This window comes from Ranitomeya imitator, chromosome 7, assembly GCF_032444005.1.
Source record: "Ranitomeya imitator isolate aRanImi1 chromosome 7, aRanImi1.pri, whole genome shotgun sequence".
Classification (NCBI taxonomy): Eukaryota; Metazoa; Chordata; class Amphibia; order Anura; family Dendrobatidae; genus Ranitomeya; species Ranitomeya imitator.
In genome coordinates, this window is record NC_091288.1 from 58128392 (window position 1) to 58368748 (window position 240357).

General features: G+C 44.5%; 1 protein-coding gene across 2 annotated transcripts; it reads left to right on the forward strand.

Annotated features, from left to right (window-relative positions):
• Positions 1-21622: 21622 nt before the first annotated feature.
• Positions 21623-234902, forward strand: HDAC4 (histone deacetylase 4). 2 transcript variants are annotated; one of them, XM_069733292.1, is made up of 27 exons: positions 21623-21793; positions 61866-62039; positions 168450-168521; positions 176767-177011; positions 177110-177260; positions 177803-177917; positions 180223-180344; positions 184739-184870; positions 185019-185128; positions 185283-185399; positions 188440-188620; positions 188705-188928; positions 190407-190655; positions 190745-190931; positions 192636-192769; positions 192877-192982; positions 194612-194658; positions 194913-195020; positions 195138-195193; positions 195913-196000; positions 196080-196199; positions 198941-199038; positions 200488-200606; positions 213359-213492; positions 214882-214966; positions 224669-224807; positions 232143-234902. In XM_069733292.1, the coding sequence occupies exons 2-27, from the start codon at positions 62018-62020 to the stop codon at positions 232180-232182; spliced, it is 3201 nt and encodes a 1066-aa protein (XP_069589393.1). In that variant the 5' UTR covers positions 21623-21793; positions 61866-62017; the 3' UTR covers positions 232183-234902. The 2 variants fall into 2 exon arrangements, with proteins under 2 accessions (XP_069589393.1, XP_069589394.1); XM_069733293.1 differs by lacking the exons at positions 21623-21793; positions 61866-62039 and adding an exon at positions 132583-132672 and having other exon boundaries at positions 232143-232296.
• Positions 234903-240357: the final 5455 nt, after the last annotated feature.

The following is a 240357-nucleotide window of genomic DNA, read 5'->3' on the forward strand; positions in this document are numbered from 1 at the left end:
CGATTACCGAATCACGCAGACCTCTTTTCACAGGGCCCCATTTACCACCAGAACTCCGAGGCCCTGTGCTTGACGGCATGGCCGTTGAGGCCTGGGTTCTAACCCAGGTAGGTTTCTCTGGAAGTCAGCTCTAACATGATCAGCGCTAGAAAGCCTACGTCTATGCGCATTTATCATCGCACTTGGAAAACCTTTTACTGGTGCAACGACCGGGGACGTTCTCCTCTTGAATTCTCCATTCCTTCCATCCTCAAATTTTTACAAACTGGTTTGGACTTAGGTCTCGCCTTTAGTTCTCTCATGGGGCAGATTTCAGTCCTGTCCGTTCTGTTCCAATGCAGGATTGCTAACAGATTACAAGTGAAGACGTTCATTCAGGGAGTCTCCCATAGGGTGCCACCCTATAAGATGCCGTTGGAACCATGAGACCTTAATCTTGTCCTCTGAGTCTTGCAAGAAGCTCCTTTCGAACCTCTACAGGATGTTTCCCTATCTTTTCTTTCAAGGAAGGTTGCCTTCCTGGTTTCGATCTCGTCCATTAGACGAGTCTCAGAGCTGGCGGCCCTGTCTTGTCAAGTTCCGTTCCTGAATTTTCATCAGGATAGATAGGGTGGTTTTGAGAACATCCCCGTCCTTTTTGCCAAAAGTTGTCTCATCCTTTCATCTCTATCAGGAGATTGTCTTACCGTCTCTCTATCCAGCACCAGTACATCACATCGAGAAGGCCCTCCACACACTGGATTTAGTGAGAGCTCTCAAGAGATACGTCTCGCCGTGGCGTCCTTCCGCAGGTCGGATGCCCTGTTTGTGCTCCCGGAAGGGCCAAGGAAGGGGTTTCCCGCTTCCAAGGCGACAATAGCAATATGGATTCGTTCAGCTATTCGGGAGTCCTACCGAGTCAGAGGTCATTCTGTCCCAGCAGGGATTAAGGCTCATTCCACTCGGTCAGTGGGTGCGTTTTGGGCCATCCGGCACCAAGCTTCGGCAGCACAAGTTTGCAGAGCTGCGACCTAGTCCAGTCTTCATACATTTACAAAACATTGCCATATTCATTCTCAGGCCTCAGCAGATGTGACCGTCGGCAGACAAATTTTGAAGGCGGCAGTGCCGCATCTGTAACCTGTGGGTACAAGGAGCAATTACAGTTGATTGTTCCCCACCCATGGACTGCTTTAGGACGACCCATGGTCCTGTGTCCCCCAATGAGGCATAGGAGAAATAAGGATTTTTGTGTACTCACCGTAAAAACCTTTTCTCCAAGCCAATCATTGGGGGACACAGCACCCACCCTGTTAGCCTAACAGCTTTGGTTTTCTGTGTTGGCTTGGTTTTGACAGTTCATCCTGGTTAAATATTAAGCTCCTACTGCTTTGTTACCGAACTGGTTCACTTCGAGCCAGCAGGGGGGTGTATACTGCAGGGGAGGAGCTATTCTTTCTGTATTACTTAGTGTCCTCCTAGTGGCAGCAGCATAACACCCATGGTCCTGTGTCCCCCAATGATTGGCTCGGAGAAAATTATTTTACGGTGAGAACACAAAAATCCCTATTTTCACACAACTGTATATATTGTTCATTGAACAGTCAGTGATCACTGATTTGTTTGTATATAGTTGATCTGCAATCATTTAAAGGGAATCTGTCAGCAGGCTTTTGCTGTGTAATCTGAGAGCAGCATAATGTAGGAGCAGAGACCCTAATTCCCGAGATGTGTCACTTACTGCGCTCTGTGTTGCTATTTTAATACAGAGCAGATAAGGAGTGGCTCAGACTGTTATATACAGGTGCTCAGGAAAAATATCTTAATAGTCTCGAAAAAAATCCAGCACACTTTTTTCAAACACGGTGAAATTTATTAGAAATGTAAATTTATTTCATTTCGTATTCAAGCAAAATGCGCACAAAAAGGTACATAAAGAAGGTATCAAGATCCACATGAGGTAGGTATCATATTTCAACGTTTCGGCTATAGCATTAGCCTTTATCAAGAGATACCAAAAGGATGTGACTAGAGTGCTCAGGAAGGTCCGGACCGCACTCCGGACCTTCCTGAGCACTCGAGTCACATCCTTTTGGTATCTCTTGATAAAGGCTAATGCTATAGCCGAAACGTTGAAATATGATACCTCATGTGGATCTTGATACCTACTTTATGTACCTTTTTGGTCCTTTTTGTGCGCATTTTGCTTGAATACGAAATGAAATAAACTTACATTTCTAATAAATTTCACCGTGTTTGAAAAAACAGTGTGCCTGATTTTTTTCGAGGCTATTTTAATACAGTCAGTTTTACCAGCAGGAGATTATCACTGCAGGACAACGTGGCACATGCCGGGTAATCCAACACTGGCCTGCACTTATTAGTGGGTCTCTCACTATAGAATACACAGAAAGCTGTGGTGTGGGTGCGTTATACACGGCTCTGCAACTGAGCTCTGCTAGATCTGATCTACGGCAGAAACTCTGTCATCACTACTGCACCCAGTAAACTAAGTGATACATCACTGGAATCGGAATCTCTGTCCCTACCTGATGCTGCTGTCAGATTACATAGCGATACAGATTCTGCTAATTTTTCGACAAAAAAGTGCAGCGTGTTACATGATTTTATGTGGTAAAAAGGTAGAAACTTGACGGACCAAATGGGGTCTGTGGAGCGCTGATTTTTTTTGATGCGGTAGAACAACGGAAATGATTAGCATAGATGTGAATTGTGCCCTACAAAATTAGAGTTTGGGAAATTAACTTATTTTTACTGGACAACCCCTAGATCACCAATCCGCAGGATATGTGATTACTTGTTGATCAGTGGGGTCTGACTGCAGGGACCGACGCCAATCCACAGAACGGGGAACTTTTATTCCCATATGTGATAGGACATATCTTGTTTTCACTTGACACCAACTTTTAATTATCCCTGGCATCATGCTGAAAAAAGCCTTAATGCTCCCCAGAAAAATCCTAAGTGCATACGTTGCAGAATTGCTGCGGAAATTTCCACGGCAATTCTGCGCCTCCTGCCGCGGGTATATCGCATGCGGAATTGGCATGCATATTCCTGCAGAAAACTAGCGTTTTGCAAGCATAATTAGCTTGCAGAATGCTAGCGTTTTCCAAGCGATCTGTAGCATCGCTTGGAAAACTGATTGACAGGTTGGTCACACTTGTCAAACAGTGTTTGACAAGTGTGACCAACTTTTTACTATTGATGCTGCCTATGCCACATCAATAGTAAAAGATAGAATGTTAAAAATAATTAAAAAAAAAAAAAAAAATGGTTATACTCACCTACCGCAAACAGCTGATCTCCTCAGTGGCTTCCATTCCTATAGATGGTGTGTGTGCAGGACCTTCGATGACGTCGCGGTCACGTGACCACGACGTCATCACAGGTCCTTCACACACCATCTACAGGAACGGAAGCCGCCGCGTGCAGCGCTGAGGGGCAGGAAGACTCCGGGGCCATCAAAGGTGAGTATATCACGATTTTTTTATTTTAATTTTTTTTTATTTTAACAATTATATGGTGCCCCGTCCATGGAGGAGAGTCTCCTTTCCTCCACCCTGGGTACCAACTGCACATGATCTGCTTACTTCCCGCATGGTGGGCATAGCCCCATGCGGGAAGTAAGCAGATCAATGCATTCCTAGGTGTGCGGAATCCCCGCGATTCCGCAAATTTAATGAACATGCTGCGTTTTTTTCTGGAATGCGAATCCGCTCAGGAAAAAAATGCAGCATGTGCACAAAAAATGCGGATTGCATTCTATTAAATAGGATGCTTAATGTGAGCGTTTTTTTCGCGGTTTTATAGCGGAAAACCGCAAAAAATCTGCTACGTGTGCACACAGCCTAAAGGTACATACCCACAGGCACAAATACAGCAGAGTTTTTACAGTGGGTACAATTGTTACCAAACTACTGCACATGGCTACGGAGAAAATCCACAGTGTAAATTCACTGGCGCTGCTGATGTGAAATCCACAGCATGTTACTTTATTCTGCTGCTCTTAATGTAGATTTCATCCGTTATAATGCACTGCACCATTTTTGCAAAAATATCAAATTGGCAGTAAATATGGGGAAATTGTTGCAACGGACCCTATAAGTTTCCCCCTTACAGAGAGGGCTTGTCTTCCACTGCTGGAAAATAAGTAGGAAATGGAATTTAAGGTGTATTACTAAGTCTGGTTTAAAATATTAATTCTGAAAAAGCAAAAAGTGTCATAGCTGCTAAGTAATGAGATATTGTAATTACGGTAGTTTTATATTTAATATTTGATGTCTGCTTTCAGTTGCATAAAGTAAATTACTTTCCCATGAGTTTTAAAAGGAACCTGTCATCAGAAGAAAGCTACTAACCTGCAGATTAACAGCGTTACTAACCTGCCCGGCGCCTGCACTTAGCAGAACGCTGCAGGAAGAAAATTAACTTTATTCTGCCCAGCAGCATTTGTATTCCGTCATGGGGGCGGCACTGGTTTAGTTACCGCTCTGACTATACATATTGGTGGCTGTAACCGGGACCCTGAGTGACAGCTGGACCTGATGCCGGAGGTGCGGTTACTGAACCACTGCCGTCCCTGTGGCTGAAACCGAATGCTGCCGGTGGTAATAAAGTTAATTTTCTCCACGCACCGTTCATCTAAGTGCAGGCGCCGGGCAGGTTAGTAAAGCTATTAACTTGCAGTTTAACCCCGTATATGCAGGTTAACAGCATTTTTTTTTTTTTTCTGGTGACAGGTTCCCTTTTAGGGTATGTGCACACGTTGCGGATTCGTGTGTGGATTTTTCCGCGCAGATTCTGAAAAATCCAACATGGAAGTTTAATCCAAACTGCTCCTCTTCTAGATCCACAAGAAGTGACATCAGACACAGGCGCATGTTCCCAGCATAGTGATGTCTTCTACCTAAACACTGATGGACCCAGTATAGTTTAGTAGGGACTGTATAACAAAACTTGTGTAAGTGCAATAATTTTCTGAGAGAAATACTTCATTTTCTGAAACAATTTCAGCCATGACTGTAGCAGTACCATCATTTGTGCTGCAACAGGACAATGACCCAAAACATCTCCCAGTTATGTGACCAAGACTGAGACGGGATGGAGGCGGTGTCAGATGACTTGGCCTCCTTAATCATTCAACCTTAACCCAATTAAGATGGTTTGGTGTGAGTTGGACGCAGAGTGAAGACAAAGCAGTGCAACAACCAGGGCTGTGGAGTCGGTAAGCCAAACCTCCGATTCCCCAATTTCCAAGACACCGACACCACCAAAATGGGCTCCGACTCCACAGCCCTGGCAGCAACAAGTGCTCTGCTCCTCTGGTAACTCCTTTCTGACCGTTCTAAAGCCAGTCTAGGTGACGGTCTGATGAAGCTGCTTGAGATAATGCCATAAGGGTGAAAAACAGTCATCAAAGTAAGGGCATAGTCAGACAGCCGTATAAATCGGGACTATGATCGGAACGCAGTGCACAGACCGGCTGGCCGCTCTCCCAACCTAGGCGTGACCGCTTACATGTATTTCTATGCAGTCATCATGCTCGGGTTGGGAGAGCAGCCAGCCAGTCCGTGCACTGTGTTCCGACCACGGTCCGATTCATATGGTCATCTGACTGCACCGTAAAAAGGAGGTATTCTGAGGAATCCAAGATTCAACACATATTCTGGTTTATTTCATGCTTGTTTTTTTACTCCTTGTTTACATATTGTGTTCCTTCATGGTTTTGCTGCCTTCAGTCTGAATCTGCATTGTGCACAGTCCAATAAGCACAAGAAAAACCGTTGCATGAACATTGTATCCAATCTTTTGACAGATACTATATGTAATTTTTTTTTTTACAGAATATAAAATAATTATGCACAATAGCAAAAGCTAATGGTATGTTCTCCCCTATTGGTATGGTAGTCCGTGAACTGCTGCGTCTCTTACAGATTGTGGTTACACATGCTCCGCTAAGGACATCCATATTTACTTCAAATAGAGATCGTTGCAGGATGGATCAAATTAACTTTCGTTTATTCCCTTTGCTCTCGGGGTTCTGTGCTAATTTGCCTTCTCTGAACTCGTAAACAGGTTTTCCACTAAGTATCCTGCATAATTCAAAAGACAATAATGTGCACACATTAAACTCTTAGTCCCAGGGAGAAGAGAATTGTTTTGTACATTGATAACTTTTAATGGATCGTCATATTAAAAAAAAAAAAATTCATAATCATGTAAGCTTGCCTACACCATGAAGGCCTTCTAAAATCAAATGGACAAACCAGGAAGCAAATGAAAAAGGAATTAAGCAGTTGAGATAAGGGCATTTTTGTTCCATTATGCTGCCGCTCCACATCCTTTATTTTCTGGCCGATCCAAGAGCTAAGAGAGAGACTGGCATATTTATTTTATTATATTCTTAACATTTATAATAGAACGTTGGCTACATAAAAACATCTTATAACAAATGATATGGAGGATTATAAATAATCTAACGTCAGATAATGTACAATTGATCGAGAAAGGTTGAACTTGATGCCCGTGTTTTTTTTTTTTTTCAACCTATAAACACAGTCTTTGCAAGTAAATTTGCATCAGAACATTAGATAAATGTACCTTAATATACACAGCATTAATGCAAAATATGGAACACCTATGTAGCATGTGACTAAGCCTAGGTTCACACTTGTACGTATGCGTAGTATGTACAGTGGAGAAAATAAATATTTGATACACTGCCGATTTTACAGGTTTTCCCACCTGCAAAGAATGGAGAGGTCTGTGATTTTTATGACAAGTACACTCCAACCTTTAGAGACAGAATCTAAAACTAAAAAGCATAAAATCACATTGACCTCCTAACTCAATGTCTGGAGGCTCACGCAGAGGCGTATCTAGGGTTTCTGGCACCCGGGGCAAGAATTCATTTTGGCGCCCCCCCAGCACACATGTGATTTGCAGACTTAGTCATGTACTGACGAGCTCCTCTCCCTAATGCTCTCAATATTCAGTGATAAACAGAGAGAAGCAGCAGAGAAGCTCGTTGTCACAGGACCATAAGTATGAAAATCATATATGAGTGAAGTGTCCATGTGACGACTACTGGAACCTGCAGAGCTGACTCCTGACATCGCAGCTTCTGAATTCTCACAACTAATGCACTGCACACTTTTAGGATTCTCCCTTGCCAGTGGACAGTGATGTCAGCACAAGCATGCGATTTGTATACTTCTGATCACATTCTGACTAGACATGCATGGCCTCGCTCAGTTTATTTTCATAGAGTGAGGCCACACATGTCTAGTCAGCACGTGACCGCATGTATGTAAATCGCCAGCACGAGAGAATCCTGACAGCGTGCAGTGCGCACTGTGAGAAGTCAGAAGTCTGCAGTCACAAAGAATGACTGCAGACTCATCACAAACCTGGACATCCTCTTTAATGCTCCTAACATAAATAAAAACATGAGAATTAGTCAGTATCACAAATAACATTTACATCCAGGTACCTTATAGATGACGTCGTCTCTGGAGCCGTTCTTCTTTTCTTCATCTTGTCCAGACTCCATGATGCGTTTTCTCATCCACAGCCGTCTCTGCAGACTTCCATCTTCTCCGCTCTTTTTCACAAAATCTCCACACGATACCCCTAAAGATATGTGTCATTATAATGCTCCTGAATAAAAAACTGCCCCTCACCATATTGTCTGCACAAAATATGACCCCACATTGTCCCTCTTATGATACATGCTCTTCACACTGACCTCTCTTTTCCATACCGGTGGTCCCCTCTTCACACTGTGTCCCCCCTATAGGGCCCAGTATTTATACTATACTCTCTCATCACACTCCCCCCTCCTTGGTATACTGTCCTCTCCTGGCTCTGCCCTTACACTGTCCCCCCATGCTACGCCCCCACTACTCAGTTTCTATTCTGTGCCCACTCACTTTTCTCCCCCCATACTGTCTCCTCACACTATTCCCCTCCCTCCTCATACTGTCTCCTCATTTATTTCCCCCCTCACTTTCTATACTGCCTGTGCATCTGACTCCCCATACTGTGTCTGCACACATCCCATCACCCTCACTCCCCGTACTCTGTACACAACATTTTTCACATCGCTACTCATAGGGTATGTGCACACGTATCTGAGTGCTGCGGATTTTTCTTCAGTGGATTTGATAAATCCGCAACGCAAAACCGCTGCGGTTTTTCCTGCGGATTTATTGCGGTTTCTATTGCGGATTCCGCTGCGGGTTTATTGGAAAGGCCCAATAACCATGGACCTTCCCAGCCTGATAATATAAACCCGCAGCTGTTTACTTTACCTTGGCTGGTAATCAAAAAATAGGGGGAACCCAATGTCATTTTTTTAAACAATTTATTTAATAGGTTTAATAAGGTTAAAAACCCTTTAAGGTAACTTCACACATAACGATTTCGTTAACGATATCGTTGCTTTTTGTGACGTAGCAACGATATCGTTAACGAAATCGTTATGCGTGACAGCGACCAACGATCAGGCCCCTGCTGGGAGATCGTTGGTCGCTAGGAATGATCAGGACCTTTATTTGGTCACTGATCACCCGCTGTCATCGCTGGATCGGCGTGTGTGACGCCGATCCAGCGATGTGTTCACTGGTAACCCGGGTAAATATCGGGTTACTAAGAGCAGGGCCGCGCTTAGTAACCCGATATTTACCCTGGTTACCATTGTAAAAGTGTCTGTCACGTCCCCCGGCGTAAGCTTCCCGCACTGACTGTCAGCGCCGGCCGTAAAGCAGAGCACAGCGGTGACGTCACCGCTCTACTTTACAGCCGGCGCTTACACAGTGCAGGGAAGCTGACGCCGGGGAACGTGACAGACACTGGAATGTGAGTATGTAGTGTTTTTTTTTTTTTTTTTTACATTTACAATGGTAACCAGGGTAAACATTGGGTTACTAAGCGCAGCCCTGCGCTTAGTAACCCAATGTTTACCCTGGTTACCCGGGGACTTCGGCATCGTTGGTCGCTGGAGAGCTGTCTGTGTGACAGATCTCCAGCGACCACACAACGACTTACCAACGATCACGGCCAGGTCGTATCGCTGGTCTTGATCGTTGGTAAATCGTTTAGTGTAACGGTACCTTTAGTGTCCCATGAAAGGTAATAAAGGGTGAAAGTTTATTAGATGTAGGAGGCTTGTGAAATTACAGTTGAAACCAGAAGTTTACATACACTATATAAAAAGACACATATGCATGTTTCTCAATATGCATGTCATACGGATGCTAGTTGAGAAAAATTGCATTGTACTCACATGACACTCGTCCCACGTTTCTGGAACAACATTAGACCTATTTTTTTATAAGCTACTATGACTCCAGCCTTAGATGCCAAATAGCTAGATTTCTGCATTATATACTAGAATTCAGCCACATATTACGACTAGTATGAATGAATCACTCAGAGTATTTTTTAGTGCTCGGAGATTTAGTTTTCATCGTCACAGCTGAATGATTTACATCTGTTAGCCAGCATAAGTAAATGTGGGGGTTGCCTGGTTGCTAGGGAATCCCCACATGTAATCAAGCTGGCTAAGAGATGTAAATCATTCAGCTGCGGTGATGAAAATGATGTCTCCGAGCACTAAAAAATACTAGGAGGACCCCCAAGCGTGCTCGGGAAATCTCGAGTAACGAGTATATTCGCTCATCACTAGTTACAACGTATTTAATCAGCAGTTTTATTTTTGGAATGAAGTTCAAGAGTGAATACTAGAAAGAGAAATGCTTCCATTTCATTTTTTCTTTGTTCAGAATCCAATTCTGCTTTCTTGCATTGAGAAAAAATACTGATCAAACACAAAAGTGTGAATGAGGCCTGAGTTTATTCCACTCTGGAACGTTTCCCCAAATATTTTAAGGTTGTAGTGCTACCTAATACCCTGCAGGTGGCGCTACGTTTTTTTTTTTTTTTTCACCTGCAGCATCTTCTAATTACTGGTGGAGCCTCAGCTAACTAATGAACAGACTTCTATTAAATCTTTTATTTCACCCATTAAAAATGTAAATGCAGAATTGATGTTTATGTATTAAGATATCAAGCATGGTAGTTGAGAACTTTCATATGAAAAAAGATTTTATGCTGTTTTTTTTTCAGTAGCTTCGTTTTCATCAGAGCTGATTTCACCACAGCAGTTTTCTCCAAATGAGAAAGATGTTAGGAGCGCTCTTTAAAGGGACCATAAAATAAATTTTCAAACTGCAGTGTGCAAATAAAGTCTAAAGCGACGGTGCGCACCTTTCAGCATATAGAATTCCTCTTTGTTAAATGGTTGGGTGCCTGTGAACATACATTGCATTTCTGGTTTTGTACTGATCCTTGGCGGGTTAAAGAAGGCCTGTTAGCATGACAAAAATGGGCAGTTTTGCTCTTATTTTATTCCCACTGATCTCTTGAGTTTTCTTTAAACATTCATCATATAATTGCAGAGATCTGAGCGGTTTTATTCAGTGCTAGTTTTCATGGTCTTTACAAGGGGGTGTGTGCTCACAAGATCCTCTGGGGCGTGTCACCTTGTGAGCCACGCCCTCTTGTAAAGACCATAAAAATGTGCACTAAATAAAAAGGAACCATATTGTGGATTTTAAAAAAGAAAAAATTACTCTGGAGCAGCAGGGCTAAAACAAAAGCATAAACTGGCCATTTTTGAACTGTGACAGGTCTTCTTTAAAGGTGAACTTGTCAAGTGATTCATGCTTGAGCCGACTCAGACAGACTCCTATGTACTTCGGTTTCAGGCCGGGATCACACATACGCGAGATACGGCCGAGTCTCGCAGGTGAAATCCCTCCTCTGGCGCCGGCACTTGGGAGCGGAGCATGCGGCTCCATGTGTTGCTGTGCGGCTGCACGCTCCGCTCCGGAGTGCCGGCGCCAGAGGAGGGATTTCACCTGCGAGACTCGGCCGTATCTCGCGTATGTGTGATCCTGGCCTCACTCTAACACTCTGCAGCGTTTTAGGTACAACTTGCTTTGAACTGGGAGCCCTGAAAGGGCAGATACAGAAGCTCTACTTGACTGACAGGTGTTTATGTGTACTGTATAATGAAAGACCTGTAAATCATGTAGACCCTGGTGGGGAGAAGCCGGTGGAGAACCACCCTTGTGACTCCATCACCTCTTTCTTGGCTCCCTGTTCAATAGATATTGTCTCTAAAATGCCCTATAATAAGCCACCCCAGATAGGACTAGAAGTGCAAAGTGACAAGTTCCTACTAAATGGCCTAACCCACAGTACTGATCACCAGAATGAAGGCAGGTGGCGTTCATTGCGGTGTCACAACGCCGTCACTGCAGTATCCAACACATTCCTTGCAGCCATGTTTGGTTCTGCGGCTCGGGACAATTTCTGCAAATGGAGCTCGACCAAGCGATTCCTCTCTGTCTCTTGGGTTTGGAGGAATCATCTGCTTTGAACCATAGGACAAACAGTACAACACATCTTACAAAGGCTCCCTGTGCCGCCACTCTCAGAGGCCAGCCTTGATGATCTGATCTTCGCTGTATACTCCGCTCATCTTGGAAGCCCGGCTAGGTTAGGTGAGTATCAGTTTTAGGGTATTAATACTGTGTAAAGGGGCACTTTATTGCTGTGGTGGGGGGCACCCAGAAGGTCATTAAGTCTGCAAGAAGGCACAAAGGGATGAACCATTACAGAGACTAAGGCCCCTTTCACACATCATTTTTTTGCTATCAGTCGCAATCGGTCAAATTTTGAAAAAAAAAAGGAATCAGGCGACTGATGCCGCCGGATCGTTTTTTTTCTCATAGACTTGTATTAGCGACAGATGGCCTCACATTTCATCCATCGCTCACCGGATCCGTCGAAAATTGTTTGTTCGGTGGCTGGAGACAATGGACAAAGTAACGTTTTTTTGTGCACGTTGAAAAATCGGACAGCGACAGATCCGTCACTTGCTTGAATGGAAGCCTATGGGCGCCGGATCAGTCAAGTGTCAGAATCCGGCAATAGATTCCGTTTTTTTTTTAACTGCGCATGCTCCAATTTATTTAGGATCCAATTAAGCAGACCCAATTAGGAAAGGTATATAAACCTTCCAGGTAGGGCTTCACTCATCCATGTCCCAGCAAGAAAGCCAGCGGGAGTCCAGCCAGCCCGAGACAAGCCAGCTGGAGTTGAAGTGTCCAGCAACACTAGCAATCCTAACTAATGCTTATACAGGTACTATACAGATGATCAGGTTTTTAAATACATCAGATAGGGATTATATACATTAGTTAGGACTGCTCTATATGGGTATACCTTGACGATTGGTGGAGCAGCTTAGTATACATTTTTTTGTAAAAAAACGTATCGACTAAATACCCTGTTGTTCCATCTTTAGACTAGCACTTGCTTATTACTGTGATTTTTGTACAACAGAGTATTTTTGACCTCACTGTGCTCTTTTGTGACTTCAAGTTTCTTGGTGGTGTGTGAACAGGTTCCTACAGACTTGTTCAATGTGCAAGTAGCCCATGTGTTCCTGTTTCTATAATTACTACAAACTACCAGCAACAACATTACAGTTGTAAGTCTGCTTTAACAGGAGGAGATGCAATAAAAATGGCTTCTCGGCGTTTCCTCTTTCTGTCTATATAACATAGAATACACCCCACGTGTCATTCTCAGTGCAGTGATTGGGTGGATCCAAAAACGACGCCAGCGCAGACGCATGATGCGCTGTCTTTCGCGCTCCTTTTCAAGAACGATCGCTTCCAAACGATTCGCCTCAAAAGTAAAAGCTACATAGCTCTTCACAATGTTCGCAATCACACCTTCCATTTTTGCCACTTGTTCTTCATCCTGTCAAAGATGGGCTGTAGAAACACTGTATATATAGGTTCAGTAGCCAATAACATTTGGGAGCCTCCCATGGGGTGTTTTTAAAAAACTGATCCGTCGAAAAACAGAAGAAATGGATGAAAAAAAAACTGATGCGAAAGATCAGTTTCTTTCGTCGGATCCGTCAAAAAAACGAATCCGTCGCATCAGTTTTTCACAATCTGTGACGGATCCATCGAGACAATGGATTGTGACTGACGGCAAAAAACTGATGTGTGAAAGGGGCCGAAGACTTGCAGTTGGGATTTGCAGTCATAAGGCCATGTTCACACATTCAGTATTTGACCTCAGGATTTGTAGCCAAAACCAGGAGTTAGTGATAAATATAGAAGTGGTGACGGGTTTCTATTAAATTTTTCCTCTAAATGTTCCACTCCTGGTTTTGGCTTATAAATACGGAGGTAAAATAGTGATAAACCAGCCTCACACTACATCTTGCTACAAATAAATGAATCGTTCCTCAGCCAAACTTTACACTGCAACCAATGCTCGGAAATGGTAATCACATTGCGATCACACGGGCCATTTATGTGCAGTTATGGGAAATGCATATTCTTAACACAAATAATAGTAATGCAAAGACGAGACACTCATTCAGGTACAAAGGGAAGGACGCATGAATTATACAGACATTTAAAAAAGATTGCAGCTTTTTTTTTTTTTTTTTTTTACAAAAAATGCTAATAATAATGCTGACAATACTCTGACTGGTTTTACAAGAAAACGTGTATCTGAATTATTAATAAAGGGAAAATATGACTTCTCAAGCCTGGAATAGTAAGGTATGCAGTTGTAAGTGCTGATCCTAAGAAGTAAACTGCACCTGGGTCTCATGTGCCGATTGTCAGCATGTGAACTGCTGGATTACTCTGGACCACTTCCTTCAGGAAGGTGTTATCTGAGCATGCTCGGGTGCTAACCAAGTGTCTTTGGCATGCTCGAATAATATGTTAGAGTTCCCTCGCTGCATGTCTCGTGGCTGTTCGGCAGCCCAACACATGCAGGGATTGTCTGACAAACAGGCTATCCCTGCATGTGTTGTGACTAACAGCTGTGAGACATGCAGCCGCAGGGACTCGGAACATATTAGAGCACGCGGAAGACACTCGATTAGCACCCGAGCATAGGCAGATAACACCTTATCCCAGCACGTTCACTCATCACTAGTAAACCCTATTCATACTCATTAAAGGGGTTGTCCAAGCTTAGGGCTCAAGTTTGCAATCTATCTATGTGACTGCAGACTTGTGAATCCTCACAGCATGCACGCCGTCAGGATTTTCCACTGCCGGCAGCGGGCGGTTATGTTATCTCCCATTGGGGTGGAGCCGCATATTCATTACTGTAAATGAGTGGCCCCACGTGACCGCTCATACAGTAGAAGGTGCGGCCAGGACAGGAAGCAGCGCCAGCCAGCGAGGGAGCCGGGCGAGTATTTTAACAACAGCGGACGGGCGCACAGGGGGTGGGAGGGGGGTGGGAACATGGATCTTTATTTTAAACACGAGAAACAAAAAAAAAAAAAAAAGGAATATTCAGATCTTCTCTACAGCAAACGCTGCTGCAAAGAAGATATGAATGGCAGCTTCAGCGCCAGATGCAGGGGACAGCGCTAAACTTTAGCGCTGTCTCCTGCACGGTGCGTGTGGTACCCAGTGAGCACACGGGCGGCACACGTGTGCCACAGAAACGCACGGGCACACGGACACGGATAATTCCGGTACCGGAATTATCTGGACATGTGGGACGGCCCTGAGAAAAAAATTTCGGAGAGATGTGTCACACGGATGTGTGAATCTAACCTTCAGCAACGCACAAACGAGCTGTGTATATGCTATATAGTATGGACTCCACTCTATAGTATATACTGCGCAAAGCTCCACAATAATATAGTCACCTCCAGAGCTGCAGTCACATTCTGCTGTTACATCAGGTCTGCTACCCCAGTCACCTCCAGAGCTGCAGTCACATTCTGCTGTTACATCAAATCTGATACCCTAGTCACCTCCAGAGCTGCAGTCACAATTGGACTGTTAAGTCATGTCTGATACCCTGGTCACCTCCAGAGCTGCAATCACAATTCTGTTGTTACATCATGTCTGATACCCCAGTCACCTCCAGAGCTGCAGTCACATTCTGCTGTTACATCAAGTCTGCTACCCCAGTCACCTCCAGAGCTGCAGTCACATTCAGCGGTTACATAAAGTCTGATACTCTGGTCACCTTCAGAGCAGCAGTCACAATTCTGCGGTTACATCATGTCTTACACTCCAGTCATATCTAGAGATGAAATAACTATATATAACTTCACAGTAAACCTCCTGGACGCATCATCCTAACACTATACACTCTAATCTCTCTATTCTCTTAATACTGTTTTGCTTGGTTTTCTTTTTTAATTTTTCGGCGATTCTTCACTTTCATTTTTCTGGTGCTAGTAAGTTGAAAATGTGGGATATCAGATTCTAACGTAGAGAATTTCTCTATATCCGATGATGTCTGTTTAGTTAGTTACAAGAAATACATTTCACTGAATAATCATTAATTTTCTGGTTTCAAGCCTTCAGCGTGAGGCCACCACCTACGCTAGACAAGTGACGTTTATTTGTAGTCTGGGCCACAAACTAATATGCCTGACCTGGGATGCCCCGTAATCTCTACAGCACGGTCTGCTGGCAGGAGACTGGACGCGCACCCTTCTTCAGGGTGGGTTAGAGGCAAACATGGCGGCATCTGTGACCAGTATGGACCTGTCACCTCACTGGAGCCCTGAGAAGAGGAGTGCTTCTTTAAGGCCTCATTCAGATGTCATTTTCCACGTACGAGAAAAATCAGGCCAATTATTCTAATCAGACTTTGATCAGCAAGTGGTCCAAGTGTCATCAGTTCTTCTCGTAAGATAATGAAAATTTATCCACCTTCTCTTTCTGATAGTCCTTGAAAATCAGAATGCACTCAGATGTTATCTAAGTGAGGTCCAGTTTTTTCATGGACCCATAGACTTGCATTGCCAATTTTGATCCAACGTTCGGATCAAAATCGGATACGTCTCCAATATTTTCTGAGGCATCATAGACCAGGGGTCTCAAACTCGGCTGGGTATATAGGCCACATATTGATAAATTGATTTTGGTGGTCCGCATTCTTTGAAGGACAAAATGACATTTTTAGTGAAACCATTTTTTTCTATACACCTTTTATTTTGTTTTACAGCTTGGGTCCTTATGGATGCGGTGATAAATGTGCACTCATATTGTAGTTATGTCCCCATCCAGGTCCCCATATTGAAGTTATGTCTCCATACTCTAGATGAGTACCCATACAGGTCCTCATATTGCACTTACGGTATATCCCCATTCAGGTTCTCATATCGTAGTCATGTCCCCATATTGCAGTTATGTCTCCATTAAAGTTCTCATATCCAGCTCCCCATATTGTTATGTCCCCATATTGTAGTTATGACACCATATTTAGAAATGTCCCCATATTTACATATGTCCCCATTCAGGTCCTCATATTTGAGTTATGTTCACATCCAGGTACAAATATGGTGGTCATGTCCCCATATCCAGGTCTCCATATTTAGATACTAAATATATAATGCTCTGCACCGTTCATTATGGCCCCATAGATACTCCATATAAAGCTGTGCCATATATAATGCTCTGCACCATTCATTATGGCCCCATAGATGCTCCATAGAAAGCTCTGCCATATATAATGCTCTGCACCGTTCAGTATGGCCCCATAGATGCTCCATATAAAGCTGTGCCATATATAATGCTCTGCACCGTTCATTATGGCCCCATAGATGCTCCACATAAAGCTGTGCCATATATAATGCTCTGCACCGTTCATTATGGCCCCATATAAAGCTGTGCCATATAGAATGCTCTGCACCGTTCATTATTGCCCCATATATGCTCCATATAAATCTGTGCAATATATAATACTGCTGCCGCTGCAATAAAGAAAAAAAAAAAAAATGACATACTCACCTCTCTTGCAGCTCCTCAGCGTCCCTCCGCACTGACTGTTCAGGCAGAGGGCGGCGCGCGCACACTAGTACGTCATCGTGCCCTCTGACCTGAACAGTCAGTGCAGAGGACAGGAAGACGGAGCGGCACCTGGCGGGTGGAACGTGGACAGGTAAATATGAGATACTCACCTGCTCCGGCGTCCCTGGCTCCTTATCCCGGACAGATGGTCTTCGGGTGCCGCAGCCTCTTCCTCTGTCAGCGGTCACTGGCACCGCTCATTAGAGGAATGAATATGCAGCTCCACCCCTATGGGGGTGGAGTCCATATTCATAACTTTAATGAGCGGTACCATGTAACCGCTGAACAGAGGAAGAGCTGCGGCACCCGAAGACCATGGGACAGGCAGGGGGAGCGCCAGAAGCTGGTGAGTATGCGACAGTCCTCTCTCCCCCTCACCTGCCGACCATGACTCGAGTATAAGCCGAGAGGGGCACTTTCAGCCCAAAAATTTGGGCTGAAAATCTCGGCTTATACTCGAGTATATACGGTATGTATCTAAAAATTCAGCACTCAACTTAATATGATCAATATATACCTATAAACAACCAAGAGCATAATGCCCCAGAAAAATAGTGCGTAACATCAGTTTCATATGAAACATAAATTTTTATTAACAAAGTACAAAAACAAAAAAGTGAAACATCAGATAGTACCAATATTGAGGATAAGGTGAATGACTAAAAGCCACACTAACATGGAGATACACGCGTAAAACATTGTAAGGGTGCAATCACAGGTCTGTATGAAGTAAATGATATATCACATCAAGCGACAGCAGTGCAAAGATTATCAGGGTGGGAAGGAATACAGTAGTCTTAGGCTGAATGACCAGTTACCCCGAGGAAGCTCAGAACGTGAAACGCGCGTCGGGGCTATCTGTACACCCCAAACAGGAGAGTACACACATGGGTAAGCGCAACACATGATCTGTTTAGTTATATTTTTACTTTATGGGCAGTTTGCAATATGGGTAGGTGTCAGGAAGGACAGGGCAGATTTTTACTAATGGGTAACTGGTCATTCCTGCAGCTCAGACGCAATTATGAAGGCTGCAGTCAGTCACAGCCGATTGGCTGCAGTAGTCACATGACATATTGGGAGCCAGGGGACACAGATCCCAGAGTGTGTGTGTGTGTGTGTGTGTGTGTGTGTGTGTGTGTGTGTGTGTGTGTGTGTGTGTGTGTGTGTGTGTGTGTGTGTGTGTGTGTGTGTGTGTGTGTGTATGTATGTATATATATATCTATAATATAACGCTGGGAGCGTCACTCTGTCCGAAGCCTCTATAGACTGCGCAAGCGCCGGCGCAGTCTGGGCCTCACAGAGCGACGCTCCCGGGAGATCGCGGTATGCGTAAGCACTGAACGCATACCGCGATCTCCACCGGAGAGTCAGGGACCGCCAGGAGGGAGGGTAAGTATACTCACCTTTCCCGGTTCCAGCGCTGCTTGCGGCTCTGTCTCCCGGCTCCTCTGCTCCAGGCTCCGGAGGGCGCGGACTGCGCAGGCGCCGATTCCTGCTGCCAGAATCGGCGCCTGCGCAGTCCGCGCTTTCCGGCGCCATTTTCTTGAAGACACACTCCGGCTCCACTGCAGGTGTGTATTCAAGAAAATGGCGCCGGAAAGCGCGGACTGCGCAGGCGCCGATTCCTGCTGCCGGAATCGGCGCCTGCGCAGTCCTCGCTTTCCGGCGCCATTTTCTTGAAGACATACCTGCAGTGGAGCCGGACGATAGGCGAGTATGGTATTTTTTTTTTTTTTTTATATGGCAGCAGCATTCGGGGGCATACACACTGGAGCGGGGGGCATATAATACAATGGTGGCGCAGTATGGCAGCAGCACATGACAGAACGGGCGCAGGATGGCAGCAGCACATGACAGAATGGGCGCAGGAAGGGAGCAGCAAATGACAGAACAGGGGCGCAGGACGGCAGCAGCACATGACAGAACGGGCGCAGGACGGCAGCAGCACATGACAGAACGGGCGCAGGACGGCAGCAGCACATGACAGAACGGGCGCAGGACGGCAGCAGCACATGACAGAACGGGCGCAGGACGGCAGCAGCACATGACAGAACGGGCGCAGGACGGCAGCAGCACATGACAGAACGGGCGCAGGACGGCAGCAGCACATGACAGAACGGGCGCAGGACGGCCGCAGCACATGACAGAACGGGCGCAGGATGGCAGCAGCACATGACAGAACGGGCGCAGGATGGGAGCAGCACATGACAACGGGCGCAGGATGGCAGCAGCACATGACAGAACGGGCGCAGGATGGCAGCAGCACATGACAGAACGGGCGCAGGATGGCAGCAGCACATGACAGAACGGGCGCAGGATGGCAGCAGCACATGACAGAACGGGCGCAGGATGGCAGCAGCACATGACAGAACAGGCGCAGGATGGCAGCAGCACATGACAGAACGGGCGCAGGATGGCAGCAGCACATGACAGAACGGGCGCAGGATGGCAGCAGCAAATGACAGAACGGGCGCAGGATGGCAGCAGCAAATGACAGAACGGGGACGCAGGATGGGAGCAGCAAATGACAGAACGGGGACGCAGGATGGGAGCAGCAAATGACAGGATGGGAGCAGCAAATGACAGAATGGAGGCACAGGATGGGAGCAGCACATGACAGGATGGGGGCGCAGGATGGAGCAGCACATACCAGGATGGAGACCATATACCAATATAAATGCTCGCCACCCGGGCGTAGAACGGGTTCAATAGCTAGTATATATATATTACAACACTCCAGGGTAATTGATATATATCCAGTGGTACACAACCCTTTAAATTTGCATACTTTTTTTTTTTAACTGTACAATCCCTTTAAATATTTACAGCACCCCCCTATCCAGGAGCCTATTTTTTTTCCCAGTGCACACAAGTAAAGGCGATGGAAATGCACTGCCACTTTGGTTGTCATAGGGGGAATATCCGGCTATTAGTGACTGTAGCGAGAAAGCCACTTAAAGGGGATGACATCACACATTGTAACAGGAGAAAAAAAGATGCAATGTTAAAATAATCATAATAATATGGTAACAGGAGGCTGCGCAGGATAAATCCTGTGTAGTATTCTGCTTAAAGGGAACCTGTCACCCCGTTTTTTCAGATTGAGCTATAAATACTGTTAAATAGGGCCTGCGCTGTGCGTTACTATAGTGTATGTAGTGTACCGATTCCCCATGTATGCTGAGAAATACATTACCAAAGTCGCCGTTTTCGCCTGTCAATCAGGCTGGTCAGGTCGGGTGGGCGTGTTCACAGCGCTCTTTTCTTCCCCAGCTTTCCGTTGGTGGCGTAGTGGTGTGCGCATGTCCAAGGTCCGAATTCCCTGCGCCCACATGAAGACACAGCGCGCGATCTGCGCTGTCATCCCTTTCATCGGTGGGGGCGGCCATCTTCCTGGGGCCGCGCGTGCGCAGATGGAGTGCTCTGCTGCACGGGGCTTCAGGAAAGTGGCCGCGGGATGCCGCGCGTGCGCACAAGAGATTGCGGCGGCCATTTTCTTGGGAAAATGGCCGCCGCGATCTCTAATTTGCACGCGCGGCATCCCGCGGCCATTTTCCTGAAGCCCCGTGCAGCAGAGCACTCCATCTGCGCACGCGCGGCCCCAGGAAGATGGCCGCCCCCACCGATGAAAGGGATGACAGCGCAGATCGCGCGCTGTGTCTTCACGTGCGCGCAGGGAATTCGGACCTTGGACATGCGCACACCACTACGCCACCAACGGAAAGCTGGGGAAGAAAAGAGCGCTGTGAACACGCCCACCCGACCTGACCAGCCTGATTGACAGGCGAAAACGGCGACTTTGGTAATGTATTTCTCAGCATACATGGGGAATCAGGGTACACTACATACACTATAGTAACGCACAGCGCAGGCCCTATTTAACAGTATTTATAGCTCAATCTGAAAAAACGGGGTGACAGGTTCCCTTTAACAAGATGTCAGCACCTGTGGATTTTGCAGGGAATCTGCAGCAAAAGCCACCATAGGTCTGTGTGAAAAAACAAGTAATAACATGGAAACTCCCTTTAACAGAGGACAGTTACAAGTTTTTCACTGCAGCCCCATAAGCCTCCATAGCTGCCCCCTCTGGGCATTACTGGCTGCTATGGGAAACGCTTGGTCCTTCTCATTTTCTTCCATGTATGGAGAACGTACACATTACACATATAAAGCCGCAGCGTTACCCGGCACCGCGTCTTCAACTGTTCACCACAGCCGCCATACACGGATTACGTAGCGAGCGCGACTAACAACACAGCGCGCGCAAACACCCGCTTAAATAGACGACGCTAAGTCCCGCCCCCTCCCGGAGGTCAGACTCACGCTGACACCAAACCCGACCAGCCTATAAATAACTCGTCCACTCATTGGCTGCAGTAAACAAATATAGAACACGTGAAGCAAAACAACCAATGGCAATTATCAAGGCTCTCGGGGGTCACAATAAGCGGTCTATTATTAGATTGACAGCTTCCTCATCCAATGATTTTTCTTCACTGTTCTATTATCCCGCCCTATCACAATGATTAGCGCGTTTTAGAAACAAGGCAGGGACATGGGAGTGAGGCTCTAATGCCAGTCTCTTTGTTATTGACATCTCTGGCAGCCAATGGGCGAGCGACTGTGTATCGGGCTTTGCTTCTGCTGGTCAGAGAGGTCTCCGGGGGTGGGACCTTTTTTCCAGAGTGACAGATGGACTGACCAATGAGCGCTCAGTGCGAAGTAGGGCGCAGTGTTAGGAGGTGCGCGGGATGTTGGCCGCTCGGAGCCTCGGGTAGAACAGGAGGATCAGTGAGACAGCAGGAACATAGCACAGAGCGCGGCCTGGAGCCCCGGAGCGGTGCGCTGCTCAGGTGAGAGGAGGAGACGTCTGCACCCTCAGCTGCCATGTCTGCACCTCTCCCCCCGTTACCCCGGGTCTGTGTGCAGGTGGCGCGAGTGGTGATCGATACGTGCATGTATCGCGGGCAGAGCACGGGGCGCCATCGGTGTGTCTTGTAATGAATGGCCGGTGTGACGGTGCAGCCCTGTGTATTTACTGTGACACGTGTGTGCGGAGCACGGGAGCTGTGGAGGCTCCACTGACGGCTGTGGCCGGATACCCACCATTCATCCAGCCTGAGACCTCCACAGGAGACCCCTGAGCTGCTCCTGCCAGGGACAGCTGGGGAATAGGAAGCATGGAGCTTTTATGTGCCCCGTAGTGCCTGTCCGCTGAGCCCTGCGCCCGCGGTGTTCGCCCTGCGCCCGCGGTGTTCGCCCTGCGCCCGCGGTGTTCGCCCTGCGCCCGCGGTGTTCGCCCTGCGCCCGCGGTGTTCGCCCTGCGCCCGCGGTGTTCGCCCTGCGCCCGCGGTGTTCGCCCTGCGCCCGCGGTGTTCGCCCTGCGCCCGCGGTGTTCGCCCTGCGCCCGCGGTGTTCGCCCTGCGCCCGTCTGCGCAGTCATCCTGAGTCTTTCCGCAGTCGCCCGTCGCAGTCGTCCTGTGCTTATCCACGCAGTCGCCTTGTGCCCGTCCGTACAGTTGTTCGCACAGTCCTGTGCCCGTCCGCGCAGTCGCCCTGTGCCCGTCTGCGCTCCCATCCTAACTCATTTGCGAAGACCAGTACTATTAGAGACCCATGATAGATGGGGTAGGTCAAACCGTCACTATTGAACATAGTCGCTCTGTAATTTGTTCCTTCGCTACACTTGTTTTTTTGTTCTCCCCAAGTGTAATAAATATTATTTTCTTACATCACCAGAATGACAGTGTGCGGTGAATTTGGACTTTTGTGGACAAAGGGTCTTCAGGCCCATTACACCAGCACTTCGTTTTAGGACAGAGTGCAGGCCAATACTTCTTGCTCTGCATAGGCAGCAACTGAGATGACAAAGCTTGCGTTACCATGCTGAGAGCTGTCATCCCTCCGGTAAGCATCTTAGTCCAGTGAGGTCCTGGCTTAGTGAAAGTAGGGGGCAGGTGGGGTTGAACTTTGCACCTCCACAGAATTTGGCACCCAGTGCAACCTCCCTCCCCACGTGATGACACTGGTGTAACTGAAGTTTCTGGATTTATTGATCGTATCAGCTATTATGGTACTATAAAGTGTTTCCGTTAACGTCATGTGACAGTGTTAGCTCTGCAGTTATATGGAAAATGTTCAGCACAGCCAAAAGGAGGAGGTGCACGGTCATAGGCTCCCAAGCCTTGATGTAAGATGCAAGTGACTGGCACACTCCAGAAGTGTTGTGATGCAAAGTGGGGGTTTTATTTACATACAGTATTCACAAACGTTTCAGTCGTTACTGGACCTTCATCAGTGTGCTAAAGGGAAATCTATACAGAGAAAGTGACATCCAATGTATAAAACAAAAAGGAACAAAATATGAAAATAAACAAAAAAAACCAAAAGTATATACATCACATGGGAGAATACAGTCATGATTGAGAGTAACAAACCACAACTCCAATGGAGAAACATCAAACAAGATAGCCGAGATATAATGGCTGCACAGATTGAACATATGCGTGTAAAAATAACATAGTAACATAGTAACATAGTTAGTAAGGCCAAAAAAAGACATTTGTCCATCCAGTTCAGCCTATATTCCATCATAATAAATCCCCAAATCTACGTCCTTCTACAGAACCTAATAATTGTATGATACAATATTGTTCTGCTCCAGGAAGACATCCAGGCCTCTCTTGAACCCCTCGACTGAGTTCGCCATCACCACCTCCTCAGGCAAGCAATTCCAGATTCTCACTGCCCTAACAGTAAAGAATCCTCTTCTATGTTGGTGGAAAAACCTTCTCTCCTCCAGACGCAAAGAATGCCCCCTTGTGCCCGTCACCTTCCTTGGTATAAACAGATCCTCAGCGAGATATTTGTATTGTCCCCTTATATACTTATACATGGTTATTAGATCGCCCCTCAGTCGTCTTTTTTCTAGACTAAATAATCCTAATTTCGCTAATCTATCTGGGTATTGTAGTTCTCCCATCCCCTTTATTAATTTTGTTGCCCTCCTTTGTACTCTCTCTAGTTCCATTATATCCTTCCTGAGCACCGGTGCCCAAAACTGGACACAGTACTCCATGTGCGGTCTAACTAGGGATTAGTACAGAGGCAGTATAATGCTCTCATCATGTGTATCCAGACCTCTTTTAATGCACCCCATGATCCTGTTTGCCTTGGCAGCTGCTGCCTGGCACTGGCTGCTCCAGGTAAGTTTATCATTAACTAGGATCCCCAAGTCCTTCTCCCTGTCAGATTTACCCAGTGGTTTCCCGTTCAGTGTGTAATGGTGATATTGATTCCCTCTTCCCATGTGTATAACCTTACATTTATCATTGTTAAACCTCATCTGCCACCTTTCAGCCCAAGTTTCCAACTTATCCAGATCCATCTGTAGCAGAATACTATCTTCTCTTGTATTAACTGCTTTACATAGTTTTGTATCATCTGCAAATATCGATATTTTACTGTGTAAACCTTCTACCAGATCATTAATGAATATGTTGAAGAGAACAGGTCCCAATACTGACCCCTGCGGTACCCCACTGGTCACAGCGACCCAGTTAGAGACTATACCATTTATAACCACCCTCTGCTTTCTATCACTAAGCCAGTTACTAACCCATTTACACACATTTTCCCCCAGACCAAGCATTCTCATTTTGTGTACCAACCTCTTGTGCGGCACGGTATCAAACGCTTTGGAAAAATCGAGATATACCACGTCCAATGACTCACCGTGGTCCAGCCTATAGCTTACCTCTTCATAAAAACTGATTAGATTGGTTTGACAGGAGCGATTTCTCATAAACCCATGCTGATATGGAGTTAAACAGTTATTCTCATTGAGATAATCCAGAATAACATCCCTCAGAAACCCTTCAAATATTTTACCAACAATAGAGGTTAGACTTACTGGCCTATAATTTCCAGGTTCACTTTTAGAGCCCTTTTTGAATATTGGCACCACATTTGCTATGCGCCAGTCCTGCGGAACAGACCCTGTCGCTATAGAGTCCCTAAAAATAAGAAATAATGGTTTATCTATTACATTACTTAGTTCTCTTAGTACTCGTGGGTGTATGCCATCCGGACCCGGAGATTTATCTATTTTAATCTTATTTAGCCGGTTTCGCACCTCTTCTTGGGTTAGATTGGTGACCCTTAATATAGGGTTTTCATTGTTTCTTGGGATTTCACCTAGCATTTCATTTTCCACCGTGAATACCGTGGAGAAGAAGGTGTTTAATATGTTAGCTTTTTCCTCGTCATCTACAACCATTCTTTCCTCACTATTTTTTAAGGGGCCTACATTTTCAGTTTTTATTCTTTTACTATTGATATAGTTGAAGAACAGTTTGGGATTAGTTTTACTCTCCTTAGCAATGTGCTTCTCTGTTTCCTTTTTGGCAGCTTTAATTAGTTTTTTAGATAAAGTATTTTTCTCCCTATAGTTTTTTAGAGCTTCAATGGTGCCATCCTGCTTTAGTAGTGCAAATGCTTTCTTTTTACTGTTAATTGCCTGTCTTACTTCTTTGTTTAGCCACATTGGGTTTTTCCTATTTCTAGTCCTTTTATTCCCACAAGGTATAAACCGCTTACACTGCCTATTTAGGACGTTCTTAAACATTTCCCATTTATTATCTGTATTCTTATTTCTGAGGATATTGTCCCAGTCTACCAGATTAAGGGCATCTCTAAGCTGGTCAAACTTTGCCTTCCTAAAGTTCAGTGTTTTTGTGACTCCCTGACAAGTCCCCCTAGTGAAAGACAGGTGAAACTGTACAATATTGTGGTCGCTATTTCCTAGATGCCCGACCACCTGCAGATTTGTTATTCTGTCAGGTCTATTAGATAGTATTAGGTCTAAAAGTGCTGCTCCTCTGGTTGGATTCTGCACCAATTGTGAAAGATAATTTTTCTTGGTTATTAGCAGAAACCTGTTGCCTTTATGGGTTTCACAGGTTTCTGTTTCCCAGTTAATATCCGGGTAGTTAAAGTCCCCCATAACCAGGACCTCATTATGGGTTGCAGCTTCATCTATCTGCTTTAGAAGTAGACTTTCCATGGTTTCTGTTATATTTGGGGGTTTGTAACAGACCCCAATGAGAATTTTGTTACCATTTTTCCCTCCATGAATTTCGACCCATATGGACTCGACATCCTCATTTCCTTCGCTAATATCCTCCCTTAAAGTGGACTTTAGACAAGACTTTACATAGAGACAAACCCCTCCTCCTTTCCGATTTTTACGATCCTTTCTAAACAGACTGTAACCCTGTAAGTTAACTGCCCAGTCATAGCTTTCATCTAACCATGTCTCGGTTATTCCCACTATGTCAAAGTTACCTGTAGATATTTCTGCTTCTAGTTCTTCCATCTTGTTTGTCAGGCTTCTGGCGTTTGCGAGCATGCAGTTTAGAGGATTTTGTTTTGTTCCAATATCCTCGCTGTGGATTGTTTTAGAAATGTTCTTACCTCCCTTCTGAGTATGTTTTCCTGGATCTTCTTTGTTCAAGTCTAATGTTTTTCTTCCCGTAATGTATCACGGAGAATAAGGAAAATAAGGGGTTACGGTAGGAGGGGGTGATGGGATGGGAAAACCTATGAGAAAGATAAACCTACCTAATTTACAAAAATTGTGCCAGTCACTTGCAGTGTTAGCTCTGCAGACTTTTTTTTTTTCTTGGCTTTATGCACTTCCTTCAATTGCTTTAGGCTGGTTTCACATTTGCGGTTGTGTCCGCAGCGTTTGTGCCGCAATTTTCCGCATGCATCGTATATTCCTATCTTTAACATTAGGGACGCAGGTGTCTGAGATTGGTTACGTTTTGCTGCATTTGACGACGCATGCGTCGTTTCATTATGTGCGGCTTGGCGCGGTAAACGCTACATGTAGTAATTTTAGAGGCGTCAATTTGCCGCTTAGAAACGTATGCGGTTGTTATTGCAAGGAAGGCAGCAAAAAAACGCATTACTGTCTATGGGAACGCATGCGTACACATGTCTTTGCGTACGCATGCGTTTGATGCGCTTGCATACTTCGGACTGCACATGTCCAGGAACTGTTTTAGACATGCCCATTAACCCCTTAACCCCTTTCTGACCTCGGATGGGATAGTACATCCGAGTTCAGAACCCCCCGCTTTGATGTGGGCTTCAGCGGTGAGCCCGCATCAAAGCCGGGACATGTCAGCTGTTTTGAACAGTTGACATGTGCCCTCAATAGTGGCAGGTGAAATCGCGATTCACCCGCCGCCATTAACTAGTTAAATGCCGCTGTCAAACGCAGACAGCGGCATTTAACCGGCGCTTCCGGCCATCGGGCCGGAAATGAGCGCATCACGGACCTCCGTCACATGATCGGGGGTCAGCGATGCTTCTGCATAGTAATCATAGAGGTCCTTGAGACCTCCATGGTTACTGATGCCGGTTTGCTGTGAGCGCCACCCTGTGGTCGGCCCTCATAGCAAGCCTGCAATTCAGCTACATAGCAGTGATCTGATGATCGCTGCTATGTAGCTGAGCCGATCGAGTTGTGCCAGCTTCTAGCCTCCCATGGACGCTATTGAAGCATGGCAAAAGTTTTAAAAAAAAAAAAAAGGGAAAAAAATGTGAAAAAATATAAAAGTTTAAATCACCCCCATTTTGCCCCATTCAAAATAAAACAATAAAAAAAAAAAAACCTACACATATTTGGTATCATCGCGTTCAGAATCGCCAGATCTATCAATAAAAAAAAAAACATTAACCTGATCGCCAAACAGCGTAGCGGAAAAAAAAACCCGCCAGAATTACGTTTTTTTTGGTCACTGCGACATTGCATTAAAATGCAATAACGGGCGATCAATAGAACGTATCTGCACAAATGTGGTATCAATAAAAACGTGGATAAAAAACACTGCGTTATCAGACGTTTGCATGTGTGTTTGCATGCATTTGCGAGCGATACTCTGCGGACTTAACCGCAAATGTGAAACTAGCCTTACACTTTCTAGTTCTCTTTCCAGAGAGCTAATTTTTAAGATGAGCAAATCAATTTGCAGGATCCTGGTCTAGTAGCCAGCTTAGTACTAGTCGGGAGCCCTAAGGGTATGTTTCCACGTTCAGGAAACGCTGCGTTTTTTACGCTGCGTCAAAAACGCAGCGTCCAGATGTTACAGCATAGTGGAGGCGATTTCATGAAATCCCGTCTCCACTATGCATTAAAAGATGCATGCGACATAGCCGCAAAAACGCACATGCGGCGCGTCTTTTAAAAATGCAGCATGTCCTTACATTGCAGAAACAACGCAAGGACAGCGCAGGCGACCTGCCAGTGACCTCAGGTGCAGATTTGGCCAGGATTTTACCTGCATAAAATCCTGACCAAGTCCTGATGCAATCCTGAACGTGGACACATAATCGCCTCCTACCTGCGGGTCCCCCAGCTCCTCTTTTGATCAGCTGGTGCGGCGTCATAGTTGTGGCGCAAAGCGCACAGTGTTGCCCCAGGTAGTCTAATCAGAAGAGTAGCTGGGGACTTTATTACTCATCTCCACCAGATTGGTAAAGTCTAAATAAACAGTAACGTCAAGGCTTCACCTGGAGTCTTTATCTCACTTCAAAAAATACCTCTGATAAAGAGGAGCTTGAAAACCTCTTAAATATTGTACCAGTCAGCAGTTTCTTATCGTAGAAGCAACTTCTTTCCTCCATAAATTACCATGAAAATAGTTTTGAAATTTCTTGCAAAATATTCGTTAGGGTATGTGCACACGTCAGGAATTTCTTGCAGAAATTTCCTGACAAAAACCGGACATTTCTGCCAGAAATCCGCATGCGTTTTTTTTTTGTGCGGTTTTTTTGCGTTTTTTCCAAATGCATAGAATAGCGGGAAAAACACGAAGAATCCGCAAAATTAATGAACATGCTGCTTTTTTTTTTGTGGAAAAACACGCATCATGTGCACAAAAATTGCAAAAGGCATTCTAAATGATAGGATGCATATGTCTGCGGTTTGTAATGCGTTTTTATCTTGAAAAAAAAAAACGCGAAAAAACCTGAACGTGTGCACATACCCCAAGGCCATGTTCACACGATCCTTTTTTTCATGCGGAATTGCCGCGATTTTCCCGCTGCGGGTCCGCAGCTGTTTTCCATGCAGGGTACATTACATTGTACCCTATGGAAAACAGGAACTGCTGTGCCCACAATGCGGAAAATAAAAAAAAAAAGCCGCGCTGAATAGCTGCGGGAAAAAAGAAGTACCATGTTACTTCTTTTTTCGGAGCCGCAGCGGTTCTGCCCCCATTGACCTCCATTGTGAGGTCAAACCCGCAGTAAAACCCGCAGATGAAAAAAATATCTGCGGGTTTTACTGCGGTTTATGGTGCAGAACCACTGCGGTTTATGGTGCAGAACCGCTGCAGCAGGAAGTGCGGGGAAGCGGGCGGAAGTGCGTGGGCGGAGTGTGGCTGCCCCCCCGTGCTCCGATCCCGCCCCCGGTGCTCCAATCCCACCGCCCCGTGCTCCGATGCCCCCCCCCCAGTGCTCCGATGCCCCCCCCCCGTGCCCTAATCTCCCCCCTTATACTTACCCGGCGTCCCGGTGTCCGTCCGGCCGTCTTCTCCCTGGGCGCCGCCATCTTGCAAAATGGCGGGCGCATGCGCAGTGCGCCCGCCGAATCTGCCGGCCGGCAGATTCGTTCCAAAGTGCATTTTGATCACTGAGATAGGTTATATCTCAGTGATCAAAATAAAAAAAAATAGTAAATGACACCCCCCCCCCCTTGTCACCCCCATAGGTAGGGACAATAAAAAAAAATTAAGAATTTTTTTTTTTTTTCGACTAAGGTTAGAATAGGGGTAGGGGTAGGGTTAGGGTATTTTCAGCCATTTTAACCCTAAAAAACTTCCTAGAAAACACACAGACTCTGCATAGAAAACTGCATAAAAAAAGATAAAAAAAAGGATCAAAAAACGCATAAAAAAACGCATCAAAAAAGGACAAAAAAAGGACCAAAAAAAGGACCTGCGTTTTCTGCCAAGAGCTGCAGTTTTTTAAAAAACAGTCCTGAAAAAAAAAGGATGGAAATCAGGAACGTGTGAACATACCCTTAAAGTTTCATTATTCCGTATAGAAAGTTTGGCTGTAGGGCTGGTCCATGTGCTGAGAAGTGGAGACTGTAGTAGCCAACACAGGCAACAGCATGGACCCCAAACTGATACATTGTAGCCAACTGTCAGGACAGGAGACATATTGGTTATATTTACAATTGCAGCTATTTGTGCCCTGTAAATATTAGAACTATGGCTGCAGCAGTTTTAAAACGTTTTTTGCAAGGGAAAAACAATGAAAATATATATCTTCAATCGCTTGCAGGGGTTAAAAATAACAAAGTAAAGTTTACTCCTTGCCGCCACCACGTCCCTCTTTCTACAGCAGCCAATCACTGGGCTCAGCAGTGACACTGAGGCGTTTATCAGGAGGCCGCTGAGTCCAGTGATTGGCTGCAGTGGTTCTGAAGTCACCTCTACAGTCTGTTAAGACAGAGAAATGAGGGACATGGGGTATTTCGGGGAGGGGAAGGCCGTGGAACATAGTAACATAGTAACATAGTAAGGCCGAAAAAAGACATTTGTCCATCCAGTTCAGCCTATATTCCATCATAATAAATACCCAGATCTACGTCCTTCTACAGAACCTAATAATTGTATGATACAATATTGTTCTGCTCCAGGAAGACATCCAGGCCTCTCTTGAACCCCTCGACTGAGTTCGCCATCACCACCTCCTCAGGCAAGCAATTCCAGATTCTCACTGCCCTAACAGTAAAGAATCCTCTTCTATGTTGGTGGAAAAACCTTCTCTCCTCCAGACGCAAAGAATGCCCCCTTGTGCCCGTCACCTTCCTTGGTATAAACAGATCCTCAGCGAGATATTTGTATTGTCCCCTTATATACTTATACATGGTTATTAGATCGCCCCTCAGTCGTCTTTTTTCTAGACTAAATAATCCTAATTTCGCTAATCTATCTGGGTATTGTAGTTCTCCCATCCCCTTTATTAATTTTGTTGCCCTCCTTTGTACTCTCTCTAGTTCCATTATATCCTTCCTGAGCACCGGTGCCCAAAACTGGACACAGTACTCCATGTGCGGTCTAACTAGGGATTAGTACAGAGGCAGTATAATGCTCTCATCATGTGTATCCAGACCTCTTTTAATGCACCCCATGATCCTGTTTGCCTTGGCAGCTGCTGCCTGGCACTGGCTGCTCCAGGTAAGTTTATCATTAACTAGGATCCCCAAATCCTTCTCCCTGTCAGATTTACCCAGTGGTTTCCCGTTCAGTGTGTAATGGTGATATTGATTCCCTCTTCCCATGTGTATAACCTTACATTTATCATTGTTAAACCTCATCTGCCACCTTTCAGCCCAAGTTTCCAACTTATCCAGATCCATCTGTAGCAGAATACTATCTTCTCTTGTATTAACTGCTTTACATAGTTTTGTATCATCTGCAAATATCGATATTTTACTGTGTAAACCTTCTACCAGATCATTAATGAATATGTTGAAGAGAACAGGTCCCAATACTGACCCCTGCGGTACCCCACTGGTCACAGCGACCCAGTTAGAGACTATACCATTTATAACCACCCTCTGCTTTCTATCACTAAGCCAGTTACTAACCCATTTACACACATTTTCCCCCAGACCAAGCATTCTCATTTTGTGTACCAACCTCTTGTGCGGCACGGTATCAAACGCACGGAAGATAAACTGTAGTTTATTTTTTTTTATCTCTGCAAGCCCTTGCAATAAAAAAAAAAAAAGGTATATTAATTCTTGGAAAACCCCTTTCAAGTTTCTCAAGGTAAAGAAAAGGTGCTTTTGATGTGATGGCAGGAGAGATCTAGAGAAGATCGGGGCAGGTTTGTGAACTAAAGGTACCGTCACACTAAGCGACGCTGCAGCGATACCGACAACGATGCCGTTCGCTGCAGCGTCGCTGTTTGGTCGCTGGAGAGCTGTCACACAGACAGCTCTCCAGTGACCAACGATCCTGAAGTCCCTGGGTAACCAGGGTAAACATCGGGTTACTAAGCACAGGGCCGCGCTTAGTAACCCGATGTTTACCCTGGTTACCGTTGTAAATGTAAAAAAACAAACACTACATACTTACCTTCCCGGTTTCTGGTCATGTCCCTCGCCTTCAGCTTCCCGCACTGACTCAACGCCGGCCGTAAAGTACAGCGGTGACGTCACCGCTGTGCTGTGCTTTACGGCTGGCCGGCGATCACCAGTCAGTGCGGGAAGCTGACGGCGAGGGACCTGACCAGACACCAGGAAGGTAAGTATGTAGTGTTTGTTTTTTTACATTTACAACGGTAACCAGGGTAAACATCGGGTTACGAAGTGCGGCCCTGCGCTTAGTAACCCGATGTTTACCCTGGTTACCAGTGAAGACATCGCTGGATCGGTGTCACACACGCCGATTCAGCGATGTCAGCGGGAGATCCAGCGACGAAACAAAGTGCTGGACTTTACTCAGCGAGCAACGATCTCCCAGCAGGGGCCTGATCGTTGGTCGCTGTCACACATAACGATTTAGTTAACGATATCGTTATGTGTGACGGTACCCTTAGACTCTGATTTATTCCAGCGGCTCATGTGTTGCATTTCTGGACGTGTCGTGCCAGACAATGGCTTATAGTTAGAAACTCTTCTGTGTTTGATAACTCTTGATTATACAGTATTTGAGGGAAACCTGTCAGAAAGTTTTTAGCCCCCCCTTCTCCCTCTGTGATTGGCTGCAGCGCTCATATGACGTAACAATATCACGTCAACCCTGGCGCCGACATCACTGAAACTGGAGGGGAGCATTTGTTGTTTTGGTTTAATAGTTGAGTTTCTTTATTTAAAACTCAGCTTTTGCCTACATTGATAAAAATGCTTGTAAAAAAACAACTGTGCCATTTACCTCTTGTAAAAAAAAAAAAAAAATCCTGTCCTTTCTCCTGAACAGAGGGATATTTAACTTTACAGTTTCTTGCTCTTTTACTAGGTTACCTCTTTTCTTTCGGGCTTGCAAGCGCTGCTCCTAAGATGCCCGGATTCCTAGATCCCGTCCGCGTCAGTCTAGGTGCATTCCTCCAGACATGAAGCGTCCTCTGCTTGCAGCCTGGGAGAGCGCAAATTAGCAATTTGTTTGTATATATAATATATGTATGGGTGTAGTTTGATTTGAATATTATTTTGCTGAAAGCTTTTGTAATAATTTTTGTTGATAGAAGAAAATGTTGCAGTTTGGGTGTGTCTGATCAGTGGCTGATGCCAGCATGCTAATTTGCTCGGCAGTGTGATTCCAGAATTTAGCTGGCCGTCCACATTAGATTAAAGGGCTTCACCTTTCTGCATGCAGTTGGCGTGTCTGATTGATTTATTTATTTTTAAATCAAATTACTGTAGTCTCTACGTCTTGTTTTGCATATCCGTCACTGCTTCGGGGATTTCCGCAGCCTGCCGTGATGTCACATCAATAGCGCTGCAGCTAATCACTGGGCTCAGCAGCTCTGAGCAACCGCTGAGACCACTGCTTGGCTGTAATCGCCAGAACAATGGCAGAGACAAATCAATGGACCTAGGGAGGGCGATTGCCCGATTGTTTTATCACTTTTAGTGCTGATGGTGTATAGACAAGTAAAGCTGGAAAATCCCTTTAATATAGGTTGAACCCTCCAATTTATTTATGAATAGGACTCTAAATTCATCAGACCCAGTGTTCATAAAAATGCATCATCCCTTGGGAATATGCCATCAATTAGCCAATGAACTAAGAAAACCAAAGCTGTAGGGTTGGACATGTACAGACTCTGACTTTAGCTTTAAAAGATAAACCAATGTTAATATTATTTTTTTCATTACGGGGGTTTTCTGGACTCAGAAGAAAAGTCTGCAGTAATAGGTGATTGCTGAATCTTGATAGTGTGCAATGAGCACACTTTCATGATTCTCCTGTAATTTTTGTGCTGGTGGCAGTCATGTGAGCTCATGTATGCATTTTACATATTTGTGGTCACAGGCCGACTAGATTTGTATCCAGTTCTCTGAAGATTAAAGGGAATCTGTCACCCCATTTTTGGCCTATAAACTGCGGCCACCGCCATCAGGGGCATATCTACAGCATTCTGTAATGCTGTGGTTAAGCCCCCAATGTAACCTGAAAGATGAGAAAAAGGTTAGATTATACTCACCCAGGGGCGGTCCCGGTGCGGTCCGGGTCCGATGTGCGTCGCAGGTCCAGGTCCGGCGCCTCCCATCTTCATACGATGACGTCCTCTTCTTTGCTTGCTGTCACAGCTCCTGCGCAGGCATACTGATTTGGCGCCGGGCCTCTCTGACCTTTCCTGGTGCCTGCGCACCGCAGTATTTTTCTCTACAGGGCAGATAAAGTACGCCTGCGCAGGAGCCGCGGCAGGAAACAAGGAAGAGGACGTCATCATATGAAGATGGGAGGCGCTGGACCCGGACCTGCAATGCCCATCGGACCTGTTTTTTCTTATATTTCAGGTTACATGGGGGGGGGTTATCTACAGCTTTACAGAATGCTGTAGGTAAGCCCCTGATGCTGGTGGCCTTGGCTTATCGGCCAAAAATGGGGTGACAGGTTCCCTTTAAAGGGAACCTGTCAGCCCGTTTTTTCAAGATGATATAAAAATAGCGCTAAATAGGGGCAGAGCTGTGCTTTAAGTTAGTGTATTTTTGGAGCCTTTATTCCCCACATATGCTGCCGAAATACCTTTGTAAAGTCGCCGTTTTGGGCTGTCACTCACGCTGGTCTGGTCATATGGGCGTGGTGACAGCGCTGTTTCTCCCCCAGATCTCCGTTGGTGGCGTAGTGGTGTGCGCATGCCCAGCAGGCGAATCCAGTGCGCAGGTGAAGGAAAAAAGCGCGATCTGCACTATTCCGCGGTTTATTGGTGGGCGCGGCCATCTTTGTGAGGCCACGCGTGCGCAGATGGTACTTCTCGGCTTCCCGGGGCTTCAGGAAAATGGCCGCCGCGATCTCCATCTGCGCACGCGCGGCATCCCGCGGCCATTTTCCTGAAGCCCCGGGAAGCCGAGAAGTACCATCTGCGCATGCGCGGCCTCACAAAGATGGCGTCAAAACAGCGACTTTACAAAGGTATTTCGGCAGCATAGGTGGGGAATAAAGGCTCCAAAAATACACTAATTTAAAGCACAGCTCTGCCCCTATTTAGCGCTATTTTTATATCATCTTGAAAAAACGGGGTGACAGGTTCCCTTTAAGAGAAGTAGAAGCAAGTCAATTTGGCCGCAAGTATTGAAATCACAGCTACTCACATGGTGAAATTAATACAGGGGAATCATGACAAAGTGCACATTGCTCACTGTGATGATTCAGTAGACTTTTTTTTTTCTCAGGCTGGGAAAAAACCCTTTAATTTCCATAAGTTTTAGAAATGTTAATAATCTACTATATAATTGTCTAAGGGTCACTTCCGTCTTTCTGTCTTTCCTTCTTTCTGTCACGGATATTCATTGGTCGCGGCCTCTGTCTGTCATGGAAATCCAAGTCGCTGATTGGTTGCGGCAAAACGGCCACGACCAATCAGCGACGGGCACAGTCCGGAAGAAAATGGCCGCTCCTTACTCCCCCCAGTCAGTGCCCGGCGCCCGCATACTCCCCTCCAGTCAGCGCTCACACAGGGTTAATGCCGGCGGTAACGGACCGCGTTATGCCACGGGTAACGCACTCCATAACCGCTGCTATTAACCCTGTGTGACCAACTTTTTTACAATTGATGTTGTCTATGCGGCATCAATAGTAAAAAAAAAAATGTATTGCTAAAAATAATAAAAAACAAAAAACCTGCTATCCTCACCCTCCGTAGTCCGCCGAGCCGCACGCGCCTGCCGCCATCTTCTGTTCCCGGCGATGCATTGCGAAATTACCCAGAAGATTTAGCGGTCTCACGAGACCACTAAGTCATCTGGGTAATTTTGCAATGCATCCTGGGAATGGAAGATGGCGGCAGCCGCGAGTGTATCGCCGGAGCTTCGCTGGATCCTAGGGGGTGAGTATATAACGATTTTTTATTTTAATTATTTTTTTTAACAGGGATATGATGCCCACACTGCTAAATACTGTTTGGGCTGTGTTAGATACCACGTGGCTGCTATATACTACATATGCAGTGTTATATACTCCGTGGGCTGTGCGATATACTCCGTGGGCTGTGCTATATATTGCGTGGGCTGTGCTATATATTACGTGGCCACTGTTATATACTGCGTGGGCTGTGTTATATACTACGTGGCTGCTATATACTGCGTGGGCTGTGCTATATATTACATGGCCACTGTTATATACTGCGTGGGCAGTGTTATATACTACGTGGCTGCTATATACTGCGTGGGCTGTGCTATATATTACGTGGCTGCTATATACTGCGTGGCCTGTGTTATATACTGCGTGGCCTGTGTTATATACTGCGTGGCCTGTGTTATATACTGCGTGGCCTGTGTAATATACTGCGTCGCCTGTGTTATATACTGCGTGGCTGCTATATACTGCGTGGGCTGTGTTATATAGTACGTGGCTGTGTTATATACTGCGTGGCCACTGTTATATATTGCGTGGCCTGTATTAACACATCAGGTATTCTACAATATGTATGTATATAGCAGCCACATAGTATATAGCACAGGCCACATAGTGTATAGGAGCCATGTAGTATATAGCAGCCACATAGTATATAGCACAGGCCATGTAGTATATAGCAGACAAATACTATGTGGCCTGTGCTATATACTATTTGTCTGCTATATACTACATGGCTCCTATACACTATGTGGCCTGTGCTATATACTATGTGGCTGCTATATACATACATACATACATACATACATACATACATACATACATACATACATACATATTCTAGAATACCTGATGCGTTAGAATCGGGCCACCATCTAGTATAACTATATTTCATGTTCTGTCTATATAAAGCTCCACTTTATCGAAAAACAGTTATGCTGTAACTTATGAGTGCATTTTTTTTTATAATTATTGGGCGTTTATTCACCAAGTAACAGTGGGGGCATTTATCAGATAATATATTTTTTTTCAATATCTCCTTGTAATTTCAGTGTTCTGTATTACAGATTAAAGGATTTGTTGCAGGTTAAAGGGAACCTGTCACTAGGGTTTTCCCATATAAAAAAAAAAAAAAAAAGCCAGCACCTGTACGACCTCATATACAGCATTCTAGAATGCCGTCTATATGTCCCCAATGCGCTCTGCATAACACCAAAAAGACCCTTTTATTATACTCCGAGACGGTGTGGTCCGATGGGTGTCCCTGGTCTTGATCCGGTGCCTCCTCTCTTCTTGCAATACCTGTCTTCCGTCTTGCTTCATGTGGATGATGCACCCTACAGTGCGCAGGTTCTGGGCGCATGCGCACTCCAATACTTTGCTCTGCCCTCGGCAGGAGTTTCATTGAGGCCACTGTGTGGATGACGTAGGAAGCAAGAAGGACGGCGATCGTGAGTAGAAAGGAGGAGCCGGATCAAGACCAGAGACGCCCATCGGACCGGACTGCGCAGTAGGCAAGTATAATAAAAGGTCTTTTTTGTGTTATGCGCATTGAGGCCATACATGCGGCATTCTAGAATGCTGTATATGAGGGCGTACAGGTGCGGCCCTACTTTATATCGGAAAAACCTTTTGACACTGGTTGAAGTCCACACGAGAGAGAATACTTTGCCTTAAATCCCTGTGCATATTTTGGCACTGTTCTGCAGATTCCAATCCCCTTCGTTAAAAGACGTTTGGAAACCATGATTGTAATCCAAAATGGGAAGTGACATGTTGAGTTTTAAAATCCGCACCACAGATCAATTTCCGCATTGAAAAATTTCACATCATGTGGATAAGATTTGTTCAAGGCTCATTCACTCCGGCTGGTATTTTGGCATAAATTAGCTGTATTTCCATCTCCTGTGGATATGCTCTTGAGCTGAATTCAGCCATAAGATGAAAATTATCTGTCGGAGGGTTGACCGGATTTGTGGCCTAGACGGCTACTTTCACACTTGCGTCGTCGCAATGTGTTGTCTTGGAGAAAAAACGCATCCTGCAAATGAACCCGCAGGATGCGTTTTTTTCTCCATAGATTTGCATTAACGACGCATTGCGACGTATGGCCACACGTCGCATCCGTCGTGCGACAGATGCGTCGTGTTTTGGCGGCCGCGACGCACAAAAAAAGTTCAATGTAACGCTTTTTTGTGCATCGAGTCCACCCCCTCCTCCCCGGAACTCACAATGGGCAGCGGATGCTTTGTAAAACTGCATCTGCTGCCCACGTTGTGCTACATTTAACACACTGCCCGACGGTTTGCAACGGCCCCGTACCGACGCAAGTGTGAAAGTAGCCTAAGTTTGCCTGCAAGCACACCGCACCATCAGCAAAGTTGTCATTGTAGAAGGAAAAAAAATTTAAACATCGACCATTTTATTTTTTTTAATTAGTCAAAAACCATTAACACTTGGATACATGTGGGTCATGAACTGATCCCTGGTTAGGGTACATAACCACTAATATAACAGTGAAATAATACAGTTTTCTTATTTTTTTAACATAACCAAAATAAGTTACCGTATATACTCGAGTATAAGCCGACCCCCCTAATTTTGCCACAAAAAACTGGGAAAACTTATTGACTCGAGTATAAGCCTAGGGTAGAAAATGCAGCAGCTACCGGTGAATTTCAAAAAGAAAAATAGATGCTCCATACCGTTCATTATTGCCCCATAGATGCTCCATATACAACTGTGCTATATAGAATGCTCTGCACCGTTCATTATTGCCCCATAGATGCTCCTTATAAAGCTGTGCCATATAGAATGCTCTGCACCGTTGATTATGGCCCCATAGATGCTCCTTATAATGCTGTGCCATATATGCTCTGCACCTTTGATTATGGCCCCATAAATGCTCCTTATAATGCTGTGCCATATATGCTCTGCACCTTTGATTATGGCCCCATAGGTGCTCCTTATAATGCTGTGCCATATATGCTCTGCACCTTTGATTATGGCCCCATAGATGCTCCTTATAATGCTGTGCCATATATGCTCTGCACCTTTGATTATGGCCCCATAGATGCTCCTTATAATGCTGTGCCATATATGCTCTGCACCTTTGATTATGGCCCCATAGGTGCTCCTTATAATGCTGTGCCATATATGCTCTGCACCTTTGATTATGGCCCCATAGGTGCTCCTTATAATGCTGTGCCATATATGCTCTGCACCTTTGATTATGGCCCCATAGGTGCTCCTTATAATGCTGTGCCATATATGCTCTGCACCTTTGATTATTGCCCCATAGGTGCTCCTTATAATGCTGTGCCATATAGAATGCGGCTGCAATAAAAAAAAAAATCCCATACTCACCTCTCTTCTCAGGACGCCGGCGCTTTCAATATTTACCTGCTCCTCTGCGGCTCCGTCTCCAGCACTGACGCTCAGCAGAGGGCGCGCACTGACTACGTCACAGCGCCCTCTAACCTGAGCGTCACTGCTAGAGGACGCTGCAGACTGAGCCACACCGGAGCGAGGAGCAGGTAATTATAGCGCTGCGCTCCCCTTACCTGCTGCGGCGCGGTCCCTGCAGTCCCTGGCTTCTCCGGCGCTGCAGCTTCTTCCTGTAATTGAGCGGTCACATGGCACCGATCATTTACAGCAATGAATATGCGGCTCCTCCCCTATGGGGGTGGAGCCGCCTATTCATTTCTGTAATGAGCGGTGCCATGTGACCGCTCAGTACAGGAAGAATCTGCAGCGCCGGAGAAGCCAGGGACTGCAGGGACCGCGCTGGGAGCAGGTAAGTATGACTACACAGCCCCCGCTCCCCCTCCCCTGCCGACACCCGGGTATATGACTCGAGTATAAGCCGAGAGGGGGACTTTCAGCCCAAAAAAATGGGCTGAAAATCTCGGCTTATACTCGAGTATATACGGTAACTATCTTTCCTTTTCCATTCCCTATTTCCTATACGTATGTTATGCTCTGCAGCCACTATTACATCGTGTGTCCAGTTCAACATGAAAAAATGTGGTGAAAAGTCATCTTTCAGTTTGAGTTAAAGATAATTCTGTCCAAAAGATATTTATATCTTTGGAAATAATTCTTTGTAGCTATATAATGAATTGCAACGGGAGCTGCCAGCAGCGGATCTTGATGATTTCTGTGACCAAGTGCATTCAGCACTGCAGAACATTCATCAGACAACCATTAATAATATAATTGAGAGCAACAAAGTCGTCTAACTGTGGGGATTTCTGTGCAAGGTGTTCATACACAATACTGAATGCATCGAGATGTTTTGAAAGATGTATATCATCAACATGTCTGTCTATCCGGTGCTTTCCATAATTCCAAGAGTTTGTTTTTCCAGTGGGGGAAAAAAAGAGCAAACAATCTGAGACCTCTTGTGTTCCCATCGTGTCTGGTTCATGGGTGTAACAACATTTACATGGCCTTGTACCTGATGAAATGGATTTTCATCTGCTGTAGCTTTTCTTATGCTCGTATGCAATGCCAAGCAGCATTTATATTAATATGTTTTCTATACCGCTCGCATGTGACATTTCTGAAATGAATCCGGGTAGGAAGGAGGCTGCGAACAGTAAATGTGCAGAACGCATCATGTAGGCCATTGCTTAGCTCATCAAGTGCCCCAACTCCTGAACAAGTGCTGCAGGCGCACTGCGCCCACACAGAGATGTGAGAGGCATAATTTATCCTCTTCAACAAAGACAGAATCATAATGGAGACGTTTCCCTAAATGACATAAGCAGGAAAGCTGCGCTGTGCATGTCTTGTAGGATGTAACGCTGGTCGTAAATGCTGCTGTGTAGTGTGTGATTGTGTGTGGAGACGTACCGATCGTCCCTAACATTAAAGGGGTGTTCCATAATTATCTTTGGGTCATCAATATGGGATCAATAGGGATTTGCGAACCGACATCCCTGTTCGGCTGTAATCAACTCCAGCAATGGCCGGGTGCAAACAATGCCCCGTCACTGTGTAGTGGCTGCTGCCGGGTACTGCAGATCAGCAGCTACAGAGTCATGCAAGTTCAGGGCAAAGGTTGGTTCAATCCCACGGAAGAGCTACTGTATCGCAGACTGCTGAAAGAGTTAATGCTGCCTATAGTAGAAAGGTGTCAGTATACTATGTATAGGGCATGTACTGGTCAGACCCCTGAAAGTCTCAGCAACGGGCACATAATCATCAGAACGGGACCATGAGAAAGTCACCAGAACTGGACCATGACGAAAAGCCTTAGTGTCCTGTTTTCCTATGGCAGTTGGCGCTGCCAGGCTAAGTATTGAGTATTGAGGAGTTATAGTACCAGTCCCCATGGCCGAGCGCTTCTGAGGGTTCTACTTTAATCTATTTGTAGTCCCCAAGAAAGGAGGCAGCATGCAGCCCATACTGGACCTAAAACAACTCAACAAATATGTACGGGTCCATCACTTCCGCATGGAGTCCCTTCGGTCCATCATTGCGTCCATGGAAAAAAAGAGAATATCTCGCCTCCATAGACATACAAGACGCATACCTGCATATACCGATTGCACATGCCCATCAGAGGTTTCTCAGGTTCGTAATCGACCAGGACCACTACCAGTTCGTGGCTCTCCCGTTCGGACTCGCCACGGCTCCCAGAGTGTTAACTAAAGTCAAGGCAGCCACCATGGACGTCCTGCACTCCAGAAGCATAGTAGTCGTTCCATACTTGGTCGATCTACTCATCAAGGCTCCCACCTTCAAGGACTGCAAGCTCAGTGTCTCAATCACAATCGACACTCTGAGTCGCATGGGCTGGTTAGTCACCCTACAAAAGTCATCACCAACCCCGAGTCAGTCTCTGACCTTCCTGGGAATGCTATTCAACACCTCCAGGGGTCTAGTGTTTCTTCCCAAGGACAAGGCACTGGCTCTCCGCCTAGGAGTTCGCACCCTCCTCCCCAAACCCCCTCGATCTCTTTGGTTTGCCATGAGAGTCCTCAGCAGTATGGGGGCAGCAATAGAAGCCGTCCCATTTGCCCAGTTTCACCTCAGGCTTCTCCAACTAGCCATACTCAAGTCCTGGGACAAGAACCCTTTCTCTCTCGACAGGGAGTTCCGGCTAACGTTGTCAACCAGGCGGCTCAAGCCAACCTCGCTAGCAAAGGGGAAATCCTTTCTCACAGGTCAATTTGAAGGTTCTGACCACCGATGCGAGCCTGACGGGTTGGGGTGCAGTGCACCTACACCACAGGGCAAGTGGTCCCCAGTGGAAGCGACCATGCCCATCAACATCCTGGAATTCGTGCCATCCTCCTGGCATTGAGTGCCTTCCATCACTTACTGGCAGCCTCTCACATCAGAATACAGTCGGACAATGCCACGGCTGTGGCATATGTGAATCACCAAGGTGGGACCCGCAGTACCCAGGCGATGCGAGAAGTATCACACATCCTCCACTGGGCGGAGGACACAGTCGGTTCTCTCGGCGGTCCACATTCCGGGTGTGGACAACTGGGAAGCAGACTTCCTCAGCCGACAAGGAATAGACTCGGGAAAGTGGTCTCTCTATCCTGAAATTTTTTGCCAGATCTGCCATCGCTGGGGGACCCCGGATGTGGACCTAATGGCATCCCAATTCAATGCCAAGGTCTCCCAACTTCATGGCCAGAGCACACGCTCCGCGGTCGCTCGGAGCAGACGCTATGGTTCAGGACTGGACCCAGTTCCAGCTTCTGTCCATTTTTCCATCTCTCCCCCTGATATCCAGAGTGGTGAGGAAGATCAAGCAAGAGGGACTTCCAACCATCCTAATCGCACATGACTGGCCCAGACGTACATGGTACGCCTCCCCGACCGCCCGGATCTTCTATCACAAGGCCCGTTCTACCACCAGAGCTCAGGGGCCCTCAATTTGACGGCGTGGCCCTTGAAACCTGGGTTCTAATCTAACCCAGGCAGGGCTCTCGCCGGACGTCATTAGGACCATGATCAGGGCACGGAAGCCAGCCTCTGCCAAGATTTATTACTGTACCGGAAAGCTTTCTTTACCTGGTGCGAATCTCGTGGCCAGACCCCAATCCCTTATTCCCTTCCCAAAATACTTGGGTTTCTCCACTCTGGTCTGGAGGCCAGGCTGTCCCTGGGCTCGCTTAAGAGCCAGGTGTCAGCCCTCTCAGTGCTTTTTCAAAGGCGCATTGCTACCAAGCCGCAAGTAAGGACTTTTCTTTAGGGGGTTTCCCGAATGGTTCCCCCCTACAGACGACCACTAAAAACGTGGGACCTCAACCTGGTCCTGACAGCATTGCAGGAACCACCCTTCGAACCCCTTATGGAGGTCCCGCGCCGCCTTCTCTCCCAGAAGGTGGTTTTCCTGGTGGCAATCACCTCGCTACGCATGGTGTCTGAACTGACAGCACTCTCCTGCAGACGGCCCTTCCTGGCTTTTCACCAGGACAAGGTAGTTCTCCGTACGATCCCATCCTTCCTTCCGAAGGTTGTGTCCAACTTCCACCTCAATGAGGAAATTTGACTGCCATCCCTTTGTCCGCTTCTGGTTCATAGAGTGGAGAAGGCTCTGCATACGCTTGACCTTGTCAGGGCATTGCGTATATATGTGTCTAGGATTGCGTCCTTCCGGAGGTCTGATTCTCTTTTCCTTCTTCTGGAAGGCGGCCACAAGGGTCTGCCAGCTTTCAAAGCTACCCTTGCCAGGTGGATCACATCTACCATACAAGAGGCCTACAGCCTTAAAGGGAACCTGTCACCTGAATTTGGCGGGACCGGTTTTCGGTCATATGGGCGGAGTTTTCGGGTGTTTGATTCACCCTTTCTTTACCCGCTGGCTGCATGCTGGCCGAAATATTGGATTGAAGTTCATTCTATGTCCTCCATAGTACATGCCTGCGCATAGAATGAACTTCAATCCAATATTGCGGCCAGCATGCAGCCAGCGGGTAAGGAAAGGGTGATTCAAACACCTGATAACTCCGCCCACATGACCGAAAACCGGTCCCGCCAAATTCAGGTGACAGGTTCCCTTTAAGAATTCTCTTCCAGCCGGTATTATGGCACACTCTACACGGGCGGTAGGGGCCTCCTGGGCCATTCAGCACCAGGCTTCGGCACAACAAGTGTGTAAGGCGGCCACTTGGACTAGCCTACACACGTTTACTAAATACTACAGGGTTCATACCCAGTCTTCAGCGGACGCGAGCCTGGGTAGATGTGTTCTGCAGGCGGCGGTGCCCCAAGTGTAGGGGCCTGTCTGCACAATATTCGTCCATTGCTTCCTACCCAGGGACTGCTTTGGGACGTCCCATGGTCCTGTGTCCCCCAATGAGGTGACAGAGTAATAGATTTTTGTGTACTCACCGTAAAATCTTTCTCTTAGCCTCTAATTGGGGGACACAGCTCCCATCCTGTTGCCCTTTCCAGGCCGTTGATACTGTTGAGTTCTCATATTGTTTTCTTGAGCTCGTACATAGTTGCCTTCTTATAGGCTTGGTTATGTTATTCATGTTACGTTCCTCCTACTGCTTTTGCACAAAACAGGAGAAGGCTGACGCCGTCCAGGGGTGTATACTGCAGAGGAGGAGCCACGGTTAATCTTTCAGATTATGCATAGTGTCGCCTCCTAGTGGACAGCAGCATAACACCCATGGTCCTGTGCCCCCCAATTAGAGGCTAAGAGAAAGAGATTTTACGGTGAGTACACAAAAATCTCCTTTTTATCAGTGCTAATATCAGATCTCTTGAATTCTGTGATGCCATGTTCGGATGCGAAATTTTCCTCTTGTGCATTCTCCCGCACTGGTCCTCGGAACACAGTGGGCGGCGCATGCGCAGATTGAGAGCATTGCTTGCGGATAGATGCTACTGCGCATGCGCCGCCAGCGCAAATTTTTATTTTTGTTTTTTTGAACACCACAATATTAAATGTGCAGGCGCAGGATTTAAAATAAGGAGGTAGGTCACTGAAGGTTCAGTGACTTGTCACAGATAGATGGACTTGGATAGAATGATGTCTTTCAAAAGTACACCTCGTCCCGCAAAGTACAGTAAGCCCTAGTGCACCTATGTTAGTGGAAAAATAAAAACAAAATTATGGCTTTTGGAAGAAGGGGAGGCAAAAAAGAAAAATCGCCAGTTCTTTAAGGGGTTAATCTAATCTCCCCAGAATATGGTCACATTTCTTAATAGTCTCCTTTGCCAGTGTCTTCTAGGGAGATTAGTTTTCTTACCTTTGATCATGTAGATTGGCGGAAGGAGTGTAAATGGAGATCCTCAAAACTCAGTAGGTGCTGATCTTGCTTGCAGCTCTTAGTGCCATGTTCCCCTGCCTGCTGGCGGTCGTCTTTGCCATCTTCTGTAATGAATACATAATGGAAGCTGTGGCCGCAGTGCCAGTTGTTAACTGCAGCGTGCTAACAGGGAGCAATCGCCTTGTGGCTAACCGTGCTCTTAATAGCAGGTATCGCGGCACTATCGCAGTGCCAGGCTACAGACCGCACAACAATTAGATCCTTACTTTACTCCGAGTGCCGGGCTGATACAAAAGGATTAATTCTATGCTGTGATGTCTAGTACGGTTCTTATTCCCTTCCTGCTGCTTTCAGTGGCCCTGGAGATATTCTCTTTTTTTCAGGTCTATGCTGGCTGTTGCGTTGTGCAGCAGATCATTTTCTATACCATAGATTTCTAATCGCTAGAAACTAATGTAAAAAAAAATACGCCATTTGTATGGTTTCAAAGGAAGAACGGTCTCCTTGGCTGGTGTTTGGGTTTTGCAAATCCTTCCCAACTTCATGATTGGTGTCAACACAGAATGACTGCTCATACCAAGCACACGTGCTCGGTGCCCCCTTGGCTTGGCCAAATATGTAATTGTACGTTCCCACCTAATTGTTCAGAATAACAATATTTTCATAATAAATTGAGTAACAAGTTATATGGTTCATTGTTTCCCATTGTGAACATCAAAAATTTGCTAAATCAGTAGTTTAGTGGAAAAATTTTAATTATTCCTTTACACCACCCAATATCATAAAATTCTGTGAAGCATCTGTGAAATTAAGGTACTAACCCACAACTAGATTAATTCCGCGAGGAGTGCAGTTTCCAAAATGGGGTCACTTTTGGTGGGTGCTGGGTTCTCCTGTTTTAGCATCTGAGGGACCCTGAAAATTCAACATGTCATCTACAACGGCACTGTAAGGGTATGTGCACACGTTGCGGATTCTCTGCGGATCCGCAGTGTTTTTTGAGGTGCAGAAACGCTGCAGATCCGCAATTGATTTACAGTACAATGTAAATCAATGAGAAAAAAAAAATGTTGTGCACACTTTGCGGAAAATCCGCTGCGGAAACGCTGCGGTTTGAAAGAAGTAGCATGTCACTTCTTTTTTGTGAATCTGCAGCGTTTTTGTACCCATTCCATTATAGAAATCCGCAGGGGTAAAAACCGCAGCAAATCCGCAAGAAAACCGCAGCAAAAACGCACAAAAAACGCTGCGGAACCGCAGGTGCGTTTTCTGCCAGCAGAGGCAGAATCCGCACCAGAAATTCCTACGCCTAATCCGCAACGTGTGCACATAGCCTAAAGGTACCTTCACACTGAGCAACTTTACGAGAACGACAACGATCCATGACGTTGCAGCGTCCTGGATAGCGATCTCGTTGTGTTTGACAGACAGCAGCGATCTGGATCCCACTGTGCCATCGCTGGTCGGAGCTAAAAGTCCAGAACTTTATTTGGTCGTCAGGTCGGCGTGTATCGTCATGTTTGACAGCAAAAGCAACGACGCCAGCAATGGTTTTTCATGGAGCAACAACCAGCGAGAACGATAAGTGAGTCGCCGTTACGTCACTGGATCGCTCCTGCATCGTTCTGGAGCTGCTGTGTTTGACGTCTCTACAGCGACCTAAACAGCGACGCTGCAGCGATCGGCTCGTTGTCTATATCGCTGCAGCGTCGCTGAGTGTGACGGTACCTTAAAAGTCAAATGCAGCTCCTTCCTTTACGAGCCCTGCTGTGAGCCCAGACAGTAGTTCATGACGATATATGGGGTATCTGTGTGCTCGGGAGAAATTAAACAACAAATGATGTCCCTTTTTTCGTTTTCTTCTTTTACCCTTGTGAGTATTAAAGCTTTGGGGCTAACGCAACTTTTTAGTTTTAGCAAATAAATACAGTAAATATTTCATTCTACTTGGCATTAATTTTTCTGATGCAGAATCTTCCTGAATCTGGCTTTGAATGGGAGGTTCAGCTTGTTTGGCGGTTTTCTGACACATAGACCCTTCAAAGTTACTCCAGAAGAGAAGTGGTCCCTAAAAACAGCTTTTGTAAAAAAAAAAAAAAAAAAAAACCGTTAAATGAAAAATTTCAGCTAAACTTTTAAGTGTTCTAACCCCAAAAAAGATGTTTCCAAAATGATGCTGACGTAAAGTAGACATGTGGTGAATGTTATTAACTACCGTATATTGTGCTGAATGACTGTCTGTTTTATGGGCATAAAAATTAAAGGTTTGAAACCTGAATTTTTATTTATTTTTTGGACATCAGAATAAATAAACTTCATATTGACCTAAATTTACCACCAACATAAAGTATGTGTGTCATGAAAAGAAATCTCAGAATTGTCATGAAGTGACAGGAAAGAGGAAAGCGGTTGAAGAGGGCCCTTTACCAAATTTTTTTTATGTTGAAGTGGACACATGATGGCTGCAAAACCGAATTATGATTTTTTTTTTTTTTTTTTTAATTAAATTGGAGTGGCAGTTTTGCATGTGCATTGCTATACAGGGGGTTGTATCCAACAGAGTTTAAAGGGAACCTGTCAGCAGGATTGTGCACAGTAAACTACACACAGTGTCAGGTCGGTGCTATTATACTGATTAAAATGATACCTGGTTTGATTAAATCCGTGTTGTGGTTGTACGCTTCGCGCCGCAGCCCTTTTTCGTTTTTGTGTTTTCGTTTTTCGCTCCCCTCCTTCCCAGAGCCATAACTTTATTTTTCCGTCAATATGGCCATGTGAGCACTTGATTTTTGCGGGACAAGTTGTACTTTTGAACGACACCATTGGTTTTACCATGTCTTGTACTAGAAAACGGGAAAAAAATTCCAAGTGTGGTGAAATTGCAAAAAAAGTGCAATCCCACCCTTGTTTGCTGGTCTTTCTTGCTAGGTTCACTACATGCTAAAACTGACCTGCCATTATGATTCTCCAGGTCATTACGAGTTCATAGACACCAAACATGTCTAGGTTATTTTTTATCTAAGTGGTGAAAAGAAATTCCAAACTTTGCTTAAAAAAAAAAAAATCACAATTTTCCAAGACCCGTAGCGTCTCCATTTTTTGGGATCTTGGGTCAAGTGAGGGCTTATTTTTTGCGTGCTGAGCTGACATTCTTAATTATAACATTTTGGTGCAGATACGTTCTTTTGGTCACCTGTTACTGCGTTTTAACGCAATGTTGCGGTGACCATCAAAAAAAGTAATTCTTTTCTCGCTACGCCATTTAGCAATCAGGTTAATGCTTTTTTTTTATTGATAGATCGGGCGATTCTGAACGCGGCGATACCAAATATGTGTAGGTTTGATATTTTTTTTATCGTTTTATTTTGAATGGGGTGAAAGGGGGGGTGATTTAAACTTTTTATTTTTTTTTTTTCATATTTTTTCATATTTTTTAAAACTTTTTTTTTTTTTTTTTTTTTTTTTTTTTTTTAACTTTTGCCATGCTCCAATAGCCTCCATGGGAGGCTAGAAGCTGGCATAGCCTGATCGGCTCTGCTACATAGGAGCTCTGCTATGAGCCCCAACCACAGGGTGGCACTCACAGGAATCTGGCATCAACAACCATAGAGGTCTTCAGGAGACCTCTGGTTGTTATGCCAATGCACCGATGACCCCCGATCATGTGACGGGTATCAGCGGTGCGCACATTTCCGGCCCAATGGCCGGAAGCGCACATTAAATGCCGCTGTCAGTTTGACAGCGGCATTTAACTAGTTAATAACGGCAGGTGAATCATGATTCCACCCTCCGCTATTGCGGGCACATGTCAGCTGTATAAAACAGTTGACATATCCCTGCTTTGATATGGGCTCACCGCCGGTGCCCACATTAAAGGGGGAGATGCGCCGTACTAGTATACGCATGTCGCAAAGGGGTTAATTTTTTATTTGTAGTTTTCAGTTAATAAGATTTTCATACTTCGGGGCAGCCTGTGGGGGGTCTTCATGTGGTTCTTAGATGTTTATGAATGGAGTGGTGGTCGATTATACGGACTTTCTGTTCATTCATACTCAATGGGACTGCCAGAAATTGTGCGTATGGCGTGTGGCTTTTTCTGGTAGTCCCTTAAAGAATGAATGGAGCGGAGATCCGCATGCTCAACCTTTGCTCCATCTAGAGCACACATGCCAAAATCTGGCCCGCAGGGTGAGGGTTTGGACCACGACGCTGGGTAGCTCTGCCACCCGGCATTGCACTTTCAACTATATCGGCATTCTACAGTTGAAAGAAGTGATGGAGGAAGAAACATCAGCTGACGCTACCTCTCCCGTCAGTCCCTCTGCCTCGGACGTCAACGTGTCTGCTGTACCAAGATGTACAGAGGATCAAAAGATACCATGAAGAGACAAGAGCAATGAGGGATTTTTTTTATTTTTTATGTGGGGCCTATTCTACTGTATGGATCATTTTTTGTGGCGCATCATACTGTATGGATCACTTTGTGTGGCGCATTATACTATATGGATCATTTTGTGTGGCGCTTTCTACTGTATGGATCATTTTGTGTGGCGCATCTACTATATAATTGAAGGGTCACTTCCGTCTGTCCTTCTGTCTGTAACGGTTATTCGTTCGCTGATTGGTCTCGGCAGCTGCCTGTCATGGCTGCCGCAACCAATCAGCGACGCGCACGGTCCTGAAGAAAATGGCCGCTCCTTACTCCCTGCACTCACTGCCCGGCGCCCGCACACACCCCTCCAGTCAGCCCTCACACAGGGTTAATGGCAGCGGTAACGGACTGCGTTATGCCGCGGTGTAATGCAGTCCGTTACCGCTGCTATTAACCCTGTGTGACCAAGTTTTTTACTATTGACGCAGCCTATGCAGCGCCAATAGTAAAAACATCGAAAGTTAAAAATAATAAAAAAAATAAGAAATGATTATATACTCACCTACGCCGCCTTTCCTGCTCCTCGCGATGCAACCGGCACGTTCCAGTCGCACGGATGGTCTGGCAGAAGGACCTGCCATGACGTCACGGTCATGTGACCGCGACGTTATCACAAGTCCTGCGCGGAAAGGACCTGCCGTGACGTCACGGTTATGTGACCAGTACACGGTCATGTGACCGCGACATCATGACAGGTCCTGCACGACATGGACCTGCCGTGACGTCACGGTCATGTGACCGCGATGTCAGCACACCCTGGGACCGGAAGATGCCGCCTGCACCCCACACAGGCGACAGTGCTACAACGCGCCTGCGGAAGGTGAGTATATGTTTATTTTTTATTTTTTTAACCTGTGTCATATGTGGCTGGGCAATATACTACATAGCTGGGCAATATGCTACGTGGCTCTGTGCTGTATACTACGTCACTGGGCAATATACTACGTGACTGGACAATATACTACGTCACTGGGCAATATACTAAGTCACTGGGCAATATACTACGTGGCTCTGCTGTATACTATGTCACTGGGCAATATACAATGTAACTGGGCAATATGCTACGTCACTGGGCAATATACAATGTAACTGGGCAATCTACTACGTGGCTGGGCAATCTACTACGTGGCTGGGCAATCTACTACGTGGCTGGGCAATATACTACGTGGCTGGGCAATATACTACGTGGACATACATATTCTAGAATACCCGATGCGTTAAAATCGGGCAACCATCTAGTTATACTATAAGGATCATTTCGTGTGGCACATTATACTGTATGGATCATTTTGTTTGGTGCATTATACTATATGGATCACTGTGTGGCGCATTATACTGTATGGAGCACTGGGTGGCGCATTATACTGTATGGAGCACTGGGTGGCGCATTATACTGTATGGATCACTTTGTGTGGCGCATTATACTGTATGGAGCACTATGTAAGCTGCATTATACTGCATGGAGGACAATGCGGGGTCCCATTATACTGTATGGAGGAATATGTGGTGCCCATTTATTCTGTAGCACTTTTTGTGGCAATTATACTGTATGGAGGACTGTCTGGTGATTACAGTTGGAGAATCATACTGTGATGGGAGTCACCATTCTTTGTCAGTGGGATTGTGGGAGGGGGCACAGTAGGATCATCTGTGGGGTTATACTGTGTTTGGGGGCACTTTTGTTTACATCATACTTTATCTGTATTATTCAAGATTTTCTATCCTTTATTACATATTTAAATTAGGTCATTGGGCCATATTCTTTTTACTATTACATAACATTATTTTTATTATTCCAATATTTTATTCTAAGATCTATTAATTAAAATGTCCTTTGTTCGTAGGAAAGCCCTATAACTGTTTTCATATGAAAAAGTTCTGTTAAATTTGATAATGAAAAACTTACTCAATTATAGTCATTTTTTTAAAAATTATCAATGTTGGCCCGTGACTTTGACCAAACATTTAATTTTGACCCTCTGTGTATGTCAGTTTAACATCCCTGATCTAGAGGATTACTGAGGGTCCCATCGATTAATAAGTTATCCCCTATGGGTAGAAGTTTACTGACTATTTTAGGAAAATGCAATAGGCCTTGCAATCAGTTGTAGGGATTTGGCATGACCCTAACTTCTATATGTAGGGCGTTTATAGTTGTCCTATTCTTATGGAATTTGTCCTGTGATTCGGCCCTTTTAAAAGCTGCCATTGTGGTTTTCATATAGCCGTATTCATCTGATTTCCACAAATTTACACATTAACAGAAGAAGGGGGAAAAAAATCTTCTGTCCAGACATGAGTGGTCAAACTATTGTACCTTGCCGGAGGTAACAAATCTAGACATTAGGCTTTTCGCTAACGGGTGCAGAGAGTAGGCGTACCCTGTTCCTCAAAAGGAAACAACCTATAATTTATAGACAAGTGTTTATTTTTAGTGCTGCTTGTTGCCAAGGATCAGCACAAGATTGTTAGATATTACATGTTGATTTTATACTTGCTTGCTTTGTTTTCTTTTCAATACATCCAAAAATGATTGTACAGTAATCGTATTTACCCCAGCCTGAGACATAACCGATAATATGGATGATTTCCACCGCGGGATTGTGATTTAATGCCGAATGTTAAAGTACTGTATTTTACATTTTTTTTTTTTTTTTTAAAGAGGCTGAAATGCTTTCGGCTTGTGGAAGCTATTCCCAAGCCTCTGTCACTCCAGCTCTATTCTGCGCCCTGTGCATCTCCTCCTGCTGGATGCTTTTCCTGAAGTCACGCAGCATAGAGGCTGTCGGTGAATCTGATGAGGCACCGCTGGGTGAGGAATACAGCTGGAGTGCCAGAGGCTCAGTAAGGACTTACGTCTCGTTTACGTATCCATTCAAACTCTGATTTCTCAATAACTAAGGAATGGACTGGCCATTTAAAGGTAAATCTGGACTTGTCTTTGAAAGAGCTACATGTCCGAGTAAATAATTTGGGGTGTGAAATTCTGCAGACAGATTCCCTTTAAAGGGTTTGTCCACTACTAGGACAACCTCTTCTTGATCCAAATTTTTGCCCCTCCTAAAATAATAAAGCGTACACTTTCCTCCCGTGCCGGCGCCGCTCCCACGGTGTCAGCACTTGCTCTCCCAGGGGAGATGATGTTGTGACATGTGACCCCGGCACCCAATCAGCGCTGGCGTCACTGTCCCCGCCTTCAGACAGACAGGATATGAAGTTTGGGCTGCAGCTGATTTCTGACTTCCTCTTCATGCTCAATTCCATGGGAGGCAGTGATGCCGATGCTGATTGGGCACCGAGGTCACGTGTCGCAAAAGAACCGTACGAGAGCCCTGATTGGAGCGAGTGCCGACACCGCGGGAACTACGCCAGCACAGGAGGTGAGTATAGGCTCTATTATTTTATCAGGGCCAAGCAAGGGGTCATTGTCTGACCTCACAGATGTTCATGTGGCTGAATCGGCAAAAATTACCAGACACCTCCCAAATCTTGTAGAAGGTCTTCCCAAAAGAGCAGAAGCTGTTATAGCCACTAGAGGCGAGCAGCTCTATATTCATACTTATAGATTTAGAAAGGAATTTCATAAAATCTCCTGTATGAGGAATGTGTAGGGGCCTTTACATTGTATCAGCACATGTGCAAATATTGTCCCATGCAAAGTGGAGTGAGGAATGCTGTACATGGACTGCACACGTTTGCCTCCGTTTTTTCTATTATTATTATTTCATTATTTATTATCTCAATTATTGTTTGCAAAGCTTGGTGGGATTTGAACGCAGGACCCCCCAGCGCTGGAAACGTTGGTGCTAACCACTGAGCCACTGTGCTGCCCCTAAATGCAGTACATACTATGTACATAGAATAGATATATCTTTCAAACTACGCAGAACTTTTAGATTTCAATTGCTAAAATTAAGCTTGCCTAAATGCTTTATGTAGCACTGAATGCAATGGACATAGCCTTTACAATGCAGAGAACAACAATAATTATAAAATTGCAACACTTACTAAAGTATTGTAAATGCGAGGTGCTTAGGGTGCTGTAGAGCCACAAATTAAATAAAAATAATATATATATATATATATATATATATATATATATATATATATACGCGCACACACACACACACACACACACACACACACACACACACACACACACACACACACACACACACACACACACACGTAGTAACTCTGTTGTCACCCCACCCAGAATCACGAACAAGACATTGAAATGGATCCTAATGCAAGATCCATGCGTGGGCGCTGATAGTTTCCTTGTGTAAATAATGGGTAAAAATGTTACATGAAGGGTCATTTTCAGGTTAAGTCTCCTCCCGACATATGTCTCCATGGTGCATTTGATTGAATTCTTTCTTGTATCTGAAATTGTGCTGATCAGCATAGGAATTACAGCTAGTATTATACCTACACTATGACAGGCTGTGTATGTCCTAATAACACTAGTTATCTAAATCTTTACATCAAAATCTGGACCTCCAGTCTTGTGGTTAGAAGATTCCCCGGTGTCTGGAGTGGGCGGTCATGTGACCGCATATATGCAAATTACATACTCCTGGCTACATTCCGACTAGACTTTCATGGCCTCGCTCAATTCACTTGAATAAGATTGTGCACGTCTAGTCGGCTTGTGACCTCACGTAGGCAAATTGTATACTTGTGGTCACGTGACCACCTGCTCCAGGCATCGGAGAATCTTCTAACGTTAACCCTGGACAACCCCTTTAAAGCAAAATACTTTAAAGATATTTCCTGGTTATAGGGTTCTAGCCTCCAATGGGCAGCACTGGGGTACATTAATAAAATGAGGTGTTACTCGCCCCTCCCCTGTGCTGTCTCTCCTTTCGCTATTCCGCTCTCTATTTACTATTTGCATCGCCCATCACCGCTGCAGTCAATCACTGTTTTCAGCAATCTTGTGCCTTACCAGGAGGCATTTGTCACTTTAATTTACAACAAGTCATTGCGGCATAAATATAAAGGCTAGCGGGGACCCCAGAGTATCCATGCTCTAGTTGTGGAGGACTAGACAAGTAAATGTTGTATTTTTGTCAAGCCTAATTTTTTTTTTTTTTTTTTACATTTTGGACAATCCCTATTAACATTCCAAAATTCATGTGATCGGGTGAAAGCAGACCGATCGCTACTGCACTTGCAATGTAAAAGCGACTACTTTTCTGGAAGAGTAGGACAAAGTCTCTGAAATCAGGCCCCCTGTGTCCTCTCTGCGGGGATTTTGTTTTACGGCCTTTCAGCAGAGGACGCAGGCGACACAACACACTGTACCGTTGTAGCGCTGAGTGCACGCCACACGGGTGCAGCGCCCCAGCAGCCATGTAGAAGTAATAGGCCCGGCTTTCTTGTCTTCCTGCCGAGGAGCTTCTGCAGTAGGATGATCGTGTTCAGTAATGGCTGGAATCACACCGCGCTATATTCCACTCTCGAAAACTGGTTGCTAGGGTGACCAAAAAGTATTCGCTTCAATCCAGTTTTTTTTTTTTTTTTTCTTTCCCCCAGACAGGCTGCAATTTAAACCTTCAAAATAATTATTTGGCACCGTGTGAAGTTTCTGTACAGACGAGGTACACATTTCTCATGGTGAGTGGGCAGAGCTGGGCTGGTTTACAGATCATCCCGCACTTGTGAAAGAGATGTAATGAGTTGGTGACATCGTCTACGTTGTATCCATGCTTCCACTAGAACAGAACAGGAAGTGTTGTGATTGCTTGCTGCGTTTTTCATCTCGGACATGTTTGTTCTACCTATTTTTCTTTTTTCAGTGGGAGATTATACGTCGTTGGGTGGTAAACTCTGGAACCATTGATAACATCTTTGAAATGTAACTTTGTGTGAAGTTCTTTTTACAGGTTCATTTCTTTTTATAACCACCACTGATCGATAGTTTCTAAAGATCGAAATATCCGTCAGATGTCCCTTCATTTTTTTTTTTATTATTATTTATGCCTTTATTATTTTCAGTATTATCAACAATTGTACATGGCCGAATGATAGATACCAATGATTTTTCTGTGGCTACAATCCATTTTGAATAACAATAGTTTGATGGATTTCGACTGGGGGGACATCATTATGTGCGAATGGATACCCCTTTTATAAGGTTTAGATGTTGAAAGGATCATGTAATCTGATTTATTCTGCCTGAACCACAGGCGGCGCAAATCATACCACGGCCGCAGAATTGTAGCCGGCACAAATCATACCCCGGCCGCAGAATTGTAGCCGGCGCAAATCATACCCCGGCCACAGAATTGTAGCCAGCGCAAATCATACCCCGGCCGCAGAATTGTAGCCGGCGCAAATCATACCCCGGCCGCAGAATTGTAGCCAGCACAAATCATACCCCGGCCACAGAATTGTAGCCGGCGCAAATCATACCCCGGCCGCAGAATTGTAGCCGGCACAAATCACCCCAGCCGCAGAATTGTAGCCGGCACAAATCATACCCCGGCTGCAGAATTGTAGCCGTGTATGTTTTGCTCCAAAAATGCAAACTCATGGTTAAAAGCCTGCGTCCCGTCTGACTCCTCCAAGGCAGGGCTCTGACTTTTTCCTCCCACCAGTAAAACAGCGGGTAAGCTTGCTCTATCTGCCCAATGAACGTGGATGCTTTGAAGAATAATGCAGTCATAAATATCTGAAAAATACAAATTGATGGAGAGATAATGAAATCTTGAGATATGATTTTTATTACCAATTTAGGCCGATCCGTGTAAAACACAAGAGATTTTTCGGTTAGATAAAGCCTTTTTCAAGGTACATCTGAGTGTGTAAATAAACAGAAAATTCCTAAGTACTATAATAAAAATAAAGAAAAAAATGCATTGAAAAAAACAATTCAGTATATACAAAAACAGCATAGGTTGCAGTGTTTACAAACATATAGGAATCCATTCCTTCAACACCTTGATTGACAGGTCCCCTCGTATGGGTGCGCATAGTATTTTTTTTTAACTTCCAAATAACTGCACCATTGTGGTGTGTCCCAGAAATCGGACCCTGCTGATACAATGCCAATCTCCAATCCCATTTATTTCCCCTTTGTAAAGGGTTTGAATGTTCTAATCTAAATAGAAGCTATAAAAATGGTTCCAAAGGTAAAATTCTAATCCCGTCCATTTACAACAGCCCCCTGTAATCTTCCATGTTATTAGTGCCTGCACCCAAATGAAAAGCCCCTCTTTGAAATAATTGATTTAAAATCGTCATACCTTTTTATGCTCCGATCAGCACGTTTTCCCCTTAATTCGACAAAAATCACCATTTTGCAATAGATTTGTCACGCTCCTGTATAATATCTCTAATTTTGACTACAGTGAGAGTCGTAGGTAATTCTGGTCTTGAGTATCTGTCACAGTGTGAATGCTTAGAATATTTACCGGCACAGTGGGGCAGGAGCTCCGCTGAGATGCTTGTGTATAGATGTATACGCCGTGAAATGCTCCTTTTTTTATTTTTCTCATTCAACAGAACTGGCGCCATGTCAAGAATACGGCATTAATTATTTGTAACCTGTAATTATAAACCTGATACATTTTCTGCTGCAGCTATATAATTTCTACTAACAAACCTCCAATGCCTGATTGTTTGTTTAGTGTTGATGCTTTGTGCTGTTTTGGAAGCTGAATTTTTTAATAGTTTTTTATTTTTGTACTGGATTGGGTATTTTATTTTCCGTTCATCTTTTATTTTCCGTTCATCTTCGCTTCTGCGCTTGCTTTAATGGTCTTTACGTACTATAATTTTTGAGTGGCAATATTTAATTGCATGTTTACGAGATGCAGAGCCTTCCCCGTCGTTATGTGTCTTCATTTAGAAGTCCGATTTTTCACGTACGGTAAAAACCACGGATAGCACTCGCACCTGTGAAAATCTCTGGGACCATTCACATGTCCAGGATTTTTCTCAGACCAAGTGGACCTTAGACAATCACTGAGATATGTCCGATTTTGAGCCGAGGGTCAGATCAAAATCGGCAATGCAATGCAATTCTATGGGACCGTGAAAAAATTGGACCTCACTTAGATTCCATCTGAACGTGGTCCAATTTTCATGGACTGTCACATAGAAGGCAGAGAAACCTTTTTTTTTTTTCTCTCGACAGCCTAGAAAAATGGGTGACATTTCGATCACACTCTGATGAAAATAATCAGTCTGTATTTACATGAAAAAATCAGACCTCTGAATGAGGCCTCAGCAGTGCTGAAAGGATTTAAGGGACATCTGACAAACCAAGCGCCCTTGATGTTGCCTTGCACCTATCTTTGCTCCCCTCTTCCTTCATTGACAGCTTTGGCTTTACAGGAGCCTGAGAAGGGCAGAGATTGATGACAAACAAGAAGTTCTGAACTGTTTGGCTACGTCAAAGGTGCACTTATTTTTGCAGTTTGCATAGTCATTTTTGTTCAAACAGTCCCCCTTTAAGCGTTGCCAAATCATAATCCTGTTTTCCTATGAGAAGGAAAAAAGACTATTTGTCCATAGCTTTTGCATTTCACTACGGTTAGCAAAAAAAAAATTCTCCAGCTATATTTTGCAAAGTGTCGGGCCCATAGAGGTTTATGAATACTTTCCATGGGGTATTGGTGTGAACAGAGACTAAGCTCTGCCATAGACAGCATTAGGATATGTTTCCACGTTCAGGAAACGCTGCGTGTTTGATGCTGCGTAGAGCGACATACGACATGGGACATACGACATGTAAAATACAACATGTGACATGTGACATACAACATGTGACATGCGACATACAACATGCAACATGTGACATACTGTACATACATATCGAACATGCAACATTCATAACATACATACAGTACATTCAACGTAGAGTACATTCTCACCATCACCTTGTCACCTTGATCCCCGAAGCCAGTGTCACCTGTAACAAATAATAAAATAATAAACAAACAATATACTCCCTGATTCGCAGGTATCCAATTAAAACGAGTGTCCCACGACGATCTCCCGTGGAGAGCAGACACATCAGCTGATGTGACCGCTCTCCAGGAATACAATGATGGAAGGTATCCTTCCACAATGTATTCCTCACAATGTATTCCTCCGCCCCTGTGAGAAAATAGTCCCTAGTCTCACTTGTGGCACTGCTGTGTGGGAATTTTCCCACACAGCTTTGCCATAAAGTGAGACTCTGAACTAAAGTAACCTCAGTGATGCACTGCAGGAGCCATTGTCTCCTGTCAGTGTGTCACTGGAGGGCATATAGAGCGGTGACATCACCTGATGTCACTGTTCTATAGGGGAGATCGTCGTGGGACATTCGTTATTAATTGAACTACGGCGGAAAGTAAGTATACGGTTTATTATTTTTACTTTTTTTTGCAGGCGCTCAAGTATGGTGAAATTAAGAATAATAAAATACTTTTTTTCTGGCTGTGTCTTTTATTTTTATTTTTTTACAGTTTCTCTACAATAGGATTAGGATCCAAGAAGTATCGTTTCTCCTTGCAGAGAGTGACATAAGCATGTCGAGTTGAGGAGACTTAAAGCTGCAATGCTCCTCTGGGAAATATGCAAATTGTCTCTTCAGAGAGGAAGAGGACTAGAACTCTAGTCCAATAGGTGGCACTAGAGTTCTAGTCCTCTTCCTCTCTGAAGAGACAATTTACAATAGGATTAGTAATGGATAGGCGTCTTATTGATGCCTCTCCATTATTAACCGGGCTTAATGTCACCTTATATTAGCAAGGTGACATTAACCCCTTATTACCTCATATCCCACTGCTACAGGGGAGTGGGAAGAGAGGGGCTAAGTGCCAGAATTGGCGCATCTTACAGATGTGCCATTTCTGTGGCGGCTGCGGGCTGGTATTTGTAGCCGGTGGGGCCAATATCCATGGCCCCTCTCCAGGTTATGAATATCAGCCCGCAGCTATAAAATATAGGGGGACCCCACGTCATTGTTTTTGGGGGGTCCCCCTATTTTTATAGCCAGTAAAGGCTAAGTAGACAGCTGCGGGCTGATATTCATAGCCTGGGAAGCTCCATGGGTACTAACCCCTTCCCAGGCTACAAACATCAGTCCCCAGGCGCTGGTTTTCCCTCTCTGGTGCAGAAAATTGCACGGGAGCCCACGCCATTTATTTTTATTTTTTTTTCAAATTATTATTTTTTTTTTATAAATTAAACATTTGCGTTTAAGGCCAGCGTTAATACCCGGCACTGCCGCGGGCACTCGGGACCGGAGCATTCAGCTGCATCGAAATACATGCTGCCACACACTCCGCTCTCGAGTGCCATGACAGTGCTGGGTATTGAAGCGAGAGACTTGTGTGAGTTTCTCGCGTGTGTGACCCGGCCTAATGCAGATTTCATGTGTGTGTCTTTATTTAAGGCCGGGATCACACATGTGAGAAACTCGGACGAGTCTCGCATCTTAATACCCGACACTGGCGCCGGCACTCGGGAGCGGGGCGTGCAGCTTTATAGAAATACATGCAGCTGCACGTTCCGTTCCCAAGTGCCGGCGGCAGTGCCGGGTATTAAGATGCGAGACTCGTCCGAGTTTCTCGCTTGTGTGATCCATCTATCGTATCTATCTATCTATCATCTATATCAATCATCTGTTTATTATCTATCTATCGTATCTATCAATCATCTGTTAATCTATTATCTATCGTATCTATCTATTATCTATTTATCTATTATATATCTATCGATATATCTATCTATCGATATATCTATCTGTCATCTCTATTATATGATAGATACAATAGATATGATAGATATATATCTATCGTATCCATCTATCTATCTATCGTATCTATCATATCTATCTAATTATCTATCAATATATCTATCGATATATCTATATATAGATATATTTATAGATAGATATATCGGTAGATAATAGATAGATATATCAATAGATACCATAGATAAATATGATAGATAGATCCATAGATAGATATGATAGATAGATACGATAGATATGTATCGTATCCATCTAACGAATCTATCTATAGTATCTATCTAGCTGTGTGTATATTCTTCAATGGAGTATGTAAATGAAGAGGTTGGACAAGAAATGACATCACAATTTTTTTTTTGTATATCTTTATTGAGCCTACAAAAACACACAAATCCGCATGAAAAAATTGCATGAAAAAACGCAGGTGACCTGCCAGTGACCTCAGGTGCAAATTTGGTGCAGATTTTACCTGTGTCAAATCCTGATGCAATCCTGAACATGGAAACATACCCTTATCGTTCCCATTGCCAGGTGACTATCAGTGTTCATCAGTGCAAAACCTTCCGCTGCGGAAATACTGTGAATTGCATTACCCAAGGTAAAATCCACAGCAAAAATTGTCAGCCTGCAGATTCTCCATTGAGTCTTGACATTTTGTGAAATCTCGTCCGGGTGCTTCTATATGCAATGGATTTTTTTTTTTAATTTTCTGCTTATCCCACACTTTAGAACATCACCTCACTATTTACTACCATTCTAACCTTTTTTAGTAAAAATAAGAAAGCTTAAATCCATTCAGTCTGAAAGACGGACTGCCAGTTCACTTTGGGCATGTGACGCAATAAAGTCCATTGTAATCTTCAGATCTATTGAGAGTGGAGGAGGAGTGAGGAGCAGAGGGAAACGTAGAAAGATGGTGCTGAGCTTTCCAACAAGTCATTTATCTCACCCCAGTGCTGATTCACATCCAGACAACTCAGTTCTGCTGTATACCAGAATTCCCTCCAGGCTGCTGCTTCTCTGTGTACTTAAAAACTAATAATAATTTAAAAAAAAAAAGCTCATTGATCCCTCTCTGTGCTGTGTTTGAGAGATCATAGCAGCTTGTCTTCACCCACCAGCTCAGAGTGGATTGCAAATGAGAGAACGAGCCTACAGAAAAGAAGCAGAATGCAAGCCCTATAATGGCCAGAAGTAGTGTTGTTATTCATCTACTCACACAGGACAGTTACCCTTTTACATATATTAATAATACCCGTAAAGATTGGGGCTCACAAACTATGGGGACATTGATGATAATGTTTGTAAATTGCTGTGAAAATTAATGGCACCATATAAGTATAATAAATAACTAAATGGCCTCAATTTTTTTTTTCTCTGCAGGTCGGCACATTTGGAAATCCTTCCCAGTGGCTTCATGTTGGCAATCGTGGATTTTCTTCACCCTGCGGAGGATCTTTCAGGTCCTTTCGCATAGCCGCTTTTCTGCTCTTTGGATCTTGCTTTAATTCCCTGAAGACTCCCCTTGGCCTGACATGAGCTCCCAGACTCATCCAGGTACGTGTGTTGGGATTTTTTTTTTTTTTTTTGGCATATAATGTGAATTTGCCCGTTTGCCGCAGCTTACAGACTGAAGGGAAATCTGTTATAGTTTCAATGCCAAATCAAGCAACTGTTTCTGCTTTATCCATCCGAGGTGGCGAGTCCATGAATTAAACACAATCCTAGTAGCACGGCATTTGGTAGAATAATAAACTCTGTGCCGGAGGTGCCGCCGTCCCACCTACAGCCAGCGAACAGATGGCTGGAATATGCTGAATGTGTTTGTTTAGGTATATGGAGAGTTTTTGTAATCTGAGGTCCTAAGCATGTTTTTGTGCTTGTCTCTAGGAGTCTCATTAGCTCCATTCCTAATTTCTGCACCCCCCATACCTCCTTTCATTACTCCTGATACATAAGTTTTAAAGTTCTATATTCTAAAACAATGAATAATGAATTGTGCTGCCTGATCTCGCCACAACAATACAGGGCTGGAATGCCCTTCTAACCGTTTCCCGCCCCAGGCTTATATTGTATATGATAAATCCATCTGGTGTTGAAAGGGTTTAATGTGGGGTGGGTAGCGGTGTTGGGGGGGTCGGATTATTTAGGAGGACAGTCAGCAGTTTTTGAAGCCTTAGCTTGTGCTTTCAGACTGAGGAGAGAGAATCCCTTGCTTTATTTAATGGCTGATTTGTGACAATGCCTCTCCTAGCTTCTGTTCATTGCTTGCTCGGTGCCTTTTGATCCTGAGAGCAATGAAACAAGATCTATTTATAGCCGGCTGTGAACTGGCTGTACTGTGTTGTATCGCTCTGGTTTTTTATGAAGATTTGTTATGCCCGTCCCTCTTGTTAACAGGCAGTGAGATAGGCCGCCCGCTCTGCAGCATTTTATTTCTGTTTTTCTGGAAAATGTAATGCAGTCGTGTATTCGATCGCATTTGTTTGCTCTTTGTAGGAAGATAATATATATACAGTGGGGCAAAAAAGTATTTAGTCAGTCAGCAATAGTGCAAGTTCCACCACTTAAAAAGATGAGAGGTGTCTGTAATTTACATCATAGGTAGACCTCAACTATGGGAGACAAACTGAGAAAAAAAAATCCAGAAAATCACATTGTCTGTTTTTTTATCATTTTTTTTGCATATTATGGTAGAAAATAAGTATTTGGTCAGAAACAAACAATCAAGATTTCTGGCTCTCACAGACCTGTAACTTCTTCTTTAAGAGTCTCCTCTTTCCTCCACTCATTACCTGTAGTAATGGCATCTGTTTAAACTTGTTATCAGTATAAAAAGACACCTGTGCACACCCTCAAACAGTCTGACTCCAAACTCCACTATGGTGAAGACCAAAGAGCCGTCAAAGGACACCAGAAACAGAATTGTAGCCCTGCACCAGGCTGGGAAGACTGAATCTGCAATAGCCAACCAGCTTGGAGTGAAGAAATCAACAGTGGGAGCAATAATTAGAAAATGGAAGACATACAAGACCACTGATAATCTCCCTCGATCTGGGGCTCCACGCAAAATCCCACCCCGTGGGGTCAGAATGATCACAAGAACGGTGAGCAAAAATCCCAGAACCACGCGGGGGGACCTAGTGAATGAACTGCAGAGAGCTGGGACCAATGTAACAAGGCCTACCATAAGTAACACACTATGCCACCATGGACTCAGATCCTGCAGTGCCAGACGTGTCCCACTGCTTAAGCCAGTACATGTCCGGGCCCGTCTGAAGTTTGCTAGAGAGCATTTGGATGATCCAGAGGAGTTTTGGGAGAATGTCCTATGGTCTGATGAAACCAAACTGGAACTGTTTGGTAGAAACACAACTTGTCGTGTTTGGAGGAAAAAGAATACTGAGTTGCATCCATCAAACACCATACCTACTGTAAAGCATGGTGGTGGAAACATCATGCTTTGGGGCTGTTTCTCTGCAAAGGGGCCAGGACGACTGATCCGGGTACATGAAAGAATGAATGGGGCCATGTATCGTGAGATTTTGAGTGCAAACCTCCTTCCATCAGCAAGGGCATTGAAGATGAAACGTGGCTGGGTCTTTCAACATGACAATGATCCAAAGCACACTGCCAGGGCAACGAAGGAGTGGCTTCGTAAGAAGCATTTCAAGGTCCTGGAGTGGCCTAGCCAGTCTTCAGATCAAAACCCTATAGAAAACCTTTGGAGGGAGTTGAAAGTCCGTGTTGACAAGCGAAAAGCCAAAAACATCACTGCTCTAGAGGAGATCTGCATGGAGGAATGGGCCAACATACCAACAACAGTGTGTGGCAACCTTGTGAAGACTTACAGAAAACGTTTGACCTCTGTCATTGCCAACAAAGGATATATTACAAAGTATTGAGATGAAATTTTGTTTCTGACCAAATACTTATTTTCCACCATAATATGCAAATAAAATGTTAAAAAAACAGACAATGTGATTTTCTGGATTTTTTTTTCTCAGTTTGTCTCCCATAGTCGAGGTCTACCTATGATGTAAATTACAGACGCCTCTCATCTTTTTAAGTGGTGGAACTTGCACTATTGCTGACTGACTAAATACTTTTTTGCCCCACTGTATGTATATGTATATGTATGTATATATATATATATATATATATATATATATATATATATATATATATATATATATATATATATATATATATATATATATATATATATATATATATATATATATATATGCATGCATGCATACATACCGTACATACATACCGTACATACATTAGTATCCTGCAAAAAGACAGAAAAAAAATATATACATACATACTAGATGGTGGCCCAATTCTAACGCATCGGGTATTCTAGACTATGTATATAGCAGCCACATAGTATTGGCACATGCCACGTACCAAACAGTATATAACACAACCCATGTAGTATATAGCACAGACCACGTAGTATATAGCACAGCCCACGCTGTATATAACACAGGCCACGTAGTATATAACACTGCCCACGTAGTATATAACACTGCCCACGTAGTATATAACACTGCCCACGTAGTATATAACACTGCCCACGTAGTATATAACACTGCCCACGTAGTATATAACACTGCCCACGTAGTATATAACACTGCCCACGTAGTATATAACACTGCCCACGTAGTATATAGCAGCCACGTACTATATAACACTGCCCACGTAGTATATAGCACAGTCCACGCTGTATATAACACAGGCCACGCAGTATATAACCCTGCCCACGTAGTATATAACCCTGCCCACGTAGTATATAACACAGCCCACGTAGTATATAACACAGCCCACGTAGTATATAGCAGCCACGTACTATATAACACTGCCCACGTAGTATATAGCACATCCCACGCTGTATATAACACAGGCCACGCAGTATATAACACAGGCCACGCAGTATATAACATTGCCCACGTAGTATATAACACTGCCCACGTAGTATATAACACAGCCCACGTAGTATATAGCAGCCACGTACTATATAACACTGCCCACGTAGTATATAGCACAGCCCACATAGTATACAGCGCAGCCCACGCTGTATATAACACAGGCCACGCAGTATATAACATTGCCCACGTAGTATATAACACTGCCCATGTAGTATATAGCACAGCCCACGTAGTATATAGCACAGGCCACGCTGTATATAACACAGCCCGCGCAGTGTATAACGCAGCCCGCGCAGTGTATAACGCAGCCCACGTAGTAAACAGCAGTGTGGGCACCATATCCCCGTTAAAAAAAAATAAATAAAAAATAGTTCTATACTCACACTCTGGCGTCCAGCGAAGCTGTCCCGATGTTCGCGCGGCTGCCGCCAGCTTCCGTTTCCAGGATGCATTGCAAAATTACCCAGATGATTTAGCGGTCTTGCGAGACCGCTAAGTCTTCTGGGTAATTTCGCAATGCATCTCGGGGAACGGAAGCTGGCGGCAGCTGCGCGCGCCTCGGCGGACGACGGAAGGTGAGAATAGCAGGTTTTTAGTTTTTTTTAAATAAGTTTTAACATTAGATCTTTTTACTATTGATGCTGCATAGGCCGCATCAATAGTAAAAAGTTGGTCTCACACGGTTAATAGCAGCGTTAACGGAGTGTGTTACCTGCGGCATAACGTGGTCCGTTAACGCTGTTATTAACCCTGTGTCAGCGCTGACTGGAGGGGAGTATGGAGCGGGCGCCGGGCACTGACTGGACGGAAGTAGGGAGGGACTAATTCTCGGCCGGACTGTGCCCGTCGCTGATTGGTCGCGGCAGCCAGGACAGGCAGCTGGTGAGACCAATCAACGACGCGGGATTTCCGTAATGGAAGTTGCAGACAGACAGACGGAAGTACCCCTTAGACAATTATATATATATATATATATATATATATATATATATATATATATATATATATATATATATATATATATATATATATATATATATATATTTATTCTGTTCTTTGTAGGATAATACATATATATATATATATATATATATATATATATATATATATATATATATATATATATATATATATATATAATATTTTATATTAGTATCCTGCAAAAAAATAGAATAAATAATATATATATATAATTATAATTTATTCTGTTCTTTGTAGGATAATATAAATCTGTTATTATAATATATAATAATTATATATAATTTCCTTCTGATGCCCTGTTTTACTTTTCATCAGAGCATATAACAGTATTTTAATTGAATTAATTATCATTTCATTGTGCCATCTTGTAGCTAAATCCTTCTTGACCCTACCTGGTTTGTCCATCTGATATTGACGGGTTCTACTGATTATCTAATTTGCATGGTTCCACCCGATTTTTTTTTTTTTTCCCTCAACAGATAAGAATCCAGCATGTCAGAATTCAGAGCGCCGATCCTATTGCTCCCTAAGAGACAACCCCCCACCACCACCATTGTTTGGCTGAGAACTGAGTATATTGGTGCGGTTTAGGTCTTAAGGTACCGTTACACTAAGTGCAGGGCCGCGCTTAGTAACCCGATATTTACCCTGGTTACCATTGTAAAAGTAAAAAAAAAAAAACCACATACTCACATTCCGATGTCTGTCACATCCCCCGCCGTCAGCTTCCCGCACTGACTGCGTCAGCGCCGGCCATAAAGCAGAGCACAGCGGTGACGTCACCGCTGTGCTGTGCTTTACGGCCGGCGCTGACAGTCAGTGCAGGGAAGCTGACGCCGGGGGACGTGACAGGCACCGGAATGTGAGTATGTACTGTTTTTTTTTTTTTTTTTTTTTACTTTTACAATGGTAACCAGGGTAAATATCGGGTTACTATGCGTGGCCCTGCACTTAGTAACCCGATGTTTACCCTGGCTACAAGTTAACACATCGTTGGATCGGCGTCACACACGGCGATCCAACGATGACAGCGGGTGATCAGCGACCAAAAAAAGGTCCCGATCATTCCCCAGCGACCAACGATGGTCGCTGTCACACATAACGAGATCGTTAGCGGGATCGTTGCAACGTCACGCTTTTTGTGACGTTGCAACGATCCCGCTAACGATCTCGTTATGTGTGAAGGTACCTTTATTCACCGCACCGTGACTTTTTTCACTTCTGCAAAAAAAAATGGGGGGGATAGCATTTTATTTAATCAAGGTTTAAGGACAAAGATGCTTAATTTAGTAAAATGTGTAGGGTATCATTGAATCTTCCAGGGGATAAGAAATAATACTGTATTTTGGGGGAGGTGGAGTTGGAAGTACACTTTAATTGTGATATAGTAAAACATAGCATTCTGATGCAATTTGCCTTTCAATTGCTTTTTTTTTCCAGTGTCTGCAGTTAGTGAATGGAAACCTCTTTGATTAAAATCTGTCTTGACTGTCCAGACTTGTTGCCTTGCAGATGTTATCAGGCTAGTGCTTTTTCCAGCATCAGTGCCTCCTCTGGGCTCTGCCATTTATGTTGGCTATTGGGTCTGTCAGAATGGTGCAGACCGTCCAGATGTACGCACCTAACAGTGGCCACAGTCAGGATAGGTGCCTAGTATTGTTGAGCGAGTATACTCGTTGCTCGGGTGGTTTCCGAGTATTTGTGACTGCTCGGAGATTTAGTTTTCGTTGCCGTAGCTGAATGATTTACAGCTACTAGCCAGCCTGAGTACATGTGGGGGTTGCCTAGTTGCTAGGGAATTCCCACATGTAATCAAGATGTCTAAATCATGCAGCTGCGGCAACGAAAACTAAATCTCCGAGCAGTCACAAATACTCGGAGACCACCCGAGCGTGCTCTGGAAAACCCGAGCTTAGTAGTGATGAGTGAACGTGCTGGGGGATAAGGTGTTATCTGAGCATGCTCGGGTGCTAACTGAGTGACTTCGGCGTGCTTGAAAAATATGTTCGTGTCCCCGCGGCTGCATGTCTCGCAGCTGTTCGACAGCCGCAACACATGCAAGGATTACCTTATCCGAGCACGTTCGCTCATCACTAGTGCCTAGGCATCCATCCACCATAGGGACCTATTGTAAGGCTGACTCTACTTTCCTATACAAATGGTATGCAGACAGAGACTTCTAATCTTCTTCCAAGAGGCTCCAGTGACGTTACTTGCCTGAGGCAGTGCTCTTTTCTTCCTATGCTGCGGGAACGACTTGTGTGAATGAATGTTTCCTTTGGATGTGTAGGGGCAAGATGCTTTCACATAGGTGTGGCTGATGTGCGGATTAATATTTCTGAAAAACCCTCGATCTGGATTTTTAAAACTATGACTATGTACAACTCACATACAAATTACTGAAATTACTGTTTTTATACCTATTGCATTTTTGGTGCTTTTATAATAGGCTTATCACCAGAGAATAACCTAAAAGGTTTTTAATTTTTTATTAAATCTATTAAATGCCGATCCCAGATGATTAACCAGAGCAAATGATATAAACCAGTGATGCCAAACCGTTAGCCAGGGAGCAGCATCTGGTCTACCTGTCCTTGTGATCAGACCCAAACAAACAGCAGTTGCAAAGTTGACATCTAGGACGAACCACATGAGTCATGAGTAAGGGTACGGTCACACAGTGGCAATTTGATCGCTACGACGGCACGATTCGTGACGTTCGAGCGATATAGTTACGATCTCGCAGTGTCTGACACGCTCCTGCGATCAGGGACCCTGCTGAGAATTGTATGTCGTAGCAGATCGTTTGAAACTTTCTTTCGTCGTCTAGTGTCCCGCTGTGGCGGCATGATCGCATGGTGTAACAAAGGTGTGCACGATATTGTATACGATGTGCGCATAGTAACCAACGGCTTCTACATCGCACATACGTCATGAAATTATCGCTCCAGCGTCGTACATTGCAAAGTGTGACAGCAGTCTACGACGCTGGAGCGATATTGTTACGATGCTGGAGCGTCACGGATCGTGCCGTCGTAGCGATCAAAATGCCACTGTGTGACGGTACCCTAAGACTGCCTAGTGCAGATGAAACGCGTCGACTGGGTCATGTCGACCATGTAAATGTTTCTTTTGTATGCACTATATTTTCTTTTGAAAAAGAAAAGGAAAATCCAGTCCTGTTGAGCCAGACTCCAATTTTTTTCTATTTTCTATTCGTTATTGACCATATAACTTTTCAGATAAACTTCAGTTTTTCTTGCAGAACCGTGCGGCCAATAACGGTGGATTTGAAAATAGATTCTACTCCGTTTTCGGTGGCATTGTGGCCGCAACGTGTGCCTCTATCCTGACTTGGTTAGACCAGGACCTTCGTATTGCATTTACGATTGAAATGTGTGACCTAACGTGTTGCTTTCGGGGACTGATAACTCAGAATCATGTGTTTCCTGCAATGATTCTGCTAATTTCAAAATGTCTATGTAACGCCAGCCGTACTACAGCGCTGTATGGTCAATCACATGGAAATCATAGGAGCTTTCGCTACGACTTATGGCCGTCAGTATCCAGAATAACTCAAGTCACCTAATCGAGCAGACAACTAGCAGATGCTTTACTGATTTCCAGGAACTTTTGATTTTTTTTTTTTTTTTGGTGGTCACCAGACATTGGAGCTGACCTGGAAGTGTCAGCAGGTGCAGACGTCGTTCTATTGCCGTGCCGCGGCCTGACACAGGATTCTCGACGTGGATAAGATACCTAGAAGGAGCCAGCGTCTGTGTATTTTTGGAGCCTCTGGTTGCGTTCCATACTCTGTGGGAAGTTTCATGGTTAAAGTTACAGCTGGGTTTTTCCCACAAGTTGGACGAGGGTTTGTCTTTCACATCAAAACAACCCTGTTCTATTTTCTACCCTCCACGAGGTCTCTGGTGATTATGTAACACACGCGGCAGGTCGTACACTACTGCAGGTCGTACACTACTGCAGGTATGCTTTGTGCCTTTTTTTTTTTTTTGCTCCTTGTCCTGTTCGGATCCTACAATTTCTGGGAACGTTTCCTTGCGTAAAGATCATTGTGTTCTCTACATCGCTGGAAATGGTGGTCTGGAGCACTGCGTCTTCGTAATCCACAACAAGGTAACAAGGTACGCTGAGCATCTGTGCTCCAGATCTGTCTGCTTGAGGTCTCCACCGTTCAGGCTGTGGAATGTGTGTGATTTTTGGATGACAATTAGGCACTTGATGTCATGTTGTCACCAAGACACACCTAGATTTGTCTCTGCGGTGAAATGCAGAACGTTCCAAGATTTCCCAGCTCTGTCAATATAACCTTTTCTATGCCAACAATAGTCATTCCTTAACTCCCGCTTTACCACATTATTTAGCAGTAACCATCTCCAGGCAAAACGTCTGTGATGGAGAACATCTCACCACCCTGAAAATAGATTAGTGTTTAGGTTATGTCCTACTGAAGCCAACTAGTGGGCATTCTCACTTTTTATTAGATGGTGCCAAGGAGTTGGCGTTCTTCACTTGATAAGGGAATGAACTTTCCTCAAGGTGGAGCTAAGCTGGAGGACACTAAACAGTGTATGGCCAGTCTCACACGTCCAGATAATTCCGGTACCGGAAAAATCGGTACCGGAATTATCCGTGTCCGTGAGCTCACGTAGGCCATCCGTGTGGCACACGTGCGGCACACGTGTGCCGCCCGTGTGCCGACTGGGTACCACACGGAGTGTGCAGGAGACAGCGCTAGAGATAAGCGCTGTCCCCTGCATCTGGTGCTGAAGCCGCCATTCATATCTTCTCTCCAGCAGCATTCGCTGGAAAGAAGATATGAAAAATCCTTTTTTTTCTTGTCCTTGTGTTTAAAATAAAGATCCCTGTTCCCACCCCCTGTACACCCCCCGCTGTTAATGAAACACCCACCCGGCTCCATCGCAGCGTCCTGTCCTCGCCGCACCTTCTCCTGTATGAGCGGTCACGAGGTGCCGCTTATTACAGTAATGAATATGCGGCTCCACCCCTATGGGGTGTATTCGGTGTAGCCAGACATTCCCATTACTGAGATGGGAGACGGCAGCGGCTACTGATAAGTTTCCATCTAGCGCCTCCCTCCTCCTGTATACATAGAAGTGTATCCGTAGCCGCTGCCATCTCCGATCTCCGTAATGTGTCTTTATTATACTTTTCTCCTGATTGTTCCACTCCTGGTTTTGGCTTGCAAATACTGTTGTAAAAACCTCACTGAATACGCAATGTGTGAACTTGGCCTAAAACTCAGCAAGAAACTTTGTGCAAACACATCCTAACTTTCAACATGTAGGTAGAGGTAGAGACCAGCGCGCTAAATGTGACCGTACAGATAGGTTAGGGTAGATATTAACCAAACTTAATTTTTTGGGTGACGAGATGGGTTGTCCCAACTCTCCATTCCAGAGCAGATGTCAAGTTGAAAACAAAGGGCCAAACCAAGAGTGCAAGTCACTGCCGGACACAGAACAATATATGGGCCGTTTGCAGTCCAACAACTCATCATAATGCACATTTCCACCTGATTTGGAAATAGAAATGAGCCCCCTTACCTCTTGGTCCCCTGTACAGCCACACAAGTTGCACCAATGATATGTCCGCCCAAAGTGAAGCGTGTGGTAGAGGAGGAAGGAATAGTTTCAGCTGCATGAATAAAATGTATGACTATGGCTGCTTTCACACATCAGTTTTTTGCCGTCAGGCACAATCTGGCGAATTTTGAAAAAACGGATCCGGCAAAAGCTGCCGCTGGATCCTTTTTTTTCTTTCCTTATAGACTTGTAGTTGTGACGGATGGCCTCACGTTTCATCCCCTTTTTTTTCTGGATCCGTCGAAAATTGGTTTTCTGGCGGCCAGAGAAAACGGACATAGTAACGATTTTTTGGATCCATCGCCGTCCGTCGTTTGCTAGAATGGAAGCCTATGGCGCCGGATCCATCAAATGATGAAATCCAGCGACGGATTCCGTTTTTTTAAATTGAGCATGCTCTGATTTTTTTTTTAGGATCCAATTACCGTAGCTGTATCAGCTAGTCGGATCCATCGAAAAAACGGATCGGTCGCATCAGTATTTAACAATCTGCGACAGATCCGTTTTTTTTTTTCAACATTCGACGGATTGTGACTGACGGCAAAAAACTGATGTGTGAAAGCAGCCTTACTTTAAGCCAAGTCAGGAGAGGTCGGAGACCTTCCCCTCGGGGGACTGCGTAGCTTCATTTGCACCTTTGGCAGCCTTCTTTGGGCATCATGGAATTAAATAATGCCTTTGTGCGAATGAAGACTAATACATAGTCCCCTTTTGTGAATGAACACATACAATGTAACTCATGCTCAGTATTGTTCACTGGAACGTTGCTTTTTTTCCCCTTTCTGCTTTATGTCAAACAAGCAAATGTCATTGTATTTTCCTTTTCCATTGTGGTCTGTGTTGAAACTGTAGCTGCTCGTTGGCATTCGAATTGCATCCCGAGAAGCCGCTTTTCATTCTTTTTCTTGTATCTATTGAAGTTTAATAGTACGACCCTCCTCCACTCGAATCCTTGTTGTTCTTCACATACTGTAGGTGCTAAGCGTGATAAGATGTCATTATGATGTCACAGCCTCACGAGCAGCGTGGGATGAGCTAATTCACAGCATTTATATTAATAGTTCTCCCTCCTCCACCTCGCTCCTATCGCACTTGCTTGCGTCAGTCCCTTCCTTCCTCTTCCCTCTCAAGTGTCAGCAGGTATTTTACTCCTCAGCAGCACAATACCTTAGAAAAAACAAAAAACGGCTTAATGTTTAAAAAAAAGTGAAAAGAAAACTCGCTCCAGGTGTCCCTTTGTGCAGTCTAAAGTGTAGAAAATGCAGATTAGCAGCGATATTGGGCTACATTGAGGATGTACGAATGAGCTCATTATGACTTCTCATGACACACCATTAATTGGTCCAGGCTGTATCGGCTGGCTACTGATACACTTCCTGCAGCAAAGAAATGGGGTATTTGTAGCAGTACCATGGCGCCATGCCTGACCATGTGCAGTGTCTAGTATGGCTGCTCTGCTTCACTTGTGCTACAGTACAGATCCAGCCCATGGACAAGCATGGCGCTGTTCTTCTGCAAAGACTTCATTTTTTGTTAAATCTTGATCCTGGCTGTCACCACTCCCAGCATGTCTGTTTCAGTGAATTCTTTGATTTCCCATTAACTATTTAAGCTGGGTTATCCTATCATCCAACTTTGCACTGAGTAGTCTGTCTGTTATTCCTCCTAAGTATTTACAAATTCATAAATAACTGGGTTTTACCAGTTTGGGTTGTGTCTCTGCCAGTGGCGAAACTACAGTCTGATGGGTGCAAAATTTGGGCCTGGTCCCCTACTTCCATTGGTCAGATATATGGGACTTTGTAGCATTTTACATCATTCTATAAAGACGTGTTCACCAGCCAAATAATGACGTCCCCATCCTGACCCCTTCTTGGTATAGTTTCCACCCACCCTGACACCTTCCTGGTATAATATCCCTCATCCTGGATCGCTTCCTGATATAATTTCCTTCATCTTGGGCCCTTTCCTGGTATAATCTGCCCATTCTGGGCACCTTCCTGGTATAATGTCCCCCATCCTGGGCCCCTTCCTGGTATAATGTGCCCCATCCTGGTATAATATCCCCCATCCTGGGTACCTTCCTGATATAATGTCCTCCATCCTCGACCTTTTTCTGGTATAATGTCCCCATCCTGGGTACCTTCCTGGTATAATGCCTTTCATCCTGGGCCCCTTCCTGGTATAATGTCCACCCTCCTGGGTCCCATCTTGGTGTAATGTTCTCCATCCTGGGCCCCTTCCTTGTATGTCTCCTGTCCTTGGCCCCTGACAAGTATAATGGCCACTCTTTCCCAGCACTTTTAATAATACACATTCTTCTTACCTTCATCCACTCCCATGACTTACAGCGTCCTCTTCTATTGCTGGCAGCTGACTTTGACATGCCAGCCATGGGCAGCACATGACTTCTCAGCCATGCAGTGCTTGTGATGTGTACAGGTAGCTGACAGATCTCCTTACCCCTCAGCTGAAGATGCGTCCTTGGACACACATCTAGGTGAAGTAGGGGCCCCCTCCTCCAAGGGCTTGGTTGCTTTTGCACTTTCTGCAACTGTGATCATTACACTCCTCGTCTCTAACACTGTCCAATCAGTGCCGACATGGCAGTGTGTATGGGACACCCACCCAGCCACTCCTGGTAACACCCAGTTGTAATTTTTTTTCATATATTGTATTCATTATATATGTATTATTTATAGATTTGTAGGAAGAATAACAGACTATCAGCATAATGCATTCAAAGAAAACTCTCCCAAATACAAGGAAGGGGCCCAGGATGAAAGGAATTATTCCAGGAAGGTACCCAGGATGGGGACATTATACCAGAAAAAGGCCCAGGAAGGAGGACATTATATCAGGAAGGGGCCCAGGATGGAGACATTATATCAGAAAAAATCCCAAAAAAGAATACACGCACTTGATAAAATAGGCATGTCAGGAAAGTTTCTGGGTCCTTGTTTACCTGCAAATTTGTTAGTTTAATATCCTGACTTTTCTGACCTTTGGGTTGCAGCAGAAACTCCGTCCGTGCTCCCACAGCTGGCCAATGGTCTCACAATGGCTTGGCTTGCCACACGTGGGCAAATTTTCTGCTGCAGGACCAGCTATAGTGTCTGGCTGTTATTCATATACAGTGGTCATGCTTTTGCTGATAACGGCAGTATCCCTGTGCCTCTGCAGTGTTTCCACTGCTCTCCTGCACACTTTACATTGCTGCTGAAACAGTGGGGTCATCACAATAGACCAAGCTGCCTTGCAGGTGTAACAGCCGTCATTGTATAAAAGTGGGTGGATTACCCAAAGTATGGGGGGACCTGTCCAGATAACCTAATTTAAAACCTGCGTTAAGGATAAGGCCAAATATAGTGACCAGGTTGCGGCCACAAAGATGAAAAGCGCTGCTGATTGTTTAACAATCAATTACGGTACTTGATTTTGTAGAGGAACAGAGATCACTTGCCCACAAAATTGTGCATCACTTGCAGTCGGCCACAAGCTTTGGCCACTGAATCAGATGTTCCCATAAATAGTTGTTTGCCCATGTCAGCCGGTAAGGCGAGGCCCGATGTGGCAGCATGGTGCTGTGCCTGGCCTTAGGGCTCATGTACACTTCATATTTTTTTAATGCGCTTGAAAAAGGGACCAAACTTCATCAGTGATCTTTAGAAGAGTGTAATTTGAGTTTTAACATTGTTTGGTTTGATTTTCAAGGTTTTTTTTTTGTATGTGAATAGGAAATGTTTCTTCATCTTCTCTTAACGAACAGTCCATGAAAAACAGATGCCAATCGGATGGTATCAGAGTGGCTATTCCATTTTTATTTTTTTTAAAATGAACACATACACTTGCATTGCCAATTTTTATCCAACAATCAGATCAATATCGAACATATTTACACAATTTAGCACTGACTGCTCAATCCGTGGAAAATAACAGATATGTGAAACGCCCCATTCACTATTATAGGTACAAGTGCCAACTGTGAAAAACGGACAACACGCATACGCGATACACGGGGACGTGTGAATGTCTTCAGATAATGTTTGACTCTGCTTTCTATTCATTTATATGGGAAAACATTCCTGTAGTTCAAATGAGGTATAAAAATAGCTCCAAGTATGTCAATTTTTTAAGATGTTTATGCTTGAAAAAAGCTCCAAATTTGACTACTGAACCAATAAAAGAAACTAGAATGCCCCATATACAAAAACTGCATAAGAATGTTCCAAAAATGCACATAAACTCTGCATGATACTTACCGTATCTAAGATTGCTATTTACGGACTTATTTTTTTTTTTTAATCCATCGTCTCAAGACACCTTAGTTTTTTGTCTTCACTTTTGTGCCAGAACCAGCATCCAAGATGCAGTTGCCACTATTAGTTGAGTTCTCTATGTAAAATCAATTGGGCATTATTACCTTGAAAAGTTAGGAGTGTATTTGCACAAAAACAAAATATTTTATCTTTCTGATCAGTTCTAAAAATTGATTAAATGCACTTTGGAAACTTAGGCTGGATTTGCACATCTGTCTTTTGCGGTCTATGTATGTACTGCCAATCATGGACCAGTCCCGGGGCTCCTGATCCAAACCTGACCGTCTCAGAGACACATATGAGGCCTTAGAGTTTGGGTCAGGAGACCCATGGCCGGTCCATATACTGACTAGATGTGTGAATCCCGCCCTACCTGCTGGGCTGCCATTTCCCGAGTGCCTCTTACAACCATACATTCTACATATATTTTTCTTCATGATAAGCAGATAAGCTGATGGGACCCATGTGATGGCATTCTAGGCATTTTCGTATAATTGCTCAATGTTGTATAATCTGTAGCTTATAAAGATAAAGGCCCCAATTCATCATTTTATAAGGTTTTTTTTTTTTTTTAAAAGTCCCCCTTTTTTTTGATACATGGTATTTATTGGCAAATTTTGCGCCAAATTTTTCAAAATGGCACACCAGCTACTACATTTTTCACAAAGCTGTAAATAGTATTTATTTTTGTGACTTTTTACCTCAAAAAATTATTCTGGCACACGTAAAATCACTGCACGAGGGACTGGAGTGCAATAAATTTTGTGATCTTTTAACCCCTTTACCCCCAAGGGTGGTTTGCACGTTAATGACCAGGCCAATTTTTACAATTCTGACCACTGTCCCTTTATGAGGTTATAACTCCGAAACGCTTCAACGGATCCTGGTGATTCTGACATTGTTTTCTCGTGACATATTGTACTTCATGATAGTGGTAAAATTTCTTTGATAGTACCTGCGTTTATTTGTGAAAAAAACGGAAATTTGGCGAAAATTTTGAAAATTTCGCAATTTTCAAACTTTGAATTTTTATGCAATTAAATCACAGAGATATGTCACACAAAATACTTAATAAGTAACATTTCCCACATGTCTCCTTTACATCAGCATAATTTTGGAACCAATTTTTTTTTTTGTTAGGGAGTTATAAGGGTTAAAAGTTGACCAGCAATTTCTCATTTTTACAACACCATTTTTTTTTAGGGACCACGTCTCATTTGAAGTCATTTTGAGGGGTCTATATGATAGAAAATGCCCAAGTGTGACACCATTCTAAAAACTGCACCCCTCAAGGTGCTCAAAACCACATTCAAGAAGTTTATTAACCCTTCAGGTGTTTAATAGGAATTTTTGGAATGTTTAAATAAAAATGAACATTTAACTTTTTTACACAAAAAATTTACTTCAGCTCCAATTTGTTTTATTTTACCAAGGGTAACAGGAGAAATTGGACCCAAAAAGTTGTTGTCCAATTTGTCCTGAGTACGCTGATACCCCATATGTGGCAGTAAACCACTGTTTGGGCGCATGGGAGAGCTCGGAAGGGAAGGAGCGCTATTTGACTTTTCAATGCAAACTTGACAGGAATTGAGATGGGACGCCATGTTGCGTTTGGAGAGCCACTGATGTGCCTAAACATTGAAACCCCCCACAAGTGACACCATTTTGGAAAGTAGACCCCCTAAGGAACTTATCTGGATGTGTGGTGAGCACTTTGACCCACCAAGTGCTTCACAGAAGTTTATAATGCAGAACCGTAAAAATAAAAAATCATATTTTTTCACAAAAATTATATTTTTGCCCCCAATTTTTTATTTTTCCAAGGGTAAGAGAAGAAATTGGACCTCAAAAGTTGTTGTCCAATTTGTCCTGAGTGCGCTGATACCCCATATGTGGCAGTAAACCACTGTTTGGGCGCATGGGAGAGCTCGGAAGGGAAGGAGCGCAGTTTGACTTTTCAATGCAAAATTGACAGAAATTGAGATGGGACGCCATGTTGCGTTTGGAGAGCCACTGATGTGCCTAAACATTGAAACCCCCCACAAGTGACACCATTTTGGAAAGTAGACCCCCTAAGGAACTTATCTAGAGGTGTGGTGAGCACTTTGACCCACCAAGTGCTTCACAGAAGTTTATAATGCAGAACCGTAAAAATAAAAAATCATATTTTTTCACAAAAATTATATTTTTGCCCCCAATTTTTTATTTTTCCAAGGGTAAGAGAAGAAATTGGACCTCAAAAGTTGTTGTCCAATTTGTCCCGAGTACGCTGATACCCCATATGTGGCAGTAAACCACTGTTTGGGCGCATGGGAGAGCTCGGAAGGGAAGGAGCGCCGTTTGACTTTTCAATGCAAAATTGACAGGAATTGAGATGGGACGCCATGTTGCGTTTGGAGAGCCACTGATGTGCCTAAACATTGAAACCCCCCACAAGTGACACCATTTTGGAAAGTAGACCCCCTAAGGAACTTATCTGGATGTGTGGTGAGCACTTTGACCCACCAAGGGCTTCACAGAAGTTTATAATGCAGAGCCATAAAAATAAAACAAAATTTTTTTCCCACAAAAATTATTTTTTAGCCCCCAGTTTTGTATTTTCTCTAGGGTAAGAGGAGAAATTGGACCACAAAAGTTGTTGTCCAATTTGTCCTGAGTACGCTGATACCCCATATGTGGGGGGGAACCACCGTTTGGGCGCATGGGAGGGTTCGGAAGGGAAGGAGCGCCATTTGGAATGCAGACTTAGATGGAATGGTCTGCAGGCGTCACATTGCGTTTGCAGAGCCCCTAATGTACCTAAACAGTAGAAACCCCCCACAAGTGACACCATTTTGGAAAGTAGACCCCCTAAGGAACTCATCTTGATGTGTTGTGAGAGCTTTGAACCCCCAAGTATTTCACTACAGTTTATAACGCAGAGCCATGCAAATAAAAAATATTTTTTTTTCCACAAAAATTATATTTTAGCCCCCAGTTTTGTATTTTTCCAAGGTTAGCAGGAGAAATTGGACCCTAAATGTTGTTGTCCAATTTGTCCTGAGTACGCTGATACCCGATATGTGGGGGGGAACCACCGTTTGGGCGCATGGGAGGGCTCGGAAGGGAAGGAGCATCATTTGGAATGCAGACTTAGATGGATTGGTCTGCAGGCGTCACATTGCGTTTGCAGAGCCCCTAATGTACCTAAACAGTAGAAACCCCCCACAAGTGACCCCATATTGGAAACTAGACCCCTCAATGAACTTATCTAGATGTGTTGTGAGAACTTTGAACCCCCAAGTGTTTCACTACAGTTTATAACGCAGAGCCGTGAAAATAAAAAATCTTTTTGTTTTCCCACAAAAATTATTTTTTAGCCCCCAGTTTTGTATTTTCCCAAGGGTAACAGGAGAAATTGGTCCACAAAAGTTGTTGTCCAATTTGTCCTGAGTACGCTGATACCCCATATGTTGGGGTAAACCCCTGTTTGGGCACACAGGAGAGCTCGGAAGGGAAGGAGCACTGTTTTACTTTTTCAACGCAGAATTGGCTGGAATTGAGATCGGACGCCATGTCGTGTTTGGAGAGCCCCTGATGTGCCGAAACAGTGGAAACCCCCCAATTATAACTGAAACCCTAATCTAAACACACCCCTAACCCTAATTCCAACGGTAACCCTAACCACACCTCTAACCCTGACACACCCCTAATCCCAACCCTATTCCCAACTGTAAATGTAATCTAAACCCTAACCCTAACTTTAGCCCCAACCCTAACTGTAGCCCCAACCCTAACCCTAACCCTAATCCTAGCCCTAACCCTAGCCCTAACCCTAACCCTAGCCCTAACGCTAGCCCTAACCCTAGCCCTAACCCTAGCCCTAACCCTAGCCCTAGCCCTAGCCCTAACCCTAGCCCTAACCCTAGCCCTAACCCTAGCCCTAACCCTAACCCTAGCCCTAACCCTAGCCCTAACCCTAGCCCTAACCCTAGCCCTAACCCTAGCCCTAACCCTAGCCCTAACCCTAGCCCTAACCCTAGCCCTAATGGGAAAATGGAAATAAATACATTTTTTTTTATTTTTCCCTAACTAAGGGGGTGATGAAGGGGGGTTTGATTTACTTTTATAGCGAGTTTTTTAGCGGATTTTTATGATTGGCAGCCGTCACACACTGAAAGACCCTTTTTATTGCAAAAAATATTTTTTGCAATACCACATTTTGAGAGCTATAATTTTTCCATATTTTGGTCCACAGAGTCATGTGAGGTCTTGTTTTTTGCGGGACGAGTTGACGTTTTTATTGAAAACATTTTTGGGCACGTGACATTTTTTTATCGCTTTTTATTCCGATTTTTGTGAGGAAGAATGACCAAAAGCCAGCTATTCATGAATTTCTATTAGGGGAGGCGTTTATACCGTTCCGCGTTTGGTAAAATTGATAAATCAGTTTTATTCTTCGGGTCAGTACGATTACAGCGATACCTCATTTATATCATTTTTTTATGGTTTGGTGCTTTTATACGATAAAAACTATTTTACAGAAAAAATAATTATTTTTGCATCGCTTTATTCTCAGGACTATAACTTTTTTATTTTTTTGCTGATGATGCTGTATGGCGGCTCTTTTTTTGCGGGACAATATGACGCTTTCAGCGGTACCATGGTTATTTATATCTGTCCTTTTGATCGCGTGTTATTCCACTTTTTGTTCGGCGGTATGATAATAAAGCGTTGTTTTTTGCCTCGTTTTTTTTTTTTTTTTCTTACGGTGTTTACTGAAGGGGTTAACTAGTGGGCCAGTTTTATAGGTCGGGCCGTTACGGACGCGGCGATACTAAATATGTGTACTTTTATTGGTTTTTTTTTTTATTTAGATGAAGAAATGTATTTATGGGAATAATATTTTTTTTTTTTTTTCATTATTTTGGAATATTTTTTTTTATTTTTTTTACACATTTGGAAATTTTTTTTTTTACTTTTTTACTTTGTCCCAGGGGGGGACATCACAGATCAGTGATCTGACAGTTTGCACAGCACTCTGTCAGATCACTGATCTGATAGGAGTGCAGGCTGCTTCACAGTGCCTGCTCTGAGCAGGCTCTGTGAAGCCACCTCCCTCCCTGCAGGACCCGGATCCGCGGCCATCTTGGATCCGGGGCTCGAGCAGGGAGGGAGGTGAGGAGACCCTCGCAGCAACGCGATCACATCGCGTTGCTGCGGGGGGCTCAGGGAAGCCCGCAGGGAGCCCCCTCCCTGCGCGGTGCTTCCCTGTACCGCCGGCACATCGCGATCATCTTTGATCGCGGTGTGCCAGGGGTTAATGTGCCGGGGGCGGTCCGTGACCGCTCCTGGCACATAGTGCCGGATGTCAGCTGCGATAAGCAGCTGACACCCGGCCGCGATCGGCCGCGCTCCCCCCGTGAGCGCGGCCGATCGGCTATGACGTACTATCCCGTCCAGGGTCAGATAAGCCCAGGGCACCTCGACGGGATAGTACGTCTAAGGTCACAGAGGGGTTAAAAAGTCACAAATGACATCTAAAAACCTAAACTCCGCATATAAAGGTGAAGAAACCAAAACGGGAACACATAGAAAATAGATTTTAATACCATGGGCACGTGGTCAGTATTTTTTACCTCAGTATTTGTAAGCCAAAATCAGAAGTGGAGCAATCAGAGGAAACCTATAGAAACACGTCACAACTTCTGTATTTATCACCCACTCCTGGTTTTGGCTTACAAATACTGAGGTAAAATACTGACCAAATACTGAATGTGGCCTAACAAGGTAGAAATTAAGGCCGCGGTCACACTACCGTATACGTTCACATTTGCGGTTTGCGCCGCAGCGTCGCCGCCGCAACAAAACGCATACGTCGTGCGGCCCTATCTTTAACAATGGGGCCGCATGTGCATGCGTTGTGTTGCGTTTTACGCCGCATGCGGCGTTAGGGCGCACCTGTCTGGGTGCGGCAAACGCAACATGTTGGATTTTTTGTGCGGCGCCGACCTTTTAAAAAACGCATGCGTCGTGCGGCCCTATCTTTAACATAGGCGCCGCATGTGCATGCGTTTTGCTGCGTTTTTGTTTGCGTTGTGCGTTGCGGCGACGACGCTGCGGCGCACAACGCAAATGTGAACTTAGACTAACAATGCAGAGTGCTATGAGCTAAAACATCACATAGCACTTAGTGTTATACTGTGGGGCAGATCAGATCTGCGGTTATTTTTTCATGCCGATTCAGCATTCAAGAACAAATCGCAGCGAGACTCGGCTCACAGGTCTATGGGTGCCAGTGAAACATCGGACTGGACTCGGATGTCCTCCCAATTCAGTCTGATATATGCAGAGTCAGGCCATGGGGGAGATGGAGAAATTACTTTCTCCGTCACCTCCGCACCTGAGTACACTACCATGACACTTTGCTCACGCTCGCAGCAGAGCTGGGAACTGAATGTCATTAGCATATTGCATGGAATGCTATACGTTAGTGTGATTCTAGCCTTAAGAGACACAAATGAAAATCACCCAAGCCCGAAAGTGTAGCACATTTTTTTTTTAAATAAATATACTTACTAATTGTTTTTCCAAAATCCACGGTAACTCACTCGCATGTAGTGAGAACCCCTTTTTTATGCATACAGTGGTCTGCTCCCTATCTCTTCATAACAATTTATGGAAAGTACCATTGTATACTGAGGGGTGTGTATACTACCACAATACATAGACATTTTTTTTTTCTTATTTTTCTCCTGCACGGTTCTGTACGATTCCTCAGTGTTGTATGTGAGGTTACCCTATACCTGTGCGGACGCTGACATGTAAGGGCACATGACCGGCTCTGCGATGTGTCGCTGATGAACACTTATTGCTTGTTTGTTAGTGAATATATTTCTGTCTTCTGGATTAACCTTGTGTAAACTCTGTGCTACCTAGGAAGGAGCCATCGCCAGGACCTGGGCCAGGATGAGACAGAGCTTTGCCTACTGTTGACGATCTGCCTTTCAGTGGAAACCACTGCTTGCTTCGCAGGCCACCGGTAGCTGCTTGAAAAGAATTCCTCCCTCCTGATTAATTTCAGGCATGCAGTGTGGAGTAGCTCTTGCGTCAATGGATCGTCATCAACCGCTGGCTGTCTGGATGAAACATAAACACAGAGCCAGACTTCAGCCCAGCTGAATGTAGGCCAGAGGTTGTTAAAGAGTTTTAAAGCTGCAGGATCAGGAGATAATTATGGTTATTTTCCCCCCTCTCCCCTCCAGATACATTCAGCATTTCCACTGCTGTCTCTCATTTTAGTCCAATGTCCGCTGTATGCACTTAAATACTTACAAATACACATGTATGGGGGATCGGTGACGTCGCGGGTCACTAATAAGTTGTCAGAAATGCACCCTTTACGAGCAAACACATGTGGAGGGAAGTAACATCATTTGCTCGGTACTTAAATCATTGGCAGGAGAGCCATAAATTGTGACAAGATGCATTTATGAGGAGCGCACCTCTGCATGTAGTTTTTTTTTTTTTTATTATTATTATTATTTGCTTCCTAAATGCAAAGTTAAAGGGAATCTGTCAGTAGGATTAACCCTTCTAAGCCGACTATAAGGGCAGGTAGGTCATAGAAAGCTGAATAAAATGATACCTTGATATCTGCGATTTGATGTTTTATTCCAGTGAAATCCATGTTTTTCTTAATATGTAAATGAGCTGTTAAGATCTATGGGCCGGACATAGATCTCTATGAAAATCTGCCTCCAGAGCTTATATTACATGAAAGGAGGCGTTGCCAGTGTGAGACTGGTAATAACTGACAGTCTGCTCTCCTGATCTACATGTCTCACAATGACAATTCCTTCTTTAATTTAAAATAATCTCTGGAGGCAGATTCTCAGGGAGATCTCTGTCCGGCCCATAGATCTTAACAGCTCATTCACATATTAAGAAAAATGTGAATTTCTCTAGAATAAAACATCGAATCGCAGATATCCAGGAATCATTTTATTCAACTTCCTATGACCTACATGTCCATATAAGATGGTGTAGGAGGGTTGATGCTACTGATTGATTCCCTTTAAAGGGGTTACCCGATCTTAAGCTACAAGCCTGCAGTTACTTTAAGTGATTTCTCACATCGCGCACACTGCAAGGACTCTTGGTGCCGATGCTGGAAGCGGGTGTTCATGTGACCGCAAGGATGCAATTTGCATACTCCCAGCCATATTCTGACTAGATGAGTGCGGCTTTGCTCAATACAAGTGTATTGGGCAAGGCCGAAAACAGTCTAGTAGGAATGAGACTTGGAGTATGTAAATTGCATACTTGCGGTCACATGAACGTTGGCTCCTGGAGCTGGCACCGGAGGATCCTCACAGCACGCAGTCCGCACAATGTGAGGAGTCACAATTCTGCAGTTACCAATAAAGACATGGGGATTTTTTCAGTTTGCTAGATTTTGGTTTTCATGCACATTTCCCTTTTAGAGGACTTTTCAGGCTATTATGTGTGATGAGCCGACTGTTATGACTTGCCAGAAGATGGTTCCTCAAGATTCATTAAGCCATTTTAATTTTTTTCTTGTTTGGAAGTTGTAAGTTTCCAGAGGGAAATCCTCTCTTCTCACTCCTGTGTATGAACCAGAATGGAGAGTGGCTACACGAGCATCCCTCGCTCCAGAGCCTCAGTCCTGCCCTCCATCGCACAGATGCAACAGATTTTGCCACGCATTCCTAGAAATATTTGCAGAATGTGGACCTCCCGTTATGAGAAGGAATTTTCACTAAACAGATATCCCATTTAATGAGCAGCTGACCGTTTGCTCAGTCTACACGTCCATTAAGATATGCCCCATACAGAAACGCCATTCTCACCAACGTGCTCTATTAGACCTCAACATATTTACCCGGGATTCTGAAGTTCATCAAGACTATATAGATTTTTACGCCAATCTTGATAAAGCGTGAACAATTCCTCTTAAAAGGAAGCTATCACCAGTTTACTATAATATAAACAAAATCCACCACCTTAAACTACGCCCTTGACCGCTGTCCATCAACCTGTATGTAAGCCTCCAACTTCCTCTGATTGGCGTACTTTTTTCTTTTTCAATTTTGTGGCTTAAAGGCAGAGCTTGACCAGTAGGGGACAATGCCAAGCACCCCTGACCATCTCAATATAATTAAAGAGCTTGTCAAGTCTTAAGCTACAAGTCTGCGGTCACTCTATGTGATTGCAGACTTGCGAGTCTTCTCATTGCGCGGAATACATGCTGTGAGGATTCTCCAGTGGCAGTGGTCATGTGACCACAAGTATGCGTTGTGCAGACTCCCGACCACATTCCGACTAGACTGTTTCTGGCCTCAATACACTTGCATTGAGCAAGGCTGCACCCATCTAGACTGAACATGCCTGGGAGTATACTTTCAGTAACATGACCACTGCCCCCGACGCTGGCACAGAAGAATCCTCACAGTGCACGATGTGAGGGTTCACAAGTTTGCGGTCACCTGATGTATCCGCAGACTTGTGAATCTTCACATTACGTACTGTGAGGATTCTCCTGTCCCAGCACTGGGGCAGTGGTCATCTTACCGCAACCATAACCCCAGCCACATTCAGACTAGATGGCTGTGTCTTCGCTCAGTTCAAGTGTATTGAGCGATGCCAGAAGCTGTCTAGTCGGAATGTGGCCGGGTGTATGCATATCGCTTACTTGTGGTCACATGACCACTGGACAGCCCCTTCTCATTATAGTGAGTTTGTCAGAGGTGCTTGGCGCTATCCCCTCTGTTGAGTTGTGCCTCATTTTCAAACAGACGGAGTTGGCTGGTTTTGGCATAACAATGCCAAAAGTTGCACCGGTTTTGTGTAGCTGCCATTTGTATATCCATTTTGAGCAGATTTATGTCAGGAAAGTGGCGATAATTGATAAATCAGTCCTTTGGTGTCTGATCATTCTTCATACATTTCTGTGCTGACGTGAGACTTGCCAAGGTTTTTATGTAGTGTTAGGGTTGTCTTCTTACCGTTGTGCCTGGGTCCGTCACTTCGGGCGTCTGCAGTGTCCTTGGTTGACAAGGTGCTATATGAATTGAGTGGCCTTTTGGCGGGCGTCTTCATTGGCCTTCCTTCTCGAGGATATTCCACCACATAATATTAATGTGAATGTGCCAATGGCTCTTATTTTGTATGTTACAACGAGACCTTTAGAAGTAACACGCTTGGCATTGGAGGCCGCATGTAATGTCACCTGCATTGTCGTCCCTGCCAGTTTAGCTCGCTTCAAGCATTTCTTGGGGCCGGCAGCAGAATCCACGCTTGTGTTTGGTTTTGTCCTATGGCAACCGCTCACACTGGAAATTGCTGCTCGCAGGAAATGAGCAGAGGAAATCTGCTAGATAACTTGAGTCCGTAACCAGTTTACAGGAGGAGGTAATTGCGTATTTAACTCCATTTGGAATTTATCGTTCAGGTTTTTGTTTTGTCCAATCACCAGATGTGTCCCTGGATCAGTTCTGGATCGGCCCCAGCAAGTTCTCGGAGTGTGGCGGTGTTTATTAGAAGTTTGGAGGCCGCTCGGCGGGTGTGCACACACGGCGCTTTGAGCAGATTCCTCTTGTATTGCTTGTTTAGTTTATACTTCTGCAAGCTTCAGATTTTTCTATCTGCAGGATTCTTGCTCTTTAACACTGCCCAGGTTTTTCTACTGTGGATAAACTTGAAGAGAGCGTGTTTGTGATCATCCAGACCTCTGAGGCAGGTTTTCCAGGAAAGAAACAATCATGAAAAATCTGCTGCTTAATTTCAGCATCTAGTAAAATCTGTGGACATGATGACTGAGGTCCGTGCAGAATACATGAAGCCGAGCAGTCTGACCTGCTGTTATCTTTGTGGACCATTGTTCACCGAAGGAAGTACAAAAAGAGGTGAAAGAAAGATCAGGAAATTTTTACGAGTCCCTTTTTTTCTTTTTTTTGACTATCTATAGGACGTTCATTTTATGTGTGGTCTGGAAAACTCCTCTAAACGGTGACTTTTTCGTTAGTATTCTCTTGTTAAAATTCCTTTGAAAGTTTATGAAGGAATTATCATTTGCAGGATCGTAGCCAGGTAAAAGGAAAAACAATGGACATTGACAATCATAATGGATCATAACTCTTCTTATAGTTTCATAGATTTTAAGTTTGAAGGTAGAGTTAAAGGGGTACGCCCATCTTCAAAAACCTGTCCCAATATGTGGTAGGTGTAATCATATTAGCAAATACCTCCAATTACAAATTAGAGTTCTTCTGATTAGCTATATTACCCCGTATACAGGGCATTGCTGTAGCTTAGGCATCCAAGCACCTAATTGTCACTGAGTCATCGTAACCATAGAAACCTAAGCTACTACAATGCCCTGCATATGGGGTAAGCGACATAGTGAAAAATTTAAAGGGGGTCTGAATACTTTCCGTACCCACTATAAAAGCTGCCTTACTCAAACCTCGCTGCAGGAGAAAATGACCTTTATTCCTCCAGGGAGCCGCCGTCTTTTTAGTCATAAAGGCGTGTACGGAGTGGCTAAAGTCACTGCTTTGTACACAGAGAACTTTAAGCACGTCCCAGCACGTTAACATCTCGCTCTGCACAGATGTCGGGATGTCTTCAGTGTGGCAGTGACTGTAGCCGCTCCTTCCATGCCACAGTGACTGAAAGCCAGCAGCTCCAGAGAAGAATAAAGTTATTTTTCTCCCGGTAGTTGCGCTTTCAGTGAGACGGCTGGACAGTAATGAAACGTTACCTGTAGACTAACCCAAGCAAGTAGACAGGCACTTAGATGAGATACGTAGAATGTAATGATAGGAAACATATATATTTTTTTCCTTAAAGAGGTTGTCCACTACTTTTTACATTGATGGCATACTCTTAGGATAGGTTATCAGTGTCCGATCAACCGGGGCCTGACACTCTGCACCCCCGCTATTTAGCTGTTATCGGTGTCGGAGGCCACCAGAAGTACTCACATGCTGAGCTGCGTTGTCTACTTGTCTTGGCTGCCACAAGGGACTACACATCCGCCTCCTATTGATTTGAATAGGAGGTGGATGTGCAGTACCCAACCCCAGACACTACAAGTAGACAGAGCAGCTCGGCAAGCGAATACTTTCGGATGGTGGCCAACACTGATAACGGCTGATCGGCGGGGGTGCCGGGTGCTGGACCCCGGCTGATCAGATGTTGATGACCTCTCCTAAAGATAGTCCATCATTGTAAAAGTAATGGACAACCTCTTTAACCATCTCTCTTCCTCTCTCAAAATGTTTCTTCTCCTGCCACCCATAAAAAATTGTAATGGGGGTAGGTAGGGGAAGAATGGAAAAAAAAAGTGGAGATGGAACATGCACCTCTCTTCTCCATGACTGTTCGAGATAACTGAGTATAGCGCTTGGCTGTCACTGGCAGTCCTATATAGAATGAATGGCGCGAAGCTGCACATGCTCAACCCCCCTACTCCCTGTAACGCTGGAGGGTCCGAGTGGTCAGACCACCAGCCATCTTGAAGTTATCCCCCTATTTTGTCGGTACAGACCCTTTAAGGTTCTATAGGACATTTGTTTTCTGCTATGGAGTTCTCCAGGCCTTGCCAAGCTGCATAGTCTTCGTTTCCGAATCTACGTGGGCATCAGTGAGCCGGAAGTATGACGATTACCACTACACAAGCTGTGAAAATGAGCAGCATCTAATTAGCCGGCATTTCTTCTACCAATTCCTCTGAATCTCTGGAAAACAAACCGATTTACTGTAATTTTGTCTACTTGTTTTGTTCGTGTTTTGAGTTGTTTTCTTAGAATTGTATCTTTTCTCCAGGGCTTGGCTTATGTAGAACTGTTCAAGCCTTGGGGAATCCGCCAAAAATTAGGATGACTTGTATTATAACTGGAAATTCTTGCGCTACCTGTTGGGATCTACAAATGCCCTGTTGCCCTGTGAGTCGCGGTGCAACTTTTGAAGTCTGAACTATGCCAACAACGCATTTGTGTTGTGTTTCTGCAGTAGAAACTCGTGTAATCAGCACTTGACTTTATCAATAATGTTTTCTCAAAGTTAAACAGGAAGATTCTAACTCAAAGTAGCTTTAGTTATATATTTACATACCAAAACAAAAAAAAAGCAAACAAAGAAAAAGGCATTAAAGTGTAAAGAAAATAACCTGCACTAAAAATAGCTAAAATGAGCTGTGTGATGCAAAAATGCTGCTAAAAATCCGCAGCAAAAAAAATCCACCGAATACACAACACACACCGTGGGAACTAATCTGCCCAATCTATCTTTTACTGAGCTCCTCTCATCTGATTTATGGCTATAAACTGCATCAAATTAACTTTCATCTGAATATAAAACAGACGAACGAAGCTAGTTGGGCTGTGCGTCCATGATGAGTTTTTGATACTGTTTTTTGCTGTGTCAAATCAGAGTTCAACAGTTCCAGCAAAGTAGATGGGATTTCTAGAAATCTCACACCCACTGTGCTTTATTTTTTACGCAGTGTAAAACTGACCTGCGATGCGTGTTTCATATCCATGACATGTCTGTCTCTTCTGGGTTTATGTGTGGATTTTTCTCATAGGCTTACATTAGATCCTGAAAATCTGCAAATAAAAAAAAAAACGCATGTAATATGCAAATGACTATCGATATAGGATTGTCACATCCACATACCAGGATGTATCAAAAATAAAGCAGCTTGTTTAAAACATGACACAACAAGGGAGAAAAAAAGTGTGAAAAAAAAAACGTGAAAGAAAAAAACAAGCACTCAAACACAAGGTACCCAATTTACTTAATAGGTGCAGAAATGGTGCAAAGAAATCTGCAACATCAAAAACGCACCCAAAGCTCATCTTTTTCTATAGCCTAAAAGAACAAATAAAAGCACAAGCCTATGGACAGATTATTTGTTGGCCCATTCTGCAGCCAGTACAGACACTATAGAAGGCACATGGTGCCACATTCCAATAAATCACAATAGCCAAATATACCATACATGCCATTGAGAAAAAAAAATTACAATTTCAGCCAAAAATTTAAAGGACAAGAGTAGAACACTTAAATTGACCTATGTAATATAACAATTTAGGCACTAATTTACTGTTCCATTTTTAAACTGAACACCCTGCAGCTTAGGGGATCTCCTTTTTGGTGATATTAGATGAATGGCACGTTAGTCGCCGAAGTTTTTGCAACTGTTCCATTTATCTGTATTGGGCCTGCTGTGCCCCAAGCACATTGAGTTGAAATATTTCTGCTGTGCGAACATTCTTCTATTGAATCCCTTAGGCCGGTTTCACACGTCAGTGGCTCCGGTACGTGAGGTGACAGTTTCCTCACGTACCGGAGAAACTGACTCCCGTAGACACATTAAAATCAATGTCTCTGCAGATGTCAGCGTGTTTTCACGGACCGTGTGTCCATTTGAAAAACACGGAGATATGTCAGTGTTTGTGGGAACGCATAATCATTGGGTCCGTATAAAACAAGTACCACACACGGATGCTGTCCGTGTGCAATCCGTGTGCCGTACAGGAGACAGCGCTACTGTAAGCGCTGTCCCCTCGCGTGTGGTGCTGAAGCCGGAATCCATCCCTTCTTCCCAGCAGCGTTCGCTGGAGAGAAGGAATGAATAATCTTTTTTTTTTTTCCCCTTAAAAATAAAGTTTGTGCGTCCCCTCCCGCCTCCCATCCCCTGTGCGCCCCTCACCCCCCCCGCTTGCCAGGAAGTACTCACCGACACCCAGCTCCAGCGATGTCTCCTCTCAGCGGCTGCAGCCTGTGCTGTGTGAGCGGCCACGTGGTCCCGCTCATTACAGTGAGGAATATGCACATATTCCTCACTGTAAGGAGCGGGACCACGTGACCGCTCACACAGGGCCTGCTGCAGCCGCTGGGAGGAGACGTCGCTGGAGCTGGGTGTCGGTGAGTATTTCCTGGCAAGCCGGGGGGGGGGGATGGGGGAGGGGGGTTTGGGCGCACAGGGGATGGGAGATGGGAGATGGGAGGCGGGAGGGGACGCACAAACTTTATTTTTAAGGGGAAAAAAAAAATTCATTCCTTCTCTCCAGCGAACGCTGCTGGGAAGAAGGGATGGATTCCGGCTTCAGCACCGCACGCAGGGGACAGCGCTTAACTGTAGCGCTGTCTCCTGCACGGTCCGTGTGGTCCTCAGTCGGCACACGGCTGCCGCACGTGTGCCACACTGATGTGCTACGTAAGCACATGGACACGGATAATTCCGGTACCGATTGGACGTGTGGGACAGGCCTTATGCTGGGAAAGTTAGGGCAGGTGCAGATGACATTTTAGAGAATCAGGGCGAGAGTGTGATCAGGGCGTCTTGGATGAGGAGAAGATGGAGAAAAAAAATTATCGGAATATTGGATCAAACTCAGGCATGTGGAGATTTTTTTTGGTCTGTCCAAGGAAAAAACTCTGATGCCCACGGTCCCATAGAATAACGTTGGTCCAAGTGTGATCCGATGTTTTGTCGGATTGCACTTGGACCGAAAATACGCTCATCTGCACCTGCCCCTAGAACAATAATTAGCGTATAATATTGGGTAACTGCTGTTTGATCAGTTGCTTATCTTGCAAATGTAAAATTAACCAAAGACAACTATGATATCGACTTGGATTTGTGGACCTAACAAACATCACACATTAATTTGGAAGTGTTTTCACGTTAGCGAAGGTCCAGCTTGCAGTAGGAAATCTTCCGGAGAACAGATGGTATTTATGTCTGAGGAGAAGCTGCTGCAGATCTGAAGTGTTGTGACCATTGCAGAGCTGGAGCATATGTTAGTCAGTGCTTCAGGCCAGGTCTTGGGGATGTCTCCGATACAGTGGAAGTTCATCATCGTGAAGGCATGTGACTGGGATTCCCTGAAAGCGAGCAGTGTTAAGAGAAATGTCTGTGATGTGAAAATGTGGGGCACCAGTAAGGAAGTCTAAAGTGGCTTTACCAAGAATTTCAGCATAATATTATGGGCTCAAGGGGAAAAAAGACCATAATTGGAACCTGCATGTCCAAATCCGAGGAGTGAGGTGGTCCTTGAGCTTTGAAGGATACATGTGCTCGTCTATTTAAGGCAAATTCCACATGGAAAAGTGCAAAAATAAAATTACGGTATCATGGCATGTGCACACATTGAGCCTTTTGTCTCTTATTTTAACCACTTCAGGTTCCAAAAGCCGTGAATCGGCTAAAAGGAGTGACCTGTCCGTTCTTCTGGCGGTTTCCAGCTCCATTGTTTCCTGGAGCGTTGCGGAGGTGATTTTTCAGTACAAGCGTATGAGAGGCTCATTCTGGCCTCTTTCTGGCTCTCATAGACTTGCACTGAGAGCTTGTGACGTAACTTGTGACTTCCGGCCACCCAGAAGCTGCGCTCACAAGATGGTGTCACAGGATCAAAAAACGGCGGTGAAGATGCCTGCCCGTGGGTATATGATCGGGGGGCAGAGCACTTACATTTAGGGTATGTGCACACGTTCAGGTTTTTTCGCATTTTTTTTGCGATAAAAACTCATTAAAAATGCATGCATTATGCATCCTATCATTTAGAATGCATTCTGCAATTTTTGTGCACATGATGCGTTTTTGTCCGCGTAAAAAACGCATCGCGGTAAAAGCAGCATGTTAATATAATTTTCTGGTTTTTTTTTCGCGTTTTCCCCCGCTATTCTATGCATTTGGAAAAAACGCAAAAAAAAACGCATCAAAAACGCAGAAAAAACACGCAAAAAAACTAAAAAAAAAAAAAAGAAAAAATAAAAAAAAAACCGCATGCGGATTTCTGGCAGAAATGTCCGGTTTTTGTCAGGAAAATTTCTGCCAGAAATCCTGAAGTGTGCAAATACCCTTAAAGTGCCACTTCAGCGCTGAAAAAAAAAAACTGCTGAAGTGGTGCTCTAAACTGAATGCTGGCACCTAGTGTGGCCACTGGAGTACTTCCTCTCCTGGTAAGTGGTTGATTGCTCCTTGGCCCCGTAAACTACGTCTTCGTGATGAGCTGTTGGTGAGCTTTTGATGTTGGGATTTCGGCATCTATTGAGTACATTTTCTTGCATTTTTTTTTTTTTTTTTTTTTACATGCCTTTTTCTTGCATTTTTTTGGGGTCGTCTTTGTGTTATGTTTTAAATAAAGCTGCTTTGTTTTTCAAGCTTTGTGGTAATTGCTTTGACAAACCTTAATTGATATACTTACTGCGGATTACATGCCTTTTTTATGCATTTTTTGCTGAGGAAACTGGAATTGCAATAAAAATGAGTTTTTTACTTACAGATGTTCCGCTCATCATGTACGGTAAGTCTATGGGAAAAATTTGCACATAAAACTCAGCGCACCCACAAGAGGGAAAAAAAGCCACGGCAGACACAAAAACTCTATAAATCCCATCCGCTTTGCTGAAACTGTAGACGCTGCGTTTAGGACACAGCGAAAATATGCAACGTGAAAAGCTCCTCATCTGCACACAGCCTAAGAATCGCTCTGACATTTGTATTTCAGTGTTTGTTTTGGAGTTTGTGTGTTTATCCGTTGACAATACAAGTAAGGTATTATCCATGTAAGGAGACAACATGTCATTGTCTATAAGGGAGGCAAGACGCTTTGTTTTTGTTTTTTTCCTTTACTATGATTAGTTTTTAACACTACAATCCACAGTAGCATGACATGTTTTACATAAACTGTGCACTGCAATTACATAAGGAAATGCTCTTTGGAGTTTGCAGTGCTTTCATTTTTCATATTGTTTTTTTGTTTTCATTTATTTGGTTGACTTTTTTTATGTTCAGATATATTCTTTTTCTTTCAAATCCTGTCTGAAGCAAATGAGAGAATGCATGGAATAAGGGCAAACGTGCGGTATTTGTTTTTTTTTTTGCCAAGGACAGGCTGGACCCCAGTCCCCTTTTTGGGACCCCTATGTTTCTAGGGAACGGGACCCTGTTGTTGCAGTCTGAGGATAGGTGGCCATTAGTGATGAGCGAACGTTCTCGGATACGGTGGTATCTGAGCATGCTCAGGTGCTAACCGAGAGTTTTCAGCATGCTCGAAAAATATGTTCGAGTCCCTGCGGCTGCATATCTCGCGGCTGTTTGGTAGGCAGTCCCTGCAGACATGCAGGCGCGGGGACTTGAACATATTTTTCAAGCACGCCGAAGACTCTCGGCCCTTCCTACACGAGTCGCTTCATTCATTTTGATCGTAGCTCCAAATAGGGCAAGCATTGACATTGCTGCGCTCTGTGTGCTCGAAATATTTTCTGGAATTGTTTATTTATTCTGGAAATTCTCTGTGGAATCTGCTTTTCATTTGTGTAGCGTTGTATTCTTCTCCAATAATGTTCATAGGGAAGAACCTTCTCGGAGATCTGTTTCATGCCGTCATTTTAAGATTCCTATATTCTAGTTAATTCAAGGCAGATGCTAGGCCAATGCAACAAATCCATGCGGAGGTATGCTTAAAGAAAACTTCCAGCTAAATGCAAGATAATACCGGGAATTAGAGGTCCCTCGGTTATCTTCAGCTATTTCTGAGGAAATGTCCTGATCTAAGATATATGGGAGCCTCAATACGGCTTTTTATTTTTTTTCGCACGTGAAAAATGGCCCATTTGTTGTTGTTGATGGTCAGACTTTGTTCCGTGTTTGGTCATTGTCATTTTTTTCTCATATGCAGAAAAAAACCCTAATCTGATGGTTTCTCAAGCTTCTTCTAAGGGCTCACGGACATAACCGTATTTTTCTCCTTAGTACTGCCGTCAGAAAATAGGATCACACTCACTTCAATGTTATTCAATGGGCCATTACTTGAATTGGTGGCAAAATAAAAAAATTAAAAATCCTGCATATATTTTTTTTACATTTAACAAGTTACTGGGAATTTTCAGCACCAGAAGTCGCAAAACCTTTAAAAAGTTGCACTTTTGTCCAATTGGAAACTACAGTGGAAATTCTCCCCCCCCTCCCCCCCCCCAAAAAAAATGCAACATTTGGTAAAAGTCACATTTAATGAATCTGTCTAAAACATCTATATAAATAAAGTTGTCAAGGAAAAAACCTTAAAAAAGAAAGAGAACTTTAAAAAGTGGTGCAAAATGTACAGAGAACAAGGCGCCAATTAAAGCCACTGAAAAGGAGCAAATCGCGCCAGAGAACTGGAAAAACAGCGATGATGAATTGGGGCCATAGACTTGAATGGGTGCGTTTGGTCTGTGCCCCAGATCAAAATCTGACATGTCTTTGTTATTTTTTTTTTCAGTCTCCATTTTTGTTTTCGGCCTTTTTTTCTTATATTTTTTTATGTAAGGGCTAAAAGTTGTCAAAATTAAACTTTGGGTTTGATTTGTTGGTTTCATTTTTATCCGCAACTCTTAGGGCTTGTTCACATGCCGCATTTTACATTTTTGCTGTGTTTTTGTGCTCCTTTTTTCACGGATAAAAAACACTGCAATTTTACACTCACAACCAGCAAAATAATTGAGATTTCTGAAATCTCTTGCAAATGCTGCTTATTATTTCCTTGCAAATTTTAATAATTTTTTTTTCTCCAAATCTGCAAGATATCAATTCTTTTTTTTTTTTTCAGTCTTGGTCACACATTCGAATTAATGGAGAAAAAAAATGCATAAAACCGTAGGTATTTTATGCAACGTTTTTCCTGCCCGCATTCGTTTTTGGTGCAGAAAGTGCCTTTGCAAGTACTCAACGTGTGACTATTCCTTTATTCAAGCAAATTCCACCTGTGCAGGGAAAAAGGTTGTTTTATTCCTGTGCAGAAAGTGTCATCTCCCCAGCTGGTACTGTTTTACCATACAGATTTTCCGCGTGCTGTGTCCTCTAGAAATCTGCCTGTGATCTCACCCTCGGGTTATATTCACATCTAGCAGATTTCTTACAAATAAACCTATGACTGACCGTCCATTCCATTAATCTGAATAGACTTCTTTCTGCGGCACGTGCATGGATTACTGGAAGCCCCATTCACATGTTTCAAACAGACAAAACAGTCTTCAATAAAACGGCCACGTATGAATATATCAATACGTCTCCAAGTAATAAGCAATGCAAAGCTGTGGGACAAATCCCCTTTACCTCCATTGGTATTGATGCTCCCCTGTTCCTTTAAAGGTTTGTGCTTGCCTGTAGTTCTCCCCTACATGTTCCTGGATTTGAGATTATTATGTCAACTCCCCACTGGGTACTGTTAATTACTTTGTCAATCCGTGCCACCGTGCAGCAAATGTAATATACTGCCAAAATGTCTAGGTCATGAGTTTTCGGTTATACTTGTGCTACTGAGCTAAACACATTGGAACTAGTGATGAGCGAACGTGCTGGTGGGATAAGGTGTTATCTGAGCATGCTCTGATGCCAAGAGTGTCTTCAGCATGCTTGAACAATATGTGTGAGTCCCCGTGGCTGCGTGTCTCGCGGCTGTTTAATGGCCACAACACATGCCGGGATTGATTACCTGTTAGGCAATCCCTGCATGTGTTGTGACAGTCGAACAGCCGCGAGACACGCAGCCACGGGGACTCACACATATTTTTCGAGCACGACGAGGACACTGTTAGCACCCGAGCATGCTTAGATAACGCCTTATTCAAGGATGTTTGCCCATCACTAAGTAGAATAAATTTTAATTACTTATTTTAACTTTTTCACTTTCTTGAGATCTTAAGTAGGTCCTAAGGCTGTCTTTCAAAATAATATACCTTAATTATTGTCCTAGTGATTGTGTGGCCAGTGTAGTTTTTAGCCTAGTCATAGGTGCTTGTTTCACCTGAATCAGGTCCAGATAACAGGAGGCCATGCACCTTAGATCAGTGTCAGGTAGCTTTTGGATTTCATCACTTCCAATACTTATGTTCTTGGGTGATTCACCACTGGCAGGGGCTCACATGAATCCACATCATTTTCCATTTTGTGCTGTCGTTCCACTGCAGATATATTCACATGTTTTCTTCTAGAGTGCAGTATGTGAAATCTCTACTTTACAGTTCAACTGAGCATTTTTTTCAGAGCCTTTTCTGGGGGCATGTTCTTTCACCCCTCCCTCCCAGGTGCTGTCAAACATTATTTTGGCAGCTGTTTTAGCAGTCGATCAGTCTCCGATGCTGCCGAGCTGTGATTGTCAGAATATGGAAGGGAGGGGTGAAAGCGCCTCAGAGACGTTATGCTTAATATGTAAATGTGCTGTTAAGATCTATGGGCCGGACATAAAATCTGGCCCCAGAGATGATTGTAAATGAAAGGAACACTAGTGTGAGACATGTAATGACTAAGGCCGGCGTCACACTTGCGAGTTTTACGGACGTAAGAGCGCAGAATCTACGTCCGTAAAACTCGCAAAAAATACGGCACAATTATTCTCTATGCCCCTGCTCCTATTTGCCGTATTTTACTGATCAGTATTATACGGCTTTCTACGGCCGTACAAAATCGCAGCATGCTGCGTTTGTCACCGTACTGCGCAAGAAATACGCCAATGAAAGTCTATGGAAGCGTGAAAAATACGGATTACACACGGACAAGCAGTGTGACTTGCGAGAAATACGCAGCGCTGTTAGAGAGAAAAGCCGGCAATTCAGTGCGGTGTACAGTAAAATCACACTGACAGCTTACAGTCCAATAGGTAGAATAAATGTGTACACATAGAATAGGTATATATATATATATATATGTCAGTGAGACACATATATGTATATATATTAATATTTATTCCAGCGCTATACAGCTTGAAAGCCGGTAATTCAATTACCGGCTTTTTCTTTCTCCTTCCTAAAACCCGACATGATTTGAGACATGGTTTACATACAGTAAACCATGTCTTCGCTCCATTTTTTTTGCAGATTCCACACTACTAATGTCAGTAGTGTGTATCTGCAAAATTTGGCCGTTCTAGCTCTTAAAATAAAGGGTTAAATGGCGGAAAAAATTGGCGTGGGCTCCCGCGCAATTTTCTCCGCCAGAGTAGTAAAGCCAGTGACTGAGGGCAGATATTAATAGCCTGGAGAGGGTCCATGGTTATTGGCCCCCCCCTGGCTAAAAATATCTGCCCCCAGCCACCCCAGAAAAGGCACATCTGGAAGATGCGCCTATTCTGGCACTTGGCCACTCTCTTCCCATTCCCGTGTAGCGGTGGGATATGGGGTAATGAAGGGTTAATGCGACCTTGCTATTGTAAGGTGACATTAAGCCTAATTAATAATGGAGAGGCGTCAATTATGACACCTATCCATTATTAATCCAATTGTAGTGAAGGGTTAAATAAAACACAAACACATTATTTAAAATTATTTTAATGAAATAAAAACAATGGTTGTTGCAGTATTTTATTCAACGCCCAATCCAGTCACTGAAGACCCTCGTTCTGTGAGTAAAAAAACATAATAAACCAACAATATACTTACCCTCCGCAGATCTGTAACGTCCAACGATGTAAATCCTTCTGAAGGGGTTAAAACATTTTGCAGCAAGGAGCTGTGCTAATGCAGGCTGCTCCTCGCTGCAAAACCCCAGGGAATGAGGCTAAAAATAGATCAATGATCTATATTTAGCTTCATTTGCGGTGAGGCGCCCTCTGCTGGCTGTTCATAGATCGTGGGAAATTACCTAGAAAGCTCCCTGGCTTCCAGATGTGCCTTTTCTGGGGTGGCTGGGGGCAGATATTTTTAGCCAGGGGGGGGCCAATAACCGTGGACCCTCTCCAGGCTATTAATATCTGCCCTCAGTCACTGGCTTTACTACTCTGGCGGAGAAAATTGCGCGGGAGCCCACGCCAATTTTTTCCGCCATTTAACCTTTTATTTTAAGAGCTAGAACGGCCAAATTTTGCAGATACACACTACTGACATTAGTAGTGTGGAATCTGCAAAAAAAATGGAGAGAAGACATGGTTTACTGTATGTAAACCATGTCTCAAATCATGTCGGGTTTTAGGAAGGAGAAAGAAAAAGCCGGTAATTGAATTACCGGCTTTCAAGCTGTATAGCGCTGGAATAAATATAAATATATATACATATATGTGTCTCACTGACATATATATGTATATATATATATATATATATATATATATATATATATATATATATATATATATATATATATATATATACCTATTCTATGTGTACACATTTATTCTACCTATTCTACTGTAAGCTGTCAGTGTGATTTTACTGTACACCGCACTGAATTACCGGCTTTTCTCTCTAATATATGTGTCTACTGACATATATATATATATATATATATATATATATATATATATATATATATATATATATATAAATAGACAGTATATATATATTTTCTTTTCTTTTTGGGACACATGGATCACTTCTATAGCGGTATGTTGGTTTTGCTAGCCTGCGAGAAAACCACGCAGTACGGATGCCATACGGATTACATACGGAGGATGCCATGCGCAAAAAACGCTGATACACCCTGCCTACGGAGGAGCTACGGACCACTTTTTTCGGGACTTTTCAGCGTATTACGGCCGTAATATACGGACCGTATTGTTTTACGCTGTGTGTGACGCCGGCCTAACAGTCTGCTCTCCTGATCTGCATGTCTCACACTGGTAATGCCCCTTTAATTTACAATAATCTCTGGAGGCAGATTCTCAGGGAGATCTATGTCCAGTCCATAGATCGTAACAGCTCATGTACGTATTAAAAAAAAATTGTGGATTTCTCAGAAATAAAAACCTCAGATTGTAGATCTCAATGTGTCATTTTATTCAACTGTGTATGACCTGCAGGCCTATATAAACTGCTTAGAAGGACTGATCGCACTGAGAGGTTCTCTTTAAAGGGAATCTGTCACAGGGTCAAAATTGGCAATTTTATTCCTGGTACTCCCCTGACTATTCTGTTTTTTTTTTTTTTTTGTTTTTTTTCTAACTACTGTATTTTTTTTTTTTTTTTACAAATCCAACAATTATAGTGATGGATCCTTTTATTTAGTGCTGTTTTTTATCGTCTTTAGGCTACTTTCACACTTGCGTCGTGTGATGTCCGTCGCAATGCGTCGTTTTGGAGAAAAAACGCATCCTGCAAAGTTGCCCGCAGGATGCTTTTTTCTCCATAGACTTGCATTAACGACGCATTGCGACGTATGGCCACAAGACGCATCCGTCGTGCGATGGATGCGTCGTGTTTTGGCGGACCGTCGGCACAAAAAAAGTTCCATTTACCTTTTTTTTGTGTGTCGCGTCCGCCATTTTCGACCGTGCATGCGCTGCCGAAACTCCGCCCCCTCCTCCCCGAACATTACAATGGGGCAGCGGATGCGTTGAAAAACTGCATCTGCTGCCCCCGTTGTTCATTTATTTCACAACGTCCGTCGGTATGTCAGGCCGACGCATGGCGACGGCCCCGTACCGACGGAAGTGTGAAAGTAGCCTTACTTAAAAAAAAAAAAAAATTAGTTACATTTTCCCTGAATCCGCTCACTTCCAGCCATTGGATCAGTGACAAGGGGCTGCGAGCAGAAGTTCCGCTGCAAATCAGAATGGCGCTCAGGGATCAGTGGGCGTGATTACAGTGCGCTCACTGAATAGAGCGCCGACGGCTCACAGCCGCCAACACCGCCCCGATGGCTGGAAGAATATAATGTCATTATTTCCCTGCAGCCAAATTTCCAATTGTTCACCCGCATATGCTTACCTGTAGATTGTCACTATGTCTGGCCGTAAATATAGTTGTTTTTTTTGTTTTTTTTTGTTTTTTTTGTTTTTTATATTCCAGCAACCCAGGATTGCATGGAAAAGCGTTTTTTTTTTTTTTTTTTTTTTTGCGGCTGGTCTTCTCAATGATTATGGTCGTATGGGTGATGTTTAGGGGAACTGAAAATCTGTCACAGGAAATTTGGGCTGGATACGGGGACGGTCTTTACAAAAAGGTGGAGTTTTGGAGAGTTTTCATATTATTACCTTTGTGTCCTGGGTGTTTGTGTTGGGAACTCTTGGCCACTATTAGGGTATGTGCACACGCTGCGGATTTTGCAGCGGTTTCCCATGCGTTTACAGTATAATGTAAACCTATGGGAAACGAAATCCGCAGTGCACATGCTGCGGAAAAAAAACGCGCAGAAACGCAGCGTTTTATTCTCTGCAGCATGTCAATTCTTTGTGCAGAATCCGCAGCGTTTTTACACCTGCTCCAATAGAAAACTGCAGATGTAAACCCGCAGCGGAATCCGTGATAGAAAACGCGATAAATCTGCAGGAAAAACCGCAGCGGTTTTGCACTGCGGATTTATCAAATCCACTGCGGATTTATCAAATCCGCTGCGGAAAAATCCCCATCCCTCACAGATACGTGTGCACATACCCTTCGGCTATGTGCACACGTCAGGATTCTTTGCAGAAATTTCCTTAACAAAACCGGACTTTTTCTGCCGGAAATCCGCATGCATTTTACTCGCGTTTTTTTGCAGAAAAAAACGCAACATGTGCACAAAAATTGCAGAATGCATTGAAAGTGATGGGATGCTTAATGTATGCTTTTTTTTTTTTTTTACGCATTTTTGCCACGGAAAACCGCTGAAAAATCTCTCAAAAACATGAAAAATCCGTAATGTGTGCACATAGCCTTACAGGGCAGACATCACACGTTATGTTTAGTGAGATGTGGGTTTACGGACTGGCCTGGAAAGCTCCGATCAGCGAGGACTGTGATATCTGAAATGGTGTCATGACTTTGGGGTTTAGATGATACAGGAGATACAGTCCATGCTTTTGTGAAGGGCTTTAGATAACTGAAAGAAGAATGCTGTGGTTATTTTAAAACAAGGGCTCGGCGATCAAGTGATTTCCCCTAGTCAACACAAAAAGATGTTTACATCAGTGTTCTCTCCGATAGAAACCTGCTAGAGCGTGGTAATAATGCAGTCTTGTTCATGTCTGGAAGGAACAGCGGAGGGGTTTGCAGCTCTCCCTTCTGCGTCTTTTCATCAGGCCTTCAGGAAAGCCAGGCTCCAGTACAGACCCCTGCTAAAAAAAAATAAAAAAAAATCTCTTAAATTTGCTCTTGTTTAAAAATAAGCCAGGAAACGCCGGCTTGTGTGTGTAGCTGTGTGATTGACGTCAGTGTGGTAGAGGCCGTGTAAATGTTGACAGACCCCTGTTTACACAACAGCGTAAGATGTGCGTCCACAAAGATGTATTCTCTGACCCTCACCGGAGCTCCCAACTTCTAGGCTTTGGGGTATGTTGCCCGGCATTACCTTTGCTTTCCTCTTGGACTTTTACTGAGTAACATGTTTAGAAAAAAAAAAGTGGATTATTTATATACTTGGAATTCAATGATTTAAAGAGGATATGTTTACGCCTCTGTCATGTCCGCTTTACAAAGTGATTGCATTTCCTGGTCAATAAAAAATTCCTCTATTAGGCTATGTTCACATGTTCCGTTTTCCATGCGTTTTTTTTCTCACAGGCAAAACCTGCTTTCTTCAAAAACTTGCTTCAAGAAAGCAGGTTTTGCTTAGTTTTTGTTACTTTTTTGCAATTTTTGCTTTGTTTATCTCATCAGGTTTTGGAACAAAAAAGGCTGCAAAAACTGATACCTTGTTTTCTGCAGCGTTTTTTGCATTACCCATTGCAGGGGGGGAAGCTCTGAAAGAAGTGACATGCTGCTTTTGGCAAAAGCCAAGGTATTGCGCAAAATACTGAAGACAATAAAACCATGCTGTGCACATGAGATTTCTAAAATCTCATAGACTTTGCTGGTACTGTAAAACGCAGCAGAAAATTTGCATAATAAAATGCAAAAAATTGCAATGTGTGAACATAGCCATATTCCTCCCTGTGATTTGCAAATAAATTGACAGCTGAGTGTTACCAGTTGGGGGGGTGTCCCTGCACAGTCTGAAAGTGGCTCCTCTGATTGGCTGTGTCAGAGTGCTCAGGGACACACCCCCAGCTCCTAACAGCTGGATTTCAGCTTATTCATAAATTTCTTGGAGGAATTGCAGAGGAACAGCACAAAGCTAAAGCACACGTGAAAGCCAACAGATAGCCTTTAGTGTATTCCCTGATTGTTTGAAGATTTTAGTATCTCCATTTAAAGGGAATCTGTTAGCAGGTTTTTGATAACTCATTGGGGTGCAGCATGATTTAGGCAAATAGACCCATATTTCCAATAATGTATCCCTTAATTTGCTGAGTGCAGCAGTTGTGACAGTCGTTAGTTTTAGCAATGCAGCAGAGCTGAGAAAGCTGCTCCTACCCACACCAGGCTTTCCCTGTACATTAAAGGATACGAGAAAAGTCTCACCATAAAGATCACTAAGTAATCACAAGAGTAATAAAACTTAAACTAACATATGAAACATAAAAAAGGGCATGGAATTCAGTCCAAAAGAGCAAGTATATTATGCTCAAAAATACTTTATTAATAAAAAACAAAACTAGTACATCATGTAATATGAAGCAATAATAAGTTGCTGTGCTCTAACAGAGAGAACGTCATACAGGAAACCTGAGTCAAATAAAATACATGCATAAAGAATCAAAGCATTAATCGTACAGTACTAACTCACATGTAACTGGTTTTTGGTGTGTCCCTGAAGCCCCAACGCACGTTTCGCCTTTTTAGCAGGATGACATCTGAGTGATGGCCAATTTTGACAGACTGATAGAATGGAGAAGGAGAACCTTCTTTTTTCTTTTTTCTCTTCACATCTGATCAGAATAATCGGACAGTTTTTATCGAATGTGGAGAAAACAGTTGTGTGGTCCTCCTCCTACTAGAAGGGCTGGTGGCACGTGATTTGTCTCTACTTGGGCTGTAACAGAGTCTCAAGAAGTATAAAGGAGTTTTCCTATCCAGACTAGTACATTCAATAAGCCGGGGACTATGAAAGGTAGATGGTCTGTGGGCATGGCTACATTAAAATGGGGGACTTGTAACTTTTCATGGGGGTCACAATGGTGGAACATCCAGTATTAACACATTTATCATCTGTCCTGAAAAGTGTTGTGTGGTGTTACTGGGTGAACCACTTTTTAAGTATGATTTTCTTTTTCTAGAAATGTTTAATGCCTAAGGCCAGCTGAAGCCATTTTTTTCCCGTGCACTGTATTTGTGCTGTGCTCACAAACCAATTTTTGTGATTTATTTTATGTGCTTTGAGCCATAGACCTTAAAATTCCTCCATAAGCTGCAGCCTTCTTATGGTATTAAATTGCTTATTCCAAAACTGTGCCGATTATTACTTATTTCAATTCTTATTTAATTAAATCTATGCTCTAGATTTCTTTTTATAAATTAATGTTTTTATAAAACTATAAAGATTTTTTATTTCTGTAAAAATATTTGGTTGCAACAGATTAAATATTGTTAAAAAATTATGTAAAAAAAAAACAAAAAAAAAAAAAAAACTTCTATGGACCTTAGATACAATCCCCAACATTGAAATTGCAACACCAAGAAAGAAGTTTTGGAATTCACAAGATGATTAGGCATGTTATTGATATGCAACAGATGAAAAAAGAGAAACAAAATTTGTGACCTAAGTATATGCTACCTTGACCTGCAGCGTCTCTGGTCTGGTCTCCCATCGAGCACATTTGGGGCATTCTTGGTCGGCAGTTGCAAAGGAAGCTGCCATCAGGTGATCTTGATGATTTGCTCAAATGCATTCAGCACGGCAGAACATTCCTCGGACAACCATTAATAACCTCATTGATAGCAGCCAAGGCTGTAAGTGCGAGGACTTGTGCATTTGGCGCTTATACTCAATATTGATGTAATAAGATGTTTTGAAAATTTTGTTTCTTCTTTTCTTCACTGTTTGCGTGTTATCATGTCTATTGCGCTCATGATCAGTATTTGAAAAGAATGAGCTATGATGTGTCTTGCAGCTCAGCTCTATAAGATTTAGTGTAATTTCTAGGGCGAGAGGGGGTAGCAGACCTTTTTAGTCTAAAATTAACCTTATATATATATAATTGTCTAAGGGTCACTTCCGTCTGTCTGTCCTTCTGTCACTTTTATTCGTTCGCTGATTGGTTTTGGCAGCTGCCTGTCATGGCTGCCGCGACCAATCAGCGACGGCCACGGTCCGATTAGTCCCTCCCCTACTCCCCTGCACTCACTGCCCGGCGCCCGCTCCGTAATCCCCTCCACTCACCGCTCACACAGGGTTAATGGCGGCGGTAACGGCCCGCGGTGTAAGGCTACTTTCACACTAGCGTTAACTGCAATCCGTCACAATGCGTCGTTTTGCAGAAAAAAACGCATCCTGCAAAAGTGCTTGCAGGATGCGTTTTTTCCCCATAGACTTGTATTGACAACGCATTGCGACGGACTGCCACACGTCGCATCCGTCGGGCGACGGATGCGTCGTGCTTTGGCGGACCGTCAGGAGCAAAAAACGCTACATGTAACGTTTTTTGCTCCTGACGGACCGCTTTTTCCTAGCGCGCATGCGCGGCCGGAACTAAGCCCCCACCTCCCCGCACCTCACAATGGGGCAGCGGATGCGCCGGGGAAATGCATCCGCTGCCTCCGTTGTGCAGTGCGTTAAACGCTAGCATCGGAATCTCTGCCCGACGCATTGCGACGGGGAGATTCCGACGCTATAGTGAAAGTAGCCTAACGCACTCCGTTACCGCTGCTATTAACCCTGTGTGTCCCCAACTATTTACTATTGATGCTGCCTATGCAGCATCAATAGTAAAAATAGGTCATGTTAAAAAAAAACAAAAAACCTGCTATACTCACCATCCGCCGCCTTTCCCGCTCCTCACCACGCTCCCGGGACCGCTCCATTGCAAGCGGCAGCTTCCGGTCCCGTCCCAGGGCTGGTGTGCGACAAGGACCTGCCGTGACGTCACGGTCATGTGACTGCGATGTCATCATAGGTCCTGCTCACACCAGCCCTGGGACCGGAAGCTGCCGCTTGCAATGGAGCGGTCCCGGGAGCGTGGCGAGGAGCGGCAAAGGCGGCGGATGGTGAGTATAGCAGGACTTCCAACTGGCCTTCGGAAGGTGAGTATATGTTTATTTATTTTTTAAGTCTCTATACTACGTGACTCTGCTATATACTATGTGGCTGGGCAATGTACTACGTGACTGGGCAATATATCGTACTATGTGGCTCTGCTATATACTATGTGGCTGGGCAATATACTACGTCACTGGGCAATATACTACGTGACTGTGCAATATACTACGTGACTGCAATATACTACGTCACTGTGCAATATACTACGTCGCTGTGCAATATACTACGTCGCTGTGCAATATACTACGTGGCTGGGCAATATACTACGTGACTGGGCAATATACTACGTGACTGGGCAATATACTACGTGACTGGGCGATATACTACGTGACTGGGCGATATACTACGTGACTGGGCGATATACTACGTGACTGGGCGATATACTACGTGACTGGGCGATATACTACGTGACTGGGCGATATACTACGTGACTGGGCAATATACTACGTGACTGGGCAATATACTACGTGACTGGGCAATATACTACGTGGACATGCATATTCTAGAATACCCGATGTGTTAGAATCGGGCCACCATCTAGTATATATATATATATATATATAAATTGTCTAAGGGTCACTTCCGTCTGTCTGTCCTTCTGTCACGGTTATTCATTCGCTGATTGGTCTTGGCAGCTGCCTGTCACGGCTGCCGCGACCAATCAGCGATGGGCACAGTCCGATTAGTCCCTCCCTTACTCCCCTGCACTCACTGCCCGGCGCCCGCTCCGTAATCCCCTCCACTCACCGCTCACACAGAGTTAATGGCAGCGGTAACGGCCCACGGTGTAACACACTCCGTTACCGCTGCTATTAACCCTGTGTGTCCCCAACTATTTACTATTGATGCTGCTTATGCAGAATCAATAGTAAAAATAGGTCATGTTAAAAATAATAAAAAAGAACAAAAAATCTGCTATACTCACTCTCCGCTGCCTTTGCCGCTCCTCGCCACGCTCCCGGGACCGCTCCATTGCAAGCGGCAGCTTCCGGTCCCAGGGCTGGTGTGCGACAAGGACCTGCCGTGACGTCACGGTCATGTGACCGTGTCGTCATCATAGGTCCTGCTCACACCAGCCCTGGGACCGGAAGCTGCCACTTGCAATAGAGCGGTCCCGGGAGCGTGGCGAGGAACGGCAAAGGCGGCGGATGGTGAGTATAGCAGGACTTCCAACGGGCCTTCGGAAGGTGAGTATATGTTTATTTTTTTTTTAAGTCTCTATACTACGTGGCTCTGTGCTGGGCAATATACTACGTGGCTCTGCTATATACTATGTGGCTGGGCAATATACTACGTGGCTGGGCAATATACCATACTACGTGGCTGGGCAATATACTACGTGGCTGGGCAATATACTACGTGGCTGGACAATATACTACGTCGCTGGGCAATATACTACGTGGCTGGGCAATATACTACGTGGCTGGCCAATATACTATGTGACTGAGCAACATACTACGTGACTGGCCAGTATACTAAGTGACTGGCCAGTATACTAAGTGACTGGGCAATATACTAAGTGACTGGCCAGTATACTAAGTGACTGGCCAGTATACTAAGTGACTGGCCAGTATACTAAGTGACTGGCCAGTATACTAAGTGACTGGCCAGTATACTAAGTGACTGGCCAATATACTAAGTGACTGGGCAATATACTACGTGGCTGGGCAATATACTACGTCGCTGGCCAATATATAACATAGTAACATAGTAACATAGTTAGTAAGGCCGAAAAAAGACATTTGTCCATCCAGTTCAGCCTATATTCCATCATAATAAATCCCCAGATCTACGTCCTTCTACAGAACCTAATTGTATGATACAATATTGTTCTGCTCCAGGAAGACATCCAGGCCTCTCTTGAACCCCTCGACTGAGTTCGCCATCACCACCTCCTCAGGCAAGCAATTCCAGATTCTCACTGCCCTAACAGTAAAGAATCCTCTTCTATGTTGGTGGAAAAACCTTCTCTCCTCCAGACGCAAAGAATGCCCCCTTGTGCCCGTCACCTTCCTTGGTATAAACAGATCCTCAGCGAGATATTTGTATTGTCCCCTTATATACTTATACATGGTTATTAGATCGCCTCTCAGTCGTCTTTTTTCTAGACTAAATAATCCTAATTTCGCTAATCTATCTGGGTATTGTAGTTCTCCCATCCCCTTTATTAATTTTGTTGACCTCCTTTGTACTCTCTCTAGTTCCATTATATCCTTCCTGAGCACCGGTGCCCAAAACTGGACACAGTACTCCATGTGCGGTCTAACTAGGGATTTGTACAGAGGCAGTATAATGCTCTCATCATGTGTATCCAGACCTCTTTTAATGCACCCCATGATCTTGTTTGCCTTGGCAGCTGCTGCCTGGCACTGGCTGCTCCAGGTAAGTTTATCATTAACTAGGATCCCCAAGTCCTTCTCCCTGTCAGATTTACCCAGTGGTTTCCCATTCAGTGTGTAATGGTGACATTGATTCCTTCTTCCCATGTGTATAACCTTACATTTATCATTGTTAAACCTCATCTGCCACCTTTCAGCCCAAGTTTCCAACTTATCCAGATCCATCTGTAGCAGAATACTATCTTCTCTTGTATTAACTGCTTTACATAGTTTTGTATCATCTGCAAATATTGATATTTTACTGTGTAAACCTTCTACTAGATCATTAATGAATATGTTGAAGAGAACAGGTCCCAATACCGACCCCTGCGGTACCCCACTGGTCACAGCGACCCAGTTAGAGACTATACCATTTATAACCACCCTCTGCTTTCTATCACTAAGCCAGTTACTAACCCATTTACACACAATTTCCCCCAGACCAAGCATTCTCATTTTGTGTACCAACCTCTTGTGCGGCACGGTATCAAACGCTTTGGAAAAATCGAGATATACCACGTCCAATGACTCACCGTGGTCCAGCCTATAGCTTACCTCTTCATAAAAACTGATTAGATTGGTTTGACAGGAGCGATTTCTCATAAACCCATGCTGATATGGAGTTAAACAGTTATTCTCATTGAGATAATCCAGAATAACATCCCTCAGAAACCCTTCAAATATTTTACCAACAATAGAGGTTAGACTTACTGGCCTATAATTTCCAGGTTCACTTTTAGAGCCCTTTTTGAATATTGGCACCACATTTGCTATGCGCCAATCCTGCGGAACAGACCCTGTCGCTATAGAGTCCCTAAAAATAAGAAATAATGGTTTATCTATTACATTACTTAGTTCTCTTAGTACTCGTGGGTGTATGCCATCCGGACCCGGAGATTTATCTATTTTAATCTTATTTAGCCGGTTTCGCACCTCTTCTTGGGTTAGATTGGTGACCCTTAATATAGGGTTTTCATTGTTTCTTGGGATTTCACCTAGCATTTCATTTTCCACCGTGAATACCGTGGAGAAGAAGGTGTTTAATATGTTAGCTTTTTCCTCGTCATGTACAACCATTCTTTCCTCACTATTTTTTAAGGGGCCTACATTTTCAGTTTTTATTCTTTTACTATTGATATAGTTGAAGAACAGTTTGGGATTAGTTTTACTCTCCTTAGCAATGTGCTTCTCTGTTTCCTTTTTGGCAGCTTTAATTAGTTTTTTAGATAAAGTATTTTTCTCCCTATAGTTTTTTAGAGCTTCAATGGTGCCATCCTGCTTTAGTAGTGCAAATGCTTTCTTTTTACTGTTAATTGCCTGTCTTACTTCTTTGTTTAGCCACATTGGGTTTTTCCTATTTCTAGTCCTTTTATTCCCACAAGGTATAAACTGCTTACAGTGCCTATTTAGGATGTTCTTAAACATTTCCCATTTATTATCTGTATTCTTATTTCTGAGGATATTGTCCCAGTCTACCAGATTAAGGGCATCTCTAAGCTGGTCAAACTTTGCCTTCCTAAAGTTCAGTGTTTTTGTGACTCCCTGACAAGTCCCCCTAGTGAAAGACAGGTGAAACTGCACAATATTGTGGTCGCTATTTCCTAAATGCCCAACCACCTGCAGATTTGTTATTCTGTCAGGTCTATTAGATAGTATTAGGTCTAAAAGTGCTGCTCCTCTGGTTGGATTCTGCACCAATTGTGAAAGATAATTTTTCTTGGTTATTAGCAGAAACCTGTTGCCTTTATGGGTTTCACAGGTTTCTGTTTCCCAGTTAATATCCGGGTAGTTAAAGTTCCCCATAACCAGGACCTCATTATGGGTTGCAGCTTCATCTATCTGCTTTAGAAGTAGACTTTCCATGGTTTCTGTTATATTTGGGGGTTTGTAACAGACCCCAATGAGAATTTTGTTACCATTTTTCCCTCCATGAATTTCGACCCATATGGACTCGACATCCTCATTTCCTTCGCTAATATCCTCCCTTAAAGTGGACTTTAGACAAAACTTTACATAGAGACAAACCCCTCCTCCTCTCCGATTTTTACGATCCTTTCTAAACAGACTGTAACCCTGTAAGTTAACTGCCCAGTCATAGCTTTCATCTAACCATGTCTCGGTTATTCCCACTATGTCAAAGTTACCTGTAGATATTTCTGCTTCTAGTTCTTCCATCTTGTTTGTCAGGCTTCTGGCGTTTGCGAGCATGCAGTTTAGAGGATTTTGTTTTGTTCCAATCTCCTCGCTGTGGATTGTTTTAGAAATGTTCTTACCTCCCTTCTGAGTATGTTTTCCTGGATCTTCCTTGTTCAAGTCTAAGGCTATATTCACACTTTGCGGATTTTGCTGCGGATCCGCAGCGGATTTGACCGCTGCGGATCCGCAGCAGTTTCCCATGAGTTTACATTTCAATGTAAACCTATGGGAAACAAAAAACGCTGTGCACATGCTGCAGAAAAATCCGCGCGGAAACGCTGCGGATTACATTCCGCAGCATGTCACTTCTTTTCTGCGGATTTTCAGCTGCTCCAATAGAAAACTGCAGTTGAAAATCCGCAGAAGAAAACGCAGTAAAAACCGCGATAAATCCGCAGTGAAAACGCGCTGCGGTTTTCACTGCGGATTTTGGAATTCTGCTGCGGAAAAATCCGCAGTGGAATCTGCAAAGTGTGAACATAGCCTAATGTTTTTCTTCCCGTCCCCTCTTCTTCTAGTTTAACGCCCTCCTGATGAGTGATGAATATACTACGTGGCTGGGCAACATACTACGTGACTGGCCAGTATACTAAGTGACTGGCCAATATACTAAGTGACTGGCCAATATACTAAGTGACTGGGCAATATACTAAGTGACTGGCCAATATACTACGTCGCTGGGCAATATACTACGGGGACATGCATATTCTAGAATACCCGATGTGTTAGAATCGGGCCACCATCTAGTATGATGAGAAATGTTTTTATGTGCAATATAATCAATATAATTTGTTATAACTAACCACAGTTATTTACTATGCCCGGGCAACGCCGGACTCTTCAGCTAGTATGTATATATAATATAGTGTGTATATTTGGCAGTATCTTGTTTTAATATGTAGAAATAAAATGTACATTCCTCCCTCTTAATACCATGGTGACACTATACAGATGTAATTAATGACCTTCGTTACTGATATGGCTGCTGATAATAAATTAGCTGAAAGATCTTAGTTATCACCTGATAACATTTGTAAAAGAGGAACTTATACACTATAAGCACAAGTTCACAAGGGTTGAAATTGCTGCAGAAATTTTTATCAAATCAGCTAGACTCGCAAATCAACAGAACGAAAAAGACTCAAATGGCAAAAAGCGGGTTCTTAAATATAACTAAAATGTAACTTTTATTATTTACTAGTTAAAAAAGTGCAAACATATATAGTGCTAACAAAAATGTAAGGTGCATATGTACAACACGAAAAGACATATAAAAACGCATAAGCGTATCACCGCCAAGGAGAAACAATCTAGTACAGAGGTTGGTAACTAGTATCCCATACAGGTTAAGCCAGAAACTGTGGATCCGTATCTGTCTAGATCCCACAGTTCTGGGCCTCCACCTATATAGTACGGTCGGATAATGCACCAAAAGATACTATATTGTAATCTCCAGGTAACTGCTATTGCAGTATACAAATATCCCCAAAAGGCGGTGTCCTCCTATTTATGCTCATGTATCATCAGTGACCCTGTGGTCATATAGATACCCTTAGTATACAAAACATTTAGGGCATATTTCCACTTGTGTCACATGTGTATTATCAAGTATTATACTCATCTGCCTTCTACCGGTCACCCTCTGGACCCGGTGCAGTGCTGAGTAAGAGTGGCCCGTCAGATCGGTTTCACTGCTTGCAACCGCATTATTTCCTCTGGGTCCACCTCGCTGTAAAGTGCCTCCCGACGCGTTTCATATCCACTATATTCATCAGGGGATTGTGTCACCTTTACATTTCTTGAGTGAGCATGACGCTATGGCGGTCCGTCTCCCGACCATCTTAGCTTTGCTTCCTTCTTATAAAGACAGGGAGTAATAGGGTATCCTAGAAATAGGGATAGCCGCCGTTGAGTGGGGGCGCCACTGCGCAGGTATAGGGTGCCAACCTCTGCGGTAGGTAGGGACGAATATAGAGAGGGTATTCCTAGGGACACGAATAGCTGCACCCTTTCCTGTATTTCCTGTTAAATTATTACAGCCATTTTTGTTGTAATTAACTTGCTTTTTACTGGTGCACTTGTCCACATTCCATTCGGTATAGAGGCAATGTACAGTCGTGGCCATGGCTATATCCCCAAGGAAACACGTGCCATCATCATTGTTTTGCATCAAAATGGCTTTACAAGCATGGACATTGCTGCTTATAAGATTACCTTTTAATCAACCATTTCTCGGATTATCAAAAACTTCATAGAAAGAGGTTTAATTATTTGCATGCCCTGAAGTTTTCTTAACAATAAAAGTCCAGCAAGTTCCAGGACCATCTCCATCCAAAGAGGCGAGAGGGCTCACTCAGTTTTTCCTTAGATCAGCGCCATAAATTAAGAATGGTACCTAAACATCCCCAAGAGCAGCTTCTCCCAACATTTCAAGAGCAATTTGGTGATGAACCATGGTTTTTCCATCATGATGAAGCACCATGTCAAAAAGCAAAAGTGATCAGGAAAGTGGCTCGGTGAACAAAACATTGAAACTCCCCAGATCTCAATCACATTGAGAACCTGTTGTCAATCCTCATTAAAGCGAGTGGAAAATCAAAAGCGCAGAAATTGGAAAAAAACTCAAAGCGCTGATTAGACAAGAGTGGGTTGTGATACCCCAGGATTTCACCCAGAAGCTACTATCCTGCAGATAAGGGCGAAGGGCTTAAGTCTGAAAAAATAAGGGTCAACGCTGTAAATATTAAGTCTTTCCATATAGTTGATGTATATGTTAAAAGTTTAAAAATGTATAACATTTTGATAACTACTACTTTAAGCATTGAGTCAGCTGACTGAAAGGTCTAAAATCACTGAAGCCGCAAACTGCACAAACCAAAGTTTTGTGTCTGTCTCAAATGTTTTGGCCATGACTGTCTATCGATACAATTAGAGCTTCTTTATGTCAGTTAATTCTAATAGTTTTTTCCTATGCAGGATGATGCCATGTTGTAGCAATACATGTGATTATCCCTCTTCCTGTGAAGGAAAGCTACCTTATGTGCACCTGGTGGCACCGCTGTATAATGAGGGCTTTACCCGTTCCAGGTTATTACATCACCAGGGGCCTTGAGATTTACAGTAGCCGTGCACTATTGTACAGCTGGTGCCACCTCCTGTCTCCGAATTCCCTGGGGCCAGTAAGGTATAAAAAGGACATAAGTACTTCTGTTTATGGCGTGTTATTTCAGTTTTTAAATAAAACACAACTGTGTTCCTCAAATGTCTTTTTTTTTTTGTTGCTTTAATTAGATTGACCTTTTTTTTTTTCGTGCCATAGGAGATCTCAAGATTGACAGATCACATAATTTTAAAGAGGCTTCTCCTTCAAGTTGCTTGTGGGCCTTTTGAAGGGGAAGCCTCTTAAAGGAACTCTGTCACCTGAATTTGGAGGGAACAATCTTCAGCCATAGGGGCGGGGTTTTCGGGTGTTTGATTCACCCTTTCCTTACCCGCTGGCTGCAATATTGGATTGAAGTTCATTCTCTGTCCTCCATAGTACACGCAATCCAATATTGCAGCCAGCGGGTAAGGAAAGGGTGAATCAAACACCCGAAAACCCCGACCCTATGGCTGAAGATTGTTCCCTCCAAATTCAGGTGACAGAGTCCCTTTAAGGGCAGTCCCACACGTCCAGATAATTCCGGTACCGGAAAAAATCGGTACCGGAATTATCCGTGTGCGCCTGCGTTTATGTGGCACATCAGTGTGCCGCCCGTGTGCCCACTGGGTACCACACAGAGCGTGCAGGAGACAGCACTAAAGTTTAGCGCTGTCCCCTGCATCGTGCTGAAACCGTGATTCATATCTTCTGTGCAGCAGCGTTTGCGGCAGAGAAGATATCAATAATCCTTTTTTTTTTTTTTTTTTTTTTTTAAGTTTATCGTGTATAAAATAAAGGTCCATGTCCCCACCCCCCTCCCACCCCCTGTGCGTCTCCCCCCCCCCCCCCCCACGGTGTTCTGAAAATACTCACCCAGCTCCCTCGTTGGCTGTCGCTGCTTCCTCTCCTGGCCGCACCTTCTACTGTATGAGCGGTCACGTGGGGCCGCTCATTTACAGTCATGAATATGCGGCTCCACCCCTATGGGAGGTGGAGCCGCATATTCATGACTGTAATCGGCGGCCCCACGTGACCGCTCAGACAGTAGAAGGTGCGGCCAGGACAGGAAGCAGCGACAGCCAACGAGGGAGCTGGGTGAGTATTTTCAGAACAGCGGGGGGGCGCACGGGGTGGGGACATGGACCTTTATTTTATACACGAAAAACCACCAAAAAATTGATTATTCATATCTTCTCTACAGCAAACGCTGCTGCACAGAAGATATGAATCACGGCTTCAGCACCAGTGGGGGGGACAGCGCTTACTGGAGCGCTGTCTCCTGCACGGCACACGGACAACGTCCGTGTGCGGTACGTGTTTTACACGGACCCATTGACTTTAATGGGTCCGTGTAATACGTGCGCTCCCACGAACACTGACATGTCTCCGTGTTTGGCACACGGAGACACGGTCCGCAAAAAATCAATGACATCTGCACAGATGCATTGATTTTAATGCGTCTACGTGTGTCAGTGGCTCCGATACGTGAGGAAACTGTCACCTCACGTACCGGAGCCACTGATGTGTGAAACCGGCCTAAGAATGATGTGATCTGTGAGTCTTGAACAAAAATGTTTAAGGCTACCTTCCCATGTTGAGCATTGCTCCTTCTTTTTACATCTCAATTCCTGTAAGGCTATGTGCACTTGTTGCGGATTCGTGTGCAGATTTTTCCCCGCAGAATCTGAAAAATCCACAGGTAAAATGCCCTGCGTTTTCCCGGCGGATGGATTTACCGCGTTTTTTTGTGCAGATTTCACCTGCGTTTTCACACCTGCAGATTCCAATTATGGAACAGGTGTAAAACGCTGCAGAACCCGCACAAATAATTGACATGCTGCGGAAAATACAACGCAGCGTTTCCGCGCGTTTTTTTCCGCAGCATGTGCACTGCAGGTTTGGTTTTCCATAGATTTACATGGTATTGTACAACGCATGGAAAACGGCTGCAAATCCGCAGCGTCAAATCCGAAACACGTGCAATTACCCTAAGGCTGCCGTCACACTAGCAGTATTTGGTCAGTATTTTACAGCAGTATTTGTAAACCAAAACCAGGAGTGGAACAATTAGAGGAAAAGTATAATAGAAACATATGCACCACTTCTGTATTTATCACCCACTCCTGGTTTTGGCTTCAAATACTGATGTAAAATACTGACCACATACTGCTAGTGTGACGGCAGCCTAATTCTTCATGTATTCTGCTGGAAGCGCCATTCTCTGTTTTTTTTATTCTCTTGTTTTTTTGACATTGGAACTCCATGAGTTGTGCGTTAGTCAGCACAACTGTGCCAGGTGAGCACACACCCTATCCCTCACCTAATTCTAAAATCTGATTGCTATGCTTAGATAGCGCTCCTTTTCCCCCGATCCCTAGGTAAAAATTTCGACATAAGATTTAGAAGTGTCTGTGTTAGTAGTGGGCAACCCTTTTCAAGTCAGGTCTTTTTTATACTAATTTTTTTTAAATGCTTGATTTATTAAAAGGTTATACACACCTTTTGAGGTAATTACACAGCGGAGAGTCGGCTGTCAATCAGTATGACGCCACTAGTCCCGCCATGTCAACAGGAAGAGAAACTGCTGCTCTGTTGACAGGGAGCAGCTGAACCTCTAACAGGAGCGGTCAGGACCGGCGGTGGCAGGTACAACAAACAGGTAGTTGCCTCTAGTAGCATTTTTTTTTTTTTTTTTTTTAAAGTCCCGGAAATCCGCTTGGCAGCTCAAGTTTTATTGAAGAGAATCATGTGAGCTTAAAAACAATTCTTCTTCTTTTCTGTACCACCTTAAAGGGTTTTGTACTCGGTCAACCATGCAACATGCTTACTCCCAACTAGGACCGGGCTAGTGGGTGTGGCTTTCCTTGACCGTTGTGATAGAGGCCACGCCCATTAGTTGGGTCTGCCCAGGAGTGTGCATATCGCTTTCCTGACCGCTGTTTTCGGCGCAGACACGGACATATCCGCACAGTGTACAGTGCGTGCGCTTGAAGGATTCACAAGTCTGCGGTCACACAGAGCGACTGCAGACTTGTCATTCTAGACTGGCAACCCCTCTAAGGTGGTGCACGAGTCCCACGAGCAACTTATACAACAGTCAATCCTCCATATAAAGGAATGGGTTTTGGGTAGGAATATGCATGCTCTCCCCTCCCCCCATGGAGGCACGGAGACACTTTTTGAAGGATCTATATTCAGGTTCTTCAGGCTTTCTTGCATGTCTTTGGCAGTGAGGGTTTAGTCTTTATAGGTATCACAATCCCACTATACAAAACTTTAAGAGGCGTTTGCATTCCCTGAATTTACTGAACCTTATCAGCATGGTGATATCGTATTGTAAGGCTCCACGATGAGCTTTTGGTGAGTTTTTGATCTTGCAGATTTTCTGCACCAATTCGTTTACTTGCATTGCCTTTCTGACTACATTCTTTACATGCATTTTTATCACGTTTTAGATGAAACTGCTTTGGTTTTAATTCGTCCTGCTTTGTGGTTTTGACAAAACATTGGATTACATGCAGTTTTAGAGTGTTTTTGCCCCATGTGCCTTTCTTACCCGTGGAATTTCCGCATGTAATTCAAGTCTATGGAGAAAATATGCGCAGAAGACTCAGAGAAATTAACATGTTCTGGATTTGAAACACGCACCGCAGGTCACTTTACGCTAAGTAAAAAAAAAAAAAACCATGGTCATGAGATTCCTATAAATTCCATCCACTTTGCTGGATCCGACACTCATCTTGGGCGCAGAGCCTGAAGTTTTATATAGTGTTAGCTGTGTGATTGCATCGGAAACTTCTCTTTATGCCCAATGGGATCGAATGACTAGAAACGTGTTTTAATTGCTGAATATTATGTAATTGCAGGAAGCAGTGTTTCTCTTATTTTGTCGCCCTGCCACAGTCACACCTACAGAATTGCTAGAGGGTTTGGCATTAGATGGGTAATAAACTTCTCGACACTCTTGCATCGTAGATTTTATGTTCAGGCGCCTTTTCAGTGTACTGTGTTATATGACAGATAATACCAAGTTTGCATAAGTTGGCTCATCTACATAATGCGCCATTCCATCACCGATCCTGCTTTGCAATCACACCTATGAATTGCCAGCTATCTGCTCGCTGTGTAAAGTCGCCGTTTACGCAAATCTTCACTCGATGCTAAATTTTCACTTAACCCCCAGTAGGTGAATTCTCGCGCAGTCTGTTATTTTACCCATCAGTTTTCAGAATAGATCAAGGGTGCAAAACTTTTATGGTCTGAGGACCGCTTTCTCATGAATCACTCCCAAGTGTTGCAAATACAACTGATAAAGAGCGCACATTGTGAGACATGGGTTATCAAAAGTATTTGTTATAAATGTCTTATAGATACAGAGTCCACTTTAGGAACTACCACCAGTACTTTGGTGGGACCTCTTCTTCATTAATCGGTACTCCACAAATGAGAGCATGCATGTGTTCTCCATTTAAGGTCATGGCTGTTAGTGTATATACGTTACACAAGGTATAGAGCAGCAGTCTGCAGGGGGGGCAGCGGCAGCAGTCTGCAGGGGGTGAGCGGCGGCAGTCTGCAGGGGGTGAGCGGCGGCAGTCTGCAGGGGGTGAGCGGCGGCAGTCTGCAGGGGGGGAGCGGCGGCAGTCTGTAGGGGGGGAGCGGTGGCAGTCTGTAGGGGGGGAGCGGTGGCAGTCTGTAGGGGGGGAGCGGCGGCAGTCTGTAGGGGGGTGAGTGGCGGCAGTCTGTAGGGGGGTGAGTGGCGGCAGTCTGTAGGGGGGTGAGTGGCGGCAGTCTGCAGGGGGGGAGCGGCGGCAGTCTGCAGGGGGGGAGCGGTGGCAGTCTGTAGGGGGGTGAGTGGCGGCAGTCTGCAGGGGGGGAGCGGCGGCAGTCTGTAGGGGGGGAGCGGTGGCAGTCTGTAGGGGGGGAGCGGCGGCAGTCTGTAGGGGGGTGAGTGGCGGCAGTCTGTAGGGGGGTGAGTGGCGGCAGTCTGCAGGGGGGGAGCGGCGGCAGTCTGCAGGGGGGGAGCGGCGGCAGTCTGTAGGGGGGTGAGTGGCGGCAGTCTGTAGGGGGGTGAGTGGCGGCAGTCTGTAGGGGGGTGAGTGGCGGCAGTCTGCAGGGGGAGCGGTGGCAGTCTGCAGGTGGGAGCTTTGGCAGTATGCATGGGCATAAAAAGGAGCAGTGTGACCTCTGCTGAATAGAGCCGCACCCACCTGTACGTTTTCAAAGCCCGGATCTCAGAGGTAGGAAGTCAAAGGACTCTCAGCCAGAGATCATGTAGCCAGATCAGCCGCTTAAAGCCCCATTGAGCAGGCTGTCGATGTGTCAGGAAGTGATTCCTGCTGTGCTCTCTGTGTATTGAGCGGTGACTAACCGCTCCCTGCACCGCCCCAATGACCTGAAGTTGCAGTGAGGATATAACTTTATTTTCTCCCTGTAGCCGCTGCTCAAGTACAGTAAGCTGGTCAAACATGATTTAAATGCTATTTACTTACAGATTACCACTGTCAGTCTAGATAGCGTTTTTGGAGGTGACCGGTTCCGTCCGTCCATCAATTTCTCCATCCATCCTTATTAACCACCTAAAATGAAAAAATAAACAGAATTGCTCTTCAACCAGCAAAAATTCCTCCCAGTACATTTATCTGATGTCCTGCAATCCAGTTGCCAACTGAGGAAATTGTATGATAATGATAATACTTTTTATCATATTTATTTTGGACAAGCAAGGGCCGGAAAAGTTTCTTTTAATCATCACTATTTTTTTAACTTCTGGAAATAAATAAATGGGACGTATAACATGACTGTGTGTTAAATTATTGTTAGAGTAAACTGCGTCCACAGTGAAGGCTGCTTGCTCCCTACTACACGATGCTCCAAATTATTATGCAAATTATATTTTTCTCGGATTTTCCTTAATGGTCGGTGCAAATGACAGTCAGTCTAATAAGTCATCACCTGTTGGATTACACATCAAATTTTATTGAAGGAACCTCCCAATGATAACCGTGTAATCTCCAAAATGAATACAAACTCAAAATGCACTGTTCCAAATTATTAGGCACAGTAGAATTTCTATACATTTGATATGTTTTAAAGAACTGAAAATGCTCATTTGTGGAATTTGCAGCATTAGGAGGTCACATTCACTGAACAAAAAAAGCTATTTAACTCCAAAACATCCTAACAGGCCAAGTTACATGTTAACATAGGACCCCTTCTTTGATATCACCTTCACAATTCTTGCATCCATTGAACTTGTGAGTTTTTGGAGAGTTTCTGCTTGTATTTCTTTGCATGAAGTCAGAATAGCCTCCCAGAGCTGCTGTTTTGATGTGAACTGCCTCCCACCCTCAATAGATCTTTTGCTTGATGATACTCCAAAGGTTCTCTATAGGGTCGAGGTCAGGGGAAGATGGTGGCCGCACCATGAGTTTATCTCCTTTTATACCCATAGCAGCCAATGACTCAGAGGTATTATTTGCAGCATGAAATGGTGCATTGTCATGCATGAAGATGATTTTGCTCCTGAAGGCACGTTTCTGCTTTTTATACCATGGACGAAAGTTGTCAGAAATTCTATATACTTTGCAGAGGTCATTTTGATACCTTCAGGAACTTGAAAGGGCCCTACCAGCTGTTTCCCCATCATTCCGGCCCAAAACATGACCCCTCAACCTCCTTGCTGACGTCACAGCCTTGTTGGGACATGGTGGCCATTCACCAACCATCCACTACTCCATCCATCTGGACCATCCAGGGTTGCTCGACACTCATCAGTAAACAAGACTGTTTGTAAATTAGTCTTCATGTATGTCTGGGCCAGGGTGGATTTGATTTAAATCTAACTGATTTAAATCACGATTTAAATCACGATTTAAATCTCTAGTCAGTAAGGCTTGATTTAAATCAGTGATTTAAATCAAAGTTTCTACCTAACTGAATTTGACTCCACAGAGGTCCCAGCCTCTTCTTCACGGCAAAAATGTTACAACATGAACAGAGTTGAGAAAAACCTTAATCCTATTGTTCTACAAACCTATGAATACAGAATCAACCCCTTCAGTGCCAAGTCCAAGACGTTAGACAATATGTTTCTGATTGTTTGGAGTGGAATAGATCTGCACAACACAAGAAGAATGTGAATCTAAGTGTGAGGAGGAGGAAGGGCAAGCAGACAAGAAAATGAAAGTGAAACTTTGAGCACAATACTGCAGCATAGCCACAGACAGACAAGTCTGGATCTGTTTGTGTGTACGATCTGAGGTTTATTACTTTCTTTCCTTATAATGGCAGCAGGCCGTAAAAGAGACCCAGTTTGGGAATATTTTAATGAAGCTCCTTCGCCTATCGGTAAGGCAGGCATGCGTGCAAAATGCAAACGATGCAACAAAGAGATGCAAGGCCTGGTGGCGCGAATGAGGCAACATCATCTTCATCACCGCACTTCTCATTCATCTCTTTGTTGCATCGTTTGCATTTTGCACGCATGCCTGCCTTACTGATAGGCGAAGGAGCTTCATTAAAATATTCCCAAACTGGGTCTCTTTTACGGCCTGCTGCCATTATAAGGCCCACTAATCCTACAGAAACCTCTGGAAGAGCATGGCATTGTGAATGTTACACATATACAGCCTTTATTCTACTGAGTTAAACAACTCAGCTTTATCTCATGATGGAAGAACCTTTGGATGGTAAAATATTTTCCTCAAAAAGCAGTTTATTGAAAAAAATCCGATTTAAATAAAAAAAAAAATCCGATTTTTTTTTTTTTTTTTTTTTTTTTTTTTTTTTTTTTTTTTATTTAAAAAAAAACAAACATTGATTTTTATCCACCCTGGTCTGGGCCCACTGCAACCATTTCTGCTTGTGAACACTGTTTAGGGGTGGCCGAATAGTAGGTTTATGCACCACAGCAAGCCTTTGAAGGATCCTACACCTTGAGGTTCGATGGACTCCAGAGGCACCAGCAGCTTCAAATATCTGTTTGCTGCTTTGTAATGGTATTTTGGCAGCTGCTCTCTTAGGGTATGTGCACACGTCAGGTTTTTTTCCTGACAAAATCCTGAGAATTCTGCCAGAAATTTGCGTTTTTTTCCGCGCGGATTTCTCGCGGAATTTGCGCGGTTTTTGCGCGGATGTTTTGCGTTTTTTTTCCTGAAGGTCAGTTTTGCTATTAAATCCGCAAAAAATCCACAAAAAGAATGAGCATGTCCATTCTTTTTGCGGATTGCGTTTTTTTTTGCGGGAAAAAAACGCATACATCTGCACAAAAAATGCGGAATGCATTCTAAATGATAGGATGCATAATTTTAGCGTTTTTTATGCGGATTTATAGCGTTTTTATAGCAAAAAAAACGCAAAAAATCCGGACGTGTGCACATACCCTTAATCCAATGAATTTGTCTGGCAGAAACCTTCCTCATTATGCCTTTATCTGCATGAACTATGTCTGTGCTCTGTATCGGTCATAAATCTCTTCACAGTATGATGATCACTCTTAAGTTTTCGTGAAATATCAAATGTTTTCATACCTTGTCCAAGGCATTGCACTATTTAACGCTTTTCAGCAGCAGAGAGATCCTTTTTATTTCCCATATTGCTTGAAACCTGTGGCCTGCTTGAGGGTATGTGCACACGTAGTTTTGAGCTCTGCGGATTTTCCTGCAGCGGATTTGAGAAATTCGCAGGTAAAAGGCACTGCATTTTACCTGCGGATTTACCGCTGATTTTGTGCGGATTCCACCTGCGGTCTTACACCTGCGGATTCCTATTATGGAGCAGGTGTAAACGGCTGCAGAATCTGCCCAAAGAATTGACATGCTACGGAATGTAACCCGCAGCATTTCCGTGCGTTTTTTCCCGCAGCATGCGTTTTCTATAGGTTTACATTTTACTGTAAATGCATGGAAAGCTGCTGTGGACCCGCAGCTGCAGATCCGCTGCGGATCTGCAGCAAAATCCGCAACGTGTGCACATAGCCTAATAATGTGGAACATGATTTTTAAGTAGTTTTCCTTTAACTAGAATCACCTGGAAAACTAATTATCACGTCTTTAAGATTGATTTAAGTGATCCATTGAGCCCTGAGACACACTACCATCCACGAGTTTATTTGAAAAACAAAACCATTAAATCTTTGACACTTAAATCCAATTTGCATAATAATTTGGAACACAGTATATTTAAATGGGTTTGCCATCCTTAAGTGATTTTCAGGTGCACAACTCGGGCTTTTAAAGTACCCAACTTAACCCCTTACCGACCTCCGCCGTACTAGTACGGCGCAGGTCATATCTCCTGCTTTGATGCGGGCTCCGGCGGTGAGCCGGTGGTGATTGGGGGTCATCGTTGCGTCTCCTTGAGTCCTCCTTGAGTCCTCTTTGGTTGTTGATGCCAGATTGCTATGAGCGCCACCCTGTGGTCGTCGCTCACAGCAATGCAGTAAATCTACTGCATAGGGAAGATCTATCGGAAAATTGCGCATTTGTTTTTTTTTTTTACTTTTTTTTTTTAACCAAAGTTTAGAATTTTTTGTTACCACTTAGATAAAAAAAACAAAACCTTGACATGTTTGGTGTCTATGAACTCGTAATGACCTGGAGAATCAAAGTGGCTGGTTAGTTTTAGCATTTAGTGAACCTAGCAAAAAAAGCCAAAACCAAAAAGCAAGTGTGGGGATTGCACTTTTTTTGCTTTTTCACCGCACTTATAATTTTTTCCCCGGTTTCTAGTACACGACATGCTAAAACCAATCATGTCGTTCAAAAGTACAACTTGTCCCGCAAAATACAAGCCCTCACATGGCCATATTGACGGAAAAATAAAAAAGTTACGGCTCTGGGAAGGAGGGGAGCGAAAAACAAAACCGCAAAACTGAAAAAGGGCAAGGTCTTGAAGGGGTTAAGGCAAATAATCAGGTAGTCTGCAGACAGCATTTAGGCATAGCATCCAGTATAAATACACATTCTGCCATACCCAGCCGACCATCTAATGTGCATGAAGACCTAGTCTTACAGATGATGTAGGGGCGAGAGAGATTGGGTAGTTTGAATGTAATCGTCCCATTCATTTTGTTCTGGCAGTGTCTTACTTCCCTCTCTCTATTGAAAAAACATGGATGCTCAGGCTCGTCGAATGCCCATGTGTATGGGGGGGACTTGGAAGAGATGGAGACAGTTGATCAATATAATGTACTATAATAATGGAGTAAAAATTCAAAAATAGGTGGGGAGCCTCACAAAGTGTGAAAATAGCATCAGATAGGGGACCAACATACTGGTGGACACAGTGTACTAAGGATCATATATTAAAAATACTATCATGAAAAATTACTCGTTTCGCCTGGGCTTTCTCAAGGAGTACTACTTGAATGCTCCTTGAGGATGCCAAGGCGAAACATGTATCCGAGTTTGGGGCTCTATTTCTTGGTAGGTTGTCAGATATTACCTATGTACATTGACACTATCATTATTGCATTGTATTAGCATATCTAATAAAGGTGTTATGTTCATTCAGTGAGAGCTGACCTTGGTTTCCCCCTGATCTCGGCTTCTGCTTGTTTTTTCAGTATATATTATTCCGTACTAATATATTGTCTGTTTTTATGGTCCCCACCTAATAGAATTTTTACCTAATTATAATATTCAATAAAATTACATTATTTACCTTTTAGGTTCTTATTATTGACGTTATCCACTCACTATTTTCATTGATCATTTATTGCCATCTATAGGTTAACTATATAATGTACTTGTTTATTACATGTGGCCCCATAACAAACATTATTCTTGATCTTGGGCAAAAAGTATAATAAATTCCTCGTGTAGGCAAGGGTCGGATAATGTTTGAAGACAACAAGACATAAGCCAGGAGACATGAGTGCCCGAGATGCATTATTGTGTTATTTTATTGTGAATAATACAGTAGTATATGTTTGATAATCTGCTGGAGCTCTACCCTCTCTCTGTATCTGCTCACATTTTTTTTTCTCCACCGATTGTCGTTCCCTGTTGTCTCCATTTTTCCTTGTTAAAATGATTTTCATAGTCATGTAGAACAATACACATTGATGAGCCATAAATTATTAATGATATTATTCACATATGTAAGCATATGGAAGGCAAAGTGTACAGCAGTGGGCCGCACAGTCCCCCCATCTTCATTTCTTGATGTCGGCTGCAGCTGTTTGCCAGCTGTTAAACAGAAGAGAAAAACATAGCAGCAGGAGGTCGATTTTGTTTCTCGCTAAAAGGTCCCAGAGAATTATTATACCCCAGCTCTGGAAGCGTATTAACTGTTTGTTGAAAACTCTTTTCTGTGAAGGATAATTTTATTTTTTTTAATTAATTAATTTTGGGGATGGGGAATATATTCAAGCAAATGACTGGGAAAAAGGCAAAAACAAATGCTGTTTGTCATATTTATTTGTATTTTTTCTTGCAAAAAAAGGTACCTTTTTTTGTGATATATGGTTATGATGTCACACATGCCATTATTTACAAGTGAGCTGCCTTTCTCTGCTGTAGATATAGCAGTGCTCAAATGCTGAGCTCTGTATAACCCCGCCCACACCCCTGATTGGCAGCCTGCGTACAGTGTACACAGGAAGCTGCCAATCAGTGGTGGGGGCGGGGTTACACAGATCAGTTGGACTGCCTGGCACATGACTTCTAGTCTTAAGGTACCGTCACACTCAGCAACTTTACAACGAGAACGACAACGATGGGTGACGTTGCAGCGTCCTGGATAGCGATCTCGTTGTGTTTGACACGCAGCAGCGATCTGGATCCCGATGTGCCATCGCTGGTCGTAGCTAGAAGTCCAGAACTTTATTTGGTCGTCAGGTCGGCGGGTATCGTCGTGTTTGACAGCAAAAGCAACGATGCCAGCAATGTTTTACATGGAGCGAACAACCAGCGAGAACGATAAGTGAGTCGCCGTTACGTCACTGGATCGCTCCTGCATCGTTCTGGAGTTGCCGTGTTTGACGTCTCTACAGCGACTTAAACAGCGACGCTGCAGCGATCGGCTCGTTGTCTATATCGCTGCAGCGTCGCTGAGTGTGACGGCACCTTTACAGTGATAAACACTAACTGTGTTGAAACTACAGCAAGCTGCTGAGCATGTGACACATCTCTGAAATCAGGCTGTCCACCTCTACATTATGCTGCTCTCTCATTAAATAGCAAAAACCTGCTGATAGATCCCCTTTGACCAGCGTTAGAGCAAATTACCCCAGTTAGTCTTTAATGAAAACTGAATCTGAAGTATGCTCTGTGTTATTGGCTCTGCTTGAAGAATTGTCTCCTCTCCAATTTATTCTCTTAAAGGGAGTCTTTCAGGACCAATAACGATATTAACTTGCCGATAATATGGTTAATCTGTGGGTTAATAGTGTTATGAAGGTGCCCAGCCACTGTACTGAAAGTGTGGCGCCTGGGAGAAAAAGAAAACGTAATCACGGGAGCCGCCGGCTTTCAGTCATGCACGCGTGCGCATACCTGGAGCAATTACAGCCACCGCTGACAGCACTGAGCATGGTGGCTTTAGGCAGACCCGGCACTGACTGACAGACAGGCAGCTCTGTAATGAATTAGTGCAGAGCCGGCTGTCAGTCCATGCCAAGGCATGCTTTCAGTCACCACTATGAGCAATGACTCAAAGCCGGCGGCTGGAGAAATAGATAAATTTTCTCCCGAGTGCAGCACTTTCAGTACAGCGGTCGAGCACAATTATAACAGGGGTTTATAGCGTTATTGGACTTGACAAGTTCCCTTTAATGTGGCAATTATTTTTAAATATCATGAGATCAGGCTACAAAGATTCCATGGGCCAGTTATTAGTTGTTATACAGTCCAGAAAGTTATGGCCTCACCTGGACTGATGTACTCCACCATTATTGCCCATCACCAAAATCAAGTCCCAACTCTCACGAGCATGTCCATAGTAAAGATTATGATCACGACTTGTTAAAAACCCATTTCTTTATTTAATCTGCAGGAATTAAATGTCGCATCAATAGGAGCAGTGGAAAGGGTGATGCGTTTCAATCTTTGCTTGACTAGGTCGTAACGTGATATTTATAAAAGTGCTTCCATATAAAATCATTAGCCACCATTCAACACTTGATGACCAAGTTAATATACCTAGTCAATTAAAGGGTGTTCACAAAAAGATAAAGTGGTCCCTTATCCATAGGATAGAAGATAATTGGCTAATCGCTATGTGTCTGACTGCTGGGAATCGGCTGTCCAGCCCGGCCCTGAATGGAGCAGAGGTGCTCATATTCTGCCTACACTCCATTCTTTGTGCATGGGATGTCCGAAAATGGCTGCACGCAGTACTCTGCAGTCCCCTAGACAATGAATTAAGCAGAGACCGAGCATGCACTATTCCGCTCCATTCTGGACAGAGCTGTAAAGTCCCATTGTCAGCGTTCCAGAGCTCTGGTCTCGATATCCACAGGGGGTCCTATTGGTGCCCCCCCCCCCCTTTTCCTTGTGATCACTAAGTTATCCTGTATCCTATAGAATGGAGATCACTAGATTTTTGGGGGGAATAACTCTTTACTCCCAAATTGTAAATTGTTGAATATTTTTATTTTATCCAAATCTATTTTTTTTCCTGTATGTGAAATAATTCCACTATTCTCCCAATTGACATTTATCTATTTTTTATTTATTTATTTTTTTTTATGTTCACCTATTACATTATGCAAAGCGTGCCTGTATAAAGGAAATGACATAAGCAGGGTTCAGTTCTTAGGATTGAAGCACACACGATCCAATTAGAGTAGGTGCAGAATCCGGAACCAGAGCAGAGTGGTTCAATAAAGGGTCCATGGTCCATTTAGAAGAGATGCCAAAGAAGGGTGTACACACAGCATTTTTGGGGCATGTCCACTCTGCAACCCACCTGAAAAAGTATTAATGAAACTCTGAAAAGAATGAACGGTATTTGTCTATATAAAATTACTTTCATACGTTCAGTCTTTATGAGCAGCTTTAAATCTCTTCAGGGTTCCAGGGACTACAAGTGGTTAACAGAAGTGATCTGACCGGTTTTCAGGTGGTTCCTATTCTGAATCCGCACTAAAATTTATAATAAATTACTGGGAAGGCTTCAAAGGTTCCCGGTTATCTTTTTGAGTGTTTTGCTTCAATATATAAAAATCCAGAAAATTCAAGATAAAAAGTTGCATCAAAAATGGAAAATGATGCTAAAAAAAACCCCAGGGCTGTGGAGTCGGAGCCCATTTTGGTGGAGTCTGAGTCATGGAAATTGAGGAGTCGGAGGTTTGGCTTACCGACTCCACAGCCCTGAAAAAAAAACCTCATGGTCACATAAATACTCAGAAAATGTAAAAAAAAAAAAAAAAAAAAGGATGCTCCCTGAGATTCTGCCTCCAGGGCTTATTTGAATGAATGGGGCAGTGTGAGACCTATAGATCAGGAGAGCAGACTGTCAGTCATTACATGTCTCAATCTCACACTGCTAACACCTCCTTTCCATGTAAAATAGTCTCTGGAGGCAGATTTTTTTGGGGAGATCTTTGTCCGGCCCATAGATCTAAACAGTTCATTTACATATTGAGAAAGATGTTGATTTCTTGGGAATGAGACATCAGATCTCAAGATATGAAGGCGTCATTTTGTTCATCTTGCCCTTATAGACGGCTTAGGAGGGTTGATCCTTCCTCCTAGACTTCCTCTAATGAAACGATCAGTGCTGCTAGATGGAGCCGATCATACGCAAGATAAATAGTAATAAATGGCAGATTCTCCTTCTGTTAGATGTACGTATTCCTTTAATGGCAGGAACAATTTTGCAGTTTCTTATTGGCGATCATTTCAGGAAATAGGCCGTTAGCACATATGAGTGTTTTGGTTTTTTTTTTCTTTTCTTTTCCCTTCCTTGTTACGAGGTACCACAAGCGTTGGAAAAATATAGATTATTTCGCTGATGTGCAGTCACTCCACACAGAATAGATAGAAAACCAATAATGCGCTTTATTTTACTCGACATGTTGGTTTAAATATATGGGGATTGCAAAGAGCTTTTGATGTTCCCGATGCCTTATTAACTCCTAATGGTAATTGGCTTTGTTAGATCAATGGTTTCAGGAAGCTTTGCAATGTGCGAGGTGATGCGACCTGTCCCCCCCTCGCATTGATTCCTTTGGTTAGACTTGTGCTGGTTATTACAGGATATGGCATAGATGATACAGCAGGGGGAGGCTGGCTGCGCCGCGCTGTACTCCGTCTGTCCTGTGCTGTATTGATTGCCTTGGTAAAGGGTGTGGTCCGCAGCGCTGTCTTCTGTTATCACTCAGCATGCCACAACCATCAGTAATTCGAGATCTGGACAGTTCTGCCTTCACATACAACACTTTTTTTTTTTCATTTTATGTTTTTCCTAAAGTTCCAATCCCGAAAGGCGGGAATTTACTAAAAGGCCCCATACTCATTAGACTAAAGGCATTCAAAGCTGCCTATTTGGTCAGAATCTGCCATCTTTCCCCCATAGATGATGTCGAGGAAGAGAAGGATCCAATATGCTGAATTTCAATGGGCTCTCCTGTTCTCTCCAGATAAGCAGCGGCTTTCTCATGGAGAACATGGGAGCACTTGGATGAGCATTCTGGAGTGCTATGGGGTAGGGAGGGTTAATGGTTGGCCAAACTATTGATTGGCCCACTGGTATCTGTGTATGGGGGCCAGGTATATCTTCTCTGAAACACTCTGGTATTTCAAGGAAAATGTGGAAGATCTGGCCAAACACCACAGCCAGAGAGAGCCGAGTGGACGGACGCCCCCAACAGACTCTGATTCCTGCTGCCTGGAGTATTCGCTCTATCCGCAGCATATTCGACCAGTATTCATGGTGCCTAAGAGCATGTGCACACAGAGGTATTATGTGTTGTTTTTTTCATGAAACCTTAAGGCTATGTGCGCACATGGAGCAGAAACTGATCGAAAACTCTTCAGATGTCAAAACTCTAAAACTTTCAGGTCCACTCAGTTTCTGTTCTGAAAACTCAGGAAAAAAAGACTCCTGTAGTCCAAAAATGACTTGTGATAAGATCCCACAGTGAGTTTTTGGTGAGTTTTTAATGTCTTACAGTTCCAGCAATGCAGATGGGATTTATATAAACCTGGTGCCCACTTAGCTTTTTTTATGCTATGTAAACTGACTTATGATGCATTTTTGGAATATGTCAATTTTGATTGTTCAGTGTGCATCGTTAATAGCCATCTACCAGTGTAAACTGCCTATTAAACAGTCGGTGGTCCTTTAAGCGTTAAAGGGAATCTGTCACCTAATTTTGGCCCTATAAACTGTGGCCACCGCCTTAGGGGCTTATCTACAGCATTCTGTAATGCTGTAGATAAGCCCCCAATGTAACCTGAAAGATCAGAAAAACAAGTTAGATTATACTCACCCAGGGGCGGTCCGGTCTGATAGGCGTCCTAGGTCCGGGTCCGGCACCTCCCATCTTCATACGATGGCATCCTCTTCCTTGCTGCTGCCGTGGCTCCTGCGTAGGCGTAATTCTCTACCCTGTTGAGGGCACAGCAAAGTACTGCAGTGTGCAGGCTCCAGGAAAGGTCAAAGAGGCCTAGCGCCTGCGCACTGCAGTACTTTGCTCTGCCCTCAACAGGGAAGACAAAGTACGCCTGCGCCGGAGCCGCCACAGGAAGCAAAGAAGAGGACGTCAACGTATGAAGATGGGAGGCGCCGGGCTCGGACCTGTGACACCCACCGGACCGGACCGCAGATGAGTATAACCACTTGCTTTTCTTATCTTTCAGGTTACATCACATCCGGGGCTTATCTACAGCATTACAGAATGCTGTAGGTAAGCCCCTAATGGCGGTGGCTGCAGTTTATAGGGCCATAATTAGGTGACAGATTCCCTTTAATTCCATAGGTTGTGTAAGCCCACTTAAGGCTGGTTTTCATAGTGGGGACTCCTCTGCATTCGTATGATTTCCATCTCCTGGCCCATTACACACGTGCCATCTATTTACGTTATGTGCCGAAAAAAAAGTCAAAAATAAATTATCAGTTGGTTTGTTGTTTTTTCAGATTAATGTACAGTAGGTTTTGGCAAACCTGGTATATGTCATAGAACATGGAGTATGTCATTAAAGGGAACCTGTCACCTGAATTTGGCGGGACTGGTTTTGGGTCATATGGGCGGAGTTTTCGGGTGTTTGATTCACCCTTTCCTTACCCGCTGGCTGCATGCTGGCTGCAATATTGGATTGAAGTTCATTCTCTGTCCTCCATAGTACACGCCTGCGCAAAGCAATCTTGCATTGTGCAGGCATGTACTATGGAGGACAGAGAATGAACTTCAATCCAATATTGCAGCCAGCATGCAGCCAGCGGGTAAGGAAAGGGTGAATCAAACACCCGAAAACTCCGCCCATATGACCCAAAACCAGTCCCGCCAAATTCAGGTGACAGAGTCCCTTTAATAAGACGCACATATAAAGATTTATTTTTTTGATCCGACTCTTGAGTGCCTCATCACGGTTACAATTCGTCCAATGTGCAGTACTCGTCCATCAGACTTGTTTTTGTGAGCTACGTTTGTCTGAGGAGCCGCTTTGCTGGGCTGTGCCGTTGTGAGCAGCTTCCAGTGGTTTGTAGACATGCATGCTTTGCATCGATGGCAGGTGTGCGGCCATACCTGCGAGCTTTGATGTCGGTCAGTTCTTGCGTTTGGCGAGTTATTTTTAGCGCCAGCGTTCCAGACAATGCAGGGACTGTTTGCAGGTAATTGATCTGCGCAGAGCAGGATTAGATAGCAGTTGTTACCAGCATCCACCTCCTCATTTCTAAAAATGGGGCTGTCAGAAGAGCAGCTGCTGTAGAATTGGAGGGAAATGCAGCAAGCAGCTGTTGATCTTCAGCACTGCAGGCTCTGCGAGGCAGGCTTCCTGGACACACTCACATCTGCTCCGTATTCATATGGCTTATTTTATCCAGCCAATCGGCACGGGCTTAACCCCTTCACTGCTGCCAGCCGTTGTCCTGGATGATCTAATGGGACATTAACGTTTCATGAGCTCTTCTGGCTCGCCCTGTTAGTATTCATATGCTTAACGTTATTTCGAGTGGCGAGGCATCCATTTAATGGTCCCTATAGGGACCGTCCTGTTATCTCGTTAACCTGTTCCTTTCTCTCCGTAAAGGAAAGAGGCCGTTCATTCTGGCGGAGGATGGAACACAGCCTATACGTGTAGGACTACTCCAGCGCGGTGGTGGTGTGCTGCGCCTGCTCTCCCAGCTGTTGACGCTCGCCTTCACTGTCCTGTCCATAAGTGTGTCCAGCCCCTAGAGCTCCGCCAGCAAATCAAGCAGCTCTGCGTTGTGCAACACATCCACACACTGTTCTTCTCCACAGCACGGCAGGAGACCAGAGACAGCCCTACACTTGCACGGATTGATTTTACCAGTTATATTTACATTTTCTGAGTGCTCTGGTTATACCGCTCTTGTCTGACATCTTTTCTGGGTGCTCGGTTCTAAGAGGACGTCTTCTGTAGCGACTGCCACCTGTCTGTAAGTCGTCTTCTTTACTTTGCTATGTTGCTTATGTCATGTACGATAATTTGCTTCTTTTTTTCATTCTATGCCTCCGTCATCCTTGAACTGTCAAACTAAGCTGCAACTTTCAGTATGGCTGCTGTGAGGAATCCGTGCATTTGCTTTGTAATTTGTCAGGACTGTTCTGGATTCTTAATGTACGAACATCCATATTGTCGTTAGTAATTCTGTCTCGACCGTCGGATGCTGTATCTGTCAGATTTGCCTCTTGACACTTTACGCGTCTTGGTGCCCATTTGGCGAATGTTCTCATTCCGAGCTGTATACTTATTTTCACGTTCTCCGGAAATGATCAATGGCGTCTCTTTCATAAAACTAAAATGTATAGAACTCTCCCTCAGGCCATTCTTCTCACCCATTGTAGGACAATGAAGCACTTGCTCCTTCACCCCCTTCTTCAACATTTTAGTATTTTTCGTAGCCTTTGGTAAGGGGGTTGCTTTCCACCGCTCGCGGAAGTGGACCCATCTCGTGTCATTCACTTTCAGGGAAGGATAAAAAAGGCAGAGTAATTATGACCGTCATTCCATTGAGATTTTAATACCGTGATTATTGGTTAAAGCTGCGAATGATTTATGGTGAAGGAGCAGGCTCTACTAGGAGGCATGTTTATTGTGCTGGGGTAAGAGCAGTTCCTGGAAGCTAAGGGTGGGGATGTGGAAGGTCCTATCGTTTTCCTATCGACAGAAATATTAGCTTTGCAGCGCGCCGGCTCTCCGCTCCTTACTCTCCTGCTAATGGTGAGGCATAAATGTTTTAGTAGGTTTGATGTGTTGGAACCAGATCGAGCTTCTTTTCTTTGTGTGGTGATTAATTGTTATGGTCCCACCTCCTCCATCTCCACACCACATGTAAGGCCAGATACTCTCCTGGTGCTGCTGAAATGTACTATTGTGTTATTAATATACAGAATACTTTTCTTTTATACCTGTACTGAAATGACTTTTCCAAACTTTCCATTCACGTTGAGACAGCTACCTAATTACCGTATGTAGCCGCACGTGATCAATGTATGAGTATATTTTGTTCCAATTTTTCTGACGATGATAAAGCCGTTCTGTCACCAGATTTCATGATACAGTCTTATACAGGAGGAGGCTGGTGTACTGACTTTAAAAATCGATGGGAGAATGGCAGTATGATCTGTTTTGAAAGTTTAAACTCCATCTCTGCGCACCTATCCCGATTAATAGTTTCTCAGCGTCCCTCCTCCCTGCTGCTGTTGACATCTCACACTGCTCAGTACAAGCTGCAGCTGTCGGACTGGTTGGTGGGGATTAAAAACAGTTGAACTCATGACTTCTCGCTCTTTTTTAGCTATGCTTGTAAAATGCTCATTAAGTATTTGGATTATAGAGCCATTCTGAAATTGGATTTTCAAAGTAAGTGCACTTGCTTTATCAGGTCGAAGGCATCTATTTTTATAAAGCATGCAGATTACAGGTGTTCTTTACAAGTTTATTACTTGCTATGATGTTGATACTTAATGGACATTTTAATCTGAATATGGTACGCTATTCCATTATTTTGATTACGTAATTGGTATACATTAATGTACCACGCATTATTACCAACAGTGTATGTAAGCTGTGGTATGGTCACATCTCATAGTGTTGTGTTCGGGTGTAAACATAGACAGAGATGTAAAAATTGGGACATTGTCGAATAATACTGTACATATTGGAACCAGGGCTGTGGAGTCAGTAAGCCAAACCTCCGACTCCTCAATTTCCATGACCGACTCCACCAAAATGGGCTCCGACTCCACAGCCCTGATTAGAACAACTGTCTGTAAATCGTGCAAAAAAAAATTCCTTTGGAGAATGGTTTTTAGTGTAGAGCTCACGTATGTTTGTACGTATTTTTCAACATATGGAGAGACTATCACTACAGGACCACTCATGTACTGCTGTCCTTACAGGTCCTATCTTTGTGAATTAGGTGGTTGGACTTTTAAGCTGTCTTTATACTCAAGATTTCTGACTTACCAAAAAACAGCCAATTTAGAACATGTTTAGTGTATTGAGCAAGCCTGACAAATGATGACAAAAGGGAAGATGCGTGTCAAAAACATGATGTGCCATGTTGGATATTTGTGGTCAAACAGATCTTCCTCCCATCACCAGAAGCTGATAACCCAACCATTGGTCTGGGATTTCGCTTTAAAACCAAAATCTTCACAGACCGACCCTTAAAAAATAAAGGTTCTTATACATGGACTCGCCACCAAATGATTGATTGAATATTACCAATCGGCAGTCCTTTATTGTCTGTACACATAAGGAGACCGCGGTAAATGATGCACACTGAACGGTCTGTAATAGATCTTAGTGCGCATATTCTGCCATTGTCCTCGGCAGCACGAGTCCTTTCTTACACAGGACAATGTGCTGCCAAGAATCATCTTTTGTGCTGCACAAGAGAACACTTCACCTGATGAATGAATGTTTTGATCATGATCATGGAAATGCATTTATTATTATTTATTATTATTATTATAGCGCCATTTATTCCATGGTGCTTTACATGTGAGGAGGGGTGTACATAATAAAAACAGGTACAATAATCTTGAACAATGCAAGTCACAACTGGTACAGGAGGAGAGAGGACCCTGAGCGTCCTCTCTGAGTTTTTAAGAGAGTTCTTAAAACACTCATTTACTATAATCTTCTAGCATAAATGCTTTATTAGCCATTCAGTAAAAGGTCATGTGGAAACCCTAAGGCTATGTTCACACTTTGCGGATTTTGTTGCGGATCCACAGCGGATTTGACCGCTGCGGATCCGCAGCAGTTTCCCATGAGTTTACAGTACAATGTAAACCTATGGGAAACAAAAAACGCTGTGCACATGCTGCGGAAAAAACCACGCGGAAACGCAGCGGATTACTTTCCGCAGCATGTCACTTCTTTACTGCGGATTTTCACCTGCTCCAATAGGAAAATGCAGATGAAAATCCGCATAAGAAACTGCAGTAAAAACCGCGATAAATCCGCAGTAAAAACCGCAACGCGTTTTCACTGCGGATTTTGGAATTCCGCTGCGGAAAATTCCGCAGTGGAATCCGCAAAGTGTGAACATAGCCTAAAGCCTTCGGGACCTGATTCGTCAATACAGATTTTGTTCATGCCGGTCTTGATGAGGGGATGTGTTGGAGGCAGATACTTCTTAAGTGACATGCGCCTCTGGACTCCTCTTACTCATAAGATTTGTGGCGTAAGGTGCTACCCTGCTCATCGTGAATTAGACAAGCCGGTGTCGCACCGTTCAGCCCATTTTGTTGGAACTTGCTTGAAAACTCCAAAAGTTGCAAAAGTTTGCATTTCATGATGACTCGTGGCCATTGTGTCCATGCACCTCCTGATTTGAAGGTACCCAAGAAATATATGTACCGTAGTTCAGTGCAATCTATTTCCGTGTCCGTAATCCATAAAGACAATCCAGAAAAATGTTTTGGTCTCTGTGGTCGCTGCTTTGCATCTCGAACAAGCAAATCAGGCGCCACCGTAGACTCCATTTATCCAGTATACTACATAATTAAAATTGAATAAATATTAGATATTCGGCATTATTGGTGGTAATGTTCAGAAACATTGGGTAACGGACTCTTTTTTTTTTTTTTTTTTTTTTTTTTTTAAATAGGTCTTAATTTCTCAGAAATGTGGAGCACTGGCCTTTAGTTGTAATCTTTGAAATGATGTACTTAGCGTAACTTGTATATTGTACGGGCCTCTGTGTGGTACTTTTTTTTTTTTTGCAAGCGTGGACGAGCCATTGGTGATCTCTTGGGATTTGTGTTACACTTGGGCTTTTTCACAACCACAGTGTCTACTAGAGAGAAACCACAGTGTTTCCTCAGGTCATACAACAGCGTGTCTGTGGTTTGTGTGTAAATCACTGAGGCAGAACCTGAAGTTCCTCAGCAATGCTCTGTACAGATGTGACAGTCTTTTGTCAAGAATCTGATTAGAGCTTCCTGGATTACGTGACTGAGGTAATGTTATGTCCCAACGCTAGCGTCCCATCGAGCAAAAGCAGCTGAGGTGTCACCGAGGGCAACCAATGAGGGAATGTGATGGTTGCTATGGATGGTGACTACCGCCATCCTGTATGGCTGACAGGGTCGTAATTAGTGAATTTGTATTTGAGGATAAGCCCCTTATAATAATAATAATAATAATCTTTATTTTTATATAGCGCTAACATATTCCGCAGCGCTTTACAGTTTGCACACATTATCATCACTGTCCCCGATTGGGCTCACAATCTAGAATTCCTATCAGTATGTCTTTGGAATGTGGGAGGAAACCGGAGTGCCCGGAGGAAACCCACGCAAACACGGAGAGAACATACAAACTCTTTGCAGATGTTGTCCTGGGTGGGATTAGAACCCAGGACCCCAGCGCTGCAAGGCTGTAGTGCTAACCACTGCGCCACCGTGCTGCCCCTTCTGTACATTGTAATATTTTGTTTTAAAAGATTGTGTGTGAAGTGTTTTTTTTTTTTTTAGATCGCCTTTTGAAATTGATTGCGTATCCATTGGGCGCAGTCTGATGGCTGTATAAATCGGAGCGAGATCAAAACACAGTGCACAGACTGGCTGGCAGCTCTCCTGACTTGAGCTTAACAGCTTTGACTATTTCTATGCAGCTGACACGTTCAGGTTCGGAGAGCCGCCAGCCAGTCCGTGCACCGTGTTTTGATCTCGCTCCGATTTATATGGCTGTCTGCCTTAGCACTTAGATTAACGGATTAGTAAGGGTACCGTCACACAGTGCCATTTTGATCACTACGACGGTACGATTCGTGACGTTCCAGCGATATCCATACGATATCGCTGTGTCTGACACGCAGCAGCGATCAGGGATCCTGCTGAGAATCGTACGTCGTAGCAGATCGTTTGGAACTTTCTTTCGTCGCTGGATCTCCCGCTGTCATCGCTAGATCGGTGTGTGTGACACCGATCTAGCGATGTGTTCGCTTGTAACCAGGGTAAACATCGGGTTACTAAGCGCAGGGCCGCGCTTAGTAACCCGATGTTTACCCTGGTTACCAGCGTAAATGTAAAAAAAAAACAAACAGTACATACTTACATTCCGGTGTCCGTCAGGTCCCTTGCCGTCTGTTTCCCGCACTCACTGACTGCCGGCCGTAAAGTGAAAGCAGAGCACAGCGGTGACGTCACCGCTGTGCTGTGCTTTCACTTTACGGCCGGCAGTCACTGATTGCGGGAAGCAGACGGCAAGGGACAGACACCGGAATGTAAGTATGTATGGTTTGGTTTTTTTTACGCTGGTAACCAGGGTAAACATCGGGTTACTAAGCGCGGTCCTGCGCTTAGTAACCCGATGTTTACCCTGGTTATCCGGGGACCTCTGCATCGTTGGTCGCTGGAGAGCTGTCTGTGTGACAGCTCCCCAGCGACCACACTACGACTTACCAACGATCACGGCCAGGTCGTATCGCTGGTCGTGATCGTTGGTAAATCGTATAGTGTGACGGTACCTTAAGGGGTCTAACTTTGAGCACTCTCTCTGAACGGCTAATTGAACGGGTGTGCCTTCAGTCTTATGATCATTTACTTTGACTGCTGGACCCCACAGATCTGATATTGGGGTGGGACTATCCTAAAGGCCCCCATACACAGTAGATGGGTGTTGGCTGAATGATTGTGCTGATGGCCGCTATCTGTCCCGGCTCTCCTATACATAGGTGCTCGGCCGAGCATTCTCTTGTTTTCTGAGCATGTCGTTGCCAGACGCCACTGGTGACAGTAGGTTGTGTGGAGAACCAAATGATTGAGTGTAGAAATTCAAGAGCTCTGCTCTTTCTCCACCTCGACATCATCATCCAGGGAAGAGTCAGGACATTCCACTGTACATTAGATGGTTTCCCAAAATTGGCAAGTTCGGCCAAATTGTATCTAATATGTGTGGGGAACTTAAAGGCATTGTCCGGTCACAACCTGTCCGTTGAATAGTTCATCAATAGGAGATTGGTGGAAGGCTGACGTCTGGGGAACGTCAGCTGGAGATAAATATAAGAAAGGAATGAAGCTGCAGAGTGTAGATCCATTCAGTGTGTAGTGGTCGCTGCCATGTACTGCAGAACAGCTCCTATTCAATAGAATCATATGGATAGGTCATCAGTGTGGTGTGATCGAACAACTCCTTTATGGTTAGGTGCAAGAGCCATTTGTGTTAGGCCCCTTTCACACATCAGTTTTTTGCCGTCAGTCACAATCCGTTGGCTCGACGGATCCGTTGCAGATTGTGAAAAACTGATGCGACGGATACGTTTTTTTGGAAGGATCCGACTAGTTCTGGCTAATTGGATCAGAGCTTGCTCAGTTTAAAAAAAAAAAAAAACGAAATCCGTCGCCAGATTCTGTCATTTGACTGATCCGGCGCCATAGGCTTCCATTCTAGCAAATGACGGATGGCGACAGATCTGTCGCTGTCCGTTTTTTCGACGAACACAAAAAAAGTTACTTTGTCCGTTGTCAAACAATTTTCGACGGATCGGGCGAACAATAGATGAAACGTGAGGCCATCCGTCGCTAATTCAAGTCTATGAGGAAAAAATGGATCCGACAGCATCAGTCGCCGGATCCGTTTTTTTCCCCCCCAAAATTTGATGGATTACGACTGATGGCAAAAAACTGATGTGTGAAAGGGGCCTAAGTTGTCCAGTTAAACAAAATCCTGAGTATCAAAATCATGTTCTTCATTTTATTAATTCTACTTCTGTTGTCATTGGCTCCCTGATCTTCAGCTATCCTCGCTGGCCTAAGGTCAGCAGCTCCATTTTCCAGTGTTGGCACATGATCAGTGCTGTATGTGAAGGATTCGGACTGAGTGGATTTTTTCAATAGTTTAACCAGCCCCATTTTCTGTCACTACTGATGCATAGAAAAAGAAGGGGTCAGGCTTAACTATTGAAATGAGCCATCCAGCCTCCTTTACACAATCACCATCACGTGGCTGAAAGTGGATCTGCTGAACCTGGGACTGCAGTGTGAAGATTGAGGCACCTGTGGCAAGAGAAGCAGATTAGTAAGCTTCATGTTACTGCTTCAAGGACAATTATGTATAACTAGATGGTGGCCCGATTCTAATGCATCGGATATTCTAGAATATGTATGTGTGTATATAGCAGCCACATAGTATATAGCACAGGCCGCGTAGTATATAGGAGTACTACGTGGCCTGTGGTATATACCATGTGGCTGCTATATACATACATATTGTAGAATACCTGATGCGTTCATATAGGCCACGCAGTAAATAACACAGCCCAGGTAGTAACAGCCCACACAGTATATAGCAGCCACGCAGTATATAACACAGCCCACGTAGCATGTAACACTGGCCACGTAATATATAGCACAGCCCACATAGTATCTAACAGTGGCCACGTAGTATATATCACGCAGTATAGAACACAGCCACTTAGTATATAACACTGCCCACGTAGTATATAGCAGCCATGTAGTATATAACGCAGCCCACGCAGTATAGAACACAGCCCACACAGTATCTAACACTGGCCAGGTAGTATATAGCAGCCACGCAGTATAGAACACAGCCCACACAGTATCTAACACTGGCCAGGTAGTATATAGCAGCCACGCAGTATAGAACACAGCCCACACAGTATCTAACACTGGCCAGGTAGTATATAGCAGCCACGCAGTATCTAACACTGCCCACATAGTATTTAGCAGTGTGGGCAGGCACCATATCCCTGTTAAAAAAATAATTAAAATAAAAAATAGTTGTATACTCACCCATCGGCGGGATCCAGCGTAAAACCAGCGAACCTCTGGCGATGCGCGCGGCTGCCGCCATCTTGCGTTCCCAGGATGCATTGCGAAATTACCCAGATCACTTAACGGTCTTGCGAGACCGCTAAGTCTTCTGGGTAATTTTGCAATGCATCTCTGGGAACGCAAGATGCGGGCAGCCGCAAGCGCATCGTCGGACTACGGAAGGTGAGAACAGCAGGGTTTTTTTTAATTATTTTTAACATGAGATCTTTTTACTATTGATGCTGCATAGGTCACCCTGGTCACGCAGGGTTAATAGCGGCGGCATTAACCCTGTGTGAGCGGTGACTGGAGGGGAGTATGAAGCGGGCACTGACTGCAGGAGAGTATGGAGCGGGCGCCGGGCACTGACTGCAGGGGAGTAGGGGAGGGACTAATCAGACTGTGGCCGTCGCTGATTGGTCGCGGCAGCCATGACAGGCAGCTGGCGAGACCAATCAGCGACTTGGATTTCCATGACAGACAGAGGCCGCGACCAATGAATATCCGTGACAGACAGAAAGACAGAAGGACAGACTGAAGTGACCCTTAGACAATTATATAGTAGATTTTAGCTGGACAGTCCCTTTACTGGGAAGAAGTCTTGATTAGATGCATCGAGTGCTTTTCACTTTGATGATCTTTAATCTCGACATGTCCATCCTGCATTAAAATATTCATTTTCCATTGCAAGCGATGCAAAAACTGTCTGTTTGCTATGATAGAATGAGTCTGTCGTCCATTTGAGAAGGTACAATGATCAAATAAAAATGAATATGGCCGCACTTCTGTTTCTCGCTTTTGCGTGTGTATTTATTCCATGAGCAGTAAATCATTTTTTTCTCGCATTTGCTCGTACCATTAGCAAAGCAACCATTCCCACGTTAATATCAGACATTATCCTACAAACAACTAGACATGGCGTTTTGCTACACTTGTGACAGTACTATGCAGCTTTTAGCAATATAATTGACAGTTGGTCAATAAGTTTTGTTGTTGGCAGTTTGGCTTTTTGTTAGTTTTAAGTAAACGCCATTATGTTAGTGTGAATAGCGCCTAAAGCTTTGTTATCCATTTTCATTACAATGACCAATAGTTGTTTTATTGATCATTCTTCACAGTTTAGCGTCCCTTTAAGTCTACCCCACATTATCTATCAGCTATGGAGTGAATAAGCCTGACCTGCAATACCAGATACAACCACTACCAAATGTGCGGCGCTGTGCCTGGTAAACACTGCAGACAAGACGCTGCTCGCAATGTAGAATCCCTATCAGTATGTCTCTGGAATGTGGGAGGATACGGGAGAACCATGGAAATAAGCAACTTTTTTTAAAAAAATTAGCTTTTTCTCAAAATCCTCAATTCCCGGTTAAAAATCTGTATTCCGTATTTTTAGACCTTTTTCCTTTGCTTTCTGCTGAACATTTTCTGTGCAGATTCTGCAGCTATGAAGCAAAAGCAAATAATTATCTTTAGGCTATGGCGATATGGTGACGTGTCGTGCGACAATGAAATCGCGGCTACATATTGCAACATTGGATGTAATAATGTGTGATGTCACTTGGCAGCTTGTGACCGCGTTGCATGGTTCCAAACGAGTTGGTCACAAGTCACACGCGACTTGTACTGAAGGCTATGGCAAGGCTGACGACACATTGCAGAGCTGTTTTTTGCACGCAGCTTTACAGAGGATTGCTGTTGAGCGACACATTGTATCCCCCTAGCTTTATGAGAACTTGCCTTGGGTCATGTTCAGACATGATGTTCACACGCATTCTGTTGTTGGAAAATCCACAAAAAAATCTATCATTTCAGTGCCTTTAATTGGCGGAGAGAAGTTTTATACGTAGACCGCAGTGTACAGTATAGTTTTATTGAAAGGTAGAGACTAGTGATGAGCAAACGTGCTGAGTAAGGTGTTATCTGAGCATGCTCTGGTGCTAAGAGTGTCTTCTGCGTGTTCGAAAAATATGTTCGAGTCCCCAAGGCTGCATGTCCGCAGCTGTTTGACAGCTGCAACACATGCAGGGATTGCGAGACATGCAGCCGCGGGGACGCAAACATATTTTTCGAGCACGCGGAAGACACTCCGTTAGCACTCAAGCATGCTCAGATAACACCTTATCCCAGCACATTCGCTCATCACTAGTAGAGACTAACTGAGACCACTCCTGTTCCCGTTGTGCCCCCATAACTCCTCGAGAAATAAAAGTTCTATTTGGTTTACATACTAAAGTTTGGATAAAAGTGACAATTGAAGGAAAAATATCAGCCTGGAAGAGTTTATGCTAATGATTCCGCCTCCGTTACAGGTAGAGGTAAACTTGTTTTAGTGTGCTCACAGCTCATAAATTTTGTCTAATTTTTAATTGTGTTATAGTCACCTCTGATTAAGCACTTAAAAAAACAAAATAAAATCCTGCTATGATGAGTGTAACCACAGTGTATGTGAGACGGGGGCGGCTAGAAGATGGGGGGGCCTGTGAAACCAATTACATCATGGATTCTATTGCAACAGCTCATCAACTTTTATAATTCCGCTCTGGAGCCACCGCAGTGGAAGTGTCGTCTTCTAAACTCCCTCCATTAAAGGGAATCTGTTAGTAAGTTTTTGATATGTAATCTGAGAGCGATGAAGGGGCTGAGGTCCTGATTCCAGCAATGTCCCTTAATAGGCTGTGTATTTTTGTTTTGATAAAATCAGTGTTTTATCAGCAGGAGATTCATTACAGGACTATGTGTCCAGTGCCTCCTAGTCAACTGAGCTGCATAACCCCGCCCCACCACTGATTAGCAGCTTTCTGTCAATATACAGTGAACACAGAAAGCTGCCAATCAGTGGGGTACTGTTGTGAGTTCTGTTTTTGGGCTCCCTCTGGTGGTTACTGATGGTACTGGGTGATTTGTGTTCTGCTGTCTCTGGTGTCCACCTGTTCTATTAGGATTTGGGAGTTTCCTATTTAACCGGGCTTTCTTGTAATTTCCCCGCCGGCTATCAAGGTTATCTGAGTGTTTTGTTACCTCAGCTTCTGGCTTCAGTAATCTTCAGGACAAGCTAAGTTTTTTATTTTCTTGTTCCACGTTTTGCTTTATTTTTGTCTTGTCCAGCTTGCATATAATTGTTTCTTTGCTGCTGGTTGCTCTAGTGGGCTGTAATTGCTCCTCATGTTCCATGAGTTGGAACATGAGTTCAAGTAATTACAGGATGGTTTTTTGAAGGGTTTTTTGCTGACCGCGCAGTTTACTTTTGTATCCTCTGCTATCTAGTTTTAGTGGGCCTCATTTTGCTGAATCTGTTTTCATACTGTGTATGTGCCTTCCTCTCATTTCACCGTCATTATATGTGGGGGGCTGCTATTTCTGTGGGGTATTTCTCTGGAGGCAAGAGAGGTCTGTGTTTCTTCTAATAGGGGAAGTTAGATCTTCGGCTGGTGCGAGACGTCTAGGATCAACGTAGGCACGTTCCCCGGCAATTGTTATTTGTGTGTTCAGGTTTAGGGTCGCGGTCAGCTCAGGTTCCATCACCCTAGAGCTCGTTGGTGCTCGTCCTTTTGTGATTCCCTGCCATTGGAATCATGACAGGGTACATGGGGTTTTACAGGGCTCAGCATTCAAAGAACTGCCAGATCTGCAGCAGAAAAAAACAGAGATTGTATCAAAATAATTGCATGCAGACCAATAAGTGCCACACTGCTGGAATCGGAGTCTCAGCCCCTACATCATTCTGCTCTCAGATTACATAGAAAAACCCTGCTGACAGATATATTGGAAACGGCTCAGACAGATAGTACAGCTGAAACGTTGTACAATACATGGAAAAATAAATCACTTGTCTTTTTTGCTGCCACAACTACAAGTGTTTTTTTTTTTTTGGGTTCGTAGTGCATAAGCAGAAGGAGTAGGTAACCTGAGGCCGGCACCTTATCTCTTTATACTAAATATAGGATCCTGCAGCATATTTGCTTTACTGTATTGCAAAATGTACTAAATGCTTTTCAAAGAGAGTTTTTATTTATTTTTTTTGTTTCAGATTGGTTATTTTTATAATTATTTTAAAGAGAACAAGATTAGCAGGACCCCAGTCCAGCTGCCGCGTTGGTAGTCCGTCTCCTGTGTTGGTAGTCCGGCTGCCACGTTGGTAGTCCGTCTCCTGTGTTGGTAGTCCGGCTGCCTCGCTGGTAGTCCGGCTGCCTCGCTGGTAGTCCGGCTGCCGCGCTGGTAGTCCGGCTGCCTCGCTGGTAGTCCGGCTGCCTCGCTGGTAGTCCGGCTGCCTCGCTGGTAGTCCGGCTGCCTCGCTGGTAGTCCGGCTGCCTCGCTGGTAGTCCGGCTGCCTCGCTGTCACACCGGGCCTAAATATATATTATAGTTTATTTTTTATTTCACACCAGTGCGAGTCGATGGGTGACTTATAGGGCTACATGGCTTCCCATAGCTTTTATTGGGCCACGCATCATTAGTTTTCCCCATGCAGATATGACCACCCCGGATTCTACATGCAAGGACGCCAATCCCAATCCTACAAATAAAGCGCAGTGTAAGATTATCCAAACGGTTTGTCGACCAGATTTCATTAACCATGGAGCAAGTGTTGAGCCCGTACAGTGCACATTATTGTGGAGCAGACTATCCGCTCTATGGCCGTGTGTGTAGATGAAAACCATGAATTCTGAGGCGATAGTAACCCACGTCACTCATGGCCACATGTAAGAGGAACCGTGCCTGGCTAGGAATGCCGGGCCCCCCATTAAGTGGCTCAATGTGCACTTTTCAAACACATCACTTGTGGAATTTTCTGGTGGTCTCAGATAAATAGTTGGGAGGAAATGTGTGCGGTTTTCACAGCAAAGCATAACCTTCCTGTCTTCTCGTCTGCTCGGCGCAGGGTCTGGGGGGAGATACGAGTCATTGGCGTGTATCTGCTTCCCTTTCTCCTTCGCCCATGTGCCTTACGTTATGTTACAGAACTAATAGCGCCCTCCCCCGCATGACCCCAAATCAGTAATGGACAAGGCTCTATATGGTTGTCACAGCACAGACTGGGCTGGAGATGTGCATGGCTTGGCTTTATCTATCTGGTGTTGATCCATATGAAGAGAGCTGAATGGTAGAGGGTCATGGGGTAGGTTTTCGTTTCTTTGTTTTGGATTGGCTGATATAACCGTTTTATAGCATGACGGTGCATGAATTCTAAGGAGCGTATTTTCAGTCCGAGTGCGATCCAACAAAACATCGGATCACCCCTGTTCCATTGTTGGTGTATGGAACCGTGCACATGTACAATCTTTTCCTTATACAGTGTCCGAGGGAAAAATTGTCACCTGCCTGAGTTTGATTCGATATTCGAATCACGCTCGGCCAAGCAAGTCAATGAGTCCTTGAGAATCATCAGACTGCACTCTGATGACATCTGAGTGCAGTCCAATTTCCATGAGTGGAAAAGATGGAGACTTTTTTTCTTCTACATCCGAGATCAAAATGTCACTTGCATAATTGGTCCAATTCGGATGAGCGAATCTATGGCCGTCTGCACCTGCCCTTATAGGATTCTGTCCATCACAAAGTTGTGCTTTCACTATATGTGGGATAGTAGTGTAGTAAATGGGTATGAACTTATTTTAGAGGACAAAATATGGTGCACCAGGGGAGACAGAGGAGCTTGGATCACACCACTGGGATCTTCACCAATCGTCAGAACAGAAGACCTGTTTCCCCCGTTCTCTCCTAGATCCAAGACGACAGCATGGAGTAGCTAAATGAAGCTACAAGACTTTAGCGTTCGGATAAATTAAGTACTTTTTTATTTACAGATCTTTGCTGTGAGCTGCCGCACTCAGATGGCAGATCATGTGGGCCCCATCAATTTTGATCAATATTTTATGGTTCATCATTTTGTACATTACAGGGAAAATTGACCTCCTGTTTCTACATGGAGCTTAGAAGGATTCAGCTAGTCAGTTATTAATCATGTGATGTCATAGATCTAATGGAAAAGAGAAGAATTATCTGGGTAGAAAGGCAAAATGAGCAATTGTAAGTGCACAGTGCCATAGAATATGATGACTGCAGTATATTAAGAGGATAACAATTTTGATGGGAGGAGGAGGAGGCATCTATCGGAGTCTTCGTGTCAAGTCCTGAATTCAACATTATCTCTGTCTCCGTTTGTTACATTGTTGGTGTTTCCCATCTCCCAATGCTTTTTCTAAAAAGAAAAAAAAAAGAAAAATAAATGATCTTAAAATAAGCAGATTAAACCCCTTTTGTAGTGTAGGTAGCGAATTAAGCCCCCAAAAAGAGTATAACGCATTGAGTTAATGTGTGATGGAGTATTTGCTCCTTCTCCTCTTCCACCCACGCAGCAGAGCGCACATCCCACAGCCTGAAGTTAATGACTAAATGGATGCTGAGGGAAAAAGCAAACAGGAGCATGTTCACTTACAACCTCTCTGCTTTCCTTGTTCTATTTTTGACTTTCCGAGATTTTTCTCGGAGAGATGACTGTTTTCAGCTGGATCGTGTAACAGTCCATATTTTCCTACAACAGACAGATGTCAGGAGCGCTGACGGGTCTCGTTACAAGCCTGTATTCTCCACTAATGTGAACATGGGCATCGCTCCCCAGGCTTCTCACTTGCTGGTGGGCGGATGCTCCCCCTTGATTGACAGGTCGGACCCTTGGCTTCATCTTGCCTGTGTTCTCCCGATGCTGCAGTCAGTGGCAGCTTTACCTTCGCAGCATTGGACGAATACAGTCCCACTGGTTCTGGTCAGGATCAAGAGAGAACATCGTCCTCCAGGGATGCGTTCAGCTTCACAGCAGCGCTTACAAACTCTATGGCACGATACATTTTTGGATGCGTGGCAGCTCTGGTTCCTCTATGATTTAAAGGAAAGGTAGCTTTTTTTCCTTTCAGTCCATGAGGGGTTAATGTCAGTTTCCTTTGCTGGCAGTGTACTACAATTGCAGAGTTGCTAGGTCAGCTGATGTGGGTGGTGACCACTCCCACCATCCTTTAAATAGTCACATGACGCATCAGCTGACTGTCGGTGTAGAGCAATCTATGTTGACCAAGCCTGGAGTAAGGAGCTCACTGGCTGCAGTGGTGAATCTGCTGGCTACGTGGAGTTCGTGGTCTGGGTGCCTTTCTTCTGCTGTTCGGTGCTTTGCAGCAGAGAAGGCTATTAAGCTAAGTTTGATGTTTTTTCTTCGTCTGTCTCGTGTTTGTCACTGTCCCCTGTGTTGTTCCATCTGCAGTGATGAGGCTAGCACCCTTGACAACCAGTGCACTAGCCAGGGCAGTGCAAGGTGACATCGAGGGATGAGGTTCCTGATGGCAGCGGGGGGAAGGACCTGCTTAGGGCGTTAAAGGAGTGCAGGGACAGGCTCAGGTTCGAGCTCAGGAGGCGTGCATCCCTCATTCCCTATTGGTAGGGCCTTCCTCTCCCCTTTATCATCCCGTTGTGTGTTGTGCCATCCGCTGACCCACCCCATGCTGGGTTGGTACATATTGTGACACTGTTGGAAACGCTTGTAAACATTGTGCGTGTTTAGCCACCACTGTTAGACGTCAGCGGTGGCTCGTAAACTAGGCAACGAGCTTTAAGCAATAAAATAAATACCACCATATCGACAACAAAGAGGATTTTGAATTAGTAAATTGCTATTTTTTTTTTCTTTTTACAACAAATATGAAAAATAATTCCTAGATTACATTTTTTCATGGGTTTTACCATGACCCTTGTTGAAGGAGCGTGTCTCAATATATTCTGCAATATCCAATCACTGTTTGACACTGTCAGACATATAGGGACAACACACACACGACCGCTCCTGCCTGCGGTTCAGATGCTCCACGTCAACAGAGCAGCTCTTCTACTTCCAGGCCGCTCTGTCAATGCGGCGTAACTGCTCATATCTTGTTTATTGACAGCAGGCTCCCCGCAGTTGTGCAGCAGTGAGCTGGCTGTCAATCATCTTAACATTGGCAGATACTCTCCATCAATAGAGCTGAAGAGAAGCCCCTGATATGTCGACATGAGGTCAACAGAAACTGCTGAATCGATGACTCTAGTTACCCTTGCCTGTATTGCAACAATGGCATTCTGTCCATAATTCACATGACCGCTGCAGGCAATCAGTGGCTTCCAGTAATCGTAGTCATGTGTACTTAAAAGGTATATCTGTCACCAGGTTTTTGCCACCTAATCTGAAAGCAGCATGATGTAGAGACAGAGAGCCTAATTATAGTGTTGTCACTTTCTGAGTTGCTTGCTGTAGTTATTGTCTGCTGCTGATAAATCAGTGATCTTATCACCAAGGGACTAAAGGTACCTTCACACTAAACAACTTCACAACGATATCGCTAGCGATCCGTGTCGTTGCAGCGTCCTGGCTAGCGATATCGTTGTGTTTGACACGCAGCAGCGATCAGGATCCTGCTGTGCCATCGTTGGTCGCTGCAGAAAGTCCAGAACTTTATTTCGTCGCTGGACTCCCTGCAGACATCGCTGAATCGGCGTGTGTGATGCAGATTCAGCGATGTCTTCACTGGTAACCAGGGTAAACATCGGGTTACTAAGCGCAGGGCCGCGCTTAGTAACCCGATGTTTACCCTGGTTACCAGCGTAAAAGTAAAAAAAACAAACACTACATACTTACCTTCCGCTGTCTGTCCCCTGCGCTCTGCTTCTCTGCACTCCTCCTGTATCCTGTGTCAGCGCCGGCCAGCCGGAAAGCAGAGCAGTGACGTCACCGCTCTGCTTTCCGGCCGCTGTGCTCACAGCCAGTGCAGGAAAGCAGAGCGCCGGGGACAGACAGTGGAAGGTAGGTATGTAGTGTTTTTTTTTTTTTACTTTTACGATGGTAATCAGGGTAAACATCGGGTTACTAAACGCGGCCCTGCGCTTAGTAACCCGATGTTTACCCTGGTTACCGGGGACTTCGGGATCGTTCGTCGCTGGAGAGCTGTCTGTGTGACAGCTCTCCAGCGACCAAACAGCGGCGCTGCAGCGATCCGGATCGTTGTCGATATCGCTGCAGCGTCGCTTAGTGTGAAGGTACCTTAATGAACTTGCTGCCAGGTAGTCCTCCATATTCTTGACCTGTATATCCCTGCCCCCACCACTGATTGGCAGTTTTCTGCCTATGCAGAGTGTACACACAAAGCTGCCAATCAGTGGTGTGGGCGGGGTTATACAGAGCTCAGCATTCAGAGAACTGCTAGATCTGCAGCAGATAAAACAGTGATTTGTATCAAGCAGCCAAGCAAGTGACACATCGCTGGAATCAGGGTCTCTGTCTCTACATATGAAGCCTGGTGACCTCTTCCCTTTAAGAGTTGAGTAACTGCTATATTCTCCTCTATGGAAAGTATTGTAAGATCTCAGGCAGATTCACCCATGATGTTCTCCACTAAGCTCTGTTCACACCTGCGGTTTTTGAATTCCATTTTTCTGTTTTATTGTAGGACCAGGAATCTGTATTATTTACGAGTTTGGTTTCTGCTACATAACTGATGAAAATAGAAGCAAATGTGCTCCATTGACTATTATAGGGTTTATCTGGTCTCCGTTAAGTGTAACAAAACAGTGCGGCAGCGGCAAATCTACATTCGTTTGACCATCGGTGAGGTTGTACCCCTCTTACCGCTCGCCCAGTGGGTTTTGTCCACCTCATTAGGGCGTAAATTCCCATTTGCCAGCTGCAAGTGTGTAAATAGATTTTTTTGCGGTTACTTTTCCTTATAATAACGTCTGATCTGCTGAAATCTCCGCTTCGTTCTCTGGGTATCTAATCAGCAAATTGTCAGGGGAGAAGGATGACGCAGAATGTGTATTCCTCCGAGTCCCGGTGAATCACCTTCCCTACGTTGGAGCTTTGTCGTCATGTTCTCGGCTCGGCCTTGTTGTGGCAGTCTGGTCTCCCTGGATCCTTCTGTTACTTGTGGTGTTTTCTGCCCTGTAATAGTTCAGACACAATAAACATCAGCTCTATGTTGTGGGTAATAATAATAATATGCCTATTATGCGGCCCTCCACTTGTCACCCATTCCAGCCAGTTCGCCCCAGAGTTGTATTACTGAATGGGTTCACAAATGACAAAAATGAACGCGCTATGAAGTTGTTTGCTATGCTTGTTGGATACTGACATTTATGTCAGCGATTATTATTTTTTTTTTTATATTTTTGTGTATTTTTTGCTGTCTAGCTATTTTAGGGATTCCTAGTAACTTTCTCCTAATCCCACTAATAAAATAACCATGCCTACGCGGTTTTATCAGAATCTACAACAGCTGCAGGCTTGTGCTGTGAAGGGACTGTGCTGATCAGGCAGTGGATGGCACAGTGTTAATGTGTGACCTCTTTAATTCGTGCTGGTTCTTTCCTGTATCCACACTATTGTTGAAAAAGATTATGGTTTCTGTATGTCCCAATTACAACAGTTCGTTCTCACATTGTTTCAGTACCAATGATTCTGCTGAAATTTCAATGTAGTTTAAAGCAATATCCAGTTTGAGCAAAACTCCTGTTTCAGGATTTAGGACCCACACTCCTATGGCAGAAACGTAATGTTGCATGTAGACTAATTCACAGCCTTCAGGGCCTGTTCTGATCAGATCTCCATGATTTTCATCCACTTGAAACCTTCCCCCAATGAGATGATCAGCTGCCTACCCACTCATACCCCTATACTACCCAGTGCCGATAGCCATGTGGCCACCTTGATATTTGTGCTGAAGCTAGCTGGCACCCTTATGGCTCCTTGGACCTATTCCCCACAGCATAAGGGCTCATTCAAACATCAATTTTTTTCCCATATGAGAAAAAGGAACTGATGAGTTTGGTCAGAGTTTGGTCAGAGTTTGGTCAGAGTTTGGTCAGAGTTTGGTCAGAGTTTGGTCAGAGTTTGGTCAGAGTTTGGTCAGAGTTTGGTCAGAGTTTGGTCAGAGTTTGGTCAGAGTTTGGTCAGAGTTTGGTCAGAGTTTGGTCAGAGTTTGGTCAGAGTTTGGTCAGAGTTTGGTCAGAGTTTGGTCAGAGTTTGGTCAGAGTTTGGTCAGAGTTTGGTCAGAGTTTGGTCAGAGTTTGGTCAGAGTTTGGTCAGAGTTTGGTCAGAGTTTGGTCAGAGTTTGGTCAGAGTTTGGTCAGAGTTTGGTCAGAGTTTGGTCAGAGTTTGGTCAGAGTTTGGTCAGAGTTTGGTCAGAGTTTGGTCAGAGTTTGGTCAGAGTTTGGTCAGAGTTTGGTCAGAGTTTGGTCAGAGTTTGGTCAGAGTTTGGTCAGAGTTTGGTCAGAGTTTGGTCAGAGTTTGGTCAGAGTTTGGTCAGAGTTTGGTCAGAGTTTGGTCAGAGTTTGGTCAGAGTTTGGTCAGAGTTTGGTCAGAGTTTGGTCAGAGTTTGGTCAGAGTTTGGTCAGAGTTTGGTCAGAGTTTGGTCAGAGTTTGGTCAGAGTTTGGTCAGAGTTTGGTCAGAGTTTGGTCAGAGTTTGGTCAGAGTTTGGTCAGAGTTTGGTCAGAGTTTGGTCAGAGTTTGGTCAGAGTTTGGTCAGAGTTTGGTCAGAGTTTGGTCAGAGTTTGGTCAGAGTTTGGTCAGAGTTTGGTCAGAGTTTGGTCAGAGTTTGGTCAGAGTTTGGTCAGAGTTTTTCTCATATGTGGAGAGGGAAAGAAAAAGTTTCTCTACTTTCTCTATTCTTCCAGTCTTTGAATATCGGTCCGCACTTGCATGGCATCCAAGTGCAGTCCGATGTTTTTCACAGACCCATAGACTTGCATAGCCGATTGTGAGACGACACTCGGATCAAAATTGAACATGTCACCGATATTTTCCGCAGATCACACAGTCCCATAGAATATCATAGGTACAAGTGCCGTCTGTGAAAACTACGGATAGGACTCATACGAGAAAATCAGTCGTGAGAACGAGCCCTCCGTTGATAAATATTTCAGGGGGATTCATTTTTAATGTGATCTGCAGCCACAGAATTTTGTAGAGAAATTATAGTCCTACTCGTATAGGTGAACGAAAATCCATAGACAATAGTTTTGTCATTGCCTTTCTTCAAAGACCAATTATAGTAATCATCACTTCCAAACAAGCGAGTCGTGACGATAATTAGCCCGAATAAACAGGCCTTAAGTTACTGCCCTGCTCTAATCCACAGATGCAGTCCGCGGAGCTCGAATATTATTTATCATTTACTTGCTCATTGCCTGCAGTGGTAATGTAGACTGTCCGAGTGCAGAAGCAAGTATGGTAAATACTATAATAAGGCCATGTTCACACATGGCGGAATGAAGGGCGAAAATCTGCAGATTACAAGCAAATAGCATTACATGCGAATGGGATTAATGAAAACGCCAATGAAATGTACCAGATTTTTCCACCATTAGATTTTCATAGACATCTGAAAATTGACACAAAAATGTGGATTTTTGCTTGAAATTGGTTGCAAAGCTTCAGCAGACTTCTTAAAAATCTGCATCTGATTATTTTTTCATCCTGGGTGTTAAATTTGGCATTGTACAGTGCCTCAGAAATGGTAGATCATGGAAGTGCGCCCTTCATTTTTCTTTCACGTTGATCCTTTTGCCTTCCGATACATTTTTGCCCGGCGTTCTCCTTGGCAGTTTTGCATTTTCATTGCTAATAGAACTTGCAGGTTAAAAGTTCTACATCTTGTTGTAAATCCACATTATGGCACCAATGCCACCTATGAAAAGACTAGTTCGTAAGAACCTTTGGCATCCAGATTACTGTACTTTGTTTTACTGGTTAGATGATTTTTTTATTTGATAGTTGGCAGATACTGTTGTTGCTGTTGTTTTTACATCTTTTTTTCCCCACATTCATTTCAATGAAAAACACAGCAAAAACTGCTGAAAGATTGGACAATATGCAGATTTGGAGAAACGCTTTGGTTTATGTCTGCAAGGAAAAAATGAGCAGCACTGGATTTCAGAAATCCCACTGGTACTGTAAAACGCTGCATTTTTTTTACCTACAGGAAAAAATGTATGGGACCTTGTAGCTTTCTAAATCCCATAATCCTACAATGAGATACGAGTTGTACCCCTCTCCCCATTATGTAGTAATGTCTCCCATCCTGGATCCATCTTAGTATTTATGTCCCCCATCCTGCTATATGTCCCTTATCCTGGGCCCCATTCTTTTATGTATGTCCCTGATCCTGGGCCCCATCCTGGTATATGTTCCCCATTCTGGTATACATGTCCCTGATCCTGGGCCCCGTCCTGGTATATGTGTCCCTGATCCTGGGCCCCATCCTGGTATGCATGTTCATGATCCTGGGCCCAATCCTGGTATATGTGTCCCATCCTGGTATACATGTCCCTGATCCTGGACCCCATCCTGGTATGTATGTTCATGATCCTGGGCCCCATCCTGGTATGTATGTTCATGATCCTGGGCCCCATCCTGGTATGTATGTTCATGATCCTGGGCCCCGTCCTGGTATGTATGTTCATGATCCTGGGCCCCATCCTGGTATGTATGTTCATGATCCTGGGCCCCATCCTGGTATGTATGTTCATGATCCTGGGCGCCATCCTGGTATATGTGTCCCTGATCCTGGGCCCCATCCTGGTATACATGTCCCTGATCCTGGGCCCCATCCTCATATGTATGTTCATGATCCTGGGCCCCATCCTGGTATACATGTCCCTGATCCTGGGCCCCATCCTGGTATATGTGTCCCTGATCCTGGGCCCCATCCTGATATGTATGTTCATGATCCTGGGCCGCATCCTGGTATGTGTCCCTGATCCTGGGCCCCATCCTGGTATACATGTCCCTGATCCTGGGCCCCATCCTGGTATACATGTCCCTGATCCTGGGCCCCATCCTGGTATACATGTCCCTGATCCTGGGCCCCATCCTGGTATACATGTCCCTGATCCTGGGCCCCATCCTGGTATACATGTCCCTGATCCTGGGCCCCATCCTGGTATACATGTCCCTGATCCTGGGCCCCATCCTGGTATACGTGTCCCTGATCCTGGGCCCCATCCTGGTATACGGGTCCCTGATCCTGGGCCCCATCCTGGTATACGTGTCCCTGATCCTGGGCCCCATCCTGGTATACGTGTCCCTGATCCTGGGCCCCATCCTGGTATACGTGTCCCTGATCCTGGGCCCCATCATGGTATACGTGTCCCTGATCCTGGGCCCCATCCTGGTATACATGTCCCTGATCCTGGGCCCCATCCTGGTATACATGTCCCTGATCCTGGGCCCCATCCTGGTATGTATGTTCATGATCCTGGGCCCCATCCTGGTATACATGTCCCTGATCCTGGGCCCCATCCTGGTATACATGTCCCTGATCCTGGGCCCCATCCTGGTATATGTGTCCCTGATCCTGGGCCCCATCCTGGTATGTATGTTCATGATCCTGGGCCCCATTTTAGTATACATGTCCCTGATCCTGGGCCCCATCCTGGTATACATGTCCCTGATCCTGGGCCCCATCCTGGTATACATGTCCCTGATCCTGGGCCCCATCCTGGTATACATGTCCCTGATCCTGGGCCCCATCCTGGTATACATGTCCCTGATCCTGGGCCCCATCCTGGTATATGTGTCCCTGATCCGGGGCCCCATCCTGATATGTATGTTCATGATCCTGGGCCCCATCCTGGTATGTATGCTCATGATCGTGGGCCCCATCCTGGTATGTATGTTCCTCATTCTGGTATATATCTCCCATTCTGCTGCTGTTCTTTAATGCATAGAACAGAAATTATTCTACTCACCTCCCCTCTGCTCCCAAACTTCATGGCGTCCTCTTCTGAAGCCGGTAGCTGACATCACTGCCATGCGCCCGCAGTCACTTGCTTGCCAACATCAGCTGCTGGCCTGTAATTGACCAGCAGCATGTATTGCAGCGCATAGACCCACCGTGTCTCGGCTCCGCAATACACTTCAGCTGAATGTGCATCCTAAGATGCACATCCAGTTGAAGTTTGTGCTGTTGTCGGCAGGCCTCTCACCCACAGAGGCCCGGTCGCAACCGGATTTGTTACACCCTTGCTCTTAATGTATTGCAGTTATGTTATATAGCACTGTGTACTTACAGTTGCTCATTTTGCCTTTCTACCCAGTTAATTCTTCTCATTTCCACTAGGTCTATGACATCACCTGATTAAAAACAGACTAGCTGAATCCTTCTGAGTGCTATGTTGAAACAGGAGGCAAATTTTCCCTGTACAAGTCATCAGTCACTGCAAATGCCCCTGTCAGGGTGAAGGAGGGAGCAGCTGGATCTGGAGTTGATGATGGGAATGATAAATGCAGGGACAAGAGACTTCCTGTTTCTACATAGAGCAGAGAAATGAGAAGATTTGTCTGGGTAGAAAGGCAAAATGAGCAATTGTAAATACACCGTTCTATATAATATGATTACTGCAATATATTAAGAGGATAAAAACTTTGATAGGAGGAGGTGGAGGGCTTCTTTAAACAGATTTTACCCTTTGTTATGGGCTTTTTTTTTACATGTTGCGGATTTGCCTCAGATTTTCCTTCTTGATTTGAGATGGAAAATCCACGTCGGGTTAGTGAATGAAGCTTAACAAAAAAAATCTATTCCACATTCTGCAAATAACAGAAATTCACCTGCGCTGCCAATTTATTAATTTTGCAGCATGTCAATTCTCTGTGCAAGTTTTATTGTGTATTTTTCACTTTGCAGTACATGCAGATTAGGATGCGGATCCGAGAATCCACACAGATTATTGTCAAGTGTAAACATCTGTGGGAATTTTTTTTTTTTTTTTTTTTTACAGCAAAAGCTGTATGATTTGTTGTGGATTTTGCTGTTGGAGATTTCACTGCTTATTTTATGCAAAAAGTAAGTCCAGTGTAGACGTACCTTTAATGGTTGATTTTTTTTTTTTTTCCCCCAAGGGCAAATGTTCCTATGTGCAACTGCTAAATCACAGCGTTATACAGGCAAATGGATCGCATTGCGACCTCAAGAAGCATATTGCGAAAAGTCCTGCTGGGTCTGACTTTTTGTGTTTTGCTTGTCGCTGCACCTTAGAGGATGCAATGCATTACGCTGCCATGTAGATGCAACTTTATAGCGATTTTGTCCATTTAGCCTGTGTAACAGCCAAACATCACCGTATGGCTGCAGGACAACTTTTAGCCACTATGATGATCTTGCTCCTTCTCCATTTAGATCTATGTAGCCACCATTTAAAGGGGTAGTGCAGGCTTGGGGCTCACATCTGCAGTCAGTCTATGTGACTGCAGACTTGTGAATCCTTAGTGTTCACACAGTGCACACTGTCAGGATTCACTGGCCCCGTGAGAGGGCGGTCATGTGTCTACGAGTGTGTGATTTGCATACTTGCGGCCAAATTCCAACTTCTTGGCATGTGACTTCATGTATAAGTCACATACTTGCAGTCACATTCCCGGCCCCAGCCATCCTGGAGAATCCTGACAGCGCACACACTGCACGCTGGGAGGATTCATAAATCTGTAGCCGACTGCAGACCTGGACAACCCCTATAAGCTCAGTGATAAATCTGTATGCAATTTGCTCCCCCTACTGGTGGCTGCAGGCAGTGAGAGCTTTGTCTCTTGACTGTGTGAAACGAGTAGATATTTTATAGAATGATCCCTCACTGAATTGTTGCATTTTGCTTAATTCTGCTCATAATGCAGGAGATTTCAGGGCTCTGGGAGCAAACATTACACTTGCTTATCTGCTTTTACTCATTTTGATTTTTTTTTTAATTTTTTTTTTTATATTTTGTTCTTTGTCGGTTCGTTTTAGAAAAAACCCGTCAGTGTTTCCTGTTTTGCAGTAACGTGATAAGTGCTAGATGTTCCACAGGTTGCCGTATTTCATCACTTTATACAGCAGTGGATATCACACTTGGCCTTGAGCCTCACGAGCACGGCGTGTGTTTCGGATGACCTCACTGGCGCTCAGGTGCTGTGTTGTTGGCTTCAGCAGTTTGATATTTTCCCCCATGTCCACCACTGTACTAGGATTCAGATCCACGGTTTCATAGGTTTTATATCTAATTGGGGCGTATTGCATCTCTGGTCCAGTGCGTTACATTCACTTACCACAGGACTGGTAAACCTCCCCCAATGCCAGTGCACAGCCCCTAGGATGCCCCCTCGACTCTCACCTGTACTGGGCTTCTTCACTTGTGGCTTCATCCAAGATTCTTTTCTTTTTTGTCTTGTAGTGTTCTGACAATGTTTGCTCCAAATTCTACTTAAAAAAAAAAAAAAAAGTATAATGTATAAACTTTCCTCAATGTAAAAAAAATGCCCATTAACCATTCTATTTGCAACTTTTTTACTTTTTTAGCCTAAAAATCATGTTTTGCTAATATGTGCAAAAATAGGATATAAACACCAAAAAGTGCAGAAATGTAATAATACTTCTCAGGGTTAGTGGAGCGCAGGAGATGTCCACATTGAGTACATACACATTGTAAATATCCAACATATACAGATGCGTCTCACAAAATTACAATATCCAAAAGTTAATTTATTTCTGTTCTTCTATACAAAAAGTGAAACTCGTATATTAGAGTCATTACAGACAGAGTGATCCATTTCAAGTGTTTATTTCTGTTAATGTTGATGATTATGGCTTACAGCCTATGAAAACCCAAAAGTCATTATCTCATTAAATTAGAATACATTATAACACCAGCTTGAAAAATCATTTTAACAGCCGAAATGTTGGCCTTCTGAAATGTCTGTTCAGTAACTGCACTCAATACTTGGTCGGGGCTCCTTTTGCATCAATTACTGCATCAATGCAGCGTGGTATGGAGGCGATCAGCCTGAGGCACTGCTGAGGGGTTATGGAAGCCCAGGTTGCTTTGATCGCAGCCTTCAGCTTGTCTGCATTGCTGGGTCTGGTGTCTCTCATCTTCCTCTTGACAATACTCCATGGGGTGAAGGTCAGGTGAGTTTGCTGCCAATCAAGCACAGTGACACTGTTGTTTTACACCAGGTATTGGTACTTTTGGCAGTGTGGACAGGTGCCAAGTCCTACTGGAGAATCAAATTGAGAGATTGATTGGGAACTTGCAGTGCACATAGGATTAGGCCGTTTCTTTCCCATCTAAGTCGGTATGTAAATTCCGAAACTAATTATTGCCCAACCGGTGTCCAAAATTTACACGCTGTATGTTTTAGAATTTCCGTGCAGAAAATAGCTACATGCACATAACGTGGTTTCCACCACTGGAAAACCTGTCAAAAAACTTCCAAAAGAATGAACGTATGCATGTCTATGGAAAAATGATTAATCTATGCTCTGCTAGGGTTCGGAATCTAAAGCAGTTTTAGGCCTGTCCCACACGTCCAGATAATTCCGGTACCGGAAAAATCGTTACCGAAATTGTCCGTGTGCTCACGTGGCACACGTGCGGCAGCCGTATGCCGCCCGTGTGCCGACTGAGGACCACACGGACCGTGCAGGAGACAGCGCTACAGTTAAGTGCTGTCCCCTGCGTGCGGTACTGAAGCCGGTATTCATCCCTTCTTCCCAGCAGCGTTCGCTGGAAAGAAGGAATGAATAATCTTTTTTTTTCTTTTTTTCTTTCCCCTTTAAAAATAAAGTTTTTGCGTCCCCTTCCGCCTTCAATCCCCTGTGCGCACTGTAATGAGCGGGACCACGTGACCGCTCACACCGGGCCTGCTGCCGGCGCTGAGAGGAGACATCACTGGAGCTTCGTGTCGGTGAGTATTTCCTGGAAAAGGGGGGGGGGTTGGGGGGGGGGGTTGGAGGGCGCACAGGGGATGGGAGGCGGGAGGGGACGCAAAAACTTTATTTTTAAGGGGAAAGAAAAAAAAAAAAGATTATTCATTCCTTCTTTCCAGCGAACGCTGCTGGGAAGAAGGGATGAATTCCAGCTTCAGCACCGCACGCGGGGGGGACAGCGTTTACAGTAGCGCTGTCTCCTGCACGGCACACGGACAGCATCCGTGTGCGGTACGTGTTTCACACGGACCCATTGACTTTAATGGGTCCGTGTGATCTGTGCGCTCCCACGAACACTGACATGTCTCCGTGTTTTCCAAACGGACACACGGTCCGTGAAAACATGCTGACATGTGCAGAGACAATTTGATTTTAATGTGTCTACGTGAGTCAGTGTCTCCGGTACGTGAGGAAACTGTCACCTCACGTACTGGAGCCACTGACGTGTGAAACCGGCCTTAAGAAGTATCATGTTCATTGTTCAAAACGGCTTCCAATCTAGATCTACTATATAATTGACTAAGGGTCACTTCCGTCTTTCTGTCTTTCCTTCTTTCTGTCACAGATATTCATTGGTCGTGGCCTCTGTCTGTCATGGAAATCCAAGTCGCTGATTGGTCGCGGCAAAACAGCCACGACCAATCAGCGACAGGCACAGTCCAGAAGAAAATGGCCGCTCCTTCCTCCCTGCAGTCAGTGCCCGGCGCCCGCATACTCCCCTCCAGTCACCGCTCACACAGGGTTAATGCCGGCGGTAACAGACCGCGTTATGCCACGGGTAACGCACTCCATAACCGCTGCTATTAACCCTGTGTGACCAGCTTTTTTACTATTGATGCTGCCTATGCGGCATCAATAGTAAAAAAAAAATGTAATGTTAAAAATAGTAAAAAAACAAAAAACCTGCTATCCTCACCCTCCGTAGTCCGACGATGCGCTCGCGCCTGCCACCATCTTCCGTTCCCGGCGATGCATTGCGAAATTACCCAGAAGACTTAGGTCTCGCGTTTTTTTTTTCTAGGATAAATTTTTGATGCACCATTCATCTTTCAGACGTCTGTACAAATCGGTCTGAGACCGGACCACAATGCACAGATTGGTCCCAGGTCTCTGAAATATATGAAGCTGTCTCGTGTGGGTCGGGAGACCTGCGGCCAATCCTCTGCATTCCTGTCCGATCTCAGACCGATTTGTGCAGATGTCTGTTTGCGCCCTTAGGCCTCTTTACAGATCGGCCTTGTACATTTTGAGTGTGTGAGTAGACCCCATTTTTCTTAATATGCCGTTGTCAGCCTGTCCGTTCCTGGGCGCAGGTGACTGTTCAGACGTCTCGCGCCGCCGCCTTGTCTTCTTTTGTAGACAGGCTGTGCTGCAGGATCGTCTTCCCGGTGCTCTGAATACGACTCCCAGCTGCTCAATTACAGCATTTTACTTCTCTTAAATGGAAGCCGTGAATAGCTGGTAATGAACATGGTGGATTTCTTTCTCTCTTCTCTCGGATATTTCGTGGATAGACTCATTGAAGCCTCTGTCTGAGACTCGTGAACGCTCTGATTAATCAGAATTCATTGAGACGCCTATTCTTGGGCGGAGGGCATTCATTGCCTTGTCACCCTCTTACCCTTTTCTTTTTGTCTCTTTGGTACAGACTTTGAAAAAAAGATATTTAGGTTTTTTTCTTCTTCGTTTTGGAGGTTTCGTTTTCCCTTGTGCATGATTCCACGGATCACACCTTTACTGTGGACTTATTATACCTGCTAATATATGCACAGGATTACATTTATTTGAAAGGTACTTCTTTAAGCAACTGAAGACGTGCGTTCATTAAACTGTATCTCTGGGTAAAAAGTGAAATTTCTGTTTCCGTGATAATTTTCCATCTAGGAAAATCTTGCATGTGCATGGAGAAGATATCTGAGGTTCTCCTGGTCGACATCCTTACATTGCAAAGGGTATCTGTCACCAGATTTTTGCCACGTAATTTGAGGGCAGCATACTGTAAAGACGGAGACCCTGATTCCAGCTTTGTGTCACTTACTGGGCTGCTTGCTGTAGTTTTGATGCAATAACTGTTTCATCAGCAGGAGATTATCACTAGACTAGTAAACCTGCTGCCATGTAGTCCTCCATATTCATAAGCTTTGAATGACCCAGCCCCCCCCACCCCCCACTGATTGGCCCAGTAAGTTACACATTGCTGTAATCAGGGTCTCTGTCTCTATATTATTTCTGCCTATGCACAGTGTAAACAGAAAGCTGCCAATCAATGTTGTGTGCGCGGTTATACGGGGCTCAGCATTCAGAGAACTGCTAGATACACAGCAGAAAAAAGTTTTTATCAAAATGACAGCAAGCAGCCTAATAAGTGACACATCAGTTGGAATCCGGGTCTCTGTCTCTACATTAACAATAAATAATAATAATAATAATTATGCTGCTCTCAGATTAGGTGGCAAAAGTATGGTTACAGATTCCATTTAATGGTTTTGTCATGACTCCTCTGAATTGTCACTTACATAAATTTCATGTTTTGGTTCTTATTTTATACTAATCCTGAGTAAAGTCTTATTAACGGGTTAGTGATTTTTTTTTTCACATCTTGATCAGCGTGCCCGATCTGTTTCTGCTGTTTCCCATCTGTATGTTTTTATTGACCATTCCACTTAAATGGACAAGTATTTTCCAGGCCACAATGTTTTTTTTTTTTTTTTAAATCCTGACCACCAATGGGAAAATATAAATGACGCCTGAATCTCCCCTCCGAATGTAATTAGTCTCCGTGCTGTCAGCAAACAGACGACAAACATGGATGCGCGAATAAAGCTTTGTGACCTTTAGGCTATGTGCACACATTGCGTTTTTTTCCGTGTTTTTTCCCGATAAAAACGCTATAAAACCGAAAAAAAAACGCATACAATAAGCATCCCATCATTTAGAATGAATTCCGCATGTTTTGTGCACATGATGCGTTTTTTTCCGCGAAAAAAAAACGCATCGCGGTAAAAAACGCAGCATTGTCATTAATTTTGCGTTTTTTTTTTTTGCGGATTTCCCACTACAAAATGCATTGGGAAATGTCCGGAAAAAAAAGCGGCAAAACCACGGCAAAAACGCATGCGGTTTTCTAGCGGATTTCTTGCAGAAATACAATACCCTGCGGTTGCATAATTTACTCTCCATTGTTTCTGATATGTCTCGGATCCTAAACTAAGCTGCCTTTACCAAATGGATTGCCCTAAGGAAATTCCTAATCTTCGTCCACTGGAGATTTATTCACACAGTATAGTCGGATAAAAATAGAAATGTTGCAGACGTATTTTTGGACGATGGCTCTTTACCGCGTATTCGAGGCAGTATTCTCCCCACGCTTCGCTCACATGCCAGCTGTGCCCTATATATGAAAAGCTTTTTGTGCATTACAAAGCAGGTTGTATTTTGATGCAAGGCTTATTAAAATGCCATCAGGGCGCACGTGATGTCCAGTCTGTGGGGATCTCTATAAATAGCTCTGGCGGAGAAGCTGCGCAGAGACGCTTCCGCCAGCAAGATGCGGAGATTGCAGCCTCCAGAAAGCGGAGGGGAGGAGAGAGCCACGGCTGCGGCCCTCGTACAAGAAGCAGACAGGTGGTTTTGGATCATGTCCCGCTTTTGTGGGTTATCGTTGCGTCTAGTTAAATGCTTCCTAATGCATTTAATTGATTTATCGATGCTCTGGACGCCATTTTCAATTTCTCATGAAAAGCGTATAAAAGAACGCCTTGCTACAAATGTGATCAGCTCCGTGTCCCTGCGGTAACTCATACAGTCAATGTTGTTTTGGGATTTATAGGATGTTGCCACCTCTTGAAAGTAATAATCCTAAAAGAAAAGCCTCGCCCACATGATTTGGGATTGAACGACAACAAAAAATGACAACCAAAAAAAAGGATCTCAAATTGCATTGAGCTGTTTCAGGATTTTTGCCCCTCATCAGTGCTGTGTAGGAGGCCGGATGGCTGAGTGAGAGGCTTTTGATTGAGGCTTTAGGGGGTAAAGTTTATCCAAAACGAGTGTCAAATTGACGTAGGGAGACTTAATGGCTATGAAATGCAATGAGGCTGTTTCCTACGTTGCACTGATGAGGGGCAGGGAAAGCTTTGTACAATTTGGAGTCTGGGTCATTTTCATATTCTAAGCATGCGGCAAGGCCCTTCAAGGGGTTGATATTGAGTTCTAGGATTGCTACTTTCAATAGGTATTGAGACCCTTTATATAGGCTATTTGCATATTTGATTTGCCAGGGAGCATTGCATGGCTTACAAGTCTCACTACACCAATTTGGCACTCACCTTAGTATGACCCTTGTTGAATGGCAGACATAAGTTTATTTTTTCCCCCTGATTCTGTGTCTATTGCTTTTGTCCCAAGTTTCATTCTTGTGTTCTGATAGGCCCAGGACAAGGGGAAAAAGACCCAGACCAAAATGAGTGCTATAAAGTATACAGCGTAAAACAGGAGAATGAATAAAAAAAATCATGGTGGACAGCATATGCCAAGCTTCAGTTTACGGGACCTCGTGGAGTCAACTCTTAACACTTCCTGGGAACTCTAGTTACCTTGTATATTGCGCACGCCCATGCCAAATGCAAATAGACTGTGTGCGAAATCTCAAAATTGAATTGAATGACTTGGCATACGCTGGCAATCCATGACCATTCATTTTACTCATTACTTTGCATAAAATCCGTGACAAATCTGTTTAAAATCTATGACAGATATGAAATGTTGTCTTTTTTTTTTTAGAAAATCAATAGCATGTTTTTAAGGAGTACCAAGTACTTATATACATGCTCTGTAGTGACCAGTGCTGTGGAGTCGTAGTGGAGATGAATCTGTGCTGCACTTTATGTACACGCTCAGTAGTGACCATTGCTGTGGAGATGAATCTGTGCTGCACTTTATGTACACGCTCAGTAGTGACCATTGCTGTGGAGATGAATCTGTTCTGCACTTTATGTACATGCTCAGTAGTGACCAGTCCTGTGGAGATGAATTTGTGCCGCACTTTATGTACATGCTCTGTAGTGACCAGTGATGTGGGGTCGTAGTGGAGATGAATCTGTGCTGCACTTTATGTACACGTTCAGTAGTGACCAGTGATGTGGGGTCATAGTGGAGATGAATCTGTGCTGCACTTTATGTACATGCTCTGTAGTGACCAGTGATGTGGGGTCGTAGTGGAGATGAATCTGTGCTGCACTTTATGTACACGTTCAGTAGTGACCAGTGATGTGGGGTCATAGTGGAGATGAATCTGTGCTGCACTTTATGTACATGCTCTGTAGTGACCAGTGATGTGGGGTCGTAGTGGAGATGAATCTGTGCTGCACTTTATGTACACGCTCAGTAGTGACCATTGCTGTGGAGATGAATCTGTGCTGCACTTTATGTACACGCTCAGTAGTGACCATTGCTGTGGAGATGAATCTGTTCTGCACTTTATGTACATGCTCAGTAGTGACCAGTCCTGTGGAGATGAATTTGTGCCGCACTTTATGTACATGCTCTGTAGTGACCAGTGATGTGGGGTCGTAGTGGAGATGAATCTGTGCTGCACTTTATGTACACGTTCAGTAGTGACCAGTGATGTGGGGTCATAGTGGAGATGAATCTGTGCTGCACTTTATGTACATGCTCTGTAGTGACCAGTGATGTGGGGTCGTAGTGGAGATGAATCTGTGCTGCACTTTATGTACACGTTCAGTAGTGACCAGTGCTGTGGAGATGAATCTGTGCTGCACTTTATGTACATGCTCAGTAGTGACCAGTGCTGTGGGGTCGTAGTGGAGATGAATCTGTGCTGCACTTTATGTACACGTTCAGTAGTGACCAGTGCTGTGGAGATGAATCTGTGCTGCACTTTATGTACATGCTCAGTAGTGACCAGTGCTGTGGGGTCGTAGTGGAGATGAATCTGTGCTGCACTTTATGTACACGTTCAGTAGTGACCAGTGCTGTGGAGATGAATCTGTGCTGCACTTTATGTACATGCTCAGTAGTGACCGGTGCTGTGGAGTAGTAGTGGAGATGAATCTGTGCTGCACTTTATGTACATGCTCCGTAGTGACCGGTGCTGTGGACTCGGAGTCAGGGAAATTGAGGAGTCGGAGGTTTGGCTTAGTGACTCCACAGCCCTAGATTCAACACAGGTTTTTTTCCAGTGTGGACTTTCTTATGCTCCATGATGTACAGGTCCTTCTCAAAAAATTAGCATATAGTGTTAAATTTCATTATTTACCATAATGTAATGATTACAATTAAACTTTCATATATTATAGATTCATTATCCACCAACTGAAATTTGTCAGGTCTTTTATTGTTTAAATACTGATGATTTTGGCATACAACTCCTGATAACCCAAAAAACCTGTCTCAATAAATTAGCATATCAAGAAAAGGTTCTCTAAACGACCTATTACCCTAATCTTCTGAATCAACTAATTAACTCTAAACACATGCAAAAGATACCTGAGGCTTTTATAAACTCCCTGCCTGGTTCATTACTCCAATCCCCCATCATGGGTAAGACTAGCGACCTGACAGATGTCAAGAAGGCCATCATTGACACCCTCAAGCAAGAGGGTAAGACCCAGAAAGAAATTTCTCAACAAATAGGCTGTTCCCAGAGTGCTGTATCAAGGCACCTCAATGGTAAGTCTGTTGGAAGGAAACAATGTGGCAGAAAACGCTGTACAACGAGAAGAGGAGACCGGACCCTGAGGAAGATTGTGGAGAAGGACCGATTCCAGACCTTGGGGAACCTGAGGAAGCAGTGGACTGAGTCTGGTGTGGAAACATCCAGAGCCACCGTGCACAGGCGTGTGCAGGAAATGGGCTACAGGTGCCGAAATGGGCTACAGAGAAGCAGCACTGGACTGTTGCTAAGTGGTCCCAAGTACTTTTTTCTGATGAAAGCAAATTTTGCATGTCATTCGGAAATCAAGGTGCCAGAGTCTGGAGGAAGACTGGGGAGAAGGAAATGCCAAAATGCCTGAAGTCCAGTGTCAAGTACCCACAGTCAGTGATGGTGTGGGGTGCCATGTCAGCTGCTGGTGTTGGTCCACTGTGTTTCATCAAGGGCAGGGTCAATGCAGCTAGCTATCAGGAGATTTTGGAGCACTTCATGCTTCCATGAAGATGAAGATTTCATTTTTCAGCACGACCTGGCACCTGCTCACAGTGCCAAAACCACTGGTAAATGGTTTACTGACCATGGTATTACTGTGCTCAATTGGCCTGCCAACTCTCCTGACCTGAGCCCCATAGAGAATCTGTGGGATATTGTGAAGAGAAAGTTGAGAGACGCAAGACCCAACACTCTGGATGAGCTTAAGGCCGCTATTGAAGCATCCTGGGCCTCCATAACATCTCAGCAGTGTCACAGGCTGATTGCCTCCATGCCACGCCGCATTGAAGCAGTCATTTCTGCCAAAGGATTCCCGACCAAGTATTGAGTGCATAACTGAACATTATTATTTGATGGTTTTTTTGTTTGTTATTAAAAAACACTTTTATTTGATTGGATGGGTGAAATATGCTAATTTATTGAGACAGGTTTTTTGGGTTATCAGGAGTTGTATGCCAAAATCATCAGTATTAAAACAATAAAAGACGTGACAAATTTCAGTTGGTGGATAATGAATCTATAATATATGAAAGTTTAATTGTAATCATTACATTATGGTAAATAATGAAATTTAACACTATATGCTAATTTTTTGAGAAGGACCTGTATATCACGGGGTTCCTGACTGCTGTTTTCCCCTAGGTTCCAGACACATGGGCTCTTTGAGCAGCACAAAATATTAGTTCTAAAGGGAGGTCAGGACCGGTATATAGAGGACACTTACGGCCTCTATATACAAACACGCCGTTTACAGTGGGACGGACCCGACTGATGTGCATGGAGACTTCCCCGACCTCCTCTATCCATGGAGTCTCCACACACATCAGGAAGACGACAGGTCAGAAGAATTTGGCAGGTGGAATTTTGAAGTCCGATTGATTGTGTTTTCAATACAAAGACCCCAATGTGTACGGGGAATGCGGGACAGATCGCTGTCTGACAAATGGATTTTCACCCACCAAGTCTGTCATCCTTTTTGATTTTTTTTGGGGGGGTGATGGCCCTTAATGCCTTATCCAGGACGGGTGCATTGCAGCCTCTAGTTGTCTCGCCCAAGCTTGTCTTCTCCAGACATTTATATTTAGAGCAGTATGGAAGTAAAGATAGGGTAGCGTTCCCTGGATGGAGTTGAAAGGATTGCTTGGACACCCTCAACATTAACTTGTCGATGTCCAGAATAGACTTGTGCTGACCAGACGACATGTGAATAAAACTGATTTTTTTTTTTCCCACAGTCCTCTCCATCTCTGCCTCCTCCTCCTGTACATTATTTCATTTCCCCCTTTCCACTGGCTTTCTTTTCTTCTGTGAAGGGCTTGCTTGTGAAGTCCTGGGAACCGCGCTCTCTCCGCGTTTTGCGTGCTCCTGCATTTTAATCTGTCGGCTCCCTGCGCCGTCTCTTTCTGAGCTATTTATAGCCTCCGCCTCCTGGGTTTTTTATTCCAGTCGGCAGCTGCACCGTATTGTCATCAAACTGCCCCAGAATGAATAGCCTTTTCTGCTGTATCCCCCCTCCTCCTGGAAGGGTCTCGTTCATCACAGGTCCTTCTCGCCAAATTCAAACCAAGAACCTTTTTTTCCCTTATTAATTATTTGGATGAGGCAGGTGTTCTCCAGAGACTCCATGACATTCACATACTGAATCCTTAAAGGCTGGGGCTCCTAGAGCATCTCGCCTCCGACACCCCCTCCCCCGAACTGTCTATCCTCTTCAGGACGAGTGTACCCTGTGTCCGAGGGGGCTTTACACTTGACAGGCGCCAGCCAAGAGTCATCTCCTCGCTGACCGAAACCCGCTCAGATCAGGCAAGATATCTTCCGATTCTGGTTAATGCACAGCCCCTTGGACTGGATTCCTTCTTGCTCCTGTACATTGTCCTCAGTCATGTTGTTTCTTGTGATGGCTGCGGTGCCGTGTTGCTTTTCACTTGCGTGGCCCCTACTGAGGCTATGACTTCAAGCTGCAGATCTTAAATCCCCTCCTTTTTATTTTCTTTGCAGATGGAATATCTGGTCAGGACCAACCAGTGGAGCTTCTAACGCAAACTCGTGCCAAACACATGCCAAGCACTGGTAAGTCCTGGTGATGTACTATGCTGTATGTTTAGCAGATTCTTTGGCGTATTAATGAGCAGTTCCACCCTAATAAAAAGAATGCATTGCTTAATCTGCACCACAAGACTGCATGGCAAGCGAAGGTTTCCAAATCCTAAGAGACGACTTCTCCCCTCGGGGAAACAGCTGGGGAAATGGGCTAAAATATTTTTTACAACTGTTCAGAAGGCCTAATAAAAGCTTGAATGGAGCTATATTATTTATGATTTTTCTTTTATTTATTTTATGTCTGGGTAGATACTATAAAACTATTGAGATTGCCCTTACCGTTTTCATATGTCCCAGTTGGTTTCCTATTTAAAGGGGATCTGTTGCCTCACGTTACATGTATGTTTTGCTTATTCATTTTATTGTTCATGAAATAATAATTTTGGAGAACCTTTTGTTATTTCTGTATGTTGTCATTTTTTTTTGTTCTTCCATCCAAGAAATGCATGCATATTTTGACAAACGGGGTATTATTTTTGCTCTTGGTGAAGGGTGTGTCCCTAGACAGTCTAATTATCCTAGCACTGATTGGAGAATGTCAGACTTTGTGGACACGCCTCCGACTGATAAAGGGCAGACTATGTAATGTAAAGACCTGCCCCCGATTTGTAAAGGGCAGACTTTGTAAAGAGATGCCCCTGACTGATAAAGGGCAGACTTTGTAAAGACACACCCGACTGGTAAAGGGCAAACTTTGTAAAGACACGCCCCCAATTGGCAAAGGGCAGACTTTGTAAAGACACGCCCCTGACTACAAAGTCTGCCCTTTACCAAAGACATGCCCCTGATTGGTAAAGGGCAGACTTTGTAAAGACACGCCCCCCCGATTGGCAAAGGGCAGACTTTGTAAAGATACGCCCCTGACTGGTAAAGGGCAGACTTTGTAAAGACATGCCCCTGATTGGTAAAGGGCAGACTTTGTAAGGACACGCCCCCGATTGGTAAAGGGCAGATTTTGTAAAGACATGCCCCTGATTGGCAAAGGGCAGACTTTGTAAAGATACGCCCCTGACTGGTAAAGGGCAGACTTTGTAAAGACATGCCCCTGATTGGTAAAGGGCAGACTTTGTAAGGACACGCCCCCGATTGGTAAAGGGCAGATTTTGTAAAGACATGCCCCTGATTGGCAAAGGGCAGACTTTGTAAAGACATGCCCCTGATTGGTAAAGGGCAGACTTTGTAAGGACATGCCCCTGATTGGTAAAGGGCAGATTTTGTAAAGACATGCCCCTGATTGGCAAAGGGCAGACTTTGTAAGGACACGCCCCCGATTGGTAAAGGGCAGACTTTGTAAAGACATGCCCCTGATTGGTAAAGGGCAGACTTTGTAGAGACACGCCCCTGATTGACAAAGGGCAGACTTTGTAAAGACACGACCCCGATTGGCAAAGGGCAGACTTTGTAAAGACACGACCCCGATTGGCAAAGGGCAGACTTTGTAAAGACACGACCCCGATTGGCAAAGGGCAGACTTTGTAAAGACACGACCCTGACTGGTAAAGGGCAGACTTTGTAAAGACACGCCCCTGATTGGTAAAGGGCAGACTTTGTAACGACACGCCCCTGATTGGTAAAGGGCAGACTTTGTGAAGACACGACCCCGATTGGTAAAGGGCAGACTTTGTGAAGACACGCTAAATGGTCTCTGTTGAGATCAAAACTGCTTCCTGAGTAATGTGCTCTCAAATTTGTGACTTTACTTCCATAAAAAAAGAAACTGTAGTTTTTTGTTGCTTTTTTTTTCCTTATAAACTTGAGTTACTAATAGCTGACATCGCTTGTTGATGAGGTTACTTTGACCCGAGATAAGCTCACGATGACCAGATTGGATTTTAGTAATATTTTTTGCAGTGCCAGAGCCCCTTCCTTTGCCAAACGGTAATCTAAACTGTTACTTGCGTGCTGTGATTATTATAAACGATCTGACCGCTATGGCGGTATTTGCTCCCTGGAATTCCGCATGGTGTGTTCATGATTCTTACTTGGATGTGGAAGTGCGCTACAGAAGGGTTTCCCATATACAGAGCACATTATTTGGCAGTCATTCAGTGCTGAAGATAAATGAATTCTTTACTCTCTCGGACTTTGCATAATATCTTGTAATGGTTCTTATTTTTAGGAGGATCTACAAAGTGTAAACAGGTTAGCTGCGCTTTAAATAAAGCAATCTTATAACAGGTTTCTACACACAGGACTACGGTGTAGATCCTACCTAAGGCCGGAAAACCCCATTAACCCTCATATCTGATTATTCACCAGTGATTAGCCACATGGACATTAAAGGGAACCTGTCGCCACCAAAATCGAAGGTGAGCTAAGCCCACCGGCATCAGGGGCTTATCTACAGTATTCTGTAATGCTGTAGATAAGCCCCCGATGTATCCTCAAAGATGAGAAAAAGAGGTTAGATTATACTCAGCCAGGGGCGGTCCCGCTGCGGTCCTGTCCGATGGGTGTCGCGGTCCGGGGCCTCCCATCTTCTTACGATGTCGTCCTCTTCCTGTCTTCACGTTGCGGCTCCGGCGCAGGCGTACTTTGTCTGACCTGTTGAGGGCAGAGGAAAGTACTGCAGTGCGCAGGCGCCAGGAGAGGTCAGAGAGGCCCGACGCCTGCGCACTGCAGTACTTTGCTCTGCCCTCAACAGGTCAGATAAAGTACACCTGCGCCGGAGCGTGAAGACAAGAGAACGTTCATAGTAAGAAGATGGGAGGCCCCGGACCGGACCGCGACGCCCATCGTACCAGGACCGCCCCCGGGAGAGTATAATCTAACCTCTTTTTCTCATCTTTTAGGATACATCGGGGGCTTATCTACAGCATTACAGAATGCTGTAGATAAGCCCCTGATGGCGGTGGGATTAGCTCACCTTCGATTTTGGGGGTGACAGGTTCCCTTTAAAGAGCTATATAACTTGTCCCTATTTCCTATCTTGGGGCTATTCACACATATTGGGTTTAGGTCCCAAATCGATGCAGGTTCCATCTTAAGGCCAAGTTTACATGTTCAGTATGTTACATGAGTATTTGTAAGCCAAAATCAGGAGTGGAACAATCAGGGGAAAAGTACTATAGAGACACGTCAACACTTCTAGCTTTATCACCCACTTCTGGTTTTGACTTGCAAATACTGATGACCAAATACTCAACATGTGAGTAAAGGTACCGTTACACTCAGCAACTTTCCAACGATCACGACCAGCGATACGACCTGGCCGTGATCGTTGGAAAGTCCTTGTGTGGTCGCTGGAGAGCTGTCACACAGACAGCTCTCCAGCGACCAACAATGCCGAAGCCCCCGGGTAACCAGGGTAAACATCGGGTTACTAAGCGCAGGGCTGCGCTTAGTAACCCGATGTTTACCCTGGTTACCATTGTAAATGTAAAAAAAAAAACACTACATACTTACATTCCGGTGTCTGTCACGTCCCCCGGCGTCAGCTTCCCGCACTGACTGTGAGCGCCGGCCGTAAAGCAGAGCACAGCGGTGACGTCACCGTCGCTCACAGTCAGTGCGGGAAGCTGACGGCGAGGGACGTGACAGACACCGGAATGTAAGTATGTACTGTTTTTTTTTTTTTTACATTTACAATGGTAACCAGGGTAAACATCGGGTTACTAAGCACGGCCCTGCGCTTAGTAACCCGATATTTACCTTGGTTACCAGTGAACACATCGCTGAATCGGTGTCACACACGCCGATCTAGCGATGACAGCGGGTGATCCAGCGACGAAATAAAGTTCTGGCCTTCTAGCTCCGACCAGCGATGTCACAGCAGGATCCTGATCGCTGCTGCGTGTCAAACACAACGAGATCGCTATCCAGGACGCTGCAATGTCACGGATCGCTATCGTTGTAATGTTGTTCAGTGTGAAGGTACCTTTAAAAAGACGGAGAATCTGTCCTAATGGAAATACAATGCATCCATATTGAGACATTTTTTGATCTTTATGACATTTCACGGAGACGTCAGAAGATGGAATTCCCAAATTTTTAGAAATTAAGACAAAACTGTTTAAACTGTAATCAGAAACTGATCTATTATTTAAATTAGGCTTTTATGCTAAATCTGCTTTAAAATAATCCTGTTCTGTACAGAAGACTTTTCAGCAGTCTAAATCCATCCATGTGTCAAGGGCCCGAGTTTGGATAGTCATGCACGGACTAGCCGCAGGTTTCCTGACACCTTACTTTTGTGGTCCCCGCTGTTATTGCAATGATGACACTATTCCCACAATTACGTGTGATATTTGCATCTATGGCACATGTAGCCAGTGAGTAACTGGAAATGATGCACTCAATGTCATCACTGTAGGACCACCATGGACCACCAGACCTGTGGGGCTTTAAACAGGGGATATTAATTTTTTGCACCATTTTTTTGCTCTGTGGCAGTTGTTTTAAGGCCTCTGACAACCCTTTACTATCTCGATGGTGACTGTGATGGCATTGGCTTGGAGGTAGGGAAATCTTTGCGGCAATGGGACCACCTGGGGCCCCCTTTCTTCTCGGTGGTGACCCTAGTGCCCAGACCTTTATTTTCTAAAATAAGAATTTAAGGAGAATCTGCCAACTAAATAATGTGCCAATAGACAGTGTCTTGACCCAGGTGTTACGTTTCTTAGGCAATTTGTAGTGTTACCACTGGGCACCGCTTATCCTCAAATTTGACCTTGTTGGGTTTTTTTTTTTTTTTACCGCCATCTAAATTGATGCTTTTCTTGCCTGGCGGTGAAGCAATTTGTGGCTTTCTGTACAAGATCATGAAATGTTTTTGTGCTCAGCACTTTTCGTTGACATTCGAGCACAGGTTGCAGCTGTTCCCAGGGCAGAGAAATATTATCTAATCCAGCCTTGGTCCATGGGTTTTGATACTGCCTGCTACAGGAGCAGCTCTTGATAGCATCATATCTGTGACAGTCTCCAGGGTGTGTGATTCACCTGGTGAGTCACCTTCCTGCCGACGGAGGCGTGCGGCACCATACGGAGCATCTTTGGAACACGTTATCCTGTCTAATGAGGGAAGCAGAAGACAGGCTGGAGTGGGCGACTGCTTCGGGGACATGAATGAGCTTCCGATGACACCAATACGGTGACAACAGGTTGAGCTCCCACCCTTTCTCTGACGGAAATAACCCCACAGTCTGGCTTTTACTGTGATTATATTTCTACTAGTGATTGCGTGCCATGTATCTTATACTCTGGCAAAATTAGTGTCTTTCTAGGGTTTCTAACGTGAAAATTCAAATGCCCCACAAATACCAAACCAATATGGATTATCTACTATCTGGACATGCTCCATCTGTCAGATATTGTGCTGAAACATTTTTCAAAAATGAACATGAGGTTCTTGATGAACATTTTAATTAAAATGTTTAAGCCCAATGCTTAAGTGTAGGACTGCATGGAGGTCCCCACCACAAAAATGCACCCCCAACGAGAGCCACTTAGCTGCTCAACAGCTCCTCTAGGCTCTGGACCACACAACTTCGTAGACACACTAGCGCAGCAGCAAGTGAACTGACCTCAAAAACTCGCCATTCCCCTGTGGCCTCGGACAACAAGTGGAGAGCAAATCGGTCAGACCTTAGTTATAGTCTATTGCTAAATGAAATACTTGCTAGTGCTGTGTCTTGTGGGGTGGTGTGTTAGCATGGGTGCTCTTGATCACTTTGGTCACTTCCTATGTGGGTACGGTGTTGTGGTGGTACACCGAATCAGAAAACTGCCGGAGAGGTCGCTGTGACATGGCAATGGGCTTATACACTTTGATCAAAATCAAAGATCCTCATGTTCACTTTTGAAAAATGTGCTTAGTCACAGTAGAGCAATATATAATATTCAGTGCCTCTTTCATGGTATACTGTTTACTGTACGATTGATTGGAAAGTGAGTACAGCTTAGCCGGGAGGTGGCATGGTGGACGGCTACCAACAAATTTATCAAATGTGGTGTAAAACATGAGAGAGATGTTCTCCAGTCCCCAACTAGAGTGAATTCTTTCTAGTTGCACATGGAGGCTGAATGATGCTCAAATTCATTAAAATGTGTGTGCCTGCTAATTAAATTGGTGCATCTTACTCCTCATTGAGACTGGCATGGGAATCGACAGTCTTGATGAATCGGTCTATTCCTCCTGACCCCCTGTGCTTCGCTCACTGTGTATGGCATCTCATTGGGGAGTGGAGAGTAAGCTCCAACTTATCTCTCAAGAGCAAAAGCAATGGACATGTTAAAAACCAATATATGGTACCATTGTAGCTCTTATTTTCCCCAACACTGGAGAATTGTGGCTCCACCATACACAATTGTGTGGTTCTGCTGATATTGGAGAGTTCAGCCAACATTCATCTAATGTGTATGGCCGACTATGATTCCTGATAATCTAGCATGAAACAAAAATCGTCCTGTGGAAAATTAACAGGAAGTTTGAGAATCTGTGTACTACGATTAAGGCTGGAATTACATACAGCTCTTGTTACTATTTTCAGTGACTGTTATACTTTAATCCAAAGTCAAAACTAAATCCAACATGACGGGAAAGTGTAAAGAAAAGACTTATGGTGCAGTTTTGTAGCCAACCATGAACAAACTAATACCATCCACAAAAACTACACAAAATCCATCCACAAAAACTACACAAAATCCATCCACAAAAACTACACAAAATCCTTCCACAAAAACTGCATCAACTCCATCCCCAAAAACTGCACCAACTCAATCCACAAAAACTGCACCACAACCATCCACAAAAACTGCACCACATCCATCCACAAAAACTGCACCACAACCATCCACAAAAACTGCACCAAAACCATCCACAAAAACTGCACAAAATCCATCCACAAAAACTGCACCACAACCATCCACAAAAACTGCACCAACACCATCCACAAAAACTGCACCAACACCATCCACAAAAATTGCCTAAATGTTGCACGACTGCAGGTTTTCCACCACGGCTCAGGCACATTGCGTATATACAAGCTGTGCCGTGTTCTCAAGTCTGTTGCCTGCATTCATTGTACATATTACTGATTTTTAGTCTTTTTCCAGCTTTCATGTTGATGCCCTGGATATAGCGGCGCTGCCCTCATACTTTTGTATGGTATTGGGTTATGTAGTTTTAGAAGTGACGTTTTGTCTCCATCCTTACTTTCACCATGTTTCTCATTCACTGACCACCAACCACATCGGCATCCTTCCTTCAGAGGCCACTGTGTCCTGGATTGTGGGAAGAGTTGGTGTGGGGTAATGTGCCCTATTATAATGGCACAGTGCGGAAGGCTCCATTCGACATGCTGAATACGTCCTTTGTGTGTCTGTTAACGTCACCACTCTGACTACTTTCGTAAGCCTCGGGAGATAAACCCAACAGAGCAGCTTGGGGACTGGGAGCTGGGGGAGCTCCCCCTGGGAAAAAGAGAAGCTGGCTTTGTTTTCAGGAGGGCTCAGTGTCAAAGTGCCCTGTATGACATGCCTGACCCTCCCCCGCCTTCCTGTCATCTCTTTCTAACAAGTTTACTCTTCGGGGTGGTTGGTGAACAAGAGTCACAAGTGACGCATCCACCACTGAACACAATGCTTTGTGATTGTGCATCACATCTAGGCAGCTGCGTGCCCTTATAATGCCTACAATTTTATGAGCTCTCTCCTTGCATGTAGCAGAGCTTCCAGCGTTGATCTCAGCCTCCACATGGACAGCATGCTGCGATGGCTCCATTTCCTCTTATTAACACTTTTTCTGCCAAAAGACCCAAACGGTTGCTCTGGCATCGTGGAGATAACAGACACTCTGCAGTCATCAGTTTTGGCACCTAGTGCAGAAATCTTGTGACAAATACAATTTTATTTTGTTACATCTTGTGTTTCATTGGGTGGTTTATTGTTTTTCATGTTTTTAGCTTTGTATTTAGTAAATGTGATCCAATATTGCGTATGCCATGTTCTTTATACATGGCACCATAGCCGACTTCTAACATGGGCTACAACTTGGGAGTTTTAGCTAGAGCTTTGGGTTCCGGGCTCGAGAAAGATCCTCGGAAGTGTTAAGACTAAAGTGTTTAAAAATTGGATCTGATCATTTGGATAGTTTAAAAAGTTATGGGTCTACAGAAACTTTTTTTCTTTTGTTCTTTAGGATATCAGGGTCTCCAAGAAGTATATTGTAGACCAAAAAGTACTAAGGGTTTTTTTTTTTTTTTTTTTGCTTCCATAGTTGATGTAAGTGCTGCACTGCCACTCCAAGTGGCTTCCGGCACGCTTCCTATGGACCTCCGACTGGATCCCCAATATGCCATCTCGGGGTCAGAGGGCACCGGGAGGGAGCAGCAGCTGCAGCAAGAACTACTGGCACTGAAGCAGAAGCAGCAAATCCAGCGGCAGCTCCTTATAGCCGAGTTTCAGAGGCAACACGAGCAGTTGTCCAGACAACACGAGGCCCAATTACATGAGCATGTAAAGGTAAGAGATGGCTAATCAATGGATGTTCTCCCGAGAGCCTCCTGATGATATTGACTTGTCACTAACCTGATTGGTGGTGGGGGGATGTCACTTAACAGCAGCAACAAGAGCTTCTTGCCATGAAACATCAGCAGGAGCTTCTGGAGCACCAGAGAAAACTGGAGCAACATCGGCAGGAGCAAGAGATGGAAAAACAGCAACGGGAACAAAAACTAATGCAGCTGAAGAATAAAGAAAAGGGAAAAGAAAGTGAGTGGAGGGTGGATTGATGTTTGCAGATGGTTTCAGGAAATCACTAATATGGCGGTTTCTATCTATATTGGCTTTTTTTCTATACCCTAAAAATGAGTGGAATGCAAAATGTCATCAATTGTCCCAACATGCAGGATGGGCTGAATTGGTGGTAATAAAATAATGCCACCCCACTTGCAAGCTGCCGACCACCTTGGGAAGACAGTTGACCATTTACTAGTAGCGGGTACAGTTGAAATGTAGTTTTATATACGGACATTAACTTGAATGGCTGTCTATATACGGTAATATATGGATGGGCCTGGTCCACCACGGCAAGTGTCTCTGCCTCTTGGCTTTTCTTCTCTCGTAGTAGGGGAGAAGCCCTCTCCAAATCATAGGCTGTAACCAGGCCTGTAGATAAAGGTTGTGGGCATTAATCATTTGGCTATGGTTGGTGTTTATTCCGTATAGATTGCTTGTGTTATCCGTTTTCTTAATTACTACTTTGTTTTGTGGGGTTTACATTCGTAGTTTTGGTTCTTACACATTATTTGCAGGCGCCGTTGCGAGCACCGAAGTCAAAATGAAGTTGCAGGAATTTGTCCTGAATAAGAAGAAGGCTCTTGCCCACCGAAGCCTAAATCACTGTATGTCAAGTGACCCCCGCTTTTGGTAAGTGATAGGAATGTTGAATAAAGAGGACCTGTCACTTGCCAGTGATATCTAATTGTATGATCTGGTATAAATGCCGATGGTCTCTATAATCTGCTGGTGGGTTTTTTCTGCTCCTCTCCATTCCTGGGTTATGGCCCTGAATATAAATCCAGTTTTGTTTGCCAATGGGGCATGGTCCTCTTAAAGACTACCTTAGAAAAGAGTTGAAAACCATGTCCAATTGGCTAACAAGCGCAGATTTACATACTACATACAATGAATCTGGGGCCATATCTCCGGAAGAGAAAAAACTAGAAGATCTAGAAAAATCAAAACCCGCCGTATTCAGGAGAACAGCGGCATTCACACCAGGTTAAAAAAGGTACATATCAATGGTAAAAGGTACATATCAATGGTAAGTTAGAAGTTCTGTTTAAGCTACACTTAGCCTTCTGCTTTATTAGGTAATTAAGAACAGAATTACTAAATTTGTCAAACCCCTTCACATTTTAGCCTGATAGTTGCCAAATTTAGCTCGATAGTTGCCAAATTAACAAATTTGGAAACTGGTCTTCTGCTGTCCAGTAGGCACACAGGAGAACACCCTTAGGCTATGTTCACACATAGCGTCCTGTCCCTGCGGGTTCTCCCGCAGCGGATTTGATAAATCTGCAGGGCAAACCCGCTGCGGTTATCCCTGCAGATTTATCGCGGTTTGTCCTGCGGGTTCCGCTGCGGGATTTTACCCCTACTATTGATGCTGCATATGCAGCAATATGCAGCATCAATAGTAATGTTAAAAATAATAAAATAATGGTATACTCACCCTCTGACGTCCCGATCTCCTCGGTGCTGCAGGCGGCGGTCCGGTTCCAAAGATGCTGTGCGACCAGGACCTTCGTGACGTCACTGTCATGTGACCGCGACGTCACCGCAGGTCCTGGTCGCATAGCAAACCTGACACCGGACGGCCGCGTGCAGCGCTGAGAGGTGAGTATAGCATTATTTTTTATTCTTTTTTTTTTTTTTTTTACACAAATATGGTTCCCGGGGCCTGGAGGAGAGTCTCCTCTCCTCCACCCCAGGTATAACCCGCACATTATCCGCTTACTTCCCGCATGGTGGGCACAGCCCCATGGGGGAAGTAAGAGGATCAATGCATTTCTATGGGTGCAGAATCGCTGCGATTGTGCACAAAGAAGTGACATGCTGCGGGTTGTAAACTGCTGCGTTCCCGTGCGGTTTTTCCCGCAGCATGTGCACAGCGGTTTGCGGTTTCCATAGGGTTTACATGTTACTGTAAACGCTATAGAAACTGCTGCGGACCTGCAGCTGCAAAATCGCCGCGGTTCCGTGGTAAAAACCGCAATGTGTGAACATGGCCTTAACAAGTTTTTTTCCTTTTTCTTTTCTGCAAATAAATGATACAGTAAGTACAGTACATAAAAAGAAAAGACAGACCTTGAAAAAAAAAATCACATTTCATACTCTGTTACATAGGAAGCTGTTAACCATCAGGGTGTCTTGAATTTTGGGAAATTGGTACACTTAGGGGAAACCAAGACATTCTTTGAAAAATTATACAATTGAATACTAAGCCATCTTACTGCTCCAATAGATGGTATCTAGAATAGGCACCATGATAAATGGAAGAAGAAAAAAAGCATCACTTGAGGTGGTGAGTGATAAACTTGGCATCAGTGGCTTACCTTGGGTATATGGGGGCAGTATCCTAAACCGACCACATCGTGGAATAGTGGCTGCGAAATTCAAGAAATTGTTTTGTTTTAGTTTTTTCTTTTTAATTTCTTCTTTTCAGTAAGGAAATATTAGCTTGTAAAATGTAGGTTATAATTTATGATTCCAAGATCTGATAAACCAGTTAATTTGTGTTTTAAGTGGGGTGGGGGGCGGCAATCACTTTTTCACACAGGGCCCTGTTGGTTTCGATTTCTTTTTCCCTTAATAATAAAGAGCTTCATTTAAAAACTGCATTTTGTGATTACTTGTGTTATCTTTGTCTAATATTTACATTTGGTTGGTGATCTGAACCATTTAAGTGTGACAAACATGCAAAATAAGAAATCAGGAAGGGGCGAACACTTTTTCACATGACTATCTAGTGTCTTAAACAAATACTGCTAGGGCAGAGGATTTAGCTGACCCACCACAGGGAAATATTTGCATGGACCATACATTTATTTATGACTAGGTGGTGAAGGGGCTTAGAACAATTGTCCCTTTAGTCTATGCTATAATCTGTCTCTATTTCTTTGCATGTTCTTTTAATCCAACCCTGACCCTTTGTGTCCTATCTCTACAGGAAGACTCAACATAGCTCACTGGACCAGAGTCCACCGCCTCAAGGTGGGGTATCGGGCTCATACCACCATCCTGTGCTCGGAATGTACGACTCAAAGGATGACTTTCCATTAAGAAAGACAGGTGAGACTAAGGCCATGTTCACACCATCCTTTTTTTAATGCGGAATCGCCGCGATTTTCCCGCTGCGGGTCCGCAGCTGTTTTTCATGCAGGGTACATTACACTGTACCTTATGGAAAACAGGAACTGCTGTGCCCACATTGCGGAAAATCGCGAAAAAAGCCGCGCTGAATAGCCGCGGTAAAAAAGAAGTACCATGTCACTTCTTTTTGCGGAACTGCAGCGGTTCTGCACCCATAGACCTCCATTGTGAGGTCAAACCCGCAGTAAAACCCGCAGATGAAAAAAATATCTGTGGGTTTTCTGCGGTTTGTGGTGCAGAACCGCTGCAGTGTGGCTGCCCCCCGTGCCCCAATCCCACCCCCCCATGCTCCGATGCCACCTCCCCGTGCTCCGACGCCTGCCCCCCGTGCCCTCATCCCCCCCCCTTAAACTTACCCGACCTCCCGGTGTCCATCCGGCCGTCTTCTCCCTGGGCGCCGCCATCTTGCAAAATGGCGGGCGCATGCGCAGTGCGCCAGCCGAATCTGCTGGCCGGCAGATTCGTTCCAAAGTGCATTTTGATCACTGAGATAGGTTATATCTCAGTGATCAAAATAAAAAAAATAGTAAATGACCCCCCCCCCCCCCCCCCTTTGTCACCCCCATAGGTAGGGACAATAAAAAAATTAAGAAATTTTTTTTTTTTCCACTAAGGTTAGAATAGAGTTAGGGGTAGGGGTAGGGTTAGGGGTAGGGTTAGGGTATTTTCAGCCATTTTAACCCTAAAAAACTTCCTAGAAAACACACAGACTCTGCATAGAAAACTGCATAAAAAAACGCATCAAAAAAGCACCAAAAAAAGGACCTGCGTTTTCTGCCAAGAGCTGCGGTTTTTAGTCCTGAAAAAAAAGGAGGGAAATCAGGAACGTGTGAACATAGCCTAAAAGAAGGACCTTCTCAGGCTTTCTGCATGCTATGGTTGGTTTATTTAATTTTTTTTTTTTTTACCCGATCATTTGATCCAAACATATGTTGTGTAAATTGGATGCTGACCTATACCAATACCTTTTGGGCCGCTCTCATTTACTTTTGTTAAATTTTAATAAAGAAAAAAAATACTCTTATGTATGGTTTTTGGGACTCTGAAAAGTATAGTAGTCACTTAGTCTTTGCCTTGCTGCTTCCCACCCATATGCATGGCAAAAAGACACATTACAGAAGTTCATGGATACATTACACTAGACTGTGTGTATGTATGTGTGTATATATATATATATATATATATATATATATATATATATATATATATATATATATGTATGTATGTATGTGTGTGTGTATATATGTATATATGTATATATATATATATATATATATATATATATATATATATATATATATATATATATATATATATATATATATATATATATCTCTCTATCTCTCTATCTCTTGAGAAAGGCTCTCCAAGAGCTGAAACGTCGCCATGATGGGCTATTAAACTTGAATGGTGTGCTGCCTTTGACTTCTTGGACTCTATCTATCTATCTATCTATCTATACACAATGTCCAAACACATACATACGGTGTGTGTGTATATATATGTATGTATATATAATCTCATAAAGCGAGAACAAGATCACTATTTCACGATTGATTTTTTTTTTTTTTCCTCTCTGAATTTCATGGGGGGGCCAGAAACCTGGATCGTGAGTGGTCCGCCATGTACACGTGTTGAGTGGTGTATGCTGTGTGTATATCTTTACTATGCTTTTACTGTGGTGCAGACTGTTAGTGCATTAATTACATATGTAAGTGTTTTCCTCCTCTGAGTACCCCTCTCATTGATTCCTTTCACTCTTCTCACTCCCATATTTATACATTTGTTATTTTCCTGGTCTCGTTGCCTCTTCACGCCGCCCACAACCTCCATTCCCATTTCCCTGTGCGTGCTTTACAAGTAGTTACAGGAATGCTTGTAAATAATTAATGTAGCAATAGTATATTTATTTGCTGTGGTCTTCCCAGGCAGTGGGCTGAGCTGGTTCCGTGGGTTTAGACGGGTACCAGCGGAAGCTTTCACCAGTATTACAGCTATTGATTGTAGTTAATGTGGATGTTTAAATTCCATCTTCTTGGTGGACGCTCAGACGTGTGAGGACTCCCTGGGTTTACAGCAATGTGTCTCGTTATTAGTGATGGTAAAACATTGCCTGCTTAATGCAATCTGAGCCAATTATGGGCATTTTTACTGCACAGGATGAAAAAAGCCCCAGACCTGTAAAGTGCCTTTCCTCGTATCTTCCTTGTAAAACGAAGTATCTAAAAATAAGACGGTGTCTGTGACCTAAAAAAAGTATTATTGTGTAATACATGTAATGATGCAGATTTAAAAGACTAGAGAGACGATATTCTGTGTAGGCTATGGACTGTCTCAAAATTATCTATCAGAAAATTACCTATTTTTTTAATCATTTTTTTTTATATTACAATCTGCATTAAGAAAATTAGAAATGTTGCAAGTTTCACAGTGGCCACTGGGGCTTTTTTATATTCCTACTTCCTGTTCTATGTCAAAGACTTTTCAGAAGTCTCCTTATCATCACAGACCGAATTACAGAACAGGTCAGACCTCTGTACACAGCTGATAACACAGGATCCACCAATCACAATAATTGATATCCCAGCTGACCCTGCTCCCCCGCTCTTTACAAAGACTTTAGCACACTCTCATTAGATGCTTCAATATAAAAGATAGGGGCGGGATCTGTTCATTGCTGCTAATGTACATGTGAATTTCCTGAAACAGCAGGAGTTATTCTAAAATGTCCGCAGTGACTGGTGTGAAAATGACAAGATGTATTTTTTTTTTTTTTTATTCACGACAAAAACAGTAAAAAAAAATCCAAACCTTTGAAAAAATAAATAATATATATATACATAAATATAAATTATATAATATGCATACATGCAACCTAAAGACCTGATTTGAATGGGGTTTTTGTGACACATTTTCTTAAACTCTTACATTGTGGAAGTACATGCCAGCCTGACTGATATGCCCAATGATGTCACACTGATGCATTATATGTTTAAAGGGAATTTGTCACCAGGTTTTTGCCACCTAATCTGAGAGCAGCATGATGTAGAGACAGAGACCCTGATTCCAGGAATGTGTCACTTACTGGGATACTTGCTGTAATTTTGATAAAATCACTCTTTAATCAGCAGAAGATTATAACTAGAGGCCTAGTAAGCATACCGCCATATAGTCCTCCATATTCATGGGCTCTGTATCCCCACCAGCCTTCTGCCTATGCACAGTGTACACAGAAAGCTACCGATCAATGGTGTGGGTGACGTTATACAGAGCGCTGCATTCTGAGAACTGCTATATCTGCAGCAGATAAGTAATTTTTATCAAAACCAACAGGAAGATCTCTGACCCTTCATTATACTGCTCTAAGATGGGGTAGCAAAAACTTTTTTTATGCATTGTTCTATGATTGACAGATCTGTGATTTTGACTAAGTTTTAACTTATGCCATTATAGTCTACTAGATTGTGGCCCGATTCTAACGCATCGGGTATTCTAGAATATGCATGTCCCCGTAGTATATGGACAATGATGATTCCAGAATTCGCGGCAGACTGTGCCCGTCGCTGATTGGTCGAGGCACCTTTATGACATCATCGGCGCCATGGCAACCATTATGACATCTACGTCGATACTGTGCCCGTCGCTGAATCAGAAACGTGGGATTTCTACGTCCTTTATGACCTCATCATCGCTGTGCCCGTTGCTGATTGGTTGAGGCCTGGCGGCCTTGACCAATCAGAGACGCGGGATGTCTACGTCCTGGCAGCCTCGACCAATCAGAGACGCTGGATTTCTACGTCGATACTGTGCCCGTCGCTGATTGGTCGAGGCCTGGCGGCCTCGACCAATCAGAGACGCGGGATTTCCAGGACAGACAGACAGACGGAAAAACCCTTAGACAATTATATATATAGATTGGTGATAAGTGCCATTCAGTGGCATCCATTAAGAGTTATCCAGTCAAAGCAAGTAACTGCTGATCAGTGGGGATGTCGGACCCCCTGCAATCTCATATTGTTGACCTCTCTACTGGATAGGTCATCAATATTCTGTGACCCAAAAGCTCCTTTAAATAAATGTAATTGCTTTGCAAAATTCCTCTTCCATTGCAGACTTTTGAGGGAGCCTATAGGTTGTGTCTCTGACCTAAAGTTGCCAGGCGCGGCTATCTCCGTGATCCGGCACAGCCCTCTAGAACACATAGTGTTAGACTCAGCAGATTGAGCGTGGCTTTTAAAAGTGCTATAGTGGAATTGCTGCAATACATTGTCATATTCCGTACCTGTGCTTTCTGTATCCGCCGTCCAATTTAGCATCTGAACCCAATTTGAAGTTGCGCTCCAGACTGAAACAAAAGGTGGCCGAGCGCCGCAGCAGCCCCCTGTTAAGACGGAAAGATGGTCCTGGTGTCACTGCTCTGAAAAAACGTCCTCTGGATGTGTCCGGTGAGCGCCTTCATCCTGCGTTCCTCTCTTGTCTTGTGATAATTATTTTTCTGTAATGTATTGAGGACACTCACCGGCTTTTATCAGACTGTATTTACTACATCTACACTTTGTAATGAGTGTTTTGATATTTTGTGCCCTCTTTTAGATTCGGCATGTAACAGCGCTCCTGGCTCTGGGCCCAGCTCTCCCAACAACAGCTCAAGCAACATCACTACTGAGAACGGCATCGCTGGACCTTTGGGCATTCAGTCCGAGGTATGTAGACGCACACGGATACTTTGCCCTCTTTCATCCAAGTCCCTATGTTACCAAATCTTACACGCACCTTCCTTCTTACCCTGAGCATCCATAGTCGTCATTATGCTTCTTTGTAGCTTACTTTTTTTTCTTCTCCCTCCCCCTTCTGTAGGCGGCATTGGTGCATCGGCTGGCAAGCCGAGAAGGGTCTGTAACTCAGCTGCCTCTCTATACCTCGCCATCTTTACCAAACATTACTCTTGGGCTGCCCGCTAGTGGATCCGCCAATGTAAGTTGAACAAACCCCCATGGAAACATATATGTCCCTGCTCAATTTATGCTGCAGATAAGAAAATTACCTTTTAACATGTATTTTGAAAAATAATGATGGCATTATTTTGTTTTATTTACTTAAAAAAAAAAAAAAAAAAAAATTCCAGTAATAATATTGCAATTTTTACTTTGGCCACTGGGTTTTTCTTAGACTTGTATTTCCTGATGTTTCAGGAACAGTTTTCAGCAGTTTGCTTATCATCAGAGGCAGCATTACAGTGATAGGTAACACCTAATCACAGCTAATAACACAGGATCAATCATTCATAGTAGGTGACATCACAGCTTCCTCTCCCTTCACAAGGTCATTTAGATGACATACATGTTTCCTGGAACACAAAGTTAGTCTATAAACATCCCAGTGGTCAGCGTGAAAATGGCAAGATTTCTATTTATTTTTTTTTAATTTTTAATACAAATTGTGATATGGAAAAAAATGATTGCCAAAAATAATCTGTTTAGCACAAAAAAAAAAAAATCAGTAGGTAATTTTCTGGTTGCAGATTCCCTTTAAAATCATAAGGTTCTGTATTAAAATATAGAAGTCTTTACGAGCAGTGGGTAACACCTTCAATATGTTTTCAGATTAATATGACTGTATTGATATTTTCTAAGTGAGAACATGTGTATATCATCATCATCAGTGCTGTTCTGCAGGGAATAAAGCCATTCACTGTACTGATAATGAGCTACAATCTGCTTATCCCTTGTCTGTGTTTATACAACTGTGAATAGGTTAATGTGAAGCTTTCACTGCAGGTATTAGTGCAAAACCCCCACTAGGGACCCTACCTAGAAAATAAAAACTGGGGCGCCACTCCCCCCCCCCCCCCCCCCCCCCAAAAAAAAAAAATAAAAAAAAATAATAATAAATAAATAAACAAATTAAAAAAAAAAGAAAAAATGAAGATGAAACTTTACCTACCCATGTGTAACCTTTCACACTCGTTCAATGGAGCAGTGTAAAATGTATAGATAAGTATGTATAATATATAGTGCATGTAATATATGTATGCATGTATATATTTTATATTTATATGTATATTTGTGTGTATATGTATATGTGTGTATATATATATATATATATATACAGTGGGGCAAAAAAGTATTTAGTCAGTCAGCAATAGTGCAAGTTCCACCACTTAAAAAGATGAGAGGCGTCTGTAATTTACATCATAGGTAGACCTCAACTATGGGAGACAAACTGAGAAAAAAAAATCCAGAAAATCACATTGTCTGTTTTTTTAACAATTTATTTGCATATTATGGTGGAAAATAAGTATTTGGTCAGAAACAAAATTTAATCTCAATACTTTGTAATATATCCTTTGTTGGCAATGACAGAGGTCAAACGTTTTCTGTAAGTCTTCACAAGGTTGCCACACACTGTTGTTGGTATGTTGGCCCATTCCTCCATGCAGATCTCCTCTAGAGCAGTGATGTTTTTGGCTTTTCGCTTGGCAACACGGACTTTCAACTCCCTCCAAAGGTTTTCTATAGGGTTGAGATCTGGAGACTGGCTAGACCACTCCAGGACCTTGAAATGCTTCTTACGAAGCCACTCCTTCGTTGCCCTGGCGGTGTGCTTTGGATCATTGTCATGTTGAAAGACCCAGCCACGTTTCATCTTCAATGCCCTTGCTGATGGAAGGAGGTTTGCACTCAAAATCTCACGATACATGGCCCCATTCATTCTTTCATGTACTCGGATCAGTCGTCCTGGCCCCTTTGCAGAGAAACAGCCCCAAAGCATGATGTTTCCACCACCATGCTTTACAGTAGGTATGGTGTTTGATGGATGCAACTCAGTATTCTTTTTCCTCCAAACACGACAAGTTGTGTTTCTACCAAACAGTTCCAGTTTGGTTTCATCAGACCATAGGACATTCTCCCAAAACTCCTCTGGATCATCCAAATGCTCTCTAGCAAACTTCAGACGGGCCCGGACATGTACTGGCTTAAGCAGTGGGACACGTCTGGCACTGCAGGATCTGAGTCCATGGTGGCGTAGTGTGTTACTTATGGTAGGCCTTGTTACATTGGTCCCAGCTCTCTGCTGTTCATTCACTAGGTCCCCCCGCGTGGTTCTGGGATTTTTGCTCACCGATCTTGTGATCATTCTGACCCCACGGGGTGGGATTTTGCGTGGAGCCCCAGATCGAGGGAGATTATCAGTGGTCTTGTATGTCTTCCAATTTCTAATTTTTGCTCCCACTGTTGATTTCTTCACTCCAAGCTGGTTGGCTATTGCAGATTCAGTCTTCCCAGCCTGGTGCAGGGCTACAATTTTGTTTCTGGTGTCCTTTGACAGCTCTTTGGTCTTCACCATAGTGGAGTTTGGAGTCAGACTGTTTGAGGGTGTGCACAGGTGTCTTTTTATACTGATAACAAGTTTAAACAGGTGCCATTACTACAGGTAATGAGTGGAGGAAAGAGGAGACTCTAAAAGAAGAAGTTACAGGTCTGTGAGAGCCAGAAATCTTGATTGTTTGTTTCTGACCAAATACTTATTTTCCACCATAATATGCAAATAAATTGTTAAAAAAACAGACAATGTGATTTTCTGGATTTTTTTTTCTCAGTTTGTTTCCCATAGTTGAGGTCTACCTATGATGTAAATTACAGACGCCTCTCATCTTTTTAAGTGTTGGAACTTGCACTATTGCTGACTGACTAAATACTTTTTTGCCCCACTGTATATATATATATATATATATATATATATATATATATATATATATATATATTTATATTTATAGATTGAGATATCTGTGTATAATATATATGTATGCACCGTATATATTCTGTGTTTTTCCCTCCACACTCTTCTGTTCCTAATGCTGAGTGATTCTTGCAGTTTAATAATGGTCTCTATTTACACAATAAATGTCTTTTAGTAATCCATTACAAGATCTTGAGACACAAACATATGTATTCATCAATATATTGATAAGTTGTAAATATTCTTTTTGCCTTCCCTGCTCCGTACTATTTAGGGTGGGTCTGGACCGGACTCTGATCGCCTTTCCCTGTCTACTATCCAACAACGCCTGTCCTTATTTCCGGCTGCCCACCTTACTCCGTACCTTGGTGCTGATGCAGCCAGCTCCCATAACTCCCTCCTGCAGCATATGGTCCTCCTGGAGCCGCCCAGTGCACAGAGCCCATTAGTAACCGGTGAGCACATCAGACGTGTGGCCGTCATCTACTGCACATGAATCCGCCGCGGCAGCTTCAGCAGACTTGTTTTATTGCTTTCAGGGTTGGGTGCGCTTCCTCTTCACTCCCAGTCCTTAGTCTCCACTGATCGCGTCTCCCCAACTATCCACAAGTTACGTCACCACCGCCCTCTGGGCCGCACACAGTCTGCGCCGCTGCCTCAAAACTCTCATGCTCTGCAGCACCTGGTCATCCAGCAGCAGCACCAACAGTTCCTTGAGAAGCACAAACAGCAGTTCCAACAGCAGCAGCTACACCTCAACAAGGTGTGTGCCCCACTTCTTCATGGGCTTATCCAGGAGCTGTCTCTATCATTTCTCCTTGTCTCTGAAATCTAATCTTGAGTGTGTGCATATGTTTGGGGCAAAATCCCACAATTTTACACTTGTCACATGTCCACAATGATCAGACATATTCAGGACCTCCTATCCTGTGTTATATGGCAGGTGTGGGAAAAATCCTTTCAACATTTTGTGGTAAAGGGAGTCTGTGAGTACAAAGTGACTGTTCACACCACGCACATGTGCTGAGTACTCGTCTCAGCCCCCCTACTTCCTTGATTGATAGCTCTTGCTTTACAAGAGCCAGAGAAAGGATGAGATAGTTGGAAAACAAGTTGGTGAGAAGGTGCGCTGAAGTGTTTGGTCCCGCCATGTGTGCACAGATTGCCTGTGCTTGGTTTGAACAGTCATTTTGTGCTGAAAAACTCCCTTAGAAAGCATGTTCTGGGTCTTAAAGGGGGTTTCCACTACTCGTACATCCCCATATAAATCCCTATGTTTTCCCCAGTAAAGTAATAACCCCTATAGTCCCTTCCGCTGCTGGTGCTGTTCCAGCGGTGTCTGCACTTGATCTCCTGGGGCTCGCTTGACATTGTCACGCAATCCCTTCGGCCAATAAGCGCTGGCAGCGGAGGTAAGTGTTATTTTTCTGGGGGTAAACAGGGATTCAGAAGGGGTTGTCTGAGTAGTGTACAGCCCCTTTAAATATTGATGGCCTTTCCTCAGGATAGACAGTGTTTGGTCAGTGGTTGTTTCGCACCTGCAACTGTTATTGATTTGTAAATTCTACAGATTTATTATTTATTTAAGGTGTGTTATCAATATTCAAGCAAAAAAAAAAAAAAAGGCTTTGCATCCCCCCCGGACTGCAGTTGTTCTGGGACAGCTCAGTGTTATCACTCTGTTTCTTAGAGCAACTGAACAGGTGTCTTACCTGTACTGCAAAATTAAAAACTGGAGCAGTGGGTAAATGACCCGTCTAATCCTTTTCTTACTACAGGCTCCATTAGTTCTGCACTGAAATTGTACAAAATTCAATGTATCCTCATGTGTTATTGAGATATTCTGACCACAGGATATACTATTAATGTGTGGTAGCTGGAAACCCAAACTCTGGGACCCAAATTATCAGTAAAATAGGCGTCCACTGAGCCTTTTATTGATTTTGAAGCTGGTTGACAGCTGTCCCATTAAGGAGTAGAAGCAATGGAGTGACAGTGACGCACCTTTGTCGTGTAACCTCTTATTCTCATTTTAGGACTCTCCTACTTTTTAGTTTTGTCTCATTTTCTCCGTTCCCTAATGTAAAAATCTTCTCTTTTAATCCTTCATTGCCATCTTTAATCTTTTATCCAGAGTTACTTTGTGTTGTAAATATACTATTCTCAACTTGATGCTAGTTTTTAGATGTTTTTGTATTTTTTATTAGCATGAATTTGTCAATTTTTTTGTATTTGCTTCAGATGATTCCTAAAGTCAATGAGGTTTCACGACAACATGAAAGCCACCCCGAGGAAACCGAAGAGGAGCTGCGCGAGCATCAAGCTATACATGAGGATTCCTATATAGAACATGGATCCGATCATAAAGAGCAAAGCCTTGGAGGCCATGTGCGCGTGAAGCAGGAGCGAGACGAAAGTGAAGATGAAGCCAGCTCACAGGAGCTAGAGCAGAGCCAACTTCAGGCCGAGCAAGATCTTCTCTTCAGACAGGTATGTGACACATAATTATTGCCAGGCTTCTTATATTTCTCTAGTCTTATGTATCTATTTTGAAAATCCATGTCATCTTGACATTACAGCAAACCCTTTTATTGGAGCAGCAGCGCATACATCAGCTGAGGAACTATCAAGCCTCCATGGAAGCGGCTGGTGTTGTCGTACATTTTGGTGGACATAGACCACTCTCAAGAGCCCAGTCTTCTCCAGCCTCTGCCTCATTTCCCATGTCTGTTCAGGAAACACCTACCAAGCCACGATTTACTACAGGTGCAGTATTATGTCACTTGAAAGAGGTTGTGAGAATTCCTACCCACTCTCTCAAAAAAAAAAAAAATGATGAAAAGATGGAAAGGGATAAAATAACAACAGTAGCTATACTCATTGGGAGTAACGGTTCTTGTGGTCTCCACCAGGACAGGAAACCATGACATCCCATTCTTCGGTCATCTGACTATGACATCCCATTCTTCGGTCATCTGACTATGACATCCCATTCTTCGGTCATCTGACTATGACATCCCATTCTTCGGTCATCTGACTATGACATCCCATTCTTCGGTCATCTGACTATGACATCCCATTCTTCGGTCATCTGACTATGACATCCCATTCTTCGGTCATCTGACTATGACATCCCATTCTTCGGTCATCTGACTAGGACATCCCATTCTTCGGTCATCTGACTGACATCCCATTCTTCGGTCATCTGACTAGGACATCCCATTCTTCGGTCATCTGACTATGACATCCCATTCTTCGGTCATCTGGCTAATGAGGCTTGGGAATGAGTCCTGGTCATTAATGGTTAGAATTCCAAAGTTCTTGTAAACGCAAGCAACTTATTTTTTTTTAACTTTTTTTTTATTAAAGATCCTCTCTGCTTGTTACTTATGTTAGCGACCACCTAAAGGTGGCTGGTTCCCTAGACAAGAATCGCGCACTTGGAAGCTGCTTGCTTGTCAGTGCTACTCTGAAGCTATCCAGATCGTTGGGTTCACCAAGTCTTACTTTCCCTCGCTCTTCTCCCATGCTGCAGAGACAAAGCTGCCTCTGTTATCTGCCTGGCAGAGCACACAGTTCGGACCAGCAGTGCGACCATCATGCTCTTGCAAACTGTCAGTGTTCAGGAGCACACTGTTCCCCTGCAAGAAGAAAGGGGAGTAGTGCGCTCCTGAAGGTAGAAGATGAGCGCTCCTGGAGGCAGAAGATGAGCGCTCCTGGAGGCAGAAGATGAGCGCTCCTGGAGGCAGAAGATGAGCGCTCCTGGAGGCAGAAGATGAGCGCTCCTGGAGGCAGAAGATGAGCGCTCCTGGAGGCAGAAGATGAGCGCTCCTGGAGGCAGAAGATGAGCGCTCCCGGAGGCAGAAGATGAGCGCTCCCGGAGGCAGAAGATGAGCGCTCCCGGAGGCAGAAGATGAGCGCTCCCGGAGGCAGAAGATGAGCGCTCCCGGAGGCAGAAGATGAGCGCTCCCGGAGGCAGAAGATGAGCGCTCCCGGAGGCAGAAGATGAGCGCTCCCGGAGGCAGAAGATGAGCGCTCCCGGAGGCAGAAGATGAGCGCTCCCGGAGGCAGAAGATGAGCGCTCCCGGAGGCAGAAGATGAGCGCTCCCGGAGGCAGAAGATGAGCGCTCCCGGAGGCAGAAGATGAGCGCTCCCGGAGGCAGAAGAGGAGCGCTCCCGGAGGCAGAAGAGGAGCGCTCCCGGAGGCAGAAGAGGAGCGCTCCCGGAGGCAGAAGAGGAGCGCTCCCGGAGGCAGAAGAGGAGTGCTCCTGAAGGCAGAAGATGAGCACGCCTTCACATTAGTAAGGTCAAAAGAAGTCATATTCTAAATCTGCTTGAACTGTAAAATCAAAGGGGCTTTTTTTTACGTCAACTTTTTTTTTTTTTTTTTTTTAATTACGGTAGATCTTATTTTTATATGGCTAAAAAAAATCACTTTGCCTGACAATTTGGAATGTACATTTTCTGCAGGCCTTGTCTATGACACGTTGATGCTGAAACATCAGTGCATCTGTGGGAACACTAACAGCCATCCTGAGCATGCTGGCCGTATACAAAGCATCTGGTCCAGGCTGCAAGAGACAGGTCTTAGGAGCATGTGTGAGGTGAGCAAGGGTTTACAATTTTTTATTTTCCCCTTTTTTTTTTTTTAGCTTTTGGGGATAAGCAAGTCATTGCTTTAAGTCTGATCTCCCTGCTTTTTTATGTTTAGTGTATACGGGGCAGAAAAGCCACTTTGGAAGAACTGCAAACTGTCCACTCCGAGGCGCACTCTCTGCTCTATGGCACCAACCCTCTGAATCGACAGAAGTTGGAGGGTAAATGTTAACATTGATATGGCGATTACTTCCTTTAACCCCTTCATGACCTTGGGATTTTTCGTTTTTCCGTGTTCGTTTTTCACTCCCCTCCTTCCCAGAGCCATAACTTTTTTATTTTTCCGTCAATTTGGCCATGTGAGGGCTTATTTTTTGCGGGACGAGTTGTACTTTTGAACGACATCATTAGTTTTAGCATGTCGTGTACTAGAAAACGGGAAAAAAATTCCAAGTGCAATCCCACACTTGTTTTTTGTTTGGCTTTTTTGCTAGGTTCACTAAATGCTAAAACTGACCTGCCATTATGATTCTCCAGGTCAGTACGAGTTCATAGACACCTAACATGACTAGGTTATTTTTTATCTAAGTGGTGAAAAAAAATTCCAAACTTTGCTAAAAAAAAAAAAAAAAATTGCGCCATTTTCCGATACTCGTAGCGTCTCCATTTTTCGTGATCTGGGGTCGGTTGAGGGCTTATTTTTTGCGTGCCGAGCTGGCCTTTTTAATGATAGCATTTTGGTGCAGATACGTTCTTTTGATCGCCCGTTATTGCATTTTAATGCAATGTCGCGGCGACCTAAAAAACGTAATTCTGGCGTTTCGAATTTTTTTCTCGCTACGCCGTTTAGCGATCAGGTTAATGCTTTTTTTTAATTGATCGGGCGATTCTGAGCGCGGCGATACCAAATATGTGTAGATTTGATTTTTTTTTTTAATTCATTTATTTTGATTGGGGCGAAAGGGGGGTGATTTAAACTTTTATATTTTTTTTTATTTTTTTCACATTTTTTTTAACTTTTTTTTTTTTTTACTTTTGCCATGCTTCAATAGCCTCCGTGGGAGGCTAGAAGCAGGCACAACGCGATCGGCTCTGCTACATAGCAGCGATCTGCTGATCGCTGCTATGTAGCAGAAATGGAGGTGTGCTGTGAGCACCGACCACAGGGTGGCGCTCACAGCCACCGGTCATCAGTAACCATAGAGGTCTCTAGGACCTCTATGGTCACCATCCTGACACATCGCCGACCCCCGATCATGTGACGGGGGTCGGCGATGACGTCATTTCCGGCCGCCCGGCCGGAAGCGATAGTTAAATGCCGCTGTCTGCGTTTGACAGCGGCATTTAACTAGTTAATAGGTTCGGGCAGATCGCGATTCTGCCCGCGCCTATTACGGGCACATGTCAGCTTTTCAAAACAGCTGACATGTCCCGGCTTTGATGCAGGCTCACCGCGGAGCCCTGCATCAAAGCAGGGGATCTGACCTCGGACGTACTATCCCGTCTGAGGTTAGATAGGGGTTAATGTCAGATCTCCCCTTTTACAGTAGTGCTAAAAATATTAGCAGTCCAATATGACTAACCAGATTAATCACTGTTTTTGGTAGAAATTTTATTCCCACATGTCAAGCAATTTACCAGTTGGTGTAGTAGATTCTGTAGATTCTAAGAAAACCACGAGACTCCGCATTCATGATCTGTCCCTTCTTTTAAAAATAGTGCACCTATGCTATGAAAACGGCTGGGATGTTGGCTTTGTGCACTTGTTTTTGGTGTTTATTTGCTGGTTTGTTCTCTTTGTAATCTGCTAGTAACTGATCTCCACTAACCATTCCCCTTTCCTCATACAGGATCTTTGACCTCCATGTTCGTCCGTCTACCTTGTGGAGGGGTTGGGGTGAGTGTTTATTCCAAAGCTGCTTTTAGTGTGTTTAGCTTTTTTTCTGGCTAATATGTTGCCACTTCTAGATTACGCTTGGCACAATCATTCTAGATAGCGAGGGAGTAGATTGAGTGATGAACATTGCAGAATTACAATCATGATTTTGTATATTTTTGCTGTTGAGCCAAACACAACCAATTTTGATGAGGCTTTGTCAGAGGTTTTGCATTTTCGATGGGATAGATGTGATGATATCTTCATGTGTCTAGGTTGACAGTGATACAATTTGGAATGAGGTCCACTCCTCTGGGGCGGCTCGACTCGCAGTGGGATGTGTGGTGGAACTTGCCTCCAAAGTGGTTGCCGGAGAGCTGAAGGTGAGACCCTTTTGTGTATGGTAATATTTCTATCTGCCACTGTAAACTTTTCCACTAAAATGTGGTTCCATTGTGGATATTTGTGATATAGTAATACATTTTGTCCTCACCTTGTAGAATGGCTTTGCTGTGGTTAGGCCTCCCGGTCACCATGCAGAGGAGAGCACGCCAATGTAAGTTCTGTCCTGAGAATTTCATCTTGTGCGTTGATAGGGTTAAACGGGTTGTCCACTACTAGGACAACCTCTTTTTGATCCAGATGTTTGGCCCCCATAACAAAAATAAAGCCTATACTCACCTCCTGTGTCAGCGCCGTTCCCACGATGTCGGCTCTCGGGACTCCGGTGCTGCTGTTTTGACATGTGATGCCGGCGCCCAATCAGTGCTGGCGTGACTGTCCCCACTTTCGGACAAATCGAACATGAAGAGTATGTCCAGACTGCAGCTGATCTCGGACTTTCTCTTCATACTGATTTCAACACCACGCAGGGACAGTAAAGCCAGTACTGGTTGAGCGCCTTCGTCACACGTCACAACAACCACACAGGAGCCCCGGGAGATGGAGTGCCAACACAACGGAAAGGTGCCAACACAGGAGGTGATCATAAGCTTTATTATTTTATGGGGCTCAAGCGAGGGGTATGAGAAGAAGTTGTACAAGTATTGAACAACTTATTTAAATCTTGAATTGTAATCTTTTTATTATTTTTTATCTTTAATATTTTTATTGGGTTTCAACAAAATTGGTATGAAAACGGAAGATTCCAATTACGTTCAATAGCAAAAAAAAAAGATTTGACGGTTGTTAATAAGTTATCGTTAAACATTAGAATATAAGTATAATCAGCTTTTGATTTGTAATTTAATCTACACATTATTTCTTACATTTTAGGGGTTTTTGCTACTTCAATTCTGTAGCAATCACGGCGAAACTTCTCCAGCAGAGGTTCAATGTTGGGAAAATATTGATTGTAGATTGGGTGAGTGGCTACTAAATCTATACTGCCAATCTATAGAAAAAAAGTGTCATTATTTATAACATTGATTTGTATGTTTTAGGATGTTCATCATGGAAATGGCACCCAACAGGCATTCTACACAGATCCTAGTGTCCTTTACATATCAGTCCACCGCTATGATGACGGAAACTTCTTCCCAGGCAGTGGGGCACCCGATGAGGTATGTATATTTATTTTATGATGGCGTTTATTAGGACGTGACATGATTGTCTGTTGAAGCGTTCAGACAGGTAATTCTTTCACAGGCATATGATGAGTGCGGATCGAAAGTCTTTCAATTCTAATCCAACAGCTTCTCCCATTACCATGCACGCAGCTTTAATATTCTAAACAACAATGGGCAATATAATAATCATTGGAAAAAAGGTATTAAGCCCCAGTACAGTTGTTGATGCCTGCGTGTTTGCTTTTTTCTGTTCCTTTAAAAAAAAAAAAAAAAAAAAAAACAACTACATGTATGGCACAAGTCGGGCACAGTTGTGTGGAGCAGGTTCAGGGGCTGAGCCCGCACCATACCTAGCAGCTGCTGGCTTTGTTACACACCTAAGGCTTACTTTTAACAGCAGCTGAGCTCCGCTCACTCCTGTTAAGTCCTTTAAACACCACTCTCAATTTCTTCACGGCTTCATTTAAGGCGTGTGGTCCACACAGTGCGCCATTACAGATTTCCTTCGTTCTCCACGTAATGCGATCTTGGGGTGCAGATAAGTTGCCATGCCAATCATGGACTTGCTTAAGGCCTCCATATCTGTTGCAACAGTCCTCCATTAAAGACCAGGTCGTGGCTGTGCTTCGTAGGAGTCTGTAATTTTCTCTAGTCTGTGATTTTACAAACGTCAGACGTTCACATGTTCAAGTGAATCCCTAAGTGGATTTTTAAAAAAAATGTATAAATAATAAAAAAAAACACCTTAAAATTCTAATCATTTTTCCCCCTCCTTTAAAAAGTAAGAAGTTTAAAAAAAAAAAAAAAAAATCATTCAGTGTTTATATAAATCTAAAATAAATAAATATACCGTAAATTTAAAATATAAATATGTTCAAAATATTATATTAATATTATATTAAATATAAAATAAATAAGTAAAATGACTTAGCCTGTACTTAAGGGTCACCAGTTTTGTCATATAACAACTGAAACTATCACCTTTTTCTGCGCCTGCGCTACATTCCATAAGTGCTTTTATACCCCTGTTTCCCCTGTTTATCCCCCCAAAACCTTTTGAAGTTCTCCCATGCTGTATGGTAATCCAATGGGTGCGACTTCTGGCCTCTCCATCCCTCCCCAGGCTGCTGCTCACTGTCCTCTTGTTTTGATTGACATGGATGACGCCTCCCGCATCACCCACATTGCCCGGCGAAATCTCACTTCTGCGCAGAGAAATCGCTGCTCGCACCTGCGCACTATGCTTTTCACCGCACTCTTCTGTCCGGCACATGAGCTGGCGCATGAACACTTATGCTTTTGGCTCTGCCCATAGTAGGGCAAAGCATAGTGCGCAGGTGCAAACTGTGATTTCTCTGCGCAGGCACAAGCTTTCGTGCAGCAATGTGAATGACGTAGGAGGAGGGATGGAGAGGCCAGAAGTCATGCCCATCGGCCCAGACCGACAGGATTAGCAAACACTGCAGGAGAACTTCAAAAGATTTTTAGAGGGTATACAGGGGGAATCGGGGGTCATAGAAGCATTTATGGACTGCAGCACAGGCACTGCACAAGGTGATAGTTTTAGTTGATATACGACAAAACTGGGGACAGACTGCCTTTAAAAAAAACAAACCAAAAAAAAAAAAAAAAAACAACCTCCAGAATTGCCTGCTTTTGTTCATTGCCTGTCTGCAAAAAAAAAACAAAAACGTAAAAACTGGACAAGTTTGGTATCGCCATAATCGTATTGATCTGCAGAACTTTTATTAAAGATCATTTTTACCGCACAATGTACACTGTAAAAGCAAAACTTAATTTTTTTTGCAATTTCCCTGCACTAATATATATATTTTTTTGGTTTTCCAGTACATTCTCTAGTTTCATGAATGTTGTTAATCAAAACCATAACTCATCTAAAAAAAAAAAACGAGCCATCATATGGCTATGTAGTGGGGGGAAAAATTGTAGCTCTTAGAATGGTAGGAAAAAGCAAACATTGGATATGACGGAAAGCGTTTACTGTGTTGTACACTGCTCCGTACTCCCCATTGTGTCACGTTTAACTTTTCAGTGCATTTTTAGTTATATTTTTTGTTCTGACATGGATTTATAGACACCCACGTTGTGCATTATGGCTGTTTACTTGTTCCCTGCTGTTCGCATTACCGGACATAATTCTTATTTTTAAAGGCCAGATTATTATTGTAATTATTCCTGCTAAAGGTGAAATTACCATTTCAGATGCATCTGGAGATTCTATAGTTTATGCAAATGTTTTTCATTTGGAAGACAGAATCCAGTGGAATTGTGAACTATGTGGCCGTGTTAATAATCATGGACGTACGTGTATAGAAGTGCATGCTTATGTCTCATACTGGGTATGGAACAAGGCTATTGTTTAGGTCGCCAATGTCCTCATAGACTGCTGCTAGAATTTAGGCAATTTGTGAGAACAGCCTGTGTTTCTTCCCATATTGATGTGAAAATTGCAGTTATTTGTCTTAAGAAAAACAATTCGTAGTTGAATACAACTGTTTATAGAGGTCTGTTTTGTTCTTGAACTCTTCTTTTGCTGAAAAAGAAAAAAAAAAGTTTATGAAAAATAAAGTAGATTTCATGTTTCTAATGCGTATGGGGCTGATGGACGCCCCCGCAGAATGCCTGCCTCTGCACGGTTTGCTTGACCAGCTTACTTTTGTATTTTCTTGCTGCTTTTTGTTTTGTAAAGCAGTTTTTTGCTTCTTTTTGTACAGGTTGGCACCTCAACTGGTGCTGGGTTTAATGTGAATATGGCTTTTACTGGAGGTTTAAATCCACCCATGGGTGATGCCGACTACTTGGCTGCTTTCAGGTAAGCGGAAATGTCACAGTCCATGCATGTGCCACACTTTAGTCTGATACAAATGGTCGAGAGATCAGGTGTGCAGTTGGAGTCAAAATTATTCAACCCCCCAATTGCAATTTAGGTTTATCTTTATCTTACAAACTTTCTGCTGTTTTGCAATGAAGCAAGAACAATTTAAGTTGCTCAGCACAACGAATATAATAAGAGGTTTCTCCAAATTCAGCCCAAAGTACAACTTTTAGGGCAGTCTCAGAATTATTCAACCCCTTCATGACAAGCGTAGAACCACTTTGGCTTTCATGACCTGCCACGAACTTGAAGCATCACACCAGCTTCTGGCATCGATCCTGAGGATTCTTAGCCCCGTCCGTATGGGCAATGGCCTCCCAGTCGGTAATATTCTTGGGTTTTCATGAGTGGTCCAAAAAGTTGAAGATAAAAGATCATTTGTATTGCAAAAACAAAGGAAAAATATACAAAGGCATGGAGTAACATTTCTGAATGAATGAATGAATTCGAGAGGCAGACATAGCCACGTCCCGCCTTACCTCTGCTCCACCCAAAACTGTGATTTAAATTACAAAGTGTTTCAAAAATTGTGCAACTTTTAAAAGTGTATTAAGCCAGGTTTTTGCATGAACCCTTTTGAAAGCTTGAGTGTTTAAAAGAAGCTCAAAAGTTTTAAATTTTTTTTTGGCGTGATAGTCTGTCGTCTTCTCCATAAATGCCAGGAAAAAAAATGGTGTGAACATTCCCTTAGAAGTGCTGAAGATCTCCATGCCCAAACTCCTAGACGTCCACCTCTACTCTCCCAAAGGTGTATGTGTATTTGGATCCATTATGCTCCAAAAACATATAAATAAGCCACCCAGGTTTTGGGACTCTGTCCTGTGGAGCATCAGTGGACTATCAAGCTTATCAATGATCGCATGCATATCTCAAAGTCCACCTAGACTTGGGTTCAGATGTCTTGGAAGATTCTGGAATGGCTGTCAGTCACCTGACTTGGACACCATAGGAAATCTTTGCTGGGATTTCAAGAAGGTTTGAGCAGCACACAAAACCATTATTGTTAGTGATCTGGAGGCTGTAGCTCTTTAAGGAATGGGCTAAGATTCCTCAGGAACTTTGCAAGAAGCTGATGTCAACTGTATATTGGCTTCTGCTGGGTACCGCACATCCGCCCAATGTTCAAATCAATAGGTGATGAATGTGAGCATCCATATGGCACTGGGAACAGCTGATCGGCGGGGTGCTGGGGGTCACACATGCAGCAATCTGGTATCGATGACCTATCTTAAGGATAGGCCGTCATCGTAAAAGTCCCAGAAACTTAAATTCAACTGGGTAAACCTACTGTATTAGGACTCCAGTGTTCATGTGATGGAAGAAAAACCTTTGACTGTCACGAACATCAGTTGGCATGTGATGATGCATATTTTTGTTACTCCTCAGGACTGTGGTGCTGCCGATAGCCAGCGAGTTTGCCCCAGAAGTTATTTTGGTCTCCGCAGGATTTGATGCTGTAGAAGGACACCCAGCTCCTCTGGGAGGGTACATGGTTACAGCCAAATGTAAGTTGATGAGGGTATTATACCTTAAAGGGAACCCATTTGAATTTTCATGCTGCTTCGAACTACATGAAGTCACTAAAATACTAGCCTTAGAAGCGAGACTGGCACAAGGAAAAGTTTCTGCTGGGTGGTTCCCATCTTCTACCACCTCAGCTTGATTGACAGTTCTCTCCTTAATATAAAAAAGCCCATCAATCAAGCTGATCCAGAGGGGGCCCGCTTGGCAGACACTTCTCCATGTGCCTGGACTCTTTCACTATGTGTTTGTAAAACTATGTCTGAAATCCTGCAGCGCTTCAGAGTAAAATACTTTTTCTGTGTAATAATGGACTTGTTAGAATGTCCTGCTGCTTGTGACTCAGGAAGCATTAAAGTGATATTAATTTCCCATTTTCTCCTTCGCCTCATTGGGGGACACAGACTGTGGGTGTATGCTGCTGCCAATAGGAGGCTGACACTAAGTGATACAAAAAAAGTTAGCTCCTCCCCTGCAGTATACACCCTCCTGCTGGCTCTCAGCTCCTCCCCTGCAGTATACACCCTCCTGCTGGCTCTCGGCTCCTCCCCTGCAGTATACACCCTCCTGCTGGCTCTCAGCTCCTCCCCTGCAGTATACACCCTCCTGCTGGCTCTTGGCTCCTCCCCTGCAGTATACACCCTCCTGCTGGCTCTCGGCTCCTCCCCTGCAGTATACACCCTCCTGCTGGCTCTCAGCTCCTCCCCTGCAGTATACACCCTCCTGCTGGCTCTCAGCTCCTCCCCTGCAGTATACACCCTCCTGCTGGCTCTCAGCTCCTCCCCTGCAGTATACACCCTCCTGCTGGCTCTCAGCTAACCAGTTCTTGCTTAGTGTCTGTAGGAGGCACATGGGTCTGTTTCAGACCCCAACGTTTTTATTTTATTGTTTACTTTTCTTTAAATTTTTATTTTTTAATTAACGGAGTGAAGGGGGCGACGGTTCCTTTCAAGGTTCCGATCTCCCCCGAACCATCAACAGGCGAGCACAGCGAGTATACCTCCCCGTACCCTCTCCTGCGACGTGGGAAGCCGTGCCTGAGCTCACTTCAGGGGCGACGGTTCCTTCATGGTCCCGATCTCCCCACACCAGCAGCAGGCGACCACATGGAGTGTCGCCTCCATGTATCCTCTCCTGGAGCCAGGCCTACAGCCGGACAACTGGCCCTGTCCACCCGGACTGAACTCCGTGGCTGTACAGAGGCCCCTCTCTATGGCGTCCGAGCAGCCCCCACTGTCCCACCACTGTGAAAGCGGATGGCACAAGGAGGCGGACGGTTCCTCTCCACCTCCCTAACAAACGGATGATGGATTGAGGCTTATCCCTGCACCGTCCACGCTGCACAGAACAGCGCTGAAACCCACATCCGCGGCGGCTCCATGCCGGGACGCGCACCAATGGTGAGTGGATCCATCTTCAGTGGGATATCCACATGCTGACAGGCAGCCTCAGCCACTTCCCTGTGGCCCACCTCTCTGAGGTAACGCTCTGGATGGCTGCAAAAATTTAGTCCCTGGCTTCGGCCGATTTGTAGGCCGCATCCTGGAAGTCTTGCCTGGAACGACCCACTGATGACGTCCGCCGGCTACAGAAATTTAGGCCCCGGCTTAGGCCTATTCAGCATCATGTCTGTGGCTCCGCCCCCCAAATTGGCGCTTCTCGCTCTGCGAGATTTTATCAACTCTGCAGCTCCCGGTGGCCATCTTGGTCCACCCGGCCAGCTCACACTGGGGTGACAGTATTTTTGCATTAAAGGGGCACATCGACTCTACATCAGTACCCGGGTAAGGAAGTACCTGGTCTTAAAGGCACACGATTAGTAGTCCCTGGTCTTAAAGTCATATGACCAGTATTCCCAGTCTTAAAGGCGCATGACCAGTATTCCCTGGTCTTAAAGGTGCATGACCAGTATTCCCTGGTCTTAAAGGCGCATGACCAGTATTCCCTGGTCTTAAAGGTGCACAACCAGTATTCTCTGGTCTTAAAGGTGCATGTCCACTATTCTCTGGTCTTAAAGGTGCATGACCAGTATTCCCTGGTCTTAAAGGCGCATGACCAGTATTCCCTGATCTTAAAGGTGCACAACCAGTATTCTCTGGTCTTAAAGGTGCATGTCCACTATTCTCTGGTCTTAAAGGTGCATGACCAGTATTCTCTGGTCTTAAAGGCGCATGACCAGTATTCTCTGGTCTTAAAGGTGCATGTCCACTATTCTCTGGTCTTAAAGGTGCATGACTAGTATTCTCTGGTCTTAAAGGCGCATGACCAGTATTCTCTGGTCTTAAAGGCGCATGACCAGTATTCTCTGGTCTTAAAGGCGCATGACCCAGTATTCTCTGGCCTTAAAGGCGCATGACCAGTATTCTCTGGCCTTAAAGGCGCATGACCAGTATTCTCTGTTCTTAAAGGCGCATGGCCAGTATTCTCTGGTCTTAAAGGCGCATGGCCAGTATTCTCTGGTCTTAAAGGCGCATGACCAGTATTCTCTGGTCCTAAAGGTGCATGACCAGTATTCCCTGGTCTTAAAGGCGCTTGATCAGTCCGAGGAGCCCTCCGCCGCCGACCCCAGCTTTATCCTCTAGTTCCCCTCAGTGGACTTCTTCACTGACCAATCCATGGTTCTCTGACCAGGAGATTGAATCCCTCTGTGTACCCTCTGTGTTTGGAGTGCTCGCAGGACCAATATACATGGTCCCTATCCTACATGGGAGCCGTCGGCTAGCAGGGGCCGCAAGTATTCTAGAAACGTGCAGGCGTCTAGAAACATACAGGCATCTAGAAAACGGAAGTTTTTCATTTCCTGCTCCCTCACCAATGATTTGAGGACAACAAGGCTCTGAATATGGATTGGATATTGCCTGAGCTTGCCAGAGCTTCAGAGACTAAACTCCCTCGAGAGTATTTGCCATTCAATTCGGATAAGCGATTCACTGGACAGAAGCCTCTACGTGGGATGCCATGCCTGGCCTGTTTTTTTAAGGGTGACGGGTCCTTTAAAGGGCACCGATCTCCCCACACCATCAACAGATGAGCACACGGAGTGTCGTCTCCATGTTTCCTCTTCTGTATCCAGGCCTATCGCCAGACAACCTGTCCTGTCCACCTGGAGACCTGAACTCTGTGGACATATAGAGGCACCCTTTTTGGCGTACGAGCTCCCCCCTCTGCATCACCACTATTTAGTGGATGATGCAAGAAGGCGGACAATTCCTCTCCACTTCCCTGTTAAGAGGTTGATGGATCGAGGGTTCCTAATTTTTATCTCTGCACCGTGAAAAGAGGAGATGGCAAGAGACTATGACCTGCTGGATGCAGCCGCACATTCTGCCATGGGGCAGAATAACCGGGTAGAATCTCCTGTGGTATACCTACCAGTATCCCTACCTGATGGGTCATCAATTAAAAATACCACGGACTGTCAGATAGTAAATCTGGTTCGTTTCGTCTTGCGGCTTCGGGTCCAGCGCTCTATCCTCCCTAGCGGCCGCATGGATTGCTAGAGCAATGGTCTCCTGGCTGGAGACCTTAACTACCTTGATTCACACCAGCAACAACTGGCCAATCAAATCCTTTGAGCGGGAGTCTGACAAAGGATTGTATAAGGATTGTCCAGCACAGTCTAGATCTAAGGGATCTTGTTCCAAACAGGGAGACGAAAAGTAACATCGACCCTGGACCTCAAACTTCTAACAACCTTTGACATGGTCCTCCTTCTTTGGATGGAGTTTCTCCGCTCAGCCATTACTTCAACAGAAAAAGGTGCAGTTTCCGGCATCCATCGACATTCGGGTTGCTTGCCCTCTGCAAAAATTCCTTCGCCTTTCAATTCGTCAACAGCATTTTCAAATCACTACCTTGTCCTTCGGCCTTGCTTCCGCACCCAGAGTGTTCGCTCAGGTCATGGCGGATGTCATGTTTTTCTTGCACTCTAGAGGCGTGCTCGTCCTGCCCTGTTTGGTCTGTCTAGCCGCTCTTCCAGGACTACGCTGAGTCGTCTATATCTCTTGCGATACGTTCTCTCCTGGGCTGGCAGCTACACTTAGACAAGTTCTCCTCATTTCGAGCCCAGCAGATATCCTTTTTGAGGATGATCCTGCACACTTCTAGAAGGATGGTAATTCTTCCTCGAGACAAGGTCATGGCCCTTCAACAGGGAGCTCGCGCAAGGAGAGTTCTGAGGACTTGATTACTCACCCCCTCATTTCATTCGCTTTGCTAAGAGAGTTCTGAGGAAAAATGGTGACGACAATGGAAGCGGTTTCCTTTGCTCCGCTCGTTTTCAGCAAGTCAAACAGACTTTCAGACAATAGTCTCTGAGCTCCTTCTTCATCCAGGGCCTTTCTCCCGGTTCAATGGTTGTTAGTAACTACCAATGTCAGTCTTCTTCTCCCCATCATTGTTCTGGAGATCCGAACGGTAGTCTTACAGCAGGTCCACTGCCTTCTGGCGGGTCACCCTATCCGAATTCAATTGGATAATGCCATGACGGTGCCTTACGTCAGTCATCTAGCAGGTACCCACTGTCAGGCACCATGACCGAGGTACCTCACTTTCTCTGATGGGCCGAAGTCTATTATTCGGTGATCTCGGCAGTATATATCCCAGAAGTAGAACTCAGAACGGCAAACAAATTCAGCCGAACTCCCCTTCCACTGCTTCCGAAAGCCTTTCGGAAGCAGAAAGGGGCACCAGTGATCCTCAGAGATCCGCACTGACCACATCCGTTTTTTTGTTTGCGGAGCTAGTATCTTCTCGCCTTATCGCAGCACAACTGCAAGTAGGGACTTTCTCACAGGGAGTTTTCACACGTAGTTCTTCCCTATCGCATACCGTTAGATCATTGGGACCTTATTATTCCTAAGAGCCTTACAGTAGGCTCCTTTTTCATCCGGGCAGACTTTACTATCAGGGAAAGTCGTCCCGTTCTCCTCTGCGATATTCTCACTCTGACGAGTCTTCGGAGCTAGCTTCTCTGCTCTTTCAGACTTTTTTCCCTTATTACCTTCGAGGCAAGGTTGTCCTCAGGCCATCTCCATCCCTTGTTACCAAGGTGGTACTGTATTACCACTGTTATGAGGGCATAGTTCTTCCCTCATCTCTTTTGGCCCCATATTCTGGACGAAGTGAGTGCTCTGAGTAGGTATGTCTTGAGGACGGCGTCCTTCTGAAGGTTGGATGTTTTATTTGGGCTTCCTGACGGTAGAGGAAGGCTTCCTGACATTTTCAGGAAGGGTTTAGCCGTTTCATCGACCATGATAACATGGTGAATTCCTTTCACCATCCAGGAGTCCTTCCGTGCTAGATGTCAGCCTATCTCCCTGTCTATCAAGGGTTCTAGGCACCAGGCATCAGCAAGGCACGCCTGCAAGCTTGCGAATTCGTCCAGTCCACATGCATTCTTGAAGCACTATAATTCCCACACTTCCACAGATGTGAGTCTGGGCAGGCGGACTCTGCAGGCCACGGTGGCGCACTTGTAAGTAGCGGTTACACAGGGCCTGATCTATTGTTGTCCCCACCCAGGGACTGCTTTTGGACGTCCCACGGTCTGTGTCCCCCAATGAGGCGAAGGAGAAATAGGGATTTTTGTGTACTCACCGTAAAATCCTTTTCTCCGAGCCATTCATTGGGGGACACAGCTCCCACCCTGTTATTAGCTTATGCTTGTTTTTTTATAATATGACATGCTATACGCTCATATATTGTTATTGATCTCCTACTGCTTTTGCACCGAACTGGTTAGCTGAGAGCCAGCAGGAGGGTGTATACTGCAGGGGAGGAGCTAACTTTTTTTGTATCACTTAGTGTCAGCCTCCTATTGGCAGCAGCATACACCCACGGTCTGTGTCCCCCAATGAATGGCTCGGAGAAAAGGATTTTACGGTGAGTACACAAAAATCCCTATATCTCGAAGCTGATGTATTTTTTTTGTTTTGTTCTTTAAATATATAGTACCAATCAAAAGTTTGACAACTGTTTATGGAATGTTTTTCCTTGTTCCTACTGGAATGTGCACATTTGAGATTCACACTGAAGGAACACAATATGGAAACAAGGAGTAAAGAAACATGTATTAAATAGTGATGAGCGATTATGCTCGGATATTGTTATCCGACCATTCTCAGGTGTTACCCAAGTCTCTTGGGCGTGCTCGAGTATTATGTTCGAGTCCCCGTGGTTGCGTGATTCGCGGCTGTTAGGCAATCCCTGCATGTGTTGTGGCTGTCTACCAAACAGGCAATACTCACATGTGTTGCGGCTGTCTAACAGCCGCGAATCGGGCTAAAGCCAGGACTTGAACATATTACGCCCGAGATACTCGGATAATACTATATCCGAGCATGCTTGTTTATCACTAGTGTAAGACCTTAAATCCTCAATGTTCACCCCTTTTACTAAGACCGCTTTACACCCCCTTGTCGTTCTCCTTAGCAGTTTCATCAATTAATCACCTGGAATGGCTTCTAGTGAACAGGCATGCCTCATCATGAGTTAACTTTTGGAATCCTTGGGCTTCAAACAAGGTTTCTGACCATCAGGTGTATTTTGCAGTGGCAGGGTTGTACACCGTTCCTTACAGTGCTCAGCCCTATTCTACGACTGTTCTAAGCTAGAATATGGCAAGAAATACTCAACTAAGTAAAAAGAAACGACAGTCCACCATTACTTTAAGACATGAGGGTCAGTCCAAAAAATTGCCAGAACCTTAAAGGCATTTTAATGTGCTATCATGAAAACCATGAATCACTATGATGAAACTGTCACTCATGAAAACTACCCCAGGAAAAGAAGACCAAGAATTAACTTTGCTGCAGAGGATAAGTTCATCAGCGTTACCAGCTTCAGAAACTGTAATTAGACTGTTCCTCAATTAACCCCTTCCCGACCTTTGACGCATACGCTGCGTCATGAAAGTCGGTGCCATTCCGACCCATGACGCAGCATATGCGTCATGGAAAGATCGCGTCCCTGCAGGCCGGGTGAAAGGGTTAACTCCCATTTCACCCGATCTGCAGGGACAGGGGGAGTGGTAGTTTAGCCCAGGGGGGGTGGCTTCACCCCCTCGTGGCTACGATCGCTCTGATTGGCTGTTGAAAGTGAAACTGCCAATCAGAGCGATTTGTAATATTTCACCTAAAAAAACTGGTGAAATATTACAATCCAGCCATGGCCGATGCTGCAATATCATCGGCCATGGCTGGAAATACTAATGTGCCCCCACCCCACTCCTCCGATCGCCCCCCCAGCCCCCCGATCTGTGGTCCGCTCCCCTCCGTCCTGTGCTCCGCTCCCCCGTCCTCCTGTCCGCTTCCCCGTGCACCAATCACACCCCCCGCGCTCCAATCAAACCCCCCCGCACTCCGATCCCCCCCCCCGCACACAGCGACCCCCCCGTGCTCCGATCCACCCCCCCGCACAGCGATCCCTCACCCCGTGCTCCAATCCTTCCCCGTGCTCCAATCCTCCCTCCCGTGTTCCGATCCACCCCCCCCCCATGATCCGATCCACCCCCCCGTGCTCCGACGCCCCCCCCCCCCGTGCCCTGATCTCCCCCCCCTTATACTTACCTGGCCGCCCGAGGTCCGTCCGTCTTCTTTCCTGGGCGCCGCCATCTTCCAAAATGGCGGGCGCATGTGCAGTGCGCCCGCCGAATCTGCCGGCCGGCAGATTCGTTCCAGAGTGAATTTTGATCACTGAGATAGGTTATATCTCAGTGATCAAAATAAAAAAATAGTAAATGACCCCCCCCCCCTTTGTCACCCCCATAGATAGGGACAATAAAAAAAATAAAGAATTTTTTTTTTTTTCACTAAGGTTGGGGTAAGAACTAGGGTTAGGGTTAGGGGTAGGGTTAGGGGTAGGGTTAGGGGTAGGGGTAGGGGTAGGGTTAGGGCTAGGGTTAGGGCTAGGGTTAGGGTTTCGGTATGTGCACACGTATTCTGGTCCTATGCGGATTTTTCCGCAGCGGATTTGAAAAATCCACAGTGCTAAACCGCTGCCGATTTATCGTGGATTTACCGCGGTTTTTCTGCGCATTTCACTGCGGTTTTACAACTGCGATTTTCTATTGGAGCAGTTGTAAAACCGCTGCGGAATCCGCAGAAAGAAGTGACATGCTGCGGAATGTAAACCGCTGCGTTTCCGTGCAGTTTTTCCGCAGCATGTGTACAGCGATTTTTGGTTCCCATAGGTTCACATTGAACTGTAAACTCATGGGAAACTGCTGCGGATCCGCAGCGTTTTCCGCAGCGTGTGCACATACCTTTAGAATTAGGCTATGTGCACACGGTGCGGATTGGCCGCTGCGGATCCGCAGCAGTGTTCCATCAGGTTTACAGTACCATGTAAACATATGGAAAACCAAATCCGCTGTGCCCATGGTGCAGAAAATACCGCGCGGGAACGCTGCGTTGTATTTTCCGCAGCATGCCAATTCTTTGTGCGGATTCCGCAGCGTTTTACACCTGTTCCTCAATAGGAATCCACAGGTGAAATCCGCACAAAAAACACTGGAAATCCACGGTAAATCCACAGGTAAAACGCAGTGCCTTTTACCCGCGGATTTTTCAAAAATGATGCTGAAAAATCTCATACGAATCCGCAACGTTGGCACATAGCCTTAGAGTTGGGTTGGAATTAGGGTTGTGGTTAGGGTTAGGGGTGTGTTGGGGTTAGGGTTGTGGTTAGGGGTGTGTTGGGGTTAGGGTTGTGGTTAGGGGTGTGTTGGGGTTAGGGTTGTGATTAGGGTTACGGCTACAGTTGGGATAAGGGTTAGGGGTGTGTTGGAGGTAGAATTGAGGGGTTTCCACTGTTTAGGCACTTCAGGGGGTCTCCAAACGCAACATGGCGCCACCATTGATTCCAGCCAATCTTGTATTCAAAAATTCAAACGGTGCTCCCTCACTTCCGAACCCCGACGTGTGCCCAAACAGTGGTTTACCCCCACATATGGGGTACCAGCATACTCAGGACAAACTGCGCAACAATTACTGGGGTCCAATTTCTCCTGTTACCCTTGAGAAAATAAAAAATTGCTTGCTAAAACATCATTTTTGAGGAAAGAAAAATGATTTTTTATTTTCACGGCTCTGCGTTGTAAACGTCTGTGAAGCACTTGGGGGTTCAAAGTGCTCACCACATATCTAGATAAGTTCCTTGGGGGGTCTAGTTTCCAAAATGGGGTCACTTGTGGGGGGTTTCTACTGTTTAGGCACACCAGGGGCTCTGCAAACGCAACGTGACGCCCGCATACCATTCCATCAAAGTCTGCATTTCAAAAGTCACTACTTCCCTTCTGAGCCCCCACGTGTGCCCAAACAGTGGTTTACCCCCACACATGGGGCATCAGCGTACTCAGGAGAAACTGGACAACAACTTTTGTGGTCCAATTTCTCCTGTAACCCTTGGGAAAATAAAAAATTCTGGGCTAAAAAATTATTTTTGAGGAAAGAAAACGTATTTATTATTTTCACGGCTCTGCGTTATAAACTTCTGTAAAGCACTTGGGGGTTGAAAGTGCTCACCACACATCTAGATAAGTTCCTTTGGGGGTCTAGTTTCCAAAATGGGGTCACTTGTGGGGGGTTTCTACTGTTTAGGCACACCAGGGGCTCTGCAAACGCAATGTGACGCCCGCAGACCATTCCATCAAAGTCTGCATTTCAAAAGTCACTACTTCCCTTCTGAGCCCCCACGTGTGCCCAAACAGTGGTTTACCCCCACACATGGGGTATCAGCGTACTCAGGAGAAACTGGACAACAACTTTTGTGGTCCAATTTCTCCTGTAACCCTTGGGAAAATATAAAATTCTGGGCTAAAAAATTATTTTTGAGGAAAGAAAACGTATTTATTATTTTCACTGCTCTGTGTTATGAACTTCTGTGAAGCACTTGGGGGTTCAAAGTGCTCACCTCACATCTAGATAAGTTCCTTTCGGGGTCTAGTTTCCAAAATGGGGTCACTTGTGGGGGGTTTCTACTGTTTAGCCACATCAGGGGCTCTGCAAACGCAACGTGACGCCCACAGAGCATTCCATCAAAGTCTGCATTTCAAAACGTCACTACTTCACTTCCGAGCCCCAGCATATGCCTAAACAGTGGTTTACCCCCACATATGGGGTATCAGCGTACTCAGGAGAAACTGGACAACAACTTTTGGGGTCAAATTTCTCCTGTTACCCTTGGGAAAATAAAAAATTGCGGGCTAAAATTCATTTTTGAGAAAATAATTTTTTTTTTTTATTTTCATGGCTCTGCGTTATAAACTTCTGTGAAGCACTTGAGGGTTCAAAGTGCTCACTACACATCTAGATTAGTTCCTTTGGGGGTCTAGTTTCCAAAATGGGGTAATTTGTGGGGGATCTCCAATGTTTAGGCACACAGGGGCTCTCCAAACCCGACATGGTGTCCGCTAATGATTGGAGATAATTTTCCATTTAAAAAGCCAAATGGCGTGCCTTCCCTTCTGAGCCCTGCCGTGCGCCCAAACAGTGGTTTACCCCCACATATGGGGTATCTGCATACTCAGGACAAACTGGACAACAACATTTGTGGTCCAATTTCTCCTATTACCATTGGCAAAATAGGAAATTCCAGGCTAAAAAATCATTTTTGAGAAAAGAAAAATTATTTTTTATTTTCATGGCTCTGCATTATAAACTTCTGTGAAGCACCTGGGGGTTTAAAGTGCTCAGTATGCATCTAGATAAGTTCCTTGGGGGGTCTAGTTTCCAAAATGGGGTCACTTGTGGGGGAGCTCCATTGCATAGGCACACAGGGGCTCTCCAAATGCGACATGGTGTCCGCTAACAATTGGAGCTAATTTTCCATTCAAAAAGTTAAAAGGCGCGCCTTCCCTTCCGAGCCCTGCCGTGTGCCCAAACAGTGGTTTACCCCCACATATGAGGTATCGGCGTACTCGGGAGAAATTGCTCAACAAATTTTAGGATCCATTTTATCCTATTGCCCATGTGAAAATGAAAAAATTGAGGCGAAAATAAATTTTTTGTGAAAAAAAAGTACTTTTTCATTTTTACGGATCAATTTGTGAAGCACCTAAGGGTTTAAAGTGCTCACTAGGCATCTAGATAAGTTCCTTGGGGGGTCCAGTTTCCAAAATGGGGTCACTTGTGGGGGAGCTCCAATGTTTAAGCACACAGGGTCTCTCCAAACGCGACATGGTGTCTGCTAACGATGGAGATAATTTTTCATTCAAAAAGTCAAATGGCGCTCCTTCCCTTCCGAGCCTTACCATGTGCCCAAACAGTGGTTTACCCCCACATGTGAAGTATCGGTGTACTCAGGAGAAATTGCCAAACAAATTTTAGGATCCATTTTATCCTGTTGTCCATGTGAAAATGAAAAAATTGAGGCTAAAAGAATTTTTTTGTGAAAAAAAAGTACTTTTTCATTTTTACGGATCAATTTGTGAAGCACCTGGGGGTTTAAAGGGCTCACCATGCATCTAGATAAGTTCCTTGGGGCGTCTAGTTTCCAAAATGGGGTCACTTGTGGGGGAGCTCCAATTTTTAGGCACACGGGGGCTCTCCAAATGTGACATGGTGTCCGCTAAAGAGTGCAGCCAATTTTTCATTCAAAAAGTCAAATGGCGCTCCTTCCCTTCCAAGCCCTGCCGTGCGCCCAAACAGTGGTTTACCCCCACATATGAGGTATCAGCGTACTCAGGACAAATTGGACAACAACGTACGTGGTTCAGTTTCTCCTTTTACCATTGGGAAAATAAAAAAATTGTTGCTGAAAAATCATTTTTGTGACTAAAAAGTTAAATGTTCATTTTTTCCTTCCATGTTGCTTCTGCTGCTGTGAAGCACCTGAAGGGTTAATAAACTTCTTGAATGTGGTTTTGTGCACCTTGAGGGGTGCAGTTTTTAGAATGGTGTCACTTTTGGGTATTTTCAGCCATATAGACCCCTCAAACTGACTTCAAATGTGAGGTGGTCCCTAAAAAAAATGGTTTTGTAAATTTCGTTGTAAAAATGAGAAATCGCTGGTCAAATTTTAACCCTTATAACTTCCTAGCAAAAAAAAATTTTGTTTCCAAAATTGTGCTGATGTAAAGTAGACGTGTGGGAAATGTTATTTATTAACTATTTTGTGTCACATAACTCTCTGGTTTAACAGAATAAAAATTCAAAATGTGAAAATTGCGAAATTTTCAAAATTTTCGCCAAATTTCCGTTTTTATCACAAATAAACACAGAATTTATTGACCTAAATTTACCACTAACATGAAGCCCAATATGTCACGAAAAAAACAATCTCAGAACCGCTAGGATCCATTGAAGCGTTCCTGAGTTATTACCTCATGAAGGGACACTGGTCAGAATTGCAAAAAACGGCAAGGTCTTTAAGGTCAAAATAGGCTGGGTCATGAAGGGGTTAAAAGCCTTCATAAATTGTGAACAGACATAAAGCTGGTTTTGCTACCTTCAGTCTGAATTGACAATGTGCACATTCCAATAAGAATTAGGAAAATCATTGCATAAATGGGTGTTTCCAGACTTTTGACCAGTACTGTATGGATTTATAAAAAATGTAATACACTGTTTAGAGTAGAAAAAGACACTGGTTTCTTTTCCATTAAACTGTTCACATTTGTGTTGCTGCTTCCGCTTATAACATGACAGCCATCAGCGACACTCAACTTACCCTTTTGATTTATAGAGATCTGTGATTTTTTTTGCAGACCATTAACTGTTTTACCTTTCTCACAAAGGTTTTGGATATCTAACACAACAACTTATGGGGTTGGCTGGAGGCCGTGTTATTCTTGCATTGGAGGGAGGCCATGATCTGACCGCGATCTGTGATGCCTCTGAAGCCTGTGTATCTGCTTTGCTGGGTAATGAGGTAAGAGGGAGAATTTACATTTAATTTCATGTAACAGTCCATTCACATGTCCAGGTATTAATGCTAGTATTAAAGCCAGATTCCAAAAATTACAAGTATGAAATGTATACCTAGGGCTTCAATGATAAGGGGACGTTCTCTACTTCTACAAGAAAAGAAGGTTTTATCTGACTGCGATTCTTTACGGTGCAAGCAGTGAGATTATGGAACTCTCAGTCACAAGATGCAATGGTCGATTCTCTAAACAAGTACAAGGAGGGCCTGGATGCCTTTCTTGGTAAACATAATATTACAGATTGTGACTATTTGACTCAGTGATGGGACGTTGATCCATGGAACAAGTCTGATTGCCAGATGTGAAGTTGGAAATATTTTTTTCTCCTAATATGGGGCAGTTTACATCTTCCTCTGGATCTACAGCACACTGGTATTGCTGTGCAAATGCTGACGTGCATTCATTGCGGCATAAGACATCGTCTACCTGTTTGTAAAAATGAAGTATTACATTTTAAAAAATGCCAATTTTTTCGCATTGTGCAATCTTTTATTGACCACACTTCCATCAAACACACAACCGTCCTATGAAGTACTTATTTGCTCCATTGTCGAGCCGCTAAGCTCACAGATTCACTCACTGTTCAATGCGTGCAGTGGCTGATATACAGCGATGGACCCAGGGAGGGTGAGTAAGGCCCAGTTTGATTTTATTAAAACAAACTGACTTTATGATTAAAGGGGTTTTTCAGTTTCGGAAAACACTTGTCCCCTGGCTGAAATGTATATATTGTAATAGTCTTAAGACGCAATAATAGTGCAACTAGATCAGTTTTTCCCAAACTCCAGTTCTCATGGCCCCCACCAGATCATGTGTTCAGGATTCCTTTAGTATTACACATGTGAGAGAATCTGTAGCATTTTTCTGATGCCTTAATTATTATTCCTGTGTAATACTAAGGAAATCCTGAAAACATGATCTATTGGGGGCCGTGAGGACTTGACTTTGGGAGCAAAGCGGGAACTCACCGATTCCGACATCACAGGCAGCTGCCGCCACCTTTTAGTGTGGCAATTTTTTTAACCTCCTATTATTAGTCTTTTGGGCTTCAACCTTGTCCACATGCTGTTGTCACTTTCAGGAACTGTTAGCAACTTTTAGGATATGTGCACACCGAGTCTTGTAAAATTTTTGGAGCGGAAACGCCAAAGTTTTGTGTTTTTGAGAAGAATTTGAATTCTAAAAACTCCTTGAAAATCTTTGCGTCCTCATACCCTTTTATATTCATAACACTGGTTCTGGTTGACGGAAATGAAGCAGCACTAACACGTTAAGATTTTGTTTGGATGGAGGAAGCGTTAACCTGAACCTTTCTTCTGCTTCTATATTCACAGTTAGAACCGCTCCCGGAGTCCGTGTTACAGCAGAGGCCGAACAGCAATGCAGTGAGCTCTATGGAAAAAGTCATTCAGATCCAAAGTAAGTATAGAATCACTTACCGCAGATCATTTATGGACTATGTGTACTCTGAAATGTCTTTACAAATTTCTTAGAGTAGTTCGCTTTTGTCTTAGAATCCTACTGCAGTATAGGGCAGGGAAACCTGCTTCTTACTATACCTGTTCAGTCATAATTTGGAGCTCTGCTGCTCTGAAATTCAGGTTTCATATGCAAATTAGTCTCCTAAATGCACTGGGGTGAAACCGTGCATTTGCAGTCCTCGACTACCGTTCACTTCTCCTTACCAGTACTGCCTCAGTTTTTTTTTGATTGACCGTGGAGAACGAAGGTGATGTTGTGCACCAGAACCTTTGTCTCCACTATCAATCAAGAAGTGGAGGACTGCGCCATCGAGGAGAATAGAAGAGGAGCCAAGGACTGCAAGTGCACTGATATGCCCACCAGCGCATAAGCAAGCCTAATTTGCATTTTAATAAAAAATGAATTTCCTCGCTACATAGTGCCAGGTAATGACTGAATATAGATATAGTTGGATTTGTGTTTCCATGCACTATCCAGCAGTAATTCTGGTTTCTTTGGCACATTCTTACTGACAGGTTCACGTTTAGATTTCTAAAATACAGAAATGATGCTTTTCAGTATCTTCACATCTATACTTTCAGTAGTACTAAAGGAAATGTGTCATCAGAAAATGACCTGTTATTTAAAACCGTTTTTTATGTTAAAGCAGATCTGTCAGGAGATTTCACAATACTAACTGCATACATTAATAGATACTTACCGGTACTTTGAAAATCCATGTCAGAATTTGTGTAATCTTGATATTAAAAAGAGCATTTTGAGTTCAAATAGTTAGAAAGCTCACAAATCCAAGAGTGTTCATCTGACTGAAAGCTGCAGCTTGTACTGAGCACTGTGATGTCTCGGCAGGAAGGAGGGACACTGAGGATCTGGCAATCAGGCTTTAGGTTTGCACTTTAAAAAAATGATTATATAGCCATTCCAACATTGTTTATACCAGCCTAATCAGGTGTAAGATATCTATTTTACTATGTAGGCAGTTTGTATTGTAAAATGTTGTCACTAATCTGTTTTTAAACGCATTTTTTTTCTTACAAAAATGTGATTATTTTTGTTGTTGTGGTTGAGACTGGTGGATTTTTTGTGTCCTCCTATCAGTACTTAAAATGAAAAAAAAAAATCGTGTATCTGGTAATTTGTAATGCTTCCTGTTCTGCCTAACAGCCTCTTGAACATAGGCTGAAGTACAGAAAGGGCTAATCATAGCAGAGATCACTGGGAAATGTGACCATTGCCTGTTGTGAATGGTGGATCCTGTGTTACCTATTCTGTATAAAATTTTCATTATCATCACAGACAAGATAACAATGAATGGTGACTGCTGAAAAGTAATTACAAAAAAAAACAAAAAAAAAAACAACGATGAATATAGTATTAGGCTTAGTGGCCAGAAAGGACAGTAGGTCATTTTCTGATTACACATTTCCTAATTTATACAAGTTCAAACAGGTGCCATTACTACTGGTAATAAGTGGAGGACAGAGGAGCCTCTTAAATAAGAATTTACAGGTCTGCGAGAGCCAGAAATCTTGCATGTTTTTAGGTGATCAAATACTTATTTTCCCCCATATTTTGCAAAATAAATCTTGCTTAATCAGACAAGGTGATTTTCTGGATTTGTTTTCTCATTTTGACTCTCATAGTTGTGGTCTACCTGTGATGTCAATTGCAGGCGCCTCTCATCTTTTTAAGTGGGAGAACTTGCACAATTGGTGGCTGACTAAATATTTTGTCCCCCACTGTAATCTATCCCCTTTTTTGAATGGAGCTATGGTCGTATATGTGCGCTGCTACACTCTTCATCTCCATGTAACTGCTGGATATAGCCGAGCTCTGCCATCTGTCAGTCCAATAGGATCTACTTTATGAGCAGCCTGCAGGCATGTGTCAGTGGTCACATACTAGTGATTTAGGTGTATCCCCAGAATATCACTTTCAAAATGATAAAAAAAAGCAAAAGCCATGGAGATGTAGGTGCTGATCCTATCTTTCTCTTGTATAAACCTTGCTGCACCAGGGTCAGGTGCATCTCTGACACTCCCTAGGACAGGCACAGGTTAGAAAACTGCCTATAATATCTAATTCTCTCAATGTCTGGGCTCTAAGGCTATGTGCACACGTTGCGGATTAGCCTTAGGAACTTCTTGTGCGGATTCTGCCTCTCCTGGCAGAAAACGCACCTGCGGATTTGTCGCGTTTTTTGTGCGTTTTTGCTGCTGTTTTCTTGCGGATTTGCTGCGTTTTTTACCCCTGCGGTTTTCTTTAATTGAATGGGTACAAAAACGCTGCAGATTCACAAAAAAGAGATGACACGCTACTTTTAAACCGCAGCGTTTCCGCAGCGGATTTTCCGCAAAGTGTGCACAGCATTTTTTTTTCATTGATTTACATTGTACTGTAAATCAATTGTGGATTTGCAGCGTTTCTGCACTGCAAATAACGCTGCGGATCCGCAGAGAATCCGCAACGTGTGCACATAGCCTAAGGCTATGTGCACACGTTGTGGATTCTCTGCGAATCCGCAGTGTTTTTTGAGGTGCAAAAACGCTGCTGATCAGCAATTGATTTACAGTAAATCAATGAGAAGAAAAAAAATGTTGTGCACACTTTGCGGAAAATCCGCTGCGGAAACGCTGCGGTTTAAAAGAAGTAGCATGTCACCTCTATTTCTTTATCGCCTCTCATTGGGGGACACAGGAACCATGGGTGTATGCTGCTGCCACTAGGAGGCTGACACTATGCAAATAAAAAAGTTAGCTCCTCCTCTGCAGTGTACACCCCACCGACTGGCATTAAACTCTTCAGTTTTTAGCTTAGTGTCAGTAGGAGGTGGACACGGGTCTTTCTTTAGACCCTTATCTACCTCAATGTGCGTCGTTTCTTTTCAGGTTTTTTCCGGATGGGATACAGGGTGAACAGTCACACCTGTAGTCCCTCAAGCGGACTATGAGTACGGCGTGTACTGCCACCCCGTATCCTCATAGATCCCTCAGCAGGACCAAGAGCCTGGCACACAAGCGTGCTCAGAAGTCCGGTCCTGGCCCGTCCCCCACCCACTCGCCCACCAGAGCCTGTCGGTCGGAGGAGACGAGGACGTCCATCAGCAGCTCCTATGGACGTCTGATACCTTCTCAAGGTTAGTAGCAGACGACGGGGGATTTTACTAGGTAAGCATTTCACGGGGCCTGCTTACGGCACACTCCTGCCTGCAGTTTTTCCTTCAGCGGTCGCTGGCTCCTAATTTAGGCCCCGGCCTTTCCCGGGGCCTACTTGCGGCGTACCAGCTGCCCTCAGCGTTCCCCCCTCAGCGTTCTATGCGGCGGCCTCTCCGGCGGCGCTCACCTCCACAGCCAGCTGGGGCCTATTCCGCCGATTCTTCTCTGGCGGCAGCGCTCCCTCCCTTATATGCGGCGGCTGCCGCGCCGCTCTGCCGGTCAGCGTCTGCGCCGCGGGGCTCTTCCCTCCGGTCACTGGCTCCAAATTTAGGCCCCGGCTTTTCCGGGGCCTACTCCGGCGACTCTTCTCCGGCGGCAGCGCTCTCTTTCTTTCATGCGGCGGCTTCAGCGCCGCTCTGCCGGGCAGTGTCTTCGTCGCTCTGCCGGGCAGTGTCTGCGCCGCGGGGGTTCTTCTCAGCGGGCACCGGCTTCTAATTTAGGCCCCGGCTTTTCCGGGGCCTACTTCCGGTGCCGCGCTCCGCCCACTTCCTTCTTCATCGGGCGGGCTTTTTCCCGCCCGACATACTGTGCCTGCTCATCGGCGCCCCCCTGTCTGGCTCCGCCCCCTTCCTCCAGGGACAGAGTCTGTGTGTGCTCACCGCTTCTTAGCTGCAGGAGCTCACGCAGCGCGCCCCACACCTTCGCCACTGCATCCTCCGTGGGCACAAAATCTGCACAGAATCCAGCACCTCAGGGCAGGAGTTCTCCTCCGGCAAGTGGGACATCTTCCAGGACGGGTCCGTGAGTAGCTGCACTGCAGACTGACACCCCCCTCTGCCCCACTGTCCCCTAACCCACTGGCATCTTCAGAGGACCTCTCAAAATGTCTTCCTCTAAAGGGGGCCGCTCTCGCCCCCCTACTTCTTCTTCTGCCTTAGTCACGTACTTTGCTTGTTCGTCCTGTAACAGCAAACTTCCCTCAGGTCAGTCCTCCCCGCTGTGTCAGTCCTGCAGCAACCCGATTGTTCCCACCGCCCAGGATCCCCCGGCTGTTCCGCCCGAGAGTGATCCCCCCATCCCAGGATGGGCCGCCTCTCTGTCACAATCGGTGGCCGATTTAACACGGGTATCTCAAACCCTGGTGTCCGCGCTGGATCGGTTACCCCTGCAGACCCCGGCCGTAGCCAGCGGGTCACAGGTACCGCCGCCAGAGCTCTCCTTGATAAGCCACAAAAGGTCCAGACAGGAACGTCGGTCTGAGTCCTCTTCGCGCTCCATCTCGCCGCTCGGCCCTCCCCCGCGGTTGGTGTCCCACCGATCCTCCTCCCCTGAGTCAGGCGAGGCATTATCTGATGCGCCTTCGGAGGATACTTCGGAGCTGGATCCTAACCAAATCGCCACCATGAGTGAGACAGTCCAGAACCTCATTGGGGCAATAAACCAAACATGTGGCATCAAGGATCCCTCTACGGAACCCGCAGATCAGGCGGTTTCGTTTAGACGGGCCAAACCACCTTCAAAATTTTTCGCTCCTCATCCTGAATTCGAGGAGATCGTGTCCAGAGAGAGAGAGAACCCCACTAGGCGTTTTCAGAGGGGAAAACGCCTGGGTGTGTTATATCCTTTTCCTCCAGAACTTACCGCCAATTGGACGGCCTCTCCCTCGGTGGACCCCCCTGTTTCCAGGCTGTCCACCAACACGGTGCTTCCTCTGTCCGGCGGAGCATCTCTGAAGGATTCTAACGATAGAGTTATAGAATCCTTCGCGAAATCTGCTTTTGAAGCGGCTTCAGCGGCTCTATGTCCAGCTTTTGCGTCCACTTGGGCTTCAAAATCCATCTCAAAATGGGCCAAGGATCTTCGGCGAGGTATCCTGGATGGGGCGCCTCCCGCGCAATTAGCGGAACTTGCCAACCAGATTTCCCACGCTGGTGAATACCTGGTTTCCGCCTCCCTGGATGTCGCGTCTTGTGCGGCTCAAGCTTCCAGCAATGCCGTTGCCATCCGCCGGACCGTTTGGCTCAAGGCCTGGCAGGCGGACTTGTCATCCAAAAAGTCCCTCACTAGTCTGCCCTTCCAGGGCTCTCGCCTCTTTGGTTCCCAGCTGGACCAAATAATTAAGGACGCCACCGGGGGTACAAGTTCTCTTCTCCCCCAGGCCAAGCCTCGTCGCCCTCCTCCTAGACGACAGTTTCGTTCTTTTCGGCCTTTTCGTCACTTCGCTGCGTCAAACTCCTTTTCCCAGCAGCAACAGAGGCCACAGGCACGTCAAGAGAAGAAGGCGGTGTCCTTTAGGCCCACTCCGTCCTGGCGTCCTCGTTTCTCCCAGGGTAGATCCTCCAGGCCCAGGACTGGAAGATCCACCTCGGCATGACTCTCTGCAAGACTCCAGCCCAACTCCCAGATTGGGTGGCCGTCTTCTCCTTTTCAGGGACGTCTGGATTTCCGCAGTAGAGGATGCATGGGTCAGGGAAGTTGTATCCTCGAGATACAAAATAGAATTCGCTTCCCGACCTCGGGATCGTTTCTTCCAATCCCGTCCTCCAAGAGACCCCGCTCTAGTTCCGGGCTTCTTCTCAGCCATCGCTTCTCTGCTCAAATCCGGGGTAATCGTTCCCGTCCCAGAAAAAGAACGCTTCACGGGTTTCTACTCGAATCTTTTTGTGGTACCGAAAAAAGACGGCAAAGTTCGCCCCATTCTGGACCTCAAATTGCTGAACAGGAGAGTTCGCCTGAGACACTTCAGGATGGAATCCCTTCGTTCAGTAATTGCTTCCATGGAGGCTCAGGAGTTTCTATGCTCAATAGATATCCAGGACGCCTACCTCCATGTCCCGATATTTCCCGGACATCACCGTTTCCTGCGCTTCGCAGTGCAACGAGATCATTTTCAGTTCGTCGCTCTGCCGTTCGGTCTTGCAACCGCGCCAAGAGTGTTCACAAAGATCATGGCGGCACTGATGGCTATCTTGAGAGTCAGAGGCTTGGTCCTATTTCCATATCTCGACGACATCCTCATCAAGGCTCCGTCCTTCGCTCAGGCCCACGAAAGCCTGTCCATTGTTCTCGACACCTTAGCCCGTTTCGGGTGGCTGGTAAACCGGAAGAAGTCCTGCCTTATTCCTTCTCAGCGCATCATCTTTCTGGGCATGCTTTTCGATACTCGTCAGAGCAGAGTCTTCCTTCCCACAGACAAGAGATCCTCTCTCTGTCGGGACATACGCTTGCTCCAGGGTCCTCGACCTCCCTCCCTCCGTTCGGCCATGAAGGTTCTGGGGAGGATGGTAGCTACATTGGAAGCGATTCCCTTCGCCCAATTCCACTCGCGACCCCTTCAGCAAGCCATTCTGTCTCAGTGGGACAGGTCGGTCTTCTCCCTGGATCGACCGATCAAACTCTCCTTTCGGGTCAGGCGGTCTCTCAACTGGTGGCTGACGTCACCTCTCATCTCCCAGGGCAGGTCCTTCCTTCCGGTTCACTGGCAGGTGGTGACAACGGACGCCAGCCTGCTCGGCTGGGGTGCGGTTTTTCGCCACCTGACGGTCCAGGGCCGCTGGTCGCTGCGGGAGTCATCTCTGCCGATCGACGTCCTCGAAATTCGGGCCATCTTCCTGTCCCTCCGCCACTGGGAAAGGATCCTCAGGGGCCTTCCAGTCCGGATCCAGACAGACAACGCCACAGCTGTGGCATATGTCAACCATCAGGGGGGGACTCGGAGCTCCTTGGCCCTTACCGAGGTATCCAAGATCCTCCTTTGGGCAGAGGCAACGGTTCCGGTGATATCCGCGGTGCATATCCCCGGCGTGGAAAACTGGGCCGCCGACTTCCTCAGCCGCGAGGGCCTTGCGGCAGGGGAATGGTCCTTGCATCCGGAGGTCTTCCATCAGATTTGTCTTCGATGGGGAACTCCGGATGTGGATCTCACGGCGTCCCGAGTCAACAGGAAGGTTCCGCAGTTCGTCTCCAGGTCCCGCGATCCTCTCGCAGTGGGCGTCGATGCTCTGGCCATTCCTTGGTCACAGTTCGAGCTGCCCTACCTGTTCCCACCCCTTCCATTACTTCCCAAACTGTTGAAGAAGATCAAAGCGGAAGGGGTGCCGGTCATCCTGATCGCCCCGGATTGGCCCAGGAGAGCTTGGTTCGCGGAGCTCATCAACCTTCTCGCGGACGCTCCCTGGCGCCTTCCAGACAGGCCCGATCTGCTGTCCCAGGGTCCGATCTGCCACCCGAATTCTCGGTCGCTCAGTTTAACGGCGTGGCTGTTGAGACCGCGGTTCTGAGAGCGTCCGGCCTTTCGGACCGGGTGATTCACACCATGATTCAGGCTCGGAAGCCTTCGTCTTCCAGGATCTACTACCGCACCTGGAAGGCCTACTTCAAGTGGTGCGAGTCCAACCGCGTTCCGCCTATGGTTTTTTCCCTGCCTTCTCTTTTGGCCTTCCTTCAGGCAGGACTGGATTCGGGCCTGGCTCTTAGTTCCCTGAAGGGTCAGGTCTCTGCGCTTTCCATCCTCTTTCAGAAGACCTTGGCCTCTCGGCCACAGGTTAAGACCTTCTTTCAGGGGGTAGCCCACGCCGTCCCACCGTACAGGGCCCCTGTGGAGGCATGGGACCTAAACCTGGTACTGGACGTTCTGAAGGTTTCTCCCTTTGAACCTCTTAGGGAGATTCCTCTATCAGCTTTATCATGGAAGGTAGCCTTTCTTGTGGCCATCACGTCCATTCGCCGCGTTTCCGAGCTGACGGCCCTGTCTTGCCGTCCTCCGTTTTTGGTCATTCACCAGGACAAGGTGGTCTTCCGGCCCCCACCTTCTTTTCTTCCTAAGGTGGTTTCCACCTTCCACCTCAACGAGGACATCGTTCTACCTTCCTTTTGTCCAGCTCCGACTCATCCTCTGGAGCGATCATTGAACAAGCTGGATCTTGTCAGGGCTGTGAGGATCTATCTGGACAGAACGTCCACTTTCTGGAAGACGGATTCCTTTTTCGTCATTCCTGATGGCACGCGCAGAGGCCAGCCGGCTTCTAAAGCGACTATTGCTCGATGGATCAGAATGGCAATCTTGGAGGCTTACCGGGTCAAGAACAGAGTGCCCCCTCCTGGGATTAAGGCTCACTCTACCCGGGCAGTCGGCGCCTCCTGCACCACAGGGCTTCCGCCCTACAGCTGTGCAAAGCGGCAACTTGGTCTTCCATCCACACGTTCGCCAAATTTTACAAGGTCCATACCTACGCATCGGCGGACGCCAGCCTAGGCAGAAGGATCCTGCAGGCGGCAGTGGTGAGTCCTCTGACCTGATGGAAGTCTGTTTTTCCCGCCCTTGGGACTGCTTTGGGACGTCCCATGGTTCCTGTGTCCCCCAATGAGAGGCGATAAAGAAAACAGGATTTTTGGTTGCTTACCGTAAAATCTGTTTCTTGAAGCCTCCATTGGGGGACACAGCTCCCTCCCAATGTTTTTTGTTATATGTTTTCTGACCTCACGTTTACAGTTCTCAAGTTTGTGGTTATGGTTTTTCAACCTTGTTCTTTCTCCTACTGCTTTCTCACTAACTGAAGAGTTTAATGCCAGTCGGTGGGGTGTACACTGCAGAGGAGGAGCTAACTTTTTTATTTGCATAGTATCAGCCTCCTAGTGGCAGCAGCATACACCCATGGTTCCTGTGTCCCCCAATGGAGGCTTCAAGAAACAGATTTTACGGTAAGCAACCAAAAATCCTGTTTTTGTGAATCTGCAGCGTTTTTGTACCCATTCCATTATAGAAAACCGCAGGGGTGAAAACCGCAGCAAAAACACACAAAACGCTGCGGAACCGCACAAAAAACGCGACAAATCCGCAGGTGCGTTTTCTGCCAGGAGAGGCAGAATCCGCACCAGAAATACCTAAGCCTAATCCGCAATGTGTGCACATAGCCTTAAAGTAATGAGTGACCTTCATAGGGATGTATTAAAAGAGAGTACACAATATCAGATGAAAAAAAAAAAATAATCACCATAAATGTAATAAAACATAAAGTGCCCAAATTTGACAACTGAGAGGCCATTTAAAAAAAAAATACCCTCTTATTTGTAAGAAAGCCACAATATCCACAAACTTTGCTTTATTCATTCATAAAACAAGCAAAATAAGTAATTGTGATTAAAAAAAAACCTCAGTTTTATGACCCTTCAAAAGTGAAAACCTTGAGGCGCAAGGAGCCTGAGAGGCCACAGAGGTCACACCTGCTTTCCACAAGGATGGTGGTAAAATGGAGTTGGGGGGTTTTAAGCAGCACCTAAATATAGGAAGGTACTGGGAGGAATCCCCTGCCACTTTGGATAGGAAGGGGAAACAAATATGTGTGAGCTGTGCCTCTCAGCCTTATTGCGCCTGACGCAGGGTTAAATACTTTTTCAGGTGATCTCTGAATAGAACCAGATTATTAAAGTCCTGATTCTATGTTCCCCTTATACTTGCACTGATACATATTGTCCTTTTGTGAAGGTGGATACTGGCCTTGTTTGCATCAGCTTTCTTCAACCATCTCCTATTCACTTGTTGAGGCTCAGAAATGTGAAAGCGAGGAAGCAGAGACCGTGACAGCAATGGCGTCCCTGTCTGTGGGCGTCCGTCCAGAGCGAAGGTGAGCATTGCTATAGTTTGTGTGTATTAGAAACCTGTGTTTTTACAAACGGTTACACACAAATGATTCACTGAATTGTGCGAGTCTTGTCATAATTGCTGTCTGACATTAAAGAACGTTGAGCCACAAATGTCAGCGAGTTATCACAGCCATTATAGAGACTAATACTGCGGTTTCTTAATAGGTAAGTGCACCAATAAACAATAATGCGTTCCTCCAGTGATCACTTGAAAAGCTTCCCCAAACCTAGTCTGTAGACTCTGTAGACAGGAGACAGGTCCTGTAGACAGGAGACAGGTCCTGTAGACAGGAGACAGGTCCTGTAGACAGGAGACAGGTCCTGTGGACAGGAGACAGGTCCTGTGGACAGGAGACAGGTCCTGTGGACAGGAGACAGGTCCTGTGGACAGGAGACAGGTCCTGTGGACAGGAGACAGGTCCTGTGGACAGGAGACAGGTCCTGTGGACAGGAGACAGGTCCTGTGGACAGGAGACAGGTCCTGTGGACAGGAGACAGGTCCTGTGGACAGGAGACAGGTCCTGTGGACAGGAGACAGGTCCTGTGGACAGGAGACAGGTCCTGTGGACAGGAGACAGGTCCTGTGGACAGGAGACAGGTCCTGTGGACAGGAGACAGGTCCTGTGGACAGGAGACAGGTCCTGTGGACAGGAGACAGGTCCTGTGGACAGGAGACAGGTCCTGTGGACAGGAGACAGGTCCTGTGGACAGGAGACAGGTCCTGTGGACAGGAGACAGGTCCTGTGGACAGGAGACAGGTCCTGTGGACAGGAGACAGGTCCTGTGGACAGGAGACAGGTCCTGTGGACAGGAGACAGGTCCTGTGGACAGGAGACAGGTCCTGTGGACAGGAGACAGGTCCTGTGGACCGGAGACAGGTCCTGTAGACAGGACTTTCTAGTTCGTAAGCTCCTGTGCTTACAGCAGCCTCTTTCAGGAAGTCATTGCAGTGAGTAGAGGTGGATACCAGACTGCAGCTCCACTACATCTGCACTATATCATGGAGGACATTGATAACTTCCTGTGAATTAGGAGGAAGGAGACGTCTTCAGCACAAATATTTTGAGTTTTGGAAGGAACCTTTCATAAGGATCTAGGAACACTATGAAACCTTTATTTTTTACTGGAGCTAGGTTTAATCCCCTGATAGGTTCCTGACACTAGATATCATGATTGGGTGTCCATATTTTAGCTAAAATTCCCTGTGCAAATGGCTTTATAGCCCATACATTCGGACTGAAGTTGGGGTCTCTACTCAATGGTCCCTCAAATTAAACAGGGAAAATGAGGTCTTTAGAGGGTTTATCCAGAACTTAGTTTTTAGGCTCATAGCTAAAAATAAATTCTCCGTGCTGGCATTGCAAAAATTGAGGGAGGAAATTTTCTCCAGTCAAGATTTTGTGCTGGATGTACTGCATGTGATTTACAACTTCACCAGAAGAGGAGCGACTGGGTCAGGTCCGAATCTTTGGATACATGAATAAAATGCAAAGTTGCCTAATCTTCCAAAGAAGGAGCAAAATGCTAGTTTGTTGAACGATTTTATATTTCGGTGATGTTTTATTTTTTTCTTTCATATCAGCCTTGCAGTTTTTACACTGACTACTGGGACTCTTATAAACCCTTATAGACTCATACTTCATGATCTTTAACAACATTCATACGTAGATTAGTAACATCCAGTTCAGCCTATATTCCATCATAATAAATCCCCAGATCTACGTCCTTCTACAGAACCTAATAATTAGCAGCAATAGTCCTACTCAAAAGCATCTAATGAGTGTGTGCAAGGGTAACTGTGATCAGAGGGGGAGCAGGGCCAGGTGTGAAATCACCTGTTGTGATTAGTGAATCTTGTGTTATCTGCCATTGTAAATAAATAAGGAAAGTGCTTCAAGTGCAGGACAATAGTGTGGGATAATGTCAGGGATTGCACTCACCTATTTTGGCTGTGCTGGAGGCAAAAAAAAAAAAATTTCTTTATCGCTTCATTGGGGGACACAGATAACCGTGGGTGTATGCTGCTGCTGCTAGGAGGCTGACACTATGCAAAAAGGAAAAAACAATAGTTCCTCCCCGGCAGTATACACCCACTGACAGGCACCAAGCACCCCAGTTTGTGCTTAGTGTCTGTAGGAGGCGGACCTGGATCTAGCCAGATCCGCAGCTAATCGTTTATTCCTTACAGGTTTTGTTGTGTTTTACGAATTCTCTACTTTTGTCTTTCAGATACAGCGTTAGGGAATCAGGGTGTTACTTCACTCTGCCTTCCCATTATTAGTGGCTGAGCGAGCAATGTGGTGTCACCCACATCGCAACACTCAGGCCCGCTGGCAGGACATTTTACCCTCACACCTTCATATGTGCTTCAGGACTTATTCGGTGGCTGGTCCTTGCCAAATTTCCTCCTCACCCCTCTCCTCGGAGAGGGCTGAGAGGGAGGCGGTGACTTCCCCCCTTTCCTAAGGGGGTTGATGCCGCCTCCTGGAAGAGGGATCTTCGTTCCAGCGTTCCTCCCTCCCCTTGGGCCCCTGGACGACCCTCACCCTATATGCGGACCGGACAAGCAAGGTAAAGATGATCTTCTCCGGGGGCATTTTGTTTTGAGTCGCGCGCCACATTCTGCCGGCTCCTCCCCCCCAAACCCTGCAGCATTTTTCGCCCCTGTCCCTGTAGACCCCGTGGGCCTCGTCTTCTCTTGCGCTCGTGCACCATCCCGCTTTATTATCGGGCGCGTCCTATTACCGCGCCGCACAGCATTTTTACTTTCACTTTCTCACGGCATTTGGGTCGGTCGGCCATGCCCCTTTTTGCCCGCGTTTTTCTCTTGGCGCCCTGTCTATCCATTCACAGGTCGCACGTATCGTAGGGCACACCCCTTTCTGCCGCCGACCCAATCCAGGGACTCTGTCTTCTTTCATTGGCTATACATTTAGCCACTCCCATTCATCACGAGGCCCCCTCTTCTCCTCCATCTTGGATTCGGCTTCCTTCTCTGGACGACCCGCTGCTCGGGGGACACAGATAATGTCCATCTGCAGCCTTTTTTTTCTGTACGGTAGGCTTTTGCCTTTTATATCCTACTAGTTCCTCCCTGCAGTACTTGACATATACTGCGGCAGAGCCCCCAAGCCTATTCTTATTATAGCGCACCAGCCTACATATGTCCAACTCTATCAGGGCTTCTATTTCTAAGCCCACCATAATTCATTACGCTTGCGCACGCTGCAAGAAAAAGTGGTCAGCAGGCCAGTTGTTGCCTTTCTGCCAGTCCTGCAGTCCTCCTACCATGTCTGCCCCTCAGAAAACCTCCGACTCATGGGTCGAGCGCACTACCCCTCCCCCAGAGTGGGCCGTTTCCATGTGCCAGTCAGTCTCTGACCTGACTAAGATATCTCAGTCTCTGGTCCAGGTGCTTGAACTACTTCCACTGCTATCTACAGCCACCAGTGCGCCGAACGTCTCTCATGGCGTTTCGCACGTACCTGATATCGACCCTCAGAAGGACAGACCAGCCGGCCGTTCTAGAAAGAGGACTCTGTCTGGCTCCTCTTCCAGCTCTCCGGGTCCCACAGCAGCACCCAAGCTGCTCTCCTCATCCCAATTCCCCTCTTCGGAGGAGGACCTTGGGTCGGATGTAGATTCCCAGTCCGGGTCTGACTCCGATTCAGACCAGACTTCTAGTATGCAGGCAATCGCTGATAGTCTCATCTCGGCTATCTCTCAAACCCTCAAACTTAAGCAGGACGAAGCTCCTTCCCAGGATCCTTCCGTCTCTTTTAAACGGGTAAAGCGTCCTTCTCTCTCCTTCCCCAACCCTGAGGAGTTTGAGTCTACCCTGTCTAAACACTGGGAGCATCCCGAAAGGCGCTTTCTGGGAAGAAAACACTTAGACGTCTTATACCCTTTTAGTGCCGACCTTCTCGCCAAGTGGGCAGAATCTCCCAAGGTGGACCCGCCGGTTTCCCGTCTTTCCTCCAAGACGGTTCTGTCATTACCAGATGGGGCGTCTCTTAAGGACGCGATGGACAGACAAATTGAGACTCTAGCCAAGTCAGCTTTTGAGGCATCTGGTGCTTCCCTCTGCCCCAATTTCCCCTCCACTTGGGTGGCAAAGGCCATTTCCGCCTGGGCCAAGATTCTTCGCCGAGGCATCTTGGACTCTGCCTCTCCGCAAGAACTGGCAGACCAGATTGGCCACACCGGCAAATACGTTTTGGCTGCCTCCTTAAATGTGGCAGCCTGTTCCGCCAGGGCAAGTAGCAACATCGTAGCTATACGCCGCATCCTTTGGCTGAAAGCATGGAGCGCAGATACTACTTCCAAGAAGTCCCTCACCAACTTAGCCTTCCAGGGCTCCATATTTTTTGGATCTCGGCTAGACAAGATCATCTCTGACACCATCGGGGGTAAAAGCACTTCCCTCCGTCAGTCTAGACCCTAGCATTTTTTCATCAGAAAGAGCCCTCGACCCTTTAGACATTTTCATCAATTTCCAGCTTCGGATTCCTCCTCTCAACAGGAGTGTCCCTCCGCTTCAGGCGAACGAAGGAGACCCTCTTACAAGCCAGCTCCCAGATGGAGACCTAAGAGCCAACCCTCAAGGTCCTCTGGCTCCCGTCCCGATAGATTTCGTTCCAAGTGACGCTCCCACATGGAAGTCTTTCCAGGGTGGAAGGCAGGCTTCTTTCTTTCAAGGACGCCTGGTTGTCGGTGGTCAGCGACGCCTGGGTCAGGGAGATCGTTACCTCCGGCTACAAGATCGAATTTTCTTCCCTCCCAGAAAGTCACTTCTTTCTCTCTCGTCCACCGAAACACCCGTCCCAATTACCCGGTTTCCTTCAAGCCGTGTCTTCTCTCGTTGCCGCTGGTGTAGCCGTTCCATCAAACGAGCGTTTTTCGGGGTTCTATGCGAACCTCTTCGTAGTACCGAAGAAGGACGGTTCCCTCCGTCCAATTCTGCATCTCAATCTTCTGAAGCACCACGTCCGACTCCGCCACTTCAGGATGGAATCCTTGCGGTCAGTGATAGCCACTATGGAACCCGGGGAGTTTCTGTGCTCAGTGGACATTCAGGATGCGTACCTTCATGTTCCCATTTGTGTACGGCACCAGAGATACCTTCGGTTTGCAATCCAGGAAGAGCACTACCAATTCGCGGCCCTCCCATTCGGCCTGGCATCTGCCCCCAGGGGCTTCACCAAGATCATGGCGGCGGCCATGGCCATCCTCCTGAGTTCTCAGTCTCTGAGTTTAACGGCATGGCCGTTGAAGCCGCGGTCCTAGGGAAGTCCGGTCTTTCTCAACAGGTCATACAGACCATGATCAGAGCCAGGAAGCCGGCTTCTTCTCGCATTTACCACAGGTACTGGAAGGATTTCTTCCGGTGGTGCGAAGCAAACGATGTCTTTCCGATGTCCTTTTCCCTTCCGGTCTTGGTTTCTTGGTTTCCTGCAGTCTGGTCTCGACTCGGGTCTTTCCCTCAGTACTCTAAAGGGTCAAGTCTCCGCTTTGTCCATTCTTTTCCAAAGGGATTTGTCTTCCATTTCTCAGGTAAAGACCTTTCTACAGGGAGTTGCGCATCTTGCTCCTCCTTTCCGGTCTCCGTTGGAACCTTGAGACCTCAATTTGGTTCTCGGTGCCCGCTACCTTCGAACCTCTTCAGGACATTTCCTTTTCCCTTCTTTCTTGGACAGTGGCCTTCCTCATCGCTATCACATCAATTAGGAGGGTCTCCGAGTTAGCAGCCTTATCCTGCCGTTCCCCGTTTCTGGTTCTTCATTAGGTCAGGGTAGTTCTCAGACCTGTCTTTTCTTTCCTTCCCAAGGTGGTATCTGCTTTCCACATCAATGAGGGCATCATTCTTCCCTCATTTTGCCCTTCCCCGGTTCAATCCTCTGGAGCAGTCTCTTCACAAACTGGACGTGGTCAGGGCCGTTCGGATCTATCTTTCTAGAACTTCCCACTTTCGCCAATCCGATTCTGTTTGTCATTGCCGAGGGTCGTCGGAAAGGCCTTCAGGTGTCCAAGTCCATGATTTCTTGCTGGATTCGTTCAGCGATAACTGAATCCTACAGTGTTCATGAGACACGGCCCCCCTCCCGGGGTGCGGGCCCACTCCACCAGAGCTGTCGGAGCTTCTTGGGCTGTTCATCACCAGACCTCTGCCTTGCAGGTTTGCAGGGCCGCAACCTGGTCATCTTTGCACACTTTTACGAGGTTCTATTGGGTTCATACCCAGGCCTTGGCTGATGCAGGTTTTGGTAGGAAGGTACTGCAGGCGGCAGTTGCACACCGGCCGACCTGAACCCTTCTCTTCGTTGTTTTCTACCCACCCTTTTCTGGGACTGCTTTTGCATGTCCCACGGTTATGTGTCCCCCAATGAAGCGATAAAGAAAGAGGGATTTTTTGGTACTTACCGTAAAATCTCTTTCTTGGAGCCTTCATTGGGGGACACAGCACCTTCCCTGCTTGTTCGTTTCTTGTACCGTGTTTGGGCCTAAGCACCCTGATTGAGTTGGTACTTATGTGTTCTAAGTTCTGGTCGTTTCTCCTACTGCTTTTCTCACCAACTGAGGTGCTTGGTGCCTGTCAGTGGGTGTATACTGCCGGGGAGGAGCTATTGTTTTTTCCTTTTTGCATAGTGTCAGCCTCCTAGCAGCATACACCCACGGTTATCTGTGTCCCCCAATGAAGGAGATTTTACGGTAAGTACCAAAAAATCCCTCTTTCTTCCCTTCCGCAGCCACTAATACATTGTGTGTCCACTTCAACAGGAAGAATTCGGTAAAAGTTCCTATTTAACTGTCACAATCAACAAGTGTAAATGGGCCTTTACAATTTTTGGGTTGTATATTTAAAAGAAATAAACTTCTTGCCCCTTTAATCTTTCAGGGGCAACATCCCGAGATCTTCCTCTGTCATATGTCAGGATGCAGGCTGTGGATGGGCAGATATGTCGTATTTAGTGATGAGTGAATGTGCTGGGATAAGGTGTTATCTGCCCATGCTCGTGTGCTAACCGAGTGTCTTAGTCGTTCTGGAATAATATGTTCCCACGGCTGCATGTCTTATGGCTATTTGACAGTTGCAACACATGAAGGTATTACGGTTGTCTAACAGCAGCGAGACATGCAGCCGCGGGGACTTGAACATATTTTCCGAGCACACCGAAGGCACTCGGTTAGCACCCAAGCATGGGCAGATAACACCTTATCCCAGCACATTCGCTTATCACTAGTTGTATTTTATAATGGTCGTTATCCTGGACAATCTGTTGGGAGCGTTTTACTGAGCTTTTCCTTCTCTCCCCTAGGACTGAGGAGGAACCGATGGATGAAGAACCCCCGCTGTAGCAAAGTGACTGGTGATTGTCCGTTGTGTAATTCCGTACATTTGTTGGGGGTTGCCCCCTCCAATTTCTCCGCCTGTGCTCTGTCTGCAGGAAGACGAGCAGCGACATGGATGTAAAGAACTCTGTGTACATCATATCCACAGAACCACAAACGGCAGCGCACAGCACAATGCACAGCCGCACTGTGCCGTTCCTGGATAGAGGAGGCACTGCTCCTCCAGGAGCCAATGGCAGCTCTTGCCAAAAATTTTTTTATTTTCTTCATGATTTTTTTTTTTTTTAAACAAATACTATTTCAAAGAAAAACAAGGATAGAGTGACCTCTTCAGGGGTCCTCGCAAACCGTTTTGGTGCTTTAACATTCTGCAGCAGATTTACAAGGATCCTGTGTGCGCTGAAGGAACGGTGACCGCGCTGCACGGACGCTTCTGTAAACCACTCGGTCCGGCCTGTTTTTCAAGCGTTCTTTCTTCATATTGGCGTATATGCAGTGGACCAGAGAGATCCTCCGGAGCCTGTTACCACAGCGAGGGACTTTTGACTCTGGAACAGAAGCGGGAGGAAGGATTGTGCCTTGTCCTTGGATGGAACTCATTTTCTTTTTTCCATTTGAATGGTTTTATTCCTTTTATTGTTTGTGAGGATTTGAAGGACATGCCTTAAAAATATACAACATCCGTAACCAACAGAAGATGTGACGTCGCATTACACCAACCCTTGCGTCCTCTCGTTGATCTGATGCTGTGACGTGGTGGTGATGGCTAACCGCGGTCATCTTTTTTTTTTTTATGTTATTTTGTACTTATTGATTTCTCGAGTTGCATGTGGTATACATGCGATGACCGGACTGCGGCCTCCACCTGTGAAGTGGCCTCTGCAAGCAGAAACTTTAATTGCAACTGTTGCTGATTTTTTTTTAGGTGCATTTTACCATGTGGAGATGGAGGAATGCGGCCTCTCTCTGCGCAGATAGCATGCTCGGCCTGCGCCAATTCCTTTTTTTTTTTAATGGCAACTTTTGTTCTGTTTTTACTTTTTGTGTAAAATTCCTTGAGCAAACCCATGGCAGCCGGCAAGCAGTACATTTCCAGTTCTCATTTCATTTTTTTCGCACTATTTCAAAGCTTTATTCCCCTTACATTTTTTTTTTTTAGCGTAAGGAATGTTTCTCGTAGTATTTTTTTAATTTTTTTCTTTATCAGGGGATAATTTTAGATTACAATCGACTCCCTCTGATCTTCCCACCAAGACTTCCTTTATGTATCTGAAGTGTGGGGACGGCGTCAGCGGCGACATCCATCTTTTATCTACGCCATAGAAAGGATGACCGTTACGTCTGACGAGGACGTTCCTCAAGCGGGGGATGCCTTACCTCACTATACCAGATCAGAGAGCTGTTACGAAGACTTTAATTTCCTTAAGGAGACCAACTATGTGCTGTACGTGAGCCTTGCTCCTGGGATTGCATGGAGGGAGCAGGGTGCTCTCAGCCTTTGGATATAACCTCAATATAGCACTTATTATCCATGCTGAGAGCTGTGGCTGAATTTCCAGCAGCATGTGACTCGCACCCATTGCCTAACAGATTCCTGGGACGAACCTCCTCACTGTCGGGGAACAGCATTTTGCTGCAGATCAGCAGCAGTTTTCCGTGTTCCTCCGCAGCTTCTTCTGGGATTTGGCTGTTTTGAATAGTCCTCCGGGGAATGTGTTGCAGGCTGCACCTTGACATGTGTCGTTTCCTGTCCTGGCAGCACATATGTTCTGGAGTGATAGCCAGGGGGCCTCCCAGTGCCCCCCCTCTTGTGTCGGGACCCTCACATTGTGCCCTTACTGTGTGTATTTATTATTAATTTCATGGTCGTTCTGTAAACTACACTACAGCCTATGACTGCACAAAACCGCACCGCACTGCACCAAACAGTCCTTTTATTTCTTGGTCACACTGTGTGTGGTACTTGCAGTCCCCTCCTCTGCTTTACATGCACCCTTTTTATTATTTTTATTATTATTATTATTATTATTTTTATTGTTTTTCGTACACAAAACAAAGTATTGTTATTTGGTGTCACCCGTACTGATGAAGATGTCTTGAATTTCTTGTATCTTAAGGTCCTGACATAACCTGCATGCTTTCCGATGTCTTACGGCATGTACGACTAGGCTGAGTATACACTGGATCTGCTCTGGAAGATGTATCCAGCCGCTCGATTCAAACATTCACACACAACGACACATTTGCAAATCATTTTTAGCCATCTACCATTTCTGATTTTTATACCCTCATACACATACTCAAAAAATTGTTTTTATTCTCATATATACAGCCTTCTACTTGGTTTTATGACTCAGATATTTTCTGGATTTTTTTCCAAATTTTTCTTTTATTTTTTTTCCGCATCCTGAATGCATCTTTCAGAGCACGGACAGAGGACCGCTTTCCCGAAGTGTTTGGCCCCTATTGTAATGGGTATCAAACAGTTGGCATGTGAAAAGTGGGCCTGTCAGAGGGTGCAGTAGGGGCTAATTTTCTTAGAACATTACCCCTTTTTTTAATTTTTATTTTTTACTTTGAATTTCATTCCTTGTTTTTATTTCTTCTTTTTTTTATACCCCGCACGCGCTGCATTTCCACTCATTCCATGTTTTATACATGTATCATTTTGTGTGTGCAAGGGAGGGGCCACACTCCTATTTCTGGGCATTGACCTCCCTATAGATAAAAAAATAAAAAATAAAAAATAAAATAAAAAAAAATTATATATAAAGATAATTATATATAGAAATATATATATATATATATGAATCTATTTTTCTAGATTTTACTATATACTTTGAGGTTGCATGAATCAAGCACAGCTCAGTCCTATGTTGTGCAGTTGGTCGCAATGCTGTGCAAGGCGGGAAGGAACGGGCAGAAAATACGAGGGGTTATTTGGCTAATATTAAGAAGGGCACATGTTTTATGATTTCACCCGGATCAATCTCAGAGTATTGTGTTAGGCTATATAGTGTTTTTAGTTTTGTATTTAAAGAAAAAAAGGGGTTGCACAGTAATTGAAAAAAATTGTTGTTTTTTTTTTTAATAAGAGACAGCGCCACTCTTGTCAATGGGCTATTTCTGGTATTGCAGATCAGCTGATTTTAAGTTAATAGAGATGAACGATAATACCAAACACAGCCCATGGACAGGAGTGACTGTTGCTTTACAATGAAAACAAGCAACAACAAAAACATAACCCTTTTTCTAATCCTGGACAATCCCTTTAAGTAATCATTAAAGGCCCCGTCACACATAGCGAGATCGCTGCTGAGTCACAAGTTTTGTGACGCAACAGCGATCTCAGTAGCGATCTCGCTATGTGTGACACGTACCAGCGATCAGGCCCCTGCTGTGAGATCGCTGGTCGTGTCGGAATGGCCTGGGCCATTTTTTGATCGTTGAGGTCCCGCTGACATCGCTGAATCGGCGTGTGTGACGCCGATTCAGCGATGTCTTCACTGGTAACCAGGGTAAACATCGGGTTACTAAGCGCAGGGCCGCGCTTAGTAACCCGATGTTTACCCTGTTTACCATCCTAAAAGTAAAAAAACAAACAGTACATACTTACCTACCGCTGTCTGTCCCCGGCGCTGTGCTCTGCACTCCTCCTGTACTGGCTGTGAGCGTCGGTCAGCCGGAAAGCAGAGCGGTGGCGTCACCGCTCTGCTTTCCGGCCGCTGTGCTCACACAGACAGTACAGGAGGAGTGCAGAGCAAAGCGCCGGGGACAGACAGCAGTAGGTAAGTATGTACTGTTTGTTTTTTTTACTTTTAGGATGGTAACCAGGGTAAACATCGGGTTACTAAGCGCGGCCCTGCGCTTAGTTACCCGATGTTTACCCTGGTTACCGGCATCGTTGGTCGCTGGAGAGCGGTCTGTGTGACAGCTCTCCAGCGACCAAACAGCGACGCTGCAGCGATCCGGATCGTTGTCGGTATCGCTGCAGCGTCGCTATGTGTGACGGGGCCTTAACTGTCTTGCAATTACATTTAATCATGACATGAATTTCAAGAAATATATAGTACTGTGCAAATGTTTTAGGCAGATGTGGAAAAGACGCTGAAAAAGGGAGAATGCTGTCAAAGATGGAAGCGTTAATAGTTTTTCTATCAAACAGCAAAATGTGAATGAACAAAAGAGAAATATAAATAGGCATCAATACTCCGTGTGACCGCCCTTTGCCTTCAAAGCAGAATCAATTCTAGGTTCACTTGTCACTTGCACACAGTATTTGAAGGAACTCTGGAGGGAGGTTGTGCCAAACATCTTGGAGAACTAACCTCAGATCTTCTGTGGATGTGGACTCTGTCACAGACAAACTGGATGATGTTGAGATCAGGGCTCTGTGGAGACCGTATCGTCACTGCCAGGACTCCTTGTTTTTCTTTACGCTACATATGCTGCTTAATTACATTGTATTGAGGACACCGTTAATCTTGACCAAATCCCCAACTCCCATTTGCTGTAAAGCAGTCCCAAACATGTAAGGAGCCTCCACCATGCTTCACTCTTTCTGCAGACCCTCATTATTGTACTGATCCCCATTCCTTTCAGCAATCAAACTGCATTCTGTTACAGCCAAATATTTCACATTTTGACTCATCAGTCCAGAGCACTTGCTGCCATTTTTCTACAACCCAGTTCCTATGTTTTCATGCACAGTTGAGTCTCTTGGTCTTGATTCCATGTTGAAGGGTTGGTATTTTTTTGGGTCACAATTTCTCTGTGAAGACAACGTGTGGCCAGACTTTACTGAAAAGTAGATGTCTCACTGATTGTTGCCAGTTTTGAGCTGATGGCACTGCTGGACATCTTATGATTTCAAAAGGAACGAAGCATGATGTGTCTTTCCTTGACTGGCCCATTTCTTGGTGCTTCTTAAAAAAAAAAGAGCTTGAACAGCACATCTTGAAATATACCAAAAAAGGGGCCGTAAATTATATAAGCTCAACCATAAATATAAATAGGAAAACCAAAAGAAAATGGACACAGAGCGAAAATGAATATAAAAATATTACAAATTTATTAACAAGTAACTAAAACCAAAAATGAATACATATACGTAAAGACATCAATTAAAAGTGAAAGACGACATCCAAGTGCCCGCAGAAGGTATAGGAAATATTGCACCAGTATATAGGTAAGAACCAATCAATATAGTAGATTTAAATTGATAATAGTAAAGAAAATAATTCAGTGCATACCGTATGGTCTAATATAATGAATATTTGATTATATAGAGTATTTAGTTATCGAAATGCACATATGTGCAAAAAATATGGTATAAATTCAATAATTATCCATATTACAGCAGTATTAGAATTGATGCAGTATAGTATAAACTGCCATGCAAGATCAGTGCCCAAAAAAATCATTTAACTTACAACGAAGTGAAAAAAGACGAAACAGTAAAGTGCAAGATACCAATATATAGTCTACCATAAAGTATAATCTACCATAAATCATACAGTGTAATCATAAGGGTATGAACAGTCTTCCAAGATAAAAACACAGAGAGTATGTATATAGATAAAAATGTAAGTACCCAATAGGAAAGAAACTCCAGTTAAATATGGAACTACACATGGACGGGCTGAGGTAGCAGAGAGATTATAAATAAGAGGTATCTGAAACCAACCTGCTGCTGTAGACGTGGCAAGGAAGGGACCCCAACGCGCGTTTCGCACAATGCTTCTTCGGGGGCATCATACTTTATGGTAGAGTATATTTTGGTATCTTGCACATTACTGTTTGGTCTTTTTTCACTTCTTTGTGAATTAAATAATGATTTTGGGGGGGGGCAATATTTCCTATACCTTCTGCCTCGATGTGGCACTTGGATGTCATCTTTTCACTTTTGTTTATGTCTTTACATATACAGTATGTATTTGTTTTTGGTTTCAGCACATCTTGAAACCCTAGTCTGCTTTAAAATCTTTGCTTGAGGGGAAAACTTGCTAATGCAGTGTAACTACCTGGTTTCTTGATGCTTCTTTTGGTGTTGCCATGGTGTGATATGAAACTGTCTTCCGCAACCTCACTTTTTATAGCAGAGTTTGGATGTTCCTCACCCAGCTTTAAGCCTCTTACATAGCTGTTTCAGCTAATGACTGTGTGTCAACCTATGAATGAAAATGATGATGATTATTACCTGTCTGGTATAATTGGTTTCTCATACATAAGCCTGCAAAATCCCTGACTTTGTGCAAGTGTGCCTAGAATAACTGATACTTTGAAGACAAAGAGCGGTCACTCCAAATGTTGATTCAATTTAAATTTCTATTTTGTTCATTCATTTGTTGATAAAAAATAAACTATTAACACTTTTATTTTTGAAATAATTTTTACTTTGCAGCATTTTTTCCGCACCTATAAGTTTTGCACAATATATATGATATATGGTGAGGCATCTGGATTTATTTTAATAGCAGGAAAGTGGCTTTGGTGCAAGGAGATGCATTAAAACTGCAATTTAGTGTCTGTAATGGCATCAGTACATAGAATTTTCTACTCTAAAACACTATTAGGGGCAGGTAGTGAAGGCTGCAGCCCCGCGATGAGCACTGTGTACCTTCTCTTGGCAGCCAGAGAGCATGTCTGATACCCAAGTCCCTTGCATCCGTTTTGCACGCCTTCTCTGCCATATTGTTTTTTTTTTTTATCATACACTGTTTCCTATTTTATAACGTGATCTGCCGTGTTCTCCAGTAGTAGTGATGGTTTGCCGGCAGAGTTGACGTTTTTCCATTGTAGTGACCATGTTGATATGATGCTAGTGTTTTGTACATTGTGCCCTGGGAGATGGCGCAGCTTCGGCAGTACAGACAGTCGCGCCAATGTTCTTTTATTAGGTCACCGGAATTGGTGGTTTCGGTGATGCCAGTGAATCCGCATCTTTTTTTTTTCTTTTTGCATTGGTTCCCGTAAACCTTTGGTCATTTCCAGCATCATCAGGAACACTTATGACCTGACATAATACAAGATGGACCTGTTTGCCTGCCTGTTTCCTCTCCCGACATTTCATGGCTGTGAGCTGCCGTCTGTGTCTGTCTGTGATTTGTACGTTTACTTCGGGAGGTGACCCTCACATAGCCGGCAGGAGCAATTGCTGCCTTTTACATAGGGGTGCAATCATGCCCACCCCGCGCTGCCAACGCACTGTGTTTTAAAGGAAGGGAAATGAAACCCCTCTGGCAAGAGATAATTTTGCGCGCCGCGTCCTGATGGGGGGCCGGCTTTCTCATACAGACTGGATAAAGGGATTACATATGTGTCTGGAGTGTGACTTTCCATATTCTGAGGGTGACAAGTGTGTGTATATAATTCTATATACATAATATAAATATCTATAAAATTATAAACTTCAAGCATTTGATGCATCGTTTACCGGATCTTTAATGCAGATCTGTCATGACGGTTTTATATCTATGAACCCTTTGGGACACTTTGCATTCGCCTGTGTTTTCTTTTGACAGGTTTTAGCCCATTGTTACAGAAATTTGGGCATTTTTTTCTGCCACTTTTCTGTTCCTCTGTAGGAGCTGAACACTGATTTTTTTTTTTTTTCCTTTTTATTTTATGTTTGCCATTTTTTTTAATCTACTTTTTCCACTGACTGTGTATTTTATTTTTTCTTTCTGTGACAAGGATGTTGGATTTGAACTTTCTTAGCAGTGCAGTATTTTCTACCACATGATGGCAGCGTGTTACTCTTGTGATGTAAATAAAAGAAATGTTACCTAGCCCTGGTCCCAGATTTGTCTGTTCATGAAAGGTCTATTGTGTTTAAAGTCTACTGGTCAGCAAGAAAAAAAAACACCTTGCTAATAAATACAGTTTTAACCCCTTTGCCCCCAAGGGTGGTTTGCACGTTATGGACCGGGCCAATTTTTACAATTCTGACCACTGTCCCTTTATGAGGTTATAACTCTGGAATGCTTCAGCGGATCCCGATGATTCTGACATTTTCTCGTGACATATTGTACTTCATTATAGTGGTAAAATTTCTTTAATATTACCTGCGTTTATTTGTTGGAAAAAAAAAAAGGAAATTTGGCCAAAATTTAGCAAATTTAGCAATTTTCCAAATTTTAACCCTTTCACGGCATGCACCGTACTATTACTGCGTATGCC

Coding starts and splice junctions, on each gene's coding strand:
- HDAC4 (XM_069733292.1), top strand. CDS start 62,018: ATGAGCTCCCAGACTCATCCAG. Junction 192,770..192,876: donor GTCTTAGGAGCATGTGTGAG/GTGAGCAAGGGT, acceptor TTTTATGTTTAG/TGTATACGGGGCAGAAAAGC. Junction 196,001..196,079: donor AAATATTGATTGTAGATTGG/GTGAGTGGCTAC, acceptor TGTATGTTTTAG/GATGTTCATCATGGAAATGG.